General features: G+C 42.6%; 19 protein-coding genes, 1 long non-coding RNA gene and 1 pseudogene across 31 annotated transcripts; 12 read left to right on the forward strand and 9 right to left on the reverse strand.

Moving 5' to 3' along the window:
- Positions 1 to 22811: 22811 nt before the first annotated feature.
- On the reverse strand, positions 22812 to 25425 carry LOC142949843 (interferon regulatory factor 2-binding protein 2-B-like). Its single transcript, XM_076091683.1, has 2 exons — positions 24432 to 25425; positions 22812 to 24066 (listed from the first exon to the last, which is right to left on the reverse strand). The coding sequence occupies exons 1-2, from the start codon at positions 25198 to 25200 to the stop codon at positions 23306 to 23308; spliced, it is 1530 nt and encodes a 509-aa protein (XP_075947798.1). The 5' UTR covers positions 25201 to 25425; the 3' UTR covers positions 22812 to 23305.
- On the forward strand, positions 23232 to 28261 carry LOC142949844 (uncharacterized). Its single transcript, XR_012954096.1, has 2 exons — positions 23232 to 27181; positions 27652 to 28261. It is a non-coding gene; the product is annotated as an uncharacterized LOC142949844 (long non-coding RNA).
- A 40795-nt stretch (positions 28262 to 69056) lies between these two features.
- Positions 69057 to 71698, reverse strand: map1lc3c (microtubule-associated protein 1 light chain 3 gamma). The gene is made up of 4 exons (XM_076091954.1): positions 71638 to 71698; positions 71500 to 71555; positions 71306 to 71412; positions 69057 to 69645 (listed from the first exon to the last, which is right to left on the reverse strand). The coding sequence occupies exons 1-4, from the start codon at positions 71696 to 71698 to the stop codon at positions 69483 to 69485; spliced, it is 387 nt and encodes a 128-aa protein (XP_075948069.1). The 3' UTR covers positions 69057 to 69482.
- A 1341-nt stretch (positions 71699 to 73039) lies between these two features.
- LOC142949848 (striatin-like) lies at positions 73040 to 109097 on the forward strand. 3 transcript variants are annotated; one of them, XM_076091691.1, is made up of 18 exons: positions 73040 to 73423; positions 89928 to 90031; positions 90955 to 91028; positions 91867 to 91951; positions 93839 to 94009; positions 94112 to 94247; positions 94537 to 94699; positions 97645 to 97755; positions 98965 to 99105; positions 99249 to 99385; positions 100248 to 100462; positions 100647 to 100694; positions 101169 to 101290; positions 101377 to 101544; positions 102621 to 102761; positions 103760 to 103861; positions 104334 to 104420; positions 104950 to 109097. In XM_076091691.1, exons 1-18 carry the CDS (start codon positions 73199 to 73201, stop codon positions 105117 to 105119), a joined length of 2400 nt encoding a protein of 799 aa, XP_075947806.1. In that variant the 5' UTR covers positions 73040 to 73198; the 3' UTR covers positions 105120 to 109097. The 3 variants fall into 3 exon arrangements, with proteins under 3 accessions (XP_075947806.1, XP_075947808.1, XP_075947807.1); XM_076091692.1 differs by having other exon boundaries at positions 73042 to 73423; positions 100287 to 100462; XM_076091693.1 differs by lacking the exon at positions 97645 to 97755.
- A 547-nt stretch (positions 109098 to 109644) lies between these two features.
- LOC142949850 (BTB/POZ domain-containing protein 3-like) lies at positions 109645 to 115135 on the forward strand. Its single transcript, XM_076091697.1, has 5 exons — positions 109645 to 109778; positions 110155 to 110383; positions 111416 to 111506; positions 111810 to 111928; positions 112121 to 115135. The coding sequence occupies exons 2-5, from the start codon at positions 110220 to 110222 to the stop codon at positions 113151 to 113153; spliced, it is 1407 nt and encodes a 468-aa protein (XP_075947812.1). The 5' UTR covers positions 109645 to 109778; positions 110155 to 110219; the 3' UTR covers positions 113154 to 115135.
- Positions 115136 to 116067: 932 nt separating this feature from the next.
- On the forward strand, positions 116068 to 123995 carry acaa1 (acetyl-CoA acyltransferase 1). Its single transcript, XM_076091698.1, has 12 exons — positions 116068 to 116336; positions 118353 to 118446; positions 119224 to 119281; positions 119368 to 119447; positions 119552 to 119594; positions 119822 to 119920; positions 120074 to 120154; positions 120852 to 121042; positions 121125 to 121304; positions 121893 to 121948; positions 122140 to 122285; positions 122368 to 123995. The coding sequence occupies exons 1-12, from the start codon at positions 116205 to 116207 to the stop codon at positions 122471 to 122473; spliced, it is 1266 nt and encodes a 421-aa protein (XP_075947813.1). The 5' UTR covers positions 116068 to 116204; the 3' UTR covers positions 122474 to 123995.
- On the reverse strand, positions 122760 to 130837 carry esf1 (ESF1 nucleolar pre-rRNA processing protein). The gene is made up of 14 exons (XM_076091690.1): positions 130773 to 130837; positions 129286 to 129716; positions 128342 to 128676; positions 128125 to 128238; positions 127928 to 128037; positions 127528 to 127680; positions 127322 to 127436; positions 127000 to 127195; positions 126710 to 126883; positions 126372 to 126499; positions 125756 to 125846; positions 125075 to 125166; positions 124831 to 124986; positions 122760 to 124404 (listed from the first exon to the last, which is right to left on the reverse strand). The coding sequence occupies exons 2-14, from the start codon at positions 129692 to 129694 to the stop codon at positions 124078 to 124080; spliced, it is 2400 nt and encodes a 799-aa protein (XP_075947805.1). The 5' UTR covers positions 129695 to 129716; positions 130773 to 130837; the 3' UTR covers positions 122760 to 124077.
- On the forward strand, positions 129927 to 135986 carry ndufaf5 (NADH:ubiquinone oxidoreductase complex assembly factor 5). Of its 2 annotated transcripts, XM_076091699.1 has the most exons (11): positions 129927 to 131510; positions 132119 to 132159; positions 132247 to 132310; positions 132463 to 132510; positions 132739 to 132842; positions 133719 to 133758; positions 133960 to 134157; positions 134409 to 134469; positions 134891 to 134974; positions 135573 to 135655; positions 135750 to 135986. In XM_076091699.1, exons 1-11 carry the CDS (start codon positions 131265 to 131267, stop codon positions 135834 to 135836), a joined length of 1056 nt encoding a protein of 351 aa, XP_075947814.1. In that variant the 5' UTR covers positions 129927 to 131264; the 3' UTR covers positions 135837 to 135986. The 2 variants fall into 2 exon arrangements, with proteins under 2 accessions (XP_075947814.1, XP_075947815.1); XM_076091700.1 differs by lacking the exons at positions 129927 to 131510; positions 132119 to 132159; positions 132247 to 132310; positions 132463 to 132510 and having other exon boundaries at positions 132764 to 132842; positions 133703 to 133758.
- Positions 135987 to 136319: 333 nt separating this feature from the next.
- LOC142949849 (dynein regulatory complex subunit 4-like) lies at positions 136320 to 141499 on the forward strand. 2 transcript variants are annotated; one of them, XM_076091696.1, is made up of 10 exons: positions 136320 to 136935; positions 138027 to 138224; positions 138348 to 138554; positions 138654 to 138708; positions 138797 to 139002; positions 139638 to 139805; positions 140052 to 140138; positions 140208 to 140417; positions 140941 to 141001; positions 141102 to 141243. In XM_076091696.1, coding segments are annotated over exons 1-10 (1302 nt in total). In that variant the 5' UTR covers positions 136320 to 136827; the 3' UTR covers positions 141104 to 141243. The 2 variants fall into 2 exon arrangements, with proteins under 2 accessions (XP_075947811.1, XP_075947810.1); XM_076091695.1 differs by having other exon boundaries at positions 136322 to 136935; positions 140941 to 141006; positions 141102 to 141499.
- Positions 141500 to 143822: 2323 nt separating this feature from the next.
- kif16ba (kinesin family member 16Ba) lies at positions 143823 to 162439 on the reverse strand. Of its 6 annotated transcripts, XM_076091687.1 has the most exons (28): positions 162100 to 162436; positions 159984 to 160053; positions 159774 to 159887; positions 159444 to 159560; positions 158111 to 158208; positions 157695 to 157804; positions 157287 to 157429; positions 156902 to 157070; positions 156674 to 156805; positions 156208 to 156383; positions 155873 to 155938; positions 155636 to 155695; positions 155332 to 155451; positions 154963 to 155014; positions 153982 to 154119; positions 153724 to 153806; positions 153544 to 153632; positions 152601 to 152633; positions 152180 to 152233; positions 150605 to 151951; positions 150282 to 150440; positions 149991 to 150099; positions 149647 to 149694; positions 149274 to 149321; positions 145519 to 145641; positions 145137 to 145226; positions 144965 to 145048; positions 143823 to 144849 (listed from the first exon to the last, which is right to left on the reverse strand). In XM_076091687.1, exons 1-28 carry the CDS (start codon positions 162144 to 162146, stop codon positions 144688 to 144690), a joined length of 4041 nt encoding a protein of 1346 aa, XP_075947802.1. In that variant the 5' UTR covers positions 162147 to 162436; the 3' UTR covers positions 143823 to 144687. The 6 variants fall into 6 exon arrangements, with proteins under 6 accessions (XP_075947802.1, XP_075947803.1, XP_075947804.1 ...); XM_076091688.1 differs by lacking the exon at positions 149647 to 149694; XM_076091689.1 differs by lacking the exons at positions 149647 to 149694; positions 152601 to 152633.
- Positions 162440 to 163575: 1136 nt separating this feature from the next.
- On the forward strand, positions 163576 to 167953 carry snrpb2 (small nuclear ribonucleoprotein polypeptide B2). The gene is made up of 7 exons (XM_076091701.1): positions 163576 to 163644; positions 164975 to 165046; positions 165248 to 165420; positions 165501 to 165638; positions 167041 to 167076; positions 167416 to 167504; positions 167601 to 167953. Exons 2-7 carry the CDS (start codon positions 164983 to 164985, stop codon positions 167758 to 167760), a joined length of 660 nt encoding a protein of 219 aa, XP_075947816.1. The 5' UTR covers positions 163576 to 163644; positions 164975 to 164982; the 3' UTR covers positions 167761 to 167953.
- Positions 167954 to 170679: 2726 nt separating this feature from the next.
- Positions 170680 to 173458, forward strand: prokr1a (prokineticin receptor 1a). The gene is made up of 2 exons (XM_076092039.1): positions 170680 to 171107; positions 172759 to 173458. The coding sequence occupies exons 1-2, from the start codon at positions 170680 to 170682 to the stop codon at positions 173456 to 173458; spliced, it is 1128 nt and encodes a 375-aa protein (XP_075948154.1).
- Positions 173459 to 175612: 2154 nt separating this feature from the next.
- Positions 175613 to 187559, reverse strand: aplf (aprataxin and PNKP like factor). The gene is made up of 11 exons (XM_076091702.1): positions 187133 to 187559; positions 186787 to 186930; positions 184947 to 185018; positions 183694 to 183857; positions 183029 to 183200; positions 182318 to 182456; positions 180361 to 180542; positions 179752 to 180047; positions 178855 to 178986; positions 178368 to 178414; positions 175613 to 176834 (listed from the first exon to the last, which is right to left on the reverse strand). The coding sequence occupies exons 2-11, from the start codon at positions 186886 to 186888 to the stop codon at positions 176632 to 176634; spliced, it is 1509 nt and encodes a 502-aa protein (XP_075947817.1). The 5' UTR covers positions 186889 to 186930; positions 187133 to 187559; the 3' UTR covers positions 175613 to 176631.
- A 241-nt stretch (positions 187560 to 187800) lies between these two features.
- Positions 187801 to 189838, forward strand: fbxo48 (F-box protein 48). The gene is made up of 3 exons (XM_076091704.1): positions 187801 to 187943; positions 188957 to 189291; positions 189471 to 189838. Exons 2-3 carry the CDS (start codon positions 188989 to 188991, stop codon positions 189630 to 189632), a joined length of 465 nt encoding a protein of 154 aa, XP_075947819.1. The 5' UTR covers positions 187801 to 187943; positions 188957 to 188988; the 3' UTR covers positions 189633 to 189838.
- A 671-nt stretch (positions 189839 to 190509) lies between these two features.
- On the forward strand, positions 190510 to 193711 carry cnrip1a (cannabinoid receptor interacting protein 1a). Its single transcript, XM_076091955.1, has 3 exons — positions 190510 to 190759; positions 192133 to 192277; positions 192412 to 193711. Exons 1-3 carry the CDS (start codon positions 190581 to 190583, stop codon positions 192574 to 192576), a joined length of 489 nt encoding a protein of 162 aa, XP_075948070.1. The 5' UTR covers positions 190510 to 190580; the 3' UTR covers positions 192577 to 193711.
- Positions 193712 to 197092: 3381 nt separating this feature from the next.
- On the forward strand, positions 197093 to 223346 carry ppp3r1b (protein phosphatase 3 (formerly 2B), regulatory s1ubunit B, alpha isoform, b). Of its 2 annotated transcripts, XM_076091709.1 has the most exons (6): positions 197093 to 197359; positions 203582 to 203621; positions 218733 to 218909; positions 219626 to 219685; positions 220066 to 220250; positions 220844 to 223346. In XM_076091709.1, the coding sequence occupies exons 1-6, from the start codon at positions 197357 to 197359 to the stop codon at positions 220889 to 220891; spliced, it is 513 nt and encodes a 170-aa protein (XP_075947824.1). In that variant the 5' UTR covers positions 197093 to 197356; the 3' UTR covers positions 220892 to 223346. The 2 variants fall into 2 exon arrangements, with proteins under 2 accessions (XP_075947824.1, XP_075947825.1); XM_076091710.1 differs by lacking the exons at positions 197093 to 197359; positions 203582 to 203621 and adding an exon at positions 218404 to 218566.
- Positions 205601 to 208710, reverse strand: LOC142949856 (E3 ubiquitin-protein ligase TRIM21-like). 2 transcript variants are annotated; one of them, XM_076091706.1, is made up of 3 exons: positions 208564 to 208710; positions 206305 to 207938; positions 205601 to 206164 (listed from the first exon to the last, which is right to left on the reverse strand). In XM_076091706.1, exons 2-3 carry the CDS (start codon positions 207934 to 207936, stop codon positions 206021 to 206023), a joined length of 1776 nt encoding a protein of 591 aa, XP_075947821.1. In that variant the 5' UTR covers positions 207937 to 207938; positions 208564 to 208710; the 3' UTR covers positions 205601 to 206020. The 2 variants fall into 2 exon arrangements, with proteins under 2 accessions (XP_075947821.1, XP_075947820.1); XM_076091705.1 differs by lacking the exon at positions 208564 to 208710 and having other exon boundaries at positions 206305 to 207969.
- On the reverse strand, positions 210020 to 213038 carry LOC142949858 (E3 ubiquitin-protein ligase TRIM21-like). The gene is made up of 2 exons (XM_076091708.1): positions 212915 to 213038; positions 210020 to 212272 (listed from the first exon to the last, which is right to left on the reverse strand). The coding sequence occupies exon 2, from the start codon at positions 212268 to 212270 to the stop codon at positions 210630 to 210632; it is 1641 nt and encodes a 546-aa protein (XP_075947823.1). The 5' UTR covers positions 212271 to 212272; positions 212915 to 213038; the 3' UTR covers positions 210020 to 210629.
- Positions 214904 to 217511, reverse strand: LOC142949857 (E3 ubiquitin-protein ligase TRIM39-like). The gene is made up of 2 exons (XM_076091707.1): positions 217367 to 217511; positions 214904 to 216792 (listed from the first exon to the last, which is right to left on the reverse strand). Exon 2 carries the CDS (start codon positions 216788 to 216790, stop codon positions 215147 to 215149), a length of 1644 nt encoding a protein of 547 aa, XP_075947822.1. The 5' UTR covers positions 216791 to 216792; positions 217367 to 217511; the 3' UTR covers positions 214904 to 215146.
- A 4229-nt stretch (positions 223347 to 227575) lies between the features above and the next one.
- Positions 227576 to 232473, reverse strand: etaa1a (ETAA1 activator of ATR kinase a). Its single transcript, XM_076091956.1, has 6 exons — positions 232032 to 232473; positions 231251 to 231388; positions 230921 to 230994; positions 230638 to 230750; positions 228914 to 230340; positions 227576 to 228567 (listed from the first exon to the last, which is right to left on the reverse strand). Exons 1-6 carry the CDS (start codon positions 232159 to 232161, stop codon positions 228461 to 228463), a joined length of 1989 nt encoding a protein of 662 aa, XP_075948071.1. The 5' UTR covers positions 232162 to 232473; the 3' UTR covers positions 227576 to 228460.
- A 2612-nt stretch (positions 232474 to 235085) lies between these two features.
- Positions 235086 to 237850, forward strand: LOC142949861 (E3 ubiquitin-protein ligase TRIM21-like; annotated as a pseudogene).
- Positions 237851 to 238557: the final 707 nt, after the last annotated feature.

Here is a 238557-nt window from a genome sequence, read left to right on the forward strand (position 1 = left end):
ATGTCACTAATCAAACACTGATATTTCTGGAGATCAATGATGGTGTCACAGTGACAGGACCGGCTGCAGGCCGGCCCGCTTGCCGGAGCAACAACTGAAGGGGACAGCAACAGTGTGGAGGTGCTTCGATCTATCAGAGGGTCACATATCAACCACACGCCCAATTCAAATACCTATACATTTACCAATTTTAAGTTAGCTCCAGACGTGACATGAACAGGAAAACCAAAACGGGGAGCTATGGGGTGTTTCATACCGGGTTTAGGAGACATGGTCAGACAGAAGTGCAAAGTTTCAAAGGCAGACATCTTGCCCACATTTCAAACACTTTTGAACACTGAACACTTTCCCTAAAGGTCACAAATAGAACTGGAAAGCATCTCTTATGTTATGAAACTGAAAATATGGGTTTGCGTTTTCCTCGTCCCAGTGATCGGCACATCTGGGGGGATGCCGTCGAATGTGTGTTAGAATATGTTTCCATTCCACGCCGACACACCGTCACAGCCAGTCCAGTGAGCCAGCATGCACAAAACTAGGGGCCCAGGTTTAATCCTTTCACATTCTGTTCACGAAAGTTAACCGTAACATTTTTGGTCACCTAAAGACGTCTTATTCGGCGTAAAACAAGATGGCGACGGCCAAGAACCAAGATGGCGAAAAGCCGTATCACAAACCAATGGGAGACGTCTCGGTGACAGGTCCACTTCTTATATGAAGTATACGAGTGAGACTTATTATTGTTGAGGACTCTTCCTCCTCTGTGAGTTGATATGAGGCTTCAGGTCCAGAAGAGCTCTTTGCCAGCGTCGGTGTAGAATAACACTGAACTCTGAGAGGACGAACGGATACAAACTCAGCTCAATCTGCTGAGCTGGCTGCCCCGCGGCTCCTGATCGGGCACAGCAGGATGTTTCCAGGAAACCCAGAAACACACACACACACACACACACAGTCAGACCTGTTATCACCAGTGTGTGTGGACGTCCCGCAGCCTTGTTGCTGCAGCAGTTGAAGAGGAGTCTGGTTTATCTGTACCGCTGTGAGCAGCAGTTTTCATGGAATCAGATTAAAGAGATGGATCAGACCTTAAAGGAGACATCCTCCTCTGATCCTCCTCAGATTGTCGACACCTCCCAGGAAACACTCTGTAACTGAGGTTTGTAACCACCACGCTCTGTCAGCCTGTGTCTTATATATATTTCCTCTACAGTTATTGGTTTGTAAACTTCCCAGAACGCCTCCGAACATCTTCTTTAATTAGCAGTTATGATCGCATCGCATTGTGTCTACGTTCTGGTCTCAAGCAGCTGTGGGGGATGATTAATGAACCTCGACATTGCAGCTCTAGAAGTTTTTAATGAAGCCCTCGCTCTTTGAGTCTGAGGGACTGACACTGAAAACCCAACAGGGTGCTGTTCATTGTGAACTGACCTTGAAAAACATGATTGATGCAGTGTGACTCAACCCTTGTTGGTGAACATGAGCCAGCATGCAGGTTAGTTTCACAGTGTAAAGTGTAAATGTGATCTTCATTCAGGTGCAGATTGTCTGCAGGTGTGCATCATCAGCTCATCTGAGCAGTGAGTGACAGCTTTCCTTCCTCTAGAACTGACAGACCGTTAATGTTGGTTCAACAGGTGTGTGTGTCCATTGATGAACTGTGATTAACCAACATCTACTGCCCTTTAAAGTCTGCTGATTGATATTCATACAAAGAAAATCGAAAATACAACTTTCCTAAACAAAGCATACTTCTCTGAAATCTGACTGTGGTAAGTTCTTTCAGTCGAGACGAGCAGCGACAGGATGCCAGCCCTCTACTTAGTCCACGTGTTGGCGTCAGTCTCGCGCTCCTGATTGGGTTTCGTGCCTCGACTCTCCCTGGATCTTTTTTCGGGTCGTCGTAGTGTCACGTAGGGCAGAGTGAGGTGTCCTTGAGCGCTACCCGATACGTTTTTATCTGTCGGCCATAAATCCTCGACTGTTCTCCGTCCAGTTCCCCGACATCGCTTGTGCAAACCTGAGCGGCTCGTAACCCGAGGCGGAGCTGGGAGAATGTTTTTGTAGCCCCCGGTCTAAATATAACTGACCCACGGCTGGCTTACTTACATGAGCACTGGTCAGGTGTCTTTGGTTACCTCGACACCCGATACAGGGGACGCACACCGGGCCATGTGCTCCGAGCTGCAGGAAAACACGTGGACATTTGAGTTTGGCTGCTTTGTTTGTGTCAGCTACAGATTTACACACCAGCATGCATATTAGTGTGAGACCTGATTTTAAATCTTTAAAAATCCATATGCTGATGTGACGCTGGTGGAAAAACAAGTCCAGACATGTCTGAATAACTACGAGACACCACACCACGCCAAACCTCATTTTACATTCAAGGAATTTAAGCCACATGCGTTATGCCGAGTGACTCAGTGAAAACAATTGTGGTTATAGTTTCTGATAATTCAATTATCACAAACAACAAATACAATAAAGACAAACAATCGAAAACAAAAGAGAAGTTCAGCAATAAAATAGCAGAAAACAGGCAAAAGGTAAAAAGACATATAGTTGTTGTGGTGTGAGATGAAGCAGCAGATTGTAGCTCCTCCATTAGAAAAATCAATCAAGTCTAAAATCAAGATGTAAAAACTCCCATTAGACACTTTGACAGAGCCAGAAATAACCAGCATCCTTTTAGGAACATCAGCTGGAGCCTTCATAAGAGAGCAGCTGGAGTATCACAGGAGCCCAAAGGTCAAAGGTGTTAAGTTCTGATGCCGACCACATTCAACACAACACCAGAAGCCCGCTTTGCTGCTGTTAACAGCTAGTGTAATTTCCCTCGGAGCTTATTTTGGATCGAGCCTTTCATGTTTGCATTGTGCATCTATATTTATTTATTCATTAATATGTGTTTACTTTTTTAGCAGCCGATCTTTAAAAGATGAGGACAAAAAAATGAGGCCGAGAGCGTTTGACACAGGCCTGATTCTGAAAAGAAGAAAAATAAATGGGCTTCTCCTCTGTAACATAAAAGTAGGGCAGAGAGCAAAGCAAGTAAACAGGCTCTGTTTACTCAAGGAAACTTTAGAGAACACAGAATTTAAAATTACTTTTAAAAATAATTCAGCAGCAAAGAAATCCGAACATGAAAGTTTAATTCACATATTGTTGTTGTTTTGTCGTGCATACCAGAGGGTATGTGAGCTTCTGGAAAGTTACGACCAGTGTGGACAGTTTTCAAAATAGAGGACACTTTTGAGGACGTTTTTGGAAAGTTTTTAGGAAAACTTAAGACATCTTGGAAAGGAAGAACAGTTTTGGCAAGTAAGGACTTTTGTATACTTTTTTGTGAGCATATTTTTGGTAAATGAGAAGATTTTTTAAATTCACGGGACGCTATGGCGTACGAGGACATTTTTTTGAAAGAGAGACCTTTGGTAAGCAATTGCATTTTTGCAAAGTTTGGAAAGTGGGAACATCTTTGATGAGTTTTGGAAAGTTTTGAAAAAGTCCACAAAGTTTTAGAAAGTCTAGATTTTTTTGAGAAAGTGAGCACCTTTTTCAAAAAGTGACAACATTTTTGGCAAGTGGGGGAATTACTTTAAAACAAAGTCAATTTTCAAAATACATTACATATTTTCTGGACATTTTGGAAAGTAAGGATATCATTTCAAAAGCGTGGTCAATGTGGACGGTGAAGACATTTATGGAAAATGAAAGATTTGAACAGTGACAAGAGTTTGGGAAAGTGAGTTGAGAGGACATTTTGTGTAAGAAAACATTTCATGCCTGTATTTGATGAATAAGACTTGGGTTAAGGATGAAGGTCATAATTAGGTGTAGGGCTAGGAAATGTCTCAAGTCAGTGAGGGTTCTCACAAGTACAGGGGTTCAAACGTGTGTGTGTGTGTGTGTGTGTGTGTGTGTGTGTGTGTGTGTGTGTGTGTGTGTGTGTGTGTGTGTGGAAAGGGTAAAAGCGGTTTTAGGTTTCACTGGGTCGGGGTTCAGATGTTTGTTTTAAATATAACTTGATGTATCCAGAAAAAGACACACACACACATAGTCAAAGGAGGGGGGTTTCCACCGTTAGGATGGTGGTTTTATCTACGTGTGTGTGTATACATTTATCTCTCTATATATATATATAGATATATCTATATATCTATATATATATAACACTCCCACTGTGCCTTTGGATAAGTATAGCCACCAAGTCTACCCAGCAACCCCCTCTGCGCTCTCAGGAAGCGAGGTAAGTGAGCGTTGGTGTAGTGAATCTATTTTTACTCCCTTTTGGTGATGTAGGAGCGTCCATTTGTCCCTCCGTCACACCAACATGTCCTGACAGATCCTCATGTGAACGTTCAGGTCCTTAGAGTCCCGATCCTAAAAAAAAATATTTTGACATTTTGGCAAACATGCTTTTCTTCCTCAGACGAGTTAGTAGAGATCGATACCACTATCTTGTTTAGTGTGGAGGACTTAGTTAGCGTAGCTTAGCATAGAGATTGGAAACGGGCTGGGATATATATATTTTATAAATATATAAAATATGTTTCTGTGTAAGGAAAAATATGCACAAACACAAACCCCAAAAGATTTCAGAGCTCCCAAACATCCATATTTAGAGCAATTTAAATCCCATTTTCTAGTTATTCTGAACCCAGACTGAGTGCAGCGTTTGAGGATTGGTTTCCATATTTTTTCTTTTTGCCATTTTCCCCTTGATGGAGGTTGGCTCTCGGTGAAAGTAGGTCAACCACAGTGGAAGCTTGGCTTTCCTCTTCGTAGACGATTCCTCACTTTGGGTTTTCTCTGCAGGAGGAAAAAGCTTCCTCAGTCTGAATGCAGGCTCTTTGACGATACGCAGGAGGGGGAAAAAACTAAAAACACCGAGCGTCATCATGTGTTTGTGTACTGATGAATGCTTCATTTCAGACCGACTTTGGTTTCAATTTATTTCTGTGAAAATCCACATGCAGAGACTTGAAACTTGCTGCAGACAGATAACCACAGTCAACATTATCTTTGTTTATTATGCAGTAACAGAAACAGTTACTGTCTCAACACTATTTTTTATTCAAAACGGATTTTAAAAATACTCTTTCAGTAGCAATATTTGTCAATACGGAATAAACTGGAAATAAACATAAGCAAGAAAAAAGTACTAAGAAAAAATGTGCACCTGACAGTCGTACTCCACACGGCCACTGGAGGCTGTTTGTCCCGTCAGCGTAAGCGGGCGGGCCGTCAGAGTGGTAACAGGTTTTAAGTTAGAGTATTAGCCAGCCAGCAGTAAGTAAAGGGTTTGGAAAGATACTAATTATATTCAAGCCAATTTAACATAAGTGTGTGAGAGCGGATGACACGTAAGCATGTTCTCGAAGATTCTGTACATATGATGCATCAGGCTCAGAACGAGGAGGCATGCAGGGCGGCCCTAGAAGACAATAAATTAAAGGCTCAAAGGACCGAAAGAGAAAGAAATCCAGCTGTACAACTGCAATGACTCCCTAGCAGCTGAGAAACGCGAGCGGCTGCAGCCGCTGACGAGCAAGGACCGTGAAGCTGCTGAGAAGAATGCAGAACTTGCAGAATACTTATTAAATCACCGTTAAACATCCTTCTGCTCCTGTGTCTCTCTGCGTTTGGGTCCATCCCCTACTACCGGTCCTCCTGATGAATGCGAGTCTAATATTTTCTTTTAGCTCCATTTTTTGTCTGTTTAGCTGCTAAACGCTCCACTATGTTCACCAGCTAGTCTCAAACTGTCTGTCTGCTGTTTGCAGACATAAACAAACCCATTTTTTATTAATAATGTTGCTTTAAAAATAACATCTGCTGCATTATGTAAGTGCAGTTGGATTCTCTTAGCACCACGGTTGTCTTTTCCTAAGTCCTTAAGAATTCTCCTTCTCATCTTTTCTTGACCTCACGATGTTTTCCATTGAGGTCGAGGAAAAGTGGTTTTCAAAAGTCATTGGATGTCTTTTTTCATTTTGGGTCTATTCACCGGCAGAACTGACACTGAACCAGACAGGGAATGTGACACAAAACCAGAGCTAGGAGGTGGAAGAGTCCAAAAAATACACATTCCACGTTGATCTATTGTCGATATATAAATACAAATTAGTGCATCCTTAAAATGCACCACAGTGTTTCTTGCCAGCTTGAAGAAAAATAAAATAAAATCAATATCTTTCAAAGATTCCTTCTTATAAGGAAACAAATGCAACTGTTGCTTGATAAAATGACTTATCTTGAACAAGAAAACAAAATCATCCTTAAATAGGATGTTTTCCCTCCTCCTCATCCTCCCTCCAGCTCTCTCTCTCTCTCTTGGCAAAGGGCCCGGACTCAAACATCCCCTCTCACAAATATGCACCCCCCCCCTTCTTCATCCCCCTCAACCACCACCGCCACCATCTAAACATATCCTACCCCTGGCCCGCTGGATAACTTTCCATGAGGCTGTGACTGACACCAAAGAGCCCCCCCTTCCCACAAAACTCGATCCCATCTCCAACCACGGCCGAGGGGGAGGAGGAGGAGGGAGACGCTCCTCCATGAATCATGGCTGGGAACCAGATGTTCACGGCTAACAATGACAGAGGGGGAGAAATCTCTGCCTCTGCCTGGAGTTCAGCTACGATGCGCAGGCTGTTATTAGAGTAGGGTTGGGTCTGTTTTGTTGTTTTTTTAGCTTGGGAAAAAGATGAGAACATGTGAAGCTGTCAGGGTGGTGGTGGAAATCCTGCTCCGCCTGTGGGACGACTCAATGAATGAGCGAATGAAAGGACAGGATCAGGTGGAGGCTAAAAGGCTCATCAACAACACCAACAACCACAACCACTCACATCTCATTTCACCCAACGACAAACCAAACTACAGGGAAACAAACATGGAATTTTAAAGTAGAATTAGGACAGCAGAGGAAACGTAGAAGCTTTTATTAATCATAAATAAACAATGATGGAAAATATTGTAAATGTTGATTTTATTTCAACAATATAATTTGATAGAATTCAGGGATGAATTGATGGTTCATTTAAAATCATTTTGTGAGAGGCTGCTGCACCTGTTGCATCATTATCTGTCATTCAAAATGTTCTTGTCTTCTTTCCTTTGGGATTGACAGGTCGCCACCACGGCGTTGTCCGTGTGTTCATCTTACAACTTTAGTCCTTTCACATTGTGTTTTCACTTCATGAAAGTCAAATGTAACTTTTTTGGTCGCCTAAAAACTGGTCTTATTCAGCGTTTGGTTGCACTTAGCTCCACCCTCTCGTGTCACTTCTGGTTCCCAAAAAAATAAACAAAATGTCCACATCTTGTATACAGTCTATGCACTAAATGTACTGGAGGCCACGCCCATCACGGCAACATGACCACGCCCACCCCCAATTTCATTGTCCCGAATTTGACATCCTCACCTTAAAAAATCTGATATTTTTGGGAAAAGTGGAGTGAGAAAAAAAAAAGTGGGTTTTGTGGATTTCTCCTTTTAAGTGTGATAAAAGTGGCCCTGTGCCTTCGGGCTCACGGCCCCATGGGGAGCCGCGGGGCTTGTTTTTCCGGGCTCTCGGCTCGTCTGTGTGGGCTGCGGCTCTTACACAACACGAGACGGAAAGAGCAACCAACGTTAAGAAAACCCAGCGCTCCGAGCCGAGAACTGGATTGTATATGCAGTCACAGCCAGGGGCTATGCAACACACAATCACACGTGTGCACACACGCACACACACGCACTGCGGTTAATAGTCGGAGCTGTCAGATTGGTATGCATGGATGGAGTGTGGGAGGGGAAATAAAGTCATATTTCACAGCCTGCAGCAGCAAACAGGGACGAGCCTTTGATGTGTGAAGACGGTGGAAATTCAGTGGAAGTATTGTTCACAGGCAGCTGTTTCATAACAGCAGGAGCACCAGACCACGCCTGTCCATGACTAACTCTTCTTCGCTATAGTTGACTCATACAAACTACTCCACAATATAGATGAAGCTGGGAATAATTGAGAAAATTAAAATAATTGTATGGGTTAAATATTCTGACAGGACCGCAAAAGTTTATTTCAAATTTTTCTTGTTTAATTAAAACCTTTTTTTTTTTTTTTAACTAGGTCCCACTGCATTAAGTCAAGCTGCTCTCAATTCTTAATTAGGGTAGGTAGGTTAGGTAGGTTACCAAAGTAAGTTAACCGAAAAGCTTATCAATGACGTGAACGCTAGAAGTTAGTGTCAACTAGTTTGGAAACAACTGAAAGAGTTGGTTCAGATGTTTTTAAAGTGGGGTTGTATGTACACCCCCGTGTCCTGGGAAGTGAAATGATTGTTTTTGTCAACGGAGAATAGAAGAGAGAAGAGAATAATACTAATTAACCCGTCCGCTTTACTTACAATAAATATCACATCTTTCAACAGGACTAAATCTCTAGAGCAGACGCAGACCGCGGCGGTCGGAGTGGGCAGGAAACACAGGGTCAAAGGCCGTCGACCCGGCTGCCGATCCGTCTGTCCACGTCACAAAGAAAAGGTGGTGGAGGTGAAAAATAACAAAAACGAGCAGCCGCCGCTCTTTGATGTCTGATTGACACGACGCAGCTCCACCCTCCACACAGAAGAGAAGTGATACAAGCTGCAGGGCGACACACTCGCTTCATCTTGCTGTGTGTGCATGTGTGTGTGTGCGTGTGTGTTTACTGCGTCAGAGCCTTTGAAATAATCAGAGTCGGATGATTGGCTCTGACCTGCGGCGGGATTAGAAACACATGTCGGCACTTCCGCCCCGCCTCCAGATGAAACGCTGACGAGGCAGAAGAGAAACAAGACGAAGAGAGAGAGAGAGAGAGAGAGAGAGAGAGGTTGTTTACACGCAGCAGCTACACACATTTCATCACACCACATGTGATATGTGTCAGTACATTTTACACACACATACAATTATGAGTGATTATGTGTGTGTGTGGCTTGCATAACACACTCATACAGGTCTTAATAACAGTGTGAGTCACACACACACACACACACACAGAGATAAAGTGGTCTGCAGTGTGATGACACCCTCATGATACAGTGAGGTGCTGGTGGAGGTTACAGGGTTAAAGGTCAGCAGCTGCTGTATTCTCACCAGCGTTTTGTCCATCATGTGTGTTAGCATGTAGCCTAGCTGTCGCGTTAAAGATGCACTAATCCATACTTTTATAAAAACAATTGATAAAATGATTCTGTGTAATGAAACCATGGAGACCTATCATCATTTCTGCAGCTCTACTGAGGTTTAAAGCGCTTGTAAACTTACCGCACACGTTACATTTTGTGATTATTTGAATTGCTTGAGTTTACCATACGAAGTTATGTTCTTACAGTAAGTAAGGTAAGATATATTTTAGGGCCGTCCTCGAACAAAGAAATTCTTAGTCGATAAACACTCATTCGATTTTGTCGACTAATCTTTTAGTCGATTGAATCGACAAATCTGTAAAACTGATTTTGTCCACAGAAAAAGCATCACTTTAAATCTTGTGTTCACCAGATATTTTTTGGGAAATAAGTCATTCAGTATGAAAAAAAAACTGAAAAAAACCTCCGTTTTACTCTCTGCAGAGGCGATCGCTCGGATGAGAGCTGACGCGGAAACGTGACGCGGAAACGTCTCGATCTTTTATACTCTTTGTGGATTTCTCCTTGCGACAAACACAAATTCTCCGGCCTTTTTTTGCCCATCCGAATCCGCGTAGTTACAAAATGTTGTATGTGCACGAATACTAGAACGGTCGTTTCAGACGGTGTGACGTCACTTTGGCCGTCAATTCTTTTGAAAATGAGCTGTGAGTTGATGAACTCAGCTGGAGCTGGAGCTGCCTGATTGAGGCAGGTGAGGCTGCTGATCCCCGCCCATCATGACACCTGGTCAGAATACACACAGATCCGATATCCGTCTCTCTTATCCATCTTTCTTTCTTGTGGAGGATTGAAGGAGGCCTTTCTTCTTCTCCTTCTTCTGCTGCTTCTTCTTCTTCTGCATGAATAAAGTCGTGCTCCGCCACTACGCCCCATTGCCGTCTATTTTTAGACAACCATGTCAGGGAGTGCCAGCATCCTCCGTTGGCCGCCATTCACATGATGGATGAAATCATCTCAAAATCCTCCTCCTCCCTCCGTCTTCTCACACGCTCTCTCTTTCGCTTTTCTTCCTCCCCCGCTGGGCTCTGATGTCACCACACACTGGTGCACAGAAAGCTTCTTTTCTTCATCAAGGGGGAGAAGAAAAAAAACAGAAACCCCCATAAAACCGCCTCAGTGTGCTTTTACATATCTCAACTTCACAAACTTGATTTTGAGTGAGGAGGAGGAGGAGGAGGAGCAGGAGGAGGAGGAGGGAGAGAGGACGTTGAGTGAGAGCAGATTTCAAAACAATAACAAAGACTCTGACTTCCTGTCTCGGAGTTCGGCGATGACGGGGATCAAACACTACGTCTCTCACGCGAGTAATGTCCACACGGACAGCGTTGCTGCTGCCGCCCTTTTCTTCTGCATATAGTTTGACTTATATTAATTTTACATGTTTTGTTTGTGTTTTATTGCACATTTATTTTCATTCCTGCCAGTTTTATCACCGACAGGGTTGACACACAAGCAGGTTGAAGGGAAGGAAATCAAAAAACGTGTGTTCACCTTAACAGTCAACAGTAATTCACCTCATTTACATGCAGCTCATTAGAAATCAGAAGAAAACTAGCAGATGTATCCACATTACATATTAAAACACTGGTCTGTGATGTGCCTATAAACGCACTGAATTCAGAAGACGCCGGTGTGACTTCAAGCACATCTGTTCTTCCTTTGAAGGCTCCAAAAGTCTGTCACTTTTCCCTGCAGTGCAGTCGGTGCTGACACTGACGTACGTTACTGCTGATTTGTGCTGTCGGAAACTGGGCACAAAGATAAGTTGACTAATGACATGCCGTCGTTAAGAGTTCGCCAAAAAGAATTAAAAGGAAAGGTGAGACTTTTAAAGCGGAGGTGTTTTCCTCCAGCAGGCTGCAGTGCTTTAGAGTCCTCTAAAAGTCCCTCTGGGTTTGTGGACTTTAATGTCAGCGAGGTGACATACTGCTGGAGCGCTCCGAGGAAGAACAGCAGTCTGGAAACCTCATGACTCCAATGAAAATAACCCAGACTATAAATCCTGTTTTCCAGTCGTTTTCCCTCCCCTCTTTGGAACAGCAGCAGGGAGGAAATAAAAATGTGTGTCCTTGTTTCAGCAGCAGTGACCTGATTTTCCCTGCCTCCACACTGCCTGCATTTATCCGCCCGCTATCAGCTGACTGCCATTCAGATGGGGAATCTCTTCCTCATCCCCGGCAGCGACACGGGCCTCCTCATCTGGATGTTAATCCGGTGGATCCTCCTCTCTGGGGGGGGGGGGGGGGGGGGGGGGGGGCAGAAATCAACAGTTTTAGGCTTGCAGGGTTAAAACCGGCTTGTTTTGTGCTCTGGCGGTCCACAGGGAAGCGTTCTGGGACATTTGTAAAGGCCTGCTTTGATGCGGGCTTTCGTCACACACACACACACGGTGATGTATATCACATGGTGGAAACAGCTTGACATTTGGTTAAATGCGCTCAACGCAGCGTTAGCAGGTCAACACAGAGCTAAATTGTCTGTAAAAAGAGCAGCAGACCGTCTCCCACCACGTGTTTGCTGTTGTACAACTAACCAAAGCCCAAAGCTGCATGCACATTCCCTCTGGACTTTGTCTTTCAACAATAGCCCCACACACACACACATACACACAATACACACTCAATTCTCGGTATTGCCACATGGCGAATGTTGTAATTTCAAGATAAGATTTGTATTTATTTCACGGCTTAAAGGTCAACTGGTCAAAGAAAAAAAGCTGCAGAAATTAGAGGGTAACACACTTTTTTTATCGAATGAGGAAACGTTCTTTTAAAACCCTAAATGTGTAACATTAAAGTTAAGCAAAAAAATGACAGCATATGGCCAAAAGTATCAAGACACTCCGGGAGTTGAACCCGTCTAACACAATTACAACACACCAAACGCTCAAATTAAATACTTGTATGTTCCTTCAAATATTTTTCACTTTTGTCGCTTTACGAAATCCACATGGACTACTTCTAGTCTTAGCGACCACTCAAACTGCTTTACAACACAAGTCAGCATTCACCTATTCATTCATTCATTCCTACACTGGTGGCAGAGGCTACCATATAAGGTGACGCCTCATCCTCAGGCGCACTAAATCATATTAAGGCTTAAAGCCAGGCATAATGAGGCCGCATTGCAGGTGGGTGCCGTCGCTCGCCACTTGTCACCAGGGCCCACTTCAGATCCAAACACTATCTCCCCTTTTGTCCATTTTTAGCCACGAGCCAGGCTGTGTCATCACTGACAGAGCCACCCACTTTGAGCTGCTCGACTCTTCAGACACCTATAGGTGACGTTGGGGAGACTGCGTGTATATTTAATACAGTCTACAGTATTGCCAAGATATAATTTTTTTTTTCTAAATGTCTATTTTTTCTGTGTCGAGCTAAAAGTTTACAGTTGAGACAGGATTTGAAGCGCTGCAACAGAAGCCTCAGGACAACACTGTCTCTGTGACACATGACATAAACTGATGTTACCGGAGATAAAGAGGAGGCGTGCTGACGCACACACATATCAAATATAGCTGCCTCCTGCAGGGAGGCGGGGCAGGAGGCCGAGGTGGGGGGGACGTTGGACTTTGATTCGGGAAACAACCCAAATATTGGGCAAGCCTGGTTGAAAGTGCTGAGCAGCTGTAACACATTTACCAGAAGACGGTTGGCAGGGAAGCAGTTCTTCCCTTCTGTAAGCGGCCCTGTGCTGCTGCGGGGGATATTTAATTACAAAGCAGATCTGAAGAAGATGATCCGGGGGCCCCCCAACACGGCCGAGAGACCAGCTCCGCCCTGCTCAGCACAGACCACACTGTATTTAAAAGCTAACGCTCAAAGCTGAGGCTAAACAGAGGGGCCGGAAGGATGGGAGCTCCTTTTTAAAGAGCAGACCTCTGAGATGTTTGCCAAAAAGCAGATGAAACAACGAGGCTTAAGGGAAGAGGAAGAAGAAGAACAAAAAACTCTGCCAAAACTTGATACTCTGCAGACCGGATGAGTGTATGAATGAATCTTTAATCAAAATCAAAGTGAGTATGAAGAAAAGCTTAAACATGAAGTGCAATAAACAGGGCAGTAGCCAGGATTCATGAGATAATACCTACTTTAAGACTTACGCTGATCTTCTCTGAAATGAGACTCAGCGTCAGTGTTTATCTTTGCCTCCCAAAACCGTGACAACAACAACAACAACAAAAATCAACCATTGTGTGTCCTGAGACTGCCATGGTTAAGGGTTGGTCTGGTTTGGGCAAAAAAATACCATTTTAGAATAATGGAAAGATCATCGTTTTGGTTAAAATTACTTTAAAGTTAGCGGACCTTCGTCACTATGGTTAAAATAAAAACACTTGCTTAAGGTTTGGAAACAAAGCACATAGGTGCATTTACATGTTCCCGGATAATAATAACCCAATCACAATAAAAATGCCTCATGTAACTACCTCCACTGGAAGAGACCTCTGGAAGATAAACATTGTTCTCAGAGTTGACATCTTGTATTCATTATTTCCAAATTAGTTTGTCTGAGGGGAAAAGGTTGATGTTTGTTCACAGTTAACATTTACCAGTAGCGCCGCCTCTGTGTACTTTTGGTTTCTTGTATGTACAGAATGTACCCCTGTAAAATCAACATTAACAAATGAAACCAAACAGAACTGATTCTGCTACCATGCATTACCTCTGGAGCACAAGAGCCTGATGTCACTTATTTCACAACTGAACTGAGGAGTACCTCAAGGCTCTGTCCTAGCTCCTCCTCTATTTACTGTTTACATGCTTCCACTTGGCTGATTCTTCCGAGCTGTCCAGAAATTACACAATTATGTAGTTTATTTTGTTTCAACCCCACATACACACCAACAAACAGTCCCCAACAATCGCACTCGTTCCTCCTGTTTGTTTGATAAAAACTCCAGTGACCAGATGTTTTAGGAAATAACTAAGCCTTTATTTATATATTTTTTAAATTAAACTAGTCATTTCAGTGGTGGGAAAGTCGGAAAGCATTGAGAGATATACTAACACATAGCTGGTTTAGGATTTGTTGACAGTACAGAAAAATATAGAAAACTAGCCTTATCCTTTATAAAATATATTTATTTATTATGTTACTGTCCTTGAGTTGTACTCTCTACACCTCTTACCAGGACACATTAACAGGGACCTTTCTTGCCATATCTTATCAGTGTCAGTGTGCTCAGACACACTTGGTTGGTGTCTAGTCTTCAGGGCTGACTCAGTGCAAAAAACATCTTTGTTGGCACCTCAAAACATAGATCATTAACATCTTCAGTTTTCACTTTAAAAAGAATGTTTTCAGTGCATGTAATCTGTGTTAATCAGAAGATATATTCTTTGGTTTGTCATTCTAGGTGTTTTGTTCAGACATCTTTGCCTGACAAGTCTCTCCTGTGTGCTTTCACTTTGGACCTTATTTCCAGCCACCAGATGCTGCAGCAGAGAGCTTCCTGTCGGTTTTCAACTCTGCAGGTCTGACGTGATCAATATCAGATTTGCTCGGCTCCGTCTGCTGCGTAATAAAACTGTCGGGCCAGATAAGGTGCACGCTGTCTCTAAACCCTCAGCTCTACTGTAAAACTGCCTCCCCAGCCAGCAAACAGTCCGGCCTGCTGCTCTCAGGTTATAAAGTATCAGCCTGGATAAAAGGGATCACCTCCCCCCCCCTCCTCCCGCTGTGGCCTTTACTTCCTGCCAGCTCATTGACGTGGCAAATCCAGCGTCCCCCTCTGTTTACCTTCCAGCAGGGATATCCAGGCAACAGGGCCGCGGCTGACGGCGCTGGCTGCTATATTTGGGCCTTTCGCTCCGTAAACCTCTTTTCCAGATAAAGAGTCAACACAGCACGGCATTCCTTTCTTGGTGCTCGCTGCTGGGAGTTCACTGATTAATGGCACAGGAGCCTCTGCCCGCCTCTACGGCTAATTATAGAGAGCGCAGCTGCTGGGTTTGACCCGCCGCCGTCCACGCCACCTCCTCCTCCACCAGCCAACACACCACCGCACACCTTTCACATGTTTCTCTCAGGGCAACATGGACTGTCAGGGGGATTTCGGAGGGTTCATATGTTAGGGATAGAAATGATAATTAATAGGAAACCCCAACATGGCTCAGTTCAAAATTTTGGATCAGAACAAAACTCCTCATCTCTTCTCTGATTCTGACATCAGATGATTTGAATTTGGACAATTCGCTGTACAAAGCAGTGGGGAGGTGAACCCAGGGGAATACCCAGCCAATCAATCCCTGGTCTCCAAACACTCACGTTGATACTGACGCACAAGGCACCCTTTGAAGTCTGTATGAGACCATGACTTTCAGGTAACTCAGATGTAAACCCATCCGTGTCATGCTAGTTGAACAAACTAGGTTTGATATTATTTGTTAAAATTGGTTGGTACCAGCTTACGTAAGCACACGTCATATTTATGATTGGATTTTGATATAAAAATATGAAGAAATTAAAAAAATAAATTTTTGGTTGCATATATTGTTAAATGCACAATATGACCAGAGATGTGATCGAAAAAGAGTTCAAAAGGTTTCATTTCATCTCGACCTGAAGTCTGCACAGGTTGTGGTAGTGTAGATCAAAGCTAACATCCATATCATGTTGGCGTTACCCGGATCTTTACCTTAACCTTTAAACTGTCGTTGTCCTGTGCAGATATAAATGAAAAACATTACCATTGCGCATCATTTTGGTTTAATGTCACCACCGCATATAAACCGTTAATGGGACGTCGAAGAAAGGCAAAACAATATTCAAAAAATGGTAAAGAAAAGGCACCCCCGAACCTAAATAAAAGAAATATCATCAAAGAGCTGAAGTACAAAAAAAAACTCTCATAGAACCAGTTTAACTAAACGTCTCTCGCTGCCTGGAGGACTTAATGATGCACACCTGCTTCCACTCTCACTGATTGAGCAGGTGATCTTCATCCCAACAAGGAGGGAAGCAGCCTTTTCATGCCAAGCTTCTGCAGGATTATCGAGTTTTAATGTTGGCGTGATGGAAACATTCTGATGAAATGTCCAAACCTGCACATTTACTCGATAAAAAAATATTTGAAAATCTTTTTTTCCACCCTGCCAGTCACTTCCCACGATGGATCAGTGAAACTCAAATACAAAGCATGAAATGTCTCGATGGTGACTGCCAGCTGAACCTCATCTTTAGGTCTCTGAACGTGTCCACTCTGTCTCCCTCCTGTCCTGCAGACTTTGTGAAAGGCTTGATGTTTCGTCAGCCAGCTCGACAGCATACGACAGGTCTTCAGTCACTCAGTTTTACGCAGCATAGATCCAGGAGATTAATTCAGGAGTCTCATTCCCCCTAAAACTTTCCTCGCTGTTTCATCTTTGCAATTATTATTTATTTATTTTAGTTCCTTCTTTCTGATTTATTCAATTTGCATTTTTTTTAATGCATATCATGTATTCGCTTTGATTGTTGCAATGACCCAAGTTTCTCTACAGGAAAATATTATTTTGTTACTGTCATTAGGTCATTTTGGGTTTTAGTCCATGGTGGGAAGTAACTAAATATATATACTCAAGTACTGCGCTTAAGTACAAGTTTGAGGTACTTAACTTGAGTATTTCCATCGTACTCTATACTTCTAATTCACTACAATTCAGGGGAAATATTGTTCTAAAATGGCTCATTCTGCAATATGAGTACATTTACTTTATGTACTTGAAGTATATTTTGATGCTAATGCAGGAATTTGACTTGTAACAGAGTATTTCTACACTGTGGTATTACTGCTTTTACCAAAGTAAAATATTTGAGTACTTCTTCCGCCACTGGTCTTGGTGGAGAGCTGTAGTGTCCCTTCTCCTAAATATAGATTTTTAGGAAATTTGTGGATTTAAAAGTAAAGTTGTATACAGATTAAGTAGAAGTAGTATGCCCAAGTATCAGTATAGGCATTTATATTGACAGAGCACACACTGGGTCTGTGTGTGTGTGTGGGGCTGATTTGTAAAAAAAGTGCTGACGTGGCAGGGGCCAGGCCGACCATTGTGTGACTACAGCATGTTCTGCCTGAGCTGGGGTCGTCTTTCATGCGGGGGGCCGACTGACCTTTTGAACAGCGTTTGAATTTGGACACACTCCAGATGAAGTGAGGCTCGGGGCCCTGCCTGAACGAGCTGCTCGTTTGGACACAATGACCCGGGGGGCACAGGGTAAACATAGGCTCACCCCACCCTAAACCCTAAAACCCCGAAGCCAGCTCAGCAGAGCAGTGTGGAGAGAGGGGGGGGATTGTGAGCACTTGTTGCTCAGGCTCAGCAGCATCGCGGTCATGTGATGACAGAGAGCTGTACAGCTGGCAGTGAGGTGTGATACAGACAGTGGGGGAAGACGTATTCAGATCCTTTACCATAGTAGAAGTAGCAGTGCAATAATGAAACAAAATAGTTTTTGTGATCCATCCAGCAGAGTACATGTCCGTGACAAATTTCATTGCCGTATTTGTTCCTATTTATTTTTTTGTCTGGACTGACCATCCAACACTGCCGTCGCCGGAGCTACACCGTTAGCATGGCTGCCATTAGCTTTTCAGCAGTGAGGTAAGAACAGTCACCGGGAGAAGTTCTTCACACATCGTGAAAATGTACCGAGTGCAAAGTCAATCTCCCTCTCACCTTCTTCACATGGAAATCAATGGGATGCTTTCACATTCGATGTTCATAAGCCACCAAACAGCTGATGTGACTGTACAGACGTTAGCCGTAGAATGCTAACAACTAAGATATAATTTTCCTTAATATGTGACTAATGATACATGTTATAGAGAGTGCGTTTGCATGCACACCGGTAATATTAACCTGGATACTGGTGTGCATGTTAATCCCGGTGTAACAATTCATCCAGGATGTTTACATGCACAGGTTTATACTCCCAACAACCCGATGATGAGCTGAACGCACTAATACGTTCAGATCAGTTTTTGCAATATAAAATCCTCATGGTTTACAAAGTATTAATTGACCTTTTTTGCAGTTCAAGTCATAAGTTTTACAGACAAATCTGTTATTCTGCTGGTGTACAGAGAAAATGCTGTGCGATATCATTTTTAAAAAACTTGACCATGAGTTTTAAAAAGTTGCGGCACAGAATTTTGTCAAAATAAAATTTTGTCCCAAAGTGGACGCGTCTTCCCATTTACTTTCTATTAATTTCTGCTCAGCGAGAACCTCTTTAGTGTCGTCTACCCGACATAGCCGTAACAATCACTTTCTTACTTCTGTTTTGTTTCTTGCAGAAACTCTCGTTACTTTATAAAAATCTGGATAAGCCCTCTAGGTAGTTTCCCACCTTTTAAGTGTGCAATAAATTAAACAGACATAATTGGAATAAGGTCAATTTAAAATGAATCATTCCTTGTTAAATATCCAACATAGTCTTGCGGAAGTTGGAGAAATAGTCACAAAATGCTATCTGTTGGATTTTGTGTAGAGACTGGCTGTTTTTTTCGTGTTGCTCGTCACAAAGTCTTTACACGACAAAATAAGTTCGTTAGGTTCGCAACAAAACCACTTACTTTGGTTTTGTTCGGGCTCCTTATATCAGTGTAAAGCTGCAGCCAGCTGTTATGAAATCACAAGGTATTTTCTGTTTTCACCATGTTGCTGTTGGCAGCGTTCTCCGAGGTGAGAACAGCTGAGGTTTGTTGTTCCTGCTCGCTGTGCGTTTGCTGTTCTCCAGCCGATGAGTTCAGGACGTGTTTCCTCCAGCCCCATCCTGCATTTAAGAGTCAGGAAAGAGGAGGAAGACGAGGAGGAGGGGGGGGGGGGGGGGTGCACTTTGGGAGAGGGACAGCTGAACAAACAGAGGGAACAGAGAGAGAGAGAGAGAGGAACAGGAGGGGGGAGAAAACCCTGAGTTTTTCCCCAAGTGCGCCACGTAATTTGAGCAAACCCATTAATCTCGGGCCACCGGCTCTTCGGGCCTCGTGGGTGTTGAGTTTCGGTGACAGATGAAAAGAAATGAGCTGGCTCGGCTGGAATCTGAGGCCGACCTCACGCCGAAGATGAACCGGCCCGAGAGGGAGGGAGAGGGCGGAGGTCTGGATCTGGTTTAGATTGGTCGTCCGATTGGCTGGCAGACATCAAAAGGAGCAGCAGACCGAAGTTTTAACCCCATCTGAGAGGTTTTGTTCAAAGGAATGTGATGGCGAAAACTGTGAGTGGAAGTCAGTCTTCTTTCTCTTTTCAATAAAGAACAATAACACTCAAATTAATCCTCTGAACCCCGAGGACATTTTGGGCAACCTCATGGACCCCTTCAAGGGCCCCTCGTTGTTCCTGAATCTGAGTTTATGAAACAGATTTAACTACACCTCAAGCTACAAGTTTGACTTTTTTCCTGAGATTTCAACTGCATCTCATGGTCTTCATCATGCTCCACAAAAAAAGTGGATTTCCAAGGTCGAAAATGTACTCTCGTCAGCGATAAAGTGACTAAAAGAAGAAAAAAACCTGTTGCTAACCTGACCCGCCAGATGGTCTGTAACACAGAACCATCTGAGAAGTCATCATTAGAAACCGTCTGGAAAAAGGTCGAAAAAAAAAAATACTTTGCAGGTGATTGGATGAAGCATCTGTAAAATCAAACTTTTACCGAAGCGAGTTGAGAAAAGAGCGAGAAAAGCCCTCAGTGACGTTCGTTGCTCTTCTTTCAATGAAGAAATACTCTCCAGTTCTGATATAACTGATACTGTTGCAGCATCTACCCTAACCTCTTCAGGGGCTGCCATTGTTGTTTACAACACACAGTCGTGTAGCGCCGCACACCCAGACCTAAGCCACGCCCCCATAGATGCCAGTAGCTCCTCACAGGACGCCGATTGGTCCGTGCTCTGGCTTATTGAACTCTAACGCATCACTTGAAGCCCGACGAGATGGATTTTACGTGCAATACGTGATCCCGGGATTCTTAGCGTGACATTGCGAGAATCCCGCTGCCGTGCAAGGTGAGTCTGATTGGAGAACATTAGAATTAGAATTAGAATCTTGTTTTTTTATTTTAGCTAGTTCCTCATTTTTTAAAATCATATTTAGCTTATTTAAGTTCTTGTACAGCAGTTTGTGTTTAGACAATTATTGATAAACGTATTGTTTTAGTATCGGTACCAAAAAGGTATAAACATGTGGTGTCATTTGGCCCTAAAATCCCAAATCGTTCCAAATGAATGTATTTTTGTTTGCTCTCGCTCCATGAAAAAGTACCAAACTGTAATTATATTCTGCTTCATTCAGTTGCCGCCTCAGATCTGCAGCAGCAGTTCAGTCAGAGGCTGGAGCTCGACGTGGTCTTTCAGTTGATCAGAGAACAGGAAGTAGGAACAGTTTAAATTCACTAGAGGCTCATTAGACGAAGTGTATACATACGAATAGTGTGCCCAAATGCATGTTTGAGGGTTTGCCCTGCTCGTGTACCTCCTTTGTTACATTTCATACTTTTATTTGATCAGATCTCAGAGAGAAGTAGTGTACTTTATCTATCAACTGTAGTTTAGTGACTGTGCAGAAAACATGCCAGGAGACATTTGTGCACCTGTTGCAATAAAAACGCAAGCGTGCATTCTTGAAAAGTATTTAAAGTTTTGATACTCAAAGCACCTTTTACTCTGGCAAATCCCTTTTATTGAAATAACTTAACCTACATTACATAATCCAACTCTAATAGATTATAACTGCTGATCTGTTAGTCTGTTGACCTGGACTGATTTAATCTCAAGAGACCAAAACACGGGATACAAAATGTTATTTTAGACGTTTACGGGCTGCTTTTAATATTTATACACACAAACAGCAGTTTGACATATCTTCTTTAAGGCTGCAACTTAAATTGATTATTTTGATGTATCAGCCTGTAATTGAATAAAAGTGATTGTTTGATCTGTAAAATGTTAGAAAATGGTGAAAACTTCCAATGTGACATCTTCAAAGTTCTTGTTTTTCCAACCAACAGTCCAAACCCTGAATATATTTAATTTGTAACGATATAAAACAGAGGAAAGCAAGAAATCCTCACAATTTAGCAGCTGAAGCCGAAGAATAGATGTTTTTTTCTTAAAATCTGACGAGAAATGGCTAAAATATGTTTATATTTCCATGGCTAAAGGTTTCAACCATTCTCAAAAACACCCAGTCTGTTGCCTTCACTGTCTCTAATGAGCCAATAAAACATGAGTATAGATAGGAGTATAAAAATACTCCAGCGTCAGATTGTGCTGCGCATGCAAATGTGTCAAGTTTGAGAAAAGTTTGAGAAAATGTGTCAGCCTCAGGTTTAAAACCTGAACCTGCCAGTAAAGCAAGTCTGTGGAGGGGAAGCAGCCGGAGAGCCAGGAAAGGGTTAACGTTTTCTCCTCGCTGCTCTGAATGGCGGCTGAAAGCGACGGGGCCCCGGCATAAACACACACAGGCCCCCATTCATCCGCTCGCTGTGTGATCAACCTTGAACAGTGGAAGGCGTGTTATTGCAGCAGCGAGGGGGAGGAGACCGAAGAAGAAGAAGAAGAAGAAGGGGGGAGGACTGGGGGACGGTGACTCAGGAATTCCACCGCGGAGCACGTGACCTCTGAGCAAGGCATTTATGTCCTCCCTCTACTCTTGAGGCAGGGGCCCCTCCATGCCCCTCCTCCCTCCTCGTGTTATTTTTCTCCCTGAAGTCAAAACCGGCCAAACGTGATGCAGAGAGAATATCCACAAGTGAGCGAATCACATTATGTAGAATATTCACTGAAAAATAACCGAAGAAACAAAAATAAACATTTGTTGTTGGAGAGACAAAATTACAAAATAAACAAGATTCAAGCCTCGTCCAAATCCCATCGGCCAGGAGCCATTTTGTCACATGAAGCCCGTTTGGATTTCGTTCCCCGGGGGCCAAAAATAGAGCCCAGAGGCGCCTCCGTCATCCCGACAGAGCGAGTTATGTGGAAAAACCGGCGACGAGCCGCTCGCTCGGCTCCCATCGTTAACAGTCCCGGCGGGGCCCGCCACTCATGACCTCACGTCTCACGTACACTTTCACCGAAATCAGGGCGTGGGATCCGTCAACAACGGCCCTCCGATTTGTTCTTTTCAAAACTAAAAGACGAGCTTGATTCTGCGCCACGAGGGAGCGTTAGTCAGCAACACGAGGTAAAAAAAACATCTAGATCCAAACATGTCAACATTGTAGAGACATATTGTCAGGGCATGCGAAGCGTCATTTTGACACCACGGATGCATCAACAAACGCATCTCTGGGGGGCGTCGCTTTGAAGCGTCGCGTTTCCACGGCAGGCTATTTTTAGGCCCTCGTTATCTCCCAACACTCGCAGGACACGAGGCCCGGCAGCGAGCGACCTCAGCCCGCCTACGTGTGACTTACTGTACAAAACGTTTATGCAACACACTTCTACCACCGGCCTTCACCACCCCTCCTCCTCCCTCCATCTCTCCTCGACTTTTCTTCCACCCACTCCTCCCTGGGAGCCGGTTTGTGCCTGTTGGAAGGTATTGCATCATGGCTGAATCACAATCAGGCCGTGACTCTCCAACCAACTCCTGGCTCGCCGATTGTGGAAAATAAGCAAACCACAGAGACACTAGAGGTATTATTACAAGGTCTGAAACTGTATTTGGCAAGTTGTTTTTTTTCTTAAACAAGTGCATACATGTACAGCTAGAAGCATTTTTTCTTAGTTTTTTTTATTATTTTTTTGCCAAGTGCTCAGATTAGTCACATTCTATGTTTGACAGGACTGTCTCCAGAACTAAAATACACCAACAGATTGAAAAGAAACAAGTGTGATGAGGGGGGGGGGGGGGGGGCCTGTTATGAAGAGTACATACCTTTTATCTTCAAAAATATAGAAACACAATGTATTGAAAAAGAATCATCAAAAAAAATTATACAGCCATGTTTACGAAGTATATACTTCCCTTGTGTCCAATATGTACATGTCCATCAGTCTCTCTGGGGGCTTGCTGGATGATTGATATTGGGGGTTGGGGGGGGGGGGGGGGGGGGGGGGGGGTGTTACTTGCTGCTGTTGCCGTAGTCGGATTACAAAAGGAAAAGAGTTCAAGAACAGCTGGTGAGCATTTCAAGGGTCCCGCTCCTTTTTTACCTTTATGTCCCCGGCCAAGATGGTGGCTATTTCCCCCTGCATGAAGGCCCAGGGCACGTTGGAGCCGACCAGCGGGCACCGCTCGCCGCTGGGGCAGTACACCTCGCCGGTGGCACCCTGCTGCTTGATGCTCTCCCGGGAGCAAGGGAAGCAGAACTTATGTGACGCCACCGACGGGCACTGGACGAAGTGAGTGTCCTCCAGCCGCTCGTGGCACAGAGTGCAGCACAGCGGCACGCTGCCGGGCGGCACGGAAGAGTCCGGGATGCTCTGCAGTGGCGGCACGTGGGGGTCCATGCCCCCGGGCATGTGTGGGGCAGAGGGGTTGGCGCTCACGGGGCCCTCCCTCTGGGCCAGCCTCCTCTGCGAGGCCGAGGACGGCGACAGGGGGCTGCCGCTGTTCCGCCGCGCGCCCGCCGTGGTGGAGTGTACCTGGTTGCCGTCCTTCGGTGAGCCCGTGCTGCCGGCGTTGTCGGTGGCGAGGATGAGCGCCGCCATGGGGGACTGGCCGTTCTGCGGCGTGGCCGCCTCGGGGGGCGTGGTGCGGGAGTGGGGAGAGATGGTGGAGGAGGGAGCGGCTGAGAAGCCTTGCAGGGCGACTGGGGGCATTTTCAGGATCTCAGAGGGCGACGGGAGCCAAGGTTGGCCCTCACCGCCGTTCATCTTGGGGGCGCTGCCCTCACCGTCTGGCTCTGGGGAGGCCTTCCTCTTCATGCTCCTGGGGTGCTTCCCCCTGTCTGTGGCAGAGGAAGAGGAAGAGGGAGGGTTAACACAACCACACTACACACAAACACATCCAGCGTGCTGCTCAAGTGAATAATGAAACACAGGCGATTTCTCAACACGCAGTGAATTAAGGCTTTGTTTATGTCGCTGCTGTTGTTTGCCACAGCTCTGCGCGCGCACGCACACAGAGGTGAACGGGGCCGCTTCAGCAGCGTGGCGTTACCGAGCATGTCGGGTTTAAAACGCACGTCAGCACCGTGCGTAAAATGTGCTGACACATAATTCTTAGTGCTGTTAAGTTCCTGTTTTCATGGCGCATGCCAATTAACAATGTTCCACCGCTGGGAAGAAGAAGGGGAGAAAAACACATAAATACCTGTTTTTGAGGAAGTGGCACTCGTTTCATATCCCATCACCCTCTGCATGGCGGCGTGTTCCTTTTTAAACCTGCTGTCGAAAGTGTGCAGCGCCATCAGGTCCCTGACTGTTTTGCCTTTGCCTATCCACTCCTTGTGGCTGTCCGACATGTCCGACAGGCTGTCCGGCCTGTGTTTGTCTTTCAGCTCCTCCGGACGCTTGCCGTGCTCCCCGGGGCCAGGCGCGGCCAGAACCCCGGGCAGACCCATCTGATTCGGGCGACCGTTGAGCGGATGTATGGTCGGTATGCCGCCGTTCACCAAAGGCACCAGGTTGGGAGGAACCGTACTAGTCCTGCGGGGGTTTGGGCTTTGGCGGTTCAGCTCCGGGGGCTCGTCGGGTTTTGGATATCCGTTCGGCAGCGGGAGGCCGTTCGCCTGCCTCCCCGTCTGGTACTCCGGTCCCAGCCGAGGAGGCCGGTCAGAGAGCGGGTAGCGGTCCAGCGGCTGCGGCGCACGGGAGCCCGGGTCTCCAGCCGAGTGGTGCATTTCCTTCCCGGCGTGGTGGGGCTTCCCCGGGCCCGGAGAGCGACCCTCCTGGAAGCCGTGCGCTCTCTTCAGCTGCCGAGCCGTCTCGATAACAAATTCAATCCGGTCTGCACCCTCGTAGTTGACACATCCACGGCAAATGGGCTCAGTAAAATCCCAGATCATCGCCCACGGCATGCGGGGCAAGTCGCACAAATAGCAGGACTGCCTTCTGGAGGCAGCGACCGCCGCGGAGGACATGTTGTAACCCCGAAGCGAATGCAAAACTCTCTCCAAAAATGTCCCGGTAGTTTGTTTACGTCGCTGGAAGGAAAACAAATGAACCAACAATTATCATTAAAAAAAAAAAAAAAAAACGTTGTATTTTCCCCTCAGAAAACGGTAGAGTCACACCGACTGGAGTTCATCGTAGTTGTGTCCGTTGCCTCGGCGCGCCTCCGTCTGATTGCTCGCGCTTACAATTCAGCTCGATCTCTCAATGTAGGGCCGTGACGTCAGCGCCGACACTCGGCTCGTGCTCCGGGGTTCTATTTACTGGATTCTTCGACAACCCCTCGGGCGCATGCTCACCGTTTCTCTATCTTTATCCGGAGAGCTTTACGCGCGGGGATCGTCTGTGTCCGAGAGGAGGCATCACTCAGGGTCGGTTTTTGGAGTGACCGAAGTATAAACGCGCAGCTACGCCTGCTGTCAAGTACTCAGATCTTACTCACCCTAATAATACCACAGCAAAGAAGTACTTTGTCACAAGTAAAAGCACTGAAGACTGTACCTAAGAGCAGGCCTATTAGCATCAAAGCATACTTGAAGTACCCAAAGTAAAAGTAGGCTGCTCATTATGAAGAATGACCCATTTCAGAACAACATATTATATTCTTAGATCATAGCCGTTTCTGCATTAATTTGCTCATCGCTTTAATGTTGCAGCTGGTAAAGGTGCGGCTAAATTTAAGTACTTTATACTGCTGGGTGTTGTATTCTATAATAATACGTTATTCTGTATTAATAATCTGAATCGAGACATATAATTTACCTCTGGATTGTTGTGGAGTAGAAGTATAAAGTATATAATCATAAATCCCAAACCAAAAACAATACAAGCTTTAACCATGTGTATTTGATATGGGTTTTTTTCTGGGTTCTGCTATTTATGTTATATTCACTCCATGTCAACAGACTGGGAAATAATTCATTCAAGATGGTTCACTGTATTTGTAGCCCTCCAGTAATACACATTAGAATGAAGTCAAATTCAACAATATGTGGCAGTGAAACCAAATATACAGAATAAGTTCTTCTTAACTAGCTGAAGCAAAAACAAACATTTTATCCTGAAGTTGTTAAGTATAAAATTGTCGCCTTCAGGTGTTATTTTTATTTGAGTCCACATAATGTTGGCCTGCTTTGTTACAGCGACTTTAAACTTTGGCATCGAAAATGAAACTTAAAACAAAAGCATGAAGCTGAAAAGTAAACATTGGCATTGAAACACTGGTATTGGAGAAAGTTGTATTCCCACAAAACATTCATTGCCAAAATGTAAAGCCGATGCCTGAGCTCCATAAGCTACTTTGTGGTTTAAATTGTATCCCTGGAATTGGAGGCAGAGTGAGAGCTCGCTCCGCCCTTTCCTCCTCTCTGCTCACGGGGAGCCAAAGAGGTTTTATAAATACCAAAACCCTGAGCATGGAGTTCAGCTGACAGCCTGCACACACACTGCTGTTACTGTTCAACAAGTGCTGAATCCACAGACTTTATTTTAAGTTAAATATATATATATATATATATATATATATATATATATATTATTATTATTATTTACTAATCTTCGCTTGCTCTCTATTAAGAGCACATGGTAGCATCAAAATAAAACACTTCAACACAGCGTGTGAGATTGTCATGTCTAGGGTTGTAAAACAAGAACAACGTGTGTGCAGAAAGCAACAAGTGTTGTCGGCGACGCTTTGCCCGCAGGCTCTCTCTCTCTCTCTCTCTCTCTCTCTCTCTCTCTCTCTCTCTCTCTCTCTCTCTCTCTCTCTCTCTGTCTTTCTCTCTCTCTCTCTCTCTGTTGCATTCCAGTCCCGGTGCCAGGCGCCCGTGACGTCACAGGGCCAGCAGCCAATCACAGAATTCAGCTGTTGTTGCCAAGCAAAGTGTGAATCCCATTCTCTCCGTTCAGACTGTACTCACCGAGGACAAACATGGGAGCTGCACACGAAATGTAAAACCGGTTCCAGTTCCTGTTTTTTTTTTTTTTGACAAACAAACATCCTGCTGACACGACACACTTTGATCTGAAGTCGGACTTTGAATGAGTTCACCCTGAGATACATCTCTGAGATAATAACACATCAGCAATAACTTCTATGGAGTCCTAACAATGCCAAAATATAGAAGTGAACGAGATGTTAATTTGTCAGTTTGGTCTGCAAAGTTAAAACTATTAATACTTACTTAGATCTTTTATTGTATAGTGTGACTGAGTCTTTTATTTACACTTGTTTATCACCACAACTATTTTATTTTTCTCTCAATCTATAAATTTAGGATTACTGAATAAAGAAAAGTACTGTTTTTGAATATGCAATTATAAGAAAATCTTTTGCAAATCTCTTCTTTTAGTCACTTTTGTAAATAGTTCAATATTTTTAGATGAAAAATCCCCCCCCCCCCCCCCCCCCCCCCCACCAGAGTCAGCTGATGGAAAGAGAGGAAGAGAGAGAAGGGAACAATGCCTCCTGTTGTGTTTTCTCCGGCGACGCCTCTGCCTGCTGCAGGCAAATGTGCGAGAGCAGCGAGCCGTTTGCATCGATGGACGGCGTTCACACATGAGCTGAGTTTTATCTACAGCGAGGAGAAGAGGTGAAACACAGCAGGTCACATAACGTCTTCACCTCAAACATAGACACTCAAAGAGTTTAACTAGTTTCCATCGAATCATATCAAGTAAAATCGGTCTGTTTTGTGTTATTTGAACACAACTTAGACTTGTTTACATTGCTAAAATATGTTTGGTACAATTGCAAGTTTTCTTCTTACATTTTGTACTTCCTGATTTGAACGTCTTCCAGGTTTCTTGCTTGACGGGAGGAGAGGTAATTGTCAGATATTCAATTTACTATATTTGTCAAAATCGCATCATTAAGCATAATTAGAAGAAAGGGTTGTGAATAAACCAGATGTGTGATATAGCCTTGACATCCTTAGATTTGTATGTGTTTTATTTACCAGCATCTTAAATTGTGAATGTTTATATTTCGGTGTAAATTCAATACTTCAGGATAAACACCCTTGTGCCGTCCTCATCGTTTATCTTTTTTGCTTCTGAACACCGCCGGGCTTCACACGCTATGAATTGTGGGTAATTCTCTAAGTCAAAATCTGCAGAAATGCAGACTTGTAAAAAGTGTGCATAATGTCTGCAAAGGAGCTCTCAAACACTTGACGATTTGACAGTGGGACATTCTTAAACCCTCTGTGGGAGCTCGCCTCCCCCCCCCATAAATCCTCTCAGTCAGCTGACTGGTCATCCAGTCACTGCCTCCCACAGCGTGGGGGGGGGGGGGGGGTCCTTCATGTGATTTCCCTTCTCAAATGGAAACACAAACATGAACTGACAGCATGGACGACATTTCCCACATCACTCACTCAGCACCTAAACACAGACGGGGAGATGTTATTTTAACATTTTGGGCTGGGGATCTCTGTGTTACATCCGAACTAAACTTACTGATCAACAGGTACAGAAAACATAGAGGGTCTGACACACTGCTGCAGAGACACAGTACATACTTATATGGGATATACAATATGCGTATACCTAGTTTTAAATGTTTTTTTACTGCACTGAACTAGAACTATAAACTATAAACTCTGTTTCTATACAATGAATCTGCATTGTCAATTATGCTTCGTGGGAAACATATTTTCTCAGTTTTTATGTTTATTTTTGCAGTATAGTCAAAATATTTCTTATTTTAATCTGCGGAAGTCTGCAAACTTTGACGTATTTTGATTAACGTCTGTAACTTAAATAACGTAACAAACGTAGCTATTTGAAGCTAAACCATGATGTTTGTACTAAACCTAACAAAGTCGTCATCATGCGTTTTTTTAAAAACATTTTTTAAATATTAATCACATGTATAAACTTTGACCGTAATCTAGGAGAAAATTCGTTTCCGAAATATAATTGAGAATAGAGTTTGGTTGTATGAGAACGTAATTTTGTAGGAGACAAATATTAATGACAAATGTGAGTTACAGGCAATATTTCAAATTCTTTCCTTTGGTAAAAAAGTTATTTACATTCACATATTTAGGGCTAGGTATCGTTTAAAAAATGACAATGCCAGTACCAATACCAGGACAGACATTTAAAGAAAGCCTAACTGGAATGATCTTATTTGATCTTATTTGTACGTTTGTAAAGCGAATTCATATGCGCTTCATTTATTGAGGTGAAACATTTTAAACTTGCGCAGGTTGACTCTTCGCCTCGATTGGTGCCGTGTCGTGTCGAATAGTTGCATCTTTCCACTGACTTTCTAAAATTCTGTTTTGCTTATTGTCAGGACCATAGACTGTATATAATAAGTGGACGTAGTCATCGTGACGTCACCCGTTGGTTTGTGGACCGTTGTTTTGAAGCCTCGAGTTCTGCGATTTCACCGTCGCCATCTTGGAATATGGCCGTCGCCATGTTGTTTCCCTTATAACTAATGAACAGAAGTTACCATATTTGGAATGTGGAGGAGTGACTTAGAGACGCCGTTTATGGCTCTGGTTGCGGCAGCAACCTGTCAATCACAGTAAGCCCCGCCCTAAAGCATACTCCTTTTTATGGTCTATTTGACTCTAAATGGACCATAATTTACTAAATGAACATCATGCTTTATTGAAGAAGACTTGACGTGGCGAACTATTATGTTTGAAGCTTCCTGAGGCCTTTACAAGGAGTGCAATAAGGAAGACACCCCTTCTCACAGCGGCATCCCCTTCTGATTATAAAGCCTACATAACAAAACATTCCTGCGACTGTATCAGACTTTGAACCAGTTGCAGGATGTGGGACACTACAAGCTAATGAAGCTCTGTCAGCCGTGATTTGCCTGATCAGCGGGGTCTTTAAATAGCCTCCCCGTGGGCCACTCGGATGGGAGATTTGCAGACTTGGCCTCGTGTCTGCAGGGGTCGACCCAGTCAGTTTATTCAGCTTAGCAGTTTCACATTGGGGGAGGAAGTCTCCACGATGGGAAATCAGCCCCGGGAAAAGGCAGAGCTTTGAGGTGACGCCGAGGTCAAGCTGGAGCTCCAGGAATGATTAACCGTTTACAGTCACAGAAAATAGCCTTCACTTCCTGCATCGGCAACTTTACTAAGAGGGCTTCTTGTGACTCGACACCCCGTCTGTCTGTCATGCCGGAGATCCGATCAGCTCCGCAAACATCGGATTTAGTATCTAATCGCCTCAGCAGAGTTACACAGATACAATTTAAACTCCTATGAAATGCTGTCAATACGAGGGATGTCACACTACCAGAAATTTAGCATTCAATGCTAATACCAGTGAAATTCCATGATTAGCGATACCCAATTTGATGTCATGGTGAAAAACAAATACAAAACAATAAATCACATGTACATACACTACTTTATTACCGTTTGCATACAGTTTTTTGCAAATGTATTATTAATCCCTGAAGTAAATTTTACAATATTACATTTGAACACATCACAATAACGTTAAAATTTACCTTCACACAATACTCATTTTTAGAGAATAGAGCATGAACGCATCATCATGTAACTCAGTGCAACCTCCGTGTGTTAGCTCCTCCTCTCAACGCAGATTTGTTGTTCACAATGTAGCATTATCAGGGACATGTTCTATAGTCCCTGGGATGACGGGACGCATAGTCTCAAGCCTTGATCCACGGTAACTGCAATACTGTAGATAAACAAGTACTGTCACATTGTCAGACTCACTGATTCACTCTCGTTTAGCTCTGTTTTTGGTCTCCACCATCTATAAGGAAACGTCTGTCTCTTTAGCTGCTAAATGCTCCACTATGTTCACCAGCTAGTCTCTAAATGTTTCTGTCTGCTGTTTGCTGCTGAGCAGGTATAGCGCACAGTGAGTTTTTACAACTTTTTCTCTGAAAAAGTCACCATGAGGGTGGTGAGAGTGAGCCAGAACAGTAAAGCTGTGGGCCGGCCAGATAAACAATGAGCTCAAACTCACTATAAAGCCCCATAAAGCTGAGAGGGATCGCTTTCACATTGTCATGTGATACATTTTCAGATTTGCGGTTTTCCAGGAAGTTCAAGTGTCCATATCCCTTTATATCTGCTGGTGAGATAATCATGTTAGCACTGACGCATAGGATTCATTTTTGTGTTCAGAGATACACCATCAAACGACCAAAAATATGTGGTCACAACATACTTCGGCTTACTTTTGGTCTGGGTGTGTTTCCTGATTTGGTCCTCTTATGAAGGGAAATCTGACAGCTACAGCATGAAATGATATCTTAGACAACAGTGTTCTTCTAGCTGTGGATTGTCTTTGTCTCTTTCCTGTTTCAACAGGATAATGTCTCCGTGCACAAAGCAAGCTACATAAAGAAACGGTTTCCCCTGAAATGGTGTCACAATCACATCTATCACGTATGGGCATAATATTTGGTGTATCCATATATCTTTGGCCATATTCTTTGACATTTTGTTCCGAAAGTGGCTGTGGCTCAGAGGTAGAGGTTGATCTCTGATTGGAAGACCGGTGATTCGATTCTCGGCTCCTCCAGTCCGCATGACGAAGGATCCTTGGGCAAGATACTGAATCCAGAATTGCTCCCGAAAGCTGTGCCATCAGTGTGTGAATGGGTGCTACATGAATGCAAGTCCATTTGCCGCTCCAAGAAGCTCATGGTATGTCCAAAATCGAAAGGGTATATGTCCACATGTATTTGTTTTCATTTTGACCAGCTGTTGGCTGATTTCTGTTCAATAAGGAGGTGAAGCTCAGATCTCCTTCAGGCACTCTGAGATTTAAAAAGAGCAGTTTGGCAGATCTCTCTCAGTCTGTGCTGACAGACATTAATTGCAAAAAGCTTGTAAATACCATTTCAAACGGCTTTTCACTAAACAACGTGTTTAGAGTAGATCCCACTGGGACTGCGAAGGCTAATCTGTATCTCTGTTTGAATTCGAGGCCAATTCTTAATTATTTGGAGCGCCGACAGTTGCCTCCGATTGAGGCGAGATAAAACAGAAATGTGTTTTTGCCCTGAATGCATCATCTGTTCCACACCATCAAAGCCTTTTCTCTGTGTGCAGCAATGCTTAATTTACCAAACACTCTGTTTAAAAATTAAACCCGTTTTAACACATTAAAGCTAATGCTACAAAGCTATTTGCTCAATTATTAAGAGCCCCCCCCCCCCCCTCCTGCACCGATGCCTCCATGGCTGTTTCAGCCGAACAAACGACCACTGACTCATAGGGAGGTTTAACACGAGTTTACTGCTTTTATCAAGGGAAACTACCTCCCTTGTTTCTGTTTCAACTTGTTGACTGTAGCGTTAAACATTTTTTATGGATTTAGGAAAAGATAATGGTTTGAGTTAAAATAGCTTTTGTTACATAACGTAGTACGTGACATGGTTCTTGCATACGTAATAACGTAGGGGTGGAAGGTATTAAAGGTATAGAACATACGCCGTTATGAATCTTGCGCTGACCCGGTAAAGCTTAGAGATGCACCAATTGATCTGGTGCCAATTGAAACTGGCCGGTTTTCAGCTGTTCATAACCGGCAATCAGATTTTTATTTCCGATTTTTTTCAAGTCAGATTTACACACGTGTGCCGCATGATAGTTTATGATCGCACACAGCGGCACAGACAGCAACGTCACAGTCAGACACACACAACGTATGTCGGTGAGTGAACAAAACATGGAGCTCACAATTTGTCATGACTTCAAGTCCAAAATAAGCCGAAGGACCAAACTTAAAAACAGTTAGAACAGCTAATTTAATCAGACATTCATTATATTATTGTTAATTGCCTTCATGCTGCTCTGCTCTACACAGCTAAAGATGGTTACGCAAAGGTTACGTTGACTTGCATGGCGCGTTCGAGCTCTACTCAGTAAAAAAGGCGTATTGTGTTCAAATGTAATCTTATAATATGAAGTTTTTGGCGATATAAAAGGCGATGTAAAATAGATGATGGAGAGGGAATATACTATGAAATTAGAATTACTAATACTATAAATTAAAGCAAATATTGAAATAAAAATACAATCATTTATTTCCTATTCATTTTGTTTTCTGCAAATAACCACTATGACAACAATAAAGTCAAAAGATAACATTTTGATTGTTTGAGGGTTTACGTTGACTTTGGGATGGTTGCAATTATGCAGTTGCGATACCACTGCTTTACCCTTTCAAAAGCATCTATAATGACGTTAATGTAGTTACTACGTTAACTACATTAACGTAGTTAGATACATAACTTAAACTAAGTCAACGCGATGACTCTTAGTTTCACATGGGACATGAACAGCGGTCTCCTGGGTGAAAGTTCTGTTTGTTTGAATCAACCATCCACTTAGACCTCCACCCGTACGCGGACTTTGCGATCTCTGTGAAGCGACACCTGATTTCCTCTTTTGCAACCATCAGAATTACTGATTGCATTTGTAATCGCCGCCTACAGCCGTATTTTGATTGAGGATGCTTTGCATATTGAGTCCATAACGAACTCTGTGGCTTTTATATGGCAGCTTTTGGTCCGTTAGGCAATTTATTTCCTAAATTAACATAATGTATTTTTCCAATCTTGTAGTTTTCCTGAGTTGTTCGGCAGGTTGAAGCTTTGGAAGTTAGCACCAAACTTCCCTGCAGGCCGTATTACAGGTCTGTCCCTGCAGGGATTTTTTTGGGTAACCCCCCACACACACCCAGCAGATGTGATGTGTCTCCTGCTGTCTGCGGAGGGTAAACAGAACCTCGGCAATGCACTTCAATCTCCTCACTTATCAGCACATAACCTCATTGTCAGGTTATTACCAGTAATGAACTGCTTCCTGTTTACTGGGATGCCACCGTTGCCTTCTTCTTCTCTTCCAGCTGCAGGACTATTGGCGCAGGACCAACAACAGTCTGTTTACCATTTCAACAAACACATCTCCATCTCATTTACATGCACAGAGTCATCCGGGGCGTCTCTGTGCAGTAAACCCTCCTGCCTGGAAACATCCCCATCAGACAGATGCATCTACCTTCCTACAAAGACACAGTCTCAGGAAATGACTCACTGATCTATTGATAGACTTCCACACAGGTTTAAATCAATAAGTGCTGGGAACAGAAGGGGATTGGACAAAGAAAGGATGAAAGCTTCCAACTTGGTTCCAGACCTCTAAATGTCTTTTAGTGTTTTAAAAGCGCTCTGCTGTCGGGATTTAGATTGGCCACGTCGTCTTCCTGTAGCTCGCTAGCAGAATAACAGGCTAGCCACGACTGTCTTTTAAGGAAAATCATGAAACTTGGTACACATATCAACATTTGAATGTGTCCAATACTTTGGTTCTGCCCAAATACCTGCAGAGCTAAGGACATTCGCATTAGCCTCAGCTGTACTTTGTGTTTACTGCTAATTAGCATACCGTAGCAAGCTAATGTGCTAAAATATGACTGTGAACATGGTAAATATGATATCTGCTAAACACTAGCATGTGTCAGTGTGAGCTGTTAGCATTTAGTATATAAAACACTTTAACGCTTCCATACAGGAGTTGTTGTGATATTTCCAGCCTGATCTCACAGAAATATGGGAAATGACCTCTAACGTGCCGGCACCATGGAAACAATGCCAATGGAAAGTTAATTAGGATAATTTGTCGGGCACACGAATTTCCAGATAAAATCCTGCACACACCCCCCCCTCCCCTCTCGAATCACCCCGAGATACAGCACCAGTCGCAACCTTCATAAAATGGTCGGCCAAGTGCAATAAACCCGGGGAGAAACACTTTTGGACGCCTCGCATCTGGAATCGGAGCGGTGGTGATGTCACCGGGGGCGAAGTGAAAGGACAAGAGAAAAACAACAAGGCTCTCTTTTCCCCCTCGTATCTCCCCCCCCCCCCCCCTGTCCTAATCCTCTTTGCAGGCCTGCAGGGAAAGGTCGGCCAGCTGCCAAGGCAAGGGCTGCTGGGAAAACGTGGCCGCTGCCAAGCGGTGGCGGCGGCAGTGTGGCACGCAGCTTTGTTCTGCCAGAGGCCTCGATTGAGAGTCAGAGCTTTATGGTGGGACTGGACCGTCGCCAGACCAAAGCCCCGCCCACCTCGGACCCCCCCTTCTCTTTTGTTTACACACTTTAACTCTCTCATTCTGTCACACAGGCATATACACTTTGTTGCCTTCTGTTTCTCTGACATACACACACACAAAAACCTCTCTCTCTCTCTCTCTCATTCCCTGAGCTCCACAGCTCTCGTACTCGTTCAGGCCCGGCTCGGTGCCAAGGACTTCCTGCCAAACATCCGTCAGTTGCCATGGAGAGGGAAAGAGAGGGAGCGCGAGAGAGAGAGAGAGAGAGAGAGAGAGAGAGAGGGGAGCGGAGCATCAGAGAGAGCCAAGAATAATGACTCATTCCTGAAGCCAGATGTGCCACATCTGCAGCCATGGTGGGGATTCTGAGTGTGTGTGTGTGGGGGCGGGGGGTTGCCAGTTTTGGAAGGGGGGTGGTGGTCACACAGGGAGGACAGGGCTTTGAGTCTAACAGCCTACATTTCCAAATAAACTGTCGAGAGGAGGGAGCAGCTCGGGCCTCGGGAGGGGAAATGATCGGAATTTCCCTGGAAGAAAGAAATGTTTTTTTTTGTTTTTTTTCTAAAAGAGAACGAAAGCTTAAAAAGCAGATGGGAGGAGAGCCGTTCCTGAGATTCGGCCTCGTTACCGAGTTGACATGATGATGATGATGATGGCAGAGTGGAGTCGTCCAGCAGCTCGCAGCCTCTCCAGCTCCTCTCGTCAGGAAAACATTTCCAGACCTCAGACGATTTAAGAGGCAGGAGACGCGACACAGACCGTTCTTTCTTTTTTTTCAGCTCAGAAAGAAAATCATGATCTGTAAAAGCAGTCACTGAAGGAGACTCGTTCAAAAACTGGTCGACGTTTCCTTTTTCCTTCCCCGTCGCTCTTCACTCTTTCCGACAGCGTCTACAGAGACTCACTGCTAAACTCATCAGCAGGGGAGCGTTTGACTTTCAAGGAGACTTTAACAGCCTCGCTGGTTGAAGCAAACGTTCCTGTCACCTCACCCCCCCCCCCCCACCCCCCTCCTCCTCCTCCTCCTCCTCCTTCCTCTTCTTCCTGAGTGCGGCGCCAGCCTTTCTCAGTTCAGGTGCATAACGCTGCTTTGCCAAAAATAACATCAGCGCCACACGGCAAAGTTCAACCGTGATGTAACCGAGGGCCCCGGAGCAAGAAAGCTGCAACTAATGACGGCTTACGTAACGTCCCGACAAACCACAACCAAACCACGGGTTTCGGGCTTCTTCCAGACTGCTGACTTCAAACACTGAGCTCGCCACGAGTTCAAAGCCGCCGCCTGAAAAGCGGATGGTATAATATTAGAGAGAGTTTCTCCTCGACGGTTTACAGACAGTAAACACACTCCATGGCAGCAGAAGGAAGAGGGCGTTTGTTGCTTTTGAAGATTCATCTGATCCAAGAGGCTCGGGAAGGCCTTCAGTGCATTTTATCTGACTCATACGTCTCATATTTGTTGATAATGCGGTTCAACCATTAAAAGTAAATGGCCCCCAGAAAAATACAAGTGTGCAGTCCAGAAACTGCTCGGTCTTAAAGCAGAAAGAGTTGTCTCTTCATCAAAAACCAAAACAGTATCCGAGCGGCGTTGTGATTCATGTTTTAGTCAGAGGCCTTTGTCACAGCATGAGCTTTTCATAATTAAAAGTCTCACTGAACCCAAAGTTGCAAAACAATGTGCATATATCTTTAGACAAAGACCCAATGTACCAACAAAACTGGGAGATATCTGTTTCCTCACTGAGTCAAAGATGTCAAACAAGTGAATTTCCCAAATTGTCACGGCGTTCAGATCAGGAGTATGCTAGTTTCCAAGTAACTCCAGTTAGCTTGAGCCCAAAAGTAAACAGTGACTTTTTGAACCGAAGCGATCAGTGGATTTATCTTCAGATCCACACAGAATGCACTGCTGATCAATAGCAAACCGTCACGACAGTGTCGACCTTTGATGGAACGCAGGGCGCCTGAAATCGAGGAACTTGTCCTATTAGCTTTGTTGCACTATCCAATTTCTTTTAAATGAATCTGCTCTGCTGGAGTATAAACTGCTGCACGAATAGACGCAGAAAGGTCAGGATGTCCGTCATGAGGCAGGAGGCGATGGTACAAACATGTCCCCTTGAATTAAAGGAAGGGAAACAAAGTTCTGTGTAGGTGTGTGTCCGCCTCACAAACATGTCGAGTGCCTTAATCCGTCCTCATGAAATGGCTCATTGCTCCGTCTCTTGGTACATTTACTGTAATTGGAATAGTGTGAAACCGTCGGGAGGAATGTGGGTTTGTGGGCTGTAGAGCTCAACAGTCACTGCCCACGTTTTGAGCGGCTCCTGGTTCAGGAAGTGAATTTCCCATTCGTTCATTCATCCATCGACGTTTCAGAAAATCCTTTTTATTTAAATAGATGTAAGCATGGAACTAAGCCAACCGACGACGAGATGAATCAGGGCCGTAAAACACTTGTTTATGGCAAAAAAATATAAAAATATATATATACGTATAATTGGAAAACCGAAAAAAAGGCAAAGGTTCAAAATGATTTGAAAACATCGTGAATGGCGACTCGCCGCCTCTGAAAACTCCCGAAAAACACATTTCTAAAGAACTTTTTTCGTAACATAAGAAAAAAGTTTCCAAACGAGCCGACATGTTGGTACGGTTTTTAAAAATCGGGGAGCAGACCCCGGAGCACCACGTACGAGCATGTACCCTCGATTTCTCTGTGTTGCCGACAACTCATAGAGATGTCCATATACAGTTTATATTGGTTTATGCTCTTAGATGCTTGTTTGAGGTAGGGACATGCACTTATTACTTCTGGTGACTAGTTGTTCTCTCGAAAACCGATGTTGAATACACTTATTGTAAGTCGCTTTGGATAAAAGCGTCTGCTAAATGACTGTAATGTAATGTAATGTAATATAAACAGCTCAAAAAATATTTTAGTTTGTTGTTTTTTGAGTACCCTTTAAATATAGTTTCTATATGTATTCATTTGTCGTATACCACTGGGCGCACAAAGCTGCTAAATTGTTATTTTTAAACTACTAGGAACCTCCAAGAAGGATAAAAAGATGGGAAAGAAATAATAGAGAAAAGCTCTCCTGTCTGGTCGTGTTCTTACGAGCTCTTTTTATTTTTGGGAGGAGAAGCTTGTAAAGAAATGACAACCCCAGTCCCTCCCTGAGTCCTTGAGCCGCAGGAAACAGTTTTACGATGTCTAGCACATGAATCCGCACCCCCCCCCCCCCTCCACTTTTACAGTTTTCAGACATTTTCCAGGACCCCCACCCCTCCACCTCCACCCCACTTCTGTTTTTAATCCTCCGGGCGGCTGCTGAGACGCTGCTGCTGCTGGGTTCCCTCCCCAGGCCTCCCTGCGTGGTTGAAACACCACCGCTGCAGACATTTGTCTGATTACAGTCATTGGAGGCAGATGTGTGTGTGTGTGTGTGTGTGTGTGTGTGTGTGTGTGTGTGTGTGTGTGTGTGTGTGCGTGCCTTTCTTATGAATGCGGCGTGCGTTTGATTCTTTTCAAAACAATCAGACAGGATGGAAACAGCATCATCCGTCTTCGTGTGTTTATTTGCATATGGTTATCTTCATGGTGTGTGTGTGTGTGTGTGTGTGTGTGTGTGTGTGTGTGTGTGTGTGTTTGTAGCATTGTTCCTGTTCCTTTTTCTATTCTCGGTCCTATAAACCTTTGAACTCACTTAAGTACCGCTGAGCGTCCATATAACCAAATTATCAGAGCGAACATAAAACACTACAAGTTTTATGAACAATAAAATTCTCATACATCACCGAGTCCTTAAATGACTCCACATTTCTGATGATTCAGAGATTTACCAGTAGAGGAGCTAAAAATGTTAAGTTTGTTGTGAAGGTGGCGCTGTAGAGGAAACGTCATGGGGGCCATTAAAGCTACTGTGAGGAACTTTAATACTGACGCCTCTATATGACCTTCTTAAGTAAACAAGCCCATCAGAGAGAACATTGTCTATTTCTATGTAGTTATCGTCAATGCGTGTCATCGATGGCACCAAATCGGATTTTGTGCAAAATCGGACAGAAATCAGCCAACACCGACACCATACTGCTGGACCCACTGGAGGGCAGGGAGGCACGGGAGAACCAGGACCAGGACTGAGTGTAGCAGACTGTCAGATCCTGCTGCAGAAAAATGGGAGGTTTTCTAAAAGGACTCCGGTGCTCAGAAACACTTTGACTTTTGTCAACAGGGCCCGCCCAAATCAACACAGAGTTAAACTTGAAAATCCAAAATAGTTCATCCTCTGGGGACAAAATTATTCCTGATGAAAGTTATGAGGGTTCATCTTCTGGGGACCACGGATATTCAAGTGAGAAGAGCACTTGGCGGAGACAGTCGGCGACGCTGTAAAGTCTGAGCACCGAAAGACACTGAATGTTGTTGGAAAAATGCAGACCAAACGATATCAAAGATGAGATTTGAAAAGCAGCAGATTTTCTTCAGAATTTTCTGAAGAAACAACACATAAACGCAACACAGGTTTGGAGGATTGTCGGATGTCAGACTTTGCTCGAACACAAACAAACAAAACACACGCTGATAGTGAAAAGCCTGGTTGTTTGGGGAGTTGATAATGTCTTTTATTGAGCGTCCTCTTACTGACCTGATGACTGTTTTCCAGCCTGCAGCTCCAAGTCATCACACTCTGAGGGTTTGACTCAGCGTCCAACATAAACTGTACAGTTAGATCACAACAGTTTATGTAACTGAGATCTGTGTGTGTGTGTGTGTGTGTGTGTGTGTGTGTGTGTGTGTGTGTGTGTGTGTGTGTGTGTGTGTGTGTGTGTGTTTGTGTGTGTAAAGCGTAGCAATACATCAAGTACGTTTTTCCATTCAGCACCAAATCACAGCAGCAATTATCTCGTGACACTTTTCATAGAGAGCCGGTGTAGACCATATTCTATCATTTACAGAAACCCAACATTCTCCAGACGATGCCGTGAGCGGTGATCGTCTCAAGGTCCGCCGCCCTTCACGAAAAAAACACACAAAGAAACCCGCCAAATAAAAAAAAAGTTCATGGGAGCTACCGGCAGCCGCATCCTCACGCGCCCACACGCACAGCACTTGAGTAAGTGTACTGATATACAGTAATGGGCCATTTTTTGCATCATGAGTATTTTTTACTTTTGGTACTTTAAGTATATTTTGGTGCTAAGTACTCAGATCGTTTATTTAAGTAAAATATTGAATGTAGGACTTTTACTTGTATTTCTACACCGAGGTATGTATACTTTTACTGAAGTAAACGATCTAAATACTTCCTCCACCGCTGGTTATTCTGCTGTAAATCTTCGCGTGTCCCTGTCTGCTGTTTGTATCTCTGGATGTGATTTGGTTTGATCGTGTACCTGCTCTGTTGCTCTTCGAAAACCTGTTTTTCGCTCAATTTCACTTCCTCCAAATGGATCTGCACTCAGACTGCTTAGATCTGCACACACACACACACACACACAGAGTGGGTCAGAGTACACTGGGTGCCCTTGGCGAGACAGATAAGCCGGCTTTATGTGATTACGCAGCTCGGCTATTGTGCAACCCCATGACTCAGTGCTCTAATTGGAGATGGCAGAGAGAGAGAGAGAGAGAGAGAGAGAGAGCTGACAGAAAAACGTTACCAAAATAAAACTCAGACCTGTAGAGAGCTGGAGTATAAGGTGGAAGTACTGTACCTCCACTTACTCAGAGATACCAGAGCTCCATGGAGATCAACAGAAGCCCAGTCAGAGCTCTGAGGAAATGACAGGTGCAAAACAAACACTCCAAAATTGAATATGAATATTTAACACAGCAATGTGTCAAATAACGCAGCTTGGTCAGTGGCCCTACGCTTCACACTACGACGCTCCACCTACCACTCTAGCGTGCGTCTTTTCAAAATAAACTTCCGTCTTCACAGGTCTCGGTCTCGCTCTGTGATTGTGTTACCCATCCACCTCCTCTACTATACAGTATGGCTTTGTGGATATTTTTTTTCTCATTTGTGCAAGCTAATCTAAGAGTTTCCTCAAGTCGTTGTTGTGCTAAGCTAAGCTAACAACGTCATGGACCTACAGTATCTGTGATTCTGATTAAGACCAACTAGCAAGAGGATTGTTGACTGTAAAATGTCAGACTGCCCTTTAAATCGACTCGAGCTTTGTGGTCCATGACACAAGCCTTTTATCATCTATGTTGCTGTTTACACTCTCAGCTGGCAGTACTACTCAAACAAAGGTCACACTATGTGAAATCAGCACCAGAAACTCAAGGCCCCACTTATCAGTATTTTGTATATTAACTCTCCAGTAACATTGTGTAATGTCAAAGTAATCTTTCAAGGGTGATGAAAACCATCATTGCAGCTCAACGGAGATTTTTAGCCTCTTTCAGCGTCTCGTTTTATGAGATTTCCTGTCTGATTGTGACTGTCCTCTACCTGCTGAGCAGCAGACAGACACAGTTAGAGACTAGCTGGTGAACATAGGGCAGCATTTAGCTGCTAAAGAGACAGATCTTTCCCTCAGGAGTTGGAGGAGACCAAAAACAGAGCTAAAAGAGGAGAGAATATTGGACTTAAGTTCATCCGGTAATAATCATGTTGCTCTGTAATAGCTGGATGTGGAAGTGTTTGTTAACATGTTATAGGAATAAGACAACATGGCCTTAACGATTAAATAACAAAAGGGAACACTGGGTTTGTCAGCAGGGTGTTGGCCCTTCATTAAACAGCACTGGTTGAATCCTGGTTATAAAAATAGAAGGAGCTGAATGGAGAGACGGAGAGGATTAGTGTTCACAGCTTCAGATGAACAGGACGGAGGTTGTCCTCTCCCTGTCAGCACACGCTACTTTATATTGTCACAGCGCTGGCGACGAGCCGCCGTGTCATCTCACCTCACAGATGAGATGAAGTGATGAGCAGGTTATGTAACCTCTGATCTCATCGCTGAGCCACGTTTCACGGCGAGGGCGAGGCAGGAACACCCGTCCGACTGCTGACTTGGCAGAGGAGCCACATGACCTCACTGCACACGCAAGAGTTACTTTCCAAAACATGGTGCGAGTTCATCAGCAGCTGACACATCCAGACATGAAACCTGTTCTCAAACCTCCAGCGAGACCCGACTTTAAACCAGGAAGTGTCCCACTCATCCACTCTGTAATGTTGCTGAATGGGCCTAAAGTAAAGAAAACACTATTTATTATCTTATATTCAAAACTAGAACATTCCCGGTGACAGTTTCTGCTGCTTGGTTTGTGTTTATGTCTTGTTGATATGTTGGTGGTTGTGTGTTCGCCACTGTTCCCCAAACAAGGAGTTGAAACATAAATCTGACAATGACTAGTAAATATTTGCAACACAAAGGTATAGTCATTTCTTTCCCTCTAATGTTTGCTCTTGTCTTGTCAGTAACTCGATTTCTTCGCCTGGAACTTTACCTCTTCTAGCCTCTAAAATCCCCAAATAATCAGTTTAACTTGATGATAAACATAGACCGTATAGATTCGTCCCCACTTCCTCCCATTGTACAAAAGTGAAACCAAAATGTCCGATACACGGCCTATAATGCAGCCAGCCACCAGGGGGCGAACGAAACGTTTCCGCTTCACTTTTGGGGTCACAAATGTGCTGCTATTGGCTGTTGGTTTGTCGCAGATTGTGGCTAAAAAGTTGCTAAGATGTTACTACTGTTTCCTAAATGGTTGGTAGATGGTTGTTATGACTGTTTGCAGGTTCACAACATCCTGTGTCCCCCTGTTCAATGTCAATTGAACTCTTTTTGCTAAATACGTGCTAAAAATGTGTAATCTTCTATCTTCCTGTAAAACATTTTTTTTAAATCACATTTCAATCACATTACAGAAGCTAAAGATGCTCTAACTGCAGTTTCAGTGACTTAGTCCAAAACATATCTGCATATAAGAAAGATAAACGATGCTAAAAGCAAGAATAAAAAGTGGTTTATGACAAATAAGTTAAAGGTTAAGATAGGTCATTGATGATGAAATAAAAAACGCTGGTCCTGGTGAGGGCAGGCCTGTACTCAGATGTCACAATGTCAGCCAATCTAACATTTTGTTTGCCTGCTCTTTTGCTGCCATGAACTCTGTTGTTCTTTCAGACCTTGCCACTTCCAGCTGCCCTGCAGTAACCTCCGTGTTCCCACTAATTCCCCATCACCTGACCTGCCCTGCACACCTGTTCCCACTTAACCTGCTTTAGTCTGATCCCCTTCGAATAAATTTGCCTTATCTCTCCCGTACTTGCTGATTTCGACCGCTACACACCACTCTGACGGTCCCACTGCAAGTCTGCTGTGTGTTTAAAATGAAAAGAAACATGTGTCATTTGGGAACACAGTACTTTGTCAACAGAGGAAGGCTTGAAGGTGGCAGTTGTGGGGCGACTTTGGTCCCGGTCTCCGTCTGACTTTCCGTTTCCTTCAGCACAGAGCAATGTGATTGGAGAGCTGCTTTGCCTGCAGCTCACTGTGCCAAGACACCCCCCCCCCCCCCCCCGCCTACACTACAATGATGGCACAGAGCCAAGAACAAATGTGAGTGATCTGTTCCTTGAAGGGCAGCAGAGAACAACAAAGCGAGGAATACAGCGGATCAGGGCTGAAACTTAAACTAATGGCTCACCGAGTTGGAAACCAGCCATCTAGCTAGCAGCTCCGTTAGGCTGTACTAATGTTCTTCAGACAGGAAGACTATACTCTCGCATGCCTAAGCCCATAGCTTATTTAACATACATCGGCCATCGCTCCTCATGCGGGCACACTCATTATGTCCTTGCTGTTATTGTTCGGGGCTGTCAATCATGATATCAGCTGTCTTGATCAGCTGGTCTCTCTAGCCAATAGCACAACGACACAAGGACATCGTTAGCCTATCATCTTGCTGCCGTCTCTCTTAAATATGATCGTCTCTCTACCTTCAGTACTGGACTCCACGGGGGGGATTTATATCGTTGCCGCACAGGGCAATCGCAACTCCATCACAACTCTCCTCGTGGAGTTCAAGCGCCAAAGAATTTCTGTGTAACTCATTAACGCAGCATCTGTCATAATAAATGTTAACTAATGATTCACTTGTCTCTCCTGATTGAGATACTGATATGTACATGCTCACAGTGATGTTCAGCACGTACAACTCAAAACGGCCCCATCAGTGCTTGATGTAAAAGCACCCTCAGAGGCTCCAGAACCAAACCCTGCAGGATGCCATATGTTGTGGCAACCTGCTCAAATGTAGCATGGCAACATCATAACTCATACAGTCTAAATATTTCTACGGGGACCTGGCAAGGAAAATAGCAGACAAAAGAAATATACAAACTGAAATAAAAGTCAGTGTAAAGCCCATATAGTTACACGACAGCATTCATAACACCGAACCTCGAAGTTCAGAGAATTAAGACTTAACACTTAACACTTAAATCACATTTTCGTCCTTGTGATACTAGATGTTTGGTTAATGAACTCTTGACATGATCTGACTCTCAGGCCACCAACCACAGTGATGAACGATGAGTCTCCCCATTGCATGACATCAGCGGTAAACACTGTTATCACACCGATCCCGAGGCCAACAGCATGGGGTTATGGGTAAATACCCGCTCCAGGAAAGGTTGTAATTTGTCACCAGATTTTCAGAGAGCTGGGCGGGGCTACTACATGTTAGTCACTGTTTTTCCTGCTGGAGTTAAACTTTAGCTGTTGAACTGGACTCGGCAGTGAGCTATTAATAGGACAGAGGTGGTGAGACGATGAGGAAACTGAGGGCGCATTTAGTGAGAAGTGTTTCAACAGCAATAAATGATTACAAGTCAAGTTTGAATGAATCCATGATAAAAGATAAAGTAGCAATCTGGCAGGTCAGGGAGGGAAATCTGATTATATCACGTTACAGCACAAAGGGTGCTTTTCATTTCACTGCAACTGAGGAAAAGCGTTCAGATTTTCTGCTGATAGATGATGCTAAAGGAAGTGAAAGGCGGAAACTTACTAAATGTTCACCAGACGGGGACTGACAACAAAAGAGCTGATGGGAAACTGTGTCTTAAATCGGAGAAACACTTAAACTGGCGGGTCAAAGAGGCAACCGATCATCTCAACCACCTGTTTACAATGACACCAATTACATCAGCTGAGACCTAAAACAAACAGTTCATGTATATTTCAGAAATACTCAATCCTGTTTGAGGAATCGTCTTGACATTTTTTAATACTAAAATCTCATCAGGTTTTAATCCAGCGGCCAGTGGGGAGGTTGTCCCGACTGGAGCGTCTCAGCAGCTATTTGATGGATTAACACACAATTTGGTTTCATACATTCATGGTCCCCAGAGGATGAATTGCAATAACTTGAGTGATCAACCTACGCTGCCAAAAAAGTTGTTGCACAGCAAAAGTCTTAGTGACGGGTGCATAGGAGAGAAAACTCTTGACTTGGAAAGAACACAAAGAATCCCTCTCACCACGTTTTTCAGTTCTCAGGCCTTCATTAAAGTTAAACTTTGCCTTTTGGACCATCACCAATTAACTTCAGCATGTTAGTATTGGCATTGTGAAGTTAGCATTTAACTAACAGCATCGCTGTGCCACTACTATGACTGTAGACTTTTGTTCTTTGACCCAAGGCCTGACAAATGATTTGCATATTTCACCAGATAACAGACAAAAAACAAATACGACAGATTCAAAGTAAAAACGATGTTTTTGTTTGTAGCCCGTAAAAGACGTCTGATTGTGTTTAGTTGCATCAAGAGTTTTTCTTTCAAGAAGACGTGGAACAATTCGTGAATATGTTTCGAAGGCCTAATGGTCACGAGACATTTACATTTAGGTGAAAAAGAGAAAATACCCAAACTGCAGTAACGTTCTGTTGTTCTGGTTGATACTCAGCGAAACATCCCCCTATAGGAGTTTCCAGGCGGTGCCACTTGTTTCAAGGCCTTCCTGCTCTCAGCTGATGTCACTTGGCTGCAATCGACCAATATACAAACTCCCATTCATGTCCGTCCATAATAGTTCACACACCAGTGAACACACACAAAACCGCAGCCAAACATGAACGGGCTGAACTTTGTTATGGGATTCCTGTTTGGGGAGCCAGAATCGTGGATGACCTCATTGTTGTCTGGATGAATGGTTTGTTTGAAACAAAACAAAACAAAGAAAAGCATCTGGAAAAAAGCTTTCCCAATCAGTCAGAAGTCCTCTGGGATGAGAAACACTAAGCGGAGCTGCCGCTGACCACAGAGCGAGTGTTTATGGTGGATTTCCTGCCATTGCCACCCTGACAGCAGGTGACCAGCTGCTCCTCCAAACCTTCATTTGTTCACTCAGAAGTTTCTGTCTTTAAACAATGGAGGAACAATTACAGGAAAAGGCAGCAGAAGCAAAGGTCGTCACTACCTCTCTGCTCGTTTCCGCCTTCCCAATACCGATGTTTATTTGAGTTCAGACCCTCTGTGTTCACAGCAAACACAGAAAAAACATTAGGCGCACATGTTCAGACTCGTGTGCAACCAAACTGCTTTTTTTTTACCGTAGACTGTACAAAAGAAATGGAAGCAGCAACCGTGACATCACTCCTTGGTTTGGACTACCGTTTTGAACAGGCGGCAACCTCCAATTCTGAAAAGTGAAGCCAAAGTGCCTTAAACTTGCATTCTCTCTACATCAGGGGGCGACTCCTCTGGTTGTATAGAAGTCTATGAGAAAATGACTCTACTTCTCTCTTGATTTATTACCTCAGTAAACATTGTAAACATGAGTTTATGGTCTCAATCTCTAGTTTCAAGTCTTCTTCAACACAGCATGATGATCATTTAGTACATTATGGTCCATTTAGAGTCAAACGGACCATAAAGCAGGGGATGCTTTAGGGCGGGGCTACTGTGATTGACAGGTCGCTCATTCTTCCTTCATTTCCTGTCATCTCGCTACTGTTGCTGTCCAACAAAATAAAATATGCCATATAGAATGGCATTGGACATCAAGACGTCATCACAGCACATATTGATTGGGTCAAACATCATGACATTAAGAAGTCGTATCATTTGTAACAGTCAGAATCAGGTCGGTCAGTCGTCTTGACGTCCCACGATGCCGTCAGCCTTCCTTTAGTCCGCTGTGATGTGAGCGGAGGTCCACACTGCAGCAGTTTGTTCTGCTGCATAAAGACGCCGCTGGATCCACAAAGCGTCCAGGCTACTGTTACCAACCAGGAGCCCTTTCTCCAGACACAGAACCTGAGACTTCTACATTAGCCGGCGCTGGTTTCTGACGGATCCTCATCCTCTTCAATGCTCTGTGTGTCTCGCCTCTGTGTGTCCAGGGAGGACCGGGCCTCTCGCCTGTCCCGCTCCCATTGTCCCTCCGCTATAGAGGGAAGGAGCGTAAACCAACACTGCCGTTCCCATTCGGATTCAATATGGCCGAGACCCGACACCATGTGAAGCGACGGCTCGGCTTCTCTCAGAGGGATCTGGTTGCTGGGTCAAAAATAAAATAAAAAATACTTCAGCGTCACAGAGAGGGAACATTTTCAGCAGGGTTGAAGGAGAGGAAGGGGTGAGAGAAGAGGGGAGGAAGACAATTATGTGAGATAGAGGAAGCATAGCAAACCCGACGATTCTGAAAGAGTTCTACAACTCATTTCTCCCCCTGTAGTGCTGAAGATGACTCAAGAAGTACTTTTAAATAGTTCTTTCAAGCCTCCCGGGGGCCATCACTTCCATTCCTCAAACAGTGCAGAAAACACTGTAATCAGTCATCTGCAACAGTTCCTGCCTCGGTATAAGCAGAATTAATAATGCAGGAGAGCGTTTGTCTACAGTTAATGGTCCTAAAACGTGCTGAGTCAGCACTCTTCAACACTCGGTTTCCTGCAGGTTCAGATCATCCCTCTTGGACTCTCTTGCTCTCCGTTGCCTTAAAGTAAAACACTGTCAATCTGGCTGGAGTGGGGTCACCCCTGTATTAGTCCTACAGCCTGACATTGGAAGAGAATGGTAAGGGCTATCTGCTCAGTTCTTGCAAAATTGCAAAGGAACGAAGTGAAATGGACGTTTTTAAATGCAGAATGCACAAATATGTAAATGTGTGTCTTTCTGCTTATCGTAACGAAACTTTATTCAAAGATATTTTCTTTGGTGTTAGACTGTGGGTGAATGAATGTGAATGAAAAAAAAAAAAATGAAAGGGATGGAAAGTAAACTGTCCTATAAACGCTCCACGTGTGACCCACTTGGCCGGCGAGGAGGAACAAAGCTGCAGTTTCCACTGAGTCCTGCTGACTGGTTGAACCTCATGTTTGGTTAAACGGAGGAAAATATGTGAATCACTTCATTCTTTCCTGCGATCGTAATTTTTCCCCTGGAACCGAACAGCTCAAACTTCTGTCTCCAATTGAAACAACGGCAATCATATCAAATAGTTTGTCAGTGCTTGTCAGTGGAGCAGAAGTACCGGTTTGGAGCGGTTTTGGTACAGTGTGTCGGGGGGGTAATATAATAGGATTTTAGGATCTTGGAGATGAGACAGATGAGGAACTAGGAACAGGTGTGTACATGAAAGGTGCTTAGGTAAGAAAAGGCCAAGTTTTAAGTACGTTAGGCCTCTTTGTCTTCTTGTATTACACTGAACAAACACTTTCCTAACAGGCTACAAATCCATTTGTCGGGCCGACCGCAGCACACGTTGCTAACAGCATACGGCTAAATATATTTCGGGGGCAGAACTCGCACTTCTGAACTTTGGTTCAGTCCGAATTCACGAACCGTCACAGCCCCTAACGTTGACTGAAAGCAGACCGTGGACTTGAATGTACAAATCAAATCATGGAGAGCCAACCATCACCACCATCCACGGAGAGACGGCTTGTTCGTACAGCTGCAACCCATCGCATGTCAATAAAACAAATGAGATCTTTTTTTTCCGTGTCCCAAATTTGACCTGGGAAGCCTTCTACTCTTTTCATTTCTGAAGATCTATATTGTGAACAACCTGACAGCAATAATATGTAAGTGAAGGCATCGTTATCAGACATCTTTCTTTGTTCTGTTTGAGACACTTGGTTCCTTTGCTCTTGAAACTCTTTTATTTAACACGCTCCATCCAGACGAAAGCTTTCCTCTCAACGATAACAGATCCAGACTTTTAAAATTCATCCCCTGATGTCAGTGAACCTCACGCAGTCGGCCGCCGCTGCTTCTCCGCTGATTATCCGCCAGGAGAGTTGTTAGCTCTGCGTGGGGAATACGGGGAACTTTCTGCTTGAATGGAAATACCACAGCGCTCCTATTACCCACAATGCATTATTCAACCAGTCAGCCGCTGAGCCGAATGGAGAGATTTAAAGATCCATACAGACAGTTTTGCATGTTTTAGCTGATTGACTTCGGTATATTTTACATAAATTATATGCAGAACTTTTTACAAGATGTGCTGTCTCCTCTCCAGCAGCCGTTGTCTTCTATTAACTTCAATGGAAATCAACTAGTAGAGCGTCCATCACAGTCATTATTTAGTCATTAGTTACGACTCATTATATTTAATATTACGCTTCGTCTTGTGGAAATGCAAAAGTAATGAAAGACATTTTGAGTACGCAAATATCTGATAATTATCAGTACACTTTCCACCACTAAAGAATATCATGTGAAAATAATCACGTCAGTAAAAACAAACCCTCAATATTTGAGGTAGAAGTCTGTTTTTAAGATGAAGCGTTATCCTGATTGTGAGTGATGTATTTGGTGAAGTAATTACTTAAACGGCGGGTGCATTAGTTATTTATTTTTAGGTTTTTGTATCATTAGCTTCCCAGCGGTGTTCCTAATGTATTCAAATCCAAACATTCAAATTTTGGTCGAAGTACGTATGTCGTCACATCAAAGTAATTGAAAAAAAACTTTAATTTCATCTTGCAGAACAAGGGAGTATACATACAACCTTATTTCTTAAGCACAGCTAACGTTGACTGAGCTAGTCCTAGCGTTCACATTGTTCATAACTTATGGATTAGCTTACTTTGCTAACCTACGTCACAGCGTTTTGGTAAAAACTGAGCGGGCGCTTCCATTTAAAAAACCCGGGATGGAGTCGACCTTCAAAGACTTCAAAGACCAAAAGCTTCAGGCTCTGAGCCTGCAGACACAGTGTTTGTATACACGTACACATGTATGCAGACCACACACACACACACACACACAACCATGTGTTTGCTGCTGACGTCTTGTGTTCGTCCCGCACAGTTCTGACCTACTTATGTCCGTGAAACTCGTGGCCTCGGTTCATAAAACAGGCCGTAACAGAAGTGCGTGTCCGCTGGGCGCGCCCACCAAAGCTACCGCAGGGCAGCCCGTGACTGAGGCATGATGGGAACAGCAGAGAAACCACGGGCGCGGCTTGACCGCCCTAAATATAGAGCAGAGAGCGTGAAACTGAGAGAGGAGGCTGCGTGTTTACATGAACCATTAACTCTGTGGCAGCCATGTTGGAAATACACATGAAGAAGAAGCTGAACCAGACCACAAAGTTTTGAATCTGCCATGAAGTGAAGAGAAACACTTTGATCCTGGAGCCTGTTCAGTGAGGGAATACCCTCCCTTAACTTGAAGAACAAGTTTTACATCTGAACCCCAGATGGAATTATTTTTGTTTTAAGACCAAACAGGGAAGCGGTGTCATGCACGCCAAAATAATGTGCGAATAAGGTGTGAATGGGTGAATGATGACATGTAGTTTAAAAGCACTTTTGAGTGGTTGGAAGACTACAACTCCATTTAGCATTTACTAAACTTGAGGCATTGTAATTTCTACTCCACCACATTTCAGAGCGATTTGTGCAGAGAAAGTACATGAAGAGTTTATGGAATATGATGTTTTGTTATAAAATAAACTACCAACCCGATTAGTCCATTAATCAATTTGTCGATTGACAGAAAATGAATCAGCAAGTATTCTGATGGTTTACGTTGTTTTCATGTTTCCAGCTTCACAAATGTGATGATTTGCTGCTTTTCCTTTTAATATTGTTACTAATGTTGTAATGCTTTAGTAACAATGTTGAGGTTTGGAACAAAACAAACATTCTGACGCTGTCACTTTGGGCTCTGAGCAATTGTGACGGCATTTCTCACTATTTTCACTATTTTTACAAACCAAACAATCAATCGATTAATGTTAAAAATAATCTGCAGATGAATCCATAATAAAAAGTTATTATTTCAAAATGAGCTCCAGCTCAACCAACTACAATGAATGCATGATTAATAAGATCTAATGACATAATATATAGTATGTATAGTGACGGGGGACATTTTTATACTATTAATACTTTATGTACATTTTCCTACTCATACATAATAATAATAATAATAATAATACATTTTATTTATATAGCGCTTTAAAAGGCACTCAAAGACACTTTACATGTTAAAAACAGAAACAATAGAAGCATTTATAATAAGAACAAAATATACGACATAACAGTAAGAAAAAAAAAACACATACTTCATAGGCCTACTTAATGGTGCTAAACTCAAAATTTTGATCACATCTTTTGCATCCACGTGGCTGTCAACATATCGACGACTGAACAAGACTTTTACTAAGAGTCTTTTTACCGTGTTACAGTATTCGTACTTTAACTGAAGTAAAGGTTCTGAATACTTCCTCCACCACTGAGGAATCGTTTTGTTCATCTGGAAAGCTGCGTTTTCCTTTCCTGCTTAACAAAGACCAACAAATCTCAGCGACCAAGCTGACGGGCCGGTGGCGAGGACGTTACATCATCAACGAGAGAGAGAGAGAGAGAGAGGGAGAGGGGGAGAGGGGGAGAGAGGGGGAGAGGGGGGAGATGTTCCTGAGAGGCCTGAGAACAACTTGTAGCCGCAGAGCTATTTCTGTCACCCTCCCAGATGAGTGAGGACGTGCATGAATGTGTGTGTGTGTGTGTGTGTGTGTGTGTGTGTGTGTGTGTGTGTGTGTGTGTGTGTGTGTGTGTGTTTAATGCAGGGCGAGCTGCAGAGCGAGATATGCACTTGCATTCCAATGAGAGCGTGGCTTTGCAAGCCAAAGAGCTGTCCTTTCTACACGTCTCATCTTAATCTTCAACACGCACACACACACACACACACACACACACACACACACACACACACACACAGATGTATTACTCTACTTGAGAGGACCCTCACTGACCATGTCTGACTTTCATTCAACTTGTTTATAAATGGGAGTCCTAAAACTTTGAAGCAACACAGAGGAACTTTATCTCACTGCACAAAAAAGGGTCAAAACACTGAGCGGTCTGACAAGCAGGTAAATAAGTCACACAAAGTAATGAAGTAATGAAGTAATGAAGAGGGGGTGATGTAAAAGTGTGGAGCAGTATAGAAACTAAATTTATCTTCAGCTGCTTTTCTTAAATTTTGTCTTTTGTATTTTATTATTTGGAATATTTACACTGTCAGCATTCTTATTATTGTGTGTGTGTGTGTGTGTGTGTGTGTGTGTGTGTGTGTGTGTGTGTGTGTGTGTGTGTCTTGATGTTTTAATAATGAATGCCAGATGGGTCAAGGACAATTTTCCTCTCACAATACAGTCGTCTTCTATTCAACACTATTCTAAGATGCACCGAGACAAAACAATAATACAAATCTGTGCTAAGAAATAAATGTTCTGCGGTGGCACAAAATGGCATTAACGAGCCGAGCAGCAAACACAACACTGACATGATTATTATCACCTTAAGACAGAGAAAAAAGCTGCTACTTCCACATCCAGCAGTTAGAGAGCAACATGATGATTTATAAAAGGTCTCTGTGTTTGTGTCCACCTGATGAATGTAAGTCCAATATTCCACTTTTAGCTGTTTTTGGTCTCCACCAACTCCTGAGGGAAATGTCTCTTCAGCTGCTAAATGCTGCACTATGTCCACCAGCTAGTCTCTACCTGTGTCTGTCTGCTGTTTGCTGCTGAGCAGGCAGAGCACAGTGCATCTATCAGCTGCTGTTGGAAACACTGGGATTGAACCACACAGGAGCTAAAAGAGGCTAAAAAAAGAGCCGAAGAGCTGCTGCTGATTCTCTGTGTTTGTCGAACAAACTGTCAGTTCCCTTAATGGTCCTGTGCATGAACCCATAACATGTAGAATACAAATCAAACGTCATACAGAGATGATTCAGGCCGGAGAGGATGACGCTCGCAGCTGTTGCCCCAGTAACCAGCTGTTGATGGATGAGGATCGGTGAGGACAGGCAGTCCTGAGTCCTGAGGGGCTTCAGTGACATAAGACAAAGCAACACACGTCCTCACAGTGATGACGCCGAGGGAGCAGTGACTGATGGTTTCTACTGTAGCACACTAAAGCAGAATAAAGACAGAACAGAATGGAGCTTCATCGTATCTTCGTTCAAGAGCGTGGTCTTTCAACTTGAGAGCCTGACTTGTTGACTTCACGTTCAGATTTTTAAAAACGCTGCCCTTGCACTTAAAAAGCCTCTGCTTGCGCTTGGATTCGCTCTGCTTCTGCTCGAACCGTGTGATCGCACTCAGGATATACTTTCGCTTGCACAGATTTCCTGCGCTCCAGCTTCAGCCCTTCTCCTCACACTCAGCCTGCTTCTGTTCGCTTGTGAAATGTCTGCTCTCGGATTTTAGTTTTTTTGTGCAATAACCCTCTCGAAATTCCCCAACCGATATCTCTCAGAGATATAGGAAAAACAATACAAACACACACACAGGCATACTCACAATAAACACACACTCAAACTTGTAATTACATGCAAGTCACACGCGTCCACACAAAGATACTGTTCACACACACACACACACACACACACTCGTCCTTGGTGTACCAACAGTCCATGTTAGGGAAGAGAGAGGACATGCAGCTTCCACATCCTCCCTCCTGAGTCGTCACTCATAAGAAAAAGCCAAAGCACATTTTACTATTTTATCCTACAACTTTCATATCCACACACACACACACATGTACACACACACACACACATCAAATAACTCCATTATCCCTCTCCTGCAGCTCTCTCCAACAAGGCCAGCCATTCATCTGCCACGCAAGCCGACGTGCCGGGAATCAGATCACTGTCTTCTTAAAGCCGCCGAGCGAGCAGCACAATGACCAGAGTGTCCTGTGTGTGTGTGTGTGTGTGTGTGTGTGTGTGTGTGTGTGTGTGTGTGTGTGTGTGTGTGTGTGTGACATGCTCACACCTGAATGCTAATAGAGGAGCATTACGTTTTGTGAACCAGTGAAAGGGTAGACGGAGGAAAAGGACAGGCAGGTGTGGTTTGGTTCGACAGGTGAGTTTAACAGCGGACTCAGAGCTGCAGTGTGGACGTGTGACTCATGACCTCAGTGCCTTGCTCAGAAGTCATGGCAGCAGCATTCTTAATATCTAGTATGTGTCTGTTTGGGGTCACCTAGAGAGTTTTTACGAGTTGTTTTTGTATGAATTGATGGTTAGCGGATTGTCCAAACCTCAACATTGTTACATATTACAATTATTACAATCTTTAAAAGAAAAAGCAGCAAATCGTCACATTTGTGGAGCTGGAAACATGAAATTACATTCTCACTCCCAACTTGTCAAACACCACTGTTGGGTCAGCGGCTCTACACTTAAACTTAAACTATGACGCTCTAGGTTTGTCAGTTTTGGGGTCAGGGACGGCGTCCCAGTTTCCTTTCATCGTGGTTTGGGTTAAATAAGTATGTTTGTTACATAAAATAAGTACTTTTGTAAAGTAAATTGTTATGTAACTGATGATAGTTAAAGTTACTACGATTAACTTTCATTCTGTGTTGATTTTGGCGGACCCTGTGGACGTAAGTGGTAGTGTTTCAGAGCACCAGAATCCCTTCAGAAAACCTCTAATTTGACTGCAGCAGGGTCTGAAAGTCTGCCCGGCTCAGTCCTGGTTCTGGTTCTCCCGTGCCTCCCTTCCCTCCAGCGGGCCCAGCAATACGGCCTGGGCCTCCAGCAGCGTGGTGTTGGTGTTGGCTCCTCTCCTGGCCGGAGGAGGAGACGCTGCTGCCGGGGGCTGAGCTCTCCTCCTCCCGCCGGAGCTACTGACTGCAGGTCTAAGGCGGCAGTAAAGCCAGATCTGGGTCGGTCCGCGGCGGGCTGGTCTCTGCTGGAGGCCTCGCTGGAGTCCAAGCTGAAGGAGTTTCTGGTGAACCTGCATGATTTCGCATTAGAAACCGACCCGGTTGCATCGATGACAAGTATTAAGAATAACTATATAGAAATAGTGAGTCTTCTTGCTGATGGTCCCGTTTGCTTATGTAGATCATATAGAGTACATCGTGAGGTTTCTGCCATTGAACATTGTTTGCATACCGTACATGCCTGTATGTGAAAAGCTGCTGACAGGAAGCGTTCTAGTGTTGCGACATCATGCCTGAGCTTTGTTTGCCAACAACGGTGAAACGTGGCTGAAGCAGCGGTGACTCAGCAGCTTCTCCTCGACACAAAAACCCAAACTGTCCGTCCCACATGCTGCAGTGTGTAAACGGTGAGATCACCGTGGGTGTCGTCTGTCAGAGAAGCCTGGTTGTAGGCGTTACAGTCATATTGAGTCGTGTGAGTCGCTGCTAGTTGTGTCAGCCGGAGGCTGCAGGTCAAAGCAGTTCGACCTAAAGGGGAATGTTAATGCAGCAGGAATATTAATCCAGAAACATCAGATATAATAGTAAAACACTGACAGGGAACATTTTACTGCATAGTAAATACTTTTACTTTTATACTTTAAGTACATTTTGCTGATAATATTTCCATACTTTTACTTAATCAAGGTTTTGATTGCAGGACAGTTACTTCAAGTAGATGGTGGTATAAGTACTTTTACTGAATTAAAGGATCTGAATACTTCTTCCGCTGTTCTTTATTTAGCTCTTCATCTACGTGACACTTCAAAAGGATCGCTCCTCCTGCATGTAATTACCACTTCACACTCTCAGCAATGTTGCCAGGGAGCAGGATGTTATGTGTGTTATGTCTGACACGATGTGAACACAGTGGGACACTGAAACTAATCAGGTGTGCTCGGCTCGAATGACCTGCAGAGTTTCTGTCACACTGAACTGGTTTCTCACTGTGAAACCCATCAAACCAGCAGAGCCTGGATTCCTCGCAGGGCTCAGTTTCACCAACGCCTGGTTCTTAAAGTTTCTCTTTCAAGCTGCGATCAGTCTACTCGTGACAACGGAGCTAAATGTCCCCTCTAGGCTGCAACCAACCAGCTGACATTCCAGCATCCTCACCCCAGATTAGTGCTGTCACGATATCAGCTTTTCACCACACGAGTATGATTGTAACGATATTATCGCTATATTTATAAAAAAAAGGAAATATTGACTGACTTTATCTTTATGATTGTATGTTTTGTCTGTTTTGGCAAATTAATTACATAAAAATACGAGTGTAGGGAGGTGGAGTGAGTCTGAAAAGTGCTTCATTAGCATGATATCAATCTTTAATTTTTATTAAATATCACCGCTATTGTCAATACCGCAATATCATGACACACACCCGTGTGGTAAAACGTTTTTTTAAATACATAAAAAATAATTTAACAGTATTTTGATGATTTTCAGCCAGTTTCTTCATTTCTAAATAATGAAAATGTCAATAATTAAGCTTTCATGACATGTGTTGTCACTAGAGCAGAGTTTACCAAACTTTATTTCCCGTGACCCACTTTTTAAAAGTGACAAACTTTCTCGATCCAATTCACAACAGGCCTCGTCTCTAAATTGTGAGAAGAGCAAATTATTGCGTAAATGATTGTTCCTGACCACATCATGTTATCTTGAAAAGGTAAACGAAACATTAAGAAGAGATACATGTTTGATAAATCACACCTTTGCTTTATGCATGTGTTACTGAAAACATACACGCATGTTAAACACTTTCTAAATGAGACCAAACGTATATTTAAGCCGACTTAACGGGCAGTTTTCTTTCCTCTCATCAGCAAAACAAACAGAATGAACGCTATAGCTTTATATATCGGATACTGCAGAAATAAACGACTATGGAAGAAATTTAGCAAATTTATTTGGTGGCCTCAATAAAAATCTCCTGCGACCCACCTGGAGGCTCCGAGCCAGTCTTTGGGAATGAATGCAATAGAGCCCCAAATGTGGATTAATCCGCCGCTGAAAATAGTCCCCAACAAATGCACTATTTCCTCCTGTTTGTTTGATTTTAAAAAAGCAATGTCGAGAAGCTGCAAGAAAAATAAATTAAACTACATATTTGTGTTTTTAAAGATTCCCGTCTTCAGTAGGAACCAATGGGCTTGTAGCTGAGAGCCAGACAGGAAGTCAGACAGTATTGTGAGACACACATGTTGTGCAATTTGGGTATTTTCATTGAATTTGTTGACATTAAGAAAAATATGGCAAGCATACAAAATTGTAATTTCCAAACCTTTCGTGTTATTTTCATCATTATTATTCTGACTGAAACAGTTTCTCCAGCTGTCATGTCACCTCCTCCTCCTCTTCCTCTCATCAGGCGACCTTCACGCACTCACGCTCTCATCCCGTCTGTTACCTGGCAACCCAGATTTGACACGGGGCAGCGTGTTGCCATGTTAACGAGGATGCGTGTGGCCTCCATGTGTGAGAGGCGTTTTCTATTGTTTTGAGATTAGAGGGAGTCCTGGAGCAACTTTCAGTTATTTTATGAAAATCATGTTTCGTCTTTCATCAAACAAATGTCCACACTTGTCTATTGTGTATATGTTATTATTGTTAGTAGTAGTTTAGTATATTTATAGTGTATTCTGTATATTGTTTGGATATTACATATAAATAAAAAATACATATTTTGAATATTCTTTTGAATATACTGTAGTACTCCATCGTGCATTTTAACCAGATTTTTATTACCTTCAAAATAGAACAGTAACATCTGAGCATTATGATGCAACACAAAACAACAAAACAATAAAATAAAACAGCAACAGAACATTATAATGAAGACAGGATTTGTTCCTTCAGATGTTCCTGTGAGTTTGTCCTTCCAGTCCAATAACAAAATAATAAAAAAAAAACTGTGGTTAATCATCGCTCCTGATAAATCAAACTGAAGTCTGAGGTTCCACCTAACAACACATCAAACTGTGGGGACAAACAGAGGAGGAGGTCCAGCAGCAGAGTGGAGGAGGAGGTCCAGCCTAGTTGAGGAGGCGGTCAGGGTGGAGGAGGAGGTCAGGGTGGAGGTCTGTGTGTGGGTTACATCAGCTACAGAGGATCAAACATCAGAAACTATTGGAATGATGCATTCAAGGACCAGCGGGTGAGTTTCTTTCCCCAAACAGATCATAACAAACTGTACCAGGGACAGCTGTTGGCCACATGCTGCAGTTTAAACTCTGCTGACATCTGAACATCAGCTCATTGTCTGTCCTCCGGTTGTCCTCAGGGAGTTCAGGGGATCACCTGCCTGATCACTCACCTGTCTGTCTCACCTGTTTCCCATTTGCCAATTATCACCCTCAGCATTTGCAGCCCTCAGCTTCCTTCTGACCCTCTTGTTTCGTCACCACCACCAATTCATAAATGCATAATGAATTAAAGTCTGAAGTAGACTTTATTATACCGAGCTAAAACAACAGTCTAACACAAAAATCCTCCTTCATGCAGGTTGTAATGTCCAGTTTGTGTTGATTCTTCTGTATGATCATTACGGAGGCTGTAGTTTGTGGTTCTGTTGAATGGTAATGTGTTTTAATATTGTGTCTGCCCTCTTTGATAAGAAGGTGGCGGATTAAATACCAGAAATAGGTCTCAGGATGACAGGGTGAGCTGCACGATACGCTTCCTTTGGGTAGAAAACGTGACTAAACATGGAGAGGAAGAGGAGAAGAAGAAGAGGTCCGTCGCTGCAGGGTGAGGAGGTTCAGCTGGCTCGTTTTGTAAAGCAAACATGGCTGCCGTCGGAGGGGAAACTTCAAAGCTCAGCGGGACATCTCAGATAAAGACATCAAATGGAGAGAGTCCTTCAGATGAAGCCTCTTCTCGTCTTCACCCCGCCGTCACAGCGGCTGATTGGCGTGACGCGTTTGAGAGTGCTCGTCAATCTCAAACTGATCCGGAGGAAATGAATCTGACTAATAAGTAATAGATTACAGTGAATAAATAAAGAGACTTATCTCAATACAAACTCTGGCCCTTAGGAGTTTCAAAGATTGACATGTTTCAATAAAACATTAAGAAACTTTGGAACAGTTTGTGATAAAGATCAGCTTTAAATTGTGTCTGAACCGTGAGATTATAAACGTGTGTGTGTGTGTGTGTGTGTGTGTGTGTGTGTGTGTGTGTGTGTGTGTCCTCGTGGCAAAATGTGGTCCTGGAGACACCAACTGTAACGTGAACTACCACAGAAGCGGTTTAAAAAGGCGAACAAGAGGCTCGATGAGACTACAGCCTTCAGTGGTGTAGTTCGTTCATAGCCTATAACGTTAGTCTTTTACCTCCATCTAACACCAAACAGAGCAAACAACAGAGCAAGAGAGAAGGAACCACATCTAACAGGACCACTGCTTGTCTGACTGCCTGGTTTGTGTTTATTGGGAATTTCCTGCCCTCAGTTGTGCCTCTCAGGCAGCTGTGATAAAGGAGCAAGAAGTGATGATGACACATGTAATGACACATGTAGTTTATAAGGAGGCCTCTCTACAGCAGACATGCGGGATGATGGAGGTTTCTGATGATGCTCCCAGATTCCTCAGGAACCGCATTAGATTTACGACCAGCAGCAGGAGAAGACTTCCAAATACATCCGGCCGCACAGCATCACTTCCACTTTGTGTGTGTGTGTGTGTGTGTGTGTGTGTGTGTGTGTGTGTGTGTGTGTGTGTGTGTGTCTGTGTGTGCGCGTGCTTTTGTGAGTCAGAGGCCAAGACCTCAGAGTCAAATAACAAAGCTGACATCAACAATAAAAGAGGGAAGCAGAAGACATGAAACCTCCCTGTTTCCTATATCTATCTCTTGATGCTGTTGTTGAATTCAGAACATAAACAGGAAGGAGGGGTGTGTGAAAAAAAAACAGAGTGAATGAGCGAGTGAACATGTCACAGAGAGAGAGAGAGAGAGAGAGAGAAATAGAGAGAGTCATGGAGGTCAGATTGCATCATCACAGTTTTCCTCTCACTGGGCGCAGTCAGCTCTCAGCCATGTAAACAGGAAACGGAGAGAGAGCGAGAGGAATGGAGAGAGAGCGAGAGAGAGAGAGAGAGGAAAAGAGGACAAAGGCTTTCATCATCTGAGAATTTCCCCACACAACCTCATGAGAGGATAAGAGAGATTAAAATACATTGTTATTATACGTCTGCATGCATTCCTTCGATTGCAAAGTGCTCTGAATCCAGAAATAATCTTATAAATACACAGGTGATTTAGCTTTTCAGAGAGTCTTAAAGGAGCAGTTTAACATTGTGGGAGCTGCACTCAAGATCATAGGCTGCACAGAGGAGGTGGACCAAGTCACCATGACGTCACCCGCGGGTTTGTGAATGCGGTTTTGGAGCCTCCAGTTTGGCATTTTGACCGTCACCATCTTGGTTTTTGGCCGTCGCCATTATGTTTTTCTTGCAACCACAGGGTGGAGCTAAGTACAAGCAGACGCTGAACAAGATATTTTTAGGCAAAAAAAAAAATGTTACAATTAACTTTCATGAAGGGAAAACACACTATGAAAGGGTTAAAGTTGAAACACTTTATATTTTGCTAAACTAATGTGTTCACAAACAGAAATGTAAAAAAAAAGATCATATGTGTCTTTAAGGCGATTTACATGCTGGAACTTTCTCTTGTTGATCAATACTCGGCCACTGAAGCCTAAAAATAAATGTTTGTTTTCCTGTATATGTAGGTCCCTGAAATACATAATATGCTAATAGTAACCATGCATGTTTATTTCGCGCCTAACGATTTTATCAACATAATGCTGTCTATTCCTGCTCTTGACATCCATGCATGACGCACGCAACATACGTTACGCACCGTTTCGGCTCATTGCAACATTGGGTCATTTTGTCGGCCCAGGCTAAATATTCTGTGTGTTCAAATGTATGTTTAAGGCAAACAAATTCATGCACATGCAGCTCCCCCTGAAAATATAGGGATCCCCGAAAGCTGTTTGTTTGTCTGTGTTGGTCCAGACTGAAATACCTCGACAGCTACTGGACGGATTGTCCTTTAAATGGACATTCATGGTCCACAGAGGATTAATCCTAATTACTCTGATAATCGCCTTGTTGATTCTGACTGAAATATCTCGACTAAACTTTGGTGCATACATTCACGTTCCCCTCAGCAGTCTTCTGGGATCGCTTTAATGTAGATCTCTGACTTTTCCTTTCAGTTTATGGGGGAACTTTTACTTGTGAATTTGCACTGCGGATCAAAGTCAAACCGCCTCGACGGCGTTGACCTTTGAGGTAAGTCCAAAATGGACGAAGTGGCTGTTTAGCTGTGTTGCACCATTCACTTTCATTTAATCTCCTCTCCTCGGTTCATTGTGGGATTACCAAACAAGCTGAGCCAATGAGTTTTTGTCTTCTTCAATAACTTCTTATTGAACTAAATGGTGCGCAGTGAACACACATAATGCCAGGGGGAAGTAAACACATAGACAGAAGCTTTGACTGACAAATGTTAGCTCGCCCTCTAGTTCACCACGTAGCCCTGCAAGGAGCTCAGTCACTACATCACCAAATATCTACAACCTAATAAAGATAAACTAAGGAAATGATTGATTAGAGATTAGAACTTTTTTTGAATGAGATCTGCAGTTTAACACCTGAGACGTAAAAATGTGAAAGTGAGAAGAGGCAGTTTCTAGTTGATTGAGATCCAGAGGTCACTTCCTCTCAGCGTAAACAGTGTTTTTCCCGAAAAGGCTCTGCTGAGGTGTGATGTCAGAGACTTCAGTTTCACAGACAGACAGAGAGGATGCTGGGACGGTCAGCCTGCTGCCTGGAGCCACAGCGCCCCCTGCAGGTGAGTGTCTGTCAACTTATTTTTGCGAGCAACTTCTATTTTGTTCATGACATGCTCATTTTTTGTCTTATTTCTCTAATAGTATTAAGAAATATATGAAACATACAGTAAATGGTAACACTGTATACAATAAATGGAAAGTCATAATTGAAATGTGAAATTAAAAATAATTATTATAATTATATCAAGTTTTGTCTTTTTGTCTTTTTGGGCGTTATCATAATGGTTTAAAATGATGTAGAATTACATCGTTTTTAGTCAAAAAACATCACATTCTTCTTGAGGGAGGACCCCCAAACGCAATATCTCCTCGTGTCTTTTATTCACTGTAGAAATTCAGAATGTGTGTCTTCATCCTGCTGCATAATATGTACGAGCATCCTGCCTGAACAGCTCACACTCCTCAGCTCTGCATGCATACCTGCCTCTCTGGTGCTGGATCCAGTCTCTAGGCATTATTTAATACATTATAGAGAGAGACTACATGTTACAAATAACACAGGAAAGTATAAACATTACAAACACACCACCTTAACCCTATAATGTTTGAATAGGAATATTATTGTTGTGTTTAAGGTCTACTATAGAAGATGTATTGAAAGTATAATAGTATAGCAATAACATCATAACTGAAACAGTAACATGCTTAAAGAAATAATAAATAAATAGGAATAAGTATAAGAGATTGCTGTTTCACACTCAAAGACTGTCGAGCACCTAACCAAAATGTTTTCGTGCCTAAAGCGAACCAAACTTTAGTCATAACGCTGGAAAGACACAAACAAATGATGCTGTCCTGCTGACAGTGGAGTCGGATCAGTAAACGCATGTGTGTCTACTTAAAGGCCGTGGACAGATGATGTGTTTGGTCCTTTAATTCAAAGGACTGGTGGTAGTACTAAAATGTTGTCTCATAGGAAATATTCGAGACCCCTGTGACGTGTAAATAACCTTCAAACTCACAAATCTGTTACTAAAACTGGACCATCACCAACCTGTGTGCTTTGTGTCCTTTGTTTGTTTGTTGTTGTTTATCACAGCCATGCACAGTTTCAATACTGGATCCAAACACAACTTTCTGTCCTCTGCTGTGACCCAGACAGACGGACAGACGGACAGGACTGAAATGAAAGCGGACAAGGAGGACGAGGAGGACGAGGAGGACGAGGAGGACAAGGAGGACGAAAAACTGAAGCCAAACAAGGACGGAGTCTGGCTCCGTGGAGGTGATTGTGTCATGAATATTTAAAGCTCATTCCTGCAGGGCTGTGAAGGGAACACATGAACTTTTAATGAGCCGCAGGTTAAATGGGACATTTTATGTCCATAAATGGCTCATGGAGTGGCTTCAGTGTTGGGTGAATATCAATAAGGACGGAGTCACTTTCCCTCCCTGTAACTAAACGGACCTCTGCAGACTCTGCTGGTGTAACTCTCACGTCTGCTGCCTCTACTTTGACTCAACAATTTACTGCCTCTACATTTCCCTCCTTTCCTTTGTGTCGTAGAAAACTAATTTGTAGAAGACACTTGCAGTGTCACAAGTGTGATGCTTTTGTGTTATACTATGGATTTTCCAGTATATTCAAACTATATATATTTATATATAGATGTATGTCTTACTGGTTGTATTCAGTACAATCTTATTATCACTGATAGAAATGATGAAAAACTACAAAAAATGAATAAAATATAACTTGTACAAAACAAAAAAATGATCCTTTAAGACTCTTAAAACTAAATTTCAATAAGACAATAAGAATCTGAAATAAAAATGTGTGTGTGTGTGTGTGTGTGTGTGCGTGTGTGTGTATATGTGTGTGTGTGTGTGTGTGTGTGTGTGTGTGTGTGTGTGTGTGTGTGTGTGTGTGTGTGTGTGTGTGTGTGTGTGTCCACAGCTGCAGTATTAAGACGCTCCTCACACACTTTCTGTTACCGTCTTCATGGGCTGCTGACGACGTGACTCTAATGTCAATACACGTGTTGGAGACTTCCTGTGTTGTTGCATTGTGTCTGTCTGTGCAGCTCGAAGATACCAAACCTCACTGTGAGGACAAGACCTCAGAGAGCTGCTCACAGTCACAGTTGTTCAACAAGAACTAGTTCCAGTAAGTAAGTCCTCCTTCTTTTCTTTTCTTTTTACTTATGGACGGAGCTGTTTTAACCTGCTTCCAGTCTTTATGCTAAGCTAGGCTAACCACGTCCTGCAGTGGTGGAAGATGTACTCAGATCAGAGAAATACTTGCATCATCATTTATTTGTTGATTATATTTTTGTATTATTAATCTGAACGTACAAAGTGACTGAAGTTCCAAATAAATGTAATGCAGTGAATTGTAAAATATGTACATCTGAGATGTAGTAAAGTCACAGTAGTATAAAATAGAACTACTCAAGTAAATTGTACTAAGTAGTACTTGAGTAAATGTATTTAGTTCATTTCCACGTTGTGAGATGAAACTCATTTATGATAATATGCTTTCCATCTTTTAATCTAATTACCAGCTACAAAGTAATAGATTGATCCTCTGCAGGCTTCACTGACTTTGGGAAACTCAAGTAAAAGAATAAAAGTCTCTAATGTACAAGTTTACACTCCCCGATCTCCTCCGCTCTAAACTCCAGAGGCTCCCAGCGCTGTTAATTGATGAGTAAGACAAAAACCCATTCCCCAAAGGAGAGTGGATTCAGACAGGCGTAATGAGTCTGTGTGAAGCTGGGACCATTACAGCTGCACAACAACAGGCTTCATTAACTGCAGCGATTGGCTTTTCCAGAGGCCCGCGGTCACCGGCTGATTGCTGCGGGACATTAAGCAGAACCTCCGACTCCATCACACCGAGTCTCTCTCTGAGACAAAACACCGCTTTCACTTGAACTAACCCTCTGACGCGGGTCGGTCAGTTCATCCGCTCTGCCGCGCGCGTTTCTCCTTTATTATTGACGCTGCTGATAAAATAACACAAGACCACTAAAAACCAATTCGCTTTTTATTGTGCTTCGGGGTCTTTTTAAAGAATGCATAAAGCGGGAGATCTGCACAGAAAGGAGTTTAGATAACAAAAGAAAGGTAATCGAGCTTCACTGCTGCTGAGTAAAAGCTCATTTCAAGGTTCTGTCTTCTGTCTGCATGAAAAACTGTAAAAGCACCACACAAGTGACACGCAAAGATCACAAAATGTGCCAATGATTTAAGCAACGTAACATTTGGCAAACAATGTTGTCCAAAGCAACTTAACATTAAATGTATTCGACCTCGACGGGAACAAGAAAAGATGTCATCGTCCCTCCCAAACAAACGAATAGTTTGTGTGCTCAGAGCTGCAGAACAAGTGCTTAAAGTAGCACTTCTGTGGTTATTTTAACCCAAACAACTAAGTAGTTCTGTTGCCTGAAGCTAACTGATTAGTTTCTGTGAAGACGGAAGGCCGTATGCATGCATTGACATGTGTTGCTGACTTTCGCAAAGATATTATACGACCCGATGAATGAGGATACGTTGAACAATACCCATGTTAGTTGTTTATGTTCATTTTGGGGGAGTGGCTTCAGAGGGAGGCCTGAAGGGACTTTCTCGCTAAATTGAGCGACTTTTGAAGCTATTGCTGCTAGTTACTTTCATTGGAAAAGAGTTGACAACACTGAGCTGGGTTTTTCAGTTGGATACTTCTAAAAATCTAGTTTACTCTTGTTCGTTTCTCTAATGATGCTGACCCCGGCTTAAAAGTAATGATCTCAAAGATTGTCACTTAAAGGTACAGCGTGTAACATTTAGGGGGATCTGTTGAAAGACATGGAATTAATAAGTGTGTTTAATCACCAGAAAATGAGAATCGTTGTATACCTCACCGCCGCCGCAAAATCCTACACACTAGACCTTTAATTAAATGTCTGTGAAGTCCACAGACTGTATATAAGAAGTGGGCGTAGTCATCGTGACGTCACCCGTCGGTTTGTGGACTGCCTTTATGAAGCCTCGAGTTCGATGATTTCGCCGTCGGCATCTTGGATTACGGTCGTCGCCATGTTGTATTTTTTGCAACCGATGAACAGAAGTTACCATATTTGGAATGTGGAGGAGAGACGTAGAGACGTCGTCTACGTCTCCGGTAGCACCAGCAACCTGTCGATCACAAGGTAGCCCCGCCCTAAAGCATACTCCTCTTTATGGTCTATTTGACTCTAAATGGACCATCATTTACTAAATGAACATCATGCTGTATTGAAGAAGACTTGAAACTAGAGATTGAGACCATGAACTCATGTTTACAATGTTTACTGAGGGAATAAATCAAGAGAGAAGTAGAGTCATTTTCTCATAGACTTCTATACAATCAGAGGAGTCGCCCCCTGCTGGTCACTAGAGAGAATGATACACTTCTGCATCGGCTTCTCTCAGCAGAACCAGAGGTTATCGCCTGGTTAAGTCGCTATCTATCGAGGAGGACTAAGGAGAACAAAATGGAGATCATAGAGATTGTAACTGTAAGGTTTGACCGATACTTGGATACACCAAATAATTAAAATCTCAAACCTTCACAGTGTGTATATATCAGTGGTGTGAAGGGAATTAAATTTCCTCCTATGAGTTAAGACAGTTTGGCTGATGAAACCTTATTGATAACGTATGTAACTGACTGTCACACTAACGTGCACGCTGATGTTTAGGTATAGTAATGTAAAGATATGATTTCTATCTGAGGCTGATGGGAACGTCATTAGTTCTGCAGGTATTTGGTCACAAACCAAAGTATTGGACACATTAAAATGTTGACCCAGTTTGTTCACTTTTATTGTTTTGGACGATGTGTTTGACTAACAGCTCACAGAACTACACCTTCACCTGTAAAAGCACTTTAAACTGCAGATGTGTACGAAATGTAATATACTTTATATATACAGTAGATATATGTATATATCTATATATAGATATATACATATATAGAGACAGTTATTTCGTGCCTAACTATTGGTTGTTTCTTACAAATGTTAAAATCTGAACCGATTAGAAATCATTTAAGAGGATTCAGTCTGAATTGCTCTCTATAAACTGTGATGGCAGACTGATGAGTCTGTGTTTCCTCCTCGGTTAAGCAGCTGGTGGAGATTCAGTGGACGTAATCAGTTTTGTTAATTCAATTACAATTAATGGACCATAAACTAACAAGTGAGATCCAGGGAAAAAAAGCCACTCTCGTCAACTCCTCTAATGACGTCTGTAATGAAATCTAGTAAAGAAGGAAGTAACGACTTCATCACGGCACGAACAGATGAAGAAGAGAGCGCCTCCGTGTGGACGTTGTGTTACTTTAAAATCAAATAAAAAGATCTGTTGTTGCATTTTTTAATGTCTGGTTTTATAATTAGAAACATTTTTGTGTTCACCAGAAAACAATCTTCCCCCGAAACATGTTCACCAAAATAAAGATAATGGAGATAATGGAGAGAGAGAGATTTGATGTTTATCATCTTATCCTCTGAGTGAGAGCTGATGCAGCTCAGATAAACCTCGTAATCAATCATGTTCTCCAACAGACCATAATAGTCTGTGTATTTCATCTCAGAGATCTGAATGGAGGCTCAACTGAAGGAGAGTCAGTAGATCGCTGCTGCCATCTAGTGCAGAGACAGAATACAAGAATCACTTCATGGGAAGATTGAATTCATTCATTTCCTGTTCGCTTCAGTGAAAAACGTGAAAAAGAAACTAAATCAGCTGTCATCCAAAAAACTCCTGTCACATGTATTGTAACCACTTAGTTTGTGTAAACTTTAAAGTGATGCTGCTTTCTTTCCGGCAGAAAGTCTTGAGGGGAAACTTCCTCCTTGTGCACAGTATCACCACTTCACTCATTGTCCCACAATGCACTGCAATCCTTCCTCCATTAGTACAACTAAACTAACCATTCCAACTTTTTTTCCTCATCAAATACAGTAAGTAAGAGAAGGTGTGTGAACTCATTCTAACCCTTTGATTTAACAATTATTAAGGTCACAAGTTCTTTGTGGCTTGTCTGATTAGAATTATACCTTCATTATTTAATCATTTTTTGACAAAAGGTCATCTTTTCAATACAGCTGTTAGGAACACATACATGAAAAAAAAAGTATATCAACTAAACTAGGTTTGCTGAAAACAGCTAAAAGAACTTTAAAGATAAGACACTTCAGGCAAAAACATTTTTTCATGCGCTGGTACATTTTTATCTTTTTGCTTCCGTAACATCTTTCAGACCAATGGAAAAACATTCAAAACATATTTAGGTGTTTATTTTACTACTTTGCACCTGTAGATTTCTCCATAATTCAAATGTTAGATGCCACCTCATTTTAGAAAACTTGTAATGCAAAAAATGATTGTCTTAAAGTAATCAAATGGTAGTGTCATGGTAATGTCTAGTTAGTCTTGTACCCTATTCACCTGTAGTTCTAATTTTAGAACACCTTCAAAGGTAGTTCTCTGAATTAGTTTTTTCCTCCGACTCATAAATCTCCGCTTCAGTATCAGACATCCACCTAACTTCCTAGTTTCATTCCCATCTTTCTGCAGGTTTTATTCATATATTGCAGTGTGATTTATACAACATTTTATCTCTAAAAACATGGTGAAAATGTGTCTTTTTATGGTTGTTGACTGTTTAATTTATGGAGAGATGCAAAGAGATCTTCAAATTGGCCTCTTTAGAAACCCTCGACTCTTCAATATCAACATGAAACAAGAATTTTGAAGCAGTTCCTTATTCAAGGTTGAGTTCTGGTCTGGGAACGTCTGCAAATGAGCTCATACTTGATAAGACAATGCACCATTTTCATAGATAAACTGAATTCCAGAAAATGTGCAATGCCTTGATGGACGTAATCAACTGGAGAAGTTGGGGCCTTGACCATTTCTTTAAAAGAAGAAATAAATCAGACTGCACCAATTCACTATTCATATGATTTATTGGATTCATATACTTTAATTAAAATCCATCTTTCACAATGAACATGTCAACAAATATTACAATACATATATACACAATATTTTTATATTTACAGCAGATATGGAGGCCTGCAGCATTTGAATACTTGATAAAATCTAAGAGCGGCATCAGTGTCCGAACATCTCCTGCGAGGCGTAGGTCATGTAGAGGAAGCCGTCCTCGTCCTGGTGGTCTTTGTACACCTGCGCCATGGTGAGAGACATGCTGGCCAGCCCGCTGTTGTTGATGAGCAGGTAGAAGGCCTGAGACGGCAGCAGAGCCATCCTGTTCCTGAGGGACAGAAGACAAAGAGCGGACGTCCTGCAGACGGTTAGCGGCGTCGCATACCTGCAGCTCCCACGTGGGACGCTGACTCGGCACTAAAATGTGGATTCACTATTGTTTATCATCCATCTCCTGCGGCCGCAGACGTCGGCTGTGACCAAATTCCATTCTTAATTCTGAGCATTTGTTGCGTTCACATTTGGAGAAGTGACAAACACCTACACAGGAACGTTGGTATGCAGACTTTCAAAAAAAAATAAATAAATAAAGTGGGCCCGCACTGTCCCACAATGCATTGCACAAAGACATGAGGCACTGCTCTACAACTTTAAAAACTCCAGGAACACATCAATAACAAACGAGTGCAAAACCTAGTAGAAGCCAGAAAAAGACACGTAAAGTACAAACGGCGCACTATTAGCATGCCGTATTGATTTAGGACACGGACTCGTGTGACGCTCGATGAAAACACTCACATCTGTTACTTATGCGATGGCACTACGATTACAGTTCAGCCGTATTACTCGATTGCTATAATCGAACCACGAGCTATAACTGATTCTGGAACAGCCATCTGACTCGTGTCAGTAGACTCTTTTTCTTACTGAAGCAGAGGAAAGTAAATCCTGCTGCGTAATCATGACTAGGACAAAATGAGGAAGCAACACAACTGAAGAGATTCAAAGACTCTGAAAGAGGCTGAAGACTATTTATAATCCCCAACAGTCATCCGTCCGGATCATATTCACTATGGAAGAGAATCAAATAAACTAATTAAAAACAAGAATCTGAATCCGATCCTCCAAACTGAAGCAGGTTAAGGTCTCTGTAGACAGCGGTTCTTTGAATGATCACTTCATGCAAAAAAAATGCATGATGTCAACCCATGAAGGCTTCAGTTACCAAGCGTGTTAAAGTATTCTGCATCTCACTGGCTGTTTTACTGGTTTAAAAGATTTTAGGACTCAAAGTGACAGTTTGTGTGAAGACAAACGGGGACCGACTCCGTTTCTGCTGCGTAATCATGACCAACAAGAAGCTTCTCAGGAACTGGAGACTTTCATGGTGAAGTTTTTATATTAGAAAATGGACCAGTCCCTGCAGAACTCCCCAACAGACCTTTTAGTAAATTTTTTTTTCGTGCAGTAAAAGTTGTGAGAATTAGCAGCCTTGATTTTTTACAGCAAATAAAAACTTCTCTTGAAAAATAATTTGTTTAAGACTTTACCCCCTAAAGTAGCTTTAAAGATAGAAAATACATTTTCCAGACAATACATTCTGGAGCTGACACAATAAAATGGCCAAATTTAATAGATACATTTTTAGCCATTTCTCCAAAAAAATAAAAAATTTAAAAGGGTTCAGAGTACAGCTCCTAAATTGTGCAGATTTCTGTTGTTTTTTTTTGGTGTTTTGATAATAAACTAAATATCTTTTGAGTTTCGGAGCGTTTGGTTGAACAATGTTTTTAGGAAATCATTTTCAGGCATTTCTTTCCACCACTCCACTGAAATATATATAAACTTAATGTTTTTTATCTCAGCTCAGCTCCAGCAAATAGTCAGACTCCCAATAATCTCGATCCTTTAACACATTTAAAGTGTGCCATAAGTGATCTCTTATAATAATCGTTTAGACTTGTAAACACACGAGAGGTGAACTTTACCTGATGATGGTGACAAACTGAGTCATGGTGAGTTCATGGGGCACCAGAAACTTGGTTTTATCCAGCGGAGGAAGATACTTCTCCCTCTCGTACCGTTCAATTATAACCTGCGAGCATCATCCGTTAGTGAAACTGTTGAGGACACTTCAAAATGAGAATTGAACCGTTAATTATGAGTTTCACCGTAAACCTACCGGGATTTTGTTGGGGAACTTCGACCTGATCCCCGCCACTTCTTGTTTCCTTATAGCTGCACAGGAAGAAAAAAAGAACACATCAGATTTGTTTTTTTACGTTTCCAATCACATTACTCTCGTGTTTGAGGCATTTACCGAAGCTCTTCCTCTGTTTGAACGGTTTGTTCTGCACCTGGGTTTTGTCAAACGGAGGCATGCTATGCGTGTTTGAACCCTTGTGTTGTGAGTGTGTGAGTGCGCGTGTGTGACGGAGGAAGCGGCGGCAGAGAGCGACAGAGCTGGTTGAACTTGTGGTGTGAATGAGCAGGAGTTAAATAGAGAGGAGAGGCGGCTGTGGCGCGTCAGCTGATTAGCACATGGCCGCAGGAGGAATCATCCGCGAGGTTTAATCGAGTTTAGAGACACACACACACCCACACACATAGAGGGTGGCCGCCGGGCTGAGCACCACTCACCACTGCCCCATACGCCATAGTGGAAGAAGTGACCTATTCGTATTATTACCACACTGTGAAAAGACTCTGCATTGAAAATATTTACTTAGTCTACAAGTAAAAGCATGTAGGTCTAAATATAGACCCCCTTTTACCAAACATGACAGAATAAACATCTTTTTATTTCCTTTTTGCAATGTGTCTTATTGTAGCATACAATGAACCATTAAAAGAAGGAAGTGAATAAAAATATCTTTGAAAACAAGAATAATACAAATAAAATAAAAGAAGCAAGGGTCAGTACTGATACGTTATAATGTTGCATTGGTGGCAATTCTATTGAATTGAATTAATTTTTTGTTCATGTAAACTCTGAAGATCTAACTAAGCTAATCAATAAATAAATGCTGATACAATTACATTTGTAATGAGTTATATAAACTTGAATTTGCTTCACACAAACCGTAGTAACGTTAGTTTGGAGACGCACCTCGCACTCTTCTCCAATTGGATCATTTTCGTGCCATTTATCCGATCAGCCAATCATATGACAATATGTACGGTAGTGGGCGGGGCTAAGCGGAGTTGATGTCACCGCTCAGGTGTGTCAAGTGATTTCCAGTTAGCCACCGGGATACCGGTAATGAAAGGATTGTGCCTTCAAAGTAAATGTTTGCCAACACGGTCGAAGGCTTAACTAGAGATAAATGTGTGCATGTAAATGTTTGACATGGCTTATCATAAAATATACATATTTAATACTGAAATCATGATGTCATTATGAATGAATGATTCATTGTAAAATGGCAATACAATTAATAAATCATTAAAACAAGTTCGAGACCTGCTTAATTTCAAGTGTGCTGTGAGATTTGTTTTTTGTCTGTTTTTGGAATTTGGCAGTCAAGTTGTGTGTGTGTGTGTGTGTGTGTGTGTGTGTGACATTTTAGAATAAATTAGACATGGCACACATAATTATTCTTTCTACATTGGCACGTGTTGGTATATATTATTTTATTTGTTGCACGTGTACATTAACATCGGTTTTATTTTGAAATTCCAAACCGGAAGTCTCGTGTTTGTGTTGATTCCGGTAGCTTCACGGCCCTCTCATCATCTGACAGCTGGTTCAGACAGGAGTTGTGGTGGCCAGCAGAGTAGAGGACTGTTGATGGATCAGGTTTCCTTCAGGAGGACATTATACCGAAGCGGTTGAGTGTTCCGGGACCGAACCAGAAGAACCACACTGCCCCGGTCCGGCCATGGACGAGCAGGCGGGCCCCGGTGTCTTCTTCAATAACAACAACAACAACTCGGGCTTGCCGGGCGGTGGGAATATCAAAGCTCCGCAGACTGGCGACGTCGAGTGCGCAGAGGCAGCCAGGGCTCAGTACAACATCCCGGGGATTTTACACTTTCTCCAGCACGAGTGGGCCCGCTACGAGGTGGACCAGTCGCACTGGGAGGTCGAGCGGGCCGAGCTGCAGGTAAAGCGACCCTCATGTCTCTCAGGTGTATCCATTGTTGTGTGTGCTAAGCTAAGCGTGGTCTCCGCAACGATCAGAAAATCGCACCAAACCGCATTGACAAATTAGGGAATTTATTGTTTCATCGCAAATCGGCGAATACAATTCCAAGGTAAAGTACCAAACACGACTTAGTTTGAGTGGAAACGATCCACGATTCGATTCGGCGTTAGTGTTATTAAGTAAGCAGCTCGCTGTATGTATAATAATTACACTTTTATGGGTGCCTCGCTACTTGCCTCGTCCTTTAGCGGTGCGCGTTGGTCTGCACAAGGAGTGACGCACATTCCTCCTGACGTGTAAAGTTTTGTTGATATGCAGGCTGCTTCACAGAGCATTGTGATGCCGAATTAAAGCGCAGACCCATATACACCCAGTACACGCGCTGAATACTGTGAGCGATGTTTGGTTGCCGATGTCGAGCAAGACCAGCTATAATTGCTTTTTATTTAAATGGCTGTTCTCCGTCAATGTTGTCTTCACCGAGGCTGTATCTGCGCTGAGATTTCAGACTTCCCCCATTGGTGTCGAGTGTGAGTTTATACTTGATACATCTGAGCAAAGCTACGTTGTTTTATTCGCTTAAATGCTCGATTACCTACAGCGCAGATAAAACAACAACCTGTGTCTGCAGCTGGTTGCACGTTGTATTTCCATGAAGTGCGCGATGAGGTTCAGTCACGAACCAAGTGTATTTGTGGAGCCAGCCATAGAGATTGTGTATGAGGTCTAGATGTATTCTGGTTCAGGCCTGCAGGATATTTATAATGTAATATATATATATATATAGCTGAAGAATTAGCACATCCAGGAGGAAAATGTTTATACAAAATCAGATTCATTCTTGGAAAGAGGGTTGTGATATTGATGATATTCAACATGTGTGCAGACATTATGTGAATATCTTCATGGTCCTTTGCTGGACAACAAGAGCGTGCGCTAAGACGCCACTAATAGAGTTAAATCGTGCACTGGCATACAAAATAAACAAACTGGGACCAGGAAGTGTTTGAAACCCTTTTGGTGTCAGCAGTAGTTTGGGCACTGATCTATAAAAAAAATCATGCTTTTTTTTTCTTGCTAAACCTTTTTGTGTGTCATTATACACACGAGCCAGATGTGTCAAACCAGCAGCTTTTAATTCAATTGAAGCGCGAGCTGCTCTACAAGAGTTTAGCAAAAACAAAGAAGTATAGAAACGGCAAATCCAAATCTGGCATGGGGACGTTACTTTACTTATTCTGTGATCTGATAGTTCATGTAAATCAAAATGCAGCCAATCTCAGACAGTGTTTATAATTTATAAACCGGCTGTGGGCAACAGAGACTCTGTCTCACTCATAGACCGTATATATAAGAAGTGGGCGTAGTCATCGTGACGTCACCCGTTGGTTTGTGGACCGTTGTTTTGAAGCCTCGAGTTTGGGGATTTCGCCGTCGCCATCTTGGATTACGGCCGTCGCCATGTTGGTTTTTTTGCAGCCAATGAACAGAAGTCACCATATTTGGAATGCGGAGGAGTGACGTAGAGACGCCGTATACGTCTCTGGTAGCAGCAGCAACCTGTCAATCACAGTAAGCCCCGCCCTAAATCATCCCCTGCTTTATGGTCTATTTGACTCTAAATGGACCATAATTTACTAAATGAACATCATGCTGTGTTGAAGAAGACTTGAAACTAGAGATTGAGACCATAAACTCATGTTTACAATGTTTACTGAGGTAACAAATCAAGAGAGAAGTAGAGTCATTTCTCATAGACTTCTATACAATCAGAGGAGTCGCCCCCTGGTGGTCAGTAGAGAGATTGCAGGTTTAAGACACTTCAGCGTTGGTTTCACTCGGTAGAACTGGAGGTTGCCGTCTGGTTCCACTCATATTTAAGTGCTGTGACTCACCAGGCATTTACTGCAAAATCTGACATTCCTCAAAACTGACTTTGTTCAGACTCCACTGGACCCGTCTGGCGTTGACGCATTCAGTGCAATGAGCCTGCAGGTTATCACAGAGTGCGTAGGAGTGTTTGTCTTTTCTGCACTGAAGACCAAACTGTTGCTCCGCTGCTCAGTGCGCTCTTCTAAAACGAGCGCTCCCTCTGTTATATTACATATGTAAGAATCATCAGCCGACCTGCGGTGCGATAACATCCATAAGGGGAGTCACTTCCTGTGATGGTGAGCTATTGAGAGGTGGCTCTGTGTGGCGTTTGTGCACCGTTAACCGGTACTACAACCTCCCGGCCAATCACACCGCAGTGTCCTCTGTGTCTCCTGGCTGTTTGAGGGCTTTTGTACTGAAAGGAAAATGGAGTTTTGCTTCACAGAGCAGAGACTTGTGCCAAAACCTCCGCTCTGCAGCATCGTTTGATTTTTAATTTTCCTTCCCATTGAGCCGATCAGAGCTGCGATGGAGCCGGAGCTGTAAAAAAACAATTTCAGCTGTAAATCCCGAATGTTGACTGAATGTGCTGCTGCAGACGGACTGCGTGTCGTCATCAAGTGTCTGAAGCTGAGACCGAGAGAGAGTGCCGCTTCCTCTGAGGTCATCCTCTGCAGGAGGAGGAGGAGGAAGAGGAAGAGGAAACCGGCGAAGCTGGCACACAAGATGGGAACGATTACTCAGAGTTTATAATCCAAAAAACCCTGCAGAAAAGGTTGAGCGTGAAGGAAGTTTGCTGAGGAGACTCTGTGGTTTAATCATCACGACTTGATCAGACAGTGTGAGACCTTTAACATTCGTCACCTCTCACCTGTTGATCCTGTTGTTCCTGTAATTTAAATCATAGTTGACATCATTTCAACCAATCCGGAATTTTTAAAGCTGATTTCGACATTGAAAAGTAAGTACATTAGCAAACAACTTGTACATTTTACAGTTAAAAAAAGACCTAGAAATGTATTATAGGCCAATATAATAATATAATACCAATATGACCGTGATAAGATGAACCTGTATTAATCCTCAGTAGGTGTTGCAGTAGCACAATGTGCACAGATGAAAAGAAAAAAGCAAATCATTAATTTAAGAATACAACAAAAATAGAAACTATGAAGTACTGCAATGTCAGCAAAGTGTAATATGATACCAACAAAAAATATATAATATGATTAAGTACTTATCTGTATTGGTATAGAAGTATAATGTAGTATATCTATATATTTGATACATCATATCGATTAACACGAGGAGCTTTTGTCTGATGCAACAGTGGAACAGAGAGCGTCGGTGTAATCACTTCATACGTGATTTGACTTACGTTGGCCATATTGTGAAATACATTGCCGTCTGAATCTTATTCATAATGGAATATTAATTTAATATGATCTCGTTTTGTCCAAACAAATCTATTGGTCTTTTTTTTTTTCCAGAAAGAAATCAGAGTAAAGATGTTGTCATGTGTCAGGACAGAGGACACAAATAAAAAGCAGTTTTTGGCCCTGGGGGGGGGGGGGCTGGGCTGCTGGGACGTGACACTGAGGTGAAGTCATGCGTGAGCTTTGAGAGCGAGTTACGCGCAGGATGTTTGGACGCTCGGCTTCCTTCCTCTCCGGCCTCCGCTATAAATACACCGCCGAGAGGAGGACGGCCGGCCATCACACAGACGCACCAACCAGAGGAAGGATGGAGCGATGGAGCATTATGGCGTCTGACATCAGCGTGCTGGGCTCACCCGACGGATGCAAAAAGTCTCTCCACAAAAGGGGTTCCATGTTACAGGATTAAGTTTTCAATGAAAACCGATATTTCTGTTCAGCAGGACGTGTAACAGGACTGTCGTACTGGTGAAATGTACATTAGAGAGCCATTAGAGCTCGGGTTAAATCCTCCTCACCTGCCCTTTAATATCGACCCTCAGTTATGTGTTTATACTCCTCAATGAGTTGGATCAGTGTCAAAACTGACTATAATGCTTCACAATAAGTGCATTTTGAAGGTTGAAGGCCGTTGTGGGCCTCAACTGTGAGAAGCTGAGACTTTTGTGTGTTCCAAAGTTGTTTTTTTTCTGGAAACGTTTTGAGTAAAGTTTCTGAGCCGCTTGTAGCTCGACAAAGAAAAAAGCGGCGGGCCGGCGTCGCATCTCGTTAACGACGTCACATTATATTATTACTTTTGGTTTGTGATGAATCAAGATGTGGCCGGGGGAAGCGTGTAATGAGTGCGTTGAACATCGGTGCAGCCATAATTCTGGTGATGCAAAGTTATCCAGCCGACGAGCCTCCAAAAGGTCGTTGTGTCGAGGCGTTCTCAAATCTTTAACTTATGTAAAAGTACTTGTACCACAGGGTGAAAATACTCCGTTACAAGTAAAAGTCCTGCATTCAAAACCCTAATTGAACAAAAGTATTATTCCCATTTCAGGTTCATATTATTACATGGCATTGGCCAATTTCAATTACTTTTTATACTAACAGGTGGCTTAATCCATAAAACATGCATCATAATCTATTACTTATCATTTACATTTTGCATTTATATATATTTACTCTGCAAAGGATTCGATTAATTGTGCATCCCTATTGCTCCCTGAGCGGCTCAGACCACGAGCTTGCACATGTGTACACAGCGCACCATCGGAGGGGAAGTGTTATTGGGGGCATGTGCACCATCACTGCTGGAGCGATGAGTAATTCTCCCGCTCTTATCTTTTCCGCTGCCTTGTTTCTGCAGCCCGTTTCCTTCGCTAATTAAATGATATTTCCCCACGCAGAAAGACAGATGTGCTCTTTGTTTGTGTGCGGAGGAACGTATGGGTACGTGTGCAGACAGTGTGACACAAGGTTCACGTCCCCCCACCCCCCCCCCCCTTGCAGCCACGCACGTGTTTTATCCAGGAGGCACAATGCATCATAACGCCATCCAAGCTGCACTTGATTTCAGCTCGAGCTTCAGTAGTGTTTGTATGGATGGTTTGTTTATTCTGCAAACAGGAAGGAGGAAATCATTGTGTGTTGTAACTTCCATAGCGGTCCAGAGTGAGTCGGTTAAGTGATGCGAGTTTCTCATGAATGGTTTATAGGAGAGCTATTTATTATGTGGAATGAAAAAAAAAAAAAAAGGACTTCAATTTGAGACGTTGGTTGTTACGTTTGGGACAGTTTAAAGTAGAATTACGGACCGTTGCGGTACGCTGAGGAAAGCAGTTTATTTAGAGCCCTGTGGTTAACCGAAGCCTTCACTTTGTCCAGTTGTGGGACTGAAGCCAAAGTGTCTCCACACCAACCGCTCGCTACCTTGTTTGAACTCTTTGTGTTTGTGTTGTTGAGCCAATAAATGAGTGAATCTCTCCCGTGTAATTGGCTGTGTTTACATGCACGCTAACATTCCACTATTGTTCCTATTATGTCAACAGACTATTAAGAATATTGTCTTTTTTCGGAGTAAGGGCAAAAAAAAAAACCTGAATATTTGTTGCATTTAAACGTAGTCGTTGACTACGTTTAAATGCGTGTTCAGCTAATTCAACCAACCCTGGCCGGCCTACTTCAGCTGAGCTGACTCCTCTGTACTGGCTTTAGCTGCTTTGGTGAGCAGACTCGATTCTGGATTCACAACTGTGTTCGAAATGGTACCGAACCCCAGTCTCACTCTTCTGACGGCGCAGAAACCTCCCGGTCCCGAGCGTCGCTATTCTCGCTCAGCGCTGCACCGCTGCAGTGCTTTATATCTAAATAATGCAGCTTTTGTAGTTACACGCATGAGGAGGAAGGAAAAGTGTCTTATGTAACCGCTGAACCTGCCGATCCTCTGCCTTCAGCCCCGACGAGCCGTGACAACAGGACGGCCTCCTTCTCTTTGTGCAACAACACAAACGGGACCTCGTTCCTCCTCGAGCTGCCGTATAAGGAATGGCATGCACACCTGCTTGTTTTTCAGACGGGGAATGCCACCCCTTGCCACGCCTCAGTGCTGTAACCAGGCTTTGTTTTACCAGGCCTTCAGCCAAGAGTCGCCATGACATGAGCGCACTCTCCCCTCAGCCCGACGTGAACTGGGAGTGAACGCAGCCGGCACCGCTGCTCACGGCACAGTGAGAGTAGCACCACAACCCCAGGCCAGTGCTGGGGTTTAGAAGGAGAAGATAACAGAATTAAAGCAGGTCAGGGAATTCATTTATTTACCTAGAAGCCTTTTTAGTTAAGTAGAAACTGCTGTTCCTGGGGTTTCCATACGACGACACGTCATCACAATGAAAAATGAAATATGTTTTCAAAAGACTTCTATGTCTTTCTTGCTTTTTCACCTTTCTACAAACGTCACAATATTTAATCCATTAACCTTCTTTGGTGGCTTTATTTAGGTTTTCATAGCGTTTTAGCCGCTCACTGTAAAGTGTCTCTGTAGCTGTGAATCACTTCCTGACTGCGTTGCCGGCGGGTTCGTCTGGAAGCTCGTGGATCCGACTTGGCGTTCAGAGCGAGTTAGTCAGATACATTTCAAGGCAGCGCCGTGACCAGACTCTCCAGACCGCTGTGAAGCTCTGATGACTCTGACTCGGTCAGACCGGTGACCTGATTCCAGTTTGACCTCATCTGAGCAGATCAAACCCACTGCTGATCCACCGCAGGTCAAAGAGAGAGAGAGGAAGTGTGTTTCTGACCTGAGGGCTGCACACGTCCGGATCCTTCATACTGCGAGTTATTACCGCTGTCTACACTCCTTAAACCGGGACGTTGTTCTGTAAGACGTTAACGTCGGTAACGTCACGTTTCTCTCTGTGAGGAAACGCTGAGCCGGGGAAAAAAACCCAGCCGACAGAAGAACATTTTTGGCTTTGGTGACCTTTGACCTCCCAGTGTTGACAGCTCCGAGTTGGAGGCAAAAGTGGAGGGAGGCTGAGAATAACCAGGAAGTGTTGATAGCTCGCACACACACATACACACATGGCGTTTACGTCAAGCGTAGGTGGTATCTGGGGTGAGTGCTGAAACTTGAACACACAAACACACACAGTGAATTCCTCTGGTCTGATAGATGCAGTGTGTGTGTGTGTGTGTGTGTGTGTGTGTGTTAGATGCAGTGTGTGTGTGTGTTTGTGTTTTTAACTGACTCCATTATATCCGGTGAGCAGGAATTCCAGCCAGCCTGCTTCAGACTCTGAAGTGAAATTAGATCCACTCAGCGGGTGTGCTGATCACAAGAGATAATGATGGTGGTAATCTTGGATAATAACTGTCTTTTGTACACACTGGCAGGTTTCAAGGAGAAGAAGTTAAACCCAGATTTCCTCTCTGGGAGCCTCTGAGTTTGAAGCTGCTCTTCTCTGTTTTAAGTGATTGTAGTTGTTCTGCGTCTGGACTGTTGGCCGGGTAAGATATTCGACGCTGAATGTCTCGTATCCAGGAAAACAAACGTCAATAAGGGAAAAGAAAGGTGTGCTGTGGTTTAAAGGAAATACACTTCTTCTTATTTAAACAATGTCGGAAACTGAGAGTCGAAGAATAGAAAATGTCAGATGGCTTTCTATCAGAACTCACAAGTCCCATGCACCGATGAGCCCAAATAATGCTTGAATACGCACTCGTTTTTCAGCAGCTAATGCGAGCGCGATACTCTCATTGTGAAGCCTCGTGTGTCGCCTGTTTTCAGAACAAGCGCTGACTGAACAGAACATAAACATCCACGCTACTGCAGCATATAGGAACATTAATAAATAAACTTCATGATACTCCTCAAATCTCCTGAAGAGACATAATCCAGCAGATTTGGCAGCGAGTTGCTCTCACAGGCTTCACTACATTTCCGACATACTTTGCATACTTTTGTTGCTACTTTCTCTGAGAGGAAGCCGTCGTACCTGCTGCTTCGATTGTCATACATGGTTTCATCTGTACTCCGCGGATTAAATATATGTACAGTTTTATTTTCTTACAGTCTCAAGTTATTCGAGACAAGCCTGAAATCTGAGGGAGCCTGTCCAAACCAAGTCTCGGGTTATTCGGGACTAGTTGAATCAAATCTGAGAGGGCAAGTACAAGTCAAGCGTCAAGTTATTTGAGAGTCCATGTCAATTCACAAATTATTCGAGAAAATTTAAATTCAAGTCTCAAGTATTTTTTGTCCAACTATAATCCAAGTCTAAAGCTCTTGTTTGTGGGCATTTACATTTTACATTTTACAGAGATAGCGGCAAGTGACCTGTCAATCACAGTAAGCCCCGCCCTAAAGCATACTCCTCTTTACGGTCTATTTGACTCTAAATGGACCATAATGTACTAAATGAACATCATGCTGTATTGAAGAAGACTTGAAACTAGAGATTGAGACCATGAACTCATGTTTACTATGTTTACTGAGGTAATAAATCAAGAGAGAAGTAGAGTCATTTTCTCATAGACTTCTATACAACCAGAGGAGTCGCCCCCTGCTGGTCATTAGAGAGAATGCACGTTTTTAGACACTTCCTCATCGGCTTCACTCGGCAGAACCAGAGGTTGCTGCCTGGTCTGATCACCATCACTGGTTTGGACCAATGTGGTGTTTAGATAATGGTTCTGCTTGTTAGCTTGCTGAGTATCTGCACAGCTAGTCCTCTCCAGCTCAAACTTTTGTTGAGCGATATCTCTCTGCAATGGATTTCTTTAATGGATTATCCTGGCACCACATGAATCTTTGTATCCTAAATCTGGCTCATAAGCCAGAACACAATATACGGCTGTTGTAGTTATTATCTTGCCCTGAAAAAGGATTCCTCCAGCATGGCGGCGTTCCCCTCGTAGCTCTTGGAGAACTCTCTGCAGACGTTCTGCGATGAGACAGACTTGATGGTTGGCGAGGACTTCCTTTGTTCTGCTCCTTCCTCCTCCCCCTTATCTTCCTCGTCCTCCTCAGCTCTGCTCTTGAAGGCTTTATGTTCTAATTAAAGTCTTGTCGGCTTCAGAGGAGGACGCGTGTTGCTCCCCGAGGGGAAGCAGTGAGTGGGCTAGGGACTTCGTCACGCCGCTATTCCTGTTCATCCCAAAGCCTTCCCTTCCCCCCCTTCGTCTTGCCCAATCGCTGCCTCTCGCTTGATCCCTGTCCCTCTGGGCACCATATCAAAAGGCCTTCTCCCATCATCCTCTGTCTGGTTTACACCTCCCCTCCTTCCATCCGTCTCTTCACCTCCGTTGTGAAACCAAAGCCGTGGAGTTTGGCGTCGCGACGGTGCCGGCGGCGTGGGAAGCTCGGCTGCGCCAAGACTCCTTCTTTGCAAAATAGAAACGAAGAGAAAGGAAGATTGAGGGAAATGCGAGCTTGTTACTGTAACGAGCTGAGGGCTGATCATACTGAGGATCTTTGTTTTCGTCCTCCTTCCAGACTCGGTTATCCCCGACGACGATCCCGATGTTTCCCTCACAGCTACTTGCTGCACCACAGAGATAAAGAACGAACAAATAATGCCATTAATCAATCAGACAGTCGGTGCATCCAAACATGCTAAGTTACTAATTTACTTATTTATTTTTGCCTCACACAATTCAATGAGGGCCAGACAAAGGCCACGCCGAATCATTTCTACTGTTGTGTAAACACCTGAACCAGGTTATCTCACTCACGCTATCGTCGTAACACGACTCGGCATAACTCGCCCACGACAGATTAGAGCTCACTCACCCACCAGACGAAGGCCGTTGCAAAAAATGTAAAGTATCCTCGAGCTGTGTTGACTGGTTGGTTGAGTGGAGGATGTGAGTGCTGCTGGGAGGCGAGGACAGAACGGGACATAAATGGTGAAAATAAAGATCTCACTGGTGAAAGGCTGAAGTTGCACTCAATGAAATGATGCTTAAATATCAATATGGGACCATTTTTAGGTGGATGTCATGAGAAAAATAGGTTTCATGAAATCTTAAGTAAAGAGGCATTTTTACAACCTTGTCACCTTCAAGTGCCTTCATCATTTCAAGTGTTGATTGTAAAGAGAAACGTTATTTCTTATAAGGAAATAGACCAAAACACATTTTACTTATAAATAGACACGTGTGTCCTTATATTTGATCAGAGCAGGGCGTTTCACGGTGCATGAATGAAGCTCGTCGGTGCTCTCTGGTGGACAAACTGTCATAAAGACCTCAAACACACGCACACACACACACACACACACACACACACACACCTAGTTAAACCGAATGCTGGCTCGAACATCGGTCCTTCATGAAGGTTTTGTGGTTTTAGAGAGGTGTTGACTCAACTGTGTGGTGTTTGGAGGCTGCAGTGTTTTGTGCTGTTCTTTTGGCTTCTAAATGTTTTGTTTGTCGCTGCATTTGTTGAACTTTCATTTCATATCTTCAACTCTCAACAGAGGTGAGAAGAAAAGCGAGGTGGCTCACTCCTGAGCTACTTCCATCATCTTTTAAAAACAACAACAATGTGATTTATTCTTTTTGATCAGGCAAGTGAGTCGATAGATTTACTCGCCCAAGCGATCCTTGTTGTTGAGCCCTGAGTCATGTGATGGATGAATATTAGTGATCAGTTTGAGATGCTTTGTGACTATACTGATCACTTTTGGTTCAACTTCTACTGAGCACTGGCAGCTCCTACCCAACCTAACCCTAGATTAGTGGAACCCTACCATGGATGTGAAAGCTTTTCCCTGAGAGTGAAGAACGGCACAGCCCCCCCCCCCCCCCTCTATCTCAGCAGCTTATCCTCCCTTCACCCTCTCATCTCTTCATCTCCTCCTCTCCAGCTCCCTGGAAGAATAATCCTCTCACTGCTCCAGATTTAAGCAGCGGGAACCCCCCCCCCCCCCCCCCCCCCACAGGACTCTTCTAAAAATTGCTGCAACATTAATACGGCGTCAGCGAGGGGTCATAGTCGTCAGGCGTGTTATGTGGTTTTTCCGAGGCGGAGCGTTGTGGTTGTGGAAAGCGGTTAAATGGAGTTCCAGAGTCTGGGATGACTGTATTATGCAGAGGGAAGAGACACAGTTTGACCTTTTCCTTCGATATACAGACGATACTTGTAAAGAAACAAAGATTTATTAGCTTTCACCAGTGCTTTTACACGTTTTAGCCCATTTACTGCAACTCATCGCTGCTTATCAATTTCCAAAATGTCAATCTTTACATTGATTTTATTCTTTCCAGGCAGCTGTTTGAGTCCATTAATTTCTATGAAAGTCAACTTGCAGAGAATCTAGTGTGTATGAGCAATTCCAAGTCCAGAAGTTATTTGAGGATGGATGGATGGATGACGGAGGCTGAGCACTACTTTCATTGGTGATGAAGACGAAGGTTGAATGTAACTAAAATGAGTACTTAATAAGTCCCACTGAAACGAAGGTTAAAGCGTCATCAGCTGCACAGCGAGTATCCGCCGGTGGAATGGAATATTTGAGTTGCGTTCAGTCACGAAAGATTTTAATCAAATCCTTCGCATTTGATTGGACTGTTGAAAAGTGGGCGGGCTTAGAATTTACCACGATTCGGAGCTACATGGATGTATAATGAGAACCGGAGGCGGCGCGATCATTCCCATGAACTCAGTGGCGCGTGACGCACTAAAGTTCGACTACCCAGTTTACAACTATCCGCAGCGATTGGCCCATGAGTCACGTTTCCTTTAACCCCGCCTCCCAGCCTTACAAAAATACAAAGCAATTATTTTTTTTAATTATGTATTGTATTTTGCATTTTTAATTTCATCTCTAATTTAAGTAACAGTTTGATTGCTTTTCTTTTTCTTGTGACGGAGTGTTTACACACTTTTAGTTAAGTAAAAAACCTGGTTACTTCCTCCACCACTACCCTTGGACTTTCATCCGAACCTCTTAAGATCTGAAAGCACATCAGCCCAGCTGTCAGCAGCAACACTTCTAACACCACTAAAATCCTTTCTGCATTTCTCTCACTAAAACGTTAGAGAGACCGCCACGTTAGTTAGTGTTGATTTGTCGTGTGCGCTCAAGCTTTCTGTCCTCCCACGCTGCCTGTCCAGCAGGACGGAGGTGTTGCTCCTTTCTTACACTTTCTCTCAGATGGGGAGATGTCGACTGCAGCAGCAAAACCCTCCACAGCAGCTCCTCGGGGGAACGCACAGAAGTGCATATTGATTTTAAATGCAGAAATGAACTCTGGAAAGTGGTATCCATAAGAACAGACATCGGTATAAAGGAGACGTCGAAGAACACGGGCGTCCCGCTCACTCTTTAAGTTATGCTTGCAGACGAATCGATTGGTCTACCTCGCTGTCAATCAACACATCAATAGCTCTTATCTTTACCGTTTTATGACTTTGATATTATGATAAAAAAAACAATGAATACTTCAAATATGCAATACAAGCACACAACATACTAACAGTGATATAAATACACTGTTACTGTTAACCAGCTCACAAGTAGTGTTGAATGACTATTTGACATTATCCTTTTCATGTTAAATTGAGTTATATCATCAAGTGTCCACAGCTTCACTGAAATACCAACCAGTACAAAGTGTAACTGGACATCCTGGGGAAACTTCACTGGGAACCAGTTCCATCATGTCGTCTCGGAAGTAGATTTATTTTTCTCAAACTCCTTATTAGAAGCTTCCTGTTTATTAATAAACCTTCTCTCTGTGCAGCTTTTATGAACCAAAGCGGCACATTTTGCATTTCTGTGATCTGAAGTGGAGCACCGACTGGTTCTGAAAAGGCTGATGGGAATTTTTAACAAGTGGGTTACCCAGTTAGCCCTGCATTCAGAGTGAAGGCACCTCCGAGGGGCTGCCCTCCCTGACCGATAGTTCCTCCTCTCCCTGAGTTTAAATACGTATTTCTGTTCTGAGCCACTGAAACAAAAAACTCTGATCAATTCATTAGTTGTTCCAAACTCTGTCTGGTTCTTACGGGCACACAGGAAGTGGTTGATTAGTTCTGGTTTGTTTTGAATAAATAGAAGGAGAAATGGGTGTTTGGAGTTAAGGATAATCAAGCAGGTAACACGAGGCTCCCTCTGGTTTCTGATGGGATTTAAAGTCTTTATTTTTATATCCTGTGATTTAGATGTGCGGAGAACATGAGGGTGATTAGTTTACAGCAGAATGTGCTTTCCAACCTGTTTCACAGATTCACTGCATCAGATGAGTTTCAGCCTAACTGGACTGGAAACCAGAGTGAAAAACAACATGATTAAATCAGAGAAGAGAAGTTCGAGGTCATCAAAGCGCTTTAATAGAAAACCGGTTTAAAGCCTCGTGATTGCAGCGTCGTCACAGCGTGACCTGACCTCTGCTATCGATTAGTTTCCCTGCCTCCACGTTCAGCTCTGTGAAGCCTTTTACTGGCTGCTGAGAAAACATGACATTCAGATGTTTCAGTAAAATCTATAATTATGAGAAAAAGACTCTCCCGGCGCGCTGCAGATGTCCTCCTACACAGAAGCTCCTTAAACATCACCCTTCCCCTCCGACTTCACCGTCATCACAGGACGATGTAGTCACCGCAAGAGTACGAGAGCTAGACTGACTTAAACTCAATGAACCAGGATTAAATTAAACTTAAATGCCAACATTTCTGTCCATTTAACTTTCTGAACAGTGCGACTTCCTCTACTCACTGATGAACTGTTTGCCTCCGTTTTTCCATACTTGATGCAACATGCTGCTCTGATTTATTGTACAATTTGTAGAAAGATCAGTCTTTCGTCAGACGCGGCGCCTCTGCTCTTATTCTCTGACGGTCTATATGTTCTCAAACCTCTACGTCAGCACGTTGCAATAATATTAATGGACAGAAAGGAGATAAAAAACGGTAGCTAAAGCTGTGAGACAAATGGAGTGGAGTAAAAACTACAACATTTTCCCCAGAGATGTAGTAGAGGAGAAGTATAAAGTAGCATCATACTGAAATACTCGAGTACAAATTCCATGTACTTGTACCTTACTTACAGTACCTGAGTGAATGTACTTATACATTGCACAGCTGTCGATTAGTCAATTAATAAACTACACAGAGTCACAGAGATGAAAACGACCAGAGCGCATGCGCAGTCGCAAGATATTTGTGTTTGTGCGTTACGTTCCCCAAAAAAAGGTTTGATCTCTGTGATTGCGGGGAGTCATCTCCATGTTCAGCTCTGCGTGATCAAACAGAGAGCTCGTCTCCTCCTCCGAATAAAGTTTAGCGTCATCGTCTCTGTGAAATTCAGATGCAGTCGCCTCGAGTGCGGAGCGACCCAGTTATAATGTGTGTTTGACATGAATGAGGGGCTGAGTGTCCTACTTCCTCCTCTGTGTTTGTGTGTGTGTGTGTGTGTGTGTGTGTGTGGGTGGAGAGGGGGTTTAGTTTGCAAACATGCAGTCCAGTCAGTTATTGTGTGAAATGGTCTGGAAGTGACGCTCACCAAACAGAGCAGCGGCCTGCAGCGTCCGTTCTGCTCCGATCAAAACGATGAATCACACTTTCATGTGTTCACTAACTGGTCCTCCTTTTTCTGCAATATTGTGAGCGTTGAAACTAGAGTTCAAACTATTTTCAGATTGATCGATTTAGATACTCAACAGAAGATTAATCGGCAACTATTTTCACCATTGATTGATTGTTTAGGTTTTGTTGTTTTACAGGTTCGAGTGAGCAGGAAAAGTCTCAAAATGTTCCTTATTTTCTGACATGTCGGAAGTGCCAAAAGCTGCAGTTCCTGAAATGGTCACTTGAGGGCCGGCTTTAGGCAACAAAGCTACTTAAAATAACTACAGAAGTGCTGTTACTGAAGTACGCAAAATGCGTTTCAAACACATCAACATTGACTTCTCATCCTTCATCATCCTCCATCATCGTTTGCGCTCTATTTACATCCTCCTTCAGGACTATTTGTAGGTTTAGCTACAAATGCAGACTGAGACCAGCCTGGTTCGCTTGCTAATGTTTGCTGATTGGCAGTAAACACAAAGACACATTGTATTGTCATTAGTTCTGCGTGTATTTGATCATAAACAGAAGTATTGGACACGTTGAAATAGGTTGACCTGATGACGGTGCAACATGAACGTCGCTGCAGCTTTCTGGAACCGTTTGTTTTGAACTCAACTGTCAAATATATAACAGCTGACCTGATTTTTAAAGCGACGGCACACACAAACAACGGTCATATGCAGGAGCAGAGCTGGGTTGAACCTCTGGGGTAAAGAAGGGTTTCAGGGTGTGACGTCAGCACTGATGCCATGAACACAGCTGGGTAACAGCTGCACACGGAGCCTGCAGCGCCCGAACACACAGCGAACTCACGGTCATGGACGAACCTATTTCATTGTTTAAGACCACAAAAGCTTTAAGCTGCTTTACATGTGTCTGATGTATGACTCTGACCAAACTGAACTAAGACGTAGACACACAAAGTCGTAGCGCTCAGGGTTTCTGTTCTCTCACTATTTGACCTCGACTCCGAGACGGTCACATGTCGTCTGTTCCCACGCTGCTTCCTGAGTCGCCTCCTCACGTCCGACCCGCGTCTGAGAGGAGACGTTAAGACGGATCAGACGTATAGACGTGTGAGTCGGTCACAAGTAACGTCTCAGTCCCTGTCCCATTTCCCAGGAGGCTTTGGGGCCCTTGGATACCCGCTGACCTGACAGGAGAGTAAGCTCTTATTGTAAGATGCTCAGTTTACACACACAAGCTTTTTCCATTGAAGTCACGTGGACGGATACATGAATATGTACTTGTAGGAAAAAAAAAAAAAAAATAATAAAAAAAAAGGTTAATTATAAACATAATTATACATTATTCAAGTAAAATGGTCATAATACAATAATTACTAACTAACTAATGTAAACATGCGTCTTCTTCAATAGAACATGATGTTCATTTAGTAAATTATTATCTCATTTAGATTAAAATAGACCATAAAGCAGCGTATGCTTTAGGGCGGGACTACATTGTGATTGACAGGTATACAGGCGTCTCTGCGTCACTCCTCAGTCCAAATATGGTCACTTCCGTTCACTGGTTGCAAAAAACCAAGATGGCGACGACCAAAATGACTCACTCGAGACTTCAAAACATCAGTCCACAAACCAAAGAGTCCACTTGTTGTGTACAGTCTGTGGTTATGATGCACAGAAAGGGACTCTTGTGATGTTGCAGATGAATAAGGGAGTGTTTGGATGAAGTTAGAATTTGTGAGTTGTTTTATAGTCTTCATGGTCCTTCACACAGCTTCTCCTCAGAGAAGTCACACCGTTCACTAAACCACCGCCGCTGCTTCCCCCCCGTTCAAACCAAAAAATGATTCTCTGTTTTGTTGATTGAATGATTTTATTTTGGTTTCTCACCCTCATCCTCATGTTTAATGGACTCTAGATGTTTTTATCGAACCCCCGCTGAGGTTTTGTGGCTTTCGCTGCTTCTTAGCTTCACGCAATTAACTGCACTTTGGTGTTTGATAGAAAACCCGCAGCAGGGATCCAGTCTTATGGACTGAAGTGATAAAAAAGACGAAGCGTGGTGTTCACTGTTCTGTCTGTCCTCCGTCATCAGTCGGTGTTTCCTCTGTTCCCTCCAGGCTCAGATCGCCTTCCTGCAGGGGGAGAGGAGAGGTCAGGAGAACCTGAAGAAAGACCTGGTGAGACGGATCAAGATGCTGGAGTACGCCCTCAAACAGGAGAGGTGAGTACGCACGCACACACACACACACACACACACACACACACACACACACACACATATGCTCATGCAACTATAAATCCTAAATCAAACCCTTAATATATTCTTGCTTTTTTTTTGGGCAATTCACAATTTTTATCTTTTTTTTTTTGTGCAAAATTCAGAAAAATCTTTTCTTTCCGATTCAAAGTTTCTTTTTAACTGAAACTTGTTGGTAAGATCACTTCATGTGTTGTGTTTCAAATGTGCTTCATTAGGTCAAAACACAAGAATATGCTTCAAAAAATAATAGTAATAAATAAATAAAAGAAAGTTAAAGAAAAATAAAAGAAAACATGTTTATATTACAAATAAATAAAGGAAAATAATAATAATTATTATAATAAATTGAATAATAAAAAACAACAAAAAACAGTATAATAATATTGACAACATACTTGTATAACTTCGCCTACATATCAAAGAACTTCATTGTTTTGTTGACGATAATAAAAACGTATATAATCGCTGAGGTCCAACCTCAATAATCTAAAGTGTGACGAGGAGTTTAAAGGAATTAGTGACTCTGATTTACAAATACGATCAGTGTGAAAATTGATCCCTGCACCTCAAAGAGCGGTTTATCCTCTTATGGGATTATTGGTCATAAATCACATAATCTGGCGACGGATTTTCACGTTTGGCAGCGTTTGATTGGCAGGTCTGGATGCTGTTCACTGAAGCGTTTGGAAGAGGGGTGTTGTGGGAAAACTATTAACGGACTTCATTAAGGACGTGACGGGACACTGCAACTCTCTTGGTTTAGTGTTAGCAGCACTTTAATCCAATACGTTTATTGTGTAAATAAAGAATAACAATGTTCTAACATCTAAATAAAGCCATTGAGGCCTGCTCAGACATTGTGATAACCAATCTGTCTCCCTCAGGGCCAAATACCATAAGACAAAATATGGGACAGAACTGAACCAGGGAGAGATCATACCTCCAAGTTATGATTCAGGTAAGACAAACCTCTCTCCTCTCTCTGTTAATGATACTCTGCTGACATGTCCCGAACAGTCAAGTGACAGCTCCCACAAGGGGATGGGCTCACCCAACCTGCAGGGTAAGGCCCCGATCAGGCCGAGATGCGTCGCCCACTAAACCTTTTTGTTGTTTTGCTAGCGATGCGTTTCGAGCGACAGGTCTCGGTGTGACCTGGGCCTTAGGGGTCTGGTGCATTTGCAGGCGAATACAGAGACCTTGGCTTCATCAACTGGCTCTATGGATGTGATACCACGTGTCTCTGTGGTAGGAAGAAGCTGCAGCTGGTGCAGGAGGTCAAGTAGTCACAAAACGATAAAGATGAGGAACTTTAACACCAGCACTGTAACCAAACTCCTGTACTGGGCTTGACTGGGATACTCCCGACCCTCCCAGCTGAGCGCCTCTGTGTGTGTGTGTGTGTGTTTTTACCACAGAAAGAGACGGTCACCTCTACATGACTGCATCTTACTGTTTGACAAAACAATCTTAACTCAAGGTCCACTTACTAGCTTATTGTGGAGCTTTCAACTGTATCACATGGTCTAAAAACTTCAAGAAGGAACCACGTTTAGGCCAAAAGCTTTGTGTGAAAGAAGCCAGTTGAGGGGGTTCCGATCAGGATGCCTCTTGGACGCCTCCCTGTGGATTTATTCTGGTAACGTCTAATGGGAAGAAGAAAAACACGCTGTGGGGACGTTATTTATCCCATCTGGGGAGCCGGCAGGAGGAGCTGGAGGCTGTGGCGGGGGAGAAGGACGTCTGGATGAATGAATGGATAGAAACATGTTGGTGATTCTCTCTCACTCACACAGATGAGGGGAATGACAGTGAGGCTCCCAGTCCTCCAAACAGCAGCCATCAGCTCAGCTGGAAACAAGGACGCCAGCTGCTCAGACAGTGAGTTTACACACACACACAAACACACACACAAACACACCAATTTAGACTTCCACTGTGTCATGGGACAGCTGACTCTGTGTGTGTGTGCGTGTGCGTGTGCGTGTGCGTGTGCGTGTGTGTGTCTGTCTCAGAACCAGAAGCTGAAAGCAGCAGAGTCAATCTTCTTCATGGATATTAACACTTTTAATGGGAATAAAACCCACTAATCCACTGTGACCAGTTGGAGCCGACGGTGTTGAGATGTAAAATGTGTATAATGTATACGCAAAGTATGAAAAGTGAAAGTACTCGTAGTGTTTGGATTATTATTATACTAAACTTCTAAAGTTTTACTTTAGAAGACTGTACATGTACTGTTTTAGTTTACTCAGATATTTTACTTCAATAAAAGTAGTAATCCCACAGTGTAGAAATACTCTGTCCTGCATTGAAAATGTATTGAAGTAAAAGGGCCCAGAGCAGTGAACTGCTGTGGATGGGGGCAGCAGCACCTAAAATTAATCAATATCAGTTAAAGTGGACGATATATTCAGAGTATTTTCTTGCCACCAGACAGCCCTTTCCAAAAGGGAACCGACAGCAAGATCTGTTGAAGCAGCCGTCACTTCAGAACCAGAACCTTTGTAAACAAACCAGAGACGCATCAATCGATCGTCTGCCAATCAAAACTCGCTGTTCTTCAGCTGATCGGTCATGCACCGGTCATGACTGAAGCTCTCGGTCTTCTATTTATTACATTTTTTGAAGTGATTTGTTATCTTTATGTCTTTGTAAAAATATTCTGGGTTCATTGGGTTCATTGTGAACCTAAGGAACCCAGAATTAATTTGTCTGGTGGGACAAAATAGACTCTGGTGGGCCGCCACAGTTTAGGTACTGAGCGCTTCTGTTTGGGATTGTGTTTGGTGTTTTTTGTCTTTATTTTGAGAGAGAGAGAGAGAGAGAGAGAGAGGGGGGGGGGGGAGACAGTGAATGGAGGATTGTGTGGAAGTGTTGAAGCCTCCTGCGATCGGAGAGGCTGGTACAGAGGGAGGGAGGCCGACCCTCTCTGTCTGTCTCTCTCTCTTTGTCTCTCTCTCTCTCTCTTTGTCTCTCTCTCTCTCTCTCTCTCTCTCTCTCTCTATCTCTCTCTCTCTCTCTCTCTCTGTTAACAAACACACTAGATGCTATTTAGAATTAAACCTCCGCTGCTCTCGGGTCAGCCGGGTCCTGCCTCTCTTGGTGTCTCACGGTGAAGTTACAGCACAGAGATTAGTTTAAACATCTGTTTGGACATCTGGATTCTTATTGGACATCGCCCACCTTAAAGGGTAAACTTTAGCATTTTGTCAAGTGAGACGAAACAGAGCTTTGTCTTTGATTTGTCTCATGAAATAAAGTGCTAACATGCTAACATTTGTATGATGCTAACATGTATGATGATGTTAGTTTTGTTGACCTCAAATATTTCTTGCACTCAAATGAGTTTCTAATAACTCACTTATTGTCGGTTGAACGAAACCATCATTTGAATGCCAACTTTTTGGCAAACATTGTGCGTTTTCTTCCTCTGTGTGCATGTTGTCAAACATTGACTGGACCGATTACAGGGAGGACAGCCGGTGTTTCTTCGTTCCTGGACGTGGTGGCATTGCCCTTTAAGGGCGCCGCTCCATTGATATAACTGTGGTGTTGTGTAGCTCAGCCGGTACAGCAAGGCACCGACGCTGCAGGAGGAAGAGACTGAAAAACAGAATGAAGAGGAGCGCTCGGGGAAAACGGGAATGTTTAACAACGCCAATGTATTCTATGACTTATAGTATGTGGATACTGATTGTTCCTTTTCTTCCCCCTGAGCCTCCTCTGATCTGTCTCTTGTCTCTTGTCTCTTGTCTCCACTCTCAGATACCTGCAGGAGGTCGGATACACAGACACCATCCTGGATGTGAAGTCTCAGAGAGTGAGAGCGCTGCTCGGTCTGACCGGAGACTCAGGGGAGAAACCTTCAGAGAGGAACGCCGAGCCGATGGTCAACGGCACCGAACCGTCCTCCCTGAAGGACGGCGGCATGCTCAGGTATGAGATGAGACACTGTTTCTCCCCCAAAAACACAGTTTTGTTGTCTCGTTGCTTTTTTATCCACCAGACTCACCTCCTCTCTTCGCTCTCTCCTCCCAGTAAACCCGACATGTCGGACTCGGCCACCGTGTTGGAGGCCTTTAAGTTCATAGAGAGCGCTGCAGCAGAATTCAGCGACGAGGACGAGGAGGAGGACAGCGAAGGAAGGGACAAGACCATCTTAGACCTGGCTACAGTAAGACATTAACACACTCTTTGGCAAACTAATGCTGTGAAGCCTCACAGTGATGTTTAAAAATCAGGTTTTCAGGTTTGTGACGATGCATCTTCCAGCTGATCCAAGAGTCTTTTTAAAGAGTTTATTAATCTGAAGAAGTAGGAGGATTTTATCAACACATAAAGGAACATTTCCTCCTTCAGTTCATCACAAACATTCAACATCAGCATTTCATTTCCCATCTGATGTTGTCAACAATAGGAGACAGATTTTCAATAGTCTTCCTCATTTCCTAAACTTTTACCAGATGGTGAGGAAGAAACAGTCGTCCACTCCTTCCTCCACGACCTCTGACCTCAGCGACGACCCCGACACGGAGGAGGCTCTGAAGGGTTTCGATTTCTTGGCGAGTCCAGACGAGCTGGACGGGTCACCGGAGTCCAGGAGTGGGGAGGACAGCGGAGAGTGGGGTGAGACAAGGGGACAGGTTTAGATGAAGGGGTTTTCAATCATACGTGTGAAGGTGTTGAAACCAAACGACCGCAGGTTTCTCTGATCGGTTGGAAATGAAATCCAGAGGACTTTTAGACACGGCCACCCTGGTGATCTGAGTCCTGAAGCAGCGTGGGATCATGGACTCACCACCACTGCTGTCATTCCAGTCATCTTCTCACAGTTAAGAGTCCTTCAGTGTTCATCGTTCAGGAGGTTTTCACCGCGGAGGTGATTAAAACCGGTGAAAACAGCGTTCGCTCAGCTTGTTTCTCTGATAAATCGAGATCCAGACGTCCGATAACTAGAATCCTTCATCCGGTTAAAACATGAAGTGAAAAACATCCAAGATCTAAAAAGTGTATCGTAGAAATGTGGATTAAACCTGCACAGCGCTGGCGCTGCACAAAGGGGATGTGACGACATTGACGTGTGACCAAATGAAAGCGGACGTTAAAATTTGGGATTTCTCTGAGTTTTAACGTCTTCTGAGATGGAGTAGAATCTACAGGAGTATTCTGTGGAGTAGGTCCGGCTGCTTCGTGTAGAATTCTAATGAATTAAATCATCTCAGAAGGAATATGTTTGTGAGCTGCAGCACAAGGCCGACGCATTTCCTCTCAACAGTAAATCTATAAATACAACTCTCTTTACAAAATAAAGTTCTCGGCTGGCGACCCGGCAGCCCCCGCAGTTTACTCAACAATCCTCCATTTTCTACTGTTTCCTAGCAACGCATTCAGTGTCGTTCGGCCGACGACATAGAAGCATCCCCCCCCCCCCCCCCCCCCACGCAGTCGGTGATTCAACACTTCACCGTCCAGATAGTTGTAAAGGAGTGCTGACTCAGCGCGGCAGGTCTCACCACACACTCAGGGGCGAGGAGAACCATCTTTGTAGATTTCCTCTGACCGTCCTCTGGTGCTGCCGTTGTTTGGAGTCTTTTCCCTCCACAGTTTAAAACCAGTCTCAGGCCGCGTGCCGCTGCCTTATGAAACACGCTTGTCGTCTCTGAAGGCTTTTTCTTCTTGAACCCCACGCCGCCTCCGCAACCCAAACGCATCACTCGCCCCGGGCTGCGAGGACGCATGATGAGACCCATTGTTTATCACGGCAGCAGCAGATCCTGCAGACTCCCGCTCAGTGTTGTTTCTGCAAGTTTCTCATCTTTGGATCTGCTCTTGTGCCCTCTGATCTGCAAAACAAATATTTAAAAAATCACGGAGCCTGGGAGAAAAAAAAACAGAATTTAACATTTAAAACATCTTTGTCTCAAAACCATCCGTGATAGACATGTGACCGTTTTGGTGAAATGGTGTTTGCTTCCCTGTTAATGGGATAGTTCAGGTGCTTTGAAGTGTGGTTGTATGAGGTACTTCATAGTCCGTGTATTACCTACAGTAGGTGGAGTTTGTAGAGACAAAATAATGTCCTGCTGTGGACGAGGTCAGCAGCAAAACATATTCTAGACACCCAAAAAGAAAAGGCTCATCTAACTGAGGGCCCCAGCCTATGAAAGGACCTGCTGGAAGACCTGAGGGTAGCAGAGAGAGTGGATATGTGTTCAAAACTCCATCCACTGTATTAAAAACACCTCGTAAGTAGAAGTACCTCATACGACCCCACTGCAGAACAGCTGAATTATCCCTTTAAAGGTTTTTGTGGCTTCTTTATGAGAAAGAGTCGCTCTCCTGCGTTAACATCTCACTTTCCAGAACTGCAGAGAACCGTCACAGTTTCATTTGGATGCCGGCTGTTCTTTTTTTTAAATTTACTTGTTTGTTATATCTCACTCTGTTTTGTCTCGTGTCCATTTGTGTTCCCACATTCAACAGCGTATTTGTTTCATATGTGTTTGTTTGACACCAGAAGAGACTTGTGTTGGTGTTCCTCTTGTTTCTCTTGTGCGGAGCCTCAGCGGAGTCTAAAAGTATTCATGACGTTTACATGTTTATTAACAGTGTCCGTCCCACATTGCTCATTACGTGGTATTTATATACTGATACAAAAGACACAATACAATTTTAAAGGCTGAAAGTTACAGGAAGTTTATATTGGGTCTTTTTTTTGTAGTTTTGGCCGTCGGTTAGCTGCAAAGGTATTGATTGGAAGTAAGAATGAAGATGAGCATTAATGTTTTAACTGGAGTCAGGAAGTGGTTAGCCTAGCTTAGCATAAAGACTGCATCAGTCCAAAATTTAAAAAAATTCGCCAACCATCGCCTCTAAAGCTCACTTTGGACTTGATTTGGACGGACCCAGGCTAGCTGTTTCCCCCTGCTGCCAGTCTTTATGCTAAGCTAGGCTAACCACGTCCTGACTCCGTGCATAACACACGAACATAAGATTGATCTTTTCATCTGGCTCCCAGGAAAGAAAATGAATCAGCTTTTTTTTAAAGCTATGGTTGGTAATATTCTTCAAAAACATTTTTTGTTGTATTTGTTGAAATCCTCATCACATTCCAACAGCAGCAAATGTTCTGACAATGTTCTTTGTGTACGTCCATGATGATAACTTTGGGGGAGGGGCTTTAGAGGGAGGCCTGACGAGACGGACTGTCAGTGTTGAAGACTTGGCCACTTTCTTGCAAGATTTAGTGACTTTTGGAGCAAGCTGCTGCTTCTTGCTGGCTATTTAGTTTGCATACTCGTGCTAGTTTCTCAACATGACCAACCCTAGCTTTAAGTATTCATTCACATCACAACTGAAAGAAATTTTGGCCAAAACTACAAAAGACCCAGAAACAGGTTGTGAAAATTAAAAACCCTTCCTCCTCATCCCATCTGCCTCAGTAGGTTTGTCAAAGTCAAGTTGGATATGTCGTAGTGCATACAGACACTTATAACAGGTTTCTACCCCACCTTCCTCCTCCTCCTCCTCCTCCTCCGCCTCCTCCTCTTCCTCCCCCTGCTGGCCTGTAGAGAAGGAAGAGTCTCCTCTGGGTGAAGTGGCCTGGGACGTGGACCAGGAACTGATAGCCCAGCTCAAGGAGCGGTACAGGAAGGAGCGCAAGGGCAAGAAGGGGGTAAAGAGTAAGTCCTGTACCAGGCCTGCAGCTCATCCGCTCTCCTCATCCTGCGTTTTTATTTTTGTTCCTTTGAATCACTTTGTTTTTTTCTGTTTTCTCTCCTCTCAGTCTGACAAATATTTTATTCAGCATTCTCAGATGTTTATTAGTATCTAGAAAGCCAATTAGTTCACATTTAGTCACAATAAACTCAGACAGCTTGTGTTCAGGGTTGTGCAGTCACTTCACTTTTGATCTGTTTGGCTTATTCATAAACATTTAAACATACCAGCACATTTATTCTACCTCACCAACACTACAACCCTTAAAGTCTCACTTTAACCACCTGTTCATAGCTAGACATCTCTCTGATCTCACTCTGCTTTGTCTCAGAGTCCCTCGGAGGTTTAAAGGTGTTTAGTGTTGGAGTGAACTGATGTGGACGTCCCTCTGTCCTCCCTGTGTTCTCCGCCTCCTTTGTTTTGTCTCCTTTGAGAAAAGCTCTGGTCTTGGTTACGTTTGTGTTCCTCTTTTAATATCCTCGCGTTTCTTTTTATTTTGTAGATCGTAGAATGCACTGACTTTACACCATCACATTTAGTCTGATCTCTTACTCTGATTCTTAGGGAAGCATTAGAGTTTAAATCCATTTATCAGCACCAGAGAGAGATCCGTCATCCTTTAATTGGCTTTTCTCTAATTGGATTATGCTGTTGACATAATGGCACAGTCGTGCAGTTTTCTGATATTGATGAATTGTGATGATATTTGGTAACGATATGAGTGCATCTCTAAACATTCCTGTGTGTTTCTTCACTGTCTGCAGTTCACCAAACAGCAGCCGGTACATTTCCTCTACGTTTCTTCTTCTTCTTCTTCTTCTTCTTCTTATTTCTGTGTTTACTGTCACGTTGTTTCTCTGGTTTTATTTGCCTTCATCTCCTCTGTTCGATCCTGCACAGAGCTGCTGCTGCTGCTGCTGCTGCATCTTCTGCTTTATTTACATCCTTCACGTTGATTTTATTCTCTTTTGTGACAATATGAACTCATAAGACTTATTTTGCCTCCATTGTGCTGATGACTTTTTTCCATCTCTCTCCTTTTCTTTACATTGTTCCTCTGCCTTTTTCCTGACTTGGCCTTTCTGTTTTCCTCTTCTGATTCTTGTCTCCTTCTTCTTTTCCCACTGTCCCTCCACCTCCTCCTCCTCCTCCTCCTCCTCCTCCTCCTCCAGGACCAAACCGGTCTCGGCTCCAGGACATGCTGGCTAACCTGCGGGATAATGAGGAGCCCTCCATGCAGACGCCAGTAACGCCCCCCTCCCGCCCCAGTGTACCCAGACTCAATGAGCAAGAAGTGGGGCGCCCTGAAGACGGTAACCTGCCCTCCTTCTGCATTCACTTCTGGTTCTGTGAACCAACTTGTGTTTTCTGCACCGACTTATCATTATTAGTTGGTTATTAATAATGTCGTTCATGAAGGTCTTTCTTATCCCCGCTGCCTGTTTTGTCTCCGTAGAGGCGATGACATTCCTGCCGTCGTCTGGGAAGTCGTTCATAATGGGCAGAGTGGACGAGGCGGTTTCTAACGAGCTGGGACTGGGAGAGCTGGCCGGACTGACGGTCGCCAACGAGGCCGACAGCCTGGCGTACGACGTGAGTAAAACAAACCGTCAGTCTGACTGTTTACAGAGGATTAGAAGTGAAGAAAACCCACAAAGAACTCTTTAGCAGCCAGACGGCTTCAGAACCGAACTCCAGCCGTCAGGCCTCCCTGACCTCATGAAAAATGATAAATCACATAAAAAGCTACATGCTTTAATTATTTAAGCATTTTCATTTCAGCTATTCCATTTTATTATTATTATTCCCATTTTAAGAAATACTTGGAAAAACACTTTTTTTAAGTTTAAAGAGACTTCCTCGAGTCTTGTCGTCCCTCTGAGGAAACAAAACTTTACATTTTTACACTAATTTAATAAAACAAATGCTAACCTGTTACACATCAGTGAGCTTTAGAAACGCTGGTTGGTGGACTTTGTTACCTTCGGACCAGGACCAGAACCAGGCTACCTGTTACCCCCTGTTTCCAGTCGTTATGCTAAGCTAAGCTAACCAGCTGCTGGCTGGAGCCTCATTTATCTACGGACACGTTCATCAACGTCTAACGCTCTGAACCAAAGTGTGTTTCCTAAAATGTTGAACTAGTCCTTTAAGCTTTCAACATTTTTTCAATTGAATGTTTTTCATTTGAATCTTTTTCACTTTGTAAGGACTTTCAATTTTATTTAACTTTTTTATTTTGTGATATCCATTTGATCCATTTTAGTTTTTTAGCAGAAAAAGCAAGAAATGACAGCCTAACTTTCTCCCAAACAGCAACAAGTGAGGTCTCCTTTACATTCCAGTTGTGTTGGCAAACATACCTGAGATCAGGAATGTTTGTTGACATTCCTGATCTCCTCTCACTGCTTTAGAGATCTCTGATAATGTAGAGTTGTGTCATTCTGCTTTGAAGGCTACAAACCACCATCATCACGTGGATTCTGCCCCTCAGATCACCAACAACACAGACGCTCTGAGGAAAACCTGGAACCCAAAGTTCACCCTGCGGAGCCACTTTGATTCGGTCCGGAGTCTGGCCTTCCACCCGGTGGAGCCCGTCCTGGTCACCGCCTCCGAGGATCACACCCTCAAACTGTGGAACCTCCAGAAGACGGCGCCCGCCAAGAAGTGAGTGTAAAATACATTTAATTCAATCGTACGCTGTAAATACTTCATTTACCTCAACTGCAGTGATCTGAAGCAGTCTGATACGAGAGACGGGCCTTTGTTTCTGTTTTTCTAATCGTATATCTGATCATGTTTTAGTGTTTTCTCTTAATACAAACTCTGTTCTGCGTTTATAATCCTCCAGATGTGCTGCTTTAGACGTGGAGCCCATCTATACATTCAGAGCTCACAGGTGAGATCCTCTTTACCCATTTGTAAAGGTTCACAAAACTGTGTACTGCACGTTACACAAGTCATACTCCTTATTACACATCTTTGTTTGAGTATTAAACATATTCTGATATCTTACTCTACTTTACAATTACTTTATAGAAAACAGCTCAATTTACAGGCCAGAGGTTGAGCTCAGCACCAGAACATTCACACAACATTCGAGTTTAAGACACATTTTGGGTTAATTCCATGAAAAAAAGTTAAATAAAATATGAGAAAATTACCAAAAATATAGAATTCTGATTTACTATCAGAATAAATCCGTGAGTAATCCTAAAAGTCGAGTCATAATATTCACTTTCGTTCCTTAAAAGTCTTAAAAATGTTTTTTGTGCAAACAGCACTCGTACATATTATTTAATTTTGATACAGAGATGTTTGGGTACTGGTATGAAACGTTGTTAAAGTAAAAGATGTCTCCCCCCCTATGTAGCGGTGCTGTGCTGTGCGTCACCATGAGCTCGAGTGGTGAGCAGTGCTTCAGCGGGGGGGTGGACGGTACCGTCCAGAGCTGGAACACCCCCAACCCCAACATTGACCCCTACGACTTGTATGGTACGTCCCAGCAATCATTTAGGACGGCTGTTGCAGGAAGTGTATTCTTGACACCTCACGTTTGATTGTTTTTTTTTTCCCCGCAGAGCCCTCCGTCCTGCGGGGGGCGCTGTGCGGCCACACAGACTCGGTGTGGGGTGTGGTCTACAGCTCGGCCCACCAGCGCCTCCTCTCCTGCTCGGCTGATGGGACGGTCCGGCTGTGGAACGCCGCCGACATCTCGCCGTCTCTCGCTGTTTTCAACGAGAGAGGAGGTGAGAAACGCAGTGGGTTTGTTACTGTTAGCCGGTAAAGAGATCAGTGTCAACACTTTGGTCCAGCAGGAAACGATCAGAGGGTGTGCACATTCACGGTCCCCAGTGGATGAATCATGATGACTTCCTGTGGTTAAAATACTAACTTTACTTCAGGACAGGAAATCCTGACAACTCGCTGCAGCGTGATAACAAATTCCACCAAAACATTAAAAAGTATTAATAAAAACCACTAGTCGGAGCTTATTAAGGTCTTTATGAATTTAGCACCGGGTCCCTTTAATACCGGGTTTCGGTTCCCATCCCTGCCTTCTGATAACGTAAAAAAGTGAAAGTCTCTGGTACTAAATGAAGATTTTCTTTTTCTATATATACATTTTGATTTTTCTGATTTCAACAGCGGTGGAAGACGTTTTCAGATCCTTTAAGTAAAAGTACTAATACCACACTGTGAAAATACTCCACTACAAGTAAAAGGTCTGCATTTAAAATTAACTGAAGTTTACTTTTACTTAGTTTGTAAGTAGTGTAATGGTAAAATATGCATTTTCCTCGATGTGAACTCGCAGTGAACTCGAAAACTTACGTGTCATCTATTAAGGAAAATGGCTACTGGAAAAGTAGCAAAACTAGACTTTATTATTGATTTGTGAACAAAAACTCAGAAATCTTCCACAACAGTAGTATCAGCAAAATGTACGTAAAGTAAATGCTTTGTGCAGTAAAATGTTCTGATCTGATGTTTCTGGATTAATATTACTGCTGCATTATTGTGTATGCTGCATTTCAGGGCTGTAGATGTTGAGGTAATTAAGAAAAACATAATTAAAGAGCTGGAAGAGGGCGTAATATTCAGAGTCTTTTCTACCTACTTGAGAAAATGTTCATATTTATATTCCACCACTGGATTTGTAACTCGTAACATGCGACAATATTACAAAAATCCCAAAGAATACTCATCACGAAGTACTCAGCCAGTGTATACATTGGTATCTCCACATTTGAACAGTTGCGTTTACTTGATTCATCGGTGTCTCTTTCACACGGTTGACCTCTGCTGCCCGTGTTTGTGTCAGAGCTCGGCGTGCCGACGTCGGTGGACCTGGTGAGCAGCGAGTCGGCTCACATGGTGACGTCCTTCACCACCGGCCACATCGGACTCTTCAACATGGAGACGCAGCAGCTCGTCCTGAAGCTGGAGTCTGCCGGACCGCCAGGTAAATCAACCGACCAATCACACGAGTCCAAACGAGGCGACCTCCATTAATGGAGGGAAAAGTTGGTATCTGATCGGATCAGTACTGATCCATCTGAGGCTGAGAAGTCAGATAATTAGACCTCAAGGTTGCACAAACAGCTGAATAACAGACTACTGCTGGATACAATACTTTTACTTGAGTACATTGTTGTACTGATCTTTGACTTAACAACAGGATCTGAACTCTGTTTAAAATGCTTTTGTTCATCTTATTATGTATTTAGTTTAGTGCAAAATGTCTTTTAAGACGCTATAAAACTGAAAATCATCTTTTCTTTCTTCACATTTCTTCTGTCCACATGACGGGATCAGTCTGGCATTATTCTGTATTTTTATTACGGTCAAAAAATCACTAATGGTTCCTTCTGAAGACGCACATTTTTTAAAACACAAATATGTAGTTTCATGTTTAAAAAAGGCTCAGTAATTTCCTAAAACAGCTGTCACTGTAGTTTTTAATCAAACAAACAGGAGGAAAGTGTGCATAAGTTGGGGACTATCTTCAGCGGCGTATGAATCCACATTTGTTGCTCTAGTGTTTGTGACAGCAGGACGGTTTGTGTGTGATTGAGTCAAAATAAACTACAGTGTGTGTGTGTGTGTGTGTGTTCATGGTGATGAAGGAACATGTCACCCAGTGACACAGCTCACTGATGTGTTACAATGGAGCTCTACGACACAGAGGAAGAAGATGTATAAAGCTTTAAAACACACACGATACATTCACTGTTGGTTTGGATTGATGACGTGTTTATTGTAATAAAAATATATAACTTTACTTGTACAGAGATAAAGTGAAACCTCTCCTGCAGCGGGTTCCCTTGATGCTTTAGGAGTCTGTGTTTCCTGCAGTGGCCATGAGAGGAAACCATCTCCTCCAAAGTGCTCTCAGTCCTGATGGACTGAAGATTGTATTGAAATGCTAATGTTGTCCTTCTCACGTCCGCCTCCACACAGAAGCTCCGTGCAAGATCAATAAAGTGCTGAGTCACCCCACGCTGCCAATCACCATCACAGCTCAGGAGGACCGGCACATCCAGTTCTTCGATAATAACACAGGTAACATTACATCATCACCATCATCATCATCGTCACCACCAGCTGCTGCAGAGGAGGCTTTTCTGTTACATTTAAAGCAACACGCCCCCAATTTTACTTGTCGAATCCTGTTTACTTTGTCATGAATAATCCCACTCAGCTCGAGAATACTGTTGTATAATCGTCTGGTGGCTCAGCAGGAGGTACAGTATGTCAAGTCTGATGACATCACCATGACATCATCAGGGTTATCTCAGCTTGAGTTTGCAGACCACTGTAACCTAATAATAACAAAATAACATTTAACATATTCAGCAATGTACTGTGTGCATTACCTCACACTTACAACGTGGATTACAAGAGATGAAGTCCTTTTGTCTTTTTGATACGCCTCAATAAAAAGTGACTCATTGTGATTCACCGTGTTTTATTTTTTCTCTTCGTATAAATCTGTATCAAAGCGACATTTTTCTTCTTCTGTTTTGAATTGAAGGTAAACTGATCCACTCGATGGTTGCTCACCTGGACTCGGTCACGTGTCTCGCTGTGGATCCAAACGGACTTTACCTCATGTCTGGAAGTGAGTACTCGATCACACGCTGTCTGACAACTTCCCAAAAAATGATATTTAATATATATTCAGATTGATACACCGGTCTCCACCAGTGCTGGGAAATACGCTTAGTTACTCTCTTAGCCGGATGAGAAGATCGCTATCGGTTAAGTATTCGTTCACAAAATCCACAGTTTGGCACATTTTCTGTATGCAGAAGATATCACTGTTGATGGTTTTTAAAAATGTAAACATTTAATTGGTGGCAATTTTTTATTCGTAAAAATAATCAGTGAAAGTAACAAAATAAAACGTGTAAGAATACAGTCATAGTATAAAATTCCAACAAAATGTATATAAATAATCCTGTGTGGACTAAATTGTGCAAAACGTCTACAAAAATCGACACTACAACAACAACAACAACAACATACGAACTTAAGTCCCGCCTCTCTCCGGGTAGGTAGCCAATCAGGGTTTGGGCTCCCTGGACACGCCCCCCTGAACCTGATCTACACCGTCCTCCCTCCTCATTGGCTCTCTCTCTTCCTCCCAGGTCACGACTGCTCGATCCGTCTGTGGAACATGGAGAGCAAGACGTGCATCCAGGAGTTCACCGCTCACCGCAAGAAGTCCGAGGAGTCGATCCACGACGTGGCGTTCCACCCCACCAAGTGCTACATCGGCAGCGCCGGGGCCGACGCGCTCGCCAAGGTCTTCGTATGACCTGAAACAACAGTGGGCGGAGCGGCAACGAGAAGTGAGAGGGTGGAGTTCGTCTCCACCTCTGAGTCTGGATGAGGAAGCAGAAAACTGAAGGTGACTGTTTACCGTGGACTGCTCCTTTAAGATTTGTCAAATATTCACCCCCCCCCCCTCTTCGGACTTAGGCTGGCCCGGGTCCCGAAACAAACAAACCTCTGGATGAGACGATGAATGAAAACAGGAAGTGGCAAAAAATATGAATAAACAGGAACTCTCGGTACATTTTAGTAAAGCTGGAATTCTTTTTTCTTTAACATAAAAACTCTCCGCCATCACTGACCCCAAACACTCCAGTAAAAACAGCCAGCGTGTGCTGATGTTGCTTCGAAACATTGTTCATGATTAACGTGCCTTTTTTCTTCACAACATGAATTATTTTAGGTGTTGAGGAAAATTTATTTCGTTCACGAGAAGATCGACTTTTTTGAAAAGTAACGACCCAATAAAAAAAAAAATACAATTCTGTCTTCAAAATGTTTCATTTTCTAACAAGTGAAGACTAAATCCCCTCATTTCGCTCTGATGAGATCCCACTCTGCACAAGAAGTTTTGCTTAATTTGGTGTAATTTTAATTTTCTCCCGTTTAAGTCGTTGCCCGCAGCCTGAGGAAGACGTTGATTCAGTCTGATTTTGGAGATCCTGTAAAGGTCTGGAGGTCTGGTCACTGGTCTGGAATCAGTGGCACTTGTGCTGGGTGGACAGTCACAGTCACAGTGACAGAGACTCAGCAGGTCAGATCACAAACATCGGAAGAGTTTTATTTCAAAGTGAGAAAGCCTTTCATCAGAGAAGATGTGTCCCTCCGTTCATATAGTTGGAGCGACAACACTCGCAGACAATTAGCTGGAGTTTCATTTTCATGCTTTTATTTTCTGCACAGTCGGCTGTGGTTCGCCATAGAAAAAGAGAAATCGGTGTCGTGGTTGTGATGGCAAATCAATGGATTTTGGCAGCAGCAAATGCCTTGAGTTGTGAGTTTAAAGGAGCAGTGTGTAGGATATAGAGGCCTCTAGTGGTGAGGTTGCAGATTGCAATCAACTGAATACCCGACCGCTCACCCCACCCGTTCACAAGTGTGTCGGAGAACTACGGTGGCCTTCAGGTAAAAACGCGAAAGGTTCTCTCTAGAGCCGGTGTTTGGTTTGTCCGTTCTGAGCTTCTGTAGAAACATGGCGCTGGTAGATATGAAGAGCTCATTCTCAGCGGACAAAAACACAATGATTCTTCGTATCATGTGATTTACACACTGATACAAACATGTATTTTATTCCATTTCTGCCAATGGAACCCTTTAAATCCTACACACTGGCCCTTTAAGAGCAGGAGAGCTGCTGAGGGGCAGAACATCAGGAATTGGACGGTTTGTCAAACTTCCTGTCTGAATAATTCGACAACACTGTGCTGCCGCTCTTTGGTGTAGCGTTTAAAGTCGACACAGGGTAATTTGTGTCCTCCACATTCCCACCTGAGCACCAAACATGCACAGACACACCGGTTACATGTAACCCCACACATCTGCTGTCATGTGACACTTTGATGGCTCTAGATCAAATCAAGAGCTTCTCTCCGAAGGGAAATAGGTAGAAAAAACAACAACAAATGAATCTGGATTAACAGAAATATTTCAGGTTTTAATTCTTGGCCAAATATTTAGGATTGAATTTCTTCTGATTCGTTAGTTTTGATCGACGTTGTGGTGGCGAGGCTCCGTTTGAAAACCTGCTGCTTTTTTACTGTGTATTTATAGTCGAAGATTTGTGACAAACTGCAGCGAGAGAGAGAAAAAAAACCTGCAGTGAAGCTTTTCTCATTTTTCTGTTTTACTTTTGATCACGTAAAGTATTTATTAATTACTTAATGACGCCAAATTTAAAGCCAAAAGATTGAACCGAGACAACGAGACGCTTCCTACTAAACCTGACAGTTGTTGTTGCTAACGCTAATTAGCTCATTTTGTTGTGCAATAACGGTAGTGCAACACTTTTAGTAACAGCTGTTTAGTTCCCAAACTGCACACGAGCTCCCCTCAACGCTTTCTATGCTGACTGCCTGAAGATATTGTATTTTGTGTAATTATTATTATCATTATTATTATTACTACATTATTTGGAGCGATTACTAGTTTTTTAAACGACTCTTTGTGTTTGGTGACAGACTTGTAAAGATACAAGTAGACCTTTTCTTTTTTTTAAAGACGTGTTTTCTGTTTTACTTGAAAAGTGAAGTTTATTCCTTTGGGGTTCCTGCTGGTGTTGTAAGAAGTACTTATACATGACTTTACCTCTTAGCACTACATAACACTTTGTTTTTGCTTTTTACCAAATTATCATCTCAAAAACGCAGCCGTGTTCGTGGGATGGAGGGAAACTTTTGGGGAGTTTGTGTTGCTCTTCTTTTTAACGTAAACGGTGTAAAAAGGGTAATCGGATATGTGTACAGTTTTTAAGTATCGCAGCAGATCTATTTATAAATGTGGTGTAATTTAAGGGACATTTTAACCGCAAAGTGAGCAAGTCAGCGAATCATTCACCGACGTCTAGTTGAGCCGAAAGATCAAACTTTATTTATGCGACACGTATAAACACGCGGCTTTCCTGTGAAATGTGTGGAGTCTGGTTGTTTTGGTGCTTCACCTCATCTCAGTCTGAGCTCAGTGGCAGAAATGTCCTTTTGGTGTGAACTGTTCCTTTAAAACAGCTGTTTTAATGTGACGATACGACACATTACACTTTGATTCTGGCACTTTTTGAAATGTCTGTATCCAAAGCGTTTGCTTCAAATCCTGACGAAAACAACTAAAGAATCTCCCCACAATAAAATACACAAGAGAGCGGTGTTTTTCATATTTGTCCAGTCCGACAAATTTGGAAAAGTTCCATCAACCAATGAGAGAGACTCACAGGGGCACATGATGCACTCTCTGCAATTACCCATAACACTCTTCTCTGCTTACAATAATATTTATGATATTTGAACATGTACAGAGGAACAAAACGGAGAGAAAAAGATAAAGCTGGCTTCTTGTGGACGTACTAAAGCTTTCAACCAACAGCAAATGTTCTTTACACTAGATCCAGAACATTTGTAGACTCGGCTACAGTCTGGATCTCTGCAGACCTCAAAAAAACAAAACAACTGGAATGATTTGAGAGAGAGTTGAACATCACTTGAGACGAAAGGGTTTGTGTGGCCCTTTTTAAAGGGCCGTGAGCCAACAGAAAAGTTTGGGAACCGCTGATTTAAAGTGACAGGAAACATTGAGTGGATGCAGGAAATAAGCAGAATCACTTTGGGACTGTGCTGCAAGTGACAGAAACAGATTTGTGATGATTTTGAATAGAGTCTGGTTGTTTGTTTGTTAATCCCGGCGTTGCAGAAACGTGACCGTTATAACACTCCTGTCTGCAAATGAATGAAAGTAAAGCCTAAATAAAATAAAGGTGTTTTTTGCTCCATATTTTGGTTTATTTCCGTACTCGAATATTCCGACAAGAGCTGAATCAGAATAAACCTCAATAATACCAGACTCTATTCACATCCGTCTACTTTATTTCACTTTCAGAGCAATAGAATCGGCGTGTTTTCCATTAATTTAATCTAATTTACCATTTTACACTGACTATGGTCACCCACACTACATAAGCAGTAACACTAATCAGTCGTGATGTAGGCAGCTGAACTCTTGTCAGATTTATATTTTGTTGTTTTCAGAGCTGAACCTTCGGACTGAATAAAACCTGTTCAGTTTGCCTGTAAATGATTGTTGTCCTTCAATGTGTACAGTGAAACTATTAAAGAGAGATTATAGATGCTAATCTGGCTGTACATAAAGTACATACAGGTGTTGTTTCCTTTTTTTTTCCATTGTTGTTGGGTTGTTTTTCAAAATGGGAGAGTGATTTATCAGTAACAACAATAAAGAAATATGTTGTATATCATCATGTTTGTTTAGTTTTTTTTAATTTTTTTATTACAGCCTCATGTTGAAACTACAGCAACACACTCACTGGAAGCTGCTCGCAACGAATTTGTCTTTAATTTAAGTTGAGCAATTTTTGCATTATTAAAGCTTCTCACCGAAAAAACATTAAAATTAATTATGGAAGACATTTGAATAATATAGAGACAAAAGTAGAAAGTAAACCTACAATAATTAAATGTACTGACAATAAAATAAACCTCAGACAAACGTGAGAAAAAAAGGTAAAAATACATAAAACTAAAGTATTTTTACTCATCAAATTTAAGCCTAAATTCAAACTCAAATAAATGGAATCATACTGATCAACACTTTGTATTATACTTTCTTATTATTTTAGTTTTATATGCAACATATACAGTATGAACAAGTCAGAATATCTATGAATGACTTGTATAATAAGTATTATAGTATTATAAACAGGGGGACACCAGTTATTTTCAGTAACAGCTAAGTGTCATTGTAACTTCCGGCCACCAGGTGGCAGCGCTGTGCCGTTAATGAGTTGACTGCCGTAAACTAACAGAAGAAGCTAGCTAGCTACTGTAAACAAAGCTGAGCCGCTAGTCTGTCAAACAACTCAAAACCTGCGTGATGTGAAGAGAAGATATGATCATAAAAACGTCCACATAACAGTAAAGTAAGTGGATACTGAGTTATTCATCAACTAGTTTAACGCTGACGGAGAAATTAACTCGAAAAAATGGCCTTTTAGTTAACTGTTAGTCAGCTAACTAACTAGCATGAACATGCTAAAGTTAAGACTAAAAAGACACATCCGGGGTTTTGGACGTTGACAAGCTAACTATGTGTTTTATACTCAATTATGTTGACTGTATATTATATATATAGTCGGGATTGATTGGTGTAACGTTAAGCAGCTGGTCTAAAGGACTTGGGTGTGTGGCTAGCTTGGTTAACGTTGAGTTAGCTCAACAACATCGTAAAATCCAGACTTTTAAGCGAAGTTTTGCGGCTCTTTTCAGTGTCTGAATATAAATCACTTTTCTCGGCAGTGCTCTCCAGACTCTGCCGGGCCCCGGAGCTGCCATGACCCGGCCTGCAGTCTGACTGGAAGATAATGGCTGCAGAGCTGTTTCCCACCAAGAAGCTGGTCCCCTCCGCCTCAGCGAGCAGCACCACCTCCTCCTCCATCCAGCAGCAGAACCTCACCAACAACAACAGGACCACCGCCGCACAGGGCTGCTGCAGCTGGCAGGGCCTGTTCCCGACCATCCGAGAGAGGTCGGTCTGAACCCGCTCTGCTCCAAATAGTGCTGGAGGCTGACAGGTCACCAGGAGAAGACAGGCCATGTTGTCAGCTGTTATCCTGGTCCAGGACTGTACAGAAACTGGTTCTCTTGAGTTCCACTCATCTGTCACTAAAAAACACCTCAGCTGTGATGTATAGTCAGTGGTGGAAGTACCCAGTACATGTATACAAACTTGTACTTTACTGGAGTATTTCCATTTTATGCTACTATATACTTTAACTTCTCCTCTATATTTCAGAGAGAAATATTACTTGAGAAGTATACTTTTTACGACATTTATTAGACACATGTATGTTATTTTATCTAAAAAGTAACAAAATGTTCATATGATGCCGAATTATACTACTAATCTACCCAGCAGTATACAAAGTATCTCAAACTGGCTCCACATTGACAAACTTCATGTATTTGTGAGTGATAAAACACAGTAATGTCACTTTTACTTGTGATAATTTCAGTACATTTTGCTGATAATAATCAAAAGTTTGAGATCAGGACTTTAGCTTGTAATGGCGTATTTTTAGACGATGGTATTTCTACTTAAAATCAAAAGTAAGCTGAAGAAAACACCACGGAGCTCTAATGGTGACGTCATTGTTTGGTATTTAAAAAAAGAAAAGAAGAAGAAACTACATGAACAGTCACTAAGAATCATTCAATGATTCTTCATTTCCTTTTTTGTTCTTTTTAAATAAGGAAACATTCTTTGCTTGGCTCCACCAAAGTAAAAGTAATGAGTCAAGTCAGATTTATTTATGCGTTTGTCTCAGAGGACCTTTTAACCAAGTATAAGCTTTACAGCTACATGTGAACCGTTAGAGGACTTGATTTTAAACAACAGATCCTGAGTGTTTGTTCCCCAAAATATACCGCTTCTGTTACTTTTAACTTTATTTAACAAGACCTTGAGCAACATGTACCAGAAGTTTAGATGTTCTAGTGTGTGGATTCAAAGATTCTTTTATTTTCATATTGTAAGATAAAATGTTTTGTGTCCTTGTAGGAATTCAGTCATGTTCAACAATGAGATAATGGCAGATGTTCACTTTGTGGTGGGGCCGCCTGGCGGGACGCAGCGAGTCCCGGGACATAAGGTAGAACCCACCGCACGACACTCTCCAACCGTTTCAACCAAAGAAGTTTGACTCGGACCAGGCCGAGAGGCAAACTTCGGATGGTTACAACTTGTTTACCGTATCATCTTATGATAACAAATTGTTAAAAATTCATAAGTTCAGTCATAAAAATCAGGCCGAGGACCAAATATCTGACAGAAATGTGAATTTTACAAGTAGTAGTCCAATGTTAAAGGCCTGAGTGAGTGAGTCAGATTTGTATCTGTTATAAGAGGTGGTCGTGTCTCTTATGTCGTCCATGTTGTTCTTCTGCTCCGTCAGTACGTCCTGGCCGTCGGCAGCTCCGTGTTCCACGCCATGTTTTATGGAGAGCTAGCGGAGGACCAGGAAGAGATCCGGATCCCCGACGTGGAGCCTCCTTCGTTCCTGGCCATGCTGAAGTATGTCAACCTCTGATTCAGTGTTCATGGACAGTGATGGTGCAGTGTGGGCGTGTCTTTGACACAAGACACACAAAACAAATACTCATACTTCTCAATATAAAAAGTACCAGCTAAAGGTGTTTGGACCTAATTGTACTGCGCCATGAAATGAGCAAAATGTAGGTTTGATCCCTTCCTCTACCATCTCAGGTACATCTACTGTGATGAGATCGACCTGTGTGCTGACACCGTGCTCGCCACCCTCTACGCCGCCAAAAAGTACATTGTGCCTCACCTGGCCCGGGCCTGTGTCAACTTCCTGGAGACCAGCCTGAGCGCCAAGAACGCCTGTGTGCTGCTGTCTCAGAGCTGCCTGTTCGAGGAGCCCGACCTGATGCAGCGCTGCTGGGAGGTGATCGACGCCCAGGCCGAGCTCGCCCTGCGCTCCGAAGGCTTCTGCGACATCGACACCCAGACGCTGGAGAGCATCCTGCGGCGGGAGACCCTCAACGCCAAAGAGATGGTGGTGTTCGAGGCGGCGCTGAACTGGGCCGAGGCCGAGTGTCAAAGACAAGACCTGACGCCGACTATCGAGAACAAGCGCCTGATGCTGGGGAAGGCCATCTACCTGATCCGCATCCCCACGATGGTCCTGGAGGACTTCGCCAACGGGGCGGCGCAGTCCGGCGTGCTCACGCTCAACGAGACCAACGACATTTTCCTGTGGTACACCGCCGCCAACAAGCCCGAACTGCTGTTCTGCACCAAACCTCGTAAAGGCCTGGCGCCGCAGCGCTGCCACCGCTTCCAGTCCTGCGCCTACCGGAGCAACCAGTGGCGGTACCGCGGCCGCTGCGACAGCATCCAGTTCGCCGTGGACAAACGCGTCTTCATCGCCGGCTTCGGCCTGTACGGCTCCAGCTGCGGTTCGGCCGAGTACAGCGCCAAGATCGAGCTGAAGCGCCAGGGCGTGTCGATGGCCCAGAGGCACATCAAGTACTTCTCGGACGGCTCCAGCAGCACTTTCCCCGTGTCCTTCGACTACCCGGTGCAGATCGAGCCCGACACCTTCTACACCGCCAGCGTGGTGCTGGACGGCAACGAGCTCAGCTACTTCGGCCAGGAGGGCATGACAGAGGTGCAGTGTGGGAAAGTGACCTTCCAGTTCCAGTGCTCCTCGGACAGCACCAACGGCACCGGGGTGCAAGGGGGCCAGATCCCCGAACTTATCTTCTACGCCTGAGGACGTAGACTTTTACTTTGAAACTGCGGAGACGAGCTCTCGGGTAGCTGTTGGAGGAGAGAGGGACTCCTGAATTTTCTGCTGAGCCTCGGAGACGGGACGACGGTTCGGTTGGAACATGAAGGCGCTATTGAAGAAGACTGACACCTCACATTCCTTCACACCTCTGTTGTTGTTTTTGTTTTTGTTTACAGCAGCTGTTGTTGAGTTCGGGTCATCGCTGTTTCACTTTAGTAACGCAGGAGTTGCAAACAAACACGGGAGAATCTATTGAGAAATTGGATAAAACGCCCGGACAGGACAGTCTACTGCAGTGAATTAAATACCTGACAAATTAAAGTACTTCATCGTAGTTTTTATCATCTAATATTGACACAAAGCAGTCCTGATGTCCGAAAACACCCTGAGGGGTTAAAGGGAGAGTTACTATGTTAGCACCAGTAACATACATTTTGTCATAATCCGACACAAATACACACACCTCCTAATCTCAACATTGCTTTGTGCTGATTGGTTGATCCAACGTCATGCCGGGAGGCGGGTCTGAACCTGACACATTAACGCTAAACCCAAAATCTGTACACATATCTCTGAATAACATCTGTACTATTTTCTCTATCAATTTCATTGATGATTAATCCATTTTTTTTATTATACTTTATTAACTCGGAGACATGTTTAAACTGTTCGTCTCGCGGATTAGTCGACTAAACATTTGAGCACAACCCTCTTCAACAGCACATTTTACTCAAACTACACTCAATGACTTCTAACTGTGTTTAAATGTGCAGCAAAAAGATTTAAGATATTTGTTTGTAAGATCACTTACAAACAAATATAATGAATAAATAAAATACTGAACCCAGCAGCTCTAAAGTGTTCGGTTTGAGTGTTGACATTCTGCCATCGTCTCCACAAAACAAAACAGGTTTTCGGTTTCTTGCCTTAAAGATGATGCGTTCAGTTTCATGAATCACAGAGACGTTCAAATGTTTAAATGAAGCTCATTCAGTTTAAATTTAAAGATCTGGAAACATTCCTGCTGTTACTGAAGGACTTTTAAACAAATGACGCACTCCTTTGATGTTTTAACAGGTGTTTACTGCTGGTTGTTTTGGTTCTTAAAGGTTCTCTTTACGATGTTCGGAGCATCAATATAGCAGAACTCTGTTCTTTGTAAAGATATAGTGGAGTAATGTCTACCTGAGCAGATGACAACTCACTCTCTCTTTGTTTGTGTCGTAATCTGAGCGTCTCGGTGCTTTGTTGACCGGTTACAGCTGATAACGCCGTCCCGACCTGCGGTTTCTCAGTAAAACACCGTTTCCTCTGTCAGCACTGCTGCCGTCGTTCGCGCTGTTAGCACCGCTAGCCGCCGGCTCAGCCGTCGCCGTGTGGAGGCGATAGATATGCTCTGAATTTTGTATTGAAAACCTTTAAAGCAGAATAATAGCTCTTTATATTTGTAATATGACAGCTGATCACACTCCTGACTTCTTTTATACGCACTACTTCAGACATGCTGTAACCTTCCTCTGGTGCTCTGTACTGTCTTCTTCTTCTCTTATGAAATGTGGGAACTTAAAGAAGCATTTCATAGATAATATGAAAGGATTTTACCCGTAACTACACTTTTTGTTTCTGTTGTATTTAAAGAACAGTATTCCTCAGACATCATTCCTACAGATGGTCAACAACTTCTATGCTTTTATTTTGAAAAACATAACATGTTTGTACTGCATCCTGACTTAGTGTTTCATTAATGTTGCAGTCGTGTAAATATGTCTGTGTTCGTCCTCTTCTTCTTCATCTGCTCTCTTTGAAAATGGAGGGAAAACAGTTTTATATGATTCTATATTGAAGAAACATATTTTTGGATGTCTTTGTTTCCTGTTATCTGATTCCAACCTGAATGTGCAGTGAGCTGGTGGCCTTATGAATGTGTTGTGACAAATTTGGAAATAAAAGGTTGAGATGTAAAACGTGGTTTTGTTCTGTTCATCCCGCATCCAAGCAGAGGTGAAAATGTATCTCCGTACAGTCACTTAAGTACTAAAGTACAAATATGAGGTACTCTTACTTTACCTGAGTATTTTCTTTTCATGCTACTTTCTACTTCTACTCCACCACGTGTGTCTGACAGCGTCAGGTACTTTACAAATTAAGATTTCCTCGCACAAAACATGAAGAATACAGTTTATACGACTCAACTCAAACCATTAGTCCTTGAGTCAATTTGTCGATTGACAGAAACTGATTTGTAAAATATAACTTGGTTTTGACAAAACAAACATTGTGAAGGTGTGACGTTGGGCTCTGCGTCATTGTGTTCACTTTCTTTACAAACCAAACAATCAATCAATTAATGGAGAAAATGATGAGCAGATTAGTCCATAATGAAAATAATCATTAAGTAATAGTTACAATGAGCTCCACCTCAACAGTCACATCCTGCTTTTAACTTTATAATGAGTGATAATGATCTAATGATATGATATATTATAGTATAGCTGTCACTGGGGACATTTTTATACTTATAATACTTTTAAGTACATTTTCCTGATTATACTTACATACTTTTACTTAAATAACATAGTCAATGCAGGACTTTTACATGTAACAGAGTATTTTTACAGTGTGGTATTATTGGTATTGTTGAAGTATTACTAATGTTACATCAATGAGTACTTTTACTCTTTATAGTTTAAGCATATTTTGATGCTCATACTTTTTGTACATTTAATCTACTTCAGTAAAAACGTTGAATGCAGGACTTGTAACCGTGTATTTCTACACTGCAGTACTACAGCGTATTTCTTCGTAGTATTACTAATGTTGCATCAAATACATCTAGGGAAGTAAACCGGAACCGGAAATGTTTCAGTCGGACACAACGCAGATAAAAACCGCTCGGACTCGATTTGCTGCTGTTTGTCCCTCCGCGCTTTCCATCCTGCCAGTGGACAGCTGAGAGCGAAGTACAAACTAAACAGGCCGTTTGCAGCCGCGTTAACGTCGCAGATTAAACTCTAGTTTTATTTTAGTGTCGACATGCACAGAATAAAAATCATCTCGGGCCACTTGTCGGAGTGCAGATCTGCGGGGAGCAGCAGTCTGGAGGACGTGGTGGTGGTGCACGGACGGAGGACGGCTATCGGGAAAGCGAAGAGAGGAGCGTTTAAGGTAACTTTAAAGCGAAGAGAGGAGCGTTTAAGGTAACTTTAAGAGAGGAGCGTTTAAGGTAACTTTAAGAGAGGAGCGTTTAAGGTAACTTTAAGAGAGGAGCGTTTAAGGTAACTTTAAGAGAGGAGCGTTTAAGGTAACTTTAAGAGAGGAGCGTTTAAGGTAACTTTAAGAGAGGAGCGTTTAAGGTAACTTTAAGAGAGGAGCGTTTAAGGTAACTTTAAGAGAGGAGCGTTTAAGGTAACTTTAAGAGAGGAGCGTTTAAGGTAACTTTAAAGCTAAGAGGGGAGCGTTTAAGGTAACTTTAAAGCGAAGAGGGGAGCATTTAAGGTAACTTTAAAGCGAAGAGAGGAGCGTTTAAGGTAACTTTACAGCGAAGAGAGGAGCGTTTAAGGTAACTTTAAAGCGAAGAGAGGAGCGTTTAAGGTAACTTTAAAGCGAAGAGAGGAGCGTTTAAGGTAACTTTAAAGCGAAGAGAGGAGCGTTTAAGGTAACTTTAAAGCGAAGAGAGGAGCGTTTAAGGTAACTTTAAGAGAGGAGCGTTTAAGGTAACTTTAAGAGAGGAGCGTTTAAGGTAACTTTAAGAGAGGAGCGTTTAAGGTAACTTTAAGAGAGGAGCGTTTAAGGTAACTTTAAGAGAGGAGCGTTTAAGGTAACTTTAAGAGAGGAGCGTTTAAGGTAACTTTAAAGCGAAGAGGGGAGCGTTTAAGGTAACTTTAAAGTGAAGAGGGGAGCGTTTAAGGTAACTTTAAAGCGAAGAGGGGAGCATTTAAGGTAACTTTAAAGCGAAGAGAGGAGCGTTTAAGGTAACTTTAAAGCGAAGAGAGGAGCGTTTAAGGTAACTTTAAAGCGAAGAGGGGAGCGTTTAAGGTAACTTTAAAGCGAAGAGGGGAGCGTTTAAGGTAACTTTAAAGCGAAGAGGGGAGCGTTTAAGGTAACTTTAAAGCGAAGAGGGGAGCGTTTAAGGTAACTTTAAAGCGAAGAGGGGAGCGTTTAAGGTAACTTTAAAGCGAAGAGGGGAGCGTTTAAGGTAACTTTAAAGCTAAGAGGGGAGCGTTTAAGGTAACTTTAAAGCGAAGAGGGGAGCGTTTAAGGTAACTTTAAAGCGAAGAGAGGAGCGTTTAAGGTAACTTTAAAGCGAAGAGGGGAGCATTTAAGGTAACTTTAAAGCGAAGAGAGGAGCGTTTACGGTAACGTTAACTGGTTCATGAAGCTGATTCAGGGAGGAAAACAACCAACTGTAGAAGTGGAAGAAGTAGTATGATCCTTTACTTGTAATATAAATACACTGTGCAATACTACAATTATTCTCTCTGTATATATATTTTAGTTATTGTGGATTTTTTACTTGTTTTACTTATTTCATATTATTTACTGTTTTATTACTTATTTACTTATTTATTATAATTGTTTTTTGTTTTTTACTATGTCTCTTGTTTGCACTATGCTGTTGTAATCCTGTAAATTTCTGCCACTAAGGGACTAATAAAGGATTATTTTAGTCATACTCAAGTGAATGCACTTAGTTACATTCAAACACTGGTTTCTGCAAATAAACTAATGATTAAGCTGAGGTCAAACTATTCAATATTTTACTCAAAGAAATCAAAGTTCAGTGGAAAATCCAAAGACTGAAAACAAATTTGTGTATGTGAACTTATTTATTTCTTCTTCTTTCCTTTCTTTCACGTAAATCATCTCACGACCCCTCAGATGCATCTGGTGACACTTTGGAGGGGCCCGACCCTTAGGTTGGGAACCACAGGACCATAGTAGCTTATAAAGTAGCTCACACTAGTTCCACTCTGAGCAGCTTTAATAACAACACACACTGCTCTCTAATAATGTCACACAGAACCAGATGTCAGTCACAGGAGACGTTTCACTGCACGAGTACTTTTACAACATGAAGCTGATGATACTTCTGTACTTTTAGTGCAGGAAGCTGAGAATAACTTCACTACTACCGTGCTGCAGAGAGAACTGATATAATTAAACCCTTCCGTTCGCCTGCAGGTCACGACGCCTGACGAGCTGCTGAGTGCAGTGATGACAGCTGTGCTCACAGATGTTGGCCTTTCACCCGACAAGCTGGGAGACGTTTGTGTCGGTGAGACGAGACTTAATTTCTCTACGTCGTTCTTTGACCGACGTCATGTTGTGGGCGTCGACTGAAATACTAATTTAATATTTGATTTAATGTTAATTCTTCAGATGTCTATAAAACTGCTCTGCATTGTGAAATGGAAAGTAACTAAGTACATTTACTCAAGTACTGATCTTAAGTACAACTTTGTACTTCATTTGAGTGGTGTTTTCATTGTATGCTACTTTATACTTCTACTTCTCACAGATAAATATTGTACTTTATACTTTACTGCATTTATTTCATAACTTTAGTTACTTTGCAGAACACTTTAGTGATCTCTTGTTGAACTTCACAAAGCACCCAGCTTTACATGCACTAGTTAAAATGAGCTCCGTCTTTACCAGCTGCAACATTAAAGTGATGAACACGTGAATGCATCAATAATTATAATCCAGTGGTTTAATACACATTATTCTGAAACGGACCAAGCTGCCTTGCAAGTACTTTTTATGGTGGTACTTAAGTATAAGTACATTTTGATGCTAATACTTCTGTACTTTTGCTGGAGTAAGATTTTAAATGCAAGACTTTTACTTTTAACAGTGTTTCTACACTGTGTTGTTGCTACTGAGTACTTCTTCTGCCACTGGTTGTGAAACAAGTTCATGAGGCAGACATCAATGAATTAAAAGGTTTTAACATATAAAACATATTAAGATATATTATATATTAAGACATTATGGGAATACTGACAGGCTAATGCACTCTTCGTTGACCTGTGTGTGTTGCTGTCCGCAGGCAACGTGCTGCAGCCCGGTGCCGGTGCTCTGATGGCCAGGGTGGCTCAGTTCCTCAGGTCAGACATCATCATCATCACTGATTCACACGCTCTTCCTCCGTCATTCAGTCACAGTGTGTCTCACGGCTCTGTCTTCGTTTCAGCGGCTTTCCAGAGACGGTACCCACCTACACCGTCAACCGACAGTGCTCCTCCGGACTGCAGGCTCTGTTCAACATCGCAGGTACAAACTCCTCAATCATCGCGTATATATATATATATATATATATAAATATAAATATATAACTACACCGTGTGTTTACTCTGTTTGTAACGCTGTTTGTGCAGGAGCCATCCGGAGCAGGTCCATTGACCTGGGCCTCGCCTGTGGGTACGTTTCTTAATCATTCAGGCTGTAAAAAGATAGTTAAAATCAACAGTTTTTTACACTGCGCGTGTGTGTGTGTGTGTGTGTGTGTGTGTGTGTGTGTGTGTGTGTGTGTGTGTGTGTGTGTGTGTGTGTGTGTGTGTGTGTGTGTGTGTGTGTGTGTGTGTGTGTGTGTGTGTGTGTGTGTGTGTGTGTGTGTGTGTGTGTGTGTGTGTGTGTGTGTGTGTCAGCGTGGAGAGCATGTCTCTGCGTGAGGTAGGAGATCCAGGGGATTTGAGCTCCAGAATGACGGCCGTCGACAAAGCCAGAGACTGCATCATCCCGATGGGGTGAGACCTCTGCTGCTCACACAACAGACCACATGCTGCAGAATACTGTGTTTTAACTGAAGGTCACTGACTTTCAATCGAAAGCTATAATCCCAAACTGAATGTCTATTGCAACTACATAATGTTGGCAACTAATGTTCTTTGTTTTTACAGCATCACCTCAGAGAACGTCGCAGAGAGATTCGGGGTCTCCAGAGAAAAGCAGGACGCCTTCGCTCTCAGTTCTCAGCAGAAGTGAGCGAGTCAAAGTTTTTGTGCCTCCGTGCTGTTCAGGCTGTCCGTCCGTCCGTCCGTTCCTCCGTCCCTTTCTCGTGACCGCTATTTCTCAGGAAGACCTTTGGGCAATGTCTTCAACTTTGGCACAAACGTGCAGGGATGAACTTAATCAAGTTTGGTGGTCAGAGGTCACTATGTCGTCACAAAACACGTTTTTGGCCGTAACTCAAGAATTTGTATTCTAATTATGACAGTTTCACTCAAACGTCTAATGGGATAAAATGATCAGTAATAGGGTATCAGGAAAATGTACTTAAAGTATTAAAAGCATAAGAATGTCCCCTGTGACTTATTAGATTAATACTCATGCATTATTGTAAAAGCAGGTTTTAGTATAGTCTATTATAAAAACCTCATAAATAAGTCATAATAAAGCATTTTATAAAAATGTCATTAAAAAAAGTAAAGTAAGTCCTTAATATGTTAGAATAAAAAGTTATATTATTATACATCAGGAAAAATGTCAGTATTTTATGTCATGAAACCTTTCCTAATTAATGCATTGATTATCTTACTAATAGACCTTACTGATGCCTCTGCAGGAGATGTGTATATATATATATATATTTAATGCATAATTATTATTATTATAATGGGTGATGTAATGGGTGATATTTGTGACAGGACACCAACACATTTAACCTGCTTCACACAGAGCGGCCCGGGCGCAGAGCACGGGTCTGTTCCGGCAGGAGATCGTTCCCGTCACCGTCAGGTGTGTGGACGAGCAGGGCAACGAGCGCGAGGCGGTGGTCTCCGAGGACGACGGGATCAGAGCGGGAACGACTCTGGCGGGACTGAGCAAACTGCGGCCGGCCTTCAAACCCGACGGCAGCTCCACAGCAGGTCGGTCTGCTTCACCGGCGGCTGAACGCGCTCACCTCTCCCGGCCGCTGCCGACTCTGAAAACGAAGTGTTGTGTCTGCAGGTAACGCCAGCCAGCTGAGCGACGGGGCGGCGGCCGTGCTGATTGGTCGCAGGTCTGCGGTCGAGGCTCTGGGTCTGCCGGTCCTGGGGGTCCTGAGGGCCAGTGCGGTGGTGGGGGTCCCCCCGGATGTTATGGGTATAGGACCAGCATTCGCCATCCCCGCAGCTCTGGAGCAGGCTGGTAAGACGTGTGTGTGTAAACATTTACTCAAGTACTGTACTCAAGTATTTTCATTTTATGCTGTACTTTATACTTCTACATGTCAGAGGGAAATATTCTACTTTTTAGGGCACTACATTTATTTGTTCAACTTAAATTAAATGGAGAGTAATACAAAATATCAACAAATAAAATGATGTTTTAAAAATATATAAATACATTTTTAAAAAGCCCCACGTTTACAAGCTGCAACTTTTAAAGTGATGAACACATTATTATATAATAATGTATTCTGGGCGTACTGTTGGTAATAATACATTTTGATGCTAATACTTTTGTGCTTTTACTTCAGTAACATTTTTAACGCAGGACGTTTACTCGTAGTATTTCTACACTGTAGTATTAATACTTTTATTTAACAAAAAGATCTTCTTCCACCACTGCCTCCGTGTTATATTTAGTGTGTAAAACTGGAAGTTCTCATAGTAGATGTTCTGCTGTTGGTCAGAACAATAGTAAATATAGTTATTAGTATTTAATCATCCTGAAAGTACTCTCGTCAATTAGCGGTTTATGCAGCCGAGTTGATGAAACTCTTTCCTCCCTCAGGACTAACTGTGGCCGACATCGACGTGTTTGAAATCAACGAGGCTTTTGCCAGTCAGGTGAGTTCAGACGGTAATGTGGTTTCTGTTTAAGGAGATAAGTCACTTTGTTTTTATCTCGCTACACGTACACAAGCGCAACAAAGCTTAAGACTCTGTCGAAACAGTAGAAACTAACCACGCTGAGGAGATAACAGGCGTTGGGGTGCAGTATACGTGAGTGTTTTGGTTGACCCTTTGCTGTGGCTCAGGTGGTGTACTGCGTGGAGAAGCTGGGGATCCCGCTGGAGAAGGTGAACCCTAACGGGGGCGCCATCGCTCTGGGTCACCCTCTGGGCTGCACCGGAGCGCGACAGGTGGTGACGCTGCTCAACGAGCTCAGACGCAGAGGCAGGAGGTTCGTCTCAAACCCGCAAAACAACCGCCGTTCTTCTTACCGACGCGCGCGTTGACTTAGCGCTCCTCTCTTGTGTCTGCAGGGCGTACGGCGTGGTGTCCATGTGCATCGGGACCGGGATGGGGGCGGCCGCTGTGTTCGAGTACCCCGGACCGCAGGAGCCAAATCAAGACCACGTCACTGATTAAAAGCCCCTTTCAGACATGACAAGTATTCGGCCTCCTTAAGACCTCATGTTTTCTATACGGCTCAGGTGTGAGTGGTCACATACCATCAAGATGTTCAGACAGCACGGCGACCAATTACAACAGGGTGACACTTTAAATAAAATTCAGCTTAGAGGCAGAATGAGGCACGAGAAGCCGATGTCTGTATCTGCAGAGAGCATCCTTTGAACTGATGCTGCTGTACTTTAGATGTTAGTACTTGCATAGAAGAGACACTTCAAACAGCACCTGATTAAGTGCCTTTGACTTCATGTTGCTAATCAAGCCACTGACTTGTCTTCCTTTAATTCTGCAATTAAAAACAGGTAAATATTGCAGATAGAAAAGCTGCACAGGTTTTTACTGTTTTCTGTAAACTGTCCTCAAAGTTAAAAAAACACACCTTTTACGCAGACGTGCCGTCATGTGGAAACTAATTTGCAGCATGGGTTGAATGAACTGTAGATCAAGGCTTTAGTATTCCCACTCATCAAAACACCATTTCATATTTAGCTGCAAAAATCAGGAATTTGTGTGTGAAGTTATATTTTCTGTGTGTCTGATGTTACGTCAAATCTAAGGACCAATCTACAACATCAATTATGTTTGTAAATTAATTAAATCAACAGATAATGGGCCTCATGCAAGAGCGTTCCAACTGACTCGTTTCAGCCCGATTAATTACAACCAGCTGTTCATGAGGTTCTTGGGTTCTTCTCGTCAGCCTGATCTAAACCCATTCAATTGCAATACAAAGCTTCCACGATGTGCTCCAATTGTGGGAAGTTTTATTCACAAAAATGTGAGTAAATACTTCAAGTCTGATGTCAGCAGACGAAAACATGATGAATTAACATCGCCAGCCGTCGCATTAGTGGACCAAAGTGTTATTCTGAATATGTTGGAAACGGTTTGAAGATGTTAATAGCACTGCTGTCATGGAAGGAAACAAAGAGGGAATGATGGGGACGTCCATGTGAGTCTTTCAACATTTGATGTCTCCTTATTTTGACCTAAATGTGCATCTGACACACTGATTGAATCTCCTAAAACTAGCTACTTGATCCGAATACTGGAGGTCCTGGTTAAAAAATATGAACTATATCTTTAAATTATTGATTTGATATGAAAGTATAACGGGAAGAATGCGACTCGTGAAACTGACGTGGCGTAGAGAGAAGACGTCTCACTGTGTTTAACTACAGGAGACTAGAATTAAGAGGCTGTCAGAATATGCAAACAAAACATCTCCCTCTAATGACGTCTGACGGGTCGGAACCACACGACCTTAAGAAAAAACACTGAATATTAAATTGAGGAATCTGTTGTGCTTCTTGTTCTTGCATGAGGCTCAATCGATCCGTTCTCTACAAGGACTTTTAAATAACTTTGTAAAAGTGGACTGAAGAATGTTTTCACTAAACAGATTTTCTATGTGTAACAAAACATTTCAACATGATCTGATGCAGCAGGATTCAGTTTCTACTAAAAACATCGTGCTTGATTCCTCATCTCGTGGTATTTGTCCTCTGGAGACCGTGTTGAACCAGAGTCTCGGTCCGCTTTCTTGTGAAAGTGAGTCAAACCTACATGAGCTTCTGCTTCTTCCGAGCCTGAAACTGCTCCGTTTTGCTTTTGATGGACTTGATGAGCAGAGACAAACCGGGGTCCATGGATTTCTTCGAGGTGCCCTCCTCCGCCGGAGCGCTAGAGTCATTTTCCACTTCCTGTTTGCCAGCCTCGGTGCTCAGCGCGTCCTCCGTCCGCCGCCGCTCCTCCTCCCCTCGTCTGCGCTGCTTCTCAACCAGGATGCTCTGCGTGGCGTTGGTCTTCTTGTAGTTGGGGTGGGACGGGTCCAGGTTGAACAGGTGGGAGGTGAACATGGCCTGGAAACGAGTGTCTTTAACGTCCACCTGGACACACAGAACATAAGGACACAGGTCAGGAGACATTTAAATCACCGTACTTCTGTATGTTTCATCCATTTAACAGAGCGAGCAGACTCCCCACTGTGTTTTACTATGTCGGCATTCATTAGACTTTTATACAGCAGCCACCACCTAAGGGTGCCTGCAGGAGGACTTGTACTTATATCTTATAAAAAAGAAGCTGCACAGCATGCAAATGTCTGATGTTATGAAGGAAGCGTTGAACTAAACACACATTAATGCTTATGTGTGTGTTTATAAACTAAGAGGAGGGGGGGGGGGCTTCGGTAAAGCACCACAAATTAAAAGATATTTGCTTGTGTTTCATAATTTAGGGTGAACCGGTGGTCCCGACAGTATGTTTTTAAGTACCGGTCCAGCACAACAACACATGCTTCTCATTGCACAGACCTGGAATTCATCGCCCTCCGCCGGCTCCTCGCCCTTCTTCAGCAGCTTCTTCCTCTTCTTCTTGCTCAGGTTCTGCTGCTCCACGATCTTGTCGTAGTTGAAGTGTTTGTGTTTGGCTTCGTTGCCGTCGTCCTCCATCAGCAGAGCCATCTCTGCCTGCACACACACACACACACAAACACGGGTTCAGAGGTGGTCGGCGCTCGGGTCTACAGCTGTGGTGATTTGGGAACTGAACTCTGACCTTTTGTTTCTCCAGCTCCTCTGCCTCCTCGGCTGTCCGCTCTTCCTTCTGCTTCTTCTTCTTCTTCCCCCACTTCTGTTTCTTCTTCATGTCTGCAAACACATCAGACAACACTGATCATTAACGTGGCTCAGCATCAACATGCTGCTGAACTAAATAATAATCTAAACTCAAAACTGTACCAACTTATAATAAGCAAAGATCAAGAATGAGTTTATGTTCAAATCTACGTACACGAGATCAACGTGAGTTTTTCAGAAGAGCTTTGTTTCAGTGTCAGCGTGCTCTTGTTATAATGTCTCAGATGCATCTGACCACATAGACATTAAATATAATGCATGGTTGGAGAAATGTGGAGGAATGTCCATAATAATGTAGATTTGGGAAGCAACTTGAGCACCTTTCCACTTCCACACTCACTAATTAACACCAGACCTGAGCTGAATAGCTCGTTTAAATGGCATTTGATCTGCTGCAACATTTAAATCATGTTCTTGTTGTTTAATTCTATAAGACTAGAATGCATGTGGAACAACAACGAGGATTAACTGTGAATATAAAGTAAACTGTAACATTAACAGAAACAGTTATTTTGTCTATAGAAACTGTGTATTGTTTTCCATTGTTGCTTTATTATATTAATAACTAGAGCATGAGACTGTGATCGACGGCATTGATCACCTGTAGCGGCGAGCTCCTCGGCGAAGAAGGGGTCACTGAGATCGACGTCTGGAGGAAGGTCTTCGTCACTGAGCTCCTCCTCATCCTCTCCCTGATGCAAAAGAAAATAGAAAACGGATTATTGAAACCGCAGAGGGAACCGTAAAATCATTATTTATGAGCGATGAATTACATCATCACTTTGTATTTACATTTGAGCCATCGCCTCCTCGTTTGTGAAGACGTCTGTTTCAACATGCGCGCTATGAATGAACCGTTAGCTGCGGTTACACGGACAGCATGTTCCTTTACCTGTTCTGTTCTAGGACGCTAAATAAAGAGATCCGATACATTAACAATGTGTGTATAGTTCATAGTTCAGCCGCTCTTAGAGAACCTCGCTGACACGACACGTCTGTGAAACTTTTTTCCCCATCGACGGATGTTCGGGAGCATTTCTCCGTCCATTCATAACCAGCTGTGGGAGTGGAAATGAGACTCGTGCACGTTTGTCCTCAATGATGGACATTTATAAAACAGCATGACGAGAGGGATGCCGATGCATTCTTTGTGCGTTCAACAGGCCGCTGTTATTGACCGTGAAGTGCCGTTTGTGTTGGAGGACAGTTCCTCTTACCTCTTTGCTTTGAGACTTCTTCTGCTTCTTCTTGTCTTTCTTCTTCTGCAGGAACCCCTCCCAGGGCGTCAGCTTCTCCTTTCCCTCCAGCTTCTTCTTCACCAGCTGCTCCGTCGTCTCCTTCAGTCCTGCAGACAGATACAAATGCACAATTAATAAACCACCTAGAGCTCAAAAGCTGCTGCTAACTGAGGACTTCCACACCCGTTTGTTTACTGTAACGCAAACACTCATAGTCATATGCACTCTTTGGTCTAACAGGTCACTGATGAAAACACTGGAGACTATAAAAACACAGACGCAGCTTTAATAACCCTGCTTCACACGTCTCCTCGTACCTGGCACCCAGGTGATCTCCATCTCCATGTCTCTGTCCTCGTGCAGCTTCTTCTCTTTCACCTGGATGCCTTTCAGCAGCTCTCTGTACTTGGAGATCTGCTGCTCGCCTTTCTTCTTCTTCTTCTCTTCCTTCTGCAGTTTATTCTCCACGAAGGGCTCCTCTGTCTGTTTCGCTACAACAGGAACAAGACAGACATCAGCGCTGCTTCGTCTCATCAAAGAGTCACAACACACGTTTGAATGCTGTCGCTTGTCTCCTCAGTGATGCGTCTCGAGTGGCCGGTCTCACCCTCTGCTGTCGCGACGTCGTCGTCTTCACTCTCCTGCTCTCCAAACACAAAGCGTCCTTCTTCGCCCTCCTCCTCTTCTCCGCTGGAGGAGGCCAGGTAGGCGTTGAAGTCCATGGCCAGCAGCTCGTCCTTGTTGAACTTCCTGTTCAGGGCGGTCACGCGGTCGTTGTCCGTCTCGTCCCACGTTAGCTGCACCTGATTGGTTAAACACAGACTCGCACACATTAGTTTAGATTAGATTTTTTGAATTACTTTATATACTGCTGGGTAACTTAGCCCCTAACAATATATTTTCCCGACAGTGAAGTAACTTCTTCTTACCTTTGACGTTGCGTTTGCAGAGGAGGTGAACAGTTTGGGCGTGTAGGTCAAGAGGTTCACGTCCGTCGCCACGTCTCGGGGCTCCTCGTCAAACTTGACTTCATCGGGAATAAACCTGTTCAAACAAAAGGATTGATAGTAAATTTAAATATATGCTTTTCCAGAATAGTTTCAGGAAGTCAGTTTCGTATTCCTTCTCCTCTCACCGGAGGTCCAGGACGGAGCAGCTGCTCTCGTACTCGTAGCCGTCACACTCCTGGTAGACTTTAGCAGCGGTGTCGGCCGAGTCACACTCCACCACGGCGTAGAAATACTTCAGCCGCTTGAACTGGTAGTTACGCATCTTCTCCCTGTAACCTCTGAGAGAGAGAGAGAGACAGACACAGAGAGAGAGAGAGAGAGAGAGAGAGAGAGAGAGAGGAGAGAGACACACACACACACACAGAGAGAGAGGAGAGAAAGAGACAGAGAGAGAGAGACACACACACACACACAGAGAGAAAAAAAACATGAACCTCTAGAAGCAGAGATGGATTTCTGGCACAATAATTTCGGAATTCGGAAACGGTTAGTCCTCCTAAGTAACAAAAGCCAGCTGCGTCTTACTTCTCCTCCTCGTTGTCGTCCTCCGAGTCATCGGGCAGAGCTCTCAGCTCCAGCGGTCCCTGAGTCTCCTCCGCCTTCAGCCTTTCCTTCCCAAACTCTGACGGGTAGACCTAAGACGATACCCAGAATGCACTGCTGTTTATCTCTCTGGCAGACACCCTTCACCTGTTTGGTGAAGCGATATTGACTGGCTTTACCTTCACAGACAGCACGGCTCCTCCTTTAGGTATGAAGGAGTTGAGCAGAGCCAGCAGGTCTTTGGCTTTGATCCGGTCCCAGTCCATGTTGCAGACGGCCAGTCGGGTAGAAACCTGACACGCGAACATACAGAAAACACAAGCACAGTTAAAGAGCGATGAAGGCTTTTCCTGTTCAGGTGAGCAGAACGTCCTCTTCCACCAGGCGCCGCCTCACCTCGTCGCTCCGCTGGGCGTCTTTGGCCAGCTCTCCCCAGTCGTGCTCGATATCCTCTTCCTCTTTCTTCAGGATGGCGTCCACATCGTCGTCGTCTTCATCCGAGCTGGTCTCTACGTTTCCTTTACCTCTGGCCAGATCCGGTTCGCTGTCACTGTCCTCTGAATCCAGCCCGGACTCCTCCTCCGAATCTGAGCCACTCCCCACATCGCTCTCTTCTTCTGCATCTGCATCGTCTGCATCATCATCATCGTCATCTTCACTGTCGTCTGTCACACTGTCTCCCAGGTCATCATCATCCTCTGCAGATTTCTTCACCTCGTCCTTTTTATCTTCTGCGTAAAATAATAAAATGTGTTACAGCCGCAGTGAGGATGAACTGTACGGATACTAAAACAACTAAGAGATCATTGAAGCTGCTTATTCTTGCAGATGTGTGGAGCATTCAAGCTGCACTATCGCACAGACAGACAGTCCGGCGGCACGATGCGAGTAAAACAGGCCACATCGTGCTCAATAAATATATAAATAGATATTTAAGTGAATTCAGTTCTGAGTTTCTGCTAAAATACAACAACTTGTATTTCTAAAAGTATTTTAAAGACCAAATTTAGCATTAACACAAAAGGCACCAATGAAATGAAATAGAAATGAAAGTACGTTTGATGGAGTTGAGACATCTAGATTCAACAACAGAATTCTATTTTCTTTTATTCTATTTCATACACAGTACATTACATTGAAGAATTTGACTGCCAACGACCGCTCGAGTGTAAATGTTGTTGACTAATCAAGACTTCATAAACGCTTTTCTAAATCAGATTCAACTTCATGCAAAAAAGCAAATGAGCACAGATTCGATTAGTGGAGCTGACGACATGTAGCTGGTTGAAATAAAGAATCTGTGCTCGTTTGCTCAGCTTGCACCAGAAACATCTACTCACCCTCTTCAACCACTCTGACGCCTCGTTCAGCCTCCTCTCCCTCAACATCTCTTCTCTGCACTGCTTCTCCTCTCTTGGCCTCTCCGTCAGCCTTCACCAGCTTCACCAGCTTCTCCTTCCCTTTTTTCTTTTTCTTGCCCTCTGCCGACTTCTTGCTCTTCACGTCCTCCTCGTCCTCTGAGTCAGAGAGTTTGTAGAAGCGCTTCAGGTCCTCCGTGGAGGTTTGGGTGATGGGCCGGCCTCGTTTGTCCACCGTGTTCTTCACCTTGAAGCGGTCGTCGTGAAACATGGACTGGAAACGCTTGTCGATCTTGATTTTGCGTTCTCTCTCGGGCATTTCCCAGAACCTGGGATCCTTCTGCACCCGGAGGAAGCGGTCATCGCCGTCCGGCTTCTTTTTGGACGACATGGTGGCAAACTTCAAGTGTCACCTGACAAATAAGAACGGGACATATTGTTAGGTTACATGGACAACAAGCACAGAGCCTCTTTCTCGTATCATGTGCATCTTGATTCCAACAAATTGTTGATCCTTTACTCAGCCTCTAAAGGATTTTTTGTTTGATTTTAGTGTCTGTTTCCAGCAGCTGTTTTCTGATAAACCCACTGTACACTACCTCCACAACACCAAAGAGCAGACAGACAAGCTTGTGTTTATATAATATTTAAGAATTGAGAACTTTTAGCATCTTTTATTATATGTAAACCATGTTCATATATCTGGAGTAAGTTATTGAAAAAAGTATTGTTTTGGTGTTGGTGGAACCTACACAGATTTAATCCTGAGTGAGAACGTAAGTACTCCTTGTGCATCTCAGAGGTAAATATTGTACTTTCTACTTCACTACATTCGTCTGACAGCTTTAGTTAGTTTTTCATCTCCTTCCTGTCCAGTTTAAACCTCGTATCTCCAGATGTGTTGATGTTGAATGTTTGTGATGAACTGAAGGATGAAATGTTCCTTTATGTGTTGAGAAGATACAGTTCTCACAGGACAGAGACGCTACGAACACATGATGATCTTATAGAATATGATGCTTTGATGAAGGTTAAACTAGACAACAGGATGTAAAGGAGTTAAAAACATCTACAGCAGGAAAAAGCAACATACACATTAATGCAGCAGTGATATTAATCCATTAATCAGATATAAAAACAAAACAGAGACAGGTAACATTTTACTGCACTCTGACTACTTTTACTTTTCATACGTAAAGACGTATACTTGTAGTGGAGTATTTAAACATCCCATTCACTGGGAGACCTGTTCAGCCGTTTACAACCCTGTTATTTTAAATAATGTGTTCAGTTTCAGTAAACAACATGCAAACAAAATGTCCGAACGGAGAAGACGGACAGTAACGGCGGGAAAACCAGCCAGCTGCTGAAACTACCCACAATACTTAACACATACATCCGAAAATACATGATAAATGAGTTTAAACAGCATTTAAAATTTAAAAACTAACGAAAAAATGTACAGATACCTCTCTGGTGTTCTGCTACACGTGTTTTCCCAGCATGCAACGCTTTGGTGCCCTTTCTAACTTCCTGTCCCTTTCTTGGTACGGCAAGCGAGGTGGGACAACGAGACTTGACGGGGCTTGAGATGCTTCAAAAAAACACTTTCTCGCTGATATGGTTTCCAAAATATGACTTTTCCTCTGCATGTCATCAATCAAAACTATTACAACACGTATTTACTAAACTTCACATTGTTGACCGTTGTCAAAAATATGTTTTAGCCCTACTTGTATTAGTACAAGTATTGTTTATATTGAATGACATTTTCAGTATACAGCCAGTCTGTGATCCAGTTCCATTGTTTCCAACGAGCTCAGTTGAAGCCAGTTCCACATTTTCCCTCCTCCTCTTCCAGGAGGTCACTCCGTGTGGAGGACAGGAAGAAGTCAGCTCAGCTGTTGTAAAACAATGTTTTAAATTCACAACTGAATTTGGGACCTTGAAGCAGCAAACCGATGAGCAGCGGAGTGTGTCGGAGAGTCCTGCGGGCAGCCGGCTCCTGGCCTGCAGCCTCCTCCTCGGCCAGCCGGAGCTGGATCACGTCCTCCGGCTGCAGACTGCGGTGTGAACCCCGCAGAGGGATGTCGGCGTCGGGCGGCAAAGGCACCATGAACGTGTTCAACCGGGAGATGAAGAAGAGGCAGAAGAACTGGGCAGCGTCGCTGCAGGACGGAGACCAGTACGACTACCTGAGGGACGAGGTACGCACCTGCTGCAGAGTACTTTACTCAAGTAGTTCAAATCTGTGCGATATAAATACACTGTGCAATACTACAAGTATTCTGTCTGCATGTATAATATTTTAGTTATTGTGGATTTTTTACTTTTTTTACCTATTTAATATTCTTTACTGTTTTATTACTTATTTATTATACTTGTTTTTTTTACTATGTCTCTTGTTTGCACTATCCACTATGCTGCTGTAATCATGTTAATTTACCCCATAATTTCCCTTATCTTATCTTATTTTACTGTACTTAAGTACACAGTTGAGGATGTCAGGTTTTACACATAAAACACACCAACAGGTTATGAAATATTACGTTTATTTATGAATTAAACCACCCAACAGTTTATACAAGTAGCCTACAGCTGAAACAGTTAGTCAATTAATCAATTAGCCGGTTGACAGAAAGTGGCAACTATTTATAATAAACACATTGTATGAAAATTGGCTGCTATTCCTAAGTATTTAAATGTATTTTTTAAATATAATTTTGAGGTTTTTATTTGAATAGTTTTCATTAGACAGAACATTTTACTTTAACCATACAAACACAGTGACACAAGTTTGGTCTTTGTTGTGCAGGTTGGCAGTCGAGTGGCAGATCGGGTCTATGACATTACGAGGTGAGTGTATGACGAGACATCTGGTTTCTAATCAAACACACACCAACACACTCATACACAGGTTTGCTTTCTCTCCTGTCTTCTCAGGACGTTTCCTCTGGCTCTGGACATCGGCGGTGGAAAAAGTCACATCGCAGAGCATATAAGCAAGGTACAGTCTGTACATGTGGGTACTCGCGTGTTAGTTTCAGCTGCAACACTGGTTCTCAGTGCCCCAAATAATCCCATTATTTGAGTTAAATGCTTAAATTATTCCCGCTTTGCCACAAGTGACTTTGTGTTTTGTGCTTGTTGGTGTTTCAGGATGTCGTGGAGCGTTTGTTCCTCACAGACGTCTCGGAGAAAGCTCTGGTGAGAGTTGAAACGAATCATAAAACTATCACGTATACATTAGTGTGAGGCAGGTTTCCTTAAAGCCTCTATGTGTACAACAGTTATGTGATCATTATGTGATTTTTGATAGAAGATGAAGGAACCCTGGTGAGAATGATCACTTACTACAGTTATCCTGGACTGATGACACCGTGAATAACAATGGATGCTACTGATATGAATTTAATTGATGTCTCTGATCTTCAGAAACAAACGAGACGGGGCGAAATCCCGACTCATCACGTTCTTGCTGACGAGGAGTTTCTGCCGTTTAAAGAAAACACCTTTGACCTGGTGGTGAGCAGCTTGAGGTGATTAATACTTCATTCTGTATGTTGCTTAAAGCTTTTCTCCACATTGTAGGAGGAAGACGCTGCTAAGCCATTTCACTGCCAAAAGTTGGTGTCCAGACTTTTTTATGAATATTTCACAAAATTACGTATAATTATATTCCCTGATAAACTTCAAAACAAAAAAGAAAACATTACTAATTAATCTTACCTACCCTTTTTGTCCTGTTTTTTACCTCATCCTCTCCATTTTATCAACACGTTTCTTTATGACTGTTGGGTTTTTAAACTCATCCTCGTATATATACATCCTGTGTGTATGTGTATATATACACCGTATATTTATACATATATATATACTTTTTTTCATTTAATTATTTTTAAATAATCATAAAACCCCATAAATGAAGGAAAAATATACAGTATATTGCAAATCCCCAGAGCCCAATGCGTTCTCCTTCAATTACTTTGTCTGAACTGTTAAAAACAACACTAATAACTTTTCTTATTATGTCGTCAGATTGTTTTCTGTCTTGTTTTCTCTTTGACGTTGTGACATTTTAACATTATTTAGTCGAAGCATCAAATAAGCCCAGTGGGTGTTCTGCCTCTTCCTGCACTGTATATTAATTATGTTCTTTGTGTATTTTTTAAATTGTGCAAATAAAACTGAAACCCCCAATGGTGGTAGTACTAGTAGTACTAGTTACTGTCTTAAGTACTGCAGTCACTGCACTTTGGCCAAAAACAAAACAACAGATGCATCCACACTAATCTAAACTACAGGACACTGTAGACGGGTAGATGTTCTCCACTGATGCATCTGTAAATCACGTTTTTAGCATTTTTAATGTCTACAGTGTGTATCATTAAACTTTTAGTTCTCTCTTCTTTCAGTCTGCACTGGATCAACGACCTGCCTGGAGCTCTCAAACAGGTGAGAATCAAAAGAGGAAAAACTTTCAGTCGTCCGAGCACAAACGAATGATATCGTATCATCAACATCATGAATGATTGTGGGCTGCCCGGCGCTGTAGAGGCTAGTCGCCTCTGTGAATACCAGAGCTTTTGGAGGATTGAGCTGTTTACATTGACAGTAACTGTATCCTCCTCTTCTTCCTCCTCCTCCTCCACTCAGATCAACCAGGTGCTGAAGCCGGACGGGGTGTTCATCGGGGCGATGGTGGGCGGGGAGACCCTCTACGAGCTGCGGTGCTCCCTCCAGCTCGCCGAGATCGAGAGGGAGGGAGGCTTCTCCCCCCACATCTCCCCCTACACCGCCGTCACAGACCTGGGCAACCTGCTGGGCCGGGCCGGCTTCACCATGCTCACTGTGGTGAGAAACACCAGCGCTGTCAGACCCAGTTAGCCTCCATAACTTGTCCCAGTTCCTTTGAGTGAACACACTGGAAGCTTGTTTTGGTTCATTTCGTTTTAAAACTTTAAAAGATTTTTTTTAAACTAAATTTTGTCACATAGACACATTCATATAGAAAAAATAAAACAGTTGATATTAGAACACGTGTGTGCGTCCTTTTTTACATGTTTTAACTCATTTAATAAAACTCGTCTTTCACTCTGTTTCAGGACATTGATGAAGTTCAGGTTCAGTATCCAGGAATCATTGAAGTCATGACCGACCTTCAAGGTAAGAAAAACCGCTCTGTGTTAATATGTGACTTTGTTTAATTCATCAAACATCAAACTGTCTTAAAGTGGTCGACTGTAAGGCCCGAAACTCCCGCAGAGTCTGAATCCAGCTGGATATCAAAGCTTTATGCTGAAGTTAAGCTCCAAGTAGCATTAAAGAGCTCTTAGAATGGCAGAGAGACTCTTTATTGGTTCCACCAGTGCAGTTTCTGTACCGTTTGAGCAGCTTACAATGTGTTTTTCTTGACATTGTTTGAGATCAGAAAAGTGTGGTGTTGTATTTATTTCATTATATTAAAATGTGTTCAATTGAAATCTGGTGTTTCACTATGAATTTATGGTTTTCAGGCCTTTCAAACCAAGTCTGACAACATTTTTACTCTGCATGATTTGCTAACTTTTATTTCCATATTCTGTAGGCATGGGTGAGAGTAACTGTGCCTGGAACAGGAGATCGCTGCTGCACAGAGACGCCATATTAGCAGCAGCAGCCATTTATAAAGGTGAGTGGATCGGCTGCTGCACTTCCCTGTTAACTTCACAGTTCAGAACAGTGTGGGATCCGAAGGTTTGGAAGGTTTCGGCACCTTGTTTTCTTTCTTTGTTGGGTCACACGATACCAGTTTTCTGTGGTGGTAGAAGTACACAGGTCTTTTCTTTAAGTAAAGGTAATAATACCACAGTCTAACAATACTCCTATAATAGTGCTGCATTTTAAAAACTTACAAAAATATGAACATTTACGTACTGAAAGTAAAAGTACTCATCATGCACTTGACACTTTAATAATATACTTGTTTATTTACCATATTTTTATATTTTATTGTAAATTTCATTTAATGTTATGCACCATCCACCAGGTCACATTCCTTGTATGTGCAACATACTTTGGCAGAAAATGGTTCTGATTCTGATGCAGAATGGTCCATTTCATCAAACCATTAAGTCACTTATCAATTTAGCGATGAAGTTCTGGTTAGCCTCTAACCAGTACAAAGATTAGCTTAGCACAAAGACTGGAAGCAGGGGGAACTACAAGCCTAGCTCGATCAAAAGTGTTGCTTCCTTATAATTTTCTGTGTTTGTTTGAAAATGTTTCAGAGATGTACGGTAACGAGGACGGGTCCATCCCGGCCACCTTCGAGATCCTCTACATGATTGGCTGGAAGCCTCATGGGTCTCAGGTGAGACGGGTGTTCAGTTTCGATACACTGCTTCTCTTTACTGTATGTATAACAACTGGTTTAATCGTTTACATATTTTTTTTGTCTTTCTCAGGCCAAACCAGCAAAGCGAGGCTCAGCCAGCGTGTCGTTTGGGGATTTGTCAAAGATCAGCCAGCCAACCAACACAACCAAGTCATAGAACCACCTGAGCCAATAAACAGTTGACATACTGCAGATTGTAAATAATATATTTTATTTAAACAACTATGTTTTGTTGCCGAGTTAAAAGCCTAGGTAGATGTGTTGTTATAATATTCTCTGGAATAAAATGAGCAATGAAGGAAAAAAATGCATCATGAGAACGTTATTCCCTGGAACAGGAAGTTCACTTTTAGAAAACCACAGCAAATGAGATAATTTAAAAACAAACACTGATTCATTCACCCACACAGCAGATGATACTCAAGAATTTAAAACAACTTAAAAAACACAACTAGAAAAGTGCCCGCAATAAAGTGTAGAATCAGTTGCTGCTAAAGTGTCATATGAAAGGCTTCAAATACATACATTGGAACACATCTTAACCAGAAGTTGCTAAAACATGTTGACACAATCTCGGAATCTGCGATTGAAAAGTGTCTCCCTGTGCTGGGTGCAGATGACCTCATCGATGTGGAGAGACTGGGCCTTGATCTTCAGGGTTTCCTGCAGCTCCTCCTGGCAGCCCACCAGAGCTCTTCTCTTAAACCACCAGACACAGGAACAGCTTCTTTCCACTGGCCTTCACTCTGAATGCATTAATGCAAACATTTAACTACTATGTACAATATAAATATATATCTAAGAATATATATTGTCTGTCTGTCCATCTATCTGTCTGTTTGTCTGTCTATCGGTCCACCTGTATCTATGACAACAAGCAACAACAAAAGATACGTTGCATGACAGCTCGTGTTAGCTCTGAGCCGAGGACCGTTAACTAACAGGCTAACTACTGTTTATTTTTGCTCCCAAGATTTGAGAGCGTGTTACAATATTTGACGATGGTGAGTAAACTCTTTTTATATCATCGTTATGTGTCGTGAACAGTTAACACGTAGCTTCAGCCAGATGCCAGCTTCTCATGGAGACCAGCTAAGCTAAATTACGTTCAGCTAACGTTAACTGTTTTTTTTTAATCGTGTCGCTACATGGTGATGTGTTTTTCTCTCCAGCCACCCAAGACTAAAAGCAAAAAGGCCGTGAAGGGGAAGTCGGTGGTGGACGGCCTTTCAACGGAGGAGATGTCCAAGGATCAGGTCAGAGCTGTAGGGCGATGCTAACACAGCTAACATTAGCATCACAAGGATCAGGTCAGAGCTGTAGGGCGATGCTAACACAGCTAACATTAGCATCACAAGGATCAGATCAGAGCTGTAGGGCGATGCTAACACAGCTAACATTAGCCTCACAAGGATCAGGTCAGAGCTGTAGGGCGATGCTAACACAGCTAACATTAGCATCACAAGGATCAGGTCAGAGCTGTAGGGCGATGCTAACACAGCTAACATTAGCATCACAAGGATCAGATCAGAGCTGTAGGGCGATGCTAACACAGCTAACATTAGCCTCACAAGGATCAGATCAGAGCTGTAGGGCGATGCTAACACAGCTAACATTAGCCTCACAAGGATCAGGTCAGAGCTGTAGGGCGATGCTAACACAGCTAACATTAGCATCACAAGGATCAGGTCAGAGCTGTAGGGCGATGCTAACACAGCTAACATTAGCCTCACAAGGCTATGAAACTGTTTAAGTAGCTAACGCTAGCTGGAGGGCTAACCAGCTATAAATAAATATATATATATATATATAAGTTAAAGGTTCTGAAAACTTCTTCCACCACTGGGGGCCAATATATATATATAGATATATATATATATCTATATATATATATATATATATATATATATATATCTATATATATATATATAGATATATCTATATATATATATATATAGATATATTTATCTATATATATATATAGATCTATATATATATAGATAAATGTCAGTTTAACAGTTGTTAAACTGACATTTATCTCAGTTTAACAATTTCTTTAAAACAACAGGCTTCAAAACTGTTCAGCCGTTGATTTACCAATGAAAAGACTGTTTTGTGACGCTCACGAAATGGTCACTTTGTGGTCCAGTAAAAGTCACTTATAGGTCCAGAGAGTGAGCTGTAATCAGTGAAGAGGAAGTATTCAGATCCTTCAGTAAAAGTACTAATACCACACTGTGAAAATACTCCTGCATTCCAAACCTTACCTAAGTAAAAGTATGTAAGCGTTATCAGCACAGTGTACGTAAAGTTATGAACTGTCACAAATGTCTCTGCGACCTTCCAGCTGGAGGAGCACATCGTCCGCCTCCGAGAGGAGCTGGACAGAGAGCGGGAGGAGAGGAGCTACTTCCAGCTGGAGAGGGACAAGATCCAGGCCTTCTGGGAAATCTCCAAGAGGAGCCTGGAGGAGCAGAAGGCCGAGCTGAGGAACCGACACAGGGAGAGAGAGGAGGCAGAGGAGCGCCACCAAGTGGAGATTACGGTGAGCCGCTCACACACACACACACACTTTCTGTAAAATAAATAACAGGACATGATCGAACCGATTGAATGCAGTATGTTGAATCTGACCTCTAAACACCTCCTTTTGATGGCTGGTGTCCAGGTATACAAGCAGAAGCTGAAGCACGTTCTGTCTGAACACCACGGCACCATCTCCGGGCTGAAGGTGGACGCCGTCGCTTCGACCACGCTGGTCCAGAACCAGCACACTCAGTCGGAGCTCGGGCTTCAGAGGGAACTGCACGGCCTGCAGGCCGACTTCAGGGAGAAGAAGCGCCACAACGAAAACATCAACAAGGAGCTGAAGCTGGTGAGCTGGCTTCATTTTTACATTTTAGTTCTTACAGTTCTTACATTTGTCTCTAGTTTTCTCTTCACCGCAGACCTGTCGCCTTGTGATTCTCCACAGAAGCACCAGGTGGAGTTAATGGAGCTGGCAAACAACCGTGATAAAATAATCAGAGGTGAATAAACCCAATCTCTTGAGTTTAATTCAGAAACTCCCGTCAGAACCTGGAATTAACATTTTCCCTCCTGTTGCTTTTCAAATAGACATGGAGGTGAAATATCACGAGAAAATGCAGTCGATGACCGAAGCGGAGGCGAAAAAGCTTCAGGCCGAGGTCGACAGCATCGAGGACAGAATGAAAAGCCGCGTTGAGACTCTGATAGAGGAGCACGACAGAGCGCTCAGACGCGCCGACGATTACTACTCTGCTGTGCAAAAGAAACTGCTGCTGGACCAGAACAAGCTGAAGGTACGAGACGCTACAGAAAGAAAAGCAAACTGAAGGGATGAGCAAAAACACAGAGACGACGAACAGATTTAAATAAAACTAATGAAAATATATATTTCTATATTATATATATATATAAAACTTTCAAATAGCTCACTTTTTCCCCCCTGAGCTAAACATTTTTTTATTCACTTCTATAATTATTTTGTATTGTTTCATAAAGATGTTTTAACATTTGTACATCTTCTGATGACTGATCTAAACTAGAATTTAATTATTTGTATTTATTTGATAATTCAAGTGAAATTATGTTTAAAAAATATATTTTTTAGCAGCCAATCGAGGCTTTAAGACAGTTTTCTCCGCCGTCAACAATCAGTTTATAAATAGTTATTTTGCCATCACAAACATTTCCTGGCTCCACAATCAAATTCACAAATATTCTTTATGTTACTTGGTTCACAAACAGGTTTTTGCATTTTGTGTCACTTGTAAAAATCAACTAGAATTGTATCACATTCATGAGAGAATTTTTGTAGTTACTAATCAAGACTCAAACTAACGTTTACATGTCGTGAAGATGTTCTGAAAACTTGAGTACAGCACAGTTCTATTTAGGTGACTCTTGTTTCATGTGTTCGTCTGTCGTTTGTTAGGATGAACTTGCGAAGGAGACGAAGCTGCAGACGCGAGTGGAGAAAAAGCTTTCAGCGGCGGAGCAGGAGAACAAACGTCTGAGCGAGGCTCTGCAGGAAGCCCAGCAGAAGCTTCCCGAGTTACAAAAACAGCAGCACGACTACAAGCAGGCCAAGACCAAGATCGTGGTGCGTTCACTGCACACCCGTTCAAAAAGCACCAATACATCAATACGTATGGAACATCACTATCTTACCCGAGTTACAAATAGTGCATTAGTGCTCATTACTACCCGAGCTTAAAGGCAAAAAGAAACTACATACAACAAGTCTATTTTAATACATTTGTCCATCTTTCACATTTCTTTAGAAGAACATAATACCCCTAAAATCATACAAATGTTCCCTTTAAATTGCTGATAATGTGTCCGACAGGCGACTAAAGCTCGAGTGAAGGTCCTTGAAAAGGAGCTGAGGGACCTGTCGATGGAGCACGAGCTGCTGCTGCAGGCGTTCGAGAAGGTAAATTATTACATCGCACGTTTGACCTTCATTCAGCTCGGCGGGGATTCATATTATTGCTTTCGTCAGGTTCAGCAGGAGCGCGACGAGCTGTTGAAGAAACAGACGGAGGTCATCCTGGACATACGGCAGAAGAGCGGACTGAAGCAGCTGCTGCTGGAGAGGAAGTTGGCAGCTCTGACCGAAACTGTGGAGAAGAAGGAGGCACAGCTCTGCGCCGCACTGTCGGCCTCCAACATCGACCAAACTGCAGGCAGCAGGGCCGCAAACAAACTCCAGGTATCGGTTTTTTTCCACCAAATTAATCTTTGCACAACTTAAAAAAAAAAATATGCATTCAAACATTTGTGCAGCTAAGAGCACATTTGTCTAACAGAAGAAATGCGATCTTCACTAAACCACCCTTTTATTAACCAAGAGGGTACCACAGGGTTCTATGCTATTATTTACAATCTACATAAACAATGTCATCACTCCAACTCAGACCAATATCCTCCGTCTTTATGCAGATGACACACTTCCTGTATCCAACTCAAGCAATGTCGAGATTACAGTTTACCTGTAACGTTACGTAGACGACTTTGCAGAACATCAGACTCACTGAATGCGTTTAATCCTCAAAAACCTATAGATCTCTTTTACATCCACTTAAATAGAGCAATATCCCCGACTTTAACGTTGTTCTATCTTATAAAGATCTGGGAATTTAGTTAGACAGCAGTCTTACTTTTAAACCTCTCGTGGATCAACTGGTACAGAATCTAAAGAGAACAACGATCTGAAAGTCTTTTCCTGCTTGTAGGGAATGCTGGAGTCTAAACAAGCCACCATCGACGCCTTACAGAGCGACTTGGCTCGAGATTGTACGGTCAGTTCATTTAAAAGGGTTTTCATGCATTTATTTAATAATTCTGAGAGTAATCGCAGTCAGCTGAACGACATAAACGTGTGTGTGACCTGCAGGAGTACGACGACCTGCTGCAGACCTGTAAGGAGAAGCTGAAGGATTTGGACGTCCCTCTGTTCGACTTTCCCTTCAGGCCTTCGGAGCGGCTCCTGGGTGGACAGACTCGGGTACAGGACTCTCCTGGACCTGCCTCCAAACAATGAAGTCATCCAGGTGTCAGGTGTACACTCACCTGCTCTTCCCGGATGCTTTCCAATCCCAAAAACTACTTGACCTCTCCGCCTCTTGATCATTTCCTACAAGTCACATAAGATGAATGAACTTTGACGTCCTTTCTCCTGGTTATTCAACCAATTCATGTCTTTCTATCGCTGCTGCTGGTGATGACGCTGTTTACCAGGTAAACTCTGATGTCTTATGTTGGTAAACAACAATAAACTAATGACTCAAGGCATTTATGTGACATTTGTATCTTCCTAAATCCCATATTTCCTCAATGGGCATTTACATTTGTTTTGGTCTTCTTTTTAACAATTAAGTATTCTAACTTCAGTGGTGTTATGATTGGTGACTGTCACTTTCATTTAAATCATTGTCCGACATGACACTGGTACTAGGTAGACAAAACCAGTCTGAATGTTGTGGTACATTCCCTTTACTGACATTCAATGTCAATAGTTTACATTACATACAAGCATATTGTATACAAAACTTATGCACATCAACATTTACACTTTATACACACATACACACAGCGTATGGCTTATGGAACAAGAACAAAGCAGTGAGTGGTCGTCTCTTCATGCAGCTGCTAACACAACAGTGAGGCTCAGGAAGACGTCAGGATCGAATCGCTCGATACGTTTTTGGTGAATATAAAAACTAAATCAGCTCTGAGCTGCCAGTGGGAGGAAATATTCCCTCTGAGTGAATAATTTGAATCTGCGTACTTGTACTAAGTGGAAAAACACGTATTTGTGTTTGATCGGTCAAAGATGCGTTTGAATTTGTGCCGATACAGAAAGAAAAATGTCAGTGAGTAAAACTACACACCGTCACCTTCTGAGGCTCGAACCTTTTATTTCACAGGACTGTGGCTCCTCGGGACCGTCCAACTCCGCCATTCTTGTCTTTTAATATTCTTTCTTCAAACATCCACCTAATGTAATGTTAATGACCACGCTGTTGTTCAAAAGTGAGTATTCGTGCGATAACGATGAGTCAAATAAAATGATTAGTGCACAGACGACGGCTAACGGGACAATATTTTCCTGTATTTTCAAACGCTGTAGCTTCATAAACGCACCCTCCGAAATCCCCAAATGTCCTTTCAGGTTACACCTAAAATAAGACAAATGGCAAAGACGACCGATAACGGCAGTAGAGAGTCTACGGTGTGAAGCCTCCACAGGGCACGTTTGAACTTTTGCCATCGGTCAGTGTTACTTGTTCAACGGTTCATTAAACTTCTGAGTGTCTTTGTCTTACAGTTTCTATCAGCGACCAAAACGGTTCTCACATTTGACTGATAAGTACGGTGTAGTTTTACATTAAAACATCGTAGTAACAGAGCTTCCAAATATTGTTCTATCAAAGCACAATCAGAATAATAAACATGAACTTCAAATATACAGATCGTTATGACGCTGTACTTTACAACAGTTCTTCAAACACAACCTAGTGGATTGCACTTTCTTACAGCTGCTCCTCCATTTGTACAGTAGATAAAAGGTGGATACGTTATTATAAACATGTCAATAAAATGCAGTGGAACTATAACTACTTCTATTTTTCTGGACACGGTCTGTTCGGAGTCATTTGTGTCGATATTATCCAGCAGCTTAAAGTCAACGTAGGGCACTGATGGTAACTTAGAGGACCGGATGTTATTGTTCTTCCTGTTCATACTGGACATTAAGAGATTCCTTCTAAATGTGAGCTGTGGGGGAAAACAAAACAAGACAAAACAAAAGAGTATCTTTCAAAGTTAAAGTCGCACCACTCCACGTTTCCCTGTGTAGCTGCTGTGGACAGATGTTAAAGAAGAAGAGGGGCTTCAAACATGGTACTAAAAGTACTTAAAGGGCCAGTGTGTAGGATTTGGCAGCATCTAGTGGTGAGGATGCAGAATGTAACCAACTGAAACTTCTCCAGGGTGTAGGTGAACTACGGGGGGCCGACGCTAAAGCGTAAATATCATCTAGATTCAGTGTTTGACTTGTGTAGGAACATGGCAGCCGACTCCGTGTGTAGATAATAAAACGGCTCATTCTCAAGTCACCAAAAGACGACGATTCTTATTTTCAGGTGATAGAAAACTTAATTAACATTATACTCCATTTCTGCCAATAGATCCCCCTAAACGCTACACACTGCTCCTTTAATTTGTCAATTTTTGTGCAGAATGACGACTGGATTTAGTCGTCCATCACTAGCAGTGAAACACATTATCTCTTAGTGTCCAGTATGAACAGGATGATTGAGGATCACAGCAAGAAAAAGCTGTTATAATGTTCATGCGTTCACCTGACTCTGAAGCATTGTGAGCCCGCCCTTTAACACGGTCATGTGAGTGTTTTAGCTTCACTTCCACACAGTTAAAGTTTTTTTTCTGTCTGCTCTTCTTTAACTACAAACAAGATTCATTTGATTTTTTTGGACTTAAGCTCCGTGACACTCTCCGTCTCCGTATTATTCACTCTCCCGTTAAGTCGGACACATTCACGCATGAGTTTCGCTGCGATCTCCAGCCGCACACAAACACAAAGACTGTGGTGTAGTTTGCAGAGACTGATTGTGTTCAATGTTTATTTATACCCGCATCAGAACCGGGACTTCACATCCTTTGTGTCAGTGAACAAAAGCCGAATGTAACCGGATCTTCACACAAAGTGCTCTGTAGCGTTCAGTCATTCTAAGACTCAAACCCGAGTTAATGCCTCGCTCTGCTCACTGACAGGAAATGAAAAGTCAGGGTCCGTGGTGTTATTGAACTACAATTAATCATCATTGCCATAATAGATTCCTTTTTTCTTTCGATAAATTGAATGTTTATCTGTAAAATGCCATAAATGAGAGAAAAATGCCCAAAATAACCTCCCAGAGCCAAAGCTAACATCTTCAAATGCATTGCTTCTTTTTTTTTTTTTTTAACAGTCCAAAGATAATCTGCATATAATGACATTAAACAGCAAAGAAAAACAGCAAATCTTCACATTTCAGACGCTGAATCAAGTGAAAGTTTTGGCATTTTTCTTTGATAAATAACTTTTTTGCTGACGGACCGTTTACAGGACGACCTAATTGTTTCAGCGGCTTCACATGAGGGAGTTGCCATAAATATCAGAGCTGCATGTCAATATATTTAATATAGCCGTTTATTGCTATAACGTAGAAATTAAACTCTTTAAAACAGAGTGCTGAATTTCCTACTTTAACCTTTGTGATAAAGTTTCTACATGAACGAACAGCTGACGAGCACCCGACACGTCTTCGTCGTGGCGAGGAAACTGACCTGCAACTTTTACCTTTCTTTGACCGATTCTCCCGAGCTGAGGCCCCGGAGAAAAGGCACCGAGCTGCTTCTTTTTGTTTGTTTTTGTTTTCCCTTTTCGTTTTTGGGAGTTAATTTTCGCGGTCGGGTCAGCCGGTGCCGTGGCTGCTGTACTCGAAGACGCCCTTCTTGAAGAACGGCGAGAACTCACAGATGGCGTGTTTGGTGAGATGGAAACCGCCGTCTGCGTCGGCTCTGAGAGGAGAGCTGGAGGACGACAGCATCACCCGGAACAAGTTCCTCAGATAACGCTGTAAAATACAAATAGAGTGACCCTCCTACTTCCAAACCAACATTTCTATTTCTTACAAAACAGGATGATTTGTCTCTCGTTGTGTGAATGAAACCGTATTTCAAATGTCTTACCTCCAAGTGGTTCCGGCGTTCAGCGACCATCCGCTCGTCTCGGTTTCCAAACAGTTTCTTGGGAGGGAACTCGAGAGCTGCCAGCTAAAGCAGAGACCAGGACGTCACACACACTTCAGTGACACTGGTGAAGCGTTTCAACGGAGGAAACAGATGTAACAGTGGATCTCACCTCTGGGTATTTTAACTTGAGGCTCCTGTGCATTTCCCGGAAGCGACTGTAGCGTCTGAACACGGCCCACATCTCATCCATCACAGTGATCTGATCAAAGAGAGAAAACCTTTGATGCAGAGATCAAAACTCGGGACACACTTTTACAACTCAAAGCTTCCGCTGTACGAACTCTTTCTAATCTTTGTGTACAACATTTACTTAAGTGAAACATATGAATACAACGAGTGCATCATAAATTTAAAAAACGAAATAACTAATAACATCAAATAAAGCCAGAGAGAGATGGATGATGATGAGACCACGCATAAGAAAGATGAACAGGTCAGACCGTAAATGACTGACGATGACGAGGAAGATGAAGACGGCGGAGTGAGCTCACCTTCACCTCGAACTCAAAGTGCTCGTCCTTCCCCTGCCCGCGGAGAACGTAGCGAGGAATGCTGATTTTAACGGGCTCCCGAAGGCCGTCGCAGCTCGTCCCGAGAGGACGGCAGACCAGGTGCTGCAGAGGAAGTCACCGGGAGGACGGGGGAGAAGACAGAAACAGAGAAGAAGAAAGATGGTGGAGGGTAAAGGGTTGACTCAGAAAAAAAAAATCACAATCATTTTCATGAACTTGATTTGAGAATGATTGGCAACAGTCAATGGGAATCACAGGAAGTTCAATCTTTATTATCTTGTTGACACAATTAACATTAACATCTGTAATCACTTCACATCATGACAAATCCTCCCGTTTTCTTCAAGACATCAAATCACATCATTGTTATGGAAATGCAAGCTGCTAAATTTTAGACCAAACCGCGAATAAGTAAAATCATAATTTTCCCTTCAAACCAAATACGATAAAAAAATACAAACACGAATAATCAAGAATCGTCAACGTGACTAAAAACAATAAAAAACTGGTTTGAACTTTCCTAAAGACATCGATTCATTATGACTACATAAACTAGAGAAAATTACAGTTAACACACATCACATTAACATGATCTGTGCGTCTTCATCTCAAAAGACAATCTTTAGTGTCTTTACATTTGACTAACAGACGTTTTAAATATGTCCATTTTACTTTGGTCCGAGGATGAATCACCTTTTAAGACACAGGTAGGTACATTGCAGGTAAAATACAACTGTAAAACTGTAAAATACAGGTAAAACTGCCTTTTGGTGAGTTACTCAGGTAGACAGATGATTAATCAACATCACAGCTTCTGAGGTAGAACCAAAAGATAACTTCCAGGAATCGCTCGGACGCCTGCGATCAGAGACGGAGGGCACTTCTGTCGAGCATCGCCTGGACTCCACCCTCTTCGCTCGCGTTTGTGGTTTGTGAGTTGTGAACGTGATGTCGACCACAAGGCAGCTGTTATTCGTCCTCACAAACAGGCATCCGATATCTGAACGCTTGCGGACTTCGAGTCCCCGAAACTGGGGCTGGACGGGGACCAGACTGGAGCCCCGTGGCACCGGGTGAAAGACGCCGTCCTCCTGGAGAAGAGCCATGTGAGTGTCCGTCAGGAGGAACTCAAAAATGGCGTCCGGATGCACGCGGGTAGAGTTCTTGACTTTGACGCTGGTGTAGAGCAGAGGACAAACGTGTGCCAGAGACGGTTTGCCAGGACCGTCCATGTTCCCGTGGACGATGTAGAGCAGGTCTGCGAGGACCCGCTTGAATCTGGAGGCAACGTGAAGGCCGTTGTCCAGGAAGATGTCAGGAACGCTCGACGTCCAATCCAGAGAGAGGACCATGAGGTCACCAGAGAGTAACGGGTGATCTTCAGTCCCTTCAGGGAAGTTTTCAGGAGAAAGAAGCTTCAGTAAAGCTTTGCAGAACTCCTGAGTGAGCTCTTTGCTGTGGGTAAAAACCACCAAGACGGGGTCTTCGGTGCAGCCAATTAGGCGAACGTGCTGCCCTGCCAAACTAATCTGGACCTTCTTGATTTCCAGGAGATTCAAATGGTGACGAATAACTACGGTGTCATCTGAATTTGTTCCACTTGACAGCACTATTATGTCCTTTTCTGACAAAAGCAAGCACCCAGGATTTGGGATCGGCTGCTTAATGTTCGCCGTTTGGAGCCAGAAGATACTCACAAGCTTGTTGACTTTTGCTCGAGGGGTCAGAGATTCCAACTTTTCCAGCATCTTCTGGGATGAAAGTGACTGTAGCTGAGACAAGGTTGGAGGCAGCTGGACCAGCCTCTGATAAAACACTTCAGCACATGTGTTTTTGAGAGACAACACAGACCCTTCAGGCCATCCCGTGACGCCCGGGATCGCAGACGTGCCGCAATTCTGAGGAAGACTAAGGGCGCAATCCTTTGACAGATCAACCAATGTGACTTTGTTTTCTGGAAGGATGCAAGGTTCTGGCTCCAGTTTGAGCTGCATTCGATGAATCAGTGGCAGCTCCTTGGACATCATGGTCACATACTGAGAGAGCACAACCTTCATATCATCCATTCGTACATTCCGAATTATGTCCCGTGTGCCCTGTAGCTTTCTACCAGCGTCTTCGTACGCTTCGGACAGCTTTCCAGTAAAATACCCCAAAGCAAAGCTCCTGTTGGCTGCCACTTTATCAGTTTCTGTGTCTCTCTCTTGTGTTATTTGACCATTAACGGATTCCTTTGACTCCTGCTTGAAATCGATGCAACCATTGACAGAGTTCTGCAACTTTGACGACTGATCCTTGGAAAGTTCTGCATCGTTTACCATCCCTGGGTCACATGTTTGGTGCTTGCTTGCTGCATCTTCAACCTTTCCATCATCATTGGGAACACGGCAGGCAGAATTGTTTCTTCTTCCATCAGTGATATTCTTGTTTTCATCAATTCTGTTGGTCTCTGAGTTTGCAGATGTGCCACACATCTTGTGTTGACCAATGCCACCACGATCAAGTTCGCAAACATCTCGGCCCACTTCTCCTGGAGGGATACTCGCTCCTCTTTGCCACCAATAGTTTTTTTCACCATCTTTGTAAGGCACTTCCTCTTTCTTAATCAAGACTTTAGCTGTGGATTCTAGTTTGTCTTCCCTGTGAATCTTTAAGAGGTTGTGCTCTGGTTCTTCCAACATGTTTTCCTGGATGTGGAGAGGGGATTTTGCCTCGAGGATCGGGGCAGGCAGCAAGCTAGACCACAACCCGCAGGCTTTCTGTGTGCACAAGGGGGGGAGTCCATGACTACATCGTCAAGAAGGACGTGAAGCCTCTTTGAATAACACTGAAGTCCATAATCCACCCCATTGAGAATTAGAGTTCCTCCATCACCAGGTGCACAGGCGAGTTGTAAGTGATTCAAAATTAACATTGTGAAGAGGTTTGGCATGCAAATTAGGATGACAAGTGTACAAAAATAACTTCTTTCTAAATTCTAATCAAACATGGACAAGGTAGCATTTGCAAATAATTATTATGAGGATCTATTGCTGTGACTAGACGGATGTTTTTTACAGATCTACATTTAGTTTGTAGGTTTCTGGCTCAAACTCCACCCATCTTGCAGCTTCACTGAAAATAAGGCATCTGCAAATACTGTTTCACCATGTTTGATTCCATTTGAGAGGGAAGTCTGTGTCAGCCTGCTTGGCCTGCTGCCACCGCGACCCGACCCCGGATAAGCGGAGGAAAATGGATGGATGGATGTTTGATTCCACTTTGTCTGAACTGAAGGACTGTGAACTGAAATATTAGGTTTTCGATCATTTCAAGGTGTTTTGTTGTCTGTTCACTCTACTTCCCATGCATCAGTTTGCTGCCGTGCTAAAGAGGAGAACGGGCTTCCTTCCTTCGGGTCTTACAATAATAACGAACAGAGTCGCCAAATTTTCAAGACCAACACGAGTCACAAATAATAGATTAGAAAAACACGCATCCGTCTGTGCACTCACACTGTGTTTGGTAAAATGAACAATATAAATAGAACCGTATTCATCATTTCTGTTAAGATTACATTGAATTTGTATAATTATCATTGGAATCATGCTAAGATTTTTCTTGTGTAATTGTTGCCATGCATACAAGCGATAAAAGACAATTTGTTTATACAATGCAAAGATACAGAACCTCCATTGTAAATTTGATTATTGAATTATAATAATCCCAAAACTAGAATAAGATTCTGGTCTTACCTCATATTTAAGCCTCCTGGGATTCATGTTTTGAAGCTTTTCCTCTTCCTGAAAAACAATGAAACTTAACATCAACTCTCCGTAACGTTAAATATCAGACATACACTATTCATTCTTAATCTGCGAGATATCAAGCATTTTGTAAATGAATAACCCAAAGTTGTAAATTATACTTCATGATGACAGGAGAAAGGGAAAAATTAAACGAAACCAGGATACAATATAAACCAGGCGGAGAACCCAATTAAAAGAGCTACAAACCAAACTGATTGATAGACGTGTGAATGAGTCGATCCATAACCGTATTTGGGAGAGTCATGCAGATTACAGAGCAGGGAAAGTCTCACACAGAGCAGGATGATCCCGGTCTTACCTCATCTGTTAATCTAACAGAGCTACAGTCAAAAGCTTCTTCCTCCTCCTGCAGGGTTAAAGAGCTGAATATCAGTTCTACACAGAGAAAGACGCTTCGCGCCTGACCCGTTACAGACCTTGTTTTTATTCACAATGACATAAAAACAGAGACTAACGACAACGTCTGGCTCCTGAGACGCTGAAACCAGAAAAGGTTTGCTTGAAATATGTGGATGTTTTAATGTATGACTGATGTTAAGTGTTCGTCAGAGTGAAGGTCTGTGGGGAGAAACTGTTCTTGAGTTAGCTGGTTGGGTAAACATCAACAACAACAACAGAAAGAGTGTGAGGGACATTTCTTACCCTGAGCGACTCGCAGGACAGAGAAAGATCCAAGTTGCTGCTGCTGCCATTGAGATGATTCATCTTGCGTAACCTTCTTTGGACTTCCTCTTCAATGTACGCATTTATCCTAGAAGCAATAAGAACGACGTTAGTTTTACAGCTTCTGGCTGTAGGATAAACGGTGTAGTTTTGGCGATTGTTTGAAGAGAACATGCTTTTCCATCCCGCCGGCGGGTTTTGGGGTCCAGAGGGTTAATGTTTGTGGGACAACAACATGAACGCAGCAGAGCACACTGAGTAAAGGTGTACCTGTCGTCTGACAGCGGCAGCAGAGGGTTCAGACTCTGCATGTGGCTGAGCGGCGAGCTGCTGTGACTCGTCTTCTCATCGTTACTGACGGAGTGAGTCCTGTTGTTCTCTTCCCCCTCGCTGATCCTCCGTCTCAGCTTCTGGATCTCTCGCTCAACTCTGGAGAGAATGGAAACATCAAACCAAACCAAAGCGAGGATGTTCTTGTTCCTGAGTTTCTTGAATGCATTCATTTATTCTATTATTCATTTAGCTTCTTCAATGCACAATGCTGTTATTGTTTATTATATATATATATATTGTGTAACTTTTGTTGCTCTGACCTCTGCTGGTCCAGGTTCGTGATGGCCGAGCTCTTGTGTCGCTGCTCCTCGGTGTCGGGCTCCATGGAGACGCTGCGCCTCAGGGCCGAGTGCCTCCTCTCCAGCCGGGCCACCGCCTGCTCCATCGCCTCCCTCTGCTGCTTCTCCTTGGACTCCAGGATCTCCTTCTCCTTCCCCCTCACCTTCTCCTCCTGCCGCGCCACGTTGGCCGTGAACTCGTAGGTCTCCTGGAGCTGCTGGAGCTGCTGGGCGCCGTGCCGGTGGAGGTTCAGTTTCTCCTCTTTGTCCTCCAGCTCCTTCTCCACCTGGAACAGCGTGTTGTCGAGCCCCGGTGGGCTGTCGCAGTTCCCGTTGCTGCCGCCGCCGCTGCGCTCCAGCATCTCCGCGGCTCTCTGCTTCTCCTCGGCCAGCGTGGGGAGAAGGCTGTCGGCCACGCTGGCCAGTTGGCGCTCCTTAAACTGCAGTCTTTGCTCCGCCTGTTTGACCAGCTGCTCCTCCTGGCAGACACCCGTGGCGTCCTGCGCCCCTTTCTCCTGTGTCTCCTTCAGCTGCTGATGTCGCTCTTTGAGGCCATGGGTGAGGTGCAGCAGTGTATTGCGCTCGGCGGCGACCTCTTTCTCCAGGCGATCCCTCTGCTGTCGGAGCCCCTCCTCCAGCCGGCCCAGTTCCTTCACCTGCGCCTCCTTGAAGTCTGTGTATCGTGCCTGGGCGGATCTCGCCTCCTCGCTGGCATCCTCCACATCTGGCCGCTCAGCAGTCTCTTTGGCGCGGAGGAGTGCTTCTCTGATCTCAGCCAGGGCTCGGCGTTCCTCCTCCAGGCGGCTGGCATCCTCCCGGGTCAGCAGGGTGGTGGCTGCCTCGTGTTTCTCTCTCAGCTGCTCCTCCAGCCGCCCCACCAGGCTCAGCTGCTCGCGCTCCTGCTCCTCCAGCCGCCGCCGCTCGGTCTCCAAGCGAACCTTCTGCTCCTCGCGCTCCCTCTTCAGTCTCTCCAGCTCGCGGTAGATCTCGGTCTGCTCGGCAGCCTCCAGCTGCCGCCGCTGCACCTCGTCCGGCTGCTCCTCGTCCAGCTGCTCCTCTGCTTCCCCCTCCGGCTGCTGTTTGCCCCGCTGGGGGTCCTCCCCCTGGATCTCAGAGCGTCTCTCCTCCTCAAAGCGCTCCTTCTCGGCCAGGAAGTCTCGCAGGCGGCTCTCGATGTCCTGGCTGCGGCGACGGAGGCTCTCCTCCTGATGGAGGATCCGCTGCTGCACCTCCTCAGACTCCTTACGCTGACTCTCCACCTCCTGCTGGAGGAGCTCCAGGTCTGCCTTCTCACTCTGGTGCTTTACCTCCATCTCTTTGATCAGCCTCCTACAGCAACAACAACAACAAAGTGGGGCATGTTTTTACATATAATGTAACATTATGATATCTTAACAGTTTTTTGGTGATGACTTGAGCTTCAAAAGTATTTCTGAATTGTATTTATGTATTCTTTAAAGGGTGGCAACTGGTTAAATACTCAGAACATTTCATATCTTCTGCTGACAACTGTAACCGGACAAAAAGTGATTATATCAATTGAATTTATTCTTGTACCTTTTCAGCTCCAGTTTTTCCAGCTCTTCTCGCTGCTGTCTCTCAAACTCCAGCCTGAAAACACGAAAACCTTCATCACCTTGTCTTTTTTTTTCACTCTCACATAAAAAAAACGAACACAAACACACACACACACACACACACACACACACTCAACACCACAACTAGTAAAGTGCATAAAGTGAAAGTAGCATCAACACAAAATGACTTCAAATGAAATGGCAGGCGATGTGACAAAAAGCAACGAAACGTTCTCTACTCTCAGACGTCAACATGGAGACAGAAGCAGCAAGATGGCGTGCAAAATAATAATAATAACAATAATACAATGAGGGTTTAGGATGAGAGACTTGACATGTCAACATATGTCTTTGTGTCAAAGACGGGACAGTTAAGACAGGAAGTGGACGGCTGAGTCTACCTGAGGAAGACGGGGCCCTTCTCAGTGAAGAGACTGTCAACAGGACGGGGTTGATAAGAGTTAATTCACTAACACAGAGAGTGCACAGATGAAAGGAAAATGTGCGCTTAATAATCTAACAAGACACACTGCTGCCTACAAAGAGAGAGGACACCAACCAAACAAAGCTCTCTTCACATTTGTCCTTGAATCACTTAATTTATATTTAACAGTTAAACAGATTACACGGAGAACAAAGGGCTCAAATTCATGATCAATGTTTAACAATTAGAGGAATTTGTCCTGAAGGTGGCACTAAAGGTAAACTCATGAGGTGGTTCATCCTCTTGGGAGCATGAATACTCTCAGTAGATATAAAAATCTGTTCATTAAACTTTGTTTAAACGTGATGAAAGAATTGGCCTGTTGGTGGCGGTGGAGCAAAGGAAAACATTTCAGTAAATCGGCATTCTCACAATATATATGGCTGCCATTATTCTGTACTTTTCTTGTTGTCAACAAATCTCATGTTCAGACCAAAACCAACAACACTTTGACTTCCTGTCTGTGGCTCTTCGCGCCAAGACCGGTGTTACAAAATCAAAGAAACTCTTGATTGACACGTCAGACCCCAGGAAAGCCTCAATAGCAACATTTCGGGGGGGGGGGGGGGGGGGGGGGGGGGGGTCTAAAATGATATGACAATAGCCAGCAGTTTGCATCGTACAAACTGCAAAAACATGTATTCACAAATATGAATAGTGAGTGCGAGATGCGCTAATTCTATTCTTTGGCGGTTCTGTATGAATGCAGATAAACTAACATGATCAGAAGCCGAACATCAGCTCTGAAAGATGGAGCATCTACAGTCCTGGGGGGGCTTTGATGCAGAGGGGAGATGCGCTGCAGGGTCTGAGCTGAGAACCACATGCAGCTGATGTTATTAGTGAATTCATGAGCTCACCCGGGGTTGTAGAGCATCACGGTGGACAGGCTTTCACAGGACCTGGACAGATCCGTCATAGAGAGGCTGAATGTAGAGAGCAGGCCACTCTGAAAGGTTAAAGGTCGACAACATTACCATCTCACCTGAGAGCAGGTTTCCTTCAAGGTCTCTAAAGAGGTTAAAGGTGCAGAGTCTAACCTTTCGTTTCTCCCTCAGCTTGGCCGCCTCCTTCGGATGGTTGAACCGAAACATGTTTGTTCTGCCGAGCAGAATAACAGCGCCTGGAAACAAACAACAGAAGCTGAAAACTGTCCAGGACAGATTCCTCTTTCACCCTCTGAGGATTTAAACATGTTCTCATGTTTCACAGCGAGTGCAGCTTGAGAAGAAGTGACTTTAAGACGACTGATGTCAGAGGTTTCTAGATTTCTCCTCAGACGTCCTCGCGGCTCTCACCTTGGTTGAGCTGCGACGACTCCGTCACCTGAACTCCGTTAACTGAACACTGAGCTCCGCCGAGCGGCACCAGAGTCACTTTACCGTTCTGGTTCTGAAACATACAGTGCTCACTCTCCAGGTCCAGACCGTGCAGGACTGCAGGAGGACGAAACAACACATGAATGCTACTCTCTGACAAAAACAACAACAACTTCTGCACAGTAACAATAGTCAGTTATAGAGCTCTTCTGTGTAAAAGAAGAGATAAGAACATTCTTAATAGGAAAACAAATAAAAAGCTCTCGTAAAAGAGTTAATATACAGCTCAACATACATGTTCTAGAAAATAAATAATGCGAAGTCGAGATTTAAAACTATAATTTAGCATTTTTGTAACTTTTTCTTTCATGGAAAATTTAAATTAAATTGTATGGTCATGATAAAACATCAACTATTAAATAACTCACATTTTCTCATAAACTGCACCAAGTTACAGAACCTTCTCTCACTCAAACAAAGCTACATAAAATGTGAGTTTATTGTCTTTATGACACACCGCTGACATGTGTGTGTGTGTGTGTGTGTGAGACGTAAAACCATCATGCTGCACGTGTGTTAATCTGATGTCAACAAATCAGTTTTATGACACCGATCAGCTGACGGTTTCAACCGGTGGCCGATCGATCGGTGCATCTGTAACTTTAAGTGGGTCAATTTTTAAGAAGTTAGTTTTATTATAGTTTCTCCATCGGAGGTTAAAATCATCTTTTGGGGAAAAGAAAAAACATTGTTTAACTTTTATATAACGACTACTGGAACATGAGAAGTATGTAAAGTAATGTTTTCCTTATTTTATCTCTGCTTTTCTGTGATTTATGTGATGAGCCGGTATAAAAAGGCCTTTCTTGTTTGTTAACACGGCTTCTCTTCCCCTGCAGCTTGTTGAAAATACTCCCCACTGGTTGTTGATGTAAAAACAGGCTCATATGACAAACTCACTGATGTCCTGCTCTCTGGACGCGTCCTCTCGGCCCAGGTACGTCCGTCCCTCCTGAGGTTTAGAGGGGAAAAAAGAAAGAAGAAGTTTAGAAGTCGATCACTTCATTCTGCTCGGGTAAATTCATTTTAAATTACTGATTGCTTGGTGTACTAGGTTTACTTTTCCAATCTTTTTCTTAAGTGGAAATGTTTTAAGTTGTGTTTTTTGTTGTCAGCATTCTTGATTATTTCCTCTTTTTTGTTTTTGACCCTGAAGAAGCTGAAGACTAGAATAAAACACTTTCTTCCATCCAGATGTAAGCAGATACGACACTGATACTAACTGTTAAAGTTATGTATCATGTACAGGTGCTTCAGGTGACCTCTGACCTTTAGATGGTACAGGATGATGCCGGTGCTGAGGAGGTCGTCGTCGATGCCGATGAGGTGAGGCAGCTCGGAGTCCAACACGACACCGATCCCCTCTTTCCTCAGAGCGAGAGTCTCCTCCTGCAGACGCCACAGTCACAACCAGGTGTATTCACGACGGTCACAATAAAGAGAAGGCTAAATATACACATTATGTGAAACTTTCCCCACTACGCACACACCAGCAGAGATTGTTGGTGCTTTCAACATGTTTAAGTCAGACAGTCCACAAACAGTGAGCAACATGAAGGATGAACAGACGGACCTTGAGAATGTTCTGTGTCTCGTTCCATTTGTTGGTCCACTCTTTGGTGAGCTCCAGGACCTGCAAACGCACAAACACAAATAGAAACCCGACAGACACCAGCAGGTAACGGACGTTTAACTCTTCAGCAGAGATCAACTTATGCAAAGCCACGTTTCCAGTTTACTAAAACGTCAAATTAAAAAGGTGCAGTTTGCTGCAGCAGCAGTCATCACGAGAGGAAAACGCTAAACTCACTCTGGCTTCGTTCTGGTGCAGTTTCTCCTCCATACTCAGAGCAGTGGGCGAGTCCAGGAGAGCGATCTGACACAGAATCACAAACAAGGGTCAGAAACACTTTGACCGGGTTGTATTAGTGACTTTAATACGATTAGAATAATCACGACGGCTCAAGCTCAGTTTCAGCCAGAAGGAAACATTTTATGATCCGTGTTCATTTTATCGTCGCTCTCCTTCAAACTGCTTCATCTTCACCTTTTTGTTTAATAACTTGCCTAAATTTGAAGGCAGAGACGGATGCTGTGACAGCGGCAGAGCGAGACCTCCTCCCGACCCGTCAGCGTTGTGTTTACCTGGTTGCCCTGAATCAGCAGAGCCTTCAGTCGGGCGATTTCGGCGCGCAGTTCTCTGATCAGCCTGACGTTGCAGTCCTCGTTGATGGTGGGCTTGTTGATGATGTTCTTGGCTCGGTTGGCGTACCGCAGAGTGCTGAGCGTCTCGCCGTAGTTCACGTCGGCGGGGGAAACGGCTGCGAAGAAAAGGCCGCTTTTAATTTGAAATGGATACAGGAAGTGTTAATTACCGGCAAGAAGAATCCAACAGAATGAGAAAACAAGGAGGCTTCGTACTAAAATATGACCGGGCATATTCATCAAACACAGGACGTTAGAAATGAAGGCCAGTCTCTAATATAAGCCTGCTATAATAATATAAGAAAAGCCTGGTAGCCTCTGCAGCGGAGGTAAATAAAGGCCCCGAACACTATTTGAGAATTTACATTACTTGTTTTGGAAGGTTTTAAATGTCTGTATGTCTCACTGGCAATCATGATGGTCTTGGAGTTGCCGCCCAGACTGTCTTTCAGCAGCCACGTGAGCACCGAGTCTCTGTAGGGAACAAACACCGCCCTCCTCTTCAGGTTGGTGTTCACGCCGTCCTGCGTCATGTCAGCTGGAGCAGAAACAGGAAACAGACCCTTCGGTCAGCAAACATTGTGAACTGAAACACACACGTCGAGATACACGGGTTTCAGGTTCCGTTTCTGACCGAGAGCAGAGATGACGTTGCCGAGAGTGACCAGCGACTTGTTGATGTTTCCTCCTTCCTTCAGCCGGACGCCTGTCGCTCCGGTGGCGTCGGCTCGCTCGCTGCCGGCCAGATCCACCAGGTGGATCTTACTGACCGTCTCACTGGGCATCTCTGCATCGAACTTGGCCTGAGGGAGAGAGAGAGGGAGGGAGAGAGAGAGAGGGAGGGAGGGAGAGAGAGAGAGAGAGGGAGGGAGAGAGAGAGAGGGAGGGAGGGAGAGAGGTGTTGAGTGATACGAGATGAAATCACGGCTCATTTCAGTAGAAACTCCTGTGAATTTTTTAGTTTATTTCATACTGTGGAGAAATGATTTACGGTCTGAAGCCAGTAAATTCTTTCTGACCTGTGTGAAGTTGAGGGTGAAGATGGCGTGCGAGCGGCTGCTGACGTCGTTCATGTCGGTGCTGGCGGTGGTGCGGTTGATGTTTCCGGCCTCCATCAGCTCCTCCACGTCGCTGTAGTTCTGCACCAGGTGTTTGGACAGATCTGAGACCAGGAGGGACCAGGGGTCAGGTTACAGGACGTCAACACGTGAACAAAACGCTGAGAAAACATGTTAACTGGGTACGTAATCATCTAAAACTACTACAAGACTGTCTGATACACACACATTTTCCCTTGAAAAACACAGTAAAACCGAAATGAAAGCAGGATAAATAAAAACTAGATTATTATACGGAATCGTTTGCAGATAAAACTGCAAACAAGAAGAATTCTCCAGCACTGTTGTGGCCCAGCAGTGCAGTCTCACCTTCTACATACGGTCCGTTTTTCGGGTGCTCCCTGACTCTGAGGTTGTAGGTCTGACTGGATTTCCTCCTCAGCAGGTCTCTCACCCTCTCGTTGTAGATCTCCAGGTAGCTGAAGGCATAAACCAGAAGAAAACATGGCTGCAATCACAACTTAGTCCTCTCATCTCAAGTTTGTTCTCTTACAATAATGACTGTTTTTCTATCTGTGTTAGTAAACTCAAGACACCGCTGTCGATCAAACTGAGGATAAAACAATGGCTCGTGTATAACAAATGTCATATCTGTGGATTTAGATCTAACAAGACGCTTCTTGCCCGCTGAGCACCTGTGCTTCTGTTTGGGTGTTATTGAAGTCTGCTCACTGAGAGCTGGTGCAGACGTGGAAAATATAAACCGTCCGGCCGGTCCGGCTCACCTGACCTCCGTACGAAACGAAGCTTCATCCCATCGAGACGCCGCGGCGATGCGACTGAACAAACCTTCACAGAACCTCGGGATCAGACCTGCGTCCCCCTAAAACAACAACAACACACACAAAGTTCAGCCGTAGAAACACACAGGCTCAAAGGTGTATGAGGTTGAGTGAGGTAGTGGTGAGAATAACAAGCATTTACAAGTCGTGATAAAATGATGACGTACGAGGTCAACAGCATTTTAAAGACGTGTTTTACGAAACATATTTTTATATATTCTTCTGCATCACGTCTTCTCTTCCCTCCCTCCTGTGAAGGACCTTGTTGATATTGTTCTGTACGTGCGTTTGCTCTCCTCTCACATCTCTGCATACCAGTGTTATCTCAGAGGAGCCGGCTGCAGGTTTATCATTGACAGCGTGGCTGCTGATCCATCAGATAAGATCAAACAATAAAACCCGACGCGGCTGCGTCTGGAGTCGGACTCGTCTCCCTGAGAACGGACAGATCATGTGACCTGCTGACACCTCAAACATGTCCACTGAGGTCATGTCCTCTATTACTTTTACACATTTGGAGAGGTGGGGGGGGGTTCCATTTTTAAATGAAAAACATAGAAAAGAGGTTATTTTAAGGTCTGGTTCTAGAGTTTTCAGACTAAAAACATCTAAATTTGATTTTTAAGCTCACAATAAAAACATAAATGAAATTGATTTATGATGAAGTGATTTACGTCTTCAGTAGGAACCAATGAGCTCGGAGCTGAGAGTCACAGACAGGAAGTCAAAGTATTGAGGGACGGACTAACACGTTGTTGGTTTTGGTCTTTTCATGGGATTTCTGACAGTATAAAACAAGTAAAACATCACCAGCTTTATCCTATAACTGCGTACGTAAAATTAAAATACTTCCAACGTGTCTGGTCTAATGTTTCGGAGGAGTGTTGGGACACTAACTCACGATGTCCAGTAGAGCAAACAAATAGTAAATCAATTAATCGTGGAAGTTAAAAACCCCAAACATCACAATGTGATGATATTCTTTTCTTTCTCTTATAAATGACAGTAAACTGAAGATCTTCATATCTTTTGGACAAAATAAGCAGTTTGAAGCCTCCAAGTTGTGAAAGACATGTTTCACTATTACACCTCAAAGACTTAATGATTTATAGAGAAAGTAATCAACAGATTAACAGATTAACGGTCAGCTAAACTCGACTGGAGCCTTCAGTGATGAGTTCATCAGAGCAGACGGATCAATAGTTGGGACAGTGACTCTGATCTCTCTGTGGTCTGCGGTGTGAGTGTTAGATATGTCTCGTTAGTTTTGTCTCACTGGATTCCCCATCATGGTGTAGGACTTCCCGGAGCCGGTCTGACCGTAGGCGAAGACGCAGGCGTTGTAGCCCTCGAACGCCGCCCGCAGCACGTCCAAGCCCAGATCTTTGAAAACCTGCAAATGAAAACGAGAAAATAGGTTTTTTGTTGCTGCCGAGACCTTTTTCAAGGTTTCTCGGTCGACGTGTTAAAACATTTCACTCCAGGTTTGAGACTCGCTTGACTCGGTATTGATGTTGCAGAGCTGTAATGTGATATGTCAGAGCTCAGGAAACGAGTCTAACAGCAACGAGCTGCGTAGACCCAGAAATCCAAAGCTGTTCTTCACCTTTTCCTGGGAGACGAACGTGGAGCTCTTACAGTCCGCCGAGTCGTAGGAGAAGTCGTACGTGAACGTTTTGGTTCGATCCCTCGTCGAGTCGGCTGCGATGCCGTCGGGGATCTTTGGAGAACACGACATTAAAACAAGACACAGCTTCAGCTACACGGCGTTACGATCGCAGTCCGTCTGAATCACATACGGTGGGAACAGTTTTACCTTGAGGTTGGTGATGGAGGTCTTGGTTCCCTCCATCCTGATGATGGATTTTGCGGTCAAGTCCTTCTCCCTGAAAAAGATCAATAATGTTTATGTAAGAACACGGGACAGACTTCAGGATCTGTGAACTTCATCACGTCAGCGTTCAGAGACTCTTTTGTTTCTGTTCATGTGAGAGTTAATCAACCAACCGTTTACCAAAAATACCAAAATAAATAGATTCCTTGGCTGGAACTGGGACGGCCCCAACGATATTCTTCATCATCACCAATGAGACACTGATGATCGTCAGGAGACTAACCCATATATATAACCATATAACAGGTATAAACAGCTGTATGGACATAATACATATATTTGTGTGCTTGTTATATTGTTATATAGTTATATAGCAGCCTTGTTGTCCTTGTTTTCAGCTGTTTGTTCATTTCCATCTTTCCTGTTCTTGAAATGTGTCCAAGTACACCGAGAGCAACTTAGAACCAGAGTCACTTTTCTTTATGTGTCCACATTCTTGTTGTTGTTGGTATTACTGAATCGTTTGTGCTGAAGCTCCATCAAACTGGAGAAACGTGTTTCAATAGCTTCAGACGTATAAAACCATGTTCAATATCACCAGCTATTTATACTGTAACACAGGTCAAAATAATAAACTACATCCAACTGTGAGGTTACTGTAGACGTCCTATCATTTATTTTACACACACACTTCTCTGTGATAGATATGTGTAATACATAATATATGTAAAACATAATATATGTAAACAGGAAACTCTTGCCTCCAAACTACAACTTCAAATATACTTCCAACAGTCTGAACGAGACTCTGCTGTATAGATTGTGATGTTGAATAAACTCACATGACTGAACATGAATTGTATGAGCAGGGCGACATGTTTGCTTAGTATAATCATCCGTCTCCACCCCCGTTTGTTCTCAGGCTCAACCACACCCTTCATGTCGGATTGAAAGCAAAAACAGAAACGCGTCGCGTTGAATCTGCATCGACTGTGTTCATAAGCAGACATGAAGGCGTCTGTGAAATTCTATGAAATTTACTTTCATAGAAGATGAAGAAAATCACATTTAAGAAGCTGAAATCAGCCAATCAATCGATTATTAACTCAATCATTCTTACAGGTATTTCATTTTGATACAGTTTTAGGGTGTTGCAATTAAATTATTAGTTGACTAATCTCGGAGTAAATCGATAGAAAAATAATGAGGGAACTTAAAATCATTGTTATCCTAACAATACAAAGCTTTTAATCGTTCCAGTTTCTTCCAGTACTGTGCTTAAGTACACATTTGAGGTACTTGACTTGAGTATTTCTATTTTCTGCAACTGTAGCCTATATTTCTACTCCACTACATCTCAGACGTAAATATTGTAGTTTTTACTACATTTGTCTGACAGCTTTAGTTACAGTTCTTCATCTCCTTCCTGTCCAGTTTAAACCTCGTATCTCCAGATGTGCTGATGTTGAATGTTTGTGATGAACTTAAGGATGAAATGTTCCTTTATGTGTTGATGAAATCCTCCTACTTCTTCAGATTAATAAACTCTTTAAAAAGACTCTGGGATCAGCTGGAAAATGCTTCATAACAAACCTTTTAATATATATAAACAGGTTGTTTATATTTGATGTGAACATAAAATGATCTTATAGAATATGATGCATTGATGTAGAACAGTGTACAAATACATCTACAGCAGTAAAATGCAACAAAGACATTAATGCAGCAGTAATACAAAAACATCATAAAATAGTAAAACACTGACACATAACATTTTACTGCACAGTGAGTACTTTTACTTTCCATACTTTAAGTACACTGTGCTGATAATATGTAGGTACTTATATATGTATTTTCACAGTGTGGTAGCAGTACTTTTACTTCAGTAAATACTTCTTCCTGCAGGCTAATAACTCTCACTTTAAATTATAATATAACGTCATTGTTACAGTCTCAAATCGTGTTGCTGAGTCCATGCATGTCATTTAAACACCATGACTCCCAGAGGCTACATCTGTATGAGCTCAGTTAGCATTGCAACAACAACATTCTGACATTATACCTGCAGAAAGATTAAAAACAATTGTCCTAAACTCACCGTCTGTTCATGGGCCTGACCCGGACAGCCACCCGAACCGATGCCATTGCACATGTCCGTCCGGTCCAGTTACGTTAGTAAGTTAGCCTCGCGCTAATTAAGCTAACAGGCTAACCCGCTAGCATGAGCCACAGCGGGATAAAGAGAGCAAAAGTCGCCGCCGAGATAACCGACAGACTGCACACGAACATGTAGAAACTGGACTATAGTGAGTAGAGAGGGAGAGGGAGGGGAGAGAGGGAGAGAGGGAGGGTCAACACCGTGGACAGGTGTTATCGTTGTCCGGTGACACAATCTGTTGAGTAGCACGTTAGCCTGTTAGCTTTCAAATGACACAAAAAAGAAGCAAAGTAACGGGGAAGCATCAGCTGATGAAAACATTACATCTGTACAGAAGCCCGGAGAGGACAAAATACACACTACTGACGGTTGAAGAAAAACGACCGTAAACACATATAGTATATATTTATTTATTTATTCTTCTTTCTATATACATACATATATATAACAATTAAAAATAAGCATATATATATGTATATATACAGAGAGAGAGAGCTAGAGACAGAGAGAGAGACAGAGAGAGATAGGGAGAGATAGAGAGACAGAGAGAGATAGGGAGAGATAGGGAGAGATAGAGAGAGCGATGAGAGAGACAGAGAGGGAGAGACAGAGAGATGCATGTATAGATATATGGTCGACTAATCAATTATTTTGGTCAATCAATTATTGATTGACCAATTTATTTTATTGATATGAATTTGGTTTTATACGTTCTTTTTTTCATGCTGATGACTTATTTCTAAGAAACTCAAGATTTGAAGTGGTGTTTCTGTTGTCAAGTGACCCTCGATCATTATTGAACCACATCGGTGTAACTGGGCTCTAAATATTGAGTTAGTTTGCTTCTGTTTGGGCCCTCTGCAGTCTACTCAGTGTTAGACTGAAGAGGTTTAAACTGTGATTTGTCACTCTATAGTGTGATCAGCTGATATTTCCTGACCCAATTACAACAGTGCTAACCCTAAACTAACCTAAATTCACCCATATTGTGAATTTTGAAGAAGAGCTTCACTACAACACCTGTTAATTCTAGCATATGCATTATTGTGCTCACAGAAACAGGAAGCTGTTCCAATTTAAATCTGCACGCAGTTTACTGCTAAGCTTCCACTTTCTTTGACTAGTGATATTTATTATCTTCTTATTCAACTGTTGCTCAGAAAGGATCTCTTTCTTCCCTTTCAATTGTCAGTCTAGTATTGTTCTCCACGTCCAAAACAAACCCTTCGTACAAATATTCGTAACGATGACTCTTTACAACCTAAAAAAACATATAGAGTAACCCTCTCTGGACCCAATAAAGCCTTTGTGGCCGGAGATAACACACTTTTCAACCATGTGAATTGTAGGTTAAAGTTGTAGCTTGTAGTTGTCCTCCTGGCCTGCTGGTGGCGGTAGAGGTGAAAGCTCGTTAAAGCAGCGGCGAGTGTTACCGGCGCCACCAGTGTGTTTCCTGTTTTATATGAGCAGTGTGGAGGGAGAGAGGTGAGTTTAATATTTAATACAGTTTTGTCTTCATGTGATCTGTCTGTAGTGTTACCGATTCCCCAGGTCAAGTGATGAATGCCTATGGATTATGTTCATATTAGAGATCATTGTGTTAAAAACACAACGCGTAGTTAGCTAGCTTACCGCCGCTAGGCTATCATTGTGAATGAACGTAGCCTGCGTTAAGCTAACGTATGCTAATATTAGCCTAGACTGAGCCTTTAGCCTAACTAAAACGTAAAAAACACGTCCGATGGGAAATGATGGCATTAGTTATGAGGGATATGACCAGCTAACATATTGTTTTCATTGTATATATTGTGTATTTGCATTTGATATTTAATATTTTTTACTCTGTTATTTTATTTACCTGTACCATAATAGCTGCTGTAGCGAAAAAATGTCCTCTTGCAGGATTAATAAAGTAACTATCCATCTATCTATCTATCTTGTGCTTGTATCTAACATCAGGTTTTGTCAGTCTCTCTGGACATGTTTAGTATCTCATTAGCAGTTTGATTTGTTAAAGTCTGATGTCTGAGAGGACAACTGTATATTTTTTTATTCCTCTTTAAAAATACATATTTTGTATGAAGGGTTTATTTTTGCACATGAAGAACAAAACGCTGAAAGAGACAAAGATCCTCTGAGCAACAGTTGAATACGAACAGAAGAAATCACACATTGGTCAAATAAACTGGAAGCTTTTTAGCATCAACATATGTGCAGATTTAAATAAGAACGGCTTCTTGTTTCAGTGACAATAATTCAGCCAATAACAAGCTTGAATTAACAGCTGTGTTGCTTTAGTAAAGCTCTCCTTTAAACTTCATAATAGAAGGTTAGTGTAGGGTTAGCACTATTAGAATATCAGCTGATCACACTGTGAACTAACACAGTTTAAACCTCTTCAGTCTAACACTGAGTAGACTGCAGAGGGCCCAAAGAGAAGCGGACTAACTCTATATTTAGAGCCCAGTTACACCGTTTGTGGTTCAATAATGATCGAGGGTCACTGACGTGTTTCTGGACTAGAAAACTAATTTAAAATCCAAGTTCCAACAGTATTCTCTGCTGTCATGCAACACGGTGTGGACATCGACTAAATAGACTTTTTAATCATTAAATTCTTCTTCTTTTGGCGCCGAAACTATTTAAAATGTAAATAATACGTTTGGTGTTTGGATTGTACAGTTTTATAAGAAGCCGTTATTGAAGAAAAATATAAATAATATAACGTGATTCCAAACTTTTCAGCTTGAAAATGTGTTTCAGCAAATGAAGACGTTGACATGCTCTCTTGTTGCTCTCTTGTTGTTTTCCACAGACACAAACATGGACATCCGACCAAACCACACCATCTACATCAACAATATCAATGATCGAGTCAAGAAAGAAGGTACGTGAGCATTTCATCGCTCTCTCAATAAGCAGTCAAGATTATTTGATAAAAGAAGATGAAGCTAAATGTCAGACCTGCTCTTGTTGTGTGACGACATTCTGCTGTTCTGTGTTTTTGTAACGTCGTCACTATATTCAAAGAGCAACATGGCCCGTTTGTTTTCTTTGTGTTGAGCTGCGTCTCGTCTTCCTCCTGCAGAGATGAAGCGTTCGCTCTACGCGCTCTTCTCGCAGTTCGGCCAGATAATCGACATCGTGGCCATGAAGACCATGAAGATGAGGGGACAGGCCTTCGTCGTCTTCAAAGAGCTCGCCGCGTCCACCAACGCACTGAGGCAACTTCAGGGCTTCCCCTTCTACAACAAGCCCATGGTAGGAATGACGACGCCGTCCTCGCACCTCCGTGGGCAGTTTTTGGGGCTTTAACTGACCCGTGTTCTGTTGTTCCCCAGAGGATACAGTACGCCAAGACGGACTCCGAGGTCATCGCAAAGGTGAAAGGCACGTACGGCGACAAGGAGAAGAAGAAGGACAAGAAGAAGAAAGCTCAGGAGCCGCTGGCGGTCAGCTTACTAAAGAAACCAGCAGCGGTGAGTTTGTGTTTGAACATCAGTCAAGTCATCGTTCTCTGTCTCGCCAGGCGATGACAACATCTGGTTCAATGTCCTGAACACACATTCGTTTCTGTTCATGTCACTCCACCATTAAACTTTGTGAAACAGGCAGTTTTCTCCTCATAGCGGTGTTGAATACGACGAGATGTTCGTTATCCGATCATAACTCGGGTAACGGGAAAATGACAACTGGAAAAATGTATCAGTTGCAGGGAACTCAAATAAAACCGATTATTGTGTGTAACGGCCTTTATATGTTTATAATGTTGAGTGTTACTTGTAATTTCTAATTATTTGTACACTGTGATATTGCTGCTTTTGCTGAAGTGAAAGATACTTCAACCATATTACATTTGATACATCTGAAAATGATGAACTCAAGTTTATAATCAAAATAAAACGTATTTACGGCGTTTAATCACAGTATTTTGTGGGGAAAGAGCAACGCGGTGAATTCCCAGGCAGTAAAGACTTTAAAATCTACTACTACAGTACACCAACACTGTCTCACAGATACATCTTAACCAGCCCTCCACCCACAAGACGACACCGTTTCCTCCTCCGCTGAGGACTGATGACTGAACTTCACACATTACTGTCATTTAACAGGAAGACTGACGGCTGTAATTTAAAAGAAAACGGGCGAAAACAAGCAATAGCTGCAGGAAATATTCCCAAAAATCAGTTTATTTGTCATTTTTATCGGCGTGTGATTGTAAATATGTCGGTAAGTAGAAGCAGAGGAAAGAGACACACACACACACACACCTCCAACAGGAAAGTGTTTGGTGATGGAGGCAGAGCTGTGGAGCAATGCGGCTCTATAATAACTTTCTGATGAGAAGAACGGAGGCTGTCAACAGTTCCTCACGATATAAAATGACTTCACTGCTTCTCATACTGTGAATACTTTTATTTTGAAACCCAGGACCTAATGTTTCACTTTTTAAAAGCCCCCTCCACTCAAAATGCGTCTTTCCTCAGTTTGTTTTCTCTGAGCTCACCTCGAGTCTCCGTTTAACTGGACGCACCTGCCGGAGTTTAGTGACATCACAACTGGTTTTGGAGCCAATCAGGGTCCAGTATTAAGTGTATTTATTGTCAAACTCCCAACAGAGAAGCAGTCGATGGCAATGAAATATTAGAATTCATAATTAGATCAATGTTTACTGAGGTAATAAATCAAGAGAGAAGTAGTCATTTTCTCATAGACTTCTATACAACCAGAGGAGTCGCCCCCTGCTGGTCAGTAGAGAGAATGCAATTGGCTTCAGTTTTCAGACCCGGCGGTTGCCGTCTGCACTAAACCTCTTCTTAGTAAACTTTGTTCAAAAATGTTTTTGGAAATGTTTTTCACTGTTGTGTTTTTTGCTTGCAGGGATCAGGAGCGCCTGTGCACTCCAATGCAGTACAGGTAAGAAACCACACACGGACTCTAGAGAGAGCCTTTCACCTTTTTACGCTACCTCAAGGCCACCGTAGTTCTCCGACACGTGAGGGGCATTCAGTTAGATGTAATGTGAAACCTCACCACTAGATGCCACCAAATCCTTCACACTGTGCCTTTAATATATGCATGTTTTTCACATTATTTTACCTTTCACTCATCGACACTTCAATACTTGGAGCCTTGTAGGATTCTGCGGTTTGCAGACAACAATCATTTGCGTAAAAGCAGTGATTATAAAAAGCTTTTGTGAGACGGGTCCCTGTGTGTAAAGCTGAACGTGATGAGTCTCTGCTGTCTCCTCAGGTGCCGGACAACCCACCAAACTACATCCTGTTCCTCAACAACCTGCCCGAAGAGACCAATGAGATGATGCTCTCCATGCTGTTCAACCAGTGAGTCCACCGTCAAGACTTTGGCTTTTACGTTCTTTTCAAAAAACATGCGTTGACCGTGTTTTGACTGGGTTTATTTTTAACGATCCTCTGCAGGTTTCCTGGTTTCAAAGAGGTGCGGCTCGTCCCGGGGAAACACGACATCTCTTTCGTGGAGTTCGAGAGCGACACGCAGGCGGGCGTGGCTAAAGACGCCCTGCAGGGCTTCAGAATCACAGCGACCTGCGCCATGAAGATCACGTACGCCAAGAAGTAGCGTGATCGTCCGGAGACACAAAGACACTCTGAGTGGGAGGACCGGTCCTGGATTTCCCTCGTGTTCCTAGATGCTTTTGATTTTTTGTAAATGCTTTTATTTTTATTTTTGAATCCTCTGCCGTCGTTCATGAGGTCGAGCGAATAATCCCCGGCCAATATTTTGTTTTGTAAAATAAAAGTCTTTTACATAATTGTTGCCACAGATGTGAGTTTTCCTGCTGGAGCTTTAGGGACAAACGGGATCAGTTTAATTTTTACTTTTATCAATTTAAAAGATCATTACACACGTCAAGAAAGTTGCATTTTGTGTGTGTGTGTGTGTGTGTGTGTGTGTGTGTGTGTGTGTGTGTGTGTGTGTGTGTGTGTGTGTGTGTGTGTGTGTGTGTGTGTGTGTGTGTGTGTGTGTGTGTGTGTGTGTGTGTGTGTGTGTGTGTGTGTGTGTGTGTGTGTGTGTGTGTGTGTGTGTGTGTGTGTGTGAGAGAGAGAGAGAGAGATACATTCACTGTTTAGAAGAAGAACTCTGGATTATTACCAGACTTTATTTTACATGGTTGTCCTCTAATCTGGCCAGTTAAGGGAAATGTGAGGCATAAAATTCAGGGATTTTAACTCCATATTATGGAGCATCTGTTTTAATTTGCTAGTGTCAACTAAAAAAAATCTTGTGTCATAAACTTCCTCCATGTTACGAGTGACTATAATCATTCCTAAAAGTAGAGAACATCTAGTCATAGATGTACAACACGTACGTACAGAACACTGTGTCTTCACTCACATTTCTTCCTCCAGCCGTCACTGATCGGTGTCATTTCAACCGTTTTATTCATGTTGCTGTTGGTGTGGAGCACATTTCACCGTGTCGGGAGACGGGGACGTGTTCTCAGCTCTGGTATACGACCAGAGGAGATTTATTGATCGGGACATCGGCACAACGGCAGATGTTTGTGGGACGAAGAAGAAGAGGGTTATTTACTGGTGGGTGTCCTCCCAGTGATGGGAGAGCTGGTTTACATTCACCATCACAAACTGACCTGTTTCTTCTTATTCTGTCTCAATTTAATTAAGATATTTCCAGAGATGTGACACAGGGTGAAAATGCTTTAAGAACCCACAATAATAATAAATAAGTTTCAACCAACTGAGCATCTTAACTATCTAAGTAATAATTATCTAAGTCATATGGTTTGTTTGCAAAAAAAAAACATTTAAACATTATTTTCAAAAGGAATAAAGTGCGCGCGGGCGTGTGTCCGTGCGTGCTGGGTCGCCAGACGTCGTGAACGCGCCTCGCGGTCTTTCCTGTCATTCAGTGGATCAGAGCGCGCGGAGAAGCAGCTTCAGGTCTGTACCACAAAATATATGATGTCCTTTATTTACATGCAACCTCCGCGTTCAGACGACGTGTCACCTCACGTCTTAAATACGCGATTTATTTAATCATAAACAGCCACACACGTCAAATATCCTTAATTCTGCAGTTCAACACGTGCGTCCTGCAGAGATCTTTGGTCTTGTGTTTTACATTAACGTGTTCAGCTATAGTTGCTCTGCTGCAGATATCTTCACCGCTCTCTTGTGTTTCTTCTTATTCTCTCATTATTTCTCATTAATCGAAGTATAGCGTCTCACTCTCTGTTCCCAACGTGTGGTCCATGTGGTCTTATACTTTAACAGTTTTATGACAGAATGCAATTTTCTTGATGTGTAAAAAAATACGTTTTAAATTGACAAACACGTGTAATTCATGGCACAATTCAATCAGGATCAAATCATCATGTGTCTCAACGTTGACTAACGAACAAAGCTTTTTCCGAAAAAAGGTCAGATTGGAAGAGATGGACTTCAGCTCTCTACAGTCACCGCTAAACGATAAATAGAATATAAATAGTGTTATTTGAACATTAAAGCATGTAAACATGTTCTAGTAGAAACCTAAAATATGTATAAAGTAAAGTATGAATCTCAAAATGAGCAGGATATGTCTCCTTTAATAATGTTAATGTATTGTAATAATGTTGAGGTTTGGACTAAACACATAATGTGAAGTTGTCACTTTGGGCTAGCTGGGTAATTGTGACTTTTTTTCCTATTTTCAAATTTTTTTACAAACCAATCAATTAATGGAAAAATGAATCTATAATGAAAATAATCATCAATCAATAGTTCAAAATGAGCTCCACCTCAACCAACTACAGTAAAATCCTGCTTTTACATGAATGCACGACTAATAATCCAATGATTTAATATATAATAGTATAACAGTCACAGGGGACAATTCTATACTTTTAAGTCAATTATACTCAAGTAACATTTTCAAAGCAGAACTTTTACTTGTAACAGAGTATTTATATAGTGAGGTATTAGTACTTTCACTGAAGTAAAATACTTCCTCCACCACTGACGACTCCTGCTGTCCTCTGATGTGGAAACAACGATCAGTGATGAGAACAAACCCGCTCCCATGCAGCCGGCACAGACAGAGTTTGGTGTCGGGGCTCTAAGAGTTTTTCAGACGTAACATTCCTCGAGCTGCGGACAAATCTAACAAGTAGACTACATGAACTCTGTCACGTAGCAACGGCATCAGCAAAACTATCATCAAAAAATCAGATCCAACATCGTTAAAGTCGCACTGAGCAGCAAAACAGGTGTCTGTATGTCAAACACTGAATGTAGTGTCTGTGCTGTAATGTGTGTGACAGGCTGGAGATCCACTGACCTGTCCAGGGAGTGTACCTTCACGCAATGCATGCTGGGATAGGCCAATGTGTACAGGATGTGACAATAGGAGTAATATCCTGTATTTTTCTTGCTGTCATTAAATGTTCAGACTCCAAACCAACATGGAGATTGTGGTCAGACTGTTATTGTTATTTCCCAGGGATCAGCCAACCTGAGCATGTTGACCTGATCCGAAATGGACGACCCGGCCAACAGCAGCTCGGCTCTGTCGGACTACTTCCTGTCCAGTGACGGCCTGGACTATGAGATTCATCCGGACGACATCCCGGACACCACGCAGGGCCGGGCCTACTTCGTGGCCACCATCGTCATCGCCGTGGTCCTGGTGGGCATCATGTTGGTCTGCGGCGTGGGGAACTGTCTGTTCATCGCCAGCCTCGCCCGCTACAAGCAGCTCCGCAACCTGACCAACCTGCTGATCGCCAACCTGGCGGTGTCGGACGTGCTGGTGGCGGCGGTGTGCTGTCCCTTCCTGCTGGACTACTACGTGGTGAAGCAGCTGTCGTGGGATCACGGCCTGCTGCTCTGCGCCTCCACCAACTACCTGCGCACCGTCTCCCTCTACGTGTCCACCAACGCACTGCTGGCCATCGCTGTGGACAGGTGAGTCCACCTGCACCTTCGTCACACACGGCTTAACTACGTTAATCATTTGTTTTTAGCACGTCCATGAGGGTTGTTGGTCACTTTGCAAGATATCTCAAATGTTACTTTTGGACGATTTAAATGTGATCTGGTGGAGAATTAGATCACAGGCTGAGGAACAAGCGATCAGGTTTTGGTGTGAGACTAGAGAGACTAGTTTATTCACCTCTCCTACACATTTAAGTCAATCTTTACCACAATTGGTTTCACAAACTTAACTTTTTATGGCAGGGTCAGTGCAGTGAGGTCATGGGGGAGCTGCACACTTTCAGAGTCACAAGGTAGACGGGTGATAAACAGGCTGCAGGTCAGAATCTAGAGCAGGAAACCGGAACAAAGACAAATGGCTGCTGGTGAGTAGTGGGAGGCTGATGAGGAAAGTGGGAACAGGTGTGTAGATGGTTCGGTTGGGGAATGACAGGCGTCACGGTTAAAAGAAACCAACGGCGACTTGGAAACAGGAAATGAACAGCCGTTTGTCTCGTGCTTCGTCGACCCCTCCATCCACACCCACTTTTTCCTGAAGCCGTCTTTGTCGCTCTTTAACGTCGTAAAGAGATGTCGTTTTTTGGGACATTTGCTGGCACCACGATGCCTCTCTTTTGCACAACTCCTCCTCGCTTGAAGCTACGATATTGCATCATATTCTATAAGATCATCGTATGTTTGTATCGTAGGTTTTATCTCTAAAAAGAAAAGCTTTGTGACGATGCATTTTCCAGCTGATCCAAGAGACGTTTCTCTCTCAAATATGATTTTATCGTGAAGCATGTTTACAGCAGTAATACAGACGGAGTGGATATCATGTCTTTCTTTCTTTCTCTTCCACCCTCCTTTCCTTCCATCCTCTTCCATGTTGTAGATTAACAGCACCCCTCCGTCTCCCTCTCTGTGTACGTGTGTGTGTGTGTGTTCCTCTCATCACCTCCTTCGCGTTCTTCTCCTGCGTGCACACGACCGCCTGCTGTGTCCAGATCACATAATCAAGATGCATGTGTGGGAGAACGGCCGCGGGTTCTGGTTGGTTTGCGATAACAAACGAGACAGAAAACACACTCTGCTACAGGAGCTGCTGCGGTGCTGTTCTCAGCAACATACACACACCAAAAGGAGAGTTTTAAGCCTCATTATCAGCTGTGCTGGTCTACGTTACTTCTTCTACCCATGTGTGAATGCAGCATCAATCCTTTAACCCTCAGCTTTAATTAATTCAACATATCAACATGTCGGTGAGCCAACTATAAGCCACTGCTAACATTAGCATGTCGCAGGCAGACGTAGTTTGGCCGAACTACAGAGCTTCACCCATCAGAGAAACAGAAACATCAATGATCGCTCCACATCAAACAGATCTCAGGACTCAGAGGGGATTTACATTCTGCTATAGTAAAAGCTGCTTCTGGGCGGACGCTCACACTTGAGGACCAGCAGCCCCACTCCATGTTCCATTTATCATGGCTGACATCCTCTCATGTATAAACAGCATCAGCAGGGAGGAAAGATGAAATAATATCTGTGTAGCCGGGATGCTCAAAGTGGTTCCAGTTTTAAGTCTGTGAGTGTTGTGTCCTCCTCTGTGTTGTGAAACCTTTGCTCTTCCTGTCTGCAGGTACATGGCCATCCTCTACCCTCTGAGGCCTCGTATGAAGATCCAGACGGCGTACTGCGTGATCCTGACGGTCTGGATCGTCCCCATCTTCATCTCCATCCCCTCCGCCTACATGGCCTCTGAGATGACGTACCCACACGTGGAAGGTCGCGCCCACAAGACCTTCTGTGCTCAGATCTGGCCCGTGAACCAGCAGGTTTACTACCGCTCCTACTTCCTCCTCATCTTCGCCCTGGAATTCATGGGCCCGGTGACCGTCATGGCTGTCTGCTACATCCAGATCTCCAGGGAGCTGTGGTTTAAGGACGTCCCGGGTTTCAAGACGGATCAGATCCGGAAGAGGCTCCAGAGGCGTCGGAGGACGGTGGTGGTGCTGGTTCTGGTGCTGGCGGCCTACGTCCTGTGCTGGGCGCCGTACTACGGCTTCACCCTGCTGCGGGACTTCTACCCCACGCTCATATCCAGGGACAAGAACTCCCTGGTGGTCTTCTACATCATCGAGTGCCTCGCCATGAGCAACGGGGTCATCAACACCCTCTGCTTCATGAGCGTCCGACACAACAACAAGCGCCTGAAGAAGGCGGGAAAGTTCCAGCTGAGGCTGGTGACGTTCGTGGCCGCCAAGTCGGTGGATGACGGGGATGCGCGGACCTGCTCCCTCCGGGTGACGGAGGACGCCGAGGGGGCTCGGCTAAAGTAGAGGTCCAAACATCTGACCGTTCAAACAGCAGGCTGGATCTGCTGCAGCTCGTCCAGAAACAGGTCAAAGAGGCGAACAAAAAGCGGGAGCTTTCAACCCTTATTACCCGACCAGAGAACAGGAGTGCTGCAGGAAGGAGTCCTAAAACCCAGAAATGAGTCAGCATTTTTACACTTCCGCGGGTGCTGACAAGAGGCCAAATTAAACCACAAAACGCCATCACGCAGAACACTGGTCCTCCTTTAGCTTAGTGGTGGTGACAAGACGTCATGTGACCGTGGTGTAGTTCCTATATAGCCTAACGTTAGCTTCTTACTTCTGGCGATTGCATTCGTGCTTCAACAATCATAAAAGTGGTGTTCATTTGTAAACATTCTCTTGCTGAACAAAATGTGTGAAGTATCATAAACGTCGAGGGGACCAGAGCAATGCTAACTTCCTGGTTGGCCTTAAAAAATACACCATCCCTGCAGCTTCCTGTTGGGCGTGGTGTCCGTAGCTCATACGTAGAAGAAAGTACAATGGGGCCATGTTTGTAGTTCTGTTTCTGAGATGCTTGGTACAGTTTGTAGAAATACTGGATTCAAACGTTGGTTTTTCCTCGGTGAAGATGTTCTCATCCTGGTCAGACAGTTTAACACCCGTGTGATCATGAAAGCAGGTTGAAAAAAGAAAAGAAATGTATTCCCCCAAAAAGGCTTGCGCTGAGAAGCCGGGGTCATAATGGCGGCTACAAGCACATCTGCTGTTTTTGTTCATGTGCAGCAGCGCAAAGTGCAAAAAGATGCTGACTGAAGTGGAGTACAGAAGCAGAGGGTGTGGTGATTAATGAAAACGCTCTCGGCCAATCGCATCCCTCTGAAACAGCTGAGCCAATCACAGGGGAGCGTGACAGCAATGACTCAACAAATGAAGAAGCAGCTTCTTCTTCTTCTTCTTCTTCTTGTGCCGACGACTCCATGTGAACACACATTTGCAGCCGGAGAGACGGTGTGTTTATTTCATTTGTACAATAATGATCATTAATAATATTTAAAAAAAAATATTGAAGTTGTACTTATCGTGCAGTAAAATGTTCCCCGTCAGTGTTTTACTGTTGTATCTGATGTTTCTGGATTAATATTACTGCTGCATTAATGTGTATATTGCATTTTACTGATACTTTTAACTCCTTTATATCCTGTTGGGTAGTTTAATCTACATCAAAGCATCATATTCTGTATGATCATCTTTTTAAATACTTTATTTTCTCAACACATAAAGGAACACTACATCTACATCAGAGTCTCGTGAGAGGAAATTCACTTTCTCCAGCAGGAAAGGATGATGGGAAACCGTGAAGCGGTTTGATGTTGAGTGTGTGGAGGATTTACCTTCCCAGTGGGACCGTGTGTGTGTGTGTGTGTGTGTGTTACAGATGTAGCCGACGGTGCTGCGAGGCGCTCTGCATGAATCCATCCTCTACTCGTGTCGTTTGTGCCTTTAGACGGCAGCTCCGGAGACGTGAGCGGAGATCGTGTTTGAAATTCAAGAGGCCGCCTGTCTGTTTATCATCATCAATGGATGCAAAGTGTCAGCTGGAAGACTCACGACGCACCACACACAACCTCACGGGCAGCAGACCTCAGATCAGCTCTCTGTGATCTGTGCTGGGCTACACTTCTGCAGGTTTACTCAAGTACTGTACTTAAAGGGGCCAAACGCAATAATTCAGAGCTTATCCATTGCCTCCACACGGCTCTCAACATGTCGTCGGCTGAGCAGCAACAGTGCTGTCAGCTGGACTTTGTTTACTGCTCATTAGTCGGGCTGCACAATACAGTGTATGTTTTTATTTTTAGGTTTGTGTTCAGTTTCGATGTTCAATTTGTCCAAAACATGTTGAAAATGAATTTCTTTAATTTTTAACAACCAATTTGCAGTATTTAAGCAGAATACTGAGAGCAGCAGAATGGCCAAACTGAGTTCACTTTAATATCCGTTTATGTATCGCAAGTACTATCGTCACTGCAATAGTACCGCATATATTCCTCGTATCGTCGCAGCCCTACTAATGAGCAAATGTTAGCGTGCTGACATGCTAAGCTAAGATGGTGAACAAGGTAAACATTAAGCCTGCTAAACATCAGCACGTTAGCATTTTGAGAAATAAAATAAAATGAAACAAATTTATTTTCCACTAGAATGAAATATGACATGAAATCTTGTGTTTTTCTTGTAAAACACACAGAACATTGTACATAGTTTGGTGGGCGGCTAGTTAAAATACATGATGAGTGAGTGGGTTTCTCTTTCATAATAAAACCACAGAATCAAAAAGCAGGAAAGACTTTGTCTTCATCTCATGTATTTAAACAAAGTAAGAAAAACAGCTCAACAAATTAGAGTAACAATCATAAGACAGCTACGCCTAAAACTCAATTTTACATATTTACACGAGCAGAATTCATCCAAAAAAAGAACCGATTATCTGGAATAAAATCTAAGCGACAAAATGCAATTTAGCAAAATCATTCAGTTTGGACTAATGCTTAAATACTGTATCTCTCAGTGGTTCAGAAAGAACCTTTAGTGGTTTGTCATACTATTGTGTCTGCAGTAAACAGAGCTGACGTCCTGGAGAGAATACTCTATTTAAATTTGCATTTAAAGCTGCTCGAGGCGTGCGTTTCATACAAAAAAAAGCTATTTCCTTCAATCGGGCTGAATTACTGCGGTCCGCTGTTGTGTTTTGAGGTTAACCGTGAAGACGCCTCGCGAGGACACCTGACGTGGTGTCGGTAAACAGCCGCAGAGCGAAGTGCTGCTCGTCATTTACTTTTCAGTCTTCGGTCAGTTTCACGTGGGGTAACACAGGTCAGTCATCAACATGCGAAAGGGCCCACGGTGCCAAAACAGTTGGGAACTCCATGCTCTGGTAAAGCTTCAATTCATGGCTTTTAAAAAGGGACAGTTCAACCCAAAATCAAAACATAATTTATACTATTACCCGTAGTGCTTTTGATCAATCTAGATTGTTTTGGTGCGAGTTGGTTTGGTTCTCTCCAATATAATGGGACTAGATGACACAAAATAAAGAATACATTTGAATAACTCAACAGCAAGAAATCATGACCCGGTTACTCAAAATAATCCGCAGACCTTGTTGTGAGCGGTTTCATGGAGGTCTGAATCTACTTCCTCCTCTTCATGAAGGCCTTTGCCTCCTCCTGCAGTCCTGTCACGTCCTCCTTCCCGCTGTCATCCGAGACAGGAGGCGCGTAGTCCGAGTCGTCGCCCACGTCCTCGCTGTCGTCGTTAATGAAGCTGTCGTCTTCGTCGCTGTCGTCATCGTCAGCGGGGGGGGGCTTGTTGGGGACGGTGCGTGTGGCGCGAGCTGTAAAAGCATCAGCAGTGTGAACGGAGTGAGTCACAGAAGGAGACAACAAGGAGAAGCTTGAAGTGCAACATGAGAAGCGAGGAGAGTTTTGTTTCATGTTCCTCTGCTTTCAGATGTCTTTGATGAACTGGTTTCCTTCTCTACTTTAGGTTAGAATAAAAAAAGAGACGGATAATGGAAAAACTTTGTGGTTTCGGCAGCACGATACCTCCACTACGTGTCAACAAATATCAGACATGTTTGTGAAAAGTTAAAGATTTCATGATTTTTTTAGGACTTTTTTAACCCTCGAAAAGCTCGTAAGTGGACCTTTGAGTTCTGTATCATTCTTGTTCTTATTATAGAAAGATACTACTACCCCTAATTAAATAAATGTATATATATTGTAACTTTTACTACATATTTCACTTCAGTAATCATCAATAGAACATCGTATTTCTTGTCTTCACTCCTCTATGGGGAGCAGTGCTTTCAGAGTGGGAGAAAGAAGGAGAGACGTCGTTTCTCCGTCTCCCTTCCTCCCGTCAGTCGAGACGAGAGTGTGAACGAAGCGTCTTAAATTGGAGGGGAAATCACATTTGTCATCAGTGTGAAGTGTGTCTTATTAAAGAAAGAAGGGTGTAGGTGTGTGTGTGTGTGTGTCAGAAAGTAATTTCCACTGCAACAGGGGGGGGGGGGGGGGGGTGATGTCCTGGAGGGTCTCCAGATTACATTATAACCTGCTAACAACAAGATTGATAGGCCCCAGTGGGTTTATAGATCGTGAGCAGCTCTGGTGACGGATCCAGTGTGTGTGTGTGTGTGTGTGTTTTTTCTTCTTCTTCATCAGGTCGAGGATCTGTCGCTAAACCCTTTCAGAGATGGAAATTTCCCTTTTTTATTTTCGCTGTTGTTAGGGAGCTTTTTTCTGCGACTGTGGTTGAAAATGTCAACACAGCAGCACCAGCGGCTTTGCCCAGTAGATCCTCCTGGGCCGACAACTCACATCACTGACTCACAACCACTTCCCACAACGATGCATGTGGAACTGTCATTTTATTAAATGCCGTCTCGCCACCTTCCAGGAGCCCGTTGCTTTATGGACTTGCATTACTGCAGCGCCTCTGTGTTCTTCCCACCTCTCAAAGCACTTTACCCGACATGATTCACTCCTTCACACACACATTCACACACTCAATATTATTATTATTATAGTAGGTATAACAGATAAAATACTTTTTTTATAATAACACAGAATGTTAATAGAGTTACAAGAAACATTTGACTGTTATTAAATGAATATGTTCAATAAACAACATTTTTTAAAACTTAATAGAATTTGTATAATGAACCTGAGCTAATGAGTTGTTCCTGCATTTTATAGAAGTTTTAATCAGATGACATTAAGAAATATATATAATATTTTAACATGTATTATATGTGTTGAGAGCAGGAACATTTCTTCGATTAAAAACGTTAAATGATGTTTAGTTTACGGTGTCTTTAGTTTTGATGCCGTCAAACAGAAATCAAGCAGGTGAAACATCTCACCTGGTGTCTTTGTGTGTTTGTATTCTTTCCTGTGAAGAGGATTTTTCCTGTCAGGGAACAAAAAAAATCAAAGTCACTGTCGACTTTCCGCCAGAAAGCACACAAGCGTATTTCTCTAAATATTGAACCATTGCTGTAACGTGAATGTCTATAGTGGAGGCCATCATCTGTTAACTTAATGGATCAAGAGATGCGTCTTCAGGGAGAAACCCCACATCTGTTGTCACTTAGAACCAAAGTGTTGGACTAACATCTCACCATATAACAGTCAGACTTGTTGAGGATGAACCATTTAGTAAAGTATAGTATTGATGCTTTACATTTGCTGGAAACTAGGATGAAAATATGAGACTAAATCTAAAAACAAAAGCTGCGAGGATCATCTCGTGACGTTACACCGTCTCTGCCATTGATGTCAGCTTCATCGGGTCACCAGGTTTCCCCATCATACCTTTCAATCCCCTTTCATCTGACTGTGATGTCTGACCTGTAGCAGTCGGTGCCGTAGGGGCACTCAGGCCGATCTGCCTCCTGCGTCTCCTCTTCCACATCCTCCTCCTCCTCCTCGTAGTCGGTGTCACCGGGGTGACTGCTCTCCTGGAAATGGGCCGGGTTCTTCCTGGAAGAACAAACAGAGAAGGTCGTGAGAGGTCTTCAGAGAAGCGCTGGATGTGCACACAAGAGATTTCTGCAGGATGTGTCCCTGCTGCTGCTCCCTCTTTATGTACGCTTAGTTTAAAAAAAGAGGAACAAACAGTGGAAGTTCAATCCACTTAAACCACAGACAACCAATTGCATCTTTTCTGTTTTTCATATCCGTCCACGGTTTTGGTTGGTTAGTATTCGCAGGCGCGACAGTAGCGCAACCTCCCAAGCACCGTGGATAAGAGGATGAAAGCGGCACGGCTGGCATTGTCCACACGTTCCACCTGTCTGTTCCTATAAACTCCATCTACTGTAGCAAAACACTGACTCATACAACCACACTATCCCTTTAAGCTCTGCAGCTGGAGGATAATGACCGATCTGCTTCATCAGTGTAAACCTCACCGGTTAGTTTCTGTGATATTTGTCAGTTTGGGAGCCTCAGAGGTAAATCAATGTGTCTGTGAGACTCTTTTCTCCACTGAAGCCCCACTTTGTGATTTAGGGTTGTGTAAGAAAACCTTCGCTTTGATGATCTTGAAATCATCTTTTATCTTAAATTCGAGAAGGAGTATCTCTTGAGGCTAAAACCAGAGAGACACCAGGCGGCTGCTTTGAGAAGCTTTTGTACCTGATCCAGTTTTTGTCTCTGTTCATGTTTATCAGCTCAAGTGCACTTCATGTCATCTTTGCACATCAAAGGAAAAAGCTGTTGTGTTCGTGCACAGGTAAACGCTACCTGTAGCAGTTGTTCCCGTACGGACACGGCGCTCTAAGTCCGGTCGCAGAGGCGCCGCTCGACCCGACTCCTTTAGTCTGCTGTCGTCCATTTTTCTGCTTCTTGTCCTCCTCGTTGTCAGATTGACTGATCACATTCGTCCGTATGGTGGTGTTCATGTCAGCTGTAGACGACTCCGCTCTCTCCTCCTCCTCCTCCTCATCCACCTCCACGGTGAAGCCGCCAGACTCGTCGCTCACCTCGGACCTCTTGGATTCGCTGTGCAGCCTGACTGAGCGCTGCTCTGGAGGAACGTCCTGAGAGTCAACACCAGAGACAGACGATTAAAAAGGCTTTTATTGGTCCAGAAAGACTGAATGAAGACATTTACCGTAATTTCACAGTCCTCATTTTATTTGGACCAAATTGGCGCAAAATATTTTTTTGCAGAAGACGGTAAAAACACGTAATAACAGCCATTATTTTAATTTAAATTCCATTTTAATTAAATGTATTTGTATAGCCCAATATCACAAATCAGCCTCAGAGGGCTTTACAATCTGTATACATACGACATCCTCTGTCCTTGAACACGGGAACAAAAACTACAACTCACGAACAATACTCAACTGTTTTAGACTGAGCTGCTTCCTCCTCTTCATCACTCATCTGCCTTCTCCTCTTCCTCGGCATTTCCTCCTCGCTGAGCTCCGCCTCCTCAGGTGAGGAGGTCTTGGTGGGCGTGGCTTGTTTGGCTGCAGCTGGTTTAGTGCTGGTTGAAGGTCCTTTACTTCTCTTCACAGCCGACTGAACTGAAACAGAGAGACAAATGTCGATTTCAGAGGATTATACGAAAACAAGAATCAGTTAAAAATCAATACCAGTATGCATCGTATAAATCAGAATATCAAAGGTTTTTAAATCAGAAGGAAACTCATCAATTCATTTGACACAACTTACAGTAGTGGAAGAAGTATTTGAGTAAAGTAATTATCAGGAAAATGTACTTAAAGTATCGAAAGTAAAAGTACTTGTTCTGCAGTATGTGTGCCCTGTGACTGACGTTATTAAATGAATACCGATACATCAATAGCACAAGTCATTTTTTACTGGTGTAGCTGCTCGAGGTAGAGCTACTTTATACAGGGAGCTAGTTTAGTCCAGTGGTTCCCAACCTGGGGGTCAGGCCCTTTCAAAGGGTCCCTGATAAATCTGAGGGGTCGTGAGATGATCAGCGTGAGAGGAAAGAAGAAAAACTAAGTTCTGATATGAACTTTTACCTTTGTTTTATCGGCCTTTTATCTAATCTTTGCATTTTTTGTGAAATGCTGAACAGTTTAGAAAAATGTCTTTGGTGGAACAAGTCGGAGAGACATCTGAACGTGGCCAGGAGACACAGCTACACACTGATTTTGTGTAAAAGCCTCACAAGAATTTTACTCTAAAATCTGAAAAGTAACTAAAGCTGTCAGCTGAATGTAGCCGAGTAAAAAGTGCAATATTTCCCCCAGAAATGTAGAGGAGCAGAAATGTAAAATACAAGTAATTCAAACTTGTACTTAATTACTTTCCACCGCCGCCAAAGACTCCGGGAATGAAAGTAGCCACAGACAGCATTGCGAGTTTCTCTTTAGGAAACTGGAACTTCTCCATCTGCCCGCTCTTCCCAGTTAAACTCGGCTCTTTAAGTGCAGCACAGAGCGGACGGACGCAGTAACAGGCTCGCTGAGGGTCCATGTAGCTCAGCAGCGCCGTCTGCTCTCCTTCAAAGTAAATATCACAGGAGGAGACGCTGTCCAGTGTCCTCTTTTACCTGCTGTAATTATCAATGAACACGCCGACATACGGAGAAAAGCTTCCGCTGTGTCACACTTCTATTGACTCTCTTGTTAACGTCAGACTGCCGTGATACTTTATGACCTGACTGTCAGCTGCTATTTAAGGTCAACAAGCGTCTGCAGCGTTCGGGTGGCGTCACCTGGACAAGATCACCTGAAAACAGACTCTCATTCCTTCACCAGGCCCACTGCACCACAGCTCGAGCACTTTTTAGAAACAGTCCCATTAGGGAAGATTGCATTTGTTTTAATCCTGGTTCAACAATTTAAAACAACTGGTTGTAACATTATTTTGAAAAGTGCTGTATAAATAAAGTTTATTATCACCTTAGGGCCTGTTCGGAGCGGGCTGAACGCTTGACCTCAGGTGTTTTCTGGAGAACCGCTCATCCAAACCACTTCACACTCGACACTGACCTCCGTTGGGTCCTGAGCAATGTACCCGCCAAGTGTTAAGTCAACCGGATGAGCGGTTGTCAAAAAAAAAGAAGATCTCCAGTGTCTCTTCCTTCAAGCTGTTACCCAGCATGCCGATTTTTAGGCATGCTGGGTAAGCATGGGTAAGGCAGCATTTAGGACCCATGAATGGCTCCTAAAAATCTGGACATTTAAGACATTTTTAGACCCGGAAAATAAGAAGGGAACCAACAAATGTATTGTGACGCAAAGACAGATCCAATCAAGTGTGAAATGTGGACAGACGTGTGAAAAAACCCGAATAAATCCATGAAACAGGAAGGTGCAGGTACCTTTTGGGCTGGAGGAGGAGGAACTGTGTGGCGCTGCTGCAGCCGCCACCATCCACGCAGGTAAAACTCTTCTCTTGGTTACAGACGGAGGGACGTCCCTCTGGTCGTCCTGAACTTCTTTTGGACGTGCAGAGGCTCCCTTCATGAAACGAAAACAGAAAACAGTTCTTGTGAAGTGTGCAGTGGGTTCATCATCAGAGCTGGAAACAATGCAGGTAACACTGAGGCAGAACACTATAACGCTGATCATCTTAAATTATTGATATTAATGAAAGTTTAACTGGATGTAATTATTTCCTAAATGTGCGACATGTTTTCATCCAATGGAATATTCTGCTTGTTGTGTTGGAGTACAGAAAGCGTAGCTTAGTGGTGACTATCTTTACAGCCTCAGCAATCGTTTTCCATCAGAAGAGATGGAATTTGGCGATATGGATCAAATAAAACTGATTGTGAAACTGTTCATGGAGTGTGTTTTGCAGTAATCCAGTGAGGGAAATACCTGAGAAGTCAAAGAACTTCATCCAAAATACAACAAGGAATATTAATTAAAAGGGAAAGACACCAAATAAGCAGAGATACAAATTTGGATCGCCTCCTGGTTTATAATGACGTCATATCGCCAAAAACAATAAAAGAGACGGACGTGACGCGACTTCCTGCTGCGCCGCTTTTCTGCTGATGCAGGTTTGGATGCGAGTTTAAACAAACCTTCTTCTTCAGGCTTCTGTTGACGGCTTCCTCCTGGTTCAACGGAGCTGCCGGTGGCGGAGGAGTCTGTCCAACAGGAGGAGGATGCGGCTGCACCTCTGGCTCCACATCTGGCTCCACATCTGGCTCGGGATCAACGGGAAGCTCCTCTTCTTCAAACATCTGACTGTTTCTATTGGAAGTTATACATGAAGAAAACGAAAAAGTGATTTTTAAGCCTGAAAAACTGAGGTTGAAGTCCACTTTTAAAACTCCTAATAAACCTTCTGCTGCTGCTCAGATACAAGCTGTAGTTTCTGTATTCAATGCAACATGAGCCTCGGCTGGTTTACATTTGTTCGAGTGTCCTTTTCCTGTTTGTTTGATCTAAACTTCAAACAGACAGCGGGCCTCAGGACAACATAGGGGACCCTAACTCACAGATAAAACATTACCGAAGCCCACAGACTACATGAATCAACCTAATCTTGGCTTTTAATTGAGTCAACAGATAACACTTGAACCGGAGCCATTTCAACCCCACGCAGTCTGCTCTGCAAAGATAAAAGAGATAAGACTTTATAATGAAACAGTGGAGAGCAGCTTCCTCCGTCTTGATTTAATTGCTGCAAATGCAAATGAGATTCATCTCTTGATCTTGACACACGGCGTTAACGTTCGAGTACCTGGGAGTGCGGCCTTCTTCGCCCACGGCCGCCACCTGGTAGATGAACTGGCCCGGCAGCAGAGAGAACAAGTCTCCGTGATGAAGAGGGTACCAGGAACTTCTCTGCAGAGGTCGAGGGTCGTCGGTCAGGGACGACTGGACGAAGCACGGGTTCAGGTGGGTCTAGAGATGAAAACCAGAGGATGAAGAAATAAAAATAATAGAGTTTGAGTAGACCTCCTTTATAATGGACCTTTATCAGTTACCACCAACTCTCTGGAGACGCTAATAATTTCACGTTAACTGTGTGTGACTATCAGCGCTGATCTTTGGGGATTGGACTGTATTTGCAGCCAATTTTACACCATTTTTTTATCATTGAAACACGAAAAACCTCACAACATGATGTAACGTAATACTTCTGTCGTGACATTAAAATACAGAGAAAATACCGGATTTTTCTCCGCTTCGTGACGCAGGTATGAAAGTTAAAGCATCGACGGAGCCTCGGTGAAGAGCGTCTGTAGCCGTGTGTGTGTTGCAGCGTGACATCCGGAGGCCGCATTTATTGACGCGACTGATTCCCCCTCACGATTAAAAACATTGGTTGAGGTGCTGCGACTGTGATGTGTTCATTAATCGTCTGAGATGACGAGTTGAGACGTGCTGATGCATTGACCTCCAGTCAATTACAGGAATGACAAACAGAGGATGTCGGCGTGATTAATGACGCCGCCTACTCTTTTCCAAACAGACCTCCATCTGACTTCTGCTGCTGGAATGACTCAGTTCTCCCTCAGGACCAATAAAGATCTGAATACTGAATGCATCTGTTTGGAAGAAGTCACGACGGTTTGTGATTGCAGCAACTAAACGGAGACCTTTCAGCAATCGTTGACGGCCATTACTCCTGAAACGCGAGGTTTCTCTTGATGCCGGACACGGAGACCATCCATCCATCAGCTATACTAGCTTCTCCTTTAAGAGGCTGGCACTGGGCGAGAGGCGGGGTACGCCACCCTGGACGGGTTGCCAGTCAATCACAGGAAAGACTAAATTAGGGATCCGATACCGATATTGGGCCGACACCGACACAAATGGCTGGATCGGGTATCACTTCTGAGAGAAGCCGACGATAAATAATCATGTCTTAAATCACATTCACGTTATTTGTTCCAGCTTTAAAAAGTGACGGTAAGCTTTGGAGAAGGCTCGTCGCCAGTGAACTAATGGTGAAACAAGTCAAATCCCCGGTGTGGTGAGAGGACGTACCGGTTTGAGGCGCAGCTGTCCGTTCAGGTTCTCCAGCAGCCCGTGAAGTCTGGACACTCTCTTGTCGCTGACCTGAGACAACGTGAGGACGAACACAACAGGAGAAGAGCTTCAGTGCAAAGTGACTCACATATTTTTAGAGGTGGAAAAATAAATAAAAACCATCGGGACAAGAATCCCAGTTGACCAACAATTTGTTCCATCACAGGAAAAAAAAAACAGAAACCCCAGAATTCCTTGAACAAAACACTATAAATGCCCAAACTTCAGCATTCCTGCTGTAAATTGTGTATTTAAAACCAGATTTTCATCTGGATTTTTGTTTAAATATTAGTTTTCATTTTCATAATACTATTTTACAACAATCCTTGCATGTGGTGCCAGAAGACGTAAAATCAGGATAATGTTTGAGAAGCAGAGATGCTTCAGAGACTCAAAGAAAAGTAGTAGGTGACAGCTCATTTAGGTGACAGCTCATTTAGGTGACAGCTCAAAAAACAGAAAATGTTAACCCCGTCAGAGAGGACAGGTCCTGTTCCATGTTATCAGGAAAACAGAGTCCTCCAGTGGTGCAGTGGAAGACCTGCAGCTCTGCTGAAACACTCACATGTTCCTTCATTTCATTCTTCAGGAATAAAAAATTTAATAAAAAATTTAAATTAAATTAAATCATGCTGTGTATATTACACGTAGGCCAAATAAAAGAGCTGTTTGAGCTTATTCGTAAACTGTTTGGATATTCATTTTTTGGAATATAAATAAGTGAAAAAATACATTTTAAATTGTAAAATGTCCGAATGTAATTGAGCGAACGTGTGGCCAGAAGTCTCCGGTAGGTCTGTAGCTTTAATTGGCTGCGTCACACGTCCGCTGCATGGAGGCCACAGGGTCACAAACATCACACAGCAGGCAGCACAGGAGGAGGAAGTACTCAGATCCTTTACTTAAGTAAAAGTACTAATACCACATTGTAACAATACTCTACTGCAAGTAAAAGTCCTGCATTGAAATTGTTGTTTGAGTAAAAAGTATAATCAGGAAAATGTACTTAAAAGTATCAAAAAGGATAAAAATGTCCCCTGTGACTGTTAAACTATCATTTATCATATAATTGATTATTATCACTCATGTATAAACGTAAAAGCAGGATTTTACTGCTGTAGTTGGTTGAGGTGGAGCTCATTTTAAACTATTAACTACTTTCATTATGGATTATTATTATTCTCCATTAATCAACTGTTTGTTTGGTTTGTAAAAATAGTGAAAACAGTGAGAAGTGCCGTCACAATTACAACAAGCAATAAATCTTCACATTTGTGAAGCTCGAACCATTTTATACATTAAAAATAACTTAAACCATCAAAATAAACTAGTTTTCTCTAAATTGACTAACTGATTAATCAACTAATCGTTTCAGCTGTCGGCTATTTGTACAAACAGTTAGATAGTTTAATCTATAACAAAACATCATACTTTCTAAACTCGTTGTATTACAACTAAAGATAAACTAAACAACTAAAGTACCTCAAATTGTACTTAAGTACAGTACATGAGTAAAGGTACATAGTTTTGTTTGTTTGTTTATTTACCATATTTTTATATTTTATTGTAAATTTCTCTATGTTTCTATTTGTATGTCTTGTATTTTGCACTGTGTTGATTGTTTAATGTTATGCACCATCCACCAGGTCACATTCCTTGTATGTGCAACATACTTTGGCAAATAAAAGGTTCTGATTCTGATTCTGAGGATTTACATCTACAGCAATGTTTGTTAACGTGCACTGTTGAGAGTATTGCTAGAATAATCAAACTAAAATAAAGCCACAGGTGCACTCACTCCCAGTAAGGGCCCCCGGCCCAACACCGTCTCCCCCGGCGGCAGGTGGATGGGATCCCCGCCGCCGCCACCGTCCACTTGGACGAGGTCGAAGCCGGACATGTGCTCAGCGGGCGGGACTGGAGGGAGCTTCACCCCGGTCCACTGGAGGCATTAGTATAAAAACACAATCCATTACAAGTGTTTACCATGAAGTGCAATGACTCCTGAAAGCTACGAGGAGAATTAAATCAGGATTTAAAGAGCTCCTCTAACTTGTGTTTCATTCAGTAGCTCCGTCTGAGACAAAAGTAGTGCGTTATGGTCACAGCGGGCCGCGCAGTAATACATGTTTACTTCTGCCTACCTGTAGTGGAGGTACACTGGATATGTTTGGTCTCTCGGGGTTGAAAAGCAAAAACCGAAAGTATAGAAAGCGTTTACAACTTTTGCTGTCATAGAGCTACAATGCATGGATGTTATTCAAAACTTCCGGGATGCTGGGGAACCTGCGCAGTAGACGTCTGGCGCAGCTCATTAGAGCTCAGCCCAGTAGAATTCTGGACGCCGAATTCCATCCAGATTTTGTTCAATTTAAAATGTTCTTGTCTATTTGCGAATAACGTAAGCTTATAAAAATTAATCCCAAAACGGTTTATGAATGGATAGATATCACTCTCTATTTCGGCATGCATATAACGTACATTGCACGACTTTAATTATCCAAATGTAAACGTTTTGACTTGGTTCACTCTTCTCCCCACAGTCCGTCTATGGTCATGCAAAATATTCAGAAAATATACCGAGTCATGTATTTCATAGGGGAAATACATTTAAACATAATAAAGTACACTGAATTTACGTTTTATTGAATTGGAATGTGAACCAAAATAAGTTGAAATTTTGATAAATTTAAGTCACGAAAATATATCGCATCTATGCCGAATGAAAGACCCATTCATAACCGTCTACAGATTTATTTTACAACCGTTAATACCATTAATAACAACCATTCATTTCAATATGGAATTTGGCGAATGTGCGATTCGTCGGAGTATGACCCTTTCTACGCATGCGCAGTTTTTAAAAAAACACAGTGACGTATTTCTGTGTGTAAACAACCGTTGAGACATTTAAAAAGTCAGCTGTCAGAAAGACACGGAGCGACCACACCGCCTGTAAGAAACATTTATTTAAACGACACATTATCGTTCTGTGCTTAAATATAGGACAGCAGACATTTTTCTTTTAGCGTTGTCCCGGAAAAAAATAAGGTATTTAGCCTGTAAACTGCAACAGGACGGAGGTTCTTCAGTCGCTGTTAGCTTTGTTAGCTGGGGCGGAAATGAGACTCGCGCAGCTGAGCGTGTGACACCAGTAAAATCACATGTTATTTCAGTGAGATTCACACTTCGTTGCAGAAAACAGAAGCTTTGGTAATAACAGAGGGGCCGAGACATTCTACATTTTAATCAAAAGGCACACATTTTAAAATGATGTAAACAATTAAATACGGTCTTTCTTAATGTATTGTATCGTTCAGATTTTGTATCAGTGATGTTGATAGTGTCGTTTATAGGAACATGTGTTTACATACAGGCCTGGTGCTGGAGAAAGAAATGGGTTCAATCCCTGTCACAACCAATTTTGACACGTAAATCATTGATATCTGAAAATATTTATTCATGACAATATAGTTTATAGTACATTTTACCATCGCAGTTTAGTGATAGGTGACGAATAACTGCCACGTGTGCCTGTTCTGGTGTGACTATATTACTGTATAGTGAGGGTCAATGTCTGTGTATTTTTAACTGGGTAAGGAAAAGGCTTTTGACTATTAATATAATAATAATATAATATGCCTGTGTAACCGAGCAAAGGGACAGAATATACCCGTGAGTTAATCTTTGCAACTGAGGAGAGAACAGTAAGTTTGCTACTATGGCAGCATCATTTCTTTTTAGAAGAAAATATAAAATGCACAAAATCTAATAAAAACAATATTTCCATATTCATGGGAATGTGCTGCTTAACAAAAATACAAAATGTTTTACAATATTCTCCAAAACAAATTGTCCTCCTTTGTTTCATCTTCAAAGCGCCCCTCAGATACACAAAGTTAATCCTGAACACCTGAGATGAAGCTTCAAATGTAATCCGTGACGTTGAATCCCTCTGTTATCCCCAGGCCGTCTCAAACTATTGGACTCTTGAGCTACTATGCAGCATGACTCCATGAGGACCTCGCCCGTGTTTCTCGTCTCTAAAAGAAGAGCCTCCCCGAGACCCACCGGCGACACCCCCGCCCCCGAAAACTTTGCTGAGACGCTGCCGACAGAAATGAGTGCGAAGATCTTTGGCGAGCTGGAAGCCGGGAGTCTGTGCAGCGCCTCCCGGACCTGCAAATTGTGGCACTACATCATCGAGGAGAGCGACCAGGTGTGGAGGAGGCAGTGTCTGCTGGTCGGAGCCGTCTGTCAGAGGGAGGTCGACAGCGACAGGAGAGACGGCCTGTCCTGGAAGGTGGGTCCACTTTTAAGAAGCAAAACCCCACAGAGACCAAGAAAAAAGGGGGGAGCTCAGACCAGGCTTGAACTAACCTGAGAAGCTGCTAGTCAAAGCAGTGTTATAGATGGTTAGAAGTTATCAGTGGTTACAACCACATTTCTAATGCCTCAGACCTGCCCGTCTCCTCTCTGCAGGTCACACTGGTGAAGAACTACACTCGCAGCCGTTTGAAGAAGGACTGGCTGAGAGGTCGCTACAGCCACGTGAGATCAGCGGAGGAGCTCATTGGCAGGAAGATGGTGCCGCTGGACGCTGAGACCTGGGGGGAGATCCTGCAGGCCGAGCTGGACCGATGAGCGATGGCCCATTTAGAATTTTTATTCAAAGCACCTCTGTCACTTCTTTTACTCTAATATATTTTTATATTTACGAATATACACAAACAATTGTACATAGTTTTTTTTTTAAATACTTTTTTAAAGAAAAAAAAAATAATCATGGAGAACTTTAATTTCTTTGATGTAAAAATGGCTGAGATGCAATAAATCATAAATGTGTTGTTTTTGTTTGTCAGAGAGAAGTTAATTCAACTCTTATTTGCATTTAGTGGCGGGGGAGTATTGTGCATTTCCTTTTTCTTAATTGTATTGACCCACGCAACTTATGGATCACAACCTACATGTGGCTTTACACTGGACTACACACCACAACGAAGCTACAGCTGTTCAACAAAAATACAATGATAAAACAGTATTTTAAATGCTAATCCTCATATCTCTCAGATTGATAAAGAAAGGAAGGACAGAAGGAAACTAATGGAATGATGGGGAAATGGATGATATATACATTTTTGTTAATCATGATTTGAATTTAAATTTTCCCAAAAACTATTCAGTTGTGAAATGTCATCATTCTTATCTCATTATCATTCAAATATTAAATACTGGAACAAGAATAAGCAATACGCTAAGTGACAGAATGTTAATTGGCAAGAATTTGAATCATCTGTTTTTATCAGCTTCTCAAATTTGAATATTTGTCGCTGTTATTTGTCAAAATAAATTGTATAATTAAAGTCTTAAATCGGCATTGGGAAGTTAAAATGGCCATTTTTTCCCACTTTCATATGACTTTCCCCCCCCCCACCCCCCACGCTTTTATTTTGAAAGACGTAACCGGAAGCCCCGCACTGCCCAGTTTGACTCTGGTCCCTCCCTCAGCATCACCGCATCTTCCGCCGCCTTTCTCCCTCAACACGGGACCTACATATTGACCCCGTATTACCGTTAAAAGCCGGGATAATAATGGACGACGTCCCTCCGATCGTCAACATCTCCATCTCTCTGCGGATCCAGCCCAACGAAGGACCCGTGTTCTTCAAGGTGGACGGAACCAGGTTCGGCCAGACCAGGACCATCAAACTGCTCACGGGCTCCAAATACAAGATCGAGGTGGTGTTGAAGCCTGGAAACGTCGAGGCCATGTGAGAAGAAATCCAATTCAAACCAATATTATTATTATTATTCACTTCATTATAAGGTCGAATATCTGCAGCAGGAGGCCACGCGGGGCACTCTCCTATTTAATTAGAATAAGAAATAAAAAAGTCACACCTCTAAATCCATTTCCATAATTACAATTAATAACGTTTATTAATATAACATAACGCAGTAATAGCCGCGCATGTTTGTAGCTCCGTGGCCTTCTTCCCGCAGAGCCTGCAGCATCCGATATCCGCCTGAATAAATCATCATGGGGATGGTGTGTGTGTGTGTGTGTGTGTGATGTTTTTTTTTCCTCATCGCTCGTGGCGACAGGAAGTCAAATAGATGTCAAATAGTACAATAATATAATATAATATAATATAATACAAATGTCAAATAGAGTGGAATAAGAGTAAAAGAGATACAAGTAGGATTTGCAGCTTTTTTAATAGTCGATAACTCAAAACAGCCAAGCTGATAAGTATTATGCCACGCTGTAAACATTATATAGTCATTTTCTTACAGTATCTAACGTAGCTTGGGAAAATAACTGCACGGCAGTTATGTGACAAATAAATCGTTTCTGGTCCAAAAGGTCTTCCTTCAAACTTCTCCCATGTGCGGAGCAGGTTCTCTTCACAGAGCCGGCCACCATGTTTCTACAGTAGCCCAGATCGGACAAACCAAACACTGGCTCTAGATCCAAGTTTTCACGTTTTTGCTTCAGCCACCGTAGTTTTCTACACACTTGGCACACGGGAGAAGTTTCAGTTGGTTGCAACCAGGCGGCAACCTCCAGTTCTGCCGAGTGAAGCCAATGCTGAAGTGTCTTAAAACGTGCATTCTCTCTACTGACCAGCAGGGGGCGACTCCTCCGGTTGCAAAAAGAAGTCTGATTGTATAGAAGTCTATGAGAAAATGACTCTACTTCTCTCTTGATTTATTACCTCAGTAAACATTGTAAACATGAGTTTATGGTCTCAATCTCTAGTTTCAAATCTTCAACACAGCATGATGTTCATTTAGTAAATTATGGTCCATTTAGAGTCAAATAGACTGTAAAACGGCGTATGATTTAGGACGGGGCTTACTGTAATTGACAGGTTGCTGCCAGAGACAGAGACGTCTCTACGTCACTCCTCCGCACTCCAAATATGGTAACTTCTGTTCACTGGTTTCGAAAAAACATGGCGACGGACGAATTCCAAGATGGCCGTCCACAACAACGGGTGACGTCACGATGACTGCGTCCACTTCTTATATACAGTCTGTGGTTGCAATCTGCAACCTCACCTCACATCCAACACACTGCGCCTTCAAACGCCCCTCAATACAGTTTCAAACTACTTCCTCCTTATTCTCTTCCTCACAGCAACATGAACATCGGAGGCATCGTCTTCCCTCTGGAGCAGCAGTCCAGGGACGAGGAGTCGGTGGTTTATCACGCGCAGTACGACACCGAGGGCGTCCCGCACACCAAGAGCGGAGACCGGCAACCCGTCCAAGTCGGTATGGAGGTAAGACAACTGAGTCACAGAGACCTTTTCATCAGATATCAGAGGGGGCGTTTGCTCAGAGAAGTGCAGAAATCTTTTTCTGATCCATCAAATCAAAGAGCAGAATTGAAGGTTTTTTGTCTCTTCCTGTCCAGTTTAACAAAGCAGGGACGTTTGAGACGGTCTGGCAGGCGAAATACTACAATTACTACAAGAGGGAGCACTGCCAGTTCGGCAACAAATTCAGCAGCATCGAGTACGAATGCAAGCCCAACGAGACGCGGACCCTCATGTGGATCAACAAGGAGGCGTTCAACTGAGCCGGCTCGTCCCTCCGCTGTCCACACACACCAGGACTTTGAACATCAGCATCCCAATAAAAAGACGGCCTTATCTTAAAGGCGTGCGTGAAGTAAGCAAAGGGGTCAGGTATTTGTGTTGTTTTATCAGAAAGAGGAGAGAACATATGGCTGTTTGCTATGCTGGTCTTTAAAGTTTTTTTTAGTTTTATTGCTGCTCTCAGCACTGGTGCTTTTTTTTTGGGCAGCTTCATGTATCCGTTTTTTAAGTTTCAACCCCGTGTGGGTTGGACTTCAAACATCAAGAGACGCTCCACATGAAGAGTGTTCAGGGTTAAAGGAACAATCGGACATTTTTTTGAGATACATACACAGTCACATGAGAAGATTTATATATAAGATGTACATACATTTCATGTCAGTGCTTCCATGTGTCCTCGATGTATTTAGCCTCGTAACTCGTTACATTTTGACTTCCCAGTTCAAATAAGATGCAGCATTCGTCCCATTTATCTCCCACAACCTACTTCCACTACTAGTTCGAGGCTATTTCTCTTACTAGCATGCTACTTCTTAATCAGCACATTTATCTCGGTTGAGTGTAAATAGCCAAATAGCTGCCGCATGACCATTCTCACCCGGGGTGCAAATAAACACGTTTAACGTTTGCAATCAACGTTTAAAGCCATGTGACGTGACTCGACGTACATTTAAAAAGAGGAGTGGACATTTTGACTTTCCCCCTTTAGTTAGAGTCTGTCAAAAGATAATAAAATAAATACTTTCCAACTAATGCAAAGCTGTCAGATTCTGCTTGCTAACACGCTAGTTAGCATCTTGTAGTCGGCAGGCTTTAGGTGACAGTTAGGACGGCGCTTCGCTCTGAGGTCGGGACTTTTGAGGTGCTTTGTTCAGCCACTGCTGTCAGCGGTTTGTTATTTCTGCACCTGTTAAACATGATGCAGCATGTCAGGTTTCTTTGGAAGGTGTAGTCTTCCCGCTTCCAGTCTTTGCGGTAAGCTAGGCTAAACACAGGACTTATCTTTAAGGACAGACAGAAATTCACATTGATCTTCTAGTCTTACTCTGGAGGAGAGAATAAACAAGTTTTATTATCCCCAAAAATGTTCCAAATGTTCCTTTAAAGTGGAGTTAAAAAAAGAAGCCTTCAAATTGTGAGCAATACCCCCCCCCTTATGATTAAATGTCGCAGCACACATTGTGACCAGCTAGCATGGCGTCAGCTGAAGACCAGGATGGAAGACACCTATGAGTGGAAGAAGTATTTCATGTTATTTATAAAAACTGCGTGGATGTGTCAGTGAGAGAGAAGAGACGACGTGTGAAAGTATGTATTGTGATAGGTTTATGTATTGTGTTATTTACTGGAGAAATCCACCCAATCCACATAAACACTGTTAAAATAAACAGGTATAGCAGAAAAGGGAATGTTTCTTCTCCCTCTTGAAGACAACTGTCCAACTACAGATGCTGTGTTTTCATGTTCAGGTAGGACCCAAAACAAATTAGCAAACGTTCTGGTTCTGATATCAATCCACCAGAAATCAAAGTTTGAGAGCTGCCATTCTAAAAAAAAAAAAAAAAACATTTCTGTTGGAATAAACCAAACCTCAATGAGACAATAAGAGATCTAACAGTGCGAGTAGATGAGGGTGGACTCTTCCTTTAAAGGATAATGCTGGTGTTACTATAAATTTAAACAAATCCCATGAAAATACCAAAACCAACAAGGTCTGTCTCACGACGTTCTGACTTCCTGTCTGTGGCTCTCAGCTCCAAGCCCATTGGTTCCTGAGAAGCCGTACATCTTTAAAAAAACAAATGTATAGTTATATGTTAAAAACAGCCACCGCACTGTAGTCTTTAATAAACAAACAGGAGGAAATTGCGCATTTGTTGGGGACTATTTTCAGCGGCGGATTGATTCACATTTAGTGTTTGTGGCAGCAGGGCGGTGTGTGTGTGTGTGATTGAGTCAAAATAAACTCCAGTGTGTGTGTTCATGGAGATGAAGGAACAACAGAGAGGCTCACTGATGTGTTTTTAATGGAGCTCTATTGCAATACTTGGACGCAGGGATACATCCACTGTTGGTTTTGGTCTTTTCACAGATTTGTTGACGTCCTTCTGCTGAAGAGGTCTTTTACTTTGAGACACGGTGCTCATTATTGCTGCAAGTGCTTCACTTTGTGTTTAACCTGTGCTGCCACAACTCGTACTTATTTCCTCTGTTTTCTCTTGAAGTGCATGGCTGGATTCACTTTGCCAAATATGATGTGTTTGTTTGTTTGTTTTTTGTTAAGATATCTCAATGCATAAACCTTGCTGTTTTGTTAAGTGTTGAACGAAGGAGTATAAAGTGTATTTGTCAATAAAACAGAATACTGAACCAATAGTATTGTATAGTAACAGTTGAAGTTATTATAAGTGGTGGAGGAAGTATTCAAATCCTTAAGTAAAGGTACTAATACCACATAGGTACTAATACCACAGTAAAAATACTCAGTTACAAGTAAAAACCCTGCATTGAAAATGTTTCTTAAGTAAAAGTATAATCATGAAAATGTATTTCTTAAAAGCAGTAAAATGTCTCCTGTGACTGTTATACTATTAAATATTATGTCATTAGATTATTATCACTCATGCATTAATCTACTGATGAATTTCTTCATTAATCGATAGCTTGTTTGGTTTGTAAGAATTGTAAAAATAGTGAGAAATACCGACACAATTACCCAAAGTGACGCCTTCACAAACCTCAGCATTATTACTAATATATTACAATATTAACATTATTAAAAGGAAAAGCAACAAATATTCACATTTGGGAAAATGGAACAATGAAATGTTTTAACATAAAAAATGACTTAAACTAGAAAAAGTTGCGAATTAACTTTCTGTCAGTCGACTGATCTCTCTCCCCCCCTCTCTCTCTCCCCCCCTCTCTCTCTCCCCTCCCCCCTCTCTCTATCTCTCTCTCTCTTTCTCTCTCTGTCTCTCCCCCTCTCTCTCTATTTGTATTTATTGTTGGGTAACTAAATTTAAAACAAGACATGTTTTAAAAACTCTTCATATTTTTAGGTTTTAAAATATAATGAGTAAAGTCTTTAGTTGTCAAATAAATGTAGAGCAGTAGAAGTGGCATGAAATATTAATACTCAAGTAAAGGACAATTACCCCAAATTTGTACTTAAGTACAGTACCTGAGTAAATGGACATCCTTACATTCAGCCAGTGTACAGCTTTAAAACATGACGTGTCAGAGGAAGAAGAAGAGAAGAATTACCTGACATATAAACTTGTAACATGCGGAACATTAAGCACATAAACTATCGTGTAATTGTAGTATAAGAAGCCGGTTATTGTGCTTCACATCCAAAATGTTGTGCACACTGTTGCTGGGGTGCAGGGTGCACTCTGTTACGTTAAAATAGAGCTTAGCTCAGCACTTATTTAAGAAGACAACAGGATTGGGTTGTGATGAAAACATGATGATTGGTGTTTGTGTTATGAGAGATCTGTGAGGTTTCCCCTCAGCAACGGTGAGAGAAAATACAGTTTATGGCTGTAAATCATCCCCCCAAAGATTGTGTGTTTAAGATGATGAATCACTCTTTATAAGAAAATTTAACACAAATATGATATATTATAATATAATATATATAATGTCCATTGTCATTGTTCTTTATGTTCATGTATATTCTTCGATATATTATTATATAGTAGTTAAATATTAAATGTTATGCTTAGTTTCTTTGTTCTACTTCGTTGTCTTTAATGTCCTTGTTTTTATATTTTTCTTGTTTATTTGTATTTTCCATGTATGTACGTTTAGAGCAATGTGTAAACCGGAGTCAAATTCCATGTATGCGTACACACACATGGCCAAGTGTTTTACACTACAAGACTTAATAGTACTAATACTAATACTACTAATACTAATACTAATACTAATACTAATAATACTAATACTAATAACAAGACTTTATAATAAATCACCTCTGGCCAAATCAATCACACAACTATAACACCGTTACCGTTGTTTGTTTGTTGGTGGTTAAAAAAATCTTTGCACTACTGTTTAGTTAGTTAATTTAATATGATTCTATTTCATTGTAAATATTGTGCATTTTTATACTCAATATATTTTTATTTTTACTTTGATTGCTTACCTGTATCATAAATGCTGGTGTAGCGAACAAATGTCCCCTTGTGGGATAAATAAAGTATCTATCTATCCATCCATCCATCCATCCCTCTCTCTCTCTCTCTCTCTCTCTCTCTCTCTCTCTCTCTCTCTCTCTCTATCTATCTATTCGGTATCTGCTATTATGAAATAGAGTAATTCCTCTTCTCAATAGACGAGCTTTGGTTTGCACCTACCACTCCTCCTCCTCTCTCTCTCCCTCTCTCTCCCTCTGCCCCCTCTCTCGCTCTCTCTCTACCACTAGCTGTTCTCCCCCCTCTCTCTCTCTTTCTCACTCACTCTCTCTACCAGTAGCTGCTCTCTCTCTCTCCCCCCCCCTCCCTCTCTGTCTCTCTCTACCACTAGCTGCTCTCTCTCTCCACCTCTCTGCGGCTCTATCTTCTCTCGCTGCAGTGAATCTCTCCCCCGCTGTCAGAGACCGTAAAGTCAGCCGGTGGTCGGTATCTCACCGTTAAAAGTCACAAACCTCGTTGAAACGTCGTCTTTATCTGCCCGCGTCGATCCGTCAACCGAGCTTTAAATTATAAATTATACATTTACTCTCCAAGCAGCTTCAGACCCCCTTGCAGCAAAATGGTGAGATATATCTGTTCTTCATTATTTATTTTTTTAAATTATAATGTATCGTTGTTAAAAACAGCTTCTCCTTCCTTCGACTGCACTGTTAGCTTCCGAACTAGCACCCCAGGCTAGCCTAGCTATCGTTAGCATAGTGCTGACATAAAAAAAAGAGCGTACGGTTGTTTTTGTATATGACAGCATTGTTTAATTGTGTTATGTTCTGCTTCGTTGCTTCTTTCAACGGACGTACTGTCGCACATCCACGTATAAAGTAACGTCGATGTGTGGCTCAAAGGCTAGTTAGCTGGTGAGGAAATAACGTTCACAAATACTAGCACGGTTTAGCTAGCAGGCTAGCTAGCTAGCTGAAGGTGCGTCAAGTGCGCAACACAGTGACGACGGAAGTGTCGTAACATTAAAAAATACATCAAAATAAAAGTGGAAAGAAGATAAAGCATTCATTATGCTGAATGACACGTTTTAAAAACGATCTGTATATGATATTATTGGATTATATTAATGTATTCATTAATGTATTCATCGCTTTAATGTTGCAGCTGGTACACACGCGCACACACGCACGGTGTATGCCAGTTTCATCAGCAGTTTACAGTTTTATTTTGAAAATGTTGACCGGAAGTGTTAGGGATAGGGCTCGTCTTATGTGAGAAATGGCAGATTAGTCAGACGTCTCTGTTGTGTTTGATCAGATCAAATCATTCTTTGTTTTTTAGGGTATTAGCTGTGTGACATTCACACCATCTTCTTGTTAATTCAAATGCATTGAGTTAATGTTGGTATGATGTTTGATCTAAAAATAAATGGCAAACTATGAAAGCCCCTTCAGGTCAATTTGTGATTTGTGGGCTATATAGATGCAGGTGATTTGATCAACAGCTGATACTTATAATAAGGCAAATGACAGGCAAAATAAACCCAAAATAATACATAGATGTGAAAAGAGAGAGAGAGGGATGAGATGCTACAAAAATCCCAGAAAACCATAGACTTCACTATTTACGTGGTCTTCGTGACAGTTTCAAGGATTAAACTCTCCAAACATTAAATTAGGAGCCTGAATGGATAACTCTGGCTGCTTCTAGTCCTTCTTAATCTTTAGTGAAGTATATCAGTTCATTATGAAATTCTGAAGGACTAATACGCGCGTCAGCCATGCAGTGAAGGTTTCCTCTTTTTGTGGAGGCAGGTAACGGTTATAAGTGCCACACACACTGCCCACGTTACATCATACGGACGGAGGAAGTAGTTGAGGTATCTGGGATGTTCCAATACCAGGTAGCAAATGTGATCTGTGATTTTGGAGAGCTCTTGTGCGTCAACGCTGGGAAATAGGTCGGTGGTATATGTTGTAGCATTCGTACGCTGCCGGTGAGTGTTTCCCTTTAGAGTTCAAATCTTAATGTGAGTTAAAAATGGATTGATGAATCCAAAAATTGTGTGGAGATGATTACCCTAGTTCTGCCACGAGTAAGAATACGCCCACACTGAGCCAGCTGAATTGTAAAACACATTTTTTTTCCCCAGTCCATGCACACTAAACTGCTCTTTTTCATACTCAGAAACTGAGTATATACTCGGTATTTAAAACAATCGTCTTTGTAGTGGATCAGTTTGAAAATATAGAAAACTAAGATGTAGGAACGATGGCGTATACACTGTATTTGTGATCACTCTTTTTATGCAATGATGATTTTATTTTACCAGGATAATCCCCTTAGTGCGATTACTGGATTGTGGGGAGTCCTGAGTATTTTGCCAGACAATAAGATGCTGATTTAACTGACGCCTCATCCTCAGACGGGAATGACTGTTCACCTGTTTAACACATAGTATTTATGACTTGCAATCAAGTCATTATTTTCTGCTTGTTCAGATACCTGTAAATGTGTGTCTGTATTAAAACACAGTATGCAGATGATCCAGGCTGTGTGGCCAGCTAATGAACACACGTAGTGATCAACAGTTTTGTTGTTGGCTGACTTGGCCTGGCCGCTATTATGGTAGTACGGTAGTCCAGGATATTTATTTATCCAGATGTTATGAGATTCGATACTGTCATAAATGCAGACGCGTCGCTTTCTACGATGCTGTAATGATGGGACTTAGAGTATTGGGGATATAACGTTACAGGACGCGTTTGGGGGAATCTTCAGTTGAGTCCTCATCCAACTAGAAAAGCAGTTTATAGCCGTACGATTTATTCCTCTGCCAGTGGGAGAGTAACGTTGTAGCTGCAAACATAGCTGTGTGTGAACAGTTTTTCGGTGAATCAACGTTTCAACTCCTCAAGACCCATCACAATGTCCTGAGTCTTGCTTGCCACCTGCTAATTGAAGTGAAGGGGGTTAGCCCCGAAGTTAGCAACGACATTAGGCGAACTTAAGGTCGGCTGACTCTAGCTATTCTCACTTCAGTTGGTCATTAAAATATGAATAGCCGGTTCCAGTTGTCGCTCAGAATGTAGCACCATGTACCATTGCACACAGTCATATAGCGTATAGACCGGTAAAATGTCAGGAAGGTATGAAATAATTGATCACGCCCAATCCGATTGGATCGACTAGGAAAAAGGAACATTTTCTGTGAATGGTGATCTTTATGAAAATGTGTTAAAAGTGGGAACATTGGGGTCATTTTCACATGTATTTTGAGATTCAGCCTGCTCAATGTAGTGTAAAGCCACATTAGACGTTCCAGCCTGGCCACAATGGTGTGCGTGGTGTGAATTTTGTCATCTTCCCATGTCCACGAGGGACAACAACAAAAAACCCAACCATGTGCATTTTTGTGTGGTTATGACAGTTGATGTTTTTTGTCCTGATATTTATGACAGTGGTCAGCAGTTTGACATTCCAGCACCAGCAGCTTCACTGTCATGTACACCGTGAAGCAATGTCTCTCAGATTTATGTCGGAGATTTTCAATAATGTGGCAGAAGAGCCGAGCTGAGGTGTGGTTACCATCCACCGTCCCTAAATATACGGGCACATGTTTCATTGTAGGTCAGATTCATGAAATGAATTCCTCTTGGTGGAGAGATTGACCTGATTAGCTTCCCTGCTTAGCGGTTTGCACTTGCAGTGTATAACGGTTATGTTTTTAATTTCAGTGTATTTAGTTTCGGTGTAATTGAACATGCTTCTTTAAACAGCTGCACAGTGTCAGAGACGTCGTCGTTGTCACAGTACAGCGTGGAACAACTCTAAAGGGCTTCAGATGGCACCTTGCACTATTGCCTGGATCAGATAAACAAGTGAAAACTGCAGGTTCATATGTGACAAGACGAAATGGCAACATATGATATCTTTTAGTGCAAATTTGTCATTTAGGGACGCACTGTGAAGCGTATTTTTACTGTTCTTGCAACATGAGTTTAATACTGGCTGGTATGTGATGGATGTCGGTGTGATGGACCATCCACAGGACGAGGGTGTCGTCGCTCTACGTTAAGTAAAACTGCTGTAATCCCTGAACTGAAGTACTGCGTGCAGATGACTAGGAGTGAAACTAAACATGCAAAGACCTTTTTGTTCACTGCAGTCAGTTTGACTTGCTAAACTCGGATATAAGTAATGACATACACGGTTCTTTTGGGAACCACCTGTCCATAACCTTCAGTCCACTTTAGTCTGAAGACCTGCTGAACTACCGGGCTGTGTAACGGTAACGGCTGCAAAGATCCTCCGGTTCTAATCCTCCTGTAATCCGTTAATGCTATTACTGACACTCCAAGAAGTACAGTAGCTGTGTCAGAAGTGCAGTGATTGTTGTTAACTTACTGTACCGTGGACAAGTTGGGAATGTCCTCCCACAAAAGCTTGGTTGGGTCCAGTCAGATGGCTGAGAGGACCACTCTATTGGTTTGAATGGTCTTTATGCGTTTTGGTTGTAGGTAGTCCTCTTAATACGATATTTAGTTTCAAGGGTTTGTTTTGTACATGGAGACGCATTTAAACATTAAAACACAATTATGACTGGTGTGTTAAATGCATGCCAAAGTAATCATGTGACCAGTTACTGACGAGCAATGTAAATACATCAACCCTCCTGAAGTCTCTGTAAACCAACTTCCAATTAAGAAATTCTAAATGTTCACCTTTTACTTTGTTATTATCATCGATATGGTTATTTGCATTAAAAACACGCGATTCAAATGATCAGGAAATAAATGATTGTATTGTTGTTTTATGCATATTTATATATATATATATATTTTATTTATCTTGGCATTGCTAGTTTTAATTGTTATAAACTGCTTGGAGGTGGTGTTAGGAAGTTAAAGGTGCTTTTGATGACATTCAGCCACCAGATGTCTCTCTCTCTCATTGCATTAATGAAGTCATTTTGCAGCATGTAGCTATAGGCCACATTAGCTATAGATTTCGGATATTTTGTGCAGTGGTGTTTCAAGATTTTTGTAACCTAATCTATGTTAATCTTAGGATTGGTCTATCTAGTTTTAGGTAACGTTTAGATTGTTGGTGCAGGGTATACGGTGGATACCTACTTATTCTTCAGTCGTCTACCTTCCTCTAAATCCGTTCTGAGGTGCATTATCGTTACGCTTTAATGTTGGGTAACTGCACACAAACTCTCACTAATGCTAACGTAGCTGCTCGCGAAATGAAGCTGTTATTTTTTTCTCACTTTGACGATCTAACCGGTGAGAACAAATCGGTTACGGTTTTTGTAATTTGTGTTGTCGGCTCTGGAAGCTTTTTTTTTTTTTTGTGCTGCATTATACAACGATGTAGACTGCAGACTGCCAAGATCAAATGAACATGAATAAAATGTTTTATTGGATTCTTTGGTGGAGATTTAATCATTTAGATTAATTGTCTAATTGGTAGATTAATTAAAAGAGAATTAGTCGTTAATGGCAGCCCTATAGCTCTCTCTCTCTCTCTCTCACACACACACACACACACACACACACACTCTGTGAAAATCAGTAAGACTGATCAGCTAACCGCACGACAGCATCCAAACAGAATGCAGCCAAATACTAATGTCATGAGTAACTCACAAGATAAAAAGGGAACCCCGCGTAGTGTCCTCGGCCCATGTGACGCCCGCCATCAGAGCCAAGTGTGTGTTGGGCTCAGTGTCAGAAAACAAGCCGGAGCAGACCTCTGCATGTGGAGTTCCCCGAGGAGGGAGGAGGAATGTTTGAGCGGCTGCCACAGCAGTCCAAAGAAACCGAATCGGCTCTTCAGTCGGCCTCCGTCAAACTCACAAACGGAATCATTTAATGTGGAGCGACACTGATTGAGGAAAACAAAATGGAATGTTTTTTTGGAACGATGTTGTTTTTCGCAGTAATTTTGCAGAGAATGGCTCGTGTTCAAGATCCAAACCAACTCGGTTCCTCCTTTACAAAAATAATATAATATTTCGCTCTCGATTGCAGGAACTTAAATATTTAAGTGATTAATCTATCGACGGTTAAATAATTGGTCACTTATTGGATGATCAATTAATTGTTTTAGCCAATTTGTTCAAGCAAAAAATACCAAATATTATCTCGTCTCTAAATTATTATTATTATTATTTACCGATTTTCTTCATACTATGTAGTAATAAGCTAATTATATAATATTAATAGTAACAGTCACAGGGGACATTTTTATGCTTTTGAGGTGTTTTATTTTTTCTGATTATACTTTTACACATAAATCAACGACTAATCTATTCATCCGTTAATTGTTTGAGTCTTTTGATCGTGCAAAAGTGTCACTCGCAGCTTCTCAAATGTGAGGATTTGCTCTTTTGGAAGGCGGACAATGATGTGAAATGTGCATCTGCAGCCTGACTCAAGTCCTCGAGAGATGAGACGAGGAGAATCGAGGCGGCGCGTTGGCCTAGTTTAGTCCGGATCATTCTGTCGCTCATGCATTATGAACAGCACCGACAATTGGCTGAGAACGGGACACAGAAATAGTTCAATTCATCCTTTCTTTACATTTGAGTTGATTTTACAGATTAGTTGACGATTTCTCCCGGCCCATGAAGAACTGTTCTGTACATTATATCAGAGGGATTTAATATAAAGTACTGAGGGCCTTTTGTCACCTCTACACATGCTGACACACACAATTCAAACATCCAAGAGACGACAATCCTGCTCTGTTCTCTTAAAAGCTTTTTGCCCCTTTTTTGGTAAAAGATTTTCCTTTTTGTTTTTTTATTTTATTGACAATCTTCTCTCTCTTTCAGGGAAATGAAGCCAGTTATGCCCTGGACATGTGCTCGCACTGTAAGTATCAACCAGTCAGTGATCCTTAACTTTTCAATATGCTCGTGCGAGTGGTTAGGATTCATCTGTGTTATCTTTATTTATTTAGACAATGAAAAGGCTTCTAACAGTGTGTTCTAAAGCAAATATCCAGGTGAGGATTTAGTTTTGAATAAACTATTTAGAATTATTTTTATTTGATTATTTTATTCTAATGACTGTTGGATGTGCAGCATCAACAGGATGTTCCTGTACCAGAATTATACTTAAAATTACAAACACATTTTTATTAATTCAACCAAATAAGCACAACCAAGTCAAACATCAAATTCAGTGCGTGATATTGTCAGTATTGTAGAATTAACTTGGTTTAAATCTGGATGTTTCTGATCAAAAGAAATGATACAAAACAATCGAATGAAGTATTATCTGCCAACTTTCAAGGCTGGAAAGGTTTTAATACTTGTTGCGACATACACACGATGTAAACAGTGTTTTAAGTGTGGTTACCCTGCACTATGGGACGGTGATCGTCCCACATGCTCACACTGAGTTTGGGATACACGACGGTGGACGTAAACGTCGCCACATGCTGCACCTTCCTCTGCAGGCCTCTGCTGGCAGTGTGACACACACTCCCGGCACTGCGAGGCTAAAAATGCCTCATCCCTCTGTAAAGGTCATTGTCAGGGCTGCTGGGAAAACCTTGTTTATTTTTAGTCTCGACAATATCCCAGTTTTAATTAGTTTGGAGCTTTGCTCTGACCCTCCCCGCTCCAGAGAGGGGAGCTCGAAGCTTAACTAGAAAATAATGACTGTAATGGCCCGGACCTACTTTTTGAGCAGCAGCCCCCTCAGGAGGACGGACGGTGGTGTAAGCTGAACTTGGGTCTCAGAATTACATCAGCCGTTGCTGGTATACGATACGTTTTCTGAGTGAGTGTGAGGTTTTGTGGGGCCTGCGTCCTAACGAGCTGTTAGGAAAGGTGTTAAAGACTGGGGGGGGGGGGGGGGGGGGGATTTATGACCTGTGCGTTGTCTCAGCCCTCCAAACCCACAGACCTGCCTATCATGCTGCATGCTGATTCCCAGAAACCGCTCGGCCTTTTCTTGAACCGTGTGGCCTGGAAAAGGTCGATGCCAAATCTATGGTTTTCTAATCTGTGAGCAACACCCGGTTGATTTTTTTGGGGGGTCTCTCTCCCACCAACAAGCCCTCAGGGGTCTCGGCTCTCACCAAACCTCACGGGTGTATTTTGGCGAGGTGTCGTCCCGAAATGTTGAGATGTGAGCGGCAAGTTTTCAGTCTCGCTGACGGAGCTCTTATTTCCACGGTCAACTGCCGGACTTTGCATACTTGGGGATATTTCTGGGGGGTTCCCGATACGCTGCCACACCTCGACCAGCCGGCAGTTCAGTGCGGCTGCATTCCCTGAAAGCATCAGAGCTGATTTACATTTAAAGATACAAAGGCCTCATATTTAGCTGATTTAAAAATGACTGCTCCGTCTGTCAAATGCTTGTTGCCTCGACTCCTCTCTTCCTCGCTGCCTCAGCTTGCGTCTCCCGTGGGCGGGACTAAGATGCAAGGAGACAGGAATCGAGGGGACACGTTAGCATAGTGAAGAGCACATTCTGTAACCATCAGCCCCCTCCAGTGTCCGCCCCACATAGGTGTGTCTCATTAGTTTCCTTTACCGCTTCTGAAAACAGTCGGCTGCCATTCTAGCCTGACGCTGTTCACCGGATGCATGAGCAGAAGCTCTTTTCTCTCTGCTCTATTTCTATGCTCCTGGTCTATTTTTGCCGCAGCTGCTCTTCTGTTGTAGTTCTTCCGAAGCGTTGGCTGTTGTATTAAACCACACTTGCTGATTCCACCAGTAACCAGGAGGTGTCGTCAACCAGGCAACGAAATCTTAAGGGTTACATTAACCTGTAACAGTAACAAAATACTATTCATGTGTAAACTAGGCTCTTCTATTCAATGTTTGGTGTTCAAGTCTTTTCAATTTAATTTATTTATCACAGTTTTGCCTCAGAGGGCTTTACAATCCATAGAGCACACAACATCCTCGGTCCTTTGACTCTTACATTGGAAAAGGAAAGATTGGCCGAAGTGACCACCAATTAACAACACAGAAAATACTGTTGGCATCAATTCTATTAAACATCTTTGTCCATTTACTTTTTATGGTGCAACAATGACACATACTGTATTCTAAAGACACCATAGGAATGTAGAAGACCTTTCTCTTAAATTAAGCTTTATAAAACAATGAAATGTTCAGCAGCAATGTGTTTTCTGTGGCTACACATCACTTTCTTTTGGGATGTTTGATGTTTGGGCGGAGCAGTGGTGCAGTAGACACTGTTACATCACAGCAAGATCATTGTGGGTTAGAAATGGCTGGCCAGCTCGGTTACTTCTGTGTCCTGTTTGCTTCTTCTTGTGTCGGCTTCATTCTTATCCGATTCTTCCGGCTTGACCCAAAACGGTTGTAACGAACTGGCGACCTGTCCGTGGTGTCCCCCGCCTCTCGGATCATCTCCAGCCCCCAGCGACCCTGTAAAAGGAAAATAATGTGGGTTTAAATAGATATTATTCTCCACATAACATGTGTGTCATGATACAGGCTTGAAGAGATGAATGCATCTAATGAATGTGTTGTAGATGTAACAGAGAAACATAATAAGAAAGTCTTACTCTGACAGGAGAGATGATCAGAGGTGCAGCGTTTTTACCGCCATCATTACAATCAGGACTGAAGTATGGGAAGAGTTTCTCAGTGAAGGAGCAGCCAGTGAAGGAGTAGATAAGAGCTGCAGCATCTACGTCATAGAAGGAGACCAGACCCGCCTCATAAGCCACAAACACCCCCACCTTCTGAGGCCGAGACTTCAGAGAGAGACTGACTGACGGTGCATCAAGAGCTTCATACTCATTTCCATTTGTCAACCCTATGGTCCAGTAACCATCCTCAGGACTCATTGTGATGTTTCCCTTCCTGTTGATCGACTCTCTGGCCACTCCTAAATCCCACTCAGTCTTTCCTTTAACTTGAACCTCAAAGTAAAATCTGCCAGAAGAGAAACTCTGCTTTGCTAAAACACAGTTACAATCAGAAAATCTCTCTGGGTTGTTTGGGAGATTCTTCCTCACGTCACTATCATTCACTTGTTTCCCATCAGCAGACAGGATGAGTTCAGGATGAGCTGTATCAGGATCAAGAGTCACATCCACTGCAAACTTCTGGACCCACTTCAGCTCAGCTTTAACCAGCTTCTTTATCTCTTTACTGAGCGTCTCCTCCAGCTGAACCACAGCTCTCCTCACAGTTCCTTCATATGATGCTGGAGGAACACTGACCTTCGTCCAGTCCTTGGTGGGTGGTGGGTCGTGGATGTTTGAGGACTGAACTCTCTGGAGAAGATGGAGGTGGTCTTCAGAGAGTGAGAGCTGAACCACTTCACTGCTTCTCTTCATCAGCTCAGAGATTTCCTGTTCCAGCTCTTTGATGAAAGCTTCGGCCTGTTTCTCTGTTGTTTTCTGCTTCTCTTTGATCGTGTCGATGAGCTCATTCAGGCCTCTCTCAACAGACTCCTTCAGATCAGTGAAGACCTGAACACCTTCTGCTTTCTCTCTGTCTGCATCTTCCTCACTGAGGTCGACTGAGTGTTTGATCTCCTGAATCTTCAGTCGTCTCTTCTGGATCATCTGCTGAATTTCAGCCTCTGTCTTCTTCAGCTCGACCTTCTTTCCTTCATATTCGTCTTTCAGAGGAACAAACTCGTGCATCTTATGATCTAAAACGGGGCAGAGCATGCAGACACATGTCTGGTCGGTCTTACAGAACAGCTCCAGAGGTTTATCGTGCTTCGTACACATCCTGTCTTCCAGGTTCTCCAAAGGGTCGATCAGCTGATGTCTTTTCAGACCTGACATTGTCAGATGAGGCTCCAGGTGAGTCTCACAGTAGGAGACCAGACACACCAGGCAGGACTTCAGGGCCTTCAGTTTGGTTCCAGTGCAGACGTCACAGGGAACTTCTCCTGGTTTGGACTCTTGTTGCTCTGAGCTGCTGGTTTTCTGTTGAGCTGACTGTCTGAACTGAGCAACCATCTCAGAGATGAAAGTGTTGACGTGCAGCTCAGGTCTTGAGATGAAAACCTTTGTACACATTGGACACATGTGTCGGTAGTTGGTATTCCAGTGTTCAGTGATGCAGTTTTTGCAGAAGTTGTGTCCACATGATGTGGTGACTGGATCAGTGAACACATCCAGACAGATGGAGCACAGGAACTGATCTTCAGATGACAGATAGTTTGCAGCAGACATATCTACACATAGAGTGGAAGAAAAGAAAAACATTTTATTCAAAATATAGTTTAATATTTAGTTGAAAAGGAAACTATTGGGATTACTGTTCTTTTAAGTATTAATTATATTAGGTAAAGTCATTTTGAATTATGTATACTGTGTTTTGACTTGCACAGAGCCACGAGCAACCAAGATCAAAGTCGTGCTGACAAGCTCAAGCTTGCTACTCTTGCAAAGCAGCACAGAATAAGTCTAATTTGTGATGAAGAACAGCACTGCTAACACGTTTCCTCTAGCTGCTTCACAATAAGAGCCTCCCGCTGGTTCGCTGGTAGAAAACTTTTAATGTGAAACAACAAGAGGCAATAAAGGAAGCGATCAGTGAACAGTAATAACAGCAGGAAAGTAGCAGTGAGACTAAAGTTCAAACCACAGAGATTCAGCTACACGTTGCTAAAGTCCTGAGACTGTTCAAAGCTGTTAAAGTGAGTTACTGTATAGTGGGACTGTGGACAAACAGACAGTTATATTGTGAACAATTGATCAAGTATGAAGTGAAAAGAGTGGAACTTCCTGCCTGAGTAAAGTTACAGTTTTGTGTTAATCCTGGTTGTTGAAAGTGTAAATATGATCAGCTGTACTCACCAGTGTTTGGAAGAGACTCTGCTGTGTCGTTGAGAAAGACCTGATGAAGTCACTTTGACTTTTCATTGAGAGAAAAACTTGTTTCTGCAGTGTGTCTGCCACTCTGACAAACTCAACTTTCACTTCTGGAGTGTGACGTTGAAGCTCTTATCTTCAGTGTTGCTTCGCCTCTTATTGAAGCGTCATCTGTTGGTGAGGTTGTGTCTGTCATGTTTAGACATGGTTTGAATAACATGCAAGGGTGTTACCTGGCTTAACATGAGGTGAAGGTGGTACTGTACTTAAAGTATTTTTAAATTAATCTTTTTGAGGTGAAGCACTGAGCTGTGTAGGCAACTAGTGATGAATACTCTGTACTACAAGCAGCCCAGACTGGACTGTTGTTATCAGGTACATTGATAGAAAACAACCCAAAAGCCAAACATATTATATATATATATATATAAGTATATATGGTCATTGTTGGACTGTTTAATGCACCACCATTTACAATCACTTAATATATTCTTGGTCAACATGAGCGGTCATCCTGTACGTGTGCGTCATTGTTCTCACATATCAGTGTTTGGTTAACGACACAGTGTGACTCCATGCTTTGTGTGGTGGGCCATCTAGTGGTCGCTCTGTGCCATAACACCAGGAAGCTGTTGTTGCTCTACTGCAACAGCTAAAATGACCATGAACTCAGCACTGAGGGTTTTATGGTGGATAACGACAGATAACACCAGCACCATTTTCACAATGACATTTACTAACTATTTAAATTGGGCTTGAAATGGCCTTAGACTAAAGCATGAGTAGAAAATCCTACATTTATATTCGGTTTGTTCTGTTATCTTTCTTAACTTTAACTAGATTATCTTCTTGTATATTTTATTAAAGATGTTTATTAAGAAGCCCTTGGTCGACGGTAGATCTTGGCCTCCCGGTGAGTCGGCCGTACAGCTCTGGTGTTTCTCAGCACCGTGGCTGAGCAACATGTCGCAGGTGTTGTGTTTCCCAGCCACTACATTAAAGAGAGAAGGCACTGCTGCCATGACTCTGGCTGTCGCTCTACAGCTCACAGATGGTGAGACATCTGCATCTATAGAAACAGATTTATGTGTTTTTAAATATTAATTTCACCTTGTCTGACAGAGTAAGATCGCAAACCAGAGAGTATTTCCCCAAATAATGGACTGTGCTTTGATACGTTCTATAGGTTTGTTGCTCATCATAGAAGTCATCCAACGTCAAACTCTGGAGGCCAGACTGATTTGTGATATACTTGAACTTGAAAGTAGAAGGCTTGTTGTTTGACCAGAATAATGGAGATTCTTGGTTTTTGCTGTATTTGGGCAGCCTGTATTTAGTAGTTTTCATTGTTAGTGGATTGATTCACAGGAAACACAAAGTATACGTCATGAAATATCTCTTCTGTTTGGTGTTTGATGCTCAACTCACTGCTTACTCAGGCTTTGTGTTAAACTTTTAGTTCATTCCACAGTTTTTATTTAACAATCACATATTTACAGATTTCTTTGACTCATAATTCATCTTACTAGTATTCACAAAACAAATAACATTTGGCCAAAGTGACCCGTAATGAACCAAAACAGCTTTTAACACAAAATAGAAAATTCTGCATCTATTCTACTGATTAAATTTGTCCTTTCACTTATTATGATATAACTGACACACACTTTACTCTGTAGACACTATAGGCATGCAACAGGCCTGACACTTACATGAAGCTTCATGACAAAGTGATATCATACGAGTAAAATGTTTTTCGGGGCTGCTCATGAAATAGAAACAAATAGTTTTCTTTAGAAATAGTGATTTCTTCTGGAAGTTAAAATGAATGTCTGTGGCTGTATCGTTGATTTAGATACATTTCATCCACATAACGTGCGTCATGATCCAGGGTTGAAGAGATGAATGTGTTACTATGTAGTGGGATACACATAATAGAATAATGACGTGTAAATCAATCACCACATTCAACAGATTCTGTAGGAAATGAGATGTGTACATTTGCTTCCTTGAAATAAAACTAAATGCAGAACATGAAATAAGATAAGTGATCAGTTTACTCCGACAGGAGAGATGATCAGAGGAGCAGAGTTTTTACCACCATCATTATTACAAGGACAGAAGTATGGGAGGAGTTTCTCAGTGAAGGAGCAGCCAGTGAAGGAGTAGATAAGAGCTGCAGCATCTACGTCATAGAAGGAGACCAGACCCTCCTCATAATCCACAAACACCCCCACCTTCTGAGGCTGAGACTTCAGAGAGAGACTGACTGAAGGGCCAGCAAGAGCTTCATACTCATTCTCATTCCTCAACCATATGGTCCAGTAACCCTCCTGAGGGCTCGGCTGGATTTGTCTCTTCCTGTTGATCGACTCTCTGGCCACTCCTAAATCCCACTTAGTCTTTCTTTTAACTTGAACCTCAAAGTAAAATCTGCCAGAAGAGAAACTCTGCTTTCCTAAGACAACATTATAGAAAGAATATCTCTCTGGGTTGTTTGGGAGATTCTTCCTCACGTCACCATGTTTCACTTGTTTCCCATCATCAGACAGGATGAGTTCAGGATTTGCTGTATCAGGATCAAGAGTCACATCCACTGCAAACTTCTGAACCCTCTTCAGCTCAGCTTCAACCAGCTTCTTCATCTCTTTACTGAGCGTCTCCTCCAGCTGAACCACAGCTCTCACCACAGTCCCCTCATATGATGCTGGAGGAACACTGACCTTTGTCCAGTCCTTGGTGGGTGGTGGATGGTGGATGTTTGAGGACTGAACACTCTGGAGAAGATGGAGGTGGTCTTCAGAGAGTGAGAGCTGAACCACCTCAGTGCTTCTCTTCATCAGCTCAGAGATTTCCTGTTCCAGCTCTTTGATGAAAGCTTCGGCCTGTTTCTCTGTTGTTTTCTGCTTCTCTTTGATCGTGTTGATGAGATTGGCCTGGCCTCTCTCAACAGACTCCTTCAGATCAGTGAAGACCTGAACACCTTCTGCTATCTCTCTGTCTGCATCTTCCTCACTGAGGTCGACTGAGTGTTTGATCTCCTGAATCTTCAGTCGTCTCTTCTGGATCATCTGCTGAATTTCAGCCTCTGTCTTCTTCAGCTCGACCTTCTTTCCTTCATATTCTTCTTTCAGAGGAACAAACTCGTGCATCTTATGATCTAAAATGGGACAAAGCATACAGACACACATCTGGTCGGTCTTACAGAACAGCTCCAGAGGTTTATCGTGCTTCGTACACATCCTGTCTTCCAGGTTCTCCACAGGGTCGATCAGCTGATGTCTTTTCAGACGTGAAGCTGTCAGATGAGGCTCCAGGTGAGTCTCACAGTAGGAGGCCAGACACACCAGGCAGGACTTCAGGGCCATCAGTTTGGTTCCAGTGCAGACGTCACAGGGAACTTCTCCTGGTTTGGACTCTTGTTTCTCTGAGCTGCTGGTTTTCTGTTGAGCTGACTGTCTGAACTGAACAACCATCTCAGAGATGAAAGTGTTGATCCTCAAATCCGGTCTTGTGTTGAAAACCTCATTACACATGGGACACTGGCATCTGTCACTAGTATTCCAGTGTTCAGTGATGCAGTTTTTGCAGAAGTTGTGTCCACATGGTGTGGTGACTGGATCAGTGAACACATCCAGACAGATGGAGCACAGGAACTGATCTTCAGATGACAGATAGTTTGCAGCAGCCATATCTACACAAAGAGTGGAAGAAAAGAAACACATTTAGTTTTAAATATTTGTTTGAATAGAAACCAGTGTGATTACCGTTCTTATAAGTATAACACAAGATATTAAAAATGTTGTAATCATATGCTGTATAATGTGTTTGGACCGAGCCGTGAGAAACTGAGATCATTCAAAACGTGTCTATTAGATCGCTGCTCTCGCAAAACAGCCCAGAATATCTCCACTTCCTGTTGTGTAGACGGCATTTTGTTAAATTCTAGCAGTTTACCTGATGACAAACGCATCACATTTCAAAGCTGCTTAACATTAAGAGCCTCCCACTGGTTCTCTGGTGGAAGGCTTTTAATGTGAAACAACAAGAGGCAATAAAGGAAGCGATCAGTGAACAGTAATAACAGCAGGAAAGTAGCAGTGAGACTAAAGTTCAAACCACAGAGATTCAGCTACAAGTTGCTAAAGTCCTGAGACTGTTCAAAGCTGTTAAAGTGAGTTACTGTATAGTGGGACTGTGGACAAACACACAGAGTTATATTGTGAACAATTGATCAAGTATGAAGTGAAAAGAGTGGAACTTCCTGCCTGAGTAAAGTTACAGTTTTGTGTTAATCCTGGTTGTTGAAAGTGTAAATATGATCAGCTGTACTCACCAGTGTTTGGAAGAGACTCTGCTGTGTTGTTGAGAAAGACCTGATGAAGTCACTTTGACTTTTCTTTGAGAGAAACACAGAGACTTGTCTTTACTGCAGTGTGTCTGACACTCTGACAAACTCAACTTTCGTTTCTGGAGTGTGACGTTGAAGCTCTTCTCTTCAGTGTAGCTCCGCCTCTTACCTGGTGAGGTTTTGTCTTTTTCATGTTTAGACATGATTTGAATAACATATAAGGGTGTTACTGTGAGGAATTTCAGTTTAAAGCGCTCCTAGTGCTGGATATTATGTGTCACAGTGTGTTTACTTGGAGTTTTAACCAAGGAGTGTGGTTGAGTGTCTGTGTGACGGGGTTGAGGAATGTGTTGGAAGAGAGTGACTGGATGAGGTGTCTGATCAGAACAACAGGTCACGGGCTAAGGAGGGGCTTATTGGATTCCAGCCAATCACTGAGCTGATCGATGGGCTGATCGAATGTGTAATATGAGACATTTCAGAGACTTTGGAGGGACAAAGAAACTGTGAATGCCCGGAGATAATCGGACCTCCTCCGCGCCATGGGGCAGATACACCAGTCTGTCGTGTGGTGCGGATTGGGCCTCTATTTCATGAAATATGTTTGTTTTGTAATTCATAGTGTGATTCAGTTTGTAACTGTTTTAGCTTCTGTTAATTATTAAATACTTTTGATTTAAACTTCAACCAGCTGATTCAGCCTTATCTTGCTGACGGATCAGGAGCACAGAGGGGGGGGGGGCTTTTTCCTTTGCCTTTTGTTTGAGAAATTTAGAACATAACATTACCTGGCTTAACATGAGGTGAAGGTGGTACTGTACCTAAATCATTTTTTAATTAATTTTTTTTGAGGTGAAGCACTGAGCTGTGTAGGTAACTAGTGATGAATACTCTGTACTACAAGCAGCCCAAACTGGACTGTTATCAGGTACATTGACAGAAAACAACCCAAAAGCCAAACATATTATATATATATATATATATATATAAGTATATATGGTCATTGTTGGACTATTTAATGCACCACCATTTACAATCACTTAATTTGTTCTTGGTCAACATGAGCGGTCATCCTGTACGTGTGCGTCATTGTTCTCACATATCAGTGTTTGGTTAACGACACAGTGTGACTCCATGCTTTGTGTGGTGGGCCATCTAGTGGTCGCTCTGTGCCATAACACCAGGAAGCTGTTGTTGCTCTACTGCAACAGCTAAAATGACCATGAACTCAGCACTGAGGGTTTTATGGTGGATAACGATGGATAACACCGGCACCATTTTCACAATGACATTTACTAACTATTTAAATTGGGCTTGAAATGGCCTTAGACTAAAGTATGAGTAGAAAATCCTACATTTATATTCGGTTTGTTCTGTTATCTTTCTTAACTTTAACTAGATTATCTTCTTGTATAGTTTATTAAAGATGTTTATTAAGAAGCGGTCGACGGTAGATCTTGGCCTCCCGGTGAGTCGGCCGTACAGCTCTGGTGTTTCTCAGCACCGTGGCTGAGCAACATGTCGCAGGTGTTGTGTTTCCCAGCCACTACATTAAAGAGAGAAGGCACTGCTGCCATGACTCTGGCTGTCGCTCTACAGCTCACAGATGGTGAGACATCTACATCTATAGAAACAGATTTATGTGTTTTTAAATATTAATTTCACCTTGTCTGACAGAGTAAGATCGCAAACCAGAGTATTTCCCCAAATAATGGACTGTGCTTTGATACGTTCTATAGGTTTGTTGCTCATCATAGAAGTCAGCCAATGTCAAATGTGATATAATTGAATTTGAAATTAGAAGGCTTGTTGTTTGACCAGAATAATGGAGATTCTTGGTTTTTGCTGTATTTGGGCAGCCTGTATTTAGTAGTTTTCATTGTTAGTGGATTGATTCACAGCAAACACAAAGTATACGTCATGAAATATCTCTTCTGTTTGGTGTTTGGTGCTCAACTCACTGCTTACTCAGGCTTTGTGTTAAACTTTTAGTTTATTCCACAGTTTTTATTTAACAATCACATATTTACAGATTTCTTTGACTCATAATTCATCTTACTAGAAGAGATGAATGTGTTACTATGTAGTGGGATACACATAATAGAATAATGACGTGTAAATCAATCACCACAGTAAACAGATTCTGTAGGAAATGAGATGTGCACATTTGCTTCCTTGAAGTAAAACTAAATGCAGAACATGAAATAAGATAAGTGATCAGTTTACTCTGACAGGAGAGATGATCAGAGGTGCAGAGTTTTTACCACCATCATAATTACAAGGACTGAAGTATGGGAGGAGTTTCTCAGTGAAGGAGCAGCCAGTGAAGGAGTAGATAAGAGCTGCAGCATCTACGTCATAGAAGGAGACCAGGCCCGCCTCATAATCCACAAACACCCCCACCTTCTGAGGCTGAGACTTCAGAGAGAGAAGAACTGAAGGGTTAGCAGCAGCTTTGTACTTATTTCCAATTCTCAACAATACAGCCCAGTAACCATCCTGAGGAATCCGTGGGATGTCTCCCTTCCTGTTGATCGACTCTCTGGCCACTCCTAAATCCCATTTAGTCTTTCCTTTAACTTCAACCTCAAAGTAAAATCTGCCAGAAGAGAAACTCTGCTTTGCTAAGACACAGTTACAATAAGAAAATCTCTCTGGGTTGTTTGGGAGTTTCTTCTTCACGTCACCATGTTTCGCTTGTTTCCCATCATCAGACAAGATGAGTTGAGGATGAGCTGTATCAGGATCAAGAGTCACATCCACTGCAAACTTCTGAACCCTCTTCAGCTCAGCCTCATCGAACAGCTTCTTCATCTCTTTACTGAGCGTCTCCTCCAGCTGAGCCACAGCTCTCCTCACAGTCCCCTCATGTGATGCTGGAGGAACACTGACCTTTGTCCAGTCCTTGGTGGGTGGTGGGTGGTGGATGTTTGAGGACTGAACTCTCTGGAGAAGATGGAGGTGGTCTTCAGAGAGTGAGACCTGAACCACCTCAGTGCTTCTCTTCATCAGCTCAGAGATTTCCTGTTCCAGCTCTTTGATGGAGTCTTCAGCCTGTTTCTTTGTCGTTTTCTGCTTCTCTTCAATTGTTTTGATGAGCTCATTCAGTCTTCTCTCAACAGACTCCTTCAGATCAGTGAAGACCTGAACACCTTCTGCTATCTCTCTGTCTGCATCTTCCTCACTGAGGTCGACTGAGTGTTTGACCTCTTGAATCTTCAGTCGTCTCTTCTGGATCATCTGCTGAATTTCAGCCTCTGTCTTCTCCAGCTCCACCTTCTTTCCTTCATATTCTTCTTTCAGAGGAACAAACTCGTGCATCTTATGATCTAAAACGGGACAAAGCATACAGACACATGTCTGGTCGGTCTTACAGAACAGCTCCAGAGGTTTATCGTGCTTCGTACACATCCTGTCTTCCAGGTTCTCCACAGGGTCGATCAGCTGATGTCTTTTCAGGCCTGACATTGTCAGATGAGGCTCCAGGTGAGTCTCACAGTAGGAGGCCAGACACACCAGGCAGGACTTCAGGGCCTTCAGTTTGGTTCCAGTGCAGACGTCACAGGGAACTTCTCCTGGTTTGGACTCTTGTTGCTCTGAGCTGCTGGTTTTCTGTTGAGCTGACTGTCTGAACTGAGCAACCATCTCAGAGAGTAAAGTGTTGATCCTCAAATCTGGTCTTGTGTTGAAAACCTCTTTACACATGGGATACTGGCATCTGTCACTAGTATTCCAGTGTTCATTGATGCAGTTTTTGCAGAAGTTGTGTCCACATGATGTGGTGACTGGATCAGTGAACACATCCAGACAGATGGAGCACAGGAACTGATCTTCAGATGACAGATAGTTTGCAGCAGCCATATCTACACATAGAGTGGAAGAAAAGAAAAACATTTTATTCAAAATATAGTTTAATTATTTGTTTAAAAAGGAAACAAGTGTAATTCTTTTAATATCTTTTAACTTTTAAGTAAGCAACCAAGATCAAAGTCGTGCTGACAATCTCAAGTGTGCTACTCTTGCAAAGCAGCACAGAATAAGTCTAATTTGTGTTGAAGAACAGCACTGCTAACACGTTTCCTCTAGCTGCTTCACAATAAGAGCCTCCCGCTGGTTCACTGGTAGAAAACTTTTAATGTGAAACAACAAGAGGCAATAAAGGAAGCGATCAGTGAACAGTAATAACAGCAGGAAAGTAGCAGTGAGACTAAAGTTCAAACCACAGAGATTCAGCTACAAGTTGCTAAAGTCCTGAGACTGTTCAAAGCTGTTAAAGTGAGTTACTGTATAGTGGGACTGTGGACAAACACACAGAGTTATATTGTGAACAATTGATCAAGTATGAAGTGAAAAGAGTGGAACTTCCTGCCTGAGTAAAGTTCATGTTTTGTGTTAATCCTGGTTGTTGAAAGTGTAAATATGATCAGCTGTACTCACCAGTGTTTGGAAGAGACTCTGCTGTGTTGTTGAGAAAGACCTGATGAAGTCACTTTGACTTTTCTTTGAGAGAAACACAGAGACTTGTCTTTACTGCAGTGTGTCTGACACTCTGACAAACTCTACTTTCGTTTCTGGAGTGTGACGTTGAAGCTCTTCTCTTCACAGTGTAGCTCCGCCTCTTACCTGGTGAGGTTTCGTTTCCTCCCTCTGGTTTACATAGAAATTGTCGGGGAAAACAAAACTAATGAGGAGCAAAGGTGATGCTTTATCTAACAGCTGTGTTGCTTACCTTAGTTATGTGTATTGGAGCTTTGAGGGGCCTCAGCTTTACTTTAACCAGAAGAGTTTAGTTTATTGAACTCTAATAAACTAAACGCCACACATTTCTGCAAAAATGTCAATAACACAATAAAGTCCAAGTCTAGTTTCCACAAATGAACTGTCGGCCTCTACAGACATGGAATATGTAACATTGGTAAGTTAATATTGTAGGTTGCATCGCTCATTGATTTAAAAAAAGCTGTTTTTCCATTGGAGGGACGCTCACCGCCATTTAAACCCACAGATACATATTCACTGAATAATAGCTGACACAAATATTGTGAACATGACAGGACATTAAGTTGTTTAACTTCTGGGTGCATTCGTGCTTTATTTAAAGTGTGTTTCTGAATATCCATTTATTCGTCCACACAGTTGGCATTAATGAACATTAAGTCAAACAGTTTCTTCTTCATGCACCCCTGAGCAACGTTGTGCTGCGTCATGCTCTGTGCTCATTCCTTTATGTTGTGATCCCTCTAGTGGTCGATCTGTGTCGTTACACCAGTTAGTGATCTACATGGAGGCCTGTTGTCCAGCTGCAGGGTAGCAGGGAGTCACGTAGCAGTAGTCAGACGTGAGAAGGAATCCTCAGAATCTACATTACTCAACATTGTTTGATTATTTTAAAGGACAGGGTACATGATCTCCACGAACCTCCGGGTTACCAACACAATGAGGCCCCCCCCCCCCCCCCCCCCCCCCACCGCTGTGGTCATCAGCAGAGTGATTAGTGTTGAAAGAGGTGTCACATGACCCGGTGTTGGGGCTTAGAGCGCGGCACCAGGAGGTCCGGCGGCACAAGGCTCAACCTAACTGGTGCAGCGAGAGACCATTAGCTCTGAGCAACCATGGCCAGTAGGACCACGAACCCAGGTGAGTCCTGAGCCGCGTTGTGTTGGAGGAACGGTTTCTACGTGCAGCACAGAGAGAGGAGATACGGGGGGATGACGGGGGTCCAGATAATCTCCCGTTATGTGGAAACTTCGTCTCTTATCAGTCGCTGCAAATACCTCTGTGTCTCTTCTCTGTTTCATTTCAGTTGATGCCGATGAGATTAAGAGGCTAGGAAAGCGATTTAAGAAACTGGACCTAGACAACTCCGGGTCCCTGAGTGTGGAGGAGTTCATGTCCTTACCTGAGCTCCAACAGAATCCCCTCGTGCAGCGAGTTATCGACATATTCGACACCGACGGAAACGGGGAAGTCGACTTTAAAGGTGATTTTAAATTGTTTTCCCTCCTCGCTCTGACATGTTTTACTGCTGACATCAGTCCTAAGGACGTGCTATGATGGTCTGCTGCCCCTTTCATCTGCTTTCATGATTAAATACTAATATTCAAATCCAGAACGACAAGTCTGACATGTTGTGCCTAAATGGGAGCAGTTATAACAACTAGAGCAGCATTATTACACATTTAACTTTTATAAAACATTAATAAAAACGTCTATTTGACGTCTCTAAAAATTTGAGAGAAGAAAGACTTTGGGAATAAGAGTTATTGATACAAAGTAGAACAAAAGGGAAATACTCTTGTACAAGTACCTCACATGTGTACTTTAGTACATGACAGGAGTACTTGTAGTGTCTGAATGTCGGCCTCGGCATTATAATTTCTTCTGTACTTTTCCCAACATATGATCAGATTTGTTTACAATTTAAATCTAACATTTAATAGAAAACGTACGTTTAAGACTTTAACAGTTTGTGTTAAAATCTGTTTCTTTCTTCATCTGAAGATTTACAATAATTAAAAAGATATACTCCATAGAAAGTAAAACTCTTTCATTGGTTAGTGGGCCGTCTTGAGATTTATTTGCATAACAACAACCCCATCATAGCGTGTTTGGCTTTTGGTCATTTTTGGTATAAATCATATTTATTATCTTAACTGCAGTTTTTAACTGATGTCGTTGTTTTCTGTCCTTCGGCAGAGTTCATCGAAGGAGTCTCCCAGTTCAGCGTCAAAGGGGACAAGGAGCAGAAGTTGCGTTGTAAGTGTCCGACATTCATCCGTTTTCATCGCATCTCTTATCATTAATAAACTCAGTTATCTTCACGAGAAACTTCCGCCACAGAAGCTTGATTTGTTCCAGTCAGATGTCTGAGAGGACTTCTGTGTCTGAATGGTCTTTCATGCGTTTAGTTTGTAGGAAGTCCTCTTTTACAAATAGATGTTGTTTTGTATCATGGAGAACTAAACGCTGCACAAAGAGACAGAGATCCCTCTGAGCAACCGTTGCAACATGTTTCATCACACACGGTTGTATATTTGTGCAGACGAAGGCCAGAAGCACCTTTTCTCTTGAAAGTATCATGAGATGAACTTCTCTGTTGACGTCGTTCCTCCGTGTCTCCTCCTCTCTGACACCAGTTGCCTTCAGGATCTACGACATGGACAAAGACGGCTACATATCCAACGGGGAGCTCTTCCAGGTCCTCAAGATGATGGTGGGAAACAACCTGAAGGACACCCAACTCCAACAGATCGTCGACAAAACCATCATCAACGCAGACAAAGACGGCGACGGCAGGATATCCTTCGAGGAGTTCTGTGCGGTGAGTGTTGTGATGAATGTCCGTCTCCTTCACCTCCAGAGAGCTTCAGACGGCTAACATCCTGGCACAACTTGCCCTACTTTGAAGAAGCTCGGAGGAAAGTAAATAATCTGAAGACACTTTCAGTATGAAGAACAACTTGAAGGCACAGCCACATGCGTTTACAATGACTGTTCTTTAAGTGTTGCTGGAGTTTTGGCCTCGTGTAAGTGATACGATTAGAGTGCTGACAGCAGAACAGTAAGTGTGCCGTGTAACATGAACTCGGAGTTAAAAGAGGCTCGAGACCTGGAGTGACACCTCTCCCATTAAACGGTTATTTGATTCATTGTTAGTGCAAACTAAATAAAGTCATTTTAAAGTATGTCAGAGAAAGTCATATTAAACGATGCCATTTAAATAAAGTCATAGTATAAAATACATCTTCTACTAAAAGGCAACGTATGTATGTCAGAAAAAGTCATTATGTCATAAATAAAGACGTAAAAAAGTCATAGTATGTCATAGACATTTGAGTTAAATACCAACATTTGTTGAGATATTAGATGATGATGATGATGATGATGATGACGCCTCCCTCTTGTCTCCTGCAGGTCGTTGGTGGATTAGACATTCACAAAAAGATGGTGGTGGACGTCTGACAACTTTGCTTTTTTCTTCCTCCATTTACTGAAGATCTGCTTGAAGACATCGTCCAACAAAATGCTCAACGAAAGTATTTTCTCTGTGAAAAATCCCCTCCTCTCCTCCCCCTCTCCCTCCCTCCCTCCCTCCCTCCCTCCCTCCCTCTCTCCCTCCCTCCCTCCTCCCCCCTCCTCCCCTCCCCGAGCCTTCTGAAGCCAAACTTTCACCAAGTATTATTGAACAGGAACTCTCTGTGACTCGTCGCACCCTAAAAGCCGACGGACGGCTTTTTTTCCCAGCGCAGAGCGACGGTTTCAGTTTGGCGGAGGAAAGCTGGAGTGTGTGCGTGTGCATGTGTCTTTAAGTGTGTATGTGTTCTGTATGTTTTACTGGTTTTTCAAGGTATGTGGGGTTTTTTATATTTATTTTGGTGTCATTGTTTTCTTTTTTTGGAGAATCAAAGGAAGTCTGTCTTAGAGAAAGTAAAGTTCCGTGGGTGAGTGTAGTTAGCGGTGGTGTTACTTGATTTCAGAACAACACAAACAGCATGAAGTGCCAACGAGAATCTCTCGACATGCAGTTGAATTACAGGTAAAAATCGGTGTCTTTATGTTCGAGATGTCATTGTATTATGGAATGCATTTATCTGACTGGAGTATTGCATTATTTACACTTAAAGAACAGCTTCACTTTACACTCGTTTGGCTACGTTTAGTCAGAAATACAAGAGGGACGTCGGGCACTACATGTTTCCAAACCACACACTTTGGCTTCATGAGCATTGATATTCGTTTGCTTTCTTCTTCTTCTTCTTCTTCTTCTTCTTCTTTTTGTGGCACTTTTGTGTTATTAAGCACGACTTGGACGTTGACGTGAACATCGTTTCCAAGTCGGAGAAACCTGTAAGTCCCGTCGATAACTCCGACGGGACTTGAACGCAGCACACTGCATGAATGTTGAGGAGTAATCTTTAAAAAAAAAATATATATATATATATATATATATATATATATATATATATATATATATACTTTACATACATGTTTGTAGATTTACTGCAGAAATCTTAATACATAAAACTCTCGGCTTTATGGAATAAGAGTTTTGCCAAGAAAAACTGTTTCATATTTTCTGCACATTGAAATAAAATAAGTAAACGTGCATAAATTCAGATATTTCTCATTTAGTATTTACATGTTTGCGTTGATGATAATTAGAAACTGTAAAGCCACTGATTGTTGAATAACACGCAGGACCCCAAAAGGTTGGAAAGACTCATTTAAGTAACGTAAATCTGTACAAAAGAAAGAACACAACGCCTGTGAGATTCAGTAAATATCATCGGTACAGGTTTGGGTTGTCGGCAGAGACACGACTGTAAGTGATGGAAAAACCAAACGCAGTAATGTTCTGTAGTAGTGAACTGAATCTGTGTATTTGCAGCTCGTCTGCGTCTTTATACTCCAAAAATGGCCGTCAAACCGCTCCAAGCTGCTGCGCTCGGTGTTTAGCTGACTGCCGGCTTTATGGACTGATGCGCTGCAAAAAGACTTTTCTACCTGAAACGACTTGTGATGTGTTTGCATGACGTGTGATCTGATCTCTTCTTCTTCTTCTTCTTCTTCTGCCCGTTGCTCTTTGCATGTAGATCAGATTTTATTAAAAGCTTTTAAAGCTTTCTTAAAGCTCTTTTTTCAAAGCTGGTCTCAAAATTTAATGAAATGAGTGAAATGTCTTGCGAATGCAAATAATCTCTTCTGCGCATGCTAGTATACGTGTTACTGGTTTGACCACTTGCATATTTGAATTTTTATACAGTTATACAATAAAATCTACAGTTTTTGGTGCATGTTCAATAGTTAGAAATCATTAAACAATAGCTACTTCAATAGAACCTTAACCCTTAAAAAACAACTTAATTTATCTGTAATAGTTTCATAATATAAACGTGTGGAAATGGTGTCGGGGTTGTGTTGTTATCAGATAATGTGTTTCAGGGTGAGGATAAGTAATCTTAACATAGTTTGTATTTCATTCATTCAGCATTTCACAGTTTTGGCTCATTTCATGAAATTCAGTGAGACCGTGTTGTGTTTACATTTAAATAATGGTGATAAATAAAACATGAACATTTCAAGCACGTTGATGTTGCCAATAAAGGTTTAAACATGGAAAAAAAAACTAATCTTAAATGTTTTTTAGTCGCCTGCCACTCGCTCTGTTTTAGGGGGAAGAAATCATGTTTTTGTTTTCTTCACTTTCTTTATTGTTTTTATTATTTTTTGTTATTAACAGTTGGTATCCTGCTTGTTTAATTTGAGGTCTGTGCTGAAATGTCTGCTGTTGGTTTAAAGGGATGTTTGTAACGGAGGCAACGTGGATTCAGTCGTAGATTTTCACTCCTGTTTTCATCTTTGCTGCATCGCTGAAACTTCATACATGGAAAAATGAGAAATAAACGGTTTGAAAGTTGTTACAGACGCTGTGAAGTTCTAGTCTCTTCATAAATGTTCCAGGATCTTGACTTTGAAATGTGACTTCCCAACTACGATTAATCATCAAACGTTTACTGAAGAACAATTAGAATGTTGGGTTTTATCAAATCATTGTTGAAGTGCACTACTTGGTTATTACCAGCAGGGGGCAGCGTAGAGCTACATGTTAAACCACAAAAAACAATGTAGACAAATAAAAACAAATATTGGCTTATAGTTAACATTTTTAAAGGTTAAGTTTTCATCTTACTATAGTTGTGGAAGAAATGTCAACATATTTCACACGGTTTCATATTTAGTACCACAACATTATTGTTTCACCCGGTTGAAGCATCGGATCACCTGATGTTTAAAAGTCTCATTCATTTCATTCAGGTTTTTAAAAAATGTAACGTACCTTACTATAACTCTTTGACTGCTTTGACAAACTATACTCGGACATTTTTAAAGACATCTGTATGACATCTTTTTTTTACATACTATGAGTTTTTGATGTTTTTTTAATCAATATACAATAATATGACATTTTAATGACATTATACTATGACTTTTTTCATGACTCATTTTATTATATACTATGATGACCTTTCATGAAATATTTTGAGATATACTAAACTTTGACTTTTTATGAAAGTTTTTGTGAAAAACTAAACTTTGACTGTCATTGATGACTGCTTTATGACATACTATGACTTTGTTTAGGACTTTTTTTGACTTTTGTTTTACTATGATTTCTATAAAGAACTATACTTTGACTTTGTTATGACTTTTATGATAAACTATAAGTTTAGTCAGTATGACGTTCATACTGACTTTTTATCACATTATTTTGTAAAATACTATACAATGAATTTTTGTGACATTTTCTATGACCTACTCTGTGACTTCATGACTCTTATTTTACATACTATACTGTGACATGATATGATATGAACAGCTGTGCTGTAGTATGGCTTCTTTTATTACATACCATACTATGAATATATATGAGACTATCATGACATCATACTATGCCTTTTTTGTGACACATCACTATGTTGCTACATTACATATCAAATATTTTTGCCCATACATAGTAATAATTATTAATTATTAGTTTGTTGTAGCTGTATGGATATTTACATGATGACTTCTGAACTCTCTGGGATGATGATTATTTTATCTCTTAGATTTAAATGCAGAAGCATTTAAATGCTCCTTGGCGTCTGGTTCTACTCTTTAAATAGACCTGTACTCACTGCTTTAGTTGCTGTTTGTTTGTCTGGCGACGTTAACGTATCGAGGACGTCAGAAAACGTCTTTAAAGTGAAACCTGTGCTGCTCTTCATCAGTGTGGATGTCGTCTGTAAAAGCTGGACGCACACCAACCTGTCCTCTCACCTGTCACTGGGGGGGGGGGGGGGGTCATCCAGAGTTCAGGGCTCCTCTCAGGTAACTTAATTTCACCTGCAGGTAAGTGTCGACTGCAGCCGGTAAAAGGATCTGACATAAACACTTTCGGCCATGTTGTTGTAGGCATCAAATGACACACACATACAGACTGTGTGTGTGTGTGTGTGTGTGTGTGTGTGTGTGTGTGTGTGTGTGTGTGCGCATTTAGCTAATAAAATAGCCAACCTTGAGCTCCGTTTTTCAAAATGTGTCTGTTTGGTCTTCTTGTTAACACTTAAACTGATTCTATTAAAGCTACATTGAATCCTTTCTGGACACTAGGGGGCAGGAGAGTTCCACATCAGGCGGACAGACACTAGTACTTTACTTGAGTCTTTCCTTCTCTTGTTACTTTCTCCTTTACTGTATTTATATGGTAGCTTTAGTTTATTTACAACTATTTATTTTTTCAGATAAATGCATATTGAAAATAATTATTTTTAATTATTCAAAATGACTTCCACCTCAAACTTCTACCACAGTAAAGTCCTGCTTTCACATTAATGCACGATTAAAAATGTAATAAGTAATAATATATAATAGTACAACAGTCACAGTGACGTTGTTATACTTTAAAGTACATTTTCCTAAGTTATATTTTCAACGCAGGACCTGTAACAGAGTATTTTTACAGTGTGGTATTTGTACTGTTATTGAAGTAAAGGATGTATTCTTCCTCCAGCATTCTCAACCGCATCAATCAGGTGAAAAGACGATTTGGCGCAAAGTTAGATTTCAACTTGCTCAACTAGCTTTGTGTTGCAGCTATAACCCACGGTGACGATGAGACCCGATGTTAACAGTATGACCATGCAGGTTAATAAGTTATTAAAAATGATTTGGATTCATTACAGAGGATCTCTAAACTAGCTGTTTTTTGCTGTTTGTCTGGAATCTGATTCATTAACATGAATTTAAACCTTTCAGTCTGTCAGAGCTGATGTCTCTGAAATGGGCTGCTGTTGTAATTAAATAAAAAACACTACTTGGCAAAGAGAAACTTCAGAGAAACTTCCTTTACAAATGGAGTAAAGTGAATCCTGGAGGATACGTTCGGGACAAAGGCAGCGTGATTAAACCGAGGCAGATTACATGTGTGCGCCTGTGATTTTGCGGCAGCGTGCTGGACTACAGTTACACACCTGTCTGCTGATAACGAGGCTCGGTTTACCTGGCGGGACGGTGTATCTGCTCCACCAGACAGCTGCCAGACTGGTGATGAAGAGAGCTGACGGCCCGACCGGACCACCTGAGTACCTGACCGCAGGTTAGCGTTCAAAGTTTATGTTGAGATCATAAAATGATCCATTGTTGTTAAATTAGCTTCACCTCCATGAAATACAACATTAAAGTACAATAGTAATGTAAAATACAACACTAAAGTGCAATAGTAATGTAAGATACAACATTAAAGTACAATAGTAATGTAAGATACAACACTAAAGTACAATAGTAATGTAAGATACAACACTAAAGTACAATAGTAATGTAAGATACAACATTAAAGTACAATAGTAATGTAAGATACAACACTAAAGTACAATAGTAATGTAAAATACAACACTAAAGTACAATAGTAATGTAAAATACAACATTAAAGTACAATAGTAATGTAAGATACAACACTAAAGTACAATAGTAATGTAAAATACAACATTAAAGTACAATAGTAATGTAAAATACAACACTAAAGTACAATAGTAATGTAAGATACAACACTAAAGTACAATAGTAATGTAAAATACAACACTAAAGTACAATAGTAATGTAAAATACAACATTAAAGTACAATAGTAATGTAAGATACAACACTAAAGTACAATAGTAATGTAAAATACAACATTAAAGTACAATAGTAATGTAAAATACAACACTAAAGTACAATAGTAATGTAAAATACAACATTAAAGTACAATAGTAATGTAAGATACAACACTAAAGTACAATAGTAATGTAAGATACAACATTAAAGTACAATAGTAATGTAAGATACAACACTAAAGTACAATAGTAATGTAAAATACAACACTAAAGTACAATAGTAATGTAAAATACAACATTAAAGTACAATAGTAATGTAAGATACAACACTAAAGTACAATAGTAATGTAAAATACAACACTAAAGTACAATAGTAATGTAAAATACAACATTAAAGTACAATAGTAATGTAAGATACAACACTAAAGTACAATAGTAATGTAAGATACAACACTAAAGTACAATAGTAATGTAAAATACAACATTATAGTACAATAGTAATGTAAGATACAACACTAAAGTACAATAGTAATGTAAGATACAACACTAACAGGGGCGTTCTACTTTTGAAACTCTGTACTTTCACTTGAGTAGGATTTTGAATACGGGACTTTTACTTGTAACAGAGTACATCGTAGTACTTTTACTTAAGTACACGACCTCTTCCAACACTGATCAAATGTGGGGCAACTTATCATTGCACAGAAACTGTACTGAAACTATTTTCTACTTTATTTTGCTGTCTGACAGCACCGTCATTGATTACTTTCACATTTGCAGGTGGTGAAAATACAAACAAATACTATCTGTTAATTTAATCATTTACGCGACAGACTGGTCGGTTCTCTCTGGAAGTTGGAACTTGGACAGACGGGTCGGTGAAGAGGACGTGAATGCAGCATAATAATAATAATAAAAAGGGTCTGACCTGAACCAAACTGATCTGAGGCTCTTCACGGTGCCTCTCTGGATCACATGACTAATAATAAAAAACACCACAACCAAAGATGAAATCAACAATAAAACTTTTATTGGGGAAACACTTTCCAATCAGTTAAAGTGCTTCACAGAAAATAAAGTGAATAAACTAGAAAAACAGACGTAGACAGACGGGTTAGAAAAGTGACTCCTCGTGTTCATGATCAAAAAAGAAACGAGAAATAAATTTGACAATAAGAATGTCTTACATGAGCCGTTCGGTATGTGGTTAGCCTAGCTTAGCACAAAGACTGCAAGCAGGGGGAAAGTGCTAGCATGAACTAAACTGTTAGCCATCTCCTCAGTACAAATTACCCCCCAAACTGTTGTAGTATAATCTGTCCTTAAAAAGGAAAAAGTTCAACTTGACGGCTTTTCTTTCCATGAGTTTCGATACCAATCGTGTGTCTGTGTTGAGTGAGTACAGACCTGGAGTCAGGACGTGGTTAGCCTAGCTTAGCTTAAAGAATGGAAGCAGGGGGAAACTGCTAGCCTCGCCTCAGTGAGCTTTTGAGGTGTTGCTAGATGTATTTTAGAATTTTAGACAGAGCCATGCTAGCTGTTTCCCTCTGCTTACAGTCTTTACGCTAAGCTAGGCTAAGTACGTCCTGACTGCAACTCTGTACTTGTCAACACACACACACACACGCACGCACACCTAATCCCCCTCTAAAAAAAGAGATTAGAAATACGACATAAGCATCAAATTACAGCACGTGTACAGTATAATCTTTATATATTTGTACGACAAATGTTGGCGAAACATCTGACAAAGTCATCAGAAATGTATTCTGCTAACAAACAGAGCTAACAGCAGCGCTGAACAGGTGGAGCTCTGCCAGCAGTTTTGTAGTCTGTTTTACTCTCCAGGCAGGCGAGGTGAGACAGGTTTGTGAGGCGACACAAGGCCGGTTCACTCCGTCAGGTGGGAGCTCGGAGGTGTTGGGCGGCCTGCAGTCGCTGTCGTCTTCTCTCCATCGCCTGCTGCTTCTTCTGCTCGATCTCTGCTGCTGAACACGAACCCACAACTGCAGAAAAACACAAACACTCCTGGATGAGCAACATTTGAGGATTGTTCACGAAGACAATTAAAACAATATCGAAAAGACGACAAATGAAAAGGGGGTTAAAAAAAGGTACAGAGCCGGTTCCCTTTAGGATGATCAATACAGAACTCAGAGCGTACCTGTTGCCTCCACACGGCTCTCAACATGGCGACTAACTTTCCATGAAAATAAACAGGAATTTGTTGGAATTAACGGGAAATGATGTGAATAAAATGAAAATATAGGTGTTATTTATGGTAGAAACGTCTCTGATGTTATCTGTGCTGCTGTGACATTACAGACTACTGGAGCAGGAACGGGCTCTTACCTTTGCTGGTCACTGTAGAAACCGGCTTGTCTGGCTTCCTGAAGGTGAACTGGTCTTTGCCGGGGTTTCCCCGCGGTGCCGACTGGACCCGGCTGCTCCCCCGCGTCCACGTCGAGCCGTTCGTGGAGCCGGAAGTGTTTTTCGTTTGTGTGTATCTGAAAGAATCCGTCGTCTGTACACCTGCAGCGATGTTAGAGACGGAACTACCGGTCAACGAACTGCCAGCCGGTCTTCCTGAAGCACAGGGAAGACTTGCGGGCGTTTGTTTTTTGGGGTCAAAAGTCTGCCGACCGGCCGGCAGTCGGTTCCTGTTGGACAGCGGCGAAGAAGCTCTCTGGTTTGACATGTGACCCCCGGGGGGAGTCTGCTTGGCGGACACATTCTCCGCGCCGTGGAGCCGGTTCTCCACGTCTTCGCACATTTCACACAGCAGGTCGTCGTCGGCCGGGTCGTCCCAAACCGGGTCAGAGGAGAAGAGCGGGGACGGGTCCTCAGAGACAGCAGGCGCCTCGCCGCGGGACGACACGGTCGCAGGTTTCACTGGGAAGCTTTGGGCGTTTTTTGACGCTGATGTGTTCGATGCTGTCGCGTTGTATTTGGCAACAGAAGTCCTTTGATGAAACGGTGGTTTCTGTGGATCGGACTTCGCCGGGTTTGATGTTTGCCCGGTACGCCGAGATCCCGCCTTGACTGAAACACTGTGACCAGAGGGAAACCTGCTCTGCTGAGAGTCTCTAACTGTTTCTGAGTGCGTCTGGATTCTGTTGAAAGAAAAACTAGGATTAGAGTCCAGTTTGAATGTCGTTCTTTGTCTCACGTTGTCCTTTTCCCCTTTAGAAACAGACTGGACTACGTTTGCTGGACTTTCCGTGTGATTGTGTATTTGACTGGGTGGTTTCTGGGTTGAACAGTGCTGTGGATCGGTGAACTTCTGTGGATTCTGTGTCATCTCCAACACTAACGAGTCGTTCAGCAAGTCATCGTTTTCCCAGTCGTCCTCAAACTCGTCTTTTGCTGAAGTGACTTTAGCGTTCGTCGTGGAGACACCAGAAGTGGGACCGTGTGAGGAAGCGGGCGGTTTCCCAGAAGCCTCTTTGGGAGCAGGTTTAACTTGTGACGGCAGAGCTGACGAAACCTGACTCAGATTTCCGCTTAAACGTTGGGTCGGTCCGTCAAACAGGAAATCCAAATCGTCCTCCATATGTTGATCCAGGGGGAGCTGCTCGTCCGCCTTCACGGCCGGTTGACAATTCACGGGAAGCGACAGTGAAACGTTGTTTTGATCATCGTTCTCCAAATCCAAGATGTCCTCCGACAGGAGCTCCAGACTCTGCCGGTGCAGGTTCTCCACGTCTTCTTCATCCTGACGAAACATGTTGAAGTCGAACTGTTTGGCGAGCTTCAGCAGGTCGTCCACTCCGTTTGGCCTGTGGAGAAACAGAACCATCGGTTTACTGGGATGACACGGAGAGATGTTCTGTCAGCACTGTTACCGTTGTTTGCGCTGTTGGCTGCTAACCGCAGTAAAACAGTAAATATGAGTAAATACTCTAGAAACCTGATCACGACCAGGATACCAATGCCCATGTAAACACACTCAGTGAAGTCACAGTGTGAAGTTAAAGCCATATTCAGCCTGTAGGCTTCTAATGAGAGGATGAAGATGAAGCTTCGTTACGGCCAAGAGGAAACAGATTGGTATCCGTTGCCCCTTCTGAACCTACCGCGGGGATTTCTTCTTGGGTCTGGGAACTCGAACATCGGGCGTGCAGGGAATGGTGGCGCTGTCTCCGATCCACTGCTGTAAAGTCGGCTCCGCAACCGTCGGCCTGCCGTGCTTTCAGAGACACAACAAACAACACAACACACTGTAAATAAACGCAGGTTATTGACTCTGCAGAGCATAGTCATGAACAGTGACGACACTATTAACCCTTTACAAAGCATGTCCAAGAATAGAAATGTTCTTGGGGGGTGATATTTAATCTCACCAGCCGTGTTACTGACCTTTGGAGCGATCCTGCTAACTATTTCTGAGATGTCCACAACTCCAGGAGGCTTCTGATTCTTGCCTCTTTTTCCTGCAAAGACATACAGAGTCACCACGCGGCTCTAGATACAGCTATTTATATCCAAAAAACAAACAACAGTAATTATTCCAAAATTGGTTGATAGAAAACAAAGAAATGTGGTTGGAAACATCAAATGTTTGCCTTTTCTGTTTCCTAAAGTAAATCAAAATGATGGCTAACTGATTAACTGCAACACATGAACTTCATTCGACTTTCTGGAGAGCAACCCTTTAAATATCCACATCACCATCGCATTGAGGTTTACCATGTCTGTTGGGTGAAGGCGAGGTGGCGTCCCAGATGATGTCCTGCTGAAAGTCACCGTCGTTGTTTGGAGACTCAACACTGAAACCACCTCCGGCTCTGGATCTGGATCTGGGGATCCTGGTCGGGGTCTTAAATTCTGCAGGAGATCCAGGAGAAGAAAAATACGAATAACAGATTCAGATTAACAAACAACAACCTTGGCTGCTCAGTGTATTTGACTTCCGTTAAAGAGTATTTATGCACTCAGAGAGGTCGGTAAGGATTCGGTGTCTTGCTCAAGGACACTTCAGTAGGACACTGGAAATTAAAAAGTCTGGAAATTGAATATAGTTGTGTTAGCATGGAAGACGTATTTTATTATTGTTTTTTTTTTATCTGCTGTTTTTTAAATATTCTTATTTATTTATTTTTATCAGTATTATTATTTATTTTTTTGTCTGACTAACCTAATTGTTGTACCTATGTTTCATGTTATTATGTTTAAACGAATAAAAATGTATGAATTCAGCGCTACACTTTATTTCACACGGCTTTCCAATGTCACGTGACACGGAAATAAAGAGGCAAATCATTTATTAGTTCATATTTTACAGTCATGACTGCAACTGTGGTGAATCTTGTTATAAGCCGAATTGAAGACTGAAACCGTTGCTTTGTAAACAATGCATTTAGTCATGTTGTGTGACGCAAGTTATCTCTCGCATGTACAATAAACCCCCCAAAAAAGCGGAATATTTCCGTGTAGTCTGGCGGGACGTCGTCGGGCCTTGTAACGTTACCCGTTGGAGAGTCCACATCCTCAGTCTGCCTGAAGCTTCTCCTCAGTCGGTTTGGTTTTGATGGGGCCGTGTGCAGCGGGGAGCCCGTCGGACCGACCGGAGCGTCAACCGTCCTGCGGCTCCGGTTCATGGTTTACCGGCCAGTGCCGGTGTGTGTCGGTCGACTTGCTTGCGGTTTACAACGCGGAGTTGTGCTTTGTTTATTTACAGTTTATTTGGTTGTAAAGTCGGCCAGTCGGCAGTGTTTTTGAACGTCCCGCCATCTTGTCTTTCCCAGGGTTCCTTTCGAGGGTGCGTTCAAGAGCAACAAAGTTGCTCGGATATTCCGCTCACAGAATTGCATCTAAACCACTAGTCTAGCCGTGGTTTATTTTTAACATTAAAAAGTTGTTAAAACAGTTGTATCAATTAATGAAATAACTAATTAATCAATATCAGTGGTGTAATGTAACTAAGTACATTTAATATAAGCTACTTCAATACACATTCAAGGTGCTTGAGGCCTACTTTACATGAATATTTCCATTTTATACTACCTTATACATACTTCAACTCCACTACATTTACTTGATTATTTAAATTACTTTGCAGATTGAGATTATTAATATAAAATATAAATCAACTTTTACATCCTGCTATAGGATATAATTATAGGTTAAACTAAACAGCTGTATATAAAGTAATTCGAATAAATGTGAAACAAAGGCTCAAGTCATATCTTGCATAAATCTGAAATGTGATTTTCTGCGTGGTAGGTACTTTTACTTTGATACTTTAAGTATATGTTGATGCTAATACTCTCAAGTACAATATTTGCCTCTAAAATGTTGTGGAGAAGAAGTATAAAGTAGCAGAATATGCAAAGTAAAGTACCTCAAAATTGTACTTACTTGGATTTTTGGGTTGTATCAATAAAATTGCCTTGACCTGACACAGCTGTGTGCGTTGCAGGAATACATATTTATGAACAGGCCTAAAATCATGAGGGGGTTTGGTCTAAAGATCCATTACGATCATCATGACTAAACATGAGAGCGTCAGAGCAGCAGTAAATCTCAGAAAGACATTAGACATCAGTTATAAGTGTGTGTTCAGAGTGCAGCTGCAGGCCGGGTCCGTGCAGCAGACGACAGCGGGGGTTGTTTGTGAAGCTGTCAGCAGCAGCTCCCCTCTTCCTCCAACGTTTCCCCCAAAGGAGGGATTAGCGCGTCCCGTCCCGCTGGGCCGACAGTATATACACACTGTGATGTGAGCGCACTGATGCTGCTGCTGAAAACAAGCTCACTTCAAAATCAGATGAATGCCATTTGGAATAAAAAAACACATGCAAAGTGACTGGCTCACTGAGTTATGATTAGTGGAGGCAGCTGAAGTCTATAAATGTTCTTAAATTCCATCTTGAAGGGTCCCTTATTATGAAAAGTAGTACTCCTGATGCACTACTGTTATTTTTTTCTTGTCTTGTACACGGGCTACAACTGCATTTCGTTGAGCATCCCTGTGTTGCATAATGACAATAAATGATCCTTGAATCCCTGACTCCTTAATAAATCCCTATTTTAAAAAGTGAGATTTTCACATCTTTTCATGGAGAAATACACAGCCCGAGTTCAGAAACTATGCCTTTAAACGAGCCGTCAAGACTTCTGTACTGCTGTGATGTCACACATATACAATATATAAATATATATGTATATATATATATATATATATATATACATATATATATATATACATATATATATACATACATATATATATATATATATATATACATATATATATATATATATATATATATATATATATACATATATATATATATATATATATACATATATATATATATATATATATATATATATATATATATATATATATATATACATATATATATATATATATATATACATATATATATATATATATATATATATATATATATACATATATATATATATATATATATATATATATATATATATATATATATATATATATATATATATATATATATACATATATATATATATATATATACATATATATATATATATATATATATATATATACATATATATATATATATATATATATATATATATACATATATATATATATATATATATATATATATATATATATATATATATATATATATATATATACTGTATATTCAAGAAGTCTAGTAGTAGTAACGTCTCTGTGTAGTAAACAACTGTCAAATCAAATAAAGAAAGTACACATCAATTTTATTTTAACAATTATTATTCTCAGTTTTCAAATTTAACTGGATGGATTATAAATTATACATAAATAAATGTTCTTCTCATTTCAAGTAAAATAACGCTGGATTAAAGAATACATTACATAACAGAATTCATTTTAGAAAAATGTATTTCACTGAATTGCCCTGCAGCTTTAAATTCAGTTCATTCAGGGTGAAGTGAAAAGCCATAATATTGTATTTTTCTCATCTTTTAAAAAGAGAAATGAGTGTGGGAAGAATTCACTTATATGAGTCTGTCCAGTCAGAGTCTAATGACTCTGGTCTCTCTGGACATTTTTCCCTTTTGTAGATCGTGATTTAACTATCATAACTCACACTTCAACAGTCCTGCTCTGCTCTCTATATCCTCGTCTCTACCCCGTGTGTCACGGTGTGTGTACATCTCACTGGAATCAGGAAACTTGTCAGAATGCCCATATTTGATTGGCTGAGCTGCATCACGTGATGTAATTCACAACGCATTGGCCGGTGTTTTTCCTGCACCCTGAACAAGTGCCGTAAATGCTGGAATAATTCCGCTGCATAAAAAATCCCCTTCAAAATAAAATCACAACTTTTTTTTTTTTGTCAGGCAAAGGCTGAAAAAAACGGGTCCTGGTTCTCGACCCACCAGTTGAGAATCACACTGTGAAGCACCACCTTTGCGCCACATTCATTTTGTTTTCCCCGACAATTTCCGTGTAAATCAGAGGGAGGAAACAAAACCTCACCAGTTAAGAGGCGGAGCTACACTGTGAAGGGAAGAGCTGCAACGTCACACTCCAGAAACGAAAGTGACTTCATCAGGTCTTTCTCAACGACACAGCAGAGTCTCTTCCAAACACTGGTGAGTACAGCTGATCATATTTACACTTTCAACAACCAGGATTAACACAAAACTGTAACTTCACTCAGGCAGCAAGTTCCACTCTTTTCACTTCATCCTTGATCAATTGTTCACAATATAACTCTGTGTGTTTGTCCACAGTCCCACTATACAGTAACTCACTTTAACAGCTTTGAACAGTCTCAGGACTTTAGCAACTTGTAGCTGAATCTCTGTGGTTTTAGCTTTAGTCTCACTGCTACTTTCCTGCTGTTATTACTGTTCACTGATCGCTTCCTACATTCCGCTTCATCTGTTTCCTCTAGCTCTTTCACATTAAAAGCCTTCCACCAGAGAACCAGTGGGAGACTTTTAATGTGAAGCAGCTTTGAAATGTGATGCGTTTGTCATCAGGTAAACTGCTAGAATGTAACAAAATGCCATCTACACAACAGGAAGTGGAGATATTCTGGGCTGTTTTGCGAGAGCAGCGATCTTATAAACACGATTTGAATGATCTCAGTTTCTCACGGCTCGGTCCAAACACATTGTACAGTATATGATTACAACATTTCTAATATCTTGTGTTATACTTATAAGAACGGTAATCACACTGGTTTCTATTCAAACAAATATTCAAAACTAAACGTGTTAGCAGTGCTGTTCTTCAACACAAATTAGACTTATTCTGTGCTGCTTTGCAAGAGTAGCAAGCTTGAGCTTGTCAGCACGACTTTGATCTTGGTTGCTTACTTAAAAGATATACAAAGAATCACACTTATTTCCTTTCTAAACAAATAATTAAACTCTATTTTGAATAAAATGTTTCTCTTTTCTTCCACTCTTTGTGTAGATATGGCTGCTGCAAACTATCTGTCATCTGAAGATCAGTTCCTGTGCTCCATCTGTCTGGATGTGTTCACTGATCCAGTCACCACATCATGTGGACACAACTTCTGCAAGAACTGCATCAATGAACACTGGAATACCAACGACAAGCACATGTGTCCAATGTGTAAAAAGGTTTTCATCTCAAGACCTGAGCTGCACGTCAACACTTTCATCTCTGAGATGGTTGCTCAGTTCAGACAGTCAGCTCAACAGAAAACCAGCAGCTCAGAGCAACAAGAGTCCAAACCAGGAGAAGTTCCCTGTGACGTCTGCACTGGAACCAAACTGAAGGCCCTGAAGTCCTGCCTGGTGTGTCTGGCCTCCTACTGTGAGACTCACCTGGAGCCTCATCTGACAATGTCAGGCCTGAAAAGACATCAGCTGATCAACCCTGTGGAGAACCTGGAAGACAGGATGTGTACGAAGCACGATAAACCTCTGGAGCTGTTCTGTAAGACCGACCAGATGTGTGTCTGCATGCTTTGCACTGTTTTAGATCATAAGATGCACGAATTTGTTCCTCTGAAAGAAGAATATGAAGGAAAGATGGCCGAACTGGGGAAGACAGAGGCTGAAATTCAGCAGATGATCCAGAAGAGGCAACTGAAGATTCAGGAGATCAAACACTCAGTCAACCTCAGTGAGGAAGATGCAAACCGAGAGATAGTAGAAGGTGTTCAGGTCTTCACTGATCTGAAGGAGTCTGTTGAGAGAGCTCAGGCCAATCTCATCAACACGATCAAAGAGAAGCAGAAAAGAAAAGAAAAACAGGCCGAAGCTTTCATTAGAGCGCTAAATCAGGAAATCTCTGAGCTGATAAAGAGAAGCACTGAGGTGGAGAAGCTCTCACACTCTGAAGACCACCTCCATCTTCTCCAGAGTGTTCAGTCCTCAAACATCCACCACCCACCACCCACCAAGGACTGGACAAAGGTCAGTGTTCCTCCAGCATCACATGAGGGGACTGTGAGGAGAGCTGTGGTTCAGCTGGAGGAGACGGTCAGTAAAGAGATGAAGAAGCTGGTTGAAGCTGAGCTGAAGAGGATCCAGAAGTTTGCAGTGGATGTGACTCTTGATCCTGATACAGATCATCCTCAACTCATATTGTCTAATTATGGGAAACTAGCAACACTTGGTGACGTGAAGAAGAAACTCCCAGACAATCCAGAGAGATTTTCTGATTGTGTTTGTGTTTTAGGAAAGCAGAGTTTCTTTTCAGGACAATCTTATTTTGAGGTTCAAGTTAAAGGAAAGACTGACTGGTCTTTAGGAGTGGCCAGAGAGTCGATCAACAGGAAGGGAAAGATCGCACTGAGTCCTCAGGATGGTTACTGGACCATAGGGTTGACAAATGGAAATGAGTACAAAGCTGCTGCTAGCCCTTCAGTTCTTCTCTCTCTGAAGTCTCGGCCTCAGAAGGTGGGGGTGTTTGTGGATTATGAGGAGGGTCTGGTCTCCTTCTATGACGTAGATGCTGCAGCTCTTATCTACTCCTTCACTGGCTGCTCCTTCAAAGAGAATCTCCTCCCATACTTCAGTCCTTGTTCTAATCCTGGTGGTAAAAAACTCTGAACTTCTGATCATCTCTCCTGTCAGAGTAAACTAATCACTTATCTTATTTCATGTTCTGCATTTAGTTTTATTTCAAGGAAGCAAATGTACACATCTCATTTCCTACAGAATCTGTTTAATGTGGTGATTGATTTACACGTCATTATTGTATTATGTGTATCCCACTACATAGTAACACATTCATCTCTTCAACCCTGGATCATGACGCACGTTATGTGGATGAAATGTATCTAAATCCACGATAAAGCTGAAGAAACTGGATGTTGTCTCACGTTAATCTTTCCGCTACCTTTCTTAGCTCATTCTTGAGGCTCATACGTACCGTCATTCGTTGCGATCCTAAAGGTGCGTTCACACCAAATGCGACACAGCCCCACACTGGTGATTTGAGGGATGTAATAGTGCTGAAGCTTAGCTTAGCTTAGCTTAGCTTGTTAGCTGATGAGAGAATGGGAGAGTAGCAACAGCAGCAGTTAGTGGCTCTGTGATATTTGGCCAAACGGTTTTAGACTATGGTTTTTACTTGAAGTCCTCAGCAAACGTTCAAATCTCTTCAACTTGCAAAATAAAATATGTGACAAAGTGAGTTACAATAAACTAAAGTTCAGGAATAGTTGTTAAGCCTCAGTCTTCCCAGCTTCATCAAAGACAAAGGGACGAGGACAGAGAAGTAGAGCTTCCAGCCGCTCAGCTAAGCGAATAAAAACAGAAACTGATGGAGAGGTTATTCATTCACAACCAAAAACTGATGAAACGGCTTCAGACTCTTCTGAGACTGAAGTCAGTTATGATGACTGGCAAGCACCTCTGTCAGATCCTGACACTGAAACGGAAGACAGTGACAGTGATTGTAAGGAGACCAGGGCACCTGAGTCTGCTGTACATGCTCTGAAATCTAAGGAGGCCCCTCCAGGTGATGGTGGATGTAATGCTGGCAAAAAAAAATCCCTGAGTCTCTTTAAGTACAA

Source organism: Anarhichas minor, unplaced genomic scaffold, assembly GCF_050575085.1.
Source record: "Anarhichas minor isolate MPS153535 unplaced genomic scaffold, ASM5057508v1 ptg000014l, whole genome shotgun sequence".
NCBI lineage: Eukaryota > Metazoa > Chordata > Actinopteri > Perciformes > Anarhichadidae > Anarhichas > Anarhichas minor.

Bases quoted from the DNA above. Each gene is read 5' to 3' on its own strand.
- LOC142949843 (XM_076091683.1), bottom strand. From the start codon at position 25,200: ATGTCCTCCGCGGCGGTCGCTGCCTCCAGAAGGCAGTCCTGCTATTTG. The intron at 24,067-24,431 runs GTATTTATGTGT...CCTCTGCCACAG, and splicing joins TGCCACTTCCTCAAAAACAG to ACAGGGGGAAGCACCCCAGG.
- map1lc3c (XM_076091954.1), bottom strand. From the start codon at position 71,698: ATGCCTCCGTTTGACAAAACCCAGGTGCAGAACAAACCGTTCAAACAG. The intron at 71,556-71,637 runs GTAAATGCCTCA...CTTCCTGTGCAG, and splicing joins CAAACAGAGGAAGAGCTTCG to CTATAAGGAAACAAGAAGTG. The intron at 69,646-71,305 runs GTAAAGTTCACC...TCTGTCCCTCAG, and splicing joins CAGTTTGTCACCATCATCAG to GAACAGGATGGCTCTGCTGC.
- LOC142949848 (XM_076091691.1), top strand. From the start codon at position 73,199: ATGGACGAGCAGGCGGGCCCCGGTGTCTTCTTCAATAACAACAACAAC. The intron at 91,029-91,866 runs GTAAGACAAACC...TCACTCACACAG, and splicing joins ACCTCCAAGTTATGATTCAG to ATGAGGGGAATGACAGTGAG. The intron at 91,952-93,838 runs GTGAGTTTACAC...CTCCACTCTCAG, and splicing joins GGACGCCAGCTGCTCAGACA to ATACCTGCAGGAGGTCGGAT.
- LOC142949850 (XM_076091697.1), top strand. From the start codon at position 110,220: ATGGCTGCAGAGCTGTTTCCCACCAAGAAGCTGGTCCCCTCCGCCTCA. The intron at 110,384-111,415 runs GTCGGTCTGAAC...GTGTCCTTGTAG, and splicing joins TTCCCGACCATCCGAGAGAG to GAATTCAGTCATGTTCAACA. The intron at 111,507-111,809 runs GTAGAACCCACC...CTGCTCCGTCAG, and splicing joins AGCGAGTCCCGGGACATAAG to TACGTCCTGGCCGTCGGCAG.
- acaa1 (XM_076091698.1), top strand. From the start codon at position 116,205: ATGCACAGAATAAAAATCATCTCGGGCCACTTGTCGGAGTGCAGATCT. The intron at 120,155-120,851 runs GTGAGCGAGTCA...TGCTTCACACAG, and splicing joins GCTCTCAGTTCTCAGCAGAA to AGCGGCCCGGGCGCAGAGCA. The intron at 121,305-121,892 runs GTAAGACGTGTG...TTCCTCCCTCAG, and splicing joins CGCAGCTCTGGAGCAGGCTG to GACTAACTGTGGCCGACATC.
- esf1 (XM_076091690.1), bottom strand. From the start codon at position 129,694: ATGTCGTCCAAAAAGAAGCCGGACGGCGATGACCGCTTCCTCCGGGTG. The intron at 125,167-125,755 runs GTGATCAATGCC...ATGTGTTTGCAG, and splicing joins CGAGGAGCTCGCCGCTACAG to ACATGAAGAAGAAACAGAAG. The intron at 124,405-124,830 runs GTCTGTGCAATG...CTGTGTGTCCAG, and splicing joins CGGAGGGCGATGAATTCCAG to GTGGACGTTAAAGACACTCG.
- ndufaf5 (XM_076091699.1), top strand. From the start codon at position 131,265: ATGAGCAGCGGAGTGTGTCGGAGAGTCCTGCGGGCAGCCGGCTCCTGG. The intron at 133,759-133,959 runs GTGAGAATCAAA...TCCTCCACTCAG, and splicing joins TGCCTGGAGCTCTCAAACAG to ATCAACCAGGTGCTGAAGCC. The intron at 134,975-135,572 runs GTGAGTGGATCG...AAAATGTTTCAG, and splicing joins AGCAGCAGCCATTTATAAAG to AGATGTACGGTAACGAGGAC.
- LOC142949849 (XM_076091695.1), top strand. From the start codon at position 136,828: ATGGTGATGTGTTTTTCTCTCCAGCCACCCAAGACTAAAAGCAAAAAG. The intron at 138,225-138,347 runs GTGAGCCGCTCA...GCTGGTGTCCAG, and splicing joins GCCACCAAGTGGAGATTACG to GTATACAAGCAGAAGCTGAA. The intron at 138,709-138,796 runs GTGAATAAACCC...CTTTTCAAATAG, and splicing joins CCGTGATAAAATAATCAGAG to ACATGGAGGTGAAATATCAC.
- kif16ba (XM_076091684.1), bottom strand. From the start codon at position 162,146: ATGGCATCGGTTCGGGTGGCTGTCCGGGTCAGGCCCATGAACAGACG. The intron at 157,430-157,694 runs GTGAGACTGCAC...TCCTGGTCTCAG, and splicing joins AAACGGACCGTATGTAGAAG to ATCTGTCCAAACACCTGGTG. The intron at 157,071-157,286 runs GTCAGAAAGAAT...TCTCTCCCTCAG, and splicing joins TCACCCTCAACTTCACACAG to GCCAAGTTCGATGCAGAGAT.
- snrpb2 (XM_076091701.1), top strand. From the start codon at position 164,983: ATGGACATCCGACCAAACCACACCATCTACATCAACAATATCAATGAT. The intron at 165,047-165,247 runs GTACGTGAGCAT...TTCCTCCTGCAG, and splicing joins TGATCGAGTCAAGAAAGAAG to AGATGAAGCGTTCGCTCTAC. The intron at 165,421-165,500 runs GTAGGAATGACG...GTTGTTCCCCAG, and splicing joins CCTTCTACAACAAGCCCATG to AGGATACAGTACGCCAAGAC.
- prokr1a (XM_076092039.1), top strand. From the start codon at position 170,680: ATGGACGACCCGGCCAACAGCAGCTCGGCTCTGTCGGACTACTTCCTG. The intron at 171,108-172,758 runs GTGAGTCCACCT...TCCTGTCTGCAG, and splicing joins CTGGCCATCGCTGTGGACAG to GTACATGGCCATCCTCTACC.
- aplf (XM_076091702.1), bottom strand. From the start codon at position 186,888: ATGTCCGGCTTCGACCTCGTCCAAGTGGACGGTGGCGGCGGCGGGGAT. The intron at 178,987-179,751 runs GTAGCGTTTACC...TTGTTCTTCCAG, and splicing joins TACGGGAACAACTGCTACAG to GAAGAACCCGGCCCATTTCC. The intron at 178,415-178,854 runs GTCAGACATCAC...GTTCCCTGACAG, and splicing joins TACGGCACCGACTGCTACAG to GAAAAATCCTCTTCACAGGA.
- fbxo48 (XM_076091704.1), top strand. From the start codon at position 188,989: ATGCAGCATGACTCCATGAGGACCTCGCCCGTGTTTCTCGTCTCTAAA. The intron at 189,292-189,470 runs GTGGGTCCACTT...TCCTCTCTGCAG, and splicing joins GAGACGGCCTGTCCTGGAAG to GTCACACTGGTGAAGAACTA.
- cnrip1a (XM_076091955.1), top strand. From the start codon at position 190,581: ATGGACGACGTCCCTCCGATCGTCAACATCTCCATCTCTCTGCGGATC. The intron at 190,760-192,132 runs GTGAGAAGAAAT...TCTTCCTCACAG, and splicing joins CCTGGAAACGTCGAGGCCAT to CAACATGAACATCGGAGGCA. The intron at 192,278-192,411 runs GTAAGACAACTG...CTTCCTGTCCAG, and splicing joins CCGTCCAAGTCGGTATGGAG to TTTAACAAAGCAGGGACGTT.
- ppp3r1b (XM_076091709.1), top strand. The intron at 203,622-218,732 runs GTAAGTATCAAC...GTTTCATTTCAG, and splicing joins CCTGGACATGTGCTCGCACT to TTGATGCCGATGAGATTAAG. The intron at 219,686-220,065 runs GTAAGTGTCCGA...CTCTGACACCAG, and splicing joins CAAGGAGCAGAAGTTGCGTT to TTGCCTTCAGGATCTACGAC.
- LOC142949856 (XM_076091705.1), bottom strand. From the start codon at position 207,969: ATGTTTTTCTTTTCTTCCACTCTATGTGTAGATATGTCTGCTGCAAAC. The intron at 206,165-206,304 runs GTAAGACTTTCT...TTCCTTTTACAG, and splicing joins TGATCATCTCTCCTGTCAGA to GGTCGCTGGGGGCTGGAGAT.
- LOC142949858 (XM_076091708.1), bottom strand. From the start codon at position 212,270: ATGGCTGCTGCAAACTATCTGTCATCTGAAGATCAGTTCCTGTGCTCC.
- LOC142949857 (XM_076091707.1), bottom strand. From the start codon at position 216,790: ATGGCTGCTGCAAACTATCTGTCATCTGAAGATCAGTTCCTGTGCTCC.
- etaa1a (XM_076091956.1), bottom strand. From the start codon at position 232,161: ATGAACCGGAGCCGCAGGACGGTTGACGCTCCGGTCGGTCCGACGGGC. The intron at 231,389-232,031 runs GTAACGTTACAA...GATCTCCTGCAG, and splicing joins GGATGTGGACTCTCCAACGG to AATTTAAGACCCCGACCAGG. The intron at 228,568-228,913 runs GTAAGAGCCCGT...GTTTTTCTGCAG, and splicing joins TTCTACAGTGACCAGCAAAG to TTGTGGGTTCGTGTTCAGCA.